At 33.7% G+C, this 275,971-nt stretch overlaps 32 protein-coding genes, 1 long non-coding RNA gene, 1 other non-coding gene and 2 pseudogenes across 63 annotated transcripts; 17 read left to right on the forward strand and 19 right to left on the reverse strand.

The window, feature by feature from the left end:
• Positions 1–13,325: 13,325 nt before the first annotated feature.
• On the forward strand, positions 13,326–15,412 carry LOC111207599 (squamosa promoter-binding-like protein 8). Its single transcript, XM_022705794.2, has 3 exons — positions 13,326–14,334; positions 14,872–15,002; positions 15,075–15,412. Exons 1-3 carry the CDS (start codon positions 13,643–13,645, stop codon positions 15,236–15,238), a joined length of 987 nt encoding a protein of 328 aa, XP_022561515.1. The 5' UTR covers positions 13,326–13,642; the 3' UTR covers positions 15,239–15,412.
• An 8,779-nt stretch (positions 15,413–24,191) lies between these two features.
• Positions 24,192–37,359, forward strand: LOC111207780 (CCR4-NOT transcription complex subunit 1-like). 4 transcript variants are annotated; one of them, XM_048758490.1, is made up of 49 exons: positions 24,192–24,456; positions 24,584–24,875; positions 24,943–25,171; positions 25,255–25,579; positions 25,782–25,898; positions 25,989–26,117; positions 26,193–26,387; positions 26,471–26,665; positions 26,786–26,923; positions 27,020–27,142; positions 27,219–27,472; positions 27,577–27,680; positions 27,958–28,052; positions 28,139–28,360; positions 28,627–28,806; positions 28,891–28,963; positions 29,045–29,112; positions 29,241–29,386; positions 29,470–29,578; positions 29,666–29,812; positions 29,912–29,959; positions 30,034–30,162; positions 30,266–30,508; positions 30,593–30,730; positions 30,820–30,905; positions 31,004–31,109; positions 31,332–31,427; positions 31,557–31,709; positions 31,890–32,072; positions 32,148–32,377; positions 32,473–32,575; positions 32,661–32,789; positions 32,884–32,928; positions 33,136–33,330; positions 33,548–33,674; positions 33,751–33,851; positions 34,077–34,214; positions 34,290–34,373; positions 34,683–34,829; positions 34,917–35,048; positions 35,151–35,198; positions 35,298–35,444; positions 35,516–35,577; positions 35,740–35,893; positions 35,967–36,194; positions 36,277–36,381; positions 36,472–36,606; positions 36,687–36,887; positions 37,001–37,359. In XM_048758490.1, the coding sequence occupies exons 1-49, from the start codon at positions 24,358–24,360 to the stop codon at positions 37,250–37,252; spliced, it is 7,185 nt and encodes a 2,394-aa protein (XP_048614447.1). In that variant the 5' UTR covers positions 24,192–24,357; the 3' UTR covers positions 37,253–37,359. The 4 variants fall into 4 exon arrangements, with proteins under 4 accessions (XP_048614447.1, XP_048614449.1, XP_048614448.1 ...); XM_048758492.1 differs by having other exon boundaries at positions 36,003–36,194; XM_048758491.1 differs by having other exon boundaries at positions 25,785–25,898.
• Positions 37,360–37,528: 169 nt separating this feature from the next.
• LOC111206447 lies at positions 37,529–38,451 on the reverse strand (annotated as a pseudogene).
• A 134-nt stretch (positions 38,452–38,585) lies between these two features.
• On the forward strand, positions 38,586–39,723 carry LOC111206402. The gene has a single exon (XM_022703128.2). It carries the CDS (start codon positions 38,735–38,737, stop codon positions 39,467–39,469), a length of 735 nt encoding a protein of 244 aa, XP_022558849.1. The 5' UTR covers positions 38,586–38,734; the 3' UTR covers positions 39,470–39,723.
• A 160-nt stretch (positions 39,724–39,883) lies between these two features.
• LOC111207781 (pentatricopeptide repeat-containing protein At1g01970-like) lies at positions 39,884–41,433 on the reverse strand. Its single transcript, XM_022706133.2, has 2 exons — positions 40,880–41,433; positions 39,884–40,817 (listed from the first exon to the last, which is right to left on the reverse strand). The coding sequence occupies exons 1-2, from the start codon at positions 41,309–41,311 to the stop codon at positions 40,044–40,046; spliced, it is 1,206 nt and encodes a 401-aa protein (XP_022561854.1). The 5' UTR covers positions 41,312–41,433; the 3' UTR covers positions 39,884–40,043.
• A 3,760-nt stretch (positions 41,434–45,193) lies between these two features.
• Positions 45,194–49,195, reverse strand: LOC106409287. The gene is made up of 3 exons (XM_048756622.1): positions 48,328–49,195; positions 45,334–48,255; positions 45,194–45,258 (listed from the first exon to the last, which is right to left on the reverse strand). The coding sequence occupies exons 1-3, from the start codon at positions 49,193–49,195 to the stop codon at positions 45,194–45,196; spliced, it is 3,855 nt and encodes a 1,284-aa protein (XP_048612579.1).
• A 5,164-nt stretch (positions 49,196–54,359) lies between these two features.
• Positions 54,360–58,359, forward strand: LOC111208070. Its single transcript, XR_007323893.1, has 3 exons — positions 54,360–56,980; positions 57,051–57,303; positions 57,378–58,359. It is a non-coding gene; the product is annotated as an uncharacterized LOC111208070 (long non-coding RNA).
• A 31,036-nt stretch (positions 58,360–89,395) lies between these two features.
• LOC106358393 (phospholipase D beta 1) lies at positions 89,396–94,595 on the reverse strand. Its single transcript, XM_013798185.3, has 10 exons — positions 92,854–94,595; positions 92,565–92,681; positions 92,295–92,489; positions 91,695–91,943; positions 91,159–91,227; positions 90,929–91,076; positions 90,498–90,646; positions 90,231–90,407; positions 89,951–90,148; positions 89,396–89,855 (listed from the first exon to the last, which is right to left on the reverse strand). The coding sequence occupies exons 1-10, from the start codon at positions 94,450–94,452 to the stop codon at positions 89,562–89,564; spliced, it is 3,195 nt and encodes a 1,064-aa protein (XP_013653639.1). The 5' UTR covers positions 94,453–94,595; the 3' UTR covers positions 89,396–89,561.
• An 894-nt stretch (positions 94,596–95,489) lies between these two features.
• Positions 95,490–98,292, reverse strand: LOC106358392 (subtilisin-like protease SBT1.1). Its single transcript, XM_013798183.3, has 2 exons — positions 97,592–98,292; positions 95,490–97,317 (listed from the first exon to the last, which is right to left on the reverse strand). The coding sequence occupies exons 1-2, from the start codon at positions 98,224–98,226 to the stop codon at positions 95,646–95,648; spliced, it is 2,307 nt and encodes a 768-aa protein (XP_013653637.1). The 5' UTR covers positions 98,227–98,292; the 3' UTR covers positions 95,490–95,645.
• A 1,124-nt stretch (positions 98,293–99,416) lies between these two features.
• On the reverse strand, positions 99,417–99,489 carry TRNAV-UAC. The gene has a single exon. It is a non-coding gene; the product is annotated as a tRNA-Val (tRNA).
• A 453-nt stretch (positions 99,490–99,942) lies between these two features.
• BNAC05G00250D lies at positions 99,943–101,136 on the reverse strand. Its single transcript, XM_048758494.1, has 2 exons — positions 100,446–101,136; positions 99,943–100,338 (listed from the first exon to the last, which is right to left on the reverse strand). The coding sequence occupies exon 1, from the start codon at positions 100,929–100,931 to the stop codon at positions 100,464–100,466; it is 468 nt and encodes a 155-aa protein (XP_048614451.1). The 5' UTR covers positions 100,932–101,136; the 3' UTR covers positions 99,943–100,338; positions 100,446–100,463.
• A 1,163-nt stretch (positions 101,137–102,299) lies between these two features.
• On the forward strand, positions 102,300–106,063 carry LOC106358388 (armadillo repeat-containing protein 3). 10 transcript variants are annotated; one of them, XM_048758500.1, is made up of 5 exons: positions 102,300–102,699; positions 103,309–103,374; positions 103,787–103,884; positions 103,983–104,028; positions 104,131–106,063. In XM_048758500.1, exon 5 carries the CDS (start codon positions 104,178–104,180, stop codon positions 105,885–105,887), a length of 1,710 nt encoding a protein of 569 aa, XP_048614457.1. In that variant the 5' UTR covers positions 102,300–102,699; positions 103,309–103,374; positions 103,787–103,884; positions 103,983–104,028; positions 104,131–104,177; the 3' UTR covers positions 105,888–106,063. The 10 variants fall into 10 exon arrangements, with proteins under 10 accessions (XP_048614457.1, XP_048614456.1, XP_013653623.2 ...); XM_048758499.1 differs by having other exon boundaries at positions 103,787–103,848; XM_048758496.1 differs by having other exon boundaries at positions 102,304–102,695.
• On the reverse strand, positions 105,998–107,772 carry LOC106358390 ((+)-neomenthol dehydrogenase). Its single transcript, XM_013798179.3, has 5 exons — positions 107,525–107,772; positions 107,179–107,431; positions 106,861–106,926; positions 106,595–106,771; positions 105,998–106,499 (listed from the first exon to the last, which is right to left on the reverse strand). Exons 1-5 carry the CDS (start codon positions 107,536–107,538, stop codon positions 106,122–106,124), a joined length of 888 nt encoding a protein of 295 aa, XP_013653633.2. The 5' UTR covers positions 107,539–107,772; the 3' UTR covers positions 105,998–106,121.
• A 147-nt stretch (positions 107,773–107,919) lies between these two features.
• On the reverse strand, positions 107,920–115,540 carry LOC106358387 (K(+) efflux antiporter 1, chloroplastic). Its single transcript, XM_013798166.3, has 21 exons — positions 113,768–115,540; positions 112,241–113,689; positions 111,966–112,137; positions 111,803–111,893; positions 111,510–111,646; positions 111,369–111,428; positions 111,161–111,280; positions 111,013–111,081; positions 110,874–110,939; positions 110,593–110,682; positions 110,369–110,473; positions 110,152–110,280; positions 109,769–109,978; positions 109,531–109,680; positions 109,328–109,381; positions 109,169–109,227; positions 108,901–108,967; positions 108,638–108,814; positions 108,492–108,548; positions 108,352–108,426; positions 107,920–108,252 (listed from the first exon to the last, which is right to left on the reverse strand). The coding sequence occupies exons 2-21, from the start codon at positions 113,653–113,655 to the stop codon at positions 108,124–108,126; spliced, it is 3,432 nt and encodes a 1,143-aa protein (XP_013653620.2). The 5' UTR covers positions 113,656–113,689; positions 113,768–115,540; the 3' UTR covers positions 107,920–108,123.
• A 171-nt stretch (positions 115,541–115,711) lies between these two features.
• LOC106358386 (K(+) efflux antiporter 1, chloroplastic) lies at positions 115,712–121,731 on the reverse strand. Its single transcript, XM_013798165.3, has 21 exons — positions 121,511–121,731; positions 119,832–121,335; positions 119,572–119,743; positions 119,399–119,489; positions 119,111–119,247; positions 118,965–119,024; positions 118,760–118,879; positions 118,612–118,680; positions 118,479–118,544; positions 118,203–118,292; positions 117,994–118,098; positions 117,771–117,899; positions 117,395–117,604; positions 117,164–117,313; positions 116,957–117,010; positions 116,786–116,844; positions 116,620–116,686; positions 116,357–116,533; positions 116,205–116,261; positions 116,064–116,138; positions 115,712–115,983 (listed from the first exon to the last, which is right to left on the reverse strand). Exons 2-21 carry the CDS (start codon positions 121,283–121,285, stop codon positions 115,858–115,860), a joined length of 3,468 nt encoding a protein of 1,155 aa, XP_013653619.2. The 5' UTR covers positions 121,286–121,335; positions 121,511–121,731; the 3' UTR covers positions 115,712–115,857.
• Positions 121,732–121,961: 230 nt separating this feature from the next.
• Positions 121,962–123,796, reverse strand: LOC106356507 (LIM domain-containing protein PLIM2b-like). Its single transcript, XM_013796251.3, has 6 exons — positions 123,579–123,796; positions 123,280–123,491; positions 122,984–123,083; positions 122,829–122,851; positions 122,626–122,715; positions 121,962–122,518 (listed from the first exon to the last, which is right to left on the reverse strand). The coding sequence occupies exons 2-6, from the start codon at positions 123,412–123,414 to the stop codon at positions 122,249–122,251; spliced, it is 618 nt and encodes a 205-aa protein (XP_013651705.2). The 5' UTR covers positions 123,415–123,491; positions 123,579–123,796; the 3' UTR covers positions 121,962–122,248.
• Positions 123,797–124,930: 1,134 nt separating this feature from the next.
• LOC106358383 (tRNA-specific adenosine deaminase TAD1-like) lies at positions 124,931–127,725 on the forward strand. 10 transcript variants are annotated; one of them, XM_048758508.1, is made up of 11 exons: positions 124,931–125,139; positions 125,220–125,334; positions 125,395–125,570; positions 125,646–125,780; positions 125,848–125,952; positions 126,039–126,208; positions 126,275–126,351; positions 126,437–126,556; positions 126,636–126,723; positions 126,902–127,029; positions 127,405–127,725. In XM_048758508.1, the coding sequence occupies exons 1-10, from the start codon at positions 124,992–124,994 to the stop codon at positions 127,007–127,009; spliced, it is 1,242 nt and encodes a 413-aa protein (XP_048614465.1). In that variant the 5' UTR covers positions 124,931–124,991; the 3' UTR covers positions 127,010–127,029; positions 127,405–127,725. The 10 variants fall into 10 exon arrangements, 4 of the variants coding, with proteins under 4 accessions (XP_048614465.1, XP_048614464.1, XP_048614463.1 ...); XR_007323894.1 differs by having other exon boundaries at positions 124,932–125,139; positions 125,214–125,334; positions 126,907–127,029; XR_007323895.1 differs by having other exon boundaries at positions 124,932–125,139; positions 125,214–125,334; positions 126,907–127,016.
• Positions 127,051–127,975, reverse strand: LOC106358381 (actin-depolymerizing factor 10-like). Its single transcript, XM_013798159.3, has 3 exons — positions 127,846–127,975; positions 127,489–127,754; positions 127,051–127,409 (listed from the first exon to the last, which is right to left on the reverse strand). The coding sequence occupies exons 1-3, from the start codon at positions 127,846–127,848 to the stop codon at positions 127,256–127,258; spliced, it is 423 nt and encodes a 140-aa protein (XP_013653613.1). The 5' UTR covers positions 127,849–127,975; the 3' UTR covers positions 127,051–127,255.
• Positions 127,976–128,660: 685 nt separating this feature from the next.
• LOC106358380 (serine/threonine-protein kinase BSK4) lies at positions 128,661–131,802 on the forward strand. 3 transcript variants are annotated; one of them, XM_048758502.1, is made up of 10 exons: positions 128,661–129,159; positions 129,291–129,411; positions 129,517–129,743; positions 129,812–129,947; positions 130,034–130,167; positions 130,251–130,356; positions 130,440–130,525; positions 130,607–130,936; positions 131,020–131,130; positions 131,239–131,802. In XM_048758502.1, the coding sequence occupies exons 2-10, from the start codon at positions 129,327–129,329 to the stop codon at positions 131,488–131,490; spliced, it is 1,467 nt and encodes a 488-aa protein (XP_048614459.1). In that variant the 5' UTR covers positions 128,661–129,159; positions 129,291–129,326; the 3' UTR covers positions 131,491–131,802. The 3 variants fall into 3 exon arrangements, with proteins under 3 accessions (XP_048614459.1, XP_013653611.2, XP_048614460.1); XM_013798157.3 differs by having other exon boundaries at positions 131,270–131,802; XM_048758503.1 differs by having other exon boundaries at positions 129,580–129,743.
• Positions 131,800–132,616, forward strand: LOC111206446. Its single transcript, XM_022703300.2, has 2 exons — positions 131,800–131,971; positions 132,280–132,616. The coding sequence occupies exons 1-2, from the start codon at positions 131,858–131,860 to the stop codon at positions 132,349–132,351; spliced, it is 186 nt and encodes a 61-aa protein (XP_022559021.2). The 5' UTR covers positions 131,800–131,857; the 3' UTR covers positions 132,352–132,616.
• A 2,477-nt stretch (positions 132,617–135,093) lies between these two features.
• LOC106358379 (NAC domain-containing protein 2) lies at positions 135,094–136,214 on the reverse strand. The gene is given in 3 exon segments (NM_001315937.1): positions 135,094–135,581; positions 135,666–135,946; positions 136,058–136,214. Coding segments are annotated over 3 exon segments (861 nt in total). The 3' UTR covers positions 135,094–135,158.
• A 627-nt stretch (positions 136,215–136,841) lies between these two features.
• On the reverse strand, positions 136,842–140,324 carry LOC106358376 (acyl-CoA hydrolase 2). 2 transcript variants are annotated; one of them, XM_048758505.1, is made up of 17 exons: positions 140,134–140,324; positions 139,963–140,055; positions 139,807–139,874; positions 139,658–139,733; positions 139,546–139,592; positions 139,330–139,455; positions 139,158–139,235; positions 138,971–139,058; positions 138,765–138,877; positions 138,570–138,632; positions 138,434–138,489; positions 138,249–138,353; positions 138,042–138,098; positions 137,664–137,765; positions 137,511–137,559; positions 137,322–137,390; positions 136,842–137,151 (listed from the first exon to the last, which is right to left on the reverse strand). In XM_048758505.1, the coding sequence occupies exons 1-17, from the start codon at positions 140,147–140,149 to the stop codon at positions 137,074–137,076; spliced, it is 1,284 nt and encodes a 427-aa protein (XP_048614462.1). In that variant the 5' UTR covers positions 140,150–140,324; the 3' UTR covers positions 136,842–137,073. The 2 variants fall into 2 exon arrangements, with proteins under 2 accessions (XP_048614462.1, XP_048614461.1); XM_048758504.1 differs by having other exon boundaries at positions 138,765–139,058; positions 140,134–140,316.
• Positions 140,325–141,812: 1,488 nt separating this feature from the next.
• On the reverse strand, positions 141,813–144,553 carry LOC106358377 (putative recombination initiation defects 3). Of its 3 annotated transcripts, none has more exons than XM_048758796.1 (12): positions 144,294–144,553; positions 143,966–144,077; positions 143,747–143,891; positions 143,515–143,640; positions 143,344–143,396; positions 143,074–143,259; positions 142,862–142,933; positions 142,737–142,778; positions 142,582–142,643; positions 142,340–142,487; positions 142,172–142,253; positions 141,813–142,076 (listed from the first exon to the last, which is right to left on the reverse strand). In XM_048758796.1, exons 1-12 carry the CDS (start codon positions 144,350–144,352, stop codon positions 141,976–141,978), a joined length of 1,188 nt encoding a protein of 395 aa, XP_048614753.1. In that variant the 5' UTR covers positions 144,353–144,553; the 3' UTR covers positions 141,813–141,975. The 3 variants fall into 3 exon arrangements, with proteins under 3 accessions (XP_048614753.1, XP_013653607.2, XP_013653604.2); XM_013798153.3 differs by having other exon boundaries at positions 142,582–142,637; positions 143,074–143,262; XM_013798150.3 differs by having other exon boundaries at positions 143,074–143,262.
• Positions 144,554–154,649: 10,096 nt separating this feature from the next.
• On the forward strand, positions 154,650–157,186 carry LOC106358375 (U-box domain-containing protein 54-like). Of its 3 annotated transcripts, XM_048758616.1 has the most exons (8): positions 154,650–154,696; positions 154,798–154,979; positions 155,499–155,602; positions 155,837–155,967; positions 156,080–156,181; positions 156,274–156,400; positions 156,590–156,694; positions 156,822–157,186. In XM_048758616.1, the coding sequence occupies exons 2-8, from the start codon at positions 154,826–154,828 to the stop codon at positions 157,017–157,019; spliced, it is 921 nt and encodes a 306-aa protein (XP_048614573.1). In that variant the 5' UTR covers positions 154,650–154,696; positions 154,798–154,825; the 3' UTR covers positions 157,020–157,186. The 3 variants fall into 3 exon arrangements, with proteins under 3 accessions (XP_048614573.1, XP_013653601.2, XP_048614574.1); XM_013798147.3 differs by lacking the exon at positions 154,650–154,696 and having other exon boundaries at positions 154,756–154,979; XM_048758617.1 differs by lacking the exons at positions 154,650–154,696; positions 154,798–154,979 and adding an exon at positions 155,389–155,425.
• Positions 157,187–157,445: 259 nt separating this feature from the next.
• LOC106355321 lies at positions 157,446–160,614 on the forward strand (annotated as a pseudogene).
• Positions 160,615–160,748: 134 nt separating this feature from the next.
• LOC106358374 (putative U-box domain-containing protein 55) lies at positions 160,749–164,592 on the forward strand. Its single transcript, XM_013798146.3, has 10 exons — positions 160,749–161,016; positions 161,091–161,167; positions 161,270–161,400; positions 161,476–161,580; positions 161,660–161,840; positions 161,950–162,087; positions 162,166–162,427; positions 162,506–162,654; positions 162,723–163,043; positions 164,283–164,592. Exons 1-10 carry the CDS (start codon positions 160,857–160,859, stop codon positions 164,466–164,468), a joined length of 1,710 nt encoding a protein of 569 aa, XP_013653600.2. The 5' UTR covers positions 160,749–160,856; the 3' UTR covers positions 164,469–164,592.
• A 1,936-nt stretch (positions 164,593–166,528) lies between these two features.
• Positions 166,529–170,525, forward strand: LOC106358373 (signal peptide peptidase-like 4). Its single transcript, XM_013798145.3, has 14 exons — positions 166,529–166,832; positions 167,257–167,415; positions 167,503–167,614; positions 167,686–167,805; positions 167,898–168,049; positions 168,155–168,337; positions 168,429–168,463; positions 168,536–168,698; positions 168,818–168,871; positions 169,088–169,180; positions 169,291–169,433; positions 169,813–169,883; positions 169,997–170,080; positions 170,154–170,525. The coding sequence occupies exons 1-14, from the start codon at positions 166,686–166,688 to the stop codon at positions 170,258–170,260; spliced, it is 1,623 nt and encodes a 540-aa protein (XP_013653599.1). The 5' UTR covers positions 166,529–166,685; the 3' UTR covers positions 170,261–170,525.
• Positions 170,526–173,238: 2,713 nt separating this feature from the next.
• LOC106358372 (BTB/POZ domain-containing protein At1g01640-like) lies at positions 173,239–174,642 on the forward strand. Of its 2 annotated transcripts, none has more exons than XM_048758619.1 (3): positions 173,239–173,469; positions 173,758–173,902; positions 173,986–174,642. In XM_048758619.1, the coding sequence occupies exons 2-3, from the start codon at positions 173,768–173,770 to the stop codon at positions 174,475–174,477; spliced, it is 627 nt and encodes a 208-aa protein (XP_048614576.1). In that variant the 5' UTR covers positions 173,239–173,469; positions 173,758–173,767; the 3' UTR covers positions 174,478–174,642. The 2 variants fall into 2 exon arrangements, with proteins under 2 accessions (XP_048614576.1, XP_048614577.1); XM_048758620.1 differs by having other exon boundaries at positions 173,315–173,469; positions 173,762–173,902.
• Positions 174,643–174,782: 140 nt separating this feature from the next.
• LOC106356506 (phosphatidylinositol transfer protein 3-like) lies at positions 174,783–176,670 on the reverse strand. Its single transcript, XM_048758618.1, has 6 exons — positions 176,341–176,670; positions 175,838–176,096; positions 175,695–175,731; positions 175,487–175,592; positions 175,287–175,397; positions 174,783–175,198 (listed from the first exon to the last, which is right to left on the reverse strand). Exons 1-6 carry the CDS (start codon positions 176,476–176,478, stop codon positions 175,082–175,084), a joined length of 768 nt encoding a protein of 255 aa, XP_048614575.1. The 5' UTR covers positions 176,479–176,670; the 3' UTR covers positions 174,783–175,081.
• Positions 176,671–178,461: 1,791 nt separating this feature from the next.
• Positions 178,462–179,894, forward strand: LOC106370864 (aquaporin PIP1-3-like). The gene is made up of 3 exons (XM_013810853.3): positions 178,462–179,305; positions 179,388–179,528; positions 179,623–179,894. Exons 1-3 carry the CDS (start codon positions 178,682–178,684, stop codon positions 179,716–179,718), a joined length of 861 nt encoding a protein of 286 aa, XP_013666307.2. The 5' UTR covers positions 178,462–178,681; the 3' UTR covers positions 179,719–179,894.
• A 3,589-nt stretch (positions 179,895–183,483) lies between these two features.
• On the forward strand, positions 183,484–185,901 carry LOC106358370 (glycerol-3-phosphate 2-O-acyltransferase 4-like). Its single transcript, NM_001315913.1, has 3 exons — positions 183,484–184,110; positions 184,685–185,159; positions 185,492–185,901. The coding sequence occupies exons 1-3, from the start codon at positions 183,484–183,486 to the stop codon at positions 185,899–185,901; spliced, it is 1,512 nt and encodes a 503-aa protein (NP_001302842.1).
• A 54,753-nt stretch (positions 185,902–240,654) lies between these two features.
• On the reverse strand, positions 240,655–243,171 carry LOC106395007 (cytochrome P450 86A4-like). Its single transcript, XM_013835572.3, has 2 exons — positions 242,432–243,171; positions 240,655–242,118 (listed from the first exon to the last, which is right to left on the reverse strand). Exons 1-2 carry the CDS (start codon positions 242,851–242,853, stop codon positions 240,873–240,875), a joined length of 1,668 nt encoding a protein of 555 aa, XP_013691026.2. The 5' UTR covers positions 242,854–243,171; the 3' UTR covers positions 240,655–240,872.
• A 9,176-nt stretch (positions 243,172–252,347) lies between these two features.
• LOC106395200 (ferric reduction oxidase 2-like) lies at positions 252,348–256,323 on the reverse strand. Its single transcript, XM_048758621.1, has 8 exons — positions 255,964–256,323; positions 255,701–255,803; positions 255,412–255,606; positions 254,876–255,110; positions 254,032–254,359; positions 253,695–253,938; positions 252,837–253,555; positions 252,348–252,750 (listed from the first exon to the last, which is right to left on the reverse strand). Exons 1-8 carry the CDS (start codon positions 256,106–256,108, stop codon positions 252,611–252,613), a joined length of 2,109 nt encoding a protein of 702 aa, XP_048614578.1. The 5' UTR covers positions 256,109–256,323; the 3' UTR covers positions 252,348–252,610.
• A 2,749-nt stretch (positions 256,324–259,072) lies between these two features.
• LOC106395300 lies at positions 259,073–262,138 on the reverse strand. The gene is made up of 3 exons (XM_013835825.3): positions 260,936–262,138; positions 259,594–260,145; positions 259,073–259,514 (listed from the first exon to the last, which is right to left on the reverse strand). Exons 1-3 carry the CDS (start codon positions 261,806–261,808, stop codon positions 259,404–259,406), a joined length of 1,536 nt encoding a protein of 511 aa, XP_013691279.1. The 5' UTR covers positions 261,809–262,138; the 3' UTR covers positions 259,073–259,403.
• A 2,318-nt stretch (positions 262,139–264,456) lies between these two features.
• LOC106355770 (replication protein A 70 kDa DNA-binding subunit B-like) lies at positions 264,457–266,679 on the forward strand. The gene is made up of 10 exons (XM_013795662.2): positions 264,457–264,498; positions 264,591–264,855; positions 264,940–265,012; positions 265,132–265,256; positions 265,362–265,446; positions 265,532–265,661; positions 265,738–265,934; positions 266,028–266,151; positions 266,244–266,447; positions 266,533–266,679. Exons 1-10 carry the CDS (start codon positions 264,457–264,459, stop codon positions 266,677–266,679), a joined length of 1,392 nt encoding a protein of 463 aa, XP_013651116.2.
• Positions 264,837–273,398, forward strand: LOC106395105. The gene is made up of 6 exons (XM_013835657.2): positions 264,837–268,822; positions 268,904–269,850; positions 270,004–270,586; positions 270,696–271,351; positions 271,443–272,519; positions 272,611–273,398. Exons 1-6 carry the CDS (start codon positions 268,437–268,439, stop codon positions 273,183–273,185), a joined length of 4,224 nt encoding a protein of 1,407 aa, XP_013691111.2. The 5' UTR covers positions 264,837–268,436; the 3' UTR covers positions 273,186–273,398.
• The last annotated feature ends 2,573 nt before the right edge of the window (positions 273,399–275,971 follow it).

Consider the following 275,971-nt stretch of genomic DNA (forward strand, 5'->3'; position numbering starts at 1 on the left):
GAATTCTAAACACATGGGAGAACATAAGGGCCTGCTGCCCAAACTCTTTATACATATACTACTCCAAGCCCGATCAAGAAGCTTTTAAGATGATGGTAGCACTTGTTGTAGTCCACATCAATCATCTTACAACTTTCCAACAGCTTCTAAGGCGTTTCTCAGAAGAAAGACTGCTCTCTGTGAATAGAAGTCTTGATTACAGCGACCGGCCGAGAATAGCTCCAAACCTTTCGTCAGGTTTAGGATCAGTCCAAGATATAAAACCAACTGAAACCCATTATAAATAATTAACTGGACTTTCGTAATTTGTTCCGGCTCATATAACAATGAAGCTCAAATAATAAGATTGACCCGCACTATGTACTATACTATACTAGTACTAGTAATAATTCTACAAGAACCTCCTCACCCCCCCCCCCCCCCCCCCCCCCCCCCCTTCCTTCTGTTTTATTTCGTTTTCTTCTTTACACCTATTTCACCATTTTTTAATTGACCTATTTCACCTCTCTTCTTCTTCTTCTTTTTTTCCTATTTCACCATTTCACTCGTAATAAATATAATGAATTTCTTCTTTTAGCCAGTGTTCCAGTTAAGATTTGCTTATTTTATGGACATAGCATGTGAGTTTACACACAGGAGCTTAATTAGTTTAATTTAATAGGAGCTTTAGACATATTATTTGTCTTAGGCAATCATATATGTCTACTGCTCCAGTTATGGCACAAGCTAAGTGTATAAATGACATTGTATTTATAATGTATTATCAGCTAGCTAGGATCTTGACATTACTTGATACTGAAGAAAATTAGTATTAGAGAAATGTTCCTAACTGCGCACATGATTATAATTATGTAAACGGTAATCTGAGGGCATATTATCTGTATACTGGGAAGAGAGCAAAGTGGGGAGAAGAAGTTCATGACTCATGAGTAAGTGCAATAAGTGGTTGCTCAATTAAGAGATGTTGACAAGGCAACACGTTTGGTGTAGCATTATCCTCCTCCTTTTCTTCGTCTTTTTCTCTATTCTTATGCAACCTTTCTTAATTTCGATTCTTTCTTTTATTTGGCCATGAAAAAAAAAAGTCGTTTCACCTTTTTCACTCATAATAATATGTTAGAGTTCTTTGTTTACCCTGCATTAATAATGGATATAATGAATTATTGATTTTAGCGTTTAGTTTTTACAGAAATTAAGTCGTTGACTTACACACCACAATACTATATATATATATACACATACACATACATAAGTATAATGACACCTCGTAAAAGTGTTCAGCAAAAAGTACAGAGAAAAAAGCGGCGAAAGGTAAATCGAACTCTCGAGCACCGGCGTTCGGTCTCTCCGGTCATCGTCGGTTGCATCTCTTCCCTCTCATCCTTTTATTTTTGTTTTCCTTCTCCTCTTCCTTGTCGGCGTCAATATTTATGGTGTCTTTGGTTGGGGCTTGTTCGGCGTTGGAACCCAAAATCTACTCCGGGAGAGCTAGATTCAGCGGTCTAGGGCTCCTCTCTAGAGCATCGACGAGGCATCTTTGGTTGTAGGGTAAGGAAGTCGGCTTTTATGGTTGTTGACCGTGTCAGATCTCGTTTTCCTCTTTGTAGATCTTGTCTCCGGTTGTTTCGATGTCGGCGCGTGAGGCTTGGAAACATGCTCTACCCTCTGTTTCCTCTCTGGGACAAGCAGTAGTGGCCATAGTGGACGGGTGTGTGAGGCTTAGCAGCGGATGTGGCTTGGCGTCTTGCTTGGGCTTGGGAGTGCTTCATTGGAGTCAACTCCGGTGGTTGTTGATCTTTGATGGTCAGAGCCTTTTCGAGCTCAACCTTAGTTTTGAGAAGAACGGAAGGAGATAGATGTATATCGGAGCGAATGTTTTATTGTTGGTCGATTGCCGCCAATTTGATCGTGATAGTCCTGGATTTGGAGTGGTTATTATCCACTTACCGGCTGCGTGAATAAGACGTGTTCGGAAAACTTTTATAGGCTTCGCCGTGGGGTGATGATGCATATGAGGCGCGTGGAGAGCCCACTCAAGGTCCAATGGCGAGTCTTAGTTGGGATTGAAAGGTGTTTACATCGACGGTTAAGGATTCTAACCTCTCTCGATTCAGTTTATGTGTTGGTGATGTTTGTGTGCTTCCAGTCTATCTCGTTGCTCTTCTCAAGTTGTGTTAAATGTTGATGAGTTCTAGTTAGGTAAGCTCGTGTTGAGTGCAAGGTTGAGCACTCCTTTCCTGATGTTTTCTTTTCCGGCCTCTCGGCATCTTTTTTCTTCTTTGTCTTTGTTAGTTTTAGGGGTTTGTGTTATGTTCAACTTTTGGCTCTGGGTGGTACATGTTATCTCGCTGGCTCTTGGCTCTCTAAGGGTAGGCAATATTTCTAACGTCCTTGTGTAAAATGATGTTTGATCTAATCTTAATCTACCAGATGACAAAAAAAAAAGTATAATGACACCCTTTTTGCTGTCAGTCAGCGGTAGTGCATAGAATGATTGGGAATTTTCAAACCGACACCTTACTATGTTGTGTACCACCACCAAGGTAAATAGTTAGATTGGTTTTAAACGCTTCGTTAATTTAGTTTTGATCTTATAGAAATTACTATATTCTTTTCTTTCTGTACAAGCAAAAATTAGGAAATCAATTGTCTCGGATAGGCCTAGATAAAAAATTAGATCTGAAAAAAATTAAACCGAAATAATTAGAACTGGATTAAAGCTCTTAAATATTAAAACGGTTTCTATATTTTTATATTTGGAATAATGAATGGAAACTGAACGGATACTCAAATTTATAAAAATGTTAATTATGTATATATAACATAACCAAAAATATATATCTACATAATTTAAAATGTATCAAATGTATCAAATGTATCTAAAAATATTTGAAAAATAAACTAATTATCAAAAAGTATTAGAATTCCCGATTTTTTTTTAAAAAAGTGTCTTGATATTTATCTGAAATTGTCCAATTAATCCTATCGGAACTAAAAATTTACCAGTTCTTATATAAATTTTCTAGTCATTTACCTACACACTATTATATTTGAACTCATATAAACCAAATTGATAACCAAAATGTCCATGCTTAATTTAAGAGCTTCTGCAACACTATATACCAAGGAAAAAAACCAGCGAGGCATAAACTTTTTTTTTTTTGAACACAGCGAGGCATAAACATTATTCCAACAACTCTGGTAAGAAAGATATAATTGACGTTTGTATTTCATTAATCCAAAAAAATTAAGGTAAGAGTTTTTATTTTTGGAATAAGAAAGAAAAAACAGAAGAGGAAGGATAATTGACAGTCAAACCCTCTTTAAGTTTCTCTCTCCTTTTGATCTGTCTTCTCTCCTTAATCCGACACAGAGGAAGGATTGAGATGAAACCTCAACCGGAGCTTCTATCAAATTCAACTCCGGTCAGCAAGCTTGATTCTGGGAAGCGGTGATTCTTTCTATACCGCTATCGCCAGCTTTCGTTTCTGGGAAACGGTGGCTCTAACAGCACCGGTTTTACCGGCTTTCGTCTCCGGGAAAGCAGTGGCTCTGATAGCACCGTCCTTTCGCCGGCTTCTTCTCCGGTTTGATCTGGAATCAGTTCTCGATCTACGCTTTTGGTCTCTTTGTCCAATCGACTCTCGATCTGAAAATCTTTGTTGATTTTTTTGGATCGATCGTAGATGATTGATGTATTTCAAAGCGTACATCGATGTTTCAAAATCTATAGTTTCAACGGTTTTCGGCTCCAAGATGGAGTTTTGGTCGCACTTTTTCCCAGATTCTGGGGGAAGATCACTACAAGAAAACACAGTTTTAGCAAGGAAATTTAACGAGGAAAACTATTCCTCGTGAAATTACGATGACTTAACGATGAAATTGCGAGGAAATAAAGTTTCCTCGTAATGGCCTTGTAAAATACCGAGTAAAGCTTTTCCTCGTAGAATCGTCGTAAGTTGACGTGGTTTTTCCGAGAAAAATGTGTTTCGTCGCAAATTCGTCGTAAGTTTAGCATGATTTTTACGAGGAAATACCTTACGAGGAAAGAACGAGAAATCCACCAACTTAACACGTTTTTTTTGCCACCAACCTAATTTTTCGTCGTAAATTCCTAGCAAAATTCAACTACCAGATTCGAAAATTTTCTATATATATGGAGGTTTGAACATAATTTTAAGCACACCAACAAGAAAAAAAACGTGAAAAAATGTCGGGCTTGGGAAATATTTTCGAGTTGCGGAGGTGGATGTATATGCATAGAGATGCTAACGGGAGAGTGACGAAAGAATATCTTGCTGGGTTGGAGCGTTTTATGCATCAAGCAGATTCTACACCGCTCGCCCAAGAAAGCGGTAAAATATTCTGTCCTTGTAGGAAATGTAACAATTCAAAGTTGGCAAATCGTGAAAATGTTTGGAAGCATTTAGTAAATAGAGGTTTCACGCCAAATTATTATATCTGGTTTCAACATGGAGAAGGTTATAGTTATGATCAGAATGAAGCTAGTAGTAGTAATAGCAACTTTCAAGAAGAACCGGTTGATCATCAATTGCATAATGCACATAGTTACCATCAGGAGGATCAGCCGATGGTAGATTATGATAGGGTTCATGATATGGTAACTGATGCATTCGTAGCTCATGATGATGAAGATGAAGAACCTAACATAGATTCAAAAAAGTTTTATGAAATGTTAGATGCGGCAAATCAACCACTTTACAGTGGTTGTAGAGAAGGTCTCTCTAAATTGTCATTGGCTGCTAGAATGATGAATATTAAAACTGATCACAATCTACCTGAAAGTTGCATGAACGAATGGGCAGATTTATTTAAAGAGTATTTGCCGGAAGACAATGAGTCTGCTGATTCTTATTATGAGATTCAGAAACTGGTTTATAGTCTTGGGTTGCCTTCGGAGATGATAGATGTTTGCATCGACAACTGCATGATCTACTGGGGAGATGATGAGAAGTTGGAAGAATGTCGATTCTGCAAGAAACCACGATTCAAGCCGCAAGGAAGGGGACGTAATAGGGTACCGTACCAAAGGATGTGGTACCTACCAATTACAGATAGATTGAAAAGATTGTACCAATCGGAGCAGACTGCTGGAAAGATGAGGTGGCATGCCGAGCATACTCAGACGGATGGTGAGATGACTCATCCATCAGATGCAAGAGCCTGGAAACATTTTAACAAAGTACATCCGAATTTCGCTAGCAATAGCCGGAATGTGTACCTCGGATTATGCACAGATGGATTTAGTCCATTTGGAATGTCAGGGAGACAATATTCATTGTGGCCTGTCTTTCTTACGCCATACAACCTGCCACCGGAGATGTGCATGCAACAGGAGTTTTTATTCTTGACCATATTAATACCCGGTCCGAAGCATCCAAAAAGGTCACTTGATGTTTTCCTACAACCACTGATAAAAGAGTTGAAGGATTTGTGGTCAACAGGGGTGAGGACGTATGACTGCTCAACGAAGAAGAATTTTACGATGCGAGCTATGCTTTTGTGGACCATAAGTGACTTTCCTGCCTATGGGATGTTGTCTGGATGGACTACACATGGGAGATTAGCTTGTCCATATTGTAATGGAACGACAGATGCATTTCAACTGAAGAATGGTAGAAAGACAAGTTGGTTCGATTGTCACCGTCGATTTCTTCCAGTTGGCCATCCGTACCGAAGAAACAAGAATTTGTTTAGGCACAAAAAGGTTGTGAGAGACACTCCTCCTCCATATCTAACTGGAGAACAAATTGAAGCGCAAATCGACTACTACGGAGCTAACGAAACAGTTCGCTGGGGTGGTAATTGGCATGTCCCTCGTAATATGCCTGATTCTTACGGTGTTCATCACAACTGGCACAAGAAGAGTATATTTTGGGAGTTACCATATTGGAAGGATCTTCTTCTGCGCCACAACCTTGATGTGATGCATATAGAGAAGAATTTCTTTGAGAACATCATGAATACAATATTGAATGTCCCAGGGAAGACAAAAGACAACATAAAATCGAGGTTGGACTTGCCGGATATTTGCTCAAGAAGTGAGTTACATATAAAAAGCAATGGCCAAGTTCCCGTTCCAATTTTTAGATTGTCTTCAGAAAAAAAGTCGGTTTTGTTCAATTGGGTGGCATCAGAAGTGAAGTTCCCTGATGGGTATGTTTCAAATCTTTCAAGATGTGTTGAAAAGGGTCAAAAGTTCTCCGGGATGAAGAGTCATGATTGTCATGTCTTTATGCAACGACTTCTGCCATTTGCATTTGCGGAGCTACTTCCAACAAACGTACATGAAGCACTTGCAGGTAGTTTACAATAGGACAATAATATTAAATTGGTTTAGTTTACAATAATAGTATTTGACTAACAATGTGTTTAATTGTTTTTGGAATAGGCATTGGAGCATTTTTCAGGGATTTGAGCACACGCACTCTTAAAGAAGAAGTCGTAGAACAGCTTCAGGAGAACATTCCTATCTTATTGTGCAACTTGGAGAAGATATTTCCTCCAGGCTTTTTTGACGTGATGGAGCATCTAGCTATCCACCTCCCATATGAGGCATTGCTTCGTGGACCGGTACATTACGGATGGATGTATCAGTACGAGCGAGCCATGAAATATTTGAAGGGAAAAGCAAAGAACCTCGCCAAAGTTGAAGGTTCTATAATTGCTGGAAGTTTGACAGAAGAAGTTTCTCACTTCACATCGTACTACTTTGCGTCAAAAGTACGTACCCGAAGAAGAGCTCCAAGAAGATATGATGATGGTGGCGTTGCGCCCACATATGCAGTTGTTGGTGTTCCAGAAATCTTTAGCCAGATTGGACGACTTGGTGGGAAATCAAAACAGGTTTGGTGGTCGAGTGAAGAAGACGCTCATAGTGCACACACCTATATTCTACTCAATTGCGAGGATCCATTGATGCGTTATTTTGAAAGGTAACTTAAATTGAGTATACATTATATAATTGAGAGAGATTAATTCATGTAAAATGTGAATTTACAGCATGTTTGTTTCACAAGTCAAAGAAACATTTCCTGGTATATCCACAAGTGACGTAGACAAAAGAAAAGATCAACACTTTGTTAAGTGGTTGAAGAATCAGGTATTAATCAAATACTTTTAAAATTTTCATACATGAATGATTTGTATTTCAACGTTCTTTTTATTTTTAAATAGGTTGATTATGACGACGATGCAGATTATCCTAAGTGGTTACACGAAGTAATTCAATCTCCACTTGTAAAGGTCACCACATCACAGATGTATTTCACACGAGGCTATACTTTTCACACATATGAGTATGGTAAACAGCGGGCAACCAGTAACTATGGAATTTGTGTGAAAGGAGAAACAGATTTCTACGGAATCTTGACGGAGATTATTGAAGTCGAATTCCCAGGGATATTGAAGCTAAAATGCGTCCTCTTCAAGTGTGAATGGTTCGACCCCGTCGTCAATAGAGGTGTTCGGTTGAACAAATTCGGTGTAGTAGATGTCAACGGTGGCCGGAGGTACAACAAATTCGAGCCCTTCATCTTAGCTTCACAAGCAGACCAAGTTAGCTTCCTTCCATACCCACGGATGAGAGAGTCGGGTATAAATTGGTTAGCCGTGATCAAAGTTACACCTCGAGGACGAATCATCGTAGGAGAAGAACCACCATTGCAAGAAGAACAAATAAATGAAGTTCATGAACCTGAACAAGAAATTGATGACATCCTTCTCATTGATCCGCATAATCACGAGTATGAAGATCTTACCGAAGATCCCACGGAGGAAGCTGTTGAAGACGAGTTTCATGTAAATGATGATGTTTCAAGTGATGACGAGAATGTCGATGAATCCGATTAATGTATTTCATATTTGTATGAGTTTGATTTATTATATATAATTAAAGATAATGGGAGTTTATTTATAAATAAGATATCGACATTAATTATAAGTAAAGGAATTGTGTTTTTATAATTTTCGGTTTGGATTAGAATGAATTGCTTGAGGTTAAAGGATAGAAGTGTTTGATATATGAAGTAGAAGATAAAGAAGATGTGGTTTGGGATTTGGGGTTTCGTTTTAGGGGTTTAGAGACAGTCGTCGTACTTTCCACGTTATCTCACGGGAATTTTACGACGATTTATAATACATTACCTCGCATATTCCACGGTAACAGTAAACGTCGTAAGAGCCTCGTTAACTTACGTGGACTAAGAGACGATTTATAATTAAAAAAGCGGACCTCGCTTATTCCACGTAAGACCAAAACGTCGTAAGAGCCTCGTTAACTTACGTGGAATGAGCGAGGTTAGCTTTTTTATTTTACTTTTCGTCGTTAATTCGTCGGTAAATATAAACCCTAAACTAAAATGAAACCCAAATCCCTAAACCCCAAATGTGCAAACCCTAAAACTCCCCATCCTACTTCATATAAACTAAAAAAAAAATTAATTTTCAATTTTATATAAACTTAAAAAAAAAAGAGAAGAAAGATATTGGAAACACATATGACGAGATACGTAAGTGTAGCCCACATAAATCTACATCATTTGTATTCAAATATCTTCTTCTCTTTTTTTTTTGTTTTTAAACCTTTCATATATGATTTGTAGCGTGTGTTTGATTTGTTGTGTGATACGTCAAATTCAAAATTTGTAAAATTGTTTTTCAAATTCAAAAAAATATATATATTGAAGTTAAAGGGTTAGAAATATATGAAGTATTAGATAAGAAATATAAGAAAGATAGGGTTTGAGGTTTGGAGATAAGAAAGATAGGGTTTGAGGTTTGGGGTTTAAGATTTTAGGGGTTAGCAAAAAAAGCCTCGCTATTTGCACGTAAAATCGATGATAAAAACAAAAATCGTCGCAAGAACGACGTTAAGTAAAACACGGGCCTCTGTATATCCTCGTTAATTTGCTTGGGCCTTGCGACGAAACGAAAGACGGGCCCACGTAAAATCGATGATAAAACAAAAATCATCGCAAGAACGACGTTAAATAAAAGACGGGCCTCTGTATATCCTCGTTAATTTGCTTGGGCCTTGCGACAAAACGAAAGACGGGCCTCTGTCTTTCCTCGTTATTTTGCGACGAATTTTCGACGAACACTAATCCTATATATAGGCGAAACCGCAGCCCTCTTCATTTCCTCTCTAATTCCTCTCTACAGCCTCTCCATTTCCTCTCAACATGGTAACTCTCTTTCCTCTCTAAGTAGTTTAGGGAATTTAGATTAGGTGGTTAGTTTAGGGAATTTAGTTTACGAAATTAGTTTACAAAATTTAGGTTTCCTCATTTTATTAATTACGTAGTTAATACTGTTCATAATTTTTTATTTACTCTTGACTTTAATTTAGAAATTTAAATTTTGCAGACTATTCGTAGACACCAGCGTAGTGCTCACTACTCGCAGATGTTCGGTCCACCGGGTAGTCGGTTAGACCCGCCTTCACTTCCCGGTTCTTCTTCAGCTCCCGGTTCTTCGGGTCAGCAGGAGACCGTCCCCGAGACTCAATCTTCTCAGAGAGTCTCGCCTTCTTCTACGGCATCGCCATCAGTTCCTCATGTGCCTCCTCCGGTAGCTCCTCCTCCGATGCCAGCTCCTCATGTGCCTCCTCAGATGCCCGCCCATCAGGTTCATGCTGATTTGATGGTGCCAGCGAGTTGTCCTTACTCTCAGTACACTGTTGAGGACATTCTCGGTTTGCCAGGCAGAGAAGGCTTACCGATCATAGACCCCGACCGACCTGAAGGAACACTTTGGTATGTATGTTACATTTATTTTTTAAAATTCATTTGTGACTTTAATAAATATTTAAAACTTTGAATTTGTTTTTTTTTTCAGGTTTGGGGTTGATAACTGCCTTGCAACAGAAGTAACCGAGACGATTAAAGGTTACTTCTCCATGGCACATCCCAACTGGAAATCCACTCCGATCTACATCAGAAGGACGTGGTTCAAGATTTACGCTGTAAGTTTTTACAATTTATTCCTGATTTATATTTTTTTAAATTTTATTTTTCTAAACTAATTATTAATATTTTTTTTTTTGCAGCAAAAATTTAATTGGTCCATGGGGGTCACTGAGAAGGTGCGGAAAGAGTTTATCGACAAGGCGAAGAAACGTTTGTTGGACACGGTCTCCAACTGGAAGGGTGACTGGATCGTGAAGGGCTATGAGCGGGGCAAACCCACAACCATCACCACGGACGTGTGGGATGGCCTCATCCGTTACTGGAGGGATCCTGATGCCATGAGAGTCGCCCAGTCTTGCTCCGCCTCCCGTAACTCGGTAGATGAGCACGGCCACAGGGCGATGCAACATAGTACGGGCCAAAAGCCACACGCCCGCGTCCGTTTGGAAATGGTACGTAATTTAAATATTTAACTTTTTGATTTTTAATATATATATATATATATATATATATATATATATAAAAACTTTCTTAACTATTTTTAGGCCAAGGAGTTGGGACGTTTACCGACTCTTATGGAACTTTTCGATCGGACCCACAAGAACAAGGCGGGCGCATTTGTAGATGAGAAGTCTGAGAAGATCTACAATGATGTGGCAGCTCGTATTGACGAGCGTGAGACCCAGCTGGCGCAGGAGTCCGCCGACGGATCACCCGTCGTCTTATCCACAATAGAAGTGGATAGAATTTACGAGGAGGTAAATTTTATATAAATTTTTTATTAATTCCATTTTACTTTAAAATTTAAATTTTAATATATATTTTATTGTTTTTTAAGGTCGCTCCCAAGAAAAAGGGACGTGTGTTGGGGATTGGTTCCGTCAACGATGTTCCGAGAGCGACTTCCTCTTATGGCCAGAGACGGGATGATGAAGTCTCTCAGCTGCGCGACGTGTTGGAGACGACACAACATCAGCTGTCGTCGACACAAAACGAGTTGGCCTCGACAAAATCGTCGTTCACAGCTCGTATGACTGGTCTCGAGAACTTCTTGGACGTCATAGCGGCCACAAATCCGGAATGGGAGGCCATGTTCAGGACCATGAGACAACAAAACCCCATTCCAGGCGAGACATCCGTGCAAGTCAACGAGGAAGATCTCTCGAGAAGGAGCGAGGAATTCTACGACGCGGCAATGCAGCATTAGTTTTTTTTTTGTTATTGTATTTTAAAATTCAAAACTTATTTATATATTATATAATTTCATTTTAATTCGGCCAAAAAAAATTTTCTATTCGATTTAATTTCAATTAAAATTTTATTAATAAATTAAATAAATATAATTTTTATTTATAAATTCAGTAAATAGAAAACAAAGTAATTGCGTCGCTAATTCCCGATGTATTAACGAGGAAAATTAACGACGAAATATCGAGGAAAAATTAACGAGGATTTTACGTGGATTTAGTTACGATTCTATTACGACGAATTGTTTTCGTGTTCCTTACGTTTTTATTACGACGAATTTATTTAGAGGTTTTTGCGGGTCTTTTACGACGAATCATTTACGAGTTTCTTACGAGGAAGCACAACGACCGCCTTACGTGGAAACCCCACGTGGTCTTTACGACGAAAACTTAATTCTTCTTTACGAGGAAAATATAACCTCGCTAATTAACGAGGAAATGGCGACGAATCTTCTCTTACGACAATCATATAACGAAGAAACGCCTTTCATCGTCATTTCCTCGTAAACCTTCTTTTCCGAGGAAATAACGACGATTTTGGCCGTCGTTAAATTTGTGTTTTCTTGTAGTGGATGTTGTCGACCTTCGGTGGATATCCGATGATTGCAGCGACGGAGGTTGCATACCGGTGATGTGGTGGGGCTTTGATCTTAGGACATGTGCCCCTCTGATGGTGTTTCGGTCAAGACGTGGCGGCCTGATGACGCGTGTCCCTCGCTGTGAGGATCTCGACACGTGTCTCGTTCACGCAACACGAGTGAATGAAGAGGCGCCTTTGGGTTTAGGATGATGGGCTTAGGGCCCAATAATGGTTTGCGGTTTTGTTAGCCCTAGTGTATTGAGCTTTATGTTTGTATCCTTATATCTTTTTGGGAGCTTTGTCTTATCGGCTTTGTCTCTTTAATAAACTTTTCATGGGGAAAAAAATAAATAATTGACAGTCCGTACGACTGGGTCAACGTCTGTGGCAGCCTTTTGTCACCTAAAGGGGCCCACTCGACTGTCTGCCTTTCCTCCTTTTGGACTCATTACCATTTCACTCTCTCGCCTCTCTTCACTCTCTCCCCCGCGTTGCCACGTGTTATCTTAGAATCTGAGCCGTCGGTTAGCGTACAGAAGTGTAGGCGCGTGAGGTAGAGAGGCGAATCATTGTGGGTGGAGTACGTAGCAGATACGATCGGTCACTCTTGTCTTCCCTTTAACGATCCACCTTCACTATCTCTCTTATTTACGGGAATGCCATCCTGTCTTTCTAAACCCCAACAGCATTTCACGGTACCTTCTTGGCGTTCACCCTCCACTACTGTCTACTTCCCCCTTTTTCTCCTCTCTAACATTTTTTTCTTTGTAAATTAATCCAACACTGCTCGAAGTATTTATTTTCTCGTGTTATCACAGTGAAAAAATACACACGTATTCGTGTAATTTGACACCAAGATATTTACGATTTATATCATTTCATATACAAATAGAGATTGGGAACAACTACTAATATAAACGGTTAAATACACACAATCATATAACATCAACAAAAAAAAAGATTTGATGATGAGATGTTGGACCTACCATAATTAATAAACAGAAGAAACGCGTTTATACAAACCCCTCCCAATTCAACATGAACCACACGATCACAAACTTATATTTCTTTATTTCTTTCTTTCTTTCCTTCGAGTTTTTCTTTCTTTTTAATCCAAGTTTCAGCAAAATTAGCTCCGCGTATTTGCTAGTCTTTGTCAGATCAAAAGATCATCTAGACTCCCCATAAGCAGCTATACATTTTAATTCAAATGACTGTACAATTATAAAATACTACTTCGTAAAGGTGCATATGATTGATGTTTGGTACACTAAGATTAGTGAAATGGCACAGACACTCACAGTGGGCCATGGGATATTCACCACCCTACCCATGTGACTGGTTCTTTTCTTTTCTTCTCCGTCTTAACTTTATAATAGGAATAATGAGTATCCTGAATTTTGAAAATATATATATGATCGGTTCAGCTCCATTTTACTTTTCTTATCTATGAGCGCTCTACAGCTATCCAAATATTTTCATGGTACAATATATATATAAATATATCAATTACAAAATAAATAAATTATATAAGTAAAAAACTTTTGCTGGAGGGAACCTCTCCCCCAAATAGAAAGTTAGGGTTTTTCGAACGTATTTGCAGAGACACAGTACTCTCCCTCTCTCTCACACACATCATATCAAGAGAGAGATGTTCTGGCAAAGGGGAAAGACTCTAATTCCAATAGAGGTATAGTACGTCGCTTGCTTTCAGTCAATTAAAACCACTCCATAACCTATTCCGCACCGACATGTCTCCTATCGCCTTCCTTTATTAGCCTCTTCACTCTTTCACTTTGTGTTTAAATATAGTTGTAGTAGCAGAGAGCGCATAGATTAGAAAAGAAAGATCTTTCTCGGGATCTCCTCAATACTATTCTTGGAACATGTTGGACTACGAATGGGACAACCCCTCCGTGATTATGTTATCCGGAGAAGATCGAAGCCATCATCGTCAGCAGGAGCCTGACCCAACCCGAGTCTTGTCCATTTTCGACCCGACCCAGACCCATCATAGTCAGTCCTCTTACAGCAACACTTGTCCACCTCTATTTTCTTCCTTCTCTAACCAACAACATTTGACCGTCTATGGTCATCAGACCAGCAACCAGTTTCATCCCTCCTTCGTCTATGACTCACGCACCACCAATCACCTTTACGCCCCCTCATCCGATTCAATCTACGGTCACCCCCACCACTCAGCCTTGTTCTCCTTCGACCAGACAGGGTCAGGAGGATCCGGATCTTCTTACAACTTCCTCATCCCCAAGGCTGAAGTTGACGTCTCTCGGCCGCTCGATTTCACTTCCAACAGAATCGGTCTGAATTTGGGAGGGCGGACATACTTCTCGGCGGCGGACGACGATTTCGTGAGCAGGCTGTACAGGCGGTCCCAACCTGGTGAGTTGGGAGTGGGGAACACGCTGAGCACTCCAAGGTGCCAAGCGGAGGGATGCAACGCAGATCTGAGCCACGCCAAACACTATCACCGCCGCCACAAAGTGTGTGAATTCCACTCAAAAGCTTCAACGGTTGTGGCCGCTGGTCTTAGCCAGCGCTTTTGCCAGCAGTGCAGCAGGTAACATATTTTTGTTTGGCCTCCTTATACAGATCATTCCCACCTTTGAGTGACACGGTTATCATTACGCCTCTTTGTTCATCCGTACATCTTTTACCTTTGTAAAATGATCCATGTTCCATTAGGGGTGTGTGTTTCTTCCGTACATATTTACATGATTACTAGTAATATTACTACAGCCGCTGCCCCGGTATTAATAATATTGTTTCCAACAATCTTGTAGAGAAGCTTTGATTATTTTATTTTTAAAAATTAGACCTATTTTATTTTAATTAGGTTTACTCGGAGGATGATAAATGAATGGATCATCATCACACTTAACTCAAATCATTGAGAGAGAGAGAGAGAGAGAGAGAGTACCGTGTTGTTTGTGATCCCGATGGCCCTCCTTTTTAACCCAAACAACAAAATTATTTTTAACCTCTTTACGTAATTTACCATCTCCTCCAAATTTACTCACTCGTATGATCATCTTTTATGTGTGGTCATATTTAATTATCTAAAAAACAGAATTGTAATAATCACATTTGGTTACAGGTTCCATTTGCTGTCGGAATTCGACAACGGGAAACGGAGCTGCCGTAAGCGACTTGCTGACCATAATCGACGCCGCCGTAAATGTCACCAGTCAATCTCCAAACCCACTCCGGATACTACCACCACCCCGCGTACGTACTTGACTACTATCCCATTTACATATTGTATGTTTTGTTAAAATATCTGTGGTATCTTAATTTCAGAGTCACCTAACGATTCGGGTGTAAAGTCTTCGTCGTCGCCATCCAACGCGCTGCCTACAATTTCACTGGAATGTTTCCGTCAAAAGCAGTTCCAAACAACAACAACACCATCGTCTTCCACGTCAGCATCTTCCTCTAATTCAATGTTTTTCTCAAGCGGATAGCTAGCTAATTAAGCTTTGCAGTTAACTATTATAAACGACGCTAGCTACTACGTTGTTATAATTGTTATCATCTTAATATCATCATCTTTGTTAGCAGTGAATCGATAAATTGATATTTGGTCATGTTGCGTGCTTCTTTCTTAATATTAGTTAAATTGTTCTTGTTTAAATGTGTTCGTTTGTTTTTAAATTAGTGGAAGATCTTCAATTATAAAAATGAACCACTTTGATGATCGATTGAATTCTCTTTAAAATGTATTAGTAGTAAATATAATGACTTACTTGAATAAATGCGTGATAGAACTGCTGGTAATGAAGGAAAGACCGGGGAAGGTGCTGGTGCATGGGGTGGTTCGTTCATCGTTTATTCATTTAGGGCAACTGAATTATTAAATTGATCGACAATCTGTGCATTTTTTCTTTTGTTTTTGTCTGATGGTGCTGTTGGAATTTTTCTAGATAACTACAGCAAACCAACATTTCAGAAAGTGACTTATCGATGAAAGCCACGTGCTTCCCTTTTCTTTTCTTTTTTTACAAAAACATAAAAATATACTTATTTCATCTCATTTATTATTATTATCTTGCCGAGGAGAAAATTGGTTGAAATGGATGTCTCGTTAATGTCCCCCTTTCCTGAAGCTAATCATACAAATGTTGTTAAATCTTAATTAGCCATGTTTATTTGCGCCACCACTGGGACCTTTTTTTTTCTTCACCAATGGGACTTAGTTTGTACTACTTGTTATATACTGCTAATGTTAGAAGCATGATAGAACTGTCATTAATAATTAGTGAAATAACTACTGCGTTCTTGATTTAGTTTACACAATTAGCTACGCATTTGTGTATAGTATAACCACTGTGTTTAGTAAACTCCAGGATGGAGTAAATGTCGTGAGTATGGGATCAGAAGTATATAATTTCGGAGTTACGCTTTATCATTAATAATTAGTGAAATAAAAAGTACTCGTTCTGTTTCAAAAATATACATATTTTAGACTTTTCACACATATTAAGAAAACACATTAAAACTTGATTATAAATGCATTGTTTTTTGCGAATAACAATTTTCATAATTTTTGGCCAAAAAAAAAAACAATTTTCATAACTTTTATTCAATAAAAATCTAATAAACACCATTAACTTTTTTAAAATTTACATTTTTTCATTCAATAATGCATTGAAAAAATAAAAAATGTATTTTTTTGAAACAAAATTTTTTTTCTAGAAACTGGATCTTTGTGAAACGGAAAGATTACAGTGTACCGGTTCTAATTAAAACTTTCATTAACAGCAGGCAGTAGGCGATGATACGACGACATTAAAAAGGACGATGTCATTGGTTCCCCTAATTCCAGCTGGGTGCGTCTCTCGTTTACTTCCCATAAAAGTACACACGTGTCGTATTTGTCTTGGGCAACCACAAAGATACATTAGCAATTTTGTTTCAGTTGCTGCAAACGCTGATTTTCAGCTCCACACGTGATCATTTCTGGCGCTAGCCGTCCGATGTGGGGAAGAAACGCCTAATTAATAGCCCAACCATTGAGAAAACTTCAACTCCTTTTCTTCGTTGACATATATGAAAAAGCTAAACGGAGTCAATTATGATATCCCGAGGGCGAGGGTCTTGTTTATGTTTATGGACCGCACCAGGCGCAATAAGGCACTGCCTTCACAGAAAATATGTACTAGTGTTTATTTTAAAGATTTTCCTTTTAAATGTAGCATATATAATATGTAATATGTATATGTCGCTGTCTTACAAAGTATTAAAAACACGAGTATTTCACATCACATAGTTTTTTTGTTTTTAAGCAAGAGATATTTATTGGATATTTTTTTTGTTATAAGTGAAAAACCATCTCTAATGGTTTACCTCAATTTTTTTAATCTCAAAATGAATTTGTGATTTGCTCGCATAATTTCTCTCAGTTTTTCTTCAGTTATCAATATACTAATTTCAACTTTTTATTTATCACTAATAACACCCTCTATTTGATAAGATTTAAAACTATATTCATTTATTTAAAAATTTAAAAATTTACCTAAAATATGACGTTATTAAAATAACCATTTATTACGTTAATAAAATTACATAGTCACATACAAAAACAATATAGTTCTATTCAAACAACACTATTACTAGTTTTTACAGATAACTAATCAAACTATGTATGCATTTTTTTTTTAATTTTGTATTATTCATGTGTTTCTAATGTTACTATTTTATTGTTCTATTTTTATTTTTTATATTTAACTATTGAATTATAAATTGATACTTAACTATTTAATCATTTTTATTGATAATTATGTCTAAAGAGCTTAAGCAACATATAAATATCATATAGGGGTTTTAATTAGGAGAAAAGGATATATAGTAAAACCTCTATAAATTAATACTCGATAAATTAATAATCTCTATAAATTAATAAATTTTGCCGGTCTCAATTTGGGCCGGTTCAAAATTTGATATAAATCGATAAAATAATAAGATAATAACTTTTTAGAAAATTTTATGTAAATATATGGTCCCATTAAAATTATAAATTAATAATTTATATGGATACATATTTTATATAAGTAAGAACCTATTATTATATGGTTTGTTTTATATTCACAATGGCATTATCTTTATATTTTCTTAACACTTAATATATTTTTGATGAGATTTTGTAATATTCTATCTAAAACCACATTTAAGTTCTATGCAATATATATTATATACACTAAATAATATAATAAAATTAATATAAATGTCAAATTTAAAAAAATAACAATTAATGTCTATACACTAAAATCAAATATTTTTCTCATCTTAGAATAAATATATCTTAAAATACAAAATCTAAATAAGAAAAATTTTGTAAATTAATATCTCTATAAATTAATAAAATATCAAAATCCCAACATTATTAATTTATAGAGATTCAGTGAAACAAACTGAGTCTTTTAAAATGGGTTGTAAAGACTTAATGAAATGGAAGGCCCATTAAAAAAATATGGGCTTAGAAAGTTGCAAAGTTTTGCATGTGTACGTAGGTGAAACAAAGAAGGTTGAACTCTAAATCATTAATAAAAGAAAGGCTCATATATATAAAATGGTGGTAAAGAATATGGGAATAAGTGGCAAAGCTCAAAAAACCGAAACTTGGAAATATCAAAATTTGAAGCTAATCTGGTTTGTGAATCAATCCCCTCCTAGCTAGCTACTGCTGCTTGGATCTCCCCGAAACCCAAGACCCATCTCTCATCCCCTAGCAAGCATTTCAGATCTGGAATCACCATGGTGATGAACCCGTCCAAGGTCGCCGGCCATGCCCGGTTCTTACTCGAGAGCTTTAGCGATTCCGAAGTTGATTCAATCGCCCAAGAGATATGTCATGTACTTACATAATTATCTCTCGTGGATTCTAGTTCTCCCGACGTCATGTTAGAAGTTGCGAAATTGTTTATATCTATCTATATATCTATATGAGAAATGATGTATTCTGATACAACGGGCTTGTTTAACAAAATTAATGAACGAATGAATGGGCAGCTGGTTGACTATGGTATTGAGACAAGCATTCCAGTTCTCAAGACATGTTTAGATTGCTTCGCCGCCCGTAGAAGCCATCCTAATTCCTCGCAGCTTGAGAAACTAATATCCTTGGTCTTTAAACGTGTCCTGAAACACTCTAATCTCATTTCTCATGCCCTTCAAGATGTCGAGGTCACTGATGAGTTCGCGGCTGATTTGACTAATGCTCTGGACTTTTCAATCTCTGACAAAATTAGCTTTGCTCTGTCTCTAGTCGAGTTTGACAGCTCTGATGATGCAAATGCAACTAGTAAGCTTCCTTCTTCATTTAGATTTTGAGAAAAATTCAAAAAATGTGAATCTTGTTTTATTGCATAGTTGCATCCTACATAGACATAAGATGATGGTCAAATAAGTTTTATAACTATGTTGTGTCCATTTCTCTAAAGAATAAATATTTTATAGTGTTTAGTTAGTATATAAAGTCTTATTAAGTTAATTGATGAAAATTAGAGAGATGTCTATGTACCATGAGAGAGAGTTTAGCATACATTAATACAAATGTAGAAATAGTTAGAGTTTTAAAACAACACTAAAGATTTTAAACTTCCGTATATATAGCACTTACCGAAAAAACTCAATTTCATAGGGGGTTAACTTTTAGATTTTGAGAAGAAAATTCAAAAATATGACAATTTTGCTTTATTGCATAGTTGCATCCTGAAATGACATAGGATGATGATCAAAGATGTTGGAAATCTTGTTTGTGTCCGTTTCTTTAAAAAATAGAGATTTCATACTAGGTGGTCCACTAATTTAGCCCGTATATGAAGTTTTATTAATTAATTGTTAAAAATCAGAAAAGATACTCATATACCATGAAAGAAAATTTAGAATACATTAATAAAAATGTATAATGTGGTTAGAAATTTTTAAACAACACTAAAAAGTGCAAACTTCATTATTTAGCGCATCTACCGACAACTCAATTTTGTAGGGGTTAGTTGTTAACCTTCAGATTTTCAGAAAAATTCAAAAATTATGACAATCTTGTTTTATTGCATAGTTGCATCATGCACAAACATATGATGATGATCAAAGAGGTTTGAAATATTTGTTGTGACCGTTTCTCTAGAGAATATATATTTTATAGTGTTTAGTCCACTAATTTAGGCAATATATAAAGTTTTATGAAATTAAATTTTAAAAATTAGAAACGATCCTCATGTACCATGAAATAGAGTTTAGCATACATTAGTACAAAATTAGAAAATGGTTACATTTTTTGAAACAACACTAAAGAATGTAAACTCCAATATATGTATCACTTACCGAAAACTCAATTTTGTAGGGGTTAACCTTCAGATTTTGAGAAAAATTAGAAACGATACTCATGTACCATGAAATACAGTTTAGCATACATTAGTACAAAATTATAAAATGGTTACATTTTTTTAAACAACACTAAAGAATGTAAACTCCAATATATGTAGCACTTACCGAAAACTCAATTTTGTAGGGGTTAACCTTCAGATTTTGAGAAAAATTCAAAAATATGACAATCTTGCTTTATTGCATAGTTTCATCCTAAACTGACATATGATGATGATCAAAGAGGTTAAAAATATTTGTTGTGTCCGTTTCTTTAATGAATAGAGATTTCAGAGTGATTAGTCCACCGATTTTGGCAGTATATGAAGTTTTATTAAATTAATTGTTAAAAAAATAAGAAACGATACTTTTGTATCATGAAAGAGAGTTTAACATACATTAATAAAAATATAGAATACAGTAGGAAATTTTTTAAACAAAACTAAAGAGTATAAACTTCAATATATAGAGAACTTATCGAAAAACTCAATTTCGTAGAGATTAACCTTCCGATTTTGAAAAAAAATTCAAAAAAATGTGAATCATATTTTATTGCATATTTTCATCCTGCATAGACATTGGATGATGGTCAAATATGTTTTATAACTATATTGTGTCCTTTTCTCTAAAGAATAAATATTTTATATTGTTTAGTCCACTGATTTAAGTGGTATATAAAGCTTTATTAAGTTAATTGTTAAAAGTGATGTCTATGTGCCATGAATAAGAGTTTAACATACATTAGTACAAATGTAGAAATGATAGAATTTTAAAACAACACTAAATATTTTAAACTTCTGTATATATATCACTTACCGAAAAACTCAATTTCATAGGGGTTAACCATTAGATTTTGATAAAAAAATTCTAAAATCTAACAATCTTGCTTTATTGCATAGGTGCATCCTGAACTGATATAAGATGATGATCAAAGAGGTTTGAAATCTTGTTTGTGTCCGTTTCTTTAAAGAATAGAGATTTCATACTGAGTAGTCCACTAATTTAGCCATTATATGAAGTTTTATTAATTAATTGTTAAAAATTAGAAAAGATACTCATATACCATGAAAGAGAATTTAGAATAAATTAATAAAAATGTATAATGTAGTTAGAAAATTTTAAACAACACTAAAAAGTGCAAACTTCATTATATAGAACATTTACCGAAAACTCAATTTTGTAGGGATTAGTTATTAACCTTTAGATTTTGAGAAAAAAATCAAAAAATATGACAATCTTGTTTTATTGCATAGTTGCATCATGCACAAACATATGATGATGATCAAAGAGGTTTGAAATCTTTGCTTTGACTGTTTCTCTTGAGAATAGATATTTTATAGTGTTTAGTTCACTAATTAAGGCAGTATATGAAGTTTTATGAAATTAATTGTTAAAAATTATAAACGATACTCATGTACCATGAAATAGAGTTTAGCATACATAAGTATACAATTAGAATATGGTTAGATTTTTTTTAAACAACACTAAAGATTGTAAACTCCAATATATATTGCATTTACCGAAAACTCAATTTTGTAGGGGTTAACCTTTAGATTTTGACAAAATTCAAAAATATGACAATCTTGTTTTATTGCATAGTTTCATCCTGAACTGACATATGATGACGATCAAGGAGGTTTAAAATCTTGTTTGTGTCCGTTTCTTTAATGAATAGAGATTTCATAGTGGTTAGTCTACTGATTTTGACAATATATGAAGTTTTATTAAATTAACTGTTAAAAAATTGAAACGATGTTCTTGTATCATGAAAGAGAGTTTAACATACATTACTACAAATATAAAATACTGTTAGAAATTTTTTAAACAAAACTAAAGAGTGTAAACTTCAATACATAGAGAACTTATCGAAAAACTCATATTCGTAGGGATTGACCTTCAGATTTTGAGAAAAATTCAAAAAATGTGAATCTTGTTTTATTGCATAGTTGAACTTTCATAGGCATAAGATGATGGTCAAATAGGTTTTAAAACTATGTTGTGTACATTTCTCTAAAGAATAGATATTTTATCGTGTTTCGTCCACTGATTTAAGTAGTATATAAAGTTTTATTAAATTAATTGTTGAAACTTAGAGCGATGTCTATGTACCATAAAAGAGAGTTTATCATACATTAATACAAATGTATAAATGGTTATAATTTTAAAACAACATTAAAGAATTTAAACTTCCGTATATATAGCACCTACCAAAAAAAAATCAATTTCATAGGGGTTAACGTTTAGATTTTGAGAAAAAAATTCAAATATGACAATCTTGCTTTATTGCATAGTTGCATCCTCCACTGACAAATGAGGATGATCAAAGATGTTTGAAATCTTTTTGGTGTCCGTTTCTTTAAAGAATAAAGATTTCATATTGGTTAGTCCACTGATTTAGGCAGTATATGAAGTTTTATTAAATTAATTGTTAAAAATTAGAAAAGATATTCATGTACCATGAAAAATAATTTTGAATACATTAATAAAAATGTATATTGTGGTTAGAAATTTTTAAACAACACTACAAAGTGTAAACTTTATTATATAGAGCATTTATCGAAAACTCAATTTCATAGGGATTAGTGTTAACCTTCAGATTCTGAAAAAAATTCAAAAAATATGAAAGTCTTGTTTTATTGCATAGTTGCATCATGTACATACACATGATGATGATCAAAGAGGTTTGAAATTTGTGTTGTGACAGTTTATCTAGAGAATTGATATTTTATAGTGTTTAGTTCATTAATTTAGGCAGTATATAAAGTTTTATGAAATTAATTGTTAAAAATTATAAACGATACTCAAGTGCCATGAAATAGAGTTTATCATACATTAGTACAAAATTAAAATATGGTTTGATTTTTTTAAACAACACTAAAGTTTGTAAACTCCAACAATATAGATTGTTAACCTTCAGATTTTGAGAAAAATTCAAAAATATGACAATCTTGCTATATTTCTTAGTTTCATCTTGAAATGACTTATGATGATGGTCAAGGAAGTTTAAAATCTTTGTTGTGTCCGTTTTTTAATGAATAGAGATTTCATAGTGGTTAGTCCACTGATTTTGGCAGTATATGAAGTTTTATTAAATTAATTGTTAATTTTTTTGAAATGATGTTTTTGTATTATGAAAGAGAGTTTAACATACATTAATACAAATATAGAATACGTTTAGAATTTTTTTAAACAAAACTAAGGAGTGTAAACTTCATTATGTGGAGAATTTATCGAAAAACTCAATTTCGTAGGGATACCTTTAGATTTTGAGAATTTTTTTTAAAAATGTGAATCTTGTTTTATTGCATGGTTGGATCCTGCATAGACATAAGATGATGGTCAAATATTTCTTAAAACGATGTTGTGTACATTTTCTCTAAAAAATAGATACAACTCGATAAAATAATAAGATAATAACTTTTTAGAAAATTCTATGTAAATATATGGTCCCATCAAAATTATAAATTAATAATTTATATGTATACATATTTTATATAAGTAATAACCTATTATTGTATGGTTTGTTTTATATTCATAATGACATTATCTTTATATTTTCTTAACACTTAATATATTTTTGATGAGATTTTCTAATATTCTACCTAAAAACACATTTAAGTTCTATGCAATATGTATATTACATACACCAAATAATATAATAAAATTAATATAAATGTTAAATTTCAAAAAATAACAATTAATGTCTATACACTAAAATCAAATATTTTTCTCATCTTAGAACAAATATATCTTAAAATATAAAATCTAAATAGAGAAATTTTTGTAAATTAATATCTCTATAAATTAATAAAATATCAAAATCACAACATTATTAATTTATAGAGGTTCGGTGAAACAAACAGGGTCTTTGGGTCGTAAAAAGCCTTAATGAAATGGAATGCCCATTAAGAAAATATGGGCTTAGAAAGTTGCAAAGTTTTGCATGTGTACGTTGGTTGGTGAAACAAAGAGGGTTGGACCGTAAATCATTAATAAGATAAAGGCCCATATATATAAAATGGTGAAAAATAATATGGGCTTATTATTATAAGTGGCAAAGCTAAAAAAAAACGAAATTTGGAAGGATCAAAAATCTGAAGCTAATCTGGTTTGGAATCAATCCCCTCCTATCTAGCTAGCTAGCTACTGCTGCTTGGATCTCCCCGAAACCCAAAGACCCGGTCTGTCGTCGCCTAGCAAGCATTTCAGATCTGGAATCGCCATGGTGATGAACCCGTCCAAGGTCGCCGGCCATGCCCGGTTCTTACTCGAGAGCTTTAGCGATTCGGAAGTTGATTCAATCGCCCAAGAGATATGTCAGGTACTTACTTAATTATATCTCGTGGATTCTAGTTCTCCCGACGTCATGTTAGAAGTTGCGAAATTGTTTATATCTATATGAGAAATGATGTATTCTGATACAACAAAATGAATGAATGAATGGGCAGCTGGTTGAGTATGGTGTTGAGACAAGCATTCCAGTTCTCAAGACATGTTTAGATTGCTTCGCCGCCCGTAGAAGCCATCCTAATTCCTCGCAGCTTGAGAAACTAATATCCTTGGTCTTTAAACGTGTCCTGAAACACTCTAATCTCATTTCTCACGCCCTTCGAGATGTCGAGGTCACTGATGAGTTCGTGGCTGATTTGACTAATGCTCTCGACTTTTCAATCTCTGACAAAATTAGCTTTGCTCTGTCTCTAGCCGAGTTTGACAGCTCCGATGATGCAAACGCAGCTGGTAAGCAGCTTCCTTCCTTCTTCGTTTTGTTTTACTTCTTTTTTGATGATTGCTTTGCTTTTTGTAGGTCGAAACTTATTATTGGCCATGATTGAGCAACTGTGTGCCAATTCTGCCCAGATTGAGTCAACCGAGCAAGTTCAGAATATTCTTTTGTTTCTCCAGAATTCTGAGGACCTCTCCACCCATCTTAATTCCTTCTTACATATTTTGTCTTCTACTCTACCCAAAGATGACTTTTCTTTTGCTCTTACTCCTATCCTTTCTCAACAGCTTCACGAAGCTGATGTTTTAAGGTGCCGCTTTTGGGCTGCCCTCCTCTCTTCACTCCATATGTCCAGCTTCTTACTCTCTCTAACGCTTTTCTCTTGTGCTGTAGGTGCATCGATTTTGACACTGAGTTTGATGCTATCTTAGCTGAAATCGACAAGGAAATTTCTGTTGGAGATCTTATGGGAGAATTAGGTTGTGGTGTTACTGCTGATGCACAACTATGCAAAGATATCTTGTCTAGTTTCGCACCATTAACAGAGGCTACTATCTCAAGGATTCTTGCTAACGTTGCTCGTACTTGTGCTGATCTAGAAGATAACCACACCACCTTTTCAACATTTAGTCTGGTCCTTGGTTGCTGCATTCCCACTGAACTTTCCACTCCAATGTCGTGGAGTGTTGACATCTTAACTGAGACAATCACGCAACTTGTAACTTATCTAATACCCTTTATACTTTGTCTAATCAATATCTTTGATAACTTCAAAACTCATTTCAGTCTTTAGATTTATTCTTTCTTTTTTTGTGTGTGACTAGTGTGCATAATCCTCTTACTTTTATCAATGGATAATGAAGCATCTACATTATTTGTTAATTGTTATTTGGTTCATGCTCTTATTTTTTTTGCTAAAGCAGGCTCCTGGCACAAGTTGGAGGAAAGTAATCGAGAATCTTGACCATAGTGGATTTGAGATCCCCAATAAGGAATCTTTCTCGTTTTTCATGCGGCTATATAAAACTGCTTGCAAGGTGTGTTCTATTACGGTCTAATCTGAATGTTCAAAATATGTTGTTTCCACTTCCACTGTTGTTTGGGGGTATAAAACTGAATTCTTGCAGGACCCGTTTCCTCTTGATGCTGTATGCGGTTCTGTCTGGAAAAATGTGGAAGGTCAAATATCGTTTCTTAAATATGCAATAGCATCCCCACCAGAAGTATTCACCTTTATGCATTCTCCCAGGAAGCTGGTGAGATACCACGCGTCTGTGTTTAGAGCCCGTTCTTCTTTGATACTGTCACTATTCTGACCATCTGTTTTCCAGGTATATATTGACGATAACATGCACAGCCATGAGCATCAATTAGGACTTTCCAATGAAGCATGGCTATCTCTCGATCTCTTAGATGTCTTATGCCAACTAGCTGAGAGAGGTCATACTGTTTTAGTTAGTTCGCTGCTCCAGTATCCACTCGCACAGTGTCCCAAAACCTTGCTTACTGGAATGACACACATCAAAGTAATTCTCCATGACTGTTGGTGATGTATGCTCGTAACCTTGACCTTTTTTTTTGGCTAAGTATGTTTGTCCTCTGGTTGCAGACTGCCTATAATCTCATTCAGCGAGAGGTTGTTTCTGCTATTCTTCCAGTGATAATTACGAACTCACAGGATAGTGGTTTTATCCTTAATCTTTGGCATCAGAATACTGAGCTTGTTCTGTGGGGGATTTTAAATGCCCAAAATCTTAAAGCAGACCGCATACTCAATTTAATTGATATCTGCCATGAACTGAAGGTGAGTATATTTGAATAAAAATGTGTGACTGTGACTTAGCTAAGATGATTTGTTTCTTACATTAGTGTCTCTGTATCTATGAACTAATCTTTGGATTTTATTTTATTTTATATATTTCAGGTTCTTTCTGTTGTTTTAGAATCGGTTCCAATCTCATTCAGCATCAGATTGGCAGTCCTTGCCTCACTGAGAGGCTATTTGGACATCGAGAACTGGTTGCCAAACTTTCTATGTGTGTATAAAGACCTCTTTGCGGAGGTAATTTATTCTTTTCACATTCAAAACTCTATTACTTTAATTCCTGTAGAGATGAGACGATACCTAACATGTAAAATTAATGTTTTCCATGTTCAGGAATGTCTCAAGTTTGTCAAAAATGTGCATTTTAGCGAATCAGAGGATTTTACTTCCGAACATTTCCATCCTTCTGATCCGTTATCAGATGTTCATTTGGATGCAACGACTTCGCTTTTGAAAGTTAGTTAGGATCCTTTATTAGCTCGTCTGTTGCTTCGTGGCTATTGGGATTAATTTGCTTGAACATGTATTGCAGGTTTTGAAAGCTCATGATAATGTGATTACTTCATCTCAACTGGTCGATGAGATAGAAAAGGTCAATGCAGCAATCTTGGATTGTAATTCTAAACTGCAGAATGGTGAGGCTAAAGTTTCATCAGCTTCGAATGCATATGGAGACGATATTGAGGCAGAAGCGAACGCTTATTTCCATCAAATGTTTTCGGGTCAGTTGAGTGTTGATGCAATGGTTCAAATGCTTTCGCGATACAAGGACTCCTCGGTTCAAAGGTTTGATAATGTCAAACTATACATATTTGAGAAATTTAATCTATCTTATCAAACTTGCCCGGCTTCTCATGCAATAGGAAACTCACGAGATTTTCTTTTGACAGGGAAAAATCAATTTTTGATTGCATGATTGCTAATCTGTTCGAGGAATATCGTTTTTTTCCCAAGTATCCCGAGAGGCAGCTAAAAATAGCCTCCATCCTTTTTGGTGAGTGGGGTCTTCTAAGTGATACCATGATTTACTTTATGTAGTGGGAGGATACCATGCTATGTTTACCTGTTCATGCGATTGTGTGTTGTCCTCAACATTTATTAGCGTACCATAACAGGCGCGATCACTTGGCAAGTTATGCGAGATGATGATGTTTCAGAAGAATTTCCTGAATTTGGAAATTACCAGTGACATGTTGTTTGAGCATCTCCTTTCAGTTTGCATTGTCGTCGTTACATTCTCTTTAACTTGATGCGACTTTTACAATTTCCAGGTTCTGTTATCAAGCACCAGCTTATAAGTTCTCTCACACTTGGGATGGCACTGCGTTTAGTCTTGGATTCTTTGCGTAAACCTGCAGATTCAAAAGTATGCATTGTCCTATGGTTTAATTCTGTCTTCCGGCTTTCTAATGTAAAAGATCTGTCATCTTGTTTCTTTCCTGATTGATGCAGATGTTTCTGTTTGGAAGCAAAGCTCTGGAACAGTTCGTGAATCGTCTGGTTGAATTACCTCAGTACTGTAACCATATTTTGCAAATATCTCATCTGCGTAGCACTCACCCCGAGTTAGTCACTGTTATTGAACAAGCACTTTCAAGGATATCATCTGGTAATTTAGAATCAGAGGCAGTTTCGAACCCTGGTCCTTCACAGTCTTTCCCAGGAAATGGCGAGGTATATTGTTGATATCAAGATTTTCTTTTGACTGTTTTCGCTGCTCTACCATATTTTGATATCTTCTTAGAAGTTGATTAAATTATCTTTTGGAAGAGGAAAGTAAAATGCTTTATCCTTTCTATTTTTAGTCTCATGCCTTTCAATTTCCAGTTCTTTAGCCGTTATGTAAATAGATACTGTAAGTGTCTGGTCTGGCCTAAATCTTTCTTAACCGTGAATGGCCTTTCAGAAAATTAACGCATTGTTTGTTTATATGTTGTCAGTTTAGTGGTTCTGGAATTGGCCAGTCTGCTCTCCAACTTCCTTTACCTGTACAGTCTCAACAGAAAAATGAAGTGCACATTAATGGCAACAGCAGAGTGCCAAGTGTGCCATTTATCGAAGCAAAGACACTTCTGCCCTCTTCATCTACTACTTCCGCTGATGTTTCTGTCATTCCTAAGGTGATCACTTTCTCGTCTATTTTTTTTTATGGCTGTGAGTTGGTTGGAGGAGCTTTCATTTAATCTCGCTAGTTATCCTTGCAGAATCCTGGTATTTCGACTTCTTCATTAACTTCAGCTGGTTTTGTTCGTCCCGCTCGTGGAGCCACTTCGACGAGTAATCTCCAGTTGACTTTAATTGTATAACTATTCTTTCAAATATGATAAGAAATGTTAGTAATAGTCCCGATTATCACAGGGTTTGGGTCTGCTTTGAACATAGAGACCCTGGTTGCAGCAGCAGAGAGAAGGGAAAACGCAATAGAGGTAGTTGGTTTGCTGTGCATTACATTTGGAGTTGCTTGCTTTTGGTTACATTGCATAATGAATTGTCAATATGCCAGCTGCCGACAATATAGTATGAGTGACAAGAATAAGTCTTTTCTTTTTTCCAGACTCCACCTTCAGATGTTCAGGACAAAATTTCTTTCATAATCAATAATATCTCTACAGCCAATATTGAATCCAAGGGGAAAGAGTTCGCTGAGATTTTGCCTCAACAGTACTATCCCTGGTTCGCTCAGTATATGGTTATGAAAAGGTACAGAATAGTTGTTGTGTTTTTATGTTTGCAAATTATGTGAGGTTTGCCGTCTGATCTTATTGTTTTTCCTGCATGTGTAGAGCGAGCATCGAACCCAATTTTCATGATTTGTACTTGAAGTTCTTGGACAAAGTTGATTCCAAGCTGTTGTTTAAGGAGATACTTCAAAATACTTACGAAAATTGCAAGGTAAATACAATCGATTCGTTGTGATGGGTCTGGGGTGTTCATTCTGTTTAGCAAATTTTTTACTTCTTCATTTTCTTTGGTTTTCAGGTTCTCTTGGGTTCAGAGCTCATAAAGTCAAGTTCGGAAGAGCGATCTCTGCTCAAAAATTTAGGCAGTTGGCTTGGAAAGTTGACCATTGGAAGGAATTATGTTTTGAGGGCGCGAGAAATTGATCCAAAATCCTTAATTGTGGAGGTATTTTCTTATATTTCCGTCAAAATATAATAATTATTCAATCTTTTGTGTTAACTGTGTCAGTTTGTAGATAGTGAAGTTTTTTTTCTTCATTTGCAGGCATATGAAAAAGGGTTGATGATTGCAGTCATTCCATTTACTTCAAAGGTTTGTGATGGTTGATTAGTTTTCCTAGCTGTTTTAGGGTTGATGGCCTGAATTCTAATTTGCGGTTACTACAGGTTCTGGAGCCATGCCAAAACAGTATTGCGTATCAGCCTCCCAATCCTTGGACAATGGCTATACTCGGGTTGCTCGCTGAGATTTATTCAATGCCGAACCTTAAAATGAATCTGAAGTTTGACATAGAGGTATGTGTTTTATTAATGACTATAGTAAGCATCAACGAGCTGTCTTGCATCGTTTCTCTTTTTCTATTTCAGTGTTTAGTTCTCATCTCGTCTTTCTCTTCAGGTTTTATTCAAGAACCTTGGTGTTGATTTGAAGGAAGTAGCGCCGACTTCCCTTCTAAAGGACCGGAAGAGAGAAATAGATGGGAATCCTGATTTTAGCAACAAAGATCTTGGAGTGACACATATATCTCAACCACAGATGATCCAAGAGCCGAAAACAATTTCTCCTCTTAAGCAAATCGACCTACCTCTGGATGTTGCAGATTCACCTAATACAGACGCTTCCTCGAAGTTATTCTCACAGGTTATATTATGTGTACTATTTGTTATTGTCCTGGTGTCAGTTTTTAGTTAACAATATTTAGCCCCTTGCTTTTTATCTTTTCAGTATGTAGCCCCTCAACGTGTATATACTAATACTTTGATGGAAGACGAAAAAGTTTCCACTTTAGGCTTGTCTGATCAGCTTCCATCACCTCAAGGACTGTTCCCGTCAACTCCATCCCCATTGTTTTCTATTAGCCAGGTACGATTATCATTCTAAGAATGTCGATCAAAGTTATTATATATTTGCTTGGTTTAAACCGTTTCTACTAACAATATGATGGCCAGCAGCTGTCAGCAGCACTTCCCAATATTGGAAATCATGTTGTTATTAATCAGAAATTAAGCGGATTTGCTATGCACTTCCCATTTCATAGGTTTGTGACTAATGATCTCCTACTGGTTAAATCATTATACTCATTTGCTAGGCCTTCATGGTACTTTTTTGACATCCGAAACTTAAATCCATTTTCAGAGTGGTACCACTTGCCATGGACAGAGCTCTCAAGGAGATTGTGTCTGGTATTGTTCAGCGAAGTGTATGTATTGCTTGCCAAACAACAAAAGAACTTGTGCTGAAGGTTGTTCATCTGATCTTGTATATCTTTTTGGGGGGCACGAACCTTGAGTTCCTTTATGCTCGTCTCAAATACTTTCTTTATTTCCTATTTGTCAGTTTTAAGATCAGATCTGAAGTATTTCGTTTATTTTGTTGTTGCATCTCTTTTCCGCTTAACCAGAGTATCTCCAGAGTTTGGATTTTGTTTATTAATCGTAGATTCATTTTTCTTCTTTGACTCCAGGACTATACCTTGGAACCAGATGAGACACGTATATATAATGCAGCTCACTTGATGGTTGCTAGTCTAGCTGGGAGTTTGGCCCATGTGACGTGCAAGGTTGTCCCTGCTTATGAGGCTTAGATTCTTAAGATCCGTGCTTACATCTCGTTTTTTACTGCCATGTTACACTAAGCCGACGAGCTCTATTTTTTCTTTTTTTGATTTGTGCATTCTCCGTAATTGTAGGAACCCCTGCGCACTTCAATATCATGTCATCTACGGAATTCGCTCCAGGGGATGAATATTAAAAATGAAGCTCTTGAACAAATTGTGCAACTTGTCACCAATGACAACCTTGATTTGGGTTGTGCTGCCATTGAACAGGCGGCTACAGAGAAGGTTTGTGCTAGAGATTATATCCCAGCTTTTAGTTTCGGTGATTTGAAAAAAAAAACGGAATAGGTTTAGTCTGGCGTGCAGGCACTACTTTTTATTAGGGATTATTCCGTCTTGTCCCTATTTTATATGATTGGGCCTCTTTATAAAGTTGAGTGATATATTATGTCTGTTTCTCTCTAGGCAATACAAACTATTGATGCGGACATTGACCAGCAATTGTTGTTACGGAAAAAGCATAGAGATGGTGCCGGATCCTCCCTTTTTGATCCGAACATGCTATCGCAGAATTCTGTTAGTTTTATACCAGAGTCCCTCCGTCCAAAACCGGGACATCTATCCCTGTCTCAACAGCGAGTTTATGAGGTGAGTTTTTTAATTGGTGGTTGCCTGTGGTATGTTTTGTGTTTGTGTAACTAAGCTATACATGTGCGCTTTCAGGACTTTGTTCAGCTTCCTTGGCAAAAGCAGACAACTCAAACGTCACACGGTTTATCTGCCGCTTCAAGCTCATCTGGCGATGTTGGGCTTAGTAGTAGTTATGGTCCAGCATCAGGTAAAAGTGCTTCGGACTTTTTGTCTAGTGCTGGAAACGCTCGGATGGATAACGTCTCCCGGCCATTGGATATCTCTGTGGAGGGTTTTGAATCTCCTCCAGTTTCACTTTTAAGGTGCTTTGCTGTCGCATATTGATATAACTTCGTACACTGTTCTGTCGTATACCGTAGCTTATATTTTGACGTTTTAATCTTGCCTCTGTTCGAAGCTCACAAGTTGATCCAGCTGTTGACACAGCCGGTCTTCAGTTCTCTAAATCCCTTTCGACCTCTGAATTGAGCCTGGTTGAATCCTCTGACACCGCTGTGAAAGTGAGATTACTACTGTGTGTTTCAAATTTTGAGTCACTTAGGTTTATTTTGATTTACTAAGTTGTGCTTCTTATTTATACTCAAGGAAACTGGAGCATCATTGCAGACTTTGACTTCAGCTGCTACCATGGAGCGTCTTGGTGGAAATAATATTATACAGCCTTCTCTGTCCACGAGAGATGCACTAGAAAAGTATCATATTGTTACACAGAAGGTTAGTAAATTGTCTAATATGTTTTGTTGTTCATTGCTACATCGATTTTGGCTTCTTTGTATGACATGTCTCTGACTGATTGAAACTGTTTCAGATGGAGGACTTAGTGGCTAATATTGCAGGAGATGATGAAATTCAGGTACTTGTTTTCCTAGTGCATAAGTGGCTATGGTGGAGGTTCGCTTTCCATTTATGTTGAACAGTTCACCTAGAAGTAATGGAACTATCAGTTAATGAGTTTATTTTTAAACGATTCTTAATTTCGGGAAATGTTTTTTTTTTGTGCTTTTTGGCTACTTCAGTTTGATCCGATATTGAATAATTACTTATTTCATTGGGTTTTCAGGCTGTAGTTTCTGAAGTTCCTGAAATCATCCTCAGATGTATAAGCAGAGACGAAGCTGCCTTGGCTGTCGCCCAAAAAGCTTTCAAGGCTCTTTATGACAATGCATCAAGTAACCTTCACGTCAGTGCTAACCTAGCAATTCTTGTGGCTGTTCGAGATGTTTGCAAGCGTGTTGTTAAAGAGCTCACTAGTTGGGTATGTTAATGACCCTTTCAAACCTAAGTATTCATAATTTCTACCGTGTTTCACATTTTTATGTGATCTAGTTCAGTTGCTTCTGATATTCTCCAAAATTATGCCGTTGTTTCTGATTTTAAAATGAGCATCTTTCCCGTAGTTGGGGCTACTGATAAAATGATATTGTTTTCTGGCATTTCTAGTTATGTAACTTTCTTGAAACTTCTCCACACAGGTGATTTATTCAGAGGAGGAGCGGAAGCTTAACAAAGACATTACTATCGGTCTTATCCAACGCGAGTTACTTAACCTAGCGGAGTACAATGTCCACATGGCGAAGTATCTTGATGGAGGGAGAAACAGTATGCTGAATCGCATATTTTTTTTTTTCCTTTTTAGTTGTACATGAGCGTTGCTAACTATTTGTTTGCTGTGCAGAAAGCGCCACTGACTTTTCTATTTCTCTACTCCAATCCTTGGTCACTGAGGAGTCAAGTGTCATTTCAGAGCTACACAGTCTTGTTGATGCACTGGCAAAGGTTGCAATTTTAATTAATAATACCTCTTCTCAAGCATGGCAATTAATTCCAGATATTACTTTTAATGCTAAAATCTGCCGCGAAATAATCCTTTTCATAGAACGCCAACAGACAGATGTCGTGGTTAGGATCAGATATTGTTCGGCTGTTACGTTTTGCATGTTTAAAGTTTTTTGCATTATCATTTGCTGACGTTACTATTTTGTTTTCCTTGTTTCGTTATAGCTTTCCTCAAAATCTGGATCTCCCGAGTCATTGCAACAACTAATTGACATCATACGAAATCCAGTTACTAACACAAGTGATCACTCTGATAGCGCAATCGGAATTGAGAACAATGATAAGCAATCAAAGGATAAAAAGGTTTCAGAGTTTCATTACTGAATGTTGCTCGTTATCAGACTGTAAATTCATTTGACATGAAGCTCTGTTTATCAGGTTGTGTACAATACCACCGCTAACATAGAAGAGAACACCAACTTGGAATTTGTGGAATCAGAGTCTGCGGGTTTCCGGATTCGGGTAATTTTTTCCGCATATTAACAGCTCTCCTTCACTATTGTGATTTTTTTTCTTCGAAATTGCATAGATCTAAATTTTAAAGGAGTAAATCAAAAGAAACTTTCTCTGAAGCTGTTAATATTAAATATGCTTGTTTCTCTTCGCAAGCTTTTTGTTTTGTGTATGATATGTTATCTATCTCCTCTATTGCATATACGTTTATGTGTGTACATACTGTTTCAGTGTTTTGTCTCTTCAGTTCTATGTTGGTACAAATTTCTAGTTCGCCTTGTTAATTTTTCCTTTTTGGATTGTCCGCTGGTTTGGCAGGTGTCCACACTTTTTGAAAGCTGGTATCAGATCTGCGAAGTTTCTGGTGCAAATGAAACCGCTTGTTCACAATACGTGTTGCATTTACATGAAACTGGACTACTTAAGGGAGATAATACAACAGAGAGTTTTTTCCGAATTCTTCTGGTGAGTTTAACCTTTTACGTTTTCTTAGCATCCACAGTTTCAAAATTTTGTGAGGTCTTATTTTTGACTTGGGTGTGTTCTATTTAGGAACTTTCTGTTGCTCATTGTATATCTTCTGAAGAAATTAGTTCTGGTGCTGTGCAATCTCCTCAGCAAGCTCAGAGTCCATCATTCCTTATCATTGATATTTATGCCAAACTTGTTTTCTCGATCTTGAAGGTAAATTCTCATCAAGTTTTATGGGTGTAGCGCGTATTATTAAGTCCAAATTATATTTTGCTTACTAGGCTTTTGTTTTATTTCTCATAACAATTAATTCAGTATCTCCCGGAACAGGAGTCGTGCAGCAAGTTATTTCTTCTGTCGGAGGTTAGGGGGGGACACCGTTTTACTTATATTGGAAATAAACTCAACTTTTACTATTACTGACAGAAAATGTGTGGTCTGATATTTGATTATTGGCTGCAGATCATGGCTGTTACTGTGAGATCTATTCAAAAAGATGCAGAAGATAAAAAGACATCACTCAATCCAAGACCTTATTTTAGGTTATTCATCAATTGGCTACTGGACTTATGTTCCTTGGATCCCGGAACTGATGGTGCAAACTTTCAGGTGCGTTCGTTTTCTTTGAAGTAATATATATATATATATCTTGGTAGCACTAACATCATCGTTTGTTTCAGGTTCTATCAGCTTTTGCCAGTGCATTCCACGCGTTGCAGCCTCTTAAGTTTCCCGCCTTCAGGTTAGGATAGAGAGCTATTTCTCGTAGTGATTTTTATTTGAAAGTGGAATCTGCGGGACACCTATGTCGTCGAATGATTGACATATGTATCTTTTTTTCTTTAATTGATCAGTAGTGTTTTATTTTTTGTCTGCTCTACTAAGGTTCTTATAAAATTTGCAGCTTTGCATGGCTAGAACTGGTCAGCCACAGAAGCTTTATGCCCAAGCTACTTACAGTAAATGGCCAGAAAGGTTGGCCATATGTTCAACGCCTGCTGGTAGACTTGCTCCAGTTTCTTGAGCCATTTTTGAGAAATGCCGAACTCGGAGGACCAGTCTGTACCTTATTCTCTCTCCTATAATTTTTGCATAGAACACCAAGGATATAAATTTATGATTAAAGTTAAGCTGGTCTCTCTTGTTTATTTATATCAATTATGCAAGGTTAATTTCCTATACAAAGGGACACTGAGAGTGTTACTGGTGCTGCTTCATGACTTTCCGGAGTTCCTCTGCGATTATCATTTTACTTTCTGCGACGTGATTCCTTCAAGTTGCATACAAATGCGAAATATTATTCTGAGTTCTTTTCCACGGAACATGAGGCTTCCAGATCCCTCGACCCCAAATTTAAAGGTTGGAGATGATGGTCGATAGAGTACAGCATTGTCCAAAGTAAATATATGCTTGGTAAGCTAATTGATCTTGTTCACTGCAGATTGATTTGCTGCCGGAGATAGTAGAAGCTCCATGTATCCTTTCTGAGGTTGATGCTGCGCTAAAAGCAAAACAAATGAAGAATGACGTGGACGAGTATCTCGCTGTAAGTTCCATCTAATTCTCACATTATTCTCCCTTTTGGGGTGGGGTTCAGATTATATCAGGGAATACTTAATTATAATATTTCCTGCAGTCGAGGCAACAGAATTCTGCATACCTAAGTGAATTGAAGCAGAAGCTACTCCTGTCGTCCAGCGAGGCTAGCTCAGCTGAAACCCGTTACAGTGTACCATTGATCAACTCGCTTGTGCTATATACTGGAATTCAGGTATGGCCTTTGTTATCTCATCATATGTTAGCCCAATGAATTAAAGTATAATTTGCCTGATGACGCTTTTGCGACAACAGGCTATCCAGCAGCTACAGGCGGGTGAGACACAGGCTCAAAATGTGGTGGCATTGCACATGTTCAAGTATTTAAGTATGGAACTTGATACGGAAGGGCGGTACCTGTTCCTTAATGCAATCGCCAATCAGCTTCGATATCCCAACAACCACACCCATTACTTCTCCTTCATCATGCTCTATCTCTTCTTCGAGTCTGACCAGGTGAGAAGAGGGGTCGCTTTTGCCTCTCTCTCTCTCTGTTTCTCTCAGGGGAATCTAATTTTTCTAATATTATTATTATTATTGTGGCATGAATGAATGAATGAATGAAACAGGAGATCGTACAGGAGCAGATAACAAGAGTGTTGCTGGAAAGGCTAATTGTGAACAGGCCGCATCCATGGGGACTCCTGATAACATTCATAGAGCTGATAAAGAATCCAAGATATGGCTTCTGGAAACAAGCCTTCATCAGGTGTGCGCCTGAGATTGAGAAACTCTTTGAATCTGTCGCCAGATCCTGTGGTGGTCTCAAGCCCCCTGACGAGGGAATGGTCTCCGGTTGGGTCTCGGACAACTCTCATTAGCTTTTCTGCCACCATTTTTGGTTGTAGTATGGAGAGAGATTTCAGGATTTTATTTATTTTAGAGATGTATTATTATAATTTTCGTATAATTAACTCTCTTTTTTTAATTAACTCTCTTTTTTTAATTGAAATTGAGCTATAAGGAATCCAAATCACAACATACAATGTTGATCACCTCCGAAAGAATACATACATAATGTTTCTTCTTTTACGTGTGTCAAATTGCGAGTTAACACAAGAATGCTCTAGTAACTATTAAGGGAAAGACTTGTGACAAAAAAAAAAAAAAAAAAACTATTAAGGGAAAGACCAAGCAGATCAAGCGGCAACTTTCTTTTCGCCCCTGTAGTAGTAACCAAGATACCATCTAACAAACTTCTTGAGACCAGTATGCAGATCCGCGGTGGCAGCTCTCTCTGAGCCCAACTAATGTTAGCATGCGTGAACTGCACGTCACCGTTCCTAGGCAGCTTCATCATGTTCCGCTTGGCCTTGACTTTCAACAATCTCTCCAGTATACTCGCCAGATCAGACACTGGAATGGCACCGGGGAGGTGTTTCCCAGATTGAACACCCTTAACTGAGCGGGACCACGCTTCTTACCACTGCTTCCTGTGCTCTTCTCAGCCTTGGAAGATGGAAATAGGGGTGCCTCTGGTGAAGAAGAAATAAGCCATGTCAGGTCTTCCACAAGGGCCGTAGACGGTGAAAAACCTGAGGGCGGTGAGGGAGAGGCCGTAGATGTGGTTGCAAGTGTGAGCAATCTCTTCGCCGGCTTTCTGGCAAGGAGATCAGTTGGATCATGCTCGGAGAAGGGGACTTTGGTGTTCAAGCCGTAGACAGAGCTAGAGGAAGCCCAGACGATGGAAGTCTGAGGAGTAGCGGATTGGCAGAGCTCGAGGAGGATGACGAAATCGGCGATGTTGCTTGTGAACGTAGGAGGAAGGGTTGTCCATGGCGTATCTGACGCCGGCTTGAGCAGCGAGATGCATGACGTGAGTGAAAGGGACGAGCTCGAAGAGTTTCTTGAGGAGGGGAAGATCGTTGATGTCTCCTTCCACCACGAACACTCCGCTCCGCCATTTTCTTCTTTTTCTTCCCTGAGAACACTCCTCCCCCCCCAAAGCCGAAGTTATGGGGTTTGAAATAAAACCAGAAAGACAGTGTCTGTCGGTATACGTTTTGGGTATATAACCAAATCAAACCCAAAACGTATTAAAATGCCAGGCTAACGATGGGTTTTACCATTATAAGTGAGGCTAACTAAGAAGCCCACATAAAATCAAGTGGAGTTTTATCTATTTTTTTTTTTTTAATTTTATATAAGGAAAAAGGGGAAAACTTGTAGTCGCCGTTGAACTTGGAAGAGGAAGAAGAAGATTAATTAATTGTGGTGGGTGCACCAAAGGGATGAAAATTGGGGGTATAGGGTTCTTGGCAGCAGTAAATTGAATTTGTCGAAACAACGTTGTTTGGTGAAAGATGGGAATCCTCACGAAGGCGTATTGTCAGTACAACAACATCCCCTTTCACCCTTATTATTACAGACCTTCCAACCTTCACAACCCTATTTCTCTCTTCGCCATCACATCTCCATCCATTTCACCTACAGAACCTTCTTCTCCTCCTAGTAGTGGTTACAAACCACAACAACAACAAATCCAGTTCGGCGGCCACTTGATAATTCCCGCCGTGGCAGTCGCAGCTTCGGCTTGGTTCTTCCTTCGTCTCCACCACCGATACCCTCCAATCATCACCGCCGCTCCTATGGATCTCGAATTGGAGGAAGAAGGTGAGATCAAAGAGCTCCCTTTGCAGCGCAAGCCGGGTCATGTGAAAGCTCTCCACTTTTACAAAACGAAGCCAGGTACCGTCTTCAAACTGATCCAAGTGTACGCCAATGGTAACTACGAATCCTTGAAAGCCCGGATTCGCCTGTCCGCGGAGTGGCTGGAAAGGGCGAGGAGAGAGCTGGAGGAGGTGGTGGAGAGAGACCCGGGTCGGGTCATGGAGTATTCGCAGGTGGTCGACGAGCTGATGGATCTTCTCAAGGATATGGAGGTTTACGTGGATCAATGCGAAAAGGACAAGGTTAAGGGTTACCTTACTTCTTGCAATCGGTTGCTTGCCCGTGTCAGGAAAATGGAAGCTCGGATTCTCAATGCCCTCCAAGAGTTTCACGATGATGATGATGAACCTGGAGGAGGACACCACTAGCTTTACCAAGGAGGACCCTCTCACTCTTGTCATTTCATTTGCTTTTTTTTTTTTTGCTTTGCTTCTATGAATGAATCTCTGTAGGATGGTAAACAGGTCGAACTCTCTCTCTCTCTCTCTCTCTCTCTCTCTCTCTCTCTCAAGTTTTTTTAAAAAAATAATAATTTATGTGTCTGTGAGAACAAATAGTTACATCGTCTTTCTCCTAGCTGTATCAGATATTTCATTGCTATTCATTTGGCTTACAATCTGAATTCCACAGTCTACACTCTGGTATAATTTAAACGAATATTTGTAAATATGTTTTTTTTTGGTTCAGGGAAATATTGATCTCTGCAATTACAGTAACCTTCGTTTCTTGTTATGTGATAGTAAAAATGCGTTAAAACTACGGCTACAGTTAATATAAGTAGCTGCGGACAATAAATAGAACATGAGATTAGATGGAACATGTATATAAAGTGTATTGGTTTAGATAATATATTGAACCATTGTATAGATAGAAACATCAGATTGTGCATCTCGTTTGCAAGCATGATGATGTGAATCCCAATCAATCTCCTAAGCCTGTCTGTCAGAGTGTTTTGTGGGATGAAAATTCCCTGAGAAGTAACTCAACTTCTTCAACAACACCCAGCTTCTTAAACCACCGAGCCAGCACAGCAGAAGCTTCTTCCCCAACCATGATGGAGTCTTTCTCAAGCTCAACTAAGAACCCTAACGCCTCATTGAGCTTTTCTTCCATTTGATATGCAGAGAGCACAAGAGCCACACACTTGTCAGTAGCTTTGATTCCGGCTTTTCTCATATTCTCAAAAGCCAAACGCGCATTGTGGCTCTGACCCGAGACACTGTGTGCGTTAATGAGCAGACCGCATAGCTTTGCATCAGGAGTGATCCCCGCGATCTGAAGAGCATCAAAAACACGCTTGGATCCTTGGGGATCTCCAGACATAGAGTAGGATCTCAACAAGGCCTTGTAAACCTCTCTCCCGGCACAGAGATCATGGGAGTCCATTTCTCTGAGCAAAGCCTCTCCTTTCTCGGGAGTGCCAGCTCTGATGTAGGCCATAATCATGGAACCATAGGATCGATAGTCAAGTGGTTCCCCGAGCAATTTGATATCGTTGAAAGTTTCTTCAGCCAAGAGGTGGTAGCCTGCCTTGCTGTACGACTGAACCATGGCAGTTAGGGTGACCTGATCAATGAGAAAGCCTCGGTTTTTCATAGAAACGAGAGTGTTCTCAGCGTCTTGAATTTGGTTAAGCTTCCCATAGTGATGGATGATCTTGGTATAGTCGCGGGGGTTAGCTTCAAAGGAATCCTCGAGCAGCGCAAATTCAGCCACCTAAAGGAGGAGGAAGAGAGTAAAATACTAATGAATAAAATTGAAATCAATTCCATTCAGACCTTGATATAAAAGGGAGAGTGAAGATTGGTGAGCTCTTTAAGAAGGGAAAGCCAGTCAGCTCGAATGGGTTTCATCCTCCTAACCCAAGCACCTAACATCTCGCTAAAGCTGCTACCCTTTTCGAAGCATATTATCTGCTTCATAAGCGCTTGACAGCGTTTTGACATCTTAACTGGAATCCGAGTGATTGCCTCCTCCTCCTCCTCTTGTTCTTCTGTAAGACCAACCCAATTGAATCTTCTAGGGCCCTTTTCTTCCTTGTCTACAACCTCCCCAGCCATCATACATTTGCAACTAAAACGACGACGACGAGATTCTTCTACAGAGAATGGGGTTTTTGGACTAAAGTAGAGCCTATAGTGGCTTCCACCACCACCAACAAAGGGGAAGACGGTGTTCAACACTGCGTTACAGCTATAAACTCCCATCATAGAAAATACCCCCAGAAGATTGTGAGCGGAACTTAAGTTCGCCGAGTTGGTGGAGAAAAGAGAACTCAACTTCTTCCGGTGGATAGACGACGACCACACCACAAATTAGCTGGTTACCCTGTCCGCCTTTGTTTGGGCCATCGTCATGGATGTTTTATAATATGGGGGCACCCATTATGGCCCGTTTAAGAAAATATATACTAAATAAACTTAGCCTACTTTTTAATATTTACTTTATAAATATAGTCCCAAAACGGGTATAAGGCATTGGAAATACAACGGGATTTGAATATTTATAAATCTTTTAAAATCTTACTAGAGAATTTCAAAAAAGACTTATATAACTAATACTTTTCTAAATTTTATAATACAAACAACGTGACTTCGGAAAGATTGCGATGGCTTATGGCTTCCTTTTGTAAAAACTGCAGTTCATCCGTTTAAATATTAATCTACAGATAACAACAACAAAAAAATCCTTCCGATCTACTTATATAGAAATTGGTATATGGTATATATATATTTGTAAAAATTGAACTTTGGTTATTAAGATATGAAGAAACATACTAGCGTGGTTCTCGTTTCTCATGTAAATTTGTTTATAAAATGAGACATCAACGTAACCAGACGAAGACAATTCAAATTCATATTTTTTTAAGGTTTGCATCCACCACCAAGTACTCTACCATTAGCTAATTGGTTTTTTCTTTTTTGGAGGTTTACCCTTAACTAATTTTCCGTTATAGAAAGTAAAATATTTTTTGTGGCCTAAAACATTTTTTCCTAGAAGAATTCGAATGCCAAAATCAACCATTTACTGACCTTGACACCCGTTCAACGATATAAAAAATTTTTATCTATCATTCAACTTATCAAATTGCACTAAAATTGAAATTAAAAATAAACGCGGAAACCGATCAAGTTTAGTGTTCAGGAACATCTAAACCGAGACTAGAAGCAATTCGAAACAAAAATAGAGATTTGGATTTAGTAAACCAGGAACCAAACAGCCCAACCTTGAAGAAGGTGAAATGTTGTTTTCCCGTCTTTAGGTGGCTTGCCGTTGACGAGCTTCCCATTGAAGAAGTTGAAATGTTGCTTCGGCCTATCACAAACTTACCGAGAAACACATCTTTCCGTCATGTACTTGCATGCCATAAACCACCTTGGACTGTTTTTGAAACCCTTTCAGCACTATTACGAGTTGAGAAGAAAAAAAGGTCTCTCTCATTTGATTTCTCGAAGTTCACTATAACACACGATTTGAAATTAATAAACAAATGAAAAAATCTTTGAACAAGCCAAGAATCAATCATAGCTACCTGGTAATTGAACTAGGTTGAAGCCATACACGTTCTGCTGATGAATCTTGTTCATTAGTAAAGGTTTCCCTTCTAAAAAGGGTTGGAGATACCCAAGAAGTAGTTCTTGATCAGTAGGGTGGAATCTGAAAACAACCACTCTGCGGAAAGGTAAGCATTTGATTGGATCCATCCCTTCTTCATATCCGGCTTCTGGTATGAGATTGAAATCGAAAGTTTTTCTAGAAAAAAACGAAGGTATATATAAGAAAAGGATGTAAATTGACATCAGGTTGAGTTAATTTACCTAGACTGTAATGGTCCGCAACATTGCTCTCTCTCGGGTTACGAAGAAAAAGAAGACGACTACTAAAAGAATAGTATTTAAAGCATTGAGATTCGACCAATTAGTTCTTTTTTGTATCTATAATTGGCCCTATAAAACTCTTTTATTTAGATGGCCGATAGTATTGGGCGATAATATTACTTTCTACAATGAAATTCATTTGTTATATTTATATTTTTGACCAAAAGAAACTAATATTTAGTTTTAGTTCTAATAATTTATTGATTATAGAACAATAAAAATTTTGCGAAAAAAAGATAACAAGAAAATTATTTAGACTTATATTTACAAATAATAGCACTAATGTTTAGGTTTAGTTGTAATAATCTGTTTACTACTAATACTAGGGTCGGTGTCCGCGCTTCGCGCGGATTACATGGTTAATATAGATGATGTGAATTAAAATTGTGTGTTTTAAAGTTTTTTAAAGGATAAGTTTAATTTTTTTTTTATACAGGGGAGAAGTTTGAAGCGGTGATCATTTTAAAAAAACAACTGTAAGGCTGTGTAATAAATAGTTTTGAGGAATTCGATATTTGAATGAGAAATTAATCTATGTGTCTGACAATTTAATTGATGTAGGAAGTGGTAATGTAAATGGTTTAAAAGTTGACCGGTGTTGTTTGCTATGAGGCTTAGGATAGCAGTTTATTCCTCTTTTGGAAGCGCTGAATGATTTCAATTTCGTTGTTAAAGTAGAAGCGGGTTCCAGGTGTTGCTGTGAGTGATAGTTTTCCTGAAAAAGGTGAAATATTTGTTAGCATTTAGTTTATTGTAAAGTTTATGTTTAGTTTATTACCTTCATGTATCCGTGGAATGATACTTGTGATGATTGCGACATGGTTTTTCCTTGTTGATATGCCATGTAACTCCCTGAAATTAGACGCCTCCTTGTCCCATAAAGTTAGACGTACCAATTTTGATCTGCAAATAATTAATGTATTAGATTTTGTTTAGTTGTAAACCAATTATTACTTAATTAAATGTTTGTACCGGTCTAAACGCAATCCAATGATGATTTTTGAATTTGTGTAGTGGTTATATAAATCACTACCTTGGATGAGGCAAATGCGGCCGACAACATCTGTAGGAATAATTTGGTTGTTTTTAAAAAAAGTAGGATTTATTTTTATGTGAGAGAGTTTTTGGTTTTTTTTTACCTGGTAGGAAGTTGGTTTCACTTGCTGAGCTGAGCAACTGGGTGTAGCGTTGGGGGTGGAATATGTATGAAGGGATCGGTGGAATGTTTTCTTGAATCAGTGTAATAGTTGTTGTTTCTTTGATATTGATTATGTATGGTTGGTTGGTAAGCCTGTAACGTTGGTTATTGGGGAGGAGATTAAAATATCTAATGTGATAAATTTTCCCTTCTTCGAAGCGTTGGTACATTGTGTCAGACGTAGATATAGGCACCCTCCCCTCCATTTTTTGTTCCTGTTTAGTGGTTAGAAGCAATCATTTGAAATATAGTTGGAATAATTAAAAATATGAATTTTAGGCATACCTGGATGTCAAGACAGATGAAAGTTGTTCCTAGGAAAGCATCTTTATTTTTATGATTTATGATGGGCCAGACCCTAAGGATCCTAACGATTATTGGATGAGGTCCGAGGGTGTTGCCCCAGTTGATTTGATCTTCTGCTGCATGTGCTACATCGGTTAGAATGATAATTTTTTTATTATTGCACAATTTTTTTTTAATTTTTTTTGAAGTGAACATAGTTAGGGTGTTTTTTTTTTTAAGTATTGTCAGGGTTTTTTAAAATTTTAAGTAGGATGGGCCATAATTATAGGTGGTAGTAGTAAATTTGCTGGGTGGGTTTGATATGAGAATTTAGTTTTTTTTAGTAATTTACAGGGGCTGTGTGTGAAATGAGGAGATTTTATTATCTTGGACGTAGTATTTTAAGATTAAAGGGAATTTAGGGGGTTCGCACATTATTATAGAAAACATTTGAAATTAAAAATTGTCTGAAATAATAGAAAATGCAAAAGATAATAGTTTGACAGTTGAAATATGTAATTGTCCGAAGGAAATAGTAAGTGGTAGGTAGCGAAAATAAAATAAAATAAGATAAGCCGTAGACGATGGCTTGTAGGGTTATTGTGAATGGTCTTGTAGAGCGGCCACTTTCTTTTGCGGGCGGACCTATAGATAAAAACAATTTTGTTAGCACAGGTTCATTAATGGGTTTGAAGAGTTTCGGACCGGAAGACTTACTGGTAGCTTGCAGCTTATGGTATAGAAAGTTGTTGAAGATTCCGGGAAGCCTGCTCTGGGTGATCATCGGATATTGATTCTGGAGTAGATAGAGAAATGAGCTGAGTATTTATGGTTGATGTTGTGAACTGGGTTGCAAATAATATTTGATTACCTGGTAAACCGTTGTATATTTCTTTGTAGACAATGTTTTTGACCCTTCCTATCTTTTGATCCTTTCCTTGTATAATTTTGAGGCCTGACTTGGTAGTAACTCGGGAAAGACCAACATAGAGCTGCCCATGGGTGAAAACGGGTTTGGGCAAATACAGCACGACACCTTTCAAACTCTGACCCTGACTTTTGTTAATTGTCATTGCGTAACATAGCCTGATCGGAAATTGCCGCCTTTCTAGAGTGAACGGATGTTTAGTTACTGATTCCGATAGTATGATTCTTGGAAGGTCCACTTTATGTCCAATATGGGAGCCTGTAACTATTTCACCTCTAATAACACGCTCACCTAGGTAAGTGACAATCAGACGTGTTCCGTTGCATAACCCCTTCTTCTGATTTAAATTCCTTAGGAGCATGAAAGGGGCACCCACTTTCAATGTAAGCTTATGTGCAGGCAGGCCTGGAAAGCTCAGTGAGTTTAAATACTCTACCGGGTACAATGTCTCGTTGTTCGCAGAGTCGGTGTCTATTACACCGAAGCTATCGGAACTGAGATATTCCTTTGAAACACCGTCAGCTTCAGATATCATGTATTCATTGATCTCATCCACCGTTTCGTTCCTTGGTGTGAGGATAGCCCTTTCTGTATAGTCTTGCTTGGTTCCTTTCCACTGGTCAGTTCGCCCGTAAGTAGCTTCTAGAATTTGTTTGTGAGGATCTGAGCTGACCTCCTCGACCAATGTTCGGTCAATAGAAATGAGCTGATCTTCTTCATCTTCATCAAATTCATTGACCTCAGTAGGTAGGGGGTTCCCATCGCCAACTCTTAGGACGTAGTTGGAGAATTCTTTCTCATCTTCGCTGAGGCGCATATTCTTCTGGAGGGTGAATTTATGGCATGATCCCCATAGATATGAATGACTTATGGAGGCAGAGACAATTTCAGCTCTGGTGCCTTGTGGGATGACTGGTAAGATCTGTCTGAAATCACCTCCTAGGAGAACAGTTTTTCCGCCGAATGGGAGAGTTTTGGCTTTGGGATCATGTAAAGAAAGAATGTCTCTTAAGGACCTATCGAGGGCTTCGAAAGCATGCCTGTGTGTCATAGGTGCCTCATCCCATATGATTAGAGCTGCCTTTTCTATTAACTCTGCGAGCATAGTTCCAGGTGTAATGTGGCAGGTGGATGTGGCCTTTAGATCGATTGGGATATTGAAACGGGAGTGGGCAGTCCTGCCGCCTGGTAGTAGTAGGGCTGCTATTCCAGATGAAGCAACGGGAAGGACTATCTTTTTCTCTGACCGTAGTCTCGAAATGATTGTCTGGTATAAAAATGTTTTGCCTGTGCCTCCAGCCCCGTAGACAAAAAATAGCTTCCCGTAGTCTTCTTGAGTCGACTCGATAATAGCCTGATAGACGTCCAATTGTTCACGGTTGAGCAACGTGTACTGGGTGTCATGTCTACTCTTCTCCTCGGCGACATTATACTGTAGCTCTTGCTGCCACAAAGTATTACCTAGCTCTTTAAGTAGGAGAGGATCAGGAGTAGGCATTCCTGGAAAATCAGTAAGGGTGTGTTCTTGGTTCCGCAAAGCCTTCTCGAGTTCAAGTAATGTATACTGCTCGAGCTTAGCATCATCTATTTCTAGCTGTGGGTGTTTGAATTCCTTACGTTTCTTGTAGAGGATGTCCTCACTCAGGGTTTTCCAGCACTTATCCCACAATTCCTTAGGGTTAGCAACATGACAGTAGATAAGTAACGTGACAAACATTTCTCTTAGCTGAGAAGGTGTACCCCATGTGTTGAGTTCGGCCATACTTTCGTGCCATTCAGCATCGTTAGCGAGAAGACCTCGTGCGCAGCAGGTGCTTTTGAAATCGGGATATGTGACACCGTTGAAGGTTCTAAGCTCAGTGTAACTTCTCGGGCCCTTCACTTTGTTTATCAGTATCCTCAAATAGTATCGATCCCCTGAAGCGGGATGTACAGTAACAACCCGACCAATTGAAGTTCCTCTCTTTCGCTCTGACCAGACTTTTGAGCTATTGTTCCATGTGAAGAACTCAGGAATCTGGACATACGTTAAGGTGCGGGCGAACGCAGATGTTCTGCATAGAACCATCCACTCGGTGAACATAGTCTTTTCGATGCCTGGCTTCTGTATAACTCTGCCTAGGTTATCCGTATCTTTGATAGTGATATTATGTTCACCTTCCAGATGGACAACCAACTTCATGACGGATGGTTGGCGTTTATGTATAGAATAAGCGAAAGTCCTCCACATGGATTCGCAAGCGGATAAGTATCGACAGTCCTGATACTCTTTTATCTCATTCCTTGCTTTCTTGACCTTTTCCTTGCCTTTCTCGGATGTCTGGGGGTCGCTTCCATTCTCGGATGGCGGTGGGTCGGGGCCTTTCTCAACCAGAACTGTCGCCCTGTCGACTCCTTTTGTGATGTATTTGAAAAGGTATTTGATAGCGGATGTCCGATTGCACCATTCAACGTTTATATGAGCTGCATACTTCTTCAGGATTTCTATGTTATAAGGGATGACAGAAGCATTGTCTAGAAGAATTCCGTCCTTTAAAACATTCGCATTTTCGTTCTTCCGGCGACGATATATTATGTACCCAGACTTATCAATTGATGTAGACTCGGTAAATGGGCGGGGAAATTTCTTCGCACATACATGATTCTCCATACATGGTGATCGAGGTCTATCGAGTCCACATGGCCCATGGATCATGTGCTTTGCAACCAATTCATAGGCTTCGGGGTCTTTCTGCTTGTCCGGAAGCTCGGCCGAAATAATCTTGTCGATTTCTTCAGGGCTGGGTGTCCTAGAGTGGTCTCCAAACCACAACAAAATATGTGCGTGGGGAAGACCTCTTTTTTGGAACTCAATCCTATGAAGAGCTGGTATAAAAAAGAGTTTAATTACTTATATGAAGATTAATGTGAATTTAATTTTCCAATTAAAGAGAATACCTGCTGTGTATGGGGCGAAGAATGTACCCTTCTTAAAATCATCTAGCAGCTGGTCTAGTTTCATTTTGAAAACTCGACACTCAATATCTGGTCTGTCATTCGGGCTATCACCACCGTAAGCTGCTAGATGGTCTTTGATCTCTTTCCAATTTGGGTTTGCCGTCATTGTGATGAATAAATCTGGATTCCCAAACTGTCTGCATATCGCCATTGCATCATGATATTTCTCAATCAGATAACGGGGCCCACCAGTAAAACTCGGTGGTAGGATAAACCTCTTACCAACCGTCCTTGCATCGGTGTCACCTTTTCCGACTGCATCACAAACATTACTGTATAATTCAGCCCTTAGAACGTCTTGATTGAGCCTATGCCATCGAAGACGATCTTCCTCGATTGAAGAATATACATCGACAACATATTGGTGGAGGAGGCGCCCAGACTTAATGAGTGTCATTCCTTCTTTTAACCGAGTTTGTATTTGGGAGGCATAAAATTGCCGTATACTGACAAATTTTCTTGTCCTCGAGCTTCCTTCCTCTAAATGCAACGGAATTTCGGTATTGAAACCATACTCACCATAAGGAAACAGAAGTGGGTATTGGAGGCTCATGTAGAGTGGATGATCATCTCGTATCTCTGTCAAATTAGTTGACTGAAACTTGACGACTATATCTCTCTCACATATAGTGTCTGACATTTCGCCGACAATTAGTCCAACAACCTCAGATGATTGGGGTAAGTCATATTGTTTGCCTTTCCCTTTATCAGATATGAGACTGATTGTAAAATCTTCTTCAGAGTTTGCCTCGTACCGATCTCGAACCCTCCTAAAAACTTTTGCCAGGCAGTTGTTGGTATCCACCATTTCAATTAGGACTTTTAATGTTGCTTCGGTTGCTTTTCCTTCAGAGGTTGTTTGGCCCAAAGCTTCCAGCCGATTCTTTACTTCGTTTGCCGTATCAAAAATATAGAGCTGCAGGTACTTGGGTGGTAAACCTGGCTTAGGAATGAGTGATCCGATACGGTGGTAGGTTTGCCCTTGAATACGGAATGTAAATGGCCCCCTCCCGAAAACAACACTGTAATCTATATTCGCCCCAATAGATGTAAAAGCTAGGAGGGCATTGTAGACTCGGATGGTCTCGCGAAATTGTTTACATTGCAGTAGCTTTTCTAACACGGGTGGAGGTTGTCTCATAGGCGGAAGTTTAATCTCTCCTTGGTTGCAACAAATGGTGAAGCGTAACTCCTTCGTTCTAGGGTCTCTTCCGGTGCTCTCGGATTGCCAGACCAAAGCACCACACGATGGACATTCTAAAATTGGATTGTTTGTTGCTTCAGAGGAGGATGACGCATCTGAAGGGGCTGTAAAATTTAAATAGTCGAGACACGACTATTAGATGATTTAATAGTTATTGGGAATAAGTGGCAACTCCCTTATCCGGTAAGTGGTTAGTTGACCCAAGAAATTTTTTTTTTTAATTTGTGTTCAACAGATTTCTCTAAACGACTACTTAATAAAAAAAAATTTGTACCTATCTTCATATTTAAATCACAGGAAAAATGTTTCATTAGAAAATAGGCATATAAATATATTTATGGGGTTACCTAATTTGAAACTTATTGGTAAGTATCAAGAGGTCGGTATTGGGGATTGAAGTTTAAAATTATGTAAATTAATTGATAAATATCAAGAGGTGGGAAATCAATTTTGAAAATAACTTGTTAAACTATTGTTAAGTTGATTCTATGGGATTAGAAATTAGTATGTAGTATTTCTGTGCATTTATAGCATGGCGACATTCAGAGATCAAATAGATAGTTTTTTTGTTTGTTTGTTATAACTTAGGAACTTCTAGCTCGAAGGCGTATCTATTTGATATCTTAAACAAATTTGATTCAGGATTTCGTTTATATTTTTACCTATGGGTCTATGATAATGTTTAGACTCAAACTATACGGGCCCATAAATAGAAGATGATTGATCTGTATATAAAAACGAAAGCTATGCTGCAGCCAAAAGGTTGAAGTCTATATATAAAAGAGTGAACAAATCAGTTTTATGAAATTTGAGATATAATCGTATATTATGTATTCGGTAATATGGGTTTTACATTATGAAGTTTGGAAAATTCCTAATTTTGGGAGGGAAAATATTTAAAATTTAGATTTGAGAACATGTTATCTTAAAATAATGGTTTAAGATAATTTTCTTGACTTTTTGTAATAAATATTCAGGGTATTAGACAAAGTATGTAAGAGTCATGAGAGACATAGGAGACTCCATGACTCTTGATGACATTTTGGTGATTTTCCTTGTGGGGTTTATTTTTGTAACCAAAAGTCGAAAATATTCTATATATGAGAATTGCACACGTTAATTTTCTTTAATTCTACTGGCGGTTTAATAGGTAAACATAAAATGTATCTAAAGTAGGAAAATATGTACCTTTTCCTTTAGCTCTGCCGATTCGTTGATTTCGTGCGGGCGTAGCTGCGCTGGGTCCTATTAAAAAAATTTGTTGTTGGTTACTCCACATAAATTATTTATTTTATTGTGAAGTTGTAGTTGTATTATTTGATGGTTACCTTCTATCCTTCTTGATGTACGTTTTGATAATAATATTGCCCTTCGCATGGCACGGGCATTTGTTCTTGCCACTGCATGTATTAATATTTTAATTATATGTTAATAATCAGATGGTATATTTAACAAAAATGAAAATGTTATCATTTAGAATCTTGTACCGTATAACGCGCAAATGTCGCAGCCACCTATAGAGGGTAAAATGTTTACCCATAAAAGCATTGTAAGTAAAATATTTGTGTCTACTTAGCATAATCACAAACCATCATAAATATATTAATATAGAATTTGTTTTTTGTGTGATATAGCTGGATAACTCACAGTCAAAGTATTGTGGGGCAAAATGTTGTGGCATAGTTCCCGCAGCTGGAGCTGTTCGGGAAGAATAAGAATAAATGAATGATATTAGAAAAGTTGGACCAAGTAGTCGAGATGTTTGGGTTTTTTTAATAAGTAAGTAATACAGAACATTGATGGATTGAGTGATTGAATTTAAGGTATACCTTTAACTTTATTACGTACTCCTAGCGGCCGTCCACGTTTTCGCTTCGTTGTGTTTGAACTTGATGACTCTGATATTAGAAAGAAAAAAAATATTAAAATATAAAGTTATGATTATAAAGAGTAAACAAATATATTAAATAATTGTATTACGTACAGAACTTGATAAATAGTTATTTATTATACATTTAAATTTAGTTCTGGTCGAAGAATAAGTACTGATGATGTTTTATTTTCAAAAGGTAAAATATAAATATGTTGTTGTATAATTAATACTGTAAATATTTTTGTTATAGGTGTATAATTCTTGGTTGACGCTGTATGATTTTTTGTTGTAGGATTTCGTTTGTAATTCTGAAAATAATTATTTGTTCACTTTTTAAATATTTCACGTGAAGATATCACCTTAATAATTGTTTATTTGTAGAGTTTTAAAAATTTGCAAAATAAGTCTGCGATATTTTGCTGTGTAAGACAATATTTAATCCTGAACAACAGGTTCATTCTGAGATATTAAAAAATGATGAAGAGGATCAACATGTTTCTATACTAATACATATACGAAAATACATGTGGTTTATTCTGTAAAGCCATTTTTTTCCCAAGAACCCATTATGTAACATCACTACTTCTATAATAATACTTATACCAAAATACATGTTGGTTTTTGCATAATTAGGATTATAAAATACAAAACATCTTCTAGATAATAGGAAAATACACTTATATTGATGAAATATATCAATACTAATAATGTTGATTTTTGTTATTATTAGAGTTTTGGATTAAAATATTAAATTAATATATCAATAATAATAAGGTTTTATTCAAAAATGAATTTATAAATACAAAATACCTCCTACAGGTTGAGGATCTTTGGAGGTTGTTCCATTATGTAACATCACTACTTCTATAATAATACTTATACCAAAATACATGTGGGTTTTTGCATAATTAGGATTATAAAATACAAAACATCTTCTAGATAATAGGAAAATACACTTATATTGATGAAATATATCAATACTAATAATGTTGATTTTTGTTATTATTAGAGTATTGGATTAAAATATTAAATTAATATATCAATAATAATAAGGTTTTAATTCAAAAATGAATTTATAAATACAAAATACCTCCTACAGGTTGAGGATCTTTGGAGGTTGTTTTGCCCATGGTGGTGAGAGAGAACTGTCCCTTAAACAGAATGAAGAATATCAAAACAAATAACCTTTGCACTTTCTAATCAACTCCTTTTTAAAAAAAAATAACTTACACGGATAACTTTTTGTAAGGACAGAACTTCAACGGATAGACAGGAATGAATCTGGTTGTGCAAAAAAAATAGGAATGAATTTGTTGAGGGCTCGTGAATTTCTGAAAAGGGGCGATGGACTTGTGTTTATGAGATTAGAATTGTTGATGTTATTTTACATATAATATGTTTAATGCCGTCATTAATTTGACTTAATGACAGAATATTTTAAATTTAATTCTCAATAAATTCAGTAGATACTATTTGACTAATAATTGACTTTCAAAATATGACCATACGTAAATAAATTGACAGTATTACAGTTGCTGTCAAGGAAATTGTTATTGATAAATACGAAATGCATGCATGCATTAGGCTCTTAACTACGTATACGTATGCAAAAATGCAAGCTGATCAAACAACTTAAATAAGTTAGGAATGAAAATCAAACCACTTTAATATGATTATGCTGATCATTCTTAAACTTCATAACAAAGCTATGAATAAAAACAAAACAACTCAAATAAGCAAACGAAACCATAAAGTGTTTCCAATACCAAACTGTTTTAGCAAGAAGGAAAAAACTGTTTAAAGAGAGATAAAGTAGACTGTTATTAGAGAATCATCATGACTGGGCAGTCTGTACCAGCCACTGATGGAGTGATCATTCAGCATGTCATCTAGCCACTACGCTTGGTACGTTTTGCCTTCTTCTCCTCTTCAATAGCTGAAGCGCCACCACCACTACTCTCACCCAACTCTGTGTTCTCCACTTCAGTTCCTGGCAGCGTCTTGAGTGGGGGGTTCTTTGGTGGTAACTCTGCTGCTGAGACTATCTTGGTGGCGGTTAAGGACAGCCTGCTGGAAGTGAAGTTGTAGTGAGCCACCTTGATCCTGAATTTCTTTGTCTGGCCTATTGCATCAATGAAACACTGTGGCAGTGGAACTTCAATCTCAGCCTCATCTCCACCATTTTCCTAATATAACAAAACGCATTCATCAACTTCCGTAGACGCTATGATTAACATAAGTGTGAAGATTATAGAAAGTTTCATTTATCATCAGAGAAACCATTACCTGAACATAAGCATCGATCAACTCTGTTGCTTTCCTGCCTGTGAGATCTTTCCCAGCATCTCCGAGGATGATGAACGTGCACTGCTCATCATTATCATAGACAGACAGCTCCACACGATAGCTGGTTAAAACCAAATGATTAGTATACACATTTTCCCTTGAAAACTTATTTGAGAGGAGAAACTTACTTGGCTATTGCAGTAGCATTTTCATTCCCGCATTTTGGGCAAAGCAACGTTGTAGGCCCACGGTTTAACTTGGTCTGGCAATCCTTGCAAGCAATGTAATACCACTCAGTGCCAAGCTTGACATCATCAATTGTGGCAATGCAGTCAAAGTAGGCAATCTGTAATCACATTCTAAGCGTTGTCAGCAACTACATTGAGAAAAGTGTTTGATTGTAATAACAGAATGGGATTACCTGAGCAGGCTGACGCTTGATGAAGGCGGCAATCTCACCTATTGTGAGAGTCTCAGCTTTGACCACCTCAACAGGGTTCACCAAAGAAGTCACAGAAGGGTTCGTGGCCACCAAAAGAACCGTTGGAGTGTCTGCACATGCGTCAAACTTGACGCGGAAATTCTCCGCTGCCTCGTCCCATAGGTAGACGTTAATCACTGGACCACTGCAAATTAAGAAAAAAATAGATCGTTCAGCAAGGATCATAAATTTTAAAACAATGGCTGAATTATAGTAGCTTACTCTTTAAGTTGCAAATGAACCAAGATTTTCCGAGAAGCTGAGTCATCCTTGATGCACAAAACCGGACGCTGATGGAGAGGATTCCCATCAACCAGCTTAAGGTGGCCGACAACATCTACAACACAAAGTTAGACTCATTGTTAATTAAACGGTTACAAACAATCAATAGAGAAGCTGTAATGGGTGAACCTTTGTAAGAAAACATCTACATCTTACCGTGAAGATCTCCTCTGAGATCGCAGTTTGCTTCAAAATCTGCAAAGGAATGGATTCTGAAGCGCTCTGTCAAAATGGCTTCAATGTCTTCTTCCACCTTCCTCAGCTCAGAGGCATGTGAGATGCAAATTACCAGCCTCTGGTCAGCAACATGGTACATCACCTTGTTGTTCGATGCATAGTAGTTTGTCAGTGTGTAGATCATCCCACGCTTAAGCTCTTTCTCGTATTGGTTGCGACGGTTCTGACCAATGAACCCCTGAGCCACAGTACCCTGCATAACATAGAGTCAATATTGGGTCAGTCGAATATCTAAAAGTATTGGGTCAGTCGTATACCTATCACAGATACGCTAGTCTGATTTCAAGCTGATAAATAATTTTTTTTTACAAAGATAGTTGCGGTGAGTTAGCAAAACAACAAAACAGGATTGATAAAACAGTTTAAGTTCTGATAAAGACACGCTCATTTGAACATGAAGACAATTCAAAGATACACAAATAGGAATTGTAACCAATCAATCAGGTTATTTAAAAACATATACGCCTATACAATTTCAGCTCAAACCAGTTGATCATTTTATTTTTCAAAGATCCTACTAAAGGGCTTAATTTCATCTCAAATCAATCAATTAAGTTTTTACCAAGATACGCCTATATAATTTCATCTCTACACAACTGATCAATTTATTTGCTTAAAAATACGCTTGAGACCGGAACCAACCAATCAAGTTTTCTATCAACAGACGCCTATATAATTAAATCTCAAACCAACTGATCTATTTTTTTTTTTTTTTTTTTTAAAAACGCTACGCTTAAGACCAGAACCAACAAATCAAGTTGTATAGTACGATACGCATATATAATTTCGTCTCAACACAACTGATCAATTTTTTTAAATTTAAAATACGCTTAAGACCTGAACCAACCAATCAAGTTTTCTATCAACAGACGCATATATAATTTCATAGCAAACCAATCAATTAAGTTTTGATCAACATACGCCTATATATTTACATCTCAACATAGCTGATTTAATTTTTTTTTTAAAACACGCTTAAATAATCACGGTTCAGAAACGGAAACGACATCCAAAAGGAAACATGAAAACATACCTCTGCGTCGATCAGAAGGAGCTCGATCCCAAGAATGATCCCTGGTCCTCCTTTGACATTCTTGCGAGCATCCCAGAAATGAAGAAGCCGAAACTGCATGGTGGAATCTCCGGGTCCCGGTGAAACTTGTCGGAAGAGGAGGAGAGGAGAAGATTCGCCGGTGCGGATTGCGGCCTCTTTCGACATGATTACGATTTAGAACTAACGATCCGATGAGAGAAAGATAAGGGTAGGATCTGAGGTAAAAGACATGAGGATATAAATAGGCATCTAGATATAAGGCGGAGGGTGGGAGGTGGAAGGTCTGTAGGGATCTTGAATAGAGGCTTTAAGGGAGAACATTGAAGTTCCAGCCCTTTCATCGGAGGCGTTTTACGGGAAGATTTGGGGAAGAGAAAGTGAATCGACATGAGGGACAGAGAAATGGGGAGCGGCGATTAGGGTTGTCGAGAGGAGGAGAAAGCTTTCGAAGCTTTGGCTTCAGTCTCGCCAATACGTAGATTAGGATAAATAAATGGGCTGGTCTGGGAGAAATGAATTATCTGTTTGATTTGGCTTGGGTTTCGCAGATGGGTTAGTGGGCTGGGCTGTGAAAAGTGAATTATCTGATTGATTTGGCTTGAGCTGGAAACGAAATAACGGAGTCGGAGAATGAGGATGCGCCCACAGAGCCCAATCGTGAATGATGCGATTTTAATTTCAAACAGAATCAGCCAGTGACGTGGCAAAATCAGTGGCTGGGAATATTTTGACCTTGGGGATAGCTTTAGGGAGCTTTAAAATAGTCCCTATTATATAGTGGGATAATAATCTTAGGGGGATAAGTGCGTAGCTTAAAAGGATTATGCTATCCGCAACACAAATTCAGTAGTTTGTTTTGTTTACTATATCGACCTGAGAAACAATGCTAAACAAAATCCAAACAGGCAAAGCAAGCAAGTGAAAAGTCTGTCCCCTTCCGTTCCCAAAAGTAAGAAAGGGAATGGGGTCGTCGGAGGGAACAGTGAAGAACATTCTGGAACAAGAATCTCTAAAATGGGTATTCGTGGGAGGGAAAGGAGGTGTGGGGAAGACGACATGCAGTTCGATCCTACTGTTGAGACTGAAGACTTGGCTGGCCCTGAAGGGATGGATAGTTTATTCTCTGATTTGGCCAATGCCATCCCTGGAATCGACGAGGCCATGAGTTTTGCTCAAGTATGTATCCTCCTCCTCTTCCTTCTTCTGCCAATTTTACTATAAAGTCTCATTCTTTTCTTCTTTGTAGGTTGGTTCAAACAATGGATTATGCAACCATTGTCTTTGACACCGCTCCTACCGGTCACACTCTCCGTCTCTTACAGTTCCCCGCCACTCTTGAAAAGGGCCTTTCCAAATTGAAGAGTCGCTTTGGTGGCTTGATGAATCAGATGAGCCGTCTGTTTGGCATGGAGGATGAGCTTGGCGAGGATGCTCTGCTGGGAAGACTCGAGGGCTTGAAAGATGTCATCCAACATGTTAATCGTCAATTTAAAGACCCGGTACGTAACCTTTTGCTTCTTCTTTTGTCATGCTTCTGCACCGGTGAAGATTCTGTGATTCTGCAATTTTGTAGGATTTGACAACGTTCGTTTGTGTCTGCATCCCTGAGTTCTTGTCTCTCTATGAAACGGAGAGATTAATTAGTTTAGGAACTCGCAAAGTTTGAGATCGACACGCATAACATCATCATCAACCAAGTACTATATGACGATGAAGGTGGTGGTTGGTCACTCTTTCTTTGCAGATTTTTCCCACTTATCTTGTCGTTGGTTTTTTTGTCTATTATTATTATTATTATTATTATTATTATTATTATTATTATTATTATTATTATTATCTAACTTGCCTACTAGATGTGGAATCCAAGGTTCTTAGAGCAAGGATGACTTCAATATCACAAAACTTCCCCTGCTTCCCCAAGAGGTAAGAGAGAAACATTAACTGAATAACTAAATCTTGATCCGCGCAACCGCGCAGATTTTTGTTTTCATTTATTTTTATATAAATATTTTGTTTTCAATTCTAAATTGATATATATTATAATATATATATGTGTCTATCAATTTTTAAAACATAATAAGTTTACTGTATATTTTTTCATTGAATAGATTGTTTCAAACTTTCACATGTATTTGTATCTTCTTCTCAGAGCCGACTCTAACCCATGGCAACATGGACAATTGCCATGGGTTCATAGGTCCAAAATTTTTTTTATGTTATTTTACTAAGAAGGTCTATTTTTGTTTATTAAATATCAATTAGTTGGTGAAATTATAATAAAAAACGTGTATAATTAAATAAATATAATTTAAATACAATAAGAACAAAAAATTAACTTACACCATTCTCAAATTTTCTATTAACAAAAATCTAATTTATACACAAAAACACATTTTTATTTTTATTTTCTTTGAATACCACAATTTTTTATTTAGTTCATGGAAATGGAATAAATTAAAGTTTAGAAAAAACTTATAAAAAGGTCTTTCTTTTATATTTCACCTTAGGTCATTAAATTTTTTAAGACGGCACTGCTTATTCTATATATATATATATTTTTTTTTTTGGATTATTATTTTATTATTAAAATCGTAACTATATATATAAAGATTAGTAAAATATTGTTGTATTTTCATATTCAAAGATATTGTAACATTTCGCAAATTTAGAAAGTTTATAAAAAATTAAACTTTTCGCTTCATAGATTTATATTATCGAGTAAATAAACTATATAGTTTAAACATTTAGTTTTTGTTTAATTTTTAAAATAAACTATATAGTTTAAAATTTGTTTTCATTGGTTTAGGGTAGTAAAGATTAATCATTGTTAGATAATATGATTTTTGATATTTTTTTAAAAAATCTTTATAATTTTAAAGGTTAACATCGACAAATATTTAAATATTTAGCATATAGAGATATATCATTACAACATTAAATTATATTTATTTAATTTATACTATCTATAAATCTAATGGATCATCTATTGTTTAAATATAATTATTGATAGTCTAATAAAAATTTCTGATAGGTCCAAAATTAAAATAATAAGATTAGATATTAAATGTAACATGACTTTCTACGAACATTAAGTCCATTTTTTGTTAATGCATTTTCTAATCATATAGATTTTATCAATATGTACGAATATGCACAAACAAGTCGCGTTCAAAGACTGTTCTACGTGTTGGACCCTTTTATTATATGTAAGCAAGTGGAACTTGCCTTGACAATGAAGGAGTAGAGGACGGTTTGTTCCATGGTCAAAGTTCCAACATCGACATTTTATGTCGTATATTTTACTCAAGATATTGGTACACATCCGTGTAGCAGATAAACCGGATTATGGGTTTACAACCTGAGATTATTAATTCATGGAACCATGCTCGGAATATTGTCCATATACACACGATTTGCAAAGAACCGACAGTGATCTTCGAGTACAATGCAATCTGCATTGCTCAGCACATCTATTTTACTAAGACACACGATGTCAAAGGACATGAGAAAAGGCCGAAGAGGTCGAAATGGTCCAATTACGGTTTAGTAATAACTTGACCGTTTTGTTTACTTTCCACCTGCACGTTCAGGAAGATCACGCATCAGATGCGTAGACTAAAGAACTTCCACTGAGGTTCACATCAGGGGGAGTAGTACGTGTTGTACTTTTTTTTCTTCATCATGGTTTTGTCCCACTGGATTTTCCTGATAAGGTTTTAATGAGGCAACGTGAAGCGTATTACAATCATGTATGGTTATTGCATCCAAGGGGGAATGTTATAAATCAAGTGATGAATGTCCATAACCGGCTCGGTCCATAACCGACCCAAACTCTAGAAGAAAGAGACATAGCCGAAACTCTAGAGAGAGGAGAGAATATCAAACTTGTTCCTGTGGAATGTGGTTTGGTCAGAAAATATTATGACCAAACCAATCACTCTTTTTTTACGTCTATATGAATTGGCAATAATTGACGTGATTGCCGTATGAAGTTTTTAAACCGGTTTTGATATCAAGTATGATCATAAACCTTTTCAGACCCATAGTTACATTCAAACATTTTTTAAACTGGCTTTGATATCGAGTATAATTCAGACCCATAGTTACATTCAAACATTTTTGCATAGATCTTTTCATGCGTGTACCTTTTAAATAACCGGTTTTGATCAAATATTTTCTATGTGATATGAAAACCAATTCAGATAACCCGTTTTGATATACATGTTTCATGCGTGAGTAGACTGCAATATGTTGTGATTAGTAGATATGTCACGAAAGTAACATTAAATTAAACGTTAAATTATTACAACATCCGTTAAGGCATAGTTCTTGTCCCGAACCTGTTTTAAATCGTTAAGGCGAGAGTTCTTATCTCAAATTGGTTTTAAATCGCTAGTTACCAATTAATATGATTAAAACATTATGTTAAGCACCAATTAATGAGTAGTGGCAAAATATGTAATAAATCTAGTAAGGAGATGACTTTTACCTAGAGAATGTGAGAATGAATATGGTGTTGCCACATAAGAAATGACATATTTGTTAATAACACATGAGCATAAAGTTACTCTCTAAGAATGCTCCTACTTTAATATTAAGGGGATTTTCGTAGTGGTTAACCCATAGATTTAGAGAAAAATTCAAAAATATGAAAATAATGTTTTAATGCATAGTTGCATCATTCACTAACATATGATGAATGTCAAAGAGGTTTGGAACTTTTGTTGTCTCCGTTTCTCTAGAAAATAGCGATTTTATAGTGGTTAGTCCACAAATTTAGGGAGTATTGTGAAGTTTTACTAAATTAATTGACATAAAATTAAAACGATGCCCATGTAACATGAAAGAAAGTTTAATATACATTAATACAAATGTAGAATGTTTTAGAAATTTTAAAACAACACTAAAGATCATAGGCTTCAGTATATAGAACATTTACCAGAAAACTCAATATTTTCGTAGGAGTTAACACATATATTTTGAACATATATTTTGAGAAAAATTCAAAAATATGAAAATACTATTTTAATGCATAGTTGCATCTTTCACTAACATATATTATATGTCAAAGAGGTTTGGAACTTTTGTTGTCTTTGTTTCTCTATAAAATAGCGATTTTATATTGGTTAGTCCACCAATTTAGGGAGTATTATAAAGTTTTACTAAATTAAATGACAAAAAATTAAAAATATGCCAATGTACAATGAAAGAGAGTTTATTATACATTAATACAAATGTAGAATGTGTTTAGAAATTTTAAATCAACAATAAAGATCATAGGCTTCGGTATATAAAGCATTTACCGAAAAATTCAATATTTTCGTAGGGGTTAACACATAGATTTCGAAAAATATTCAAAATATGAAAATACTGTTTTAATGCATAGTTGCATTATTCACTAACATATGATGAATGTCAGAGTGGTTTGAAACTTTTGTTGTCTCCGTTTCTCTAGAAAATAGCGATTTTATAGTGGTTAATCCACCAATTTAGGGAATATTATGAGTGTTACTAAATTAATTGACAAAAAATGAAATGACGCCCATGTTCAATGAAAGAGAGTTTAATATACATTAATACAAATGTAGAATGTGTTAAAATTTTTAAAACAACAGTAAAGATCATAGGCTTCAGCATATGGAACATTTAACGGAAAACTCAATATTTTCGTAGGGGTTAACGCATATATTTTGAGAAAATTTCAAAAAATGAAAATACTGTTTTAATGCATAGTTGTATCTTTCACTAACATATGATTGATGTTAAAGAAGTTTGAAATTTTTGTTGTCTTCGTTTCTCTAAAAATGTTTTATCAATTAATTTAGTAAAACTTCATAATACTCTCTAAATTGGTGTACTATCCACTATAAAATTGCTATTTTATAGAAAAACGAAGACAACAAAAGTTACAAACCTCTTTGACATTCATCATATGTTAGTAAAAGATGCAAATATGCATTAAAACAATATTTTCATATTTTTGAATTTTGCGCAAAATATATGTGTAAACCCCTACGAAAATATTGAGTTTTCCGGTAAATGTTCTATATACTGAAGCCTATGATCCTTAGTGTTGTTTTAAATTTTTTAACACATTCTACATTTGTATTAATGTATATCAAACTCTCTTTCATTGAACATGGGCATCGTTTCAGTTTTTTGTCAATTAATTTAGTAACACTTCATAATACTAACTAAATTTGTGAACTAACCACTATAAAATCGCTATTTTCTAGAGAAACGGAAACAACAAAAGTTCCAAACCTCTTTGACATTCATCGTATGTTAGTGAATGATGCAACTATGCATTAAAACAGTATTTTCATATTTTTGATTTTTTTTCAAAATCTATGTGTCCCTACGAAAATATTGAAATTTTCAGTAAATGTTTTATATACTGAAGCCTATGATCTTTAGTGTTGTTTTAAAATTTTTAAACACATTATACATTTATATTAATTTATATTAAACTCTCTTTCATTGTACATGGGCATAGTTTTAATTTTTTGTCTTTTAATTTAGTAAAACTTTATAATACGCCTTAAATTGGTGGATTAACCACTATAAAATCGCTATTTTATAGAGAAACGAAGACAACAAAAGTTCCAAACCTCTTTGACATTTATCATATGTTAGTGAAAGATGCAACTATGCATTAAAACAATATTTTCATATTTTTGAATTTTACTCAAAATATATGTGTTAACTTCTCCGAAAATATTTAAGTTTTCAGGTAAATGTTATATATGCTAAAGCCTATGATCTTTAGTATTGTTTTAAAAATTCTAAGACATTCTACATTTGTATTAATGTATATTAATCTCTCTTTAATGGTACATGTGCATCGTTTTAATTTTTTGTCAATTAATTTGGTAAAACTTCATAATACTCCCTAAATTTGTGGACTAACCACTATAAAATCGCTATTTTCTAGAGAAACGAAGATAACAAAAGTTCCAAACCTCTTTGACATTCATCATATGTTAGTGAAGGATGCAACTATGCATTAAAATAATATTTCTATATTTTTGAATTTTTTTCTAAATCAATGTGTTAACCCCTACATAAATATTGAGTTTTCCGGCAAATGTTCTATGTACTGAAGCCTATGATCTTTAGTGTTGTTTTAAAATTTAAAAGACATTCTACATTTGTATTAATGTATATTAAACTCTCTTTCATGGTACACGGACATCGTTTTAATTTTATGTCAATTAATTTAGTAAAACTTCATAATACTCCCTAAATTTGTGGACTAACCACTATAAAATAGCTATTTTCTAGAGAAACGGAGACAACAAAAGTTCCAAACCTCTTTGACATTCATCATATGTTAGTGAATGATGCAACTATGCATTAAAACAATATATTCATATTTTTGAAATTTTTTCTCTAAATCTATGTGTTAACCCCTACGAAAATATCGAGTATTTCGGTAAATGTTATATATACTGAAGCCAATGATCTTTAGTGTTGTTTTAAAATTTCTAAACACATTCTACATGTGTATTAATGTATATTAAACTCTCTTTCATTGTACATGGGCATCGTTTTGATTTTTTGTCATTTAATTTAGTAAACTTCATAATACTCCATTAATTGGTGGTCTAAACACTATAAAATTGCTATTTTCTAGAGAAACGGAGAGAACAAAAGTTCCAAACCTCTTTGACGTTTATCATATGTTGGTGAAGGATGCAATTATGCATTAAAACAATATTTTCATATTTTTGTTTTTTTTCAAAATCTATGTGTTAACCCCTACGAAAATATTGAATTTTTCGGTAAATATTCTATACACTGAAGCCTATGATCTTTAGTGTTGTTTTAAAATATCAATCACGTTCTACATTTGTATTAATGCATATTAAACTCTCTTTAATTGTATATGGGCATGGTTTTAATTTTTTGTCAATTAAATTAGTAAAACTTCATAATACTCCCTAAATTGGTGTACTAACCACTATAAAATTGCTATTTTATAGAAAAACAAAGACAACAAAAGTTACAAACCTCTTTGACATTCATCATATGTTAGTGAAAGATGCAAATATGCATTAAAACAATATTTTCATATTTTTGAATTTTGCGCAAAATATATGTGTAAACCCCTACGAAAATATTGAGTTTTCCGGTAAATGTTCTATATACTGAAGCCTATGACCTTTAGTGTTGTTTTAAAATTTTTAACACATTTTACATTTGTATTAATGTATATCAAACTCTCTTTCATTGAACATGGGCATCGTTTCATTTTTTTGTCAATTAATTTAGTAACACTTCATAATACTAACTAAATTCGTGAACTAACCACTATAAAATCGCTATTTTCTAGAGAAACGGAAACAACAAAACTTCCAAACCTCTTTGACATTCATCATATGTTAGTGAATGATGCAACTATGCATTAAAACAGTATTTTCATATCTTTGAATTTTTTTCAAAATCTATGTGTCCCTACGAAAATATTGAATTTTTCGGTAAATGTTTTATATACTGAAGCCTATGATCTTTAGTAGTGTTTTAAATTTTTTAAACACATTCTACATTTATATTAATTTATATTAAACTCTCTTACATTGTACATGGGCATAGTTTTAATTTTTTCTCTTTTAATTTAGTAAAACTTTATAATACTCCTTAAATTGGTGGACTAACCACTATAAAATCGCTATTTTATAGAGAAACGAAGACAACAAAAGTTCCAAACCTCTTTGACATTTATCATATATTAGTGAAAGATGCACCTATGCATTAAAACAATATTTTCATATTTTTGAATTTTACTCAAAATATATGTGTTAACTTCTCCGAAAATATTAAGTTTTCAGGTAAATGTTCTATATACTAAAGCCTATGATCTTTAGTATTGTTTTAAAAATTCTAAAATATGCTACATTTGTATTAATGTATATTAATCTCTCTTTAATGGTACATGTGCATCGTTTTAATTTTTTTTGTCAATTAATTTAGTAAAACTTCATAATACTCCCTAAATTTGTGGACTAACCACTATAAAATCGCTATTTTCAAGAGAAACGAAGACAACAAAAGTTTCAAACCTCTTTGACATTCATCATATGTTAGTGAAGGATGCAACTATGTATTAAAATAATATTTTTATATTTTTGAATTTTTTTCTAAATCAATGTGTTAACCCCTACGAAAATATTGAGTTTTCCGGCAAATGTTCTATGTACAGAAGCCTATGATCTTTAGTGTTGTTTTAAAATTTAAAAGACATTCTACATTTGTATTAATGTATATTAAACTCTCTTTCAAGGTACATGGACATCGTTTTAATTTTAGGTCAATTAATTTAGTAAAACTTCATAATACTCCCTAAATTTGTGGACTAACCACTATAAAATAGTTATTTTCTAGAGAAACGGAGACAACAAAAGTTCCAAACCTCTTTGACATTCATAATATATTAGTGAATGATGCAACTATGCATTAAAACAGTATTTTCATATTTTTGAATTTTTTTATAAATCTATGTGTTAACCCCTACGAAAATATTGAGTAATTAGATAAATGTTCTATATACTGAAGCCAATGATCTTTAGTGTTGTTTTAAAATTTCTAAACACATTCTACATTTGTATCAATGTATATTAAACTCTCTTTCATCGTACCTGGGCATCGTTTTGATTTTTTGTCATTTAATTTAGTAAACTTCATAATACTCCATTAATTGGTGGTCTAAACACTGTAAAATCACTATTTTCTAGAGAAACGGAGAGAACAAAAGTTCCAAAACCTCTTTGACGTTTATCATATGTTGGTGAAGAATACAACTATGCATTAAAACAATATTTTCATATTTTTGATTTTTTTTCAAAATCTATGTGTTAACCCCTACGAAAATATTGATTTTTTCGGTAAATATTCTATACACTGAAGCCTATGATCTTTAGTGTTGTTTTAAAATTTCTAAAACATTCTACATTTGTATTAATGTATATTAATCTCTCTTTCATGGTATATGGGCAGCTTTTTAATTTTTTGTCAATTAATTTAGTAAAACTTCATAATACTCCCTAAATTTGTGGACTAACCACTATAAAATAGCTATTTTATAGAGAAACAGAGACAACAAAAGTTCCAAACCTCTTTTACATTCATCATATGTTAGTGAAGGATGCAAATATGCATTAAAACAATATTTTCATATTTTTGAATTTTTCTCAAAATATATGTGTTAACTCCTACGAAAATATTGAGTTTTCCGGTAAATTATTTATATACTGAAGCCTATGATCTTTAGTGTTGTTTTAAAATTTCTAAACCATTCTACATTTGTATTAATGTATATTACACTCTCTTTCATGGTATATGGGCATCGTTTTAATTTTTTGTCAATTAATCTAATAAAACTTCATAATACTCCCTAAATTTGTGGACTAACCACTATAAAATAGCTATTTTCTAGAGAAACGGAAACGACAAAAGTTCCAAACCTCTTTGACATTCATAATATGTTAGTGAAGGATGCAACTATGCATTAAAACAGTATTTTCATATTTTTGAATTTTTCTCTAAATCTATGTGTTAACCCCTACGAAAATATTGAGTATTTCGATAAATGTTCTATATACTGAAGCCAATGATCTTTAGTGTTGTTTTAAAATTTCTAAACACATTCCACATTTGTATTAACGTATATTAATCTCTTTTTCATCGTACATGTGCATCGTTTTGATTTTTTGTCATTTAATTTAGTAAACTTCATAATACTCCATTAATTGGTGGTCTAAACACTATAAAATCGCTATTTTCTAGAGAAACAGAGAGAACAAAAGTTCCAAACCTCTTTGACGTTTATCATATGTTAATTAAGGATGCAACTATGCATTAAAACAATATTTTCATATTTTTGATTTTTTTTCAAAATCTATGTGTTAACCCCTACGAAAATATTGAATTTTTGGTAAATATTCTATACACTAAAGCCTATGATCTTTAGTGTTGTTTTAAAATATCAAACACATTCTACATTTGTATTAATGCATATTAAACTCTCCTTAATTGTATATGGGCATCGTTTTAATTTTTTGTCAATTAATTTAGTAAAACTTCATAATATTCCCTAAATTGGTGTACTAACCACTATAAAATCGCTATTTTATAGAGAAACGAAGACAACAAAAGTTCCAAACCTATTTGACATTCATCATATATTAGTGAAAGATGAAAATATGCATTAAAAAAATATTTTCATATTTTTGAATTTTGCGCAAAATATATGTGTAAACCCCTACGAAAATATTGAGTTTTCCGGTAAATGTTCTATATACTGAAGCCTATGATCTTTAGTGTTGTTTTAAATTTTTTAACACATTCTACATTTGTATTAATGTATATTAAACTCTCTTTCATTGAACATGGGCATCGTTTCATTTTTTTGTCAATTAATTTAGTAACACTTCATAATACTAACTAAATTCGTGGACTAACCACTATAAAATCGCTATTTTCTAGAGAAACGGAAACAACAAAAGTTCCAAACCTCTTTGACATTCATCATATGTTAGTGAATGATGCAACTATGCATTAAAACAGTATTTTTATATTTTTGAATTTTTTTCAAAATCTATGTGTTAACCCCTACGAAAATATTGAATTTTTCGGTAAATGTTTTATATACTGAAGCCTATGATCTTTAGTGTTGTTTTAAAATTTTTAAACACATTCTACATTTATATTAATTTATATTACACTCTCTTTCATTGTACATGGGCATAGTTTTAATTTTTTGTCTTTTGATTTAGTAAAACTTTATAATACTCCTTAAATTGGTGGACTAACCACCATAAAATCGCTATTTTATAGAGAAACGAAGACAACAAAAGTTCCAAACCTCTTTGACATTCATCATATGTTAGTGAAAGATGCAACTATGCATTAAAAAAATATTTTCATATTTTTGAATTTTACTCAAAATATATGTGTTAACTTCTCCGAAAATATTGAGTTTTCTGGTAAATGTTCTATATAGTAAAGCCTATGATCTTTATTATTGTTTTAAAAAGTCTAAAACATTCTACATTTGTATTAATGTATATTAATTTCTTTTTAATGGTACATGTGCATCGTTTTAATTTTTTGTCAATAAATTAAGTAAAACTTCATAATACTCCCTAAATTTGTGGACTAACCACTATAAAATCGCTATTTTCTAGAGAAACGAAGACAACAAAAGTTCCAAACCTCATTGACATTCATCATATGTTAGTGAAGGATGCAACTATGTATTAAAATAATATTTTTAGAATTTTGAATTTTTTTCTAAATCAATGTGTTAACCCCTACGAAAATATTGAGTTTTCTGGCAAATGTTCTATGTACTGAAGCCTATGATCTTTAGTGTTCTTTTAAAATTTAAAAGACATTCTACATATGTATTAATTTATATTAAACTCTCTTTAATTGGTACATGGGCATCGTTTTATTTTTTTGTCAATTAATTTAGTAACACTTCATAATACTCCCTAAATTGGTGGACTAACCACTATAAAATCGCTATTTTCTAGAAAAACGGAGACAACAAAAGTTTCAAACCTCTTTGACATTCATCATATGTTAGTGAATGATGCAACTATGCATTAAAACAATATTTTCATATTTTTGAATTTTTTTTGAAACCCTACGAAAATATTGAATTTTCCGGTAAATGTTTTATATATTGAAGCCTATAATCTTTATTGTTGTTTTAAAATTTCTAAACACATTCTACATTGGTATTAATGTATAATAAACTCTCTTTCATTGTACATGAGCATAGTTTTAATGTTTTACGCTATTTTATATAGAAACGAAGACAACAAAAGTTCCAAACCTATTTGACATTCATCATAGGTTAGTGAAGGATAAAAATATGAATTAAAACAATATTTTAATATTTCTGAATTTTTCTCTAAATCTATGTGTTAACCCCCTACGAAAATATTGAGTTTTTCGGTAAATGTTATATATACTGAAGCCTATAATCTTTATTGTTGTTTTAAAATTTTTAAACACAATCTACATTTGTATTAATGTATATTAAACTCTCTTTCATTGTACATGGGCATCGTTTTGATTTTTTTGTCATTTAATTTAGTAAACTTCATAATACTCCATTAATTGGTGGTCTAAACACTATAAAATCGCTTTTTTCTACAGAAACGGAGAGATAAAAAGTTGCAAACCTCTTTGACGTTTATCATATCTTGGTGAAGGATGCAACTATGCATTAAAACAGTATTTTCATATTTTTGATTTTTTTTCAAAATCTATGTGTTAACCCCTACGAAAATATTAAATTTTTCGGTAAATATTCTATACACTGAAGCCTATGATTTTTAGTGTTGTTTTAAAATATCAAACACATTCTACATTTGGATTAATGTATATTAAACTCTCTTTCATTGTATATGGGCATCGTTTTAATTTTTTGTCAATTAATTTAGTAAAACTTCATAATACTCCCTAAATTGGTGGACAAACCACTATAAAATTGCTATTTTATAGAGAAACGTATACAACAAAAGTTTCAAACCTCATTGACATCCATCTTATGTTAGTGAAGGATAAAAATATGAATTAAAACAAAATTTTCATATTTCTGATTTTTTCTCTAAATCTATGTGTTTACTAACCCCCTACGAAAATATTGAGTTTTTCGGTAAATGTTATATATATTGAAGCCTATGATCTTTAGTGTTGTTTTAAAATTTTTAAACACAATCTAAATTTGTATTAATGTATATTAAACTCTCTTTCATTATACATGGGCATCGTTTTGATTTTTTGTCATTTAATTTAGTAAACTTCATAGTACTCTATTAATTGGTGGGCTAAACACTATAAAATCACTATTTTATATAGAAACGAAGACAACAAAAGTTCCAAACCTCTTTGCCATTCATCATATGTTAGTGAAAGATGCAACTATGCATTAAAACAGTATTTTCATATTTTTGAATTTTTCTCAAAATATATGTGTTAACCCCTACGAAAATATTAAATTTTTCGGTAAATGTTTTATATACTGAAGCCTATGATCTTTAGTGTTGTTTTAAAATTTTTAAACACATTCTAAATTTGTATTAATGTATATTAAACTCTCTTTCATTGTACATGGACATAGTTTTAATTTTTTGTCTTTTAATTTTGTAAAACTTTATAATACTTTCTAAATTGGTGGACTAACCACTATAAAATCGCTATTTTATAGAGAAACGAAGACAACAAAAGTTCCAAACCTCTTTGACATTCATCATATGTTAGTGAAAGATGCAATATTTTCACAATATTTTTGAAAAAATATTTTTCATATTTTTGAATTTTACTCAAAATATATGTTTTAACTCCTAAGAAAATATTGAGTTTTCCGGTAAATGTTCTATATACTAAAGCCTATGATCTTTAGTATTGTTTTAAAAATTCTAAAACATTCTAAGTTTGTATTAATGTATATTAATCTCTCTTTCATGGTACATGTGCATCATTTTAATTTTTTCAATTAATTTAGTAAAACTTCATAATAGTCCCTAAATTTGTGGACTAACAGCTATAAAATCGCTATTTTTCTAGCGAAACGAAGACAACAAAAGTTTCAAACCTCTTTGACATTCATCATATGTTAGTGAAGGATGCAACTATGCATTAAAACAATATTTTCATATTTTTGAATTTTTCTCTAAATCAACGTGTTAACCCCTACGAAAATATTTAGTTTTCCGGTAAATATTCATTGTACTGAAGCCTATGATCTTTAGTGTTGTTTTAAAATTTCTAAGACATTCTACATATGTATTAATGTATATTAAACTCTCTTTCATGGTACATGGGCATCGTTTTTAATTTTTTGTCAATTAATTTAGTAACACTTTATAATACTCCCTAAATAGGTGGACTAACCACAATAAAATCGCTATTTTCTAGAGAAACAGAAACAACAAAAGTTTCAAACCTCTTTGACATTCATCATATGTTAGTGAAAGATGCAACTATATATTAAAATAATATTTTCATATTTTTGAATTTTTTTCGAAATCTATGTTTTAACCCCCTCCGAAAATATTGAATTTTTTGGTAAATGTTTTATATGTTGAAGCAAATGATCTTTATTATTGTTTTAAAATTTCTAAACACGTTCTACATTTGTATTAATGTATAATAAACACTCTTTCATTGTACATGGGCATAGTTTTAATTTTTTGTCATTTAATTTAGTAAAACTTTATGATACTCCCTAAATTGTTGGACTAACCACTATAAAATCGCTATTTTATAAAGAAACGAAGACAACAAAAGTTCCAAACCTATTTGACCTTCGTCATAGGTTACAGAAAGATGCAAATATGCATTAAAACAGTATTTTCATATTTTTGATTTTTTCCCAAAATATATGTGTTAACCCCCCACTACAAAAATATTGAGTTTTCCGGTAAATGTTCTATATACTGAAGCCTATGATCTTTAGTGTTGTTTTACAATTTCCAAAACATTCTGCATTTGTATTAATGTATATTAAACTCTCTTTCATTGAACATGAGCGTCTTTTCATTTTTTTGTCAATTAATTTAGTAACACTTCATAATACTTACTAAATTGGTGGACTAACCACTATAAAATCTCTATTTTCTAGAGAAACGGAAACAACAAAAGTTCCAAACCTCTTTGACATTCATCATATGTTAGTGAATGATGCAACTTTGTATCAAAAAAGTATTTTCATATTTTTGAATTTTCTCTAAATCTATGTGTTAACCCCTACGAAAATATTGAGTTTTTTGGTAAATTTTCTATATACTGAAGTCTATGATATTTGGTGTTGTTTTAAAAATTTTAAACACATTCTACATTTGTATTAATGTATAATAAACTCTCTTTCATTGTACATGGGCATAGTTTTAATTTTTTGTCCTTTAATTTAGTAAAAGTTTATAATACTCCCTAAATTGGTGGACTAACCACTATAAAATCGCTATTTTCTAGAGAAATGGAGACAACAAAAGTTCCAAACCTCTTTGACATTCATCATATTTTAGTGACGGATGAACCTATGCATTAAAACAGTATTTTCATATTTTTGAATTTTTCTCTAAATCTATGTGCTAACCCTTACGAAAATATTGAATTTTCCGGTAAATGTTCTATATACTGAAGCCTATGATCTTTAGTGTTGGTTTAAAATTTCTAAAATATTCTACAATTGTATTAATGTATTAATGTATATTTAACTCTCTTTCATGGTACATGGACATCGTTTTAATTTTTTGTCAATTAATTTAGTAAAACTTTATAATACTCCCTAAATTTGTGGACTAACCACTATAAAATAGCTATTTTCTAGAGAAACGGAGACAACCAAAGTTCCAAACCTCTTTGACTTTCATCATATTTTAGTGAATGATGCAACTATGCATTAAAACAATATTTTCATATTTTTTGAATTTTTCTCCAAATCTATGTGTTAACCCCTACGAAATTATTGAGTATTTCGGTAAATGTTCTATATACTGAAGCCAATGATCTCTAGTGTTGTTTTAAAATTTTTTTAACACATTCTACATTTGTATTAATGTATAATAAACTCTCTTTCATTGTACATAGGCATAGTTTTAATTTTTTTCTTTTAATTTAGTAAAACTTTATAATACTCCTTAAATTGGTGGACTAACCACTACAAAATCTCTATTTTCTAGAGAAACAGAGACAACAAAATTTCCAAACCTCTTTGACATTCATCATATATTAGTGAAAGATGCAACTATGTATTAAAACAACATTTTCATATTTTTGAATTTTTCTCTAAATCTATGTGTTAACCCTACGAAAATATTGTGTTTTCCGGTAACTATTTTATATACTGAAGCCTATGATCTTTAGTGTTGTTTTAAAATTTCTAAAACATTCTACATTTGTATTAATGTATATCAAACTCTCTTTCATGGTACATGGGCATTGTTTGAATTTTTTGTCAATTAATTTAGTAAAACTTCGTAATACTCCCTAAATTTGTGGATTGGCCACTATAAAATCGCTATTTTCTAGAGAAACGGAGACAACAAAAGTTCCAAACCTCTTTGGCATTCATCATATGTTAGTGAATGATGCAACTACGCATTAAAACAGTATTTTCATATTTTTGAATTTTTCTCTAAATCTATGTGTTAACCACCCCCCCTACGAAAATATTGAGTTTTTCGGTAAATGTTCTATATACTGAAGCCTATGATCTTTAGTGTTGTTTTAAAAATTTTAAACACAATCTACATTTGTATTAATGTATAATAAACTCTCTTTCATTGTACATGAGCATAGTTTTAATTTTTTGTCTTTTAATTTAGTAAAACTTTATAATAGTCCCTAAATTGGTGGACTAACCACTATAAAATCTCTATTTTATAGAGAAACGAAAACAACAAATGTTCCAAACCTCTTTGACATTCATCATATGTTAGTGAAAGATGCAACTATGCATTAAAAAAATATTTTCATATTTTCGAATTTTTCTCAAAATATATGTGTTAACTCCTACGAAAATATTGAGTTTTCCGGTAAATGTTCTATATACTGAAGCCTATGACCATTAGTGTTGTTTTAAAATTTCTAAAACATTCTATATTTGTATTAAGGTATATTAAACTCTCTTTCATTGAACATGAGCGTCATTTCATTTTTTGTCAATTAATTTAGTAACACTTCATAATACTTACTAAATTGGTGGACTAACCACTATAAAATCTCTATTTTCTTTAGAAACGGAAACAACAAAAGTTCCAAACCTCTTTGGCATTCATCATATGTTAGTGAATGATGCAACTACGCATTAAAACAGTATTTTCATATTTTTGAATTTTTCTCTAAATCTATGTGTTAACCACCCCCCCTACGAAAATATTGAGTTTTTCGGTAAATGTTCTATATACTGAAGCCTATGATCTTTAGTGTTGTTTTAAAATTTTTAAACACATTATACATTTGTATTTATGTATAATAAACTCTCTTACATTGTACATGAGCATAGTTTTAATTTTTTGTCCTTTAATTTAGTAAAACTTTATAATACTCCCTAAATTGGTGGACTAGCCACTATAAAATCGCTATTTTCTAGAAAAATGGAGACAACAAAAGTTCCAAACCTCTTTGACATTCATCATACGTTAGTGACGGATGCAACTATGCATTAAAACAGTATTTTCATATTTTTGAATTTTTCTCTAAATCTATGTGTTAAACCCCTTACGAAAATATTGAATTTTCCGGTAAATGTTCTATATACTGAAGCCTATGATCTTTAGTGTTGGTTTAAAATTTCTAAAACATCCTACATTTGTATTAATGTATTAATGTATATTTAACTCTCTTTCATGGTACATGAGCATCGTTTTACTTTTTTGTCAATTAATTTAGTAAAACTTTATAATACTCCCTAAATTGGTGGACTAACAACTATAAAATCGCTATTTTCTAGAGAAACAGAGACAACAAAAGTTCCAAACCTCTTTGACATTCATCATATGTTAGTGAATGATGCAACTATGTATTAAAACAGTATTTTCATATTTTTGAATATTTCTCTAAATCTAAGTGTTAACCCCTACGAAAATATTGAGTTTTCTGGTAAATGTTCTATACACTGAAGCCTATGATCTTTAGTGTTGTTTTAAAATTTCTAAAACATTATACATTTGTATTAATGTATATTAAACTCTCTTTCATGGTACATTAGCATCGTTTGAATTTTTTGTCAATTAATTTAGTAAAACTTCATAGTATTCCCTAAATTTGTGGACTAACCACTATAAAATCGCTATTTTCTAGAGAAACGGAGACAACAAAAGTTTCAAACCTTTTTTACATTCATCATATGTTAGTGAATGATGAAAATATGCATTAAACAATATTTTTATATTTTTGAATTTTTCTATAAATCTATGTGTTAACCCTTACGAAAATATTGAATTTTCCAGTAAATGTTCTATTTACTGAAGCCTATGATCTTTAGCGTTGGTTTAAAATTTCTAAAACATTCTACATTTGTATTAATGTATATTTAACTCTCTTTCATGTTACATGGGCATCGTTTTAATTTTTTGTCAATTAATTTAGTAAAACTTCATAATACTCCCTAAATTTGTGGACTAACCACTATAAAATAGCTATTTTCTAGAGAAACGGAGACAACAAAAGTTCCAAACCTCTTTGACATTCATCATATGTTAGTGAATGATGCAACTATGCATTAAAACAATATTTTCGTATTTTTGAATTTTGTTTCTCTAAATCTATGTGTTAACCCCTACGAAAATATCGAGTACTTCAGTAAATGTTCTATATACTGAAGCCAATGATATTTAGTGTTGTTTTAAAATTTCTAAACACTTTCTACATTTGTATTAATGTATATTAAACTCTATTTCTTTACATGGGCATCGTTTTGATTTTTTGTCATTTAATTTAGTAAACTTCATAATACTCCATTAATTGGTGGTCTAAACACTATAAAATCGCTTTTTTCTACAGAAACGGGGAGAACAAAAGTTTCAAACCTCTTTGACGTTTATCATATGTTGGTGAAGGATGCAACTATGCATTAAAAAGGTATTTTCATATTTTTGATTTTTTTTTCAAAATCTATGTGTTAACTAACCCCTACGAAAATATTGAATTTTTTGGTAAATATTCTATACACTGAAGCCTATGATCTTTAGTGTTGTTTTACAATATAAAACACTTTCTACATTTTTATTAATGTATATTAAACTCTCTTTCAATGTATATGGGCATCGTTTTAATTTTTTGTCAATTAATTTAGTAAAACTTCATAATACTCCCTAAATTGGTAGACTAACCACTATAAAATTGCTATTTTATAGAGAAACGAAGACAACAAAAGTTCCAAACCTCTTTGACCTCCATCATATGTTAGTGAAAGATACAACTATGCATTAAAACAGTGTTTTCATTTTTTTGAAATTTTCTCAAAATATATGTGTTAACCACTACGAAAATATTGAGTTTTCCGGTAAATGTTCTATATACTGAAGCCTATGATCTTTACTGTTGTTTTGAAAAATTTAGCACATTCTAAATGTGTATTAATGTCTATTAAACTCTCTTTCATTGAACATGAGCTTCGTTCATTTTTTGTCATTTAATTTAGTAACACTTCATAATATTCCCTAAATTGGTGTACTAACCACTATAAAATCGCTATTTTCTAGAGAAACGGAGACAACAAAAGTTTCAAACCACTCTGACATTCATCATATGTTAGTGAATGATGCAACTATGCATTAAAACAGTATTTTCATATTTTGAATTTTTTTCGAAATCTATTTGTTAACCCCAACAAAAATATTGAATTTTTCGGTAAATGTTTTATATACCGAAGCCTATGATCTTTATTGTTGTTTTAAAATTTCTAAACACATTCTGCATTTGTATTAATGTATAATAAACTATCTTTCATTGTACATTGGCATTGTTTTAATTTTTTGTCATTTAATTTAGTAAAACTTTATAATACTCCATAAATTGGTGGACTAACCAATATAAATTTTCAATTTTATAGAGAAACGAAGACAACAAAAGTTCCAAACCTCTTTGACATTCATCATATGTTAGTGAAAGATGCAACTATGCATTAAAACAATATTTTTATATTTTTGATTTTTTCTCAAAATATATGTTCAAAATATATGTGTTAACTCCTACGAAAATATTGAGTTTTCTGGTAAATGTTCTATATACTGAAGCTGATGATCTTTAGTGTTTTTTAAATTTCTAAAACATTCTACATTTGTATTAATGTATATTACACTTTCTTTCATGTTACATGGGCATCGTTTTAATTTTATGACAATTAATTTAGTAACACTTCATTGTACGCCCTAAATTTGTGGACTAACAACTATAAAATCGTTATTTTCTTGAGAAACGGACACAACAAAAGTTCCAAACCTCTTTTACATTCATCATATGTTAGTGAAGGATGCAAATATGCATTAAAACAATTTTCATATTTTTGAATTTTTCTCTAAATCTATGGGTTAACAACCCTAACGAAAATATTGAATTTTTCGGTAAATGTTCTATATACTAAAGCCTATGATCTTTAGTGTTGGTTTAAAATTTCTAAAGCATTCTACATTTGTATTAATGTATTAATGTATATTTAACTCTCTTTCATGGTACATTGGCATCGTTTTAATTTTTTGTCAATTAATTTAGTAAAACTTCATAATACTCCCTAAATTTGTGGACTAACCACTATAAAATAGCTATTTTCTAGAGAAACGGAGACAACAAAAGTTCCAAACCTCTTTGACATTCATCATATATTAGTGAAGGATGCAATTATGTATTAAAACAGTATTTTCATATTTTTGAATTTTTCTCTAAATCTATGTGTTAACCCTACGAAAATATTGAGTTTTCCGGTAACTGTTTTATACACTGAAGCTTATGATCTTTAGTGTTGTTTTAAAATTTCTAAAACATTCTACATTTGTATTAATGTATATCAAACTCTCTTTCATGGTACACGGGCATCGTTTGAATTTTTTGCCAATTAATTTAGTAAAACTTCGTAGTACTCCCTAAATTTGTGGATTAACCACTATAAAATCGCTATTTTCTAGAGAAACGGAGACAACAAAAGTTTCAAACCTCTTTTACATTCATAATATGTTAGTGAAGGATAAAAATATGAATTAAAACAATATTTTCATATTTCAGAATTTTTCTCTAAATCTATGTGTAACCCCCTACGAAAATATTGAGTTTTCGGTAAATGTTATATATACTGAAGCCTATGATCTTTAGTGTTGTTTTAAAAAATTTAAACACAATCTACATTTGTATTAATGTATAATAAACTCTCTTTCGTTGTACATGGGCATAGTTTTAATTTTTTGTCGATCAATTTAGTAAAACTTCATAATAGTCCCTAAATTGGTGGACTAACCACTATAAAATCTCTATTTTATAGAGAAACGAAAACAACAAATGTTCCAAACCTCTTTGACATTCATCGTATGTTAGTGAAAGATGCATCTATGCATTAAAACAATATTTTCATATTTTCGAATTTTTCTCAAAATATATGTGTTAACTCCTACGAAAATATTGAGTTTTCCGGTAAATGTTCTATATACTGAAGCCTATGATCATTAGTGTTGTTTTAAAATTTATAAAACATTTTAAATTTGTATTAATGTATATTAAACTCTCTTTCATTGAACATGAGCGTCATTTCATTTTTTGTCAATTAATTTAGTAACACTTCATAATACTTACTAAATTGGTGGACTGACAACTATAAAATCTCTATTTTCTAGAGAAACGGAAACAACAAAATTTCCAAACCTCTTTGACATTCATCATATGTTAGTGAATGATGCAAGTACGCATTAAAACAGTATTTTCATATTTTTGAGTTTTTCTCTAAATCTATGTGTTAACCACCCCCCTACGAAAATATTGATTTTTCGGTAAATGTTCTATATATTGAAGCCTATGATCTTTAGTGTTGTTTTAAAATATTAAAACACATTATACATTTGTATTAATGTATAATAAACTCTCTTTCATTGTACATGGGCATAGTTTTAATTTTTTTTCCTTTAATTTAGTAAAACTTTATAATACTCCTTAAATTGGTGGACTAACAACTATAAAATCGCTATTTTCTAGAGAAACGGAGACAACAAAAGTTCCAAACCTCTTTGACATTCATAATATGTTAGTGAAAGATGCAACTATGTATTAAAACAGTATTTTCGTATTTTTGAATTTTTCTCTAAATCTATGTGTAAACCCCTACGAAAATATTGAGTTTTCCGGTAAATGTTCTATATACTGAAGCCTATGATCTTTAGTGTTGTTTTAAAATTTCTAAAACATTCTACATTTGTATTAATGTATATTAAACTCTCTTTCATGGTACATTGACATCGTTTGAATTTTTTGTCAATTAATTTAGTAATACTTCATAGTACTCCCTAAATTTGTGGACTAACCACTATAAAATCGCTATTTTCTAGAGAAACGGAGACAACAAAAGTTTCAAACCTTTTTTACCTTCATCATATGTTAGTGAAGGATGCAAATATGCATTAAAAAATATTTTATATTTTTGAATTTTCTCTAAATCTACGTGTTAACCCTTACGAAAATATTGAATTTTCCGGTAAATGTTCTATATACTGAAGCCTATGATCTTTAGTGTTGGTTTAAAATTTCTAAAACATTCTACATTTGTATTAATGTATTAATATATATTTAACTCTCTTTCATGGTACATGGGCATCGTTTTAATTTTTTGTCAATTAATTTAGTAAAACTTCATCATACTCCCTAAATTTGTGGACTAACCACTATAAAATAGCTATTTTCTAGAGAAACGGACACAACAAAAGTTTCAAACCTCTTGGACATTCATCATATGTTAGTGAATGATGCAACTATGTATTAAAACAATATTTTTATATTTTTGAATTTTTTTCTCTAAATCTATTTGTTAACCCCTACGAAAATATCGAGTATTTCAGTAAATGTTCTATATACTAAAGCCAATGATATTTAGTGTTGTTTTAAAATTTCAAAACACTTTCTACATTTATATTAATGTATATTAAACTCTCTTTCATTGTACATGGACATCGTTTTGTTTTTTTGTCATTTAATTTAGTAAACTTCATAATAGTCCATTAATTGGTGGTCTAAACACTAAAAAATCGCTATTTTCTAGAGAAACGGAGAGAACAAAAGTTCCAAACCTCCAAACCTCTTTGACGTTTAACATATCTTGGTGAAGGATACAACTATGCATTAAAAAGTATTTTCATTTTTTTGATTTTTTTTCAAAATCTATGTGTTAACCCCTACAAAAATATTGAATTTTTCCGTAAATATTCTATACAGTGAAGCCTATGATCTTTAGTGTTGTTTTAAAATATCAAACACATTCTAAATTTTTATTAATGTATATTAAACTCTCTTTCACTATATATAAGCATCGTTTTATTTTTTTGTCAATTAATTTAGTAAAACTTCATAGTACTCCCTAAATTTGTGGACTAACCACTATAAAATTGCTATTTTATAGAGAAACGAAGACAACAAAAGTTCCAAACCTCTTTGACCTCCATCATATGTTAGTGAAAGATACAACTATGCATTAAAACAGTATTTTCATTTTTTGAAATTTTCTCAAAATATATGTGCCCTACGAAAATATTTAGTTTTCCGGTAAATGTTCTATATACTGAAGCCTATAATCTTTACTGTTGTTTTAAAAATTTTAACATATTCTACATTTGTACTAATGTATATTAAAATCTCTTTCATTGAACATGGGCGTCGTTTCATTTTTGGTCAATTAATTTAGTAACACTTCATAATATTCCCTAAATTGGTGGACTAGCCACTATAAAATCGTTATTTTCTAGAGAAACAGAGACAAGAAAGTTTCAAACCACTCTGACATTCATCATATGTTAGTGAATGATGCAACTATGCATTAAAACAGTATTTTCATATTTTGATTTTTTTTCGAAATCTATGTGTTAACCCCTACGAAAATATTAAATTTTTCGGTAAATGTTTAATATACCGAAGCCAATGATCTTTATTGTTTTTTTAAAATTTCTAAACACATTCTAAATTTGTATTAATGTATAATAAACTCTCTTTCATTGTACATTGGCATAGTTTTAATTTTTTGTCATTTAATTTGGTAAAACTTTATAATACTCCCTAAATTGGTGGACTAACCAATATAAAATTTCTATTTTATAGAGAAACGAAGACAATAAAAGTTCCAAACCTCTTTGACTTTCATCATATGTTAGTGAAAGATTCAACTATGCATTAAAACAGTATTTTTGAATTTTTGATTTTTTCTCAAAATATATGTTCAAAATATATGTGTTAACTCCTACGAAAATATTGAGTTTTCTGGTAAATGTTCTATATACTGAAGCCTATGATCTTTAGTGTTTTTTTTAATTTCTAAAACATTCTACATTTGTATTAATATATATTAAACTTTCTTTCATGTTACATAGGCATCGTTTTATTTTTATGACAATTAATTTAGTAACACTTCATAGTACGCCCTAAATTTGTGGACTAACAACTATAAAATCGCTATTTTCTAGAGAAACGGAGACAACAAAAGTTCCAAACCTCTTTTACATTCATCATATGGTAGTGAAGGATGCAAATATTCATTAAAACAATTTTCATATTTTTGAATTCTTCTCTAAATCTATGTGTTAACAACCCTAACGAAAATATTGAATTTTCCGGTAAACGTTCTATATACTGAAGCCTATGATCTTTAGTGTTGGTTTAAAATTTATAAAGCATTCTACATTTGTATTAATGTATTAATGTGTATTTAACTCTCGTTCATGGTACATGGGCATCGTTTTAATTTTTTTTCCATTAATTTAGTAAAACTTCATAATACTCACTAAATTTGTGGACTAACCACTATAAAATAGCTATTTTCTAGAGAAACGGAGACACCAAAAGTCCCAAACCTCTTTAACATTCATCATATGTTAGTGAATAATGCAACTATGCATTAAAACAATATTTTCATATTTTTGAAATTTTTTCTCTAAATCTATGTGTTAACCCCTACGAAAATATCGAGTATTTCGGTAAATGTTCTATATACTGAAGCCAATGATCTTTAGTGTTGTTTTAAAATTTCTAAACACATTCTACATTTGTATTAATGTATATTAAACTCTCTTTCTTTACATGGGCATCGTTTTGATTTTTTGTCATTTAATTTAGTAAACTTCATAATACTCCATTAATTGGTGGTCGAAACACTATAAAATCGCTATTTTCTAGAGAAACGGAGAGAACAAAAGTTTCAAACCTCTTTGACGTTTATCATATGTTTGTGAATGATGCAACTATGCATTAAAAAAGTATTTTCATATTTTTGTTTTTTTTTCAAAATCTATGTGTTAACCCCTACGAAAAAATTGAATTTTTTGGTAAATATTCTATATACTGAAGCCTATGATCTTTAGTGTTGTTTTACAACATCAAACATTTTCTACATTTTTATTAATGTATATTAAACTCTCTTTCAATGTATATGGGCATCGTTTTAATTTTTTGTCAATTAATTTAGTAAAACTTCATAATACTCCCTAAATTGGTAGACTAACCACTATAAAATTGTTATTTTCTTGACAAACGAAGACAACAAAAGTTCCAAACCTCTTTGACCTCCATCATATGTTAGTGAAAGATACAACTATGCATTAAAACAGTATTTTCATTTTTTGAATTTTTCTCAAAATATATGTGTTAACCCCTACAAAAATATTGAGTTTTCCGGTAAATGTTCTATATACTGAAGCCTATAATCTTTACTGTTGTTTTGAAAAATTTAACACATTCTAAATTTGTATTAATGTCTATTAAACTCTCTTTCATTGAACATGGGCTTCGTTTCATTTTTTGTCATTTAATTTAGTAACACTTCATAATATTCCCTAAATTGGTGGACTAACCACTATAAAATCGCTATTTTCTAGAGAAACGGAGACATCAAAAGTTTCAAACCACTCTGACATTCATCATATGTTAGTGAATGATGCAACTATGCATTAAAACAGTATTTTCATATTTTGAATTTTTTTCGAAATCTATGTGTTAACCCCTACGAAAATATTGAATTTTTCGGTAAATGTTTTACATACTGAAGCCTATGATCTTTATTGTTGTTTTAAAATTTCTAAACACATTCTGCATTTGTATTAATGTATAATAAACTCTCTTTCATTGTACATTGGCATTGTTTTAATTTTTCGTCATTTAATTTAGTAAAACTTTATAATACTCCCTAAATTGGTGGACTAACCAATATAAAATCGCTATTTTATAGAGAAACGAAGACAACAAAAGTTTCAAACCTCTTTGACATTCATCATATGTTAGTGAAAGATGTAACTATGCATTAAAACAGTATTTTCATATTTTTGAATTTTTCTCAAAATATATGTTCAAAATATATGTGTTAACTCCTACGAAAATATTGAGTTGTCTGGTAAATGTTCCATATACTGAAGCCTATGATCTTTAGTGTTGTTTTAAAATTTCTAAAACATTCTACATTTGTATTAATATATATTAAACTTTCTTTCATGTTACATGAGCATCGTTTTAATTTTATGTCAATTAATTTAGTAAAACTTCATAATACTCCCTAAATTTGTGGACTAACCACTATAAAATCGCTATTTTCTAGAGAAACGGAGATAACAAAAGTTTCAAACCTCTTTGACGTTTATCATATTTTTGTGAAGGATGCAACTATGTATTAAAACAGTTTTTTCATATTTTTGTTTTTTTTTCAAAATCAATGTGTTAACTTAACCCCTACGAAAATATTGAATTTTTCGGTAAATATTCTATACATTGAAGCCTATGATCTTTAGTATTGTTTTATAATATCAAACACATTATACATTTGTATTAATGTATAGTAAACTCTCTTTCATTGTATATGGGCATCGTTTAAATTTTTTGTCAATCAATTTAGTAAAACTTCATAATACTTCTTAAATTGGTGGACTAACCACTATAAAATTGCTATTTTATAGAGAACCGAAGACAACAAAAGTTCCAAACCTCTTTGACATTCATCATATGTTAGTGAAAGATGAAATTATGCATTAAAACAATATTTTCATATTTTTGATTTTTTCTCAAAATAAATTTGTTAAGCCCTACGAAAATATTGAGTTTTCCGGTAAATATTCGATATACTGAAGCCTATGATCTTTAGTGTTGTTTTGAAATTTCTAAAACATTCTACATTTGTATTAATGTATATTAAACTCTCTTTCATGGTACATGGGCATCGTTTGAATTTTTTTGTCAATTAATTTAGTAAAACTTCATAGTACTCTCTAAATTTGTGGACTAACCACTATAAAATCGCTATTTTCTAGAGAAACAGAGACAACAAAAGTTTCAAACCTCTTTTACATTCATCATATGTTAGTGAAGGATACAAATATGCATTAAAATAATATTTTCATATTTTTGAATTTTTCTCTAAATCTATGTGTTAACCCTTACGAAAATATTGAATTTTCTGGTAAATGTTCTATATACTGAAGCCTATGATCTTTAGTGTTGGTTTAAAATTTCTAAAACATTCTACATTTGTATTAATGTATTAATGTATATTTAACTCTCTTTCATGGTACATGGGCATCGTTTTAATTTTTTGTCAATTAATTTAGTAAAACTTCATAATACTCCCTAAATTTGTGGACTAACCACTATAAAATAGCTATTTTCTAGAGAAACGGAGACAACAAAATTTCCAAACCTCTTTGACATTCATCATATGTTAGTGAATGATGCAACTATGTATTAAAACAATATATTCATATTTTTGAAATTTTTTCTCTAAATCTATGTGTTAACCCCTACGAAAATATCGAGTATTTCGGTAAATGTTATATATACTGAAGCCAATGATCTTTAGTGTTGTTTTAAAATTTCTAAACACATTCTACATGTGTATTAATGTATATTAAACTCTCTTTCATTGTACATGGGCATCGTTTTGATTTTTTGTCATTTAATTTAGTAAACTTCATAATACTCCATTAATTGGTGGTCTAAACACTATAAAATCGCTATTTTCTAGAGAAACGGAGATAACAAAAGTTCCAAACCTCTTTGACGTTTATCATATGTTGGGAAGAATGCAACTATGCATTAAAAAAGTATTTTCATATTTTTGATTTTTTTCAAAATCTATATGTTAACCTCTACGAAAATAATAAATTTTCGGTAAATATTCTATACACTGAAGCCTATGATCTTTAGTGTTGTTTTAAAATATCAAACACATTCAACATTTTTATGAATGTATATTGAGCTCTCTTTCATTGTATATGGGCATCGTTTTAATTTTTTGTCAATTAATTTAGTAAAACTTCATAATACTCCCTAAATTGGTAGACTAACCACTATAAAATTACTATTTTATAGAGAAACGAAGACAACAAAAGTTCCAAACCTCTTTGACCTCCATCATATGTTAGTGAAAGATACAACTATGCATTTAAACAGTATTTTCATTTTTTGAATTTTTCTCAAAATATATGTGTTAACCCCTACGAAAATATTGAGTTTTCCGGTAAATGTTCTATATACTGAAGCCTATGATCTTTACTGTTGTTTTAAAAATTTTAACACATTCTACATTTGTATTAATGTATATTAAACTCTCTTTCATTGAAAATGAGCGTCGTTTCATTTTTTTGTCAATTAATTTAGTAACACTTCATAATATTCCCTAAATTGGTGGACTAACCACTATAAAATCGCTATTTTCTAGAGAAACAGAGACAACAAAAGTTTCAAAACACTCTGACATTCATCATATGTTAGTGAATGATGCAACTATGCATTAAAACAGTATTTTCATATTTTGAATTTTTTTTCGAAATCTATGTGTTAACCCCTACGAAAATATTGAATTTTTCGGTAAATATTTTATATACCAAAGCCTATGATCTTTATTGGTATTTTAAAATTTCTAGACACATTCTACATTTGTATTAATGTATAATAAACTCTCTTTCATTGTACATTGGCATAGTTTTAATTTTTTGTCATTTAATTTAGTAAAATTTTATAATACTCCCTAAATTGGTGGACTAACCAATATAAAATCGCTATTTTATAGAGAAACGAAGACAACAAAAGTTCCAAACCTCTTTGACATTCATCATATATTAGTGAAAGATGCAACTATGCATTAAAACCGTATTTTCATATTTTTGAATTTTCCTCAAAATATATGTTCAAAATATATGTGTTAACTCCTACGAAAATATTGAGTTTTCTGGTAAATGTTCTATATACTGAAGCATATGATCTTTAGTGTTGTTTTAAAATTTCTAAAACATTCTACATTTGTATTAATGTATATTAAACTTTCTTTTATGTTACATGGGCATCGTTTTAATTTTATGTCAATTAATTTAGTAAAACTTCATAATACTCTCTAAATTTGTGGACTAACCACTATAAAATCGCTATTTTCTAGAGAAACGGAGACAACAAAAGTTCCAAACCTCTTTGACATTCATCATATGTTAGTGAATGATGCAACTATGCATTAAAACATTATTTTCATATTTTTGAATTTTTCTCTAAATCTATGTGTTAACCACTACGAAAATCCCCTTAATATTAAAGTAGGAGCATTCTTAGAGAGTAACCTTATGCTCATGTGTTATTAACAAATATGACATTTCTTATGTGGCAACACCATATTCATTCTCACATTCTCTAGGTAAAAGTCATCTCTTTACTAGATTTATTACATATTTTGCCACTACTCATTAATTGGTGCTTAACATAATATTTTAATCATATTAATTGGTAACTAGCGATTTAAAACCAATTTGAGATAAGAACTCTCGCCTTAACGATTTAAAACAGGTTCGGGACAAGAACTATGCCTTAACGTATGTTGTAATAATTTAACGTTTAATTTAATGTTACTTTCGTGACATATCTACTAATCACAACATATTGCTGTCTACTCACGCATGAAACATGTATATCAAAACCGGTTATCTGAATTGGTTTTCATATCACATAGAAAATATTTGATCAAAACCGGTTATTTAAAAGGTACACGCATGAAGAGATCTATGCAAAAATGTTTGAATGTAACTATGGGTCTGAATTATACTCGATATCAAAGCCAGTTTAAAAAATGTTTGAATGTAACTATGGGTCTGAAAAGGTTTATGATCATACTTGATTTCAAAACCGGTTTAAAAACTTCATACGGCAATCACGTCAATTATTGCCAATTCATATAGACGTAAAAAAAAGAGAGTGATTGATTTAAAATTTAATTGTAGCAACCAAATTTAATGATATGATCCTAGGTGATAACTGATTGATTTAAAGTTGGCTTACATATTTCCAAAGTTGATATCACGTGATCACCTTGCGCAAGGTGAAATTCTTTCATCATGAATTTACTCATTTTATTTTAAGTCTGCTTACATATTTTCAAAACTGATTGATTTGAAACTAAATATCGTTGACCAGATTAACTCTTTGTTTCCTATTATTCCATGTGATTTGACAAGCAATTAATAAGGTAAGTTATCAAAATTCCATATTAATTTAATGCATTAAGTATAGTTTGAATGTAGAATTCATGTTCACCGTATTCGGTGAAACCCAACAAATCTATTATTTTCTTGCAAAAGAAGATGAAAACAATATAACATCGGTTCACTTTAGTACACATCCAGATCAATTAAGAAATATAAATAAGGAAGACAAAATATTATTTTTTCCAATTAGCTTCAACGCTTTTATTACCTTCTGATTGTACATAATAACTCTGAATTAGTGATTAACGTTATTGATTCGACGATCAAGGAATAAGGTACGTTCTCAAAATTCTATATTAATTATTGTTACAAAAATTAAAATAACCGGTTAGATATGCAAGTATACCCTAGACCCATCCATTGCATTTATAAATACATGGCCTTATAGCTACACCTCCACACCACCGTCTCCTTCTCAAAACATCCTTACCAAAACTTTCGAGTTTGCACATCACTCATGGCGGGCTTTAACTTCGTAGCAGATGTGAAACATTTTAAGACAATGTGGAGAGTGAGGGTTAGTATTGTTCGATTGTAAAAGCAATACTGTGCTGCTGGTGGCCTAACCATTGAAATGGTTCTCATTGATTCTAATGTTATTATTATTGTTTTTTACTAAGCTGATACTTTGTTATGTCTCTTTATAGGATTGCAAATCATGAGTTCTAAAGACACTTTTCAGTTGTGGTTTTATCAGTTTTTTTTTAATTTTTGTTTCTTTATAATTTGATTTTTTAGTATTTTATTATTCTATTATCTATTTTTTTTTCTTTTTTTATATATTCATAATTTATATTATGAAAAAAATATTGCTTGTGTTTTATTTTATCATAAAGTTATATTAAATATATATAAGTCTTTATTTACTCTCACATTTATTTAAATTCAAATATATTTAAATTACACCAATAAATTAAACAATATAATTTAAAAATTATAATCTCTTTTGATCAATAATCCCGCGCAGGTAGGACTCGTGATATAAAAATATGATGTGGGTCCATGCAACCGCGCAGATTTTTGTTTTCATTTATTTTTGTATAAATATTTTGTTTTCAATTCTAAATTAGTATATATTATAATATATATGTGTCTATCAATTTTTAAAACATAATAAGTTTACTGTATATTTTTTTATTGAATAGATTGTTTCAAACTTTCACATGTATTTGTATCTTTTTCTATATATATATTTTCGGATTATTATTTCATTATTAAAATCATAACTATATATATAAAGATTAGTAAAATATTGTTTTATTGTCATATTCAAAGATATTGTAACATTTCATAAATTTATAAAGTTTTTAAAAAATTAAACTTTTCGCTTCATAAATTTATATTATCGAGTAAATAATTAAACATTAGTTTTTGTTTAATTTTTAGAATAAACTTTATAGTTTAAATTTTTTTTCATTGGTTTAAGGTAGTAAAGATTAATCATTGTTAGATAATATGATTTTTGTTATTTAAAAAAAAATCTTTATAATTTTAAAAGTTAACTTCGACAAATATTTAAATATTTAGCATATAGAGGTATAGTATTACAATATTAAATTATATATATTTAATTTATATTATCTATAAATCTAATTGATCATCTATTGTTTAAATCCAATTATTGATAGTCTAATAAAAAATTTTGGTTGGTCCAAAATTTAAATGATAAGATTAGATATTAAATGTAACATAACTTTTTAGGAATAAGTCCATTAGGTCGATTAGTTGTTTCTCTAGATTTCTTCCTAAAAACCAAAAGACTCGTTTTACTCTGGACATTATTTAAACATGTTCCTGTGGAATGTGGTGGGATCACAGGTCACAGGGGTGGAAGCCTTAAAGGCATTCTCGGATAACTTCTTAACGCCGTACCATCCCACCACAAGCAGAAGCAATGTAGAAGACCAGGAGCGGAGAGTACACACATTGCGATTGCAGCTGAAAACAGCTGAAGAAGAACTCGAACGGATCAAGAGTTGAGAAAGATAAAGGCTTTGTTCTATCCCTTTAGAAGAAAATCTAAAGTTTCTTTTATCGTTGACCACAGTCTCTCGAAATTCATTTGCTTCCTACATTGCGTCTTCTGTATCTTCTCCTTGTCTCTGTTTCTGAACTATATATATGGGTGGAAAAGTATTTAAGTTTTTGTTTGCATTCTTTTCAATGTGCTACTCTTTACAGGATAGAGGGATCAAACATAACAATCTTTTGCCTTCTGTTATGTTTGTGCAGTGTTTTCAGTTATAATACAACGAAGACTGCGTATATTTTTTTTTCTGTTAGAAAGGAATAGTAGTGAAGGGGTGTTTTCATCCAAAAACATAAATGTGATGCTGCTAAAGAACTAAACAAGTGTATAGGTGTGTCCCTAATTGATGAACTCGAAACATGGTGGAAGAAACTTCAAATACATTAACCAGTTTGTACACCACAAATATGAATTATCTTTATTCTTTATATACCCCCCACCCAATGTGTAAAAGTTAAACCATTAACCAATTTTCAACTCTCAATAAATAAATATCCACAACACCACTGGTTCAGTAACTTATATGTCAAATGGTTAGATTCTCCTGTATGGCTATGAACGATCCGACAATGTTACCTCCCACGTCCGGGAACGCCTCACTCCCAGGTAGTGGTCGGACTTTGCCTTTGCGATCCACTTCCACTGGATACTTTAAAAGATGTCCTCTCATGTCTGACACTTCTTCAGCTGCAAACTGTTCCCAGTTTCTCTCCCCCATTGTTCTCACTTTCCTTACACATTCTATACTCTCTGGTTGGGTGAAACAGTCATCTAATGTTGCCATATGCTCTGCCCACAGCGACATTCTGTATCCATATATCTGCACACATAAAAGAAGAAGCCAATGATCCTAACTTTAGAACCGGAAAAAATGAACTCGCAACTGATTATGTGGTTATTATCATCGGGATGTACCTGACCCCTTGGACCAGAATGTTTCCTTGCCCATGTATGCTGTGGCTGATAAGCTCCCATTGCAATCTCTGTATCTCTTGTGCCTTCCATTGATCGCTGGTTTATATTTGCCGATCCAATTACTACGTATTCATCATCTACGACCATCCCTTTCGAGTGAACATAGATCATAAACCTTCTGCTTTTCCGACTCAATGCCTGCCATACCATTATCAGGAATCATCTTCTCAGCAACATGATCAATCAAATTTACATGACAGTCTCGGATTCAGTTTATTACCTGAGGAGTGTTTGCGTTGCTTGGACTTCCTGTTCCCGAGTTATCGATTCCATCCACCATTTCTCTGTTGCCAAGACAGAAGAAATTGAGGTAATCTTGTGGGGAGAATGCTCCCTCAAGTCCGGTCTCCACTAACGCCTTGTAGATAGTTTCATACATCATCTGCATTGTCTTGTGCTGCAACGATTGACATTCAGTGTTTCAATATTCTCTGCTTAGTTTCGTGATTTCTAGACAACAAGAGCATATTTACTCGGAAATAGGTACCTGCCAATAAAGAATCCTCTGGGTAGCAGCACCAGTTGGAACACCTTCTGGCCACATTGGAATGACTATATATGCAGCAAAGCGTTCATTTGCCCTTATCTTTTCAGCTATCTTCAACGCAATTTCCATAGGAATCAAATTATTAGCACCTACACAACAAAAGCAACGTTGAGAGCCAATTACAACTCCTAAAAAAAATCAAGAAAAATTAGAGACACACAAATAAAAAAAAAAGTAAGCTAAAGCTTTGTACAAAGTTAACAAGTAGATGGTAGTCAAGTAACACGTGACACAATATAAAGTACGCAGACAAAAACGTATGAGGCCTATCCTAGGCTAGGATAATGAAATCATAATTGTAAGGAAAAATTAAAAAGAACTTAGTTTTCTTTGTATTCTTGAAATAAACAAGCAGAGATATGTAACTGAACCTATGTCCTTGTGCGCATTCCAATTGTAGGAAGACCCAATGAAATATTGATTCTCAATATATATGAAATGTTGAGCTGCACGAATTGCCTTGACATAGGCTGTGTGTATGCTCATATCAATGAGCACGTTCTTCCCACACACCAAGTTCTATCCAAAACAAAAGCTTTTCAGGATTAATTTTTCAAAATATTTAGACATCCAAGCACAAAAGAAAAGATTTTCAAGTCACCTTGTATGTAGCATCTTTTGGATCCTTTGGGAAACCTTTTACAGAGTTTGAATCGATTGAACGGAAAATCTGAATCAAACCAGCAAAAAACATCAGATTAGCCTGCGTAATATGAACCACGACTATATTTTACCAACATACAAAAAATTGTTTTCCTGGACAATTCAAAATATGTATGATAGTATGACATATTTCATCGACTGTGCATGATAGTCTCAATGAAACCACTATATAAAGGTAATCCTGAAAGACCCATTTCATATCGATGGCTAGATAACAGTATAAAGAGAAGAAATAGGTACAAGGAAACTGATGTCAGACGTTATCTTGCTAAACGAATCTAGTCACTAATTAGCATATGCTCAATCAAGATAGCAGACACATATTGGTTGGTTTCACATAAATGCTTAAGTTCATCAACTCTTTCTATTCATCTCTAACTCCAACGCAATGCTAAAGACTGTTAATCATGGTTTCGTTAAAATACTCAGCCTCTCAGGTCTTCTTCTAGACAGTATCAGTTTTGATATTCTTACCTGAACATGCCAAGCCTCAGGATCGTTCTCGCTAATAGTAGGGGTATCCGAAACTCCTACTATATCTGGAATCCTATCGATCCTCAACAACGCATCATCATAGGATGTCTTAAACTTCTTGATCCCGCTAGGCTTCGCAGCCTTCAACCACCTCTCCTCGAAGTTGGTTAGCACATCATATGCAGCCGGGCCATCAATCTTACTGTGCAAGTCATGCCACGGCTCTCTTGGACATCCAGAAAGGTTTCCCTGATGAGATGATGACAAAAACTTAAGGTTATCCCATCCAGAAAAAAAAATAAGATTGGGTACCATTTTTTTATCAATCTTCCAGCTCAATAAATTTTTACAAATGAAAAAATCCACCAGGAGGAGCTATGCAAGAATGTGAAGAGCTCAAGAAAAGGATTTGGAGAAGATTAGGAAGACAAGTCCTTTTGTAAAGAATCATAAACTAGCTATCTGGTTATATATGATACAAAGATCGTATTTTAGGGGGAAAAGAAGTCCTAGCTATCATTCAAGGTGATCGCTTACTACGTAACTGCCAAGAAAGCTACGCAATATTCTAAAACGAAAGAGGATATTAACAAACTGTACCGTAAAGGTAGGGTTGTGAAAATCATCTTTATGAATTGTTTGAAGTGTCCTAAACAAAGGATGTTGAGGAGTGTCATATCGGCCATCACACAGATCAAGCCCACCGACGAAAGCTACAATTTTCCTTCTGTTAGCACCAGCATCGGCATCCACTATTACGTTTTTTTGGTGGTGTGTATAGATTGTCCCAACTTCCTGATAGACCAAAATTTAGTTAGAAGCTGGATACCTAGTTTAACACACACAAAAGAAAAGAAAGTGATACTCTACCCTCTGCTTGACCCAACTATGTCGCTTTCCAGCATTACGGGGGCAGAGCAGGACTTGAACTGAGGAGTGCTTGAAGAAACGGCGTGTCTCCTCATCATGCGTGGCCATAACACCGTCCTGTACCGTTACCAAGATGAGTCAAAAGATTTAAAAAAAAACTAGTATGCTCTAGATAAGAAGAAATGTCAAAGAAACCAGAAACTCTAAATATGTCAGACTTGTACACACTAGATATGAAATAAAAATCAGAAAATAAAGAAGAAGAAAACAAAAAGAAGTGGTAACGTACTGTTTTATAACCCAAGATGCTTCGTGAAGTTGGATCATCCCAAACCAAAAGCAGGACTCTCACACCTTCTTGGGACTTTGATCTTAGGAGCTCACCAAGAGTACATGCTGACGCAGGACCTACTTTATCCCGAACCAGCCTAACTTTGTGCCAGACTGACCAACCAGTGATATAAATTAAACGCCTGGCCTGGCGTATGGCATCAAACATGTCATGCCAGCACTTGCCATGTTGGTAAGACATTCCATTGTCTAGTCTAATACCAGGGAGCATACCTTCAGGGACATGAGCATCTTGGTACAAGGTCACAGTTCCGCCTTTTCTAAGGGGAAAATAAGTTCCGGGCACGCCCTGGTAATCAGGACCAGCCCCAACACCATGATGATAAACACTAAGTTTCTCCATAGGAGTATACTGGATGGATAGTGATAAATTAGCACCAGGTTTACAAGGCTTGCCGTTACTGCTAAGAATAGGAAAAGTGCCTTCAATTTTGGCGCCAGAGTAGATCTGTTCGACGGGGATAGTAACCAAACCAATAAGCTGAGAACCAACAACATCACTGTCTTTAACAACAAAATGAACTTCAGCAGCATGATGAGCAACGGGAACATAAAAATGCTGCATCCAGACAGGGTTTTCACTGTTGCTCATAACGTAGGTTCTACCAATAACAGCACCAGCGACAGATACAGAGACGTAAGGATCACTGGTAATTTTCCTGTTGAGCTGGCCTCCAAAAACGTCACCGAGAGTCTTATGGAACATGTCCATGTTAGGGAGGTTTTTGGCATGATAGATCCAGATGTCAAAATTACCATGGAGCAAAAGGACCTTCAAGGAGCCTTTACCAAAGAGGGTCATACGCATGTCGACACCATGAGGGGATTCAGAGGAAGCATAGCCAGAAGAAGAGGAATCAACGCGGTCTAAGATAGGGAGGTGAGAGTTGCTTGGAAAGGAGCTGTTAGGGTAACCATACAAATCGGCAGGACGGGAAAGCCAGGAGTTGGAAGGGTAGGAAGAGAGCTGAGGTTTGTCAGAAATGCGGAGGCCACCAAGAAGTTCATCGTAAGAGGGAGCAGAATTGCTTACGTTATCATTAGGCACAGAAGTGAGACAGTCTTGCCTGCGGTATTCTGGAAAGGCTTGAGTTTTAGAGGGGGGAGGAGGAGGAGGGTCTTGGGGTTTAGTTTCAGGAGGGGCGTATCGGGGAGGCTCTTGATAGGGATAGTGAGGAGGAGGAGGAGGAGGAGGAGCATAGGTGCCCTGGGGATGAGGAGGATAAGGAGAAGGGTAAGGAGAAGGCTGGTAGTCGAAAGAATGGCGGTGATACTCAGGAGATGATGATCGTGGGGGGTAGTCCAATGGGCCAGAATGAGAGCCTGAAGCGTGCTGGTGAAGCGGAGGAGGCGAAGCATATGGTGGTGGTGCGTAAGGAGGAGGAGGAGGGTAAGGATAATAAGGTGGAGGAGGAGGATGTTGGTATTGCTCTGAACCGGGACCCGGAGGTCTGTAAGGAGCTGGTGGGTATTGGTAAGAAGGTTGGTATGGGTACTGCGGATAAGGGTAGGGATATCGTGGTCCATAATTCTCCATTTTCTATCTATCTAACCTAACCTAACAACACTCGGATCTGCGAAATCAATAGTTAAGATCAATCGCCGCTGAATCAAAATGTGTTTTATAGACAGAAACAAGAGAGAAATGGGATTTTTGTATTTCTTCCAAAACTCTTTTAAGGGTTTGCAATTATCTATTTAACAGACTCCGACGAAACTTACCTGAGGAAATGGTGGGACCTTCGGAGACGAAACGCACGCGCAGAGAGGAGAGGAGACGAGACGAGACGAGACGATTCTAAGGAATAAACACTCCTACGCGTCTTTCTTTTTCGTGTCTTTAACAACCGGCTATTCCAGGTTCCCCCACAATCTTTGTTTCTCCTTGTTTTTGCATGCCACTTTATTTAGCCCGTTCCACCTTTCCCGCTTTAACACGTGTATTATAATTCTATCTGTGTATCTAGGTCCCGCGGGGTGTGAGAGTATTTTTAAGAAATATATATTATATTTTGGTTCTTATAAATAAACTGTAAATTTTATAAAATAATTTTGTAAGCTATAATAAATGATTTTATAAATCTTATAATAATTTTGTATATCACTATAAATGATTTCTAAATCTTTTTAATTTTTTAGAATTTGTGTGCAAACTTTACAAAACATAACAATTATAATATATTAATATTCATATAATGTTTTATATAAAAATATAAAACTACTAATTATTTTCATACTTTATATAGGTTAATAAATAATTTCTAACAATTAAATTGATAAATCATTATACACACTTTCTATAAATTTCATAATCAATTACTATAATCATTACATGTAATATTTTTGGGCTGTTTGGAAACTAACATTAATTGTTTGCAAAAAAAACTTGATTTCTTTTTTAATATATACTAAGTAAAAAAATTATCTGCCATAATATATAGGATCAGATCTCGAAGGAAATACCATATGACTTATTATTTTTTCCAGCCAATTATATGATGAACTTTTTTTTTTTTTTTTTGTCGGCATATGATGAACTTTTTTACGAAGGAAATATATAAGCATAGATAAAAAAATTAAACATAATAGATTGTTATTCTCTTCTTTTTTTTTAGCAACAAATAGATTGTTATTCTCAAAATCTTACAAGTTACGGCAAGCTTTTGTTCATCAAATATTGAAAAAATCAGATAATTGATTTCTTTGGCTAATAAATATAGGCAGAGAATATCACTCCCACGTCACCGCAAGTGGGCTTCTGACCTTGTGCTTGTCAGATATCCAAACCAAAGCTCCAAATGAAGAAGATGAGTTTCTTGATGCTTCTGCAGCGAACGTCACCGTATAACTCAGCCTCTCACGAACCTTTTGGAACTTTAGAACCTTGGGCTCCACCCTCACCTCCACACCTTTTGGTTCCTCAACGTGAGCCATATACTCACACGCCGGCGACCCAACGTTCGTCACGGTCCTCCTATATGATCTCACCGTTTTCAACTTCGCGCCATTGGCCAAGTTAACGGCGAAGGACGGATAGTTCAAATCACCAGGACTAGCAGGACACGTGTAGTTGGTGCCGGAGAACAAGAGTATCCTCTCGCTCGTGTAATCTAAGCTGCACAAGTAGTTCAGATAGTCGACGGTTGAGAGGTCGTATACCAGTCCTGGATCTACCGCTCTGGTTGGATCCACGTGTCCAGCTCCAAAATCAAAAGCTGTTGCCGCCGAATTGGGTCCCGCGCCCATATCTCCGATCGGTTGATTCCTGTTGTCCGTTGTACTCGCCGTCGTCAAGAGCGCCGATTTAATCATCGCCGGTGACCAGTCGCCGTGAACAGATTTGATTAGAGCGGCGATTCCGCTGACGTGTGGACAAGCCATGGAGGTTCCAGAGATGATGTTGAACTGGACGCGCCTCTGGTCTGATCTTAGGAGGCTAGGGCTCGAGAACGGCGACCAACCGGCTAGGATGTTCAAACCGGGCGCTGAAATGTCCGGTTTAACTATTTCCGGCCCGGCGACACTAGGTCCCCTGGATGAGAACGCCGCGACGATCGGAGCTCTCGCACCGTACTCTGTTCCTCTGAATCCAATTGATGCGACGGTGGCGTTTGCCGTACCACCTCCGCCGGCGATGTACTTCAGCAAGACTACTCCGTCAGAATATCCGATAGAGACCGCCGGTAAAACGTGAGGATCAGCTAGGAGCTCCTCTCCTTCCGTCACTCTGCTCACCAGAAGCATCGCTACGCCGCCGTTCTGTTTCACCTCTTCTCCCTTGGTCGTTCTGCCGCCGGCTCCTCTCAAGCAAATGACGATTTTACCCTCGACAAGTTCTCTCCTGAGCGAGTTCCTAATACAGAACTCGGCCCCGCTTCCTCCTCCGGCCGTTGTGTTAAACGCTAAAGACAGATTCTCAAAGCCTCTCCCTTTGTACAAGGACGATCCAACTATCTTTTTACCGGTCCCGATACGGACAATCGCCGGAAACGTTCTGTCAGTATAACTAGCGGCAACAGTCATCAACCAAGGGGCTCCGTTACTCACTGTGGATTTAGCTGGACCCGAGTTACCAGCAGAGCAAGATACGAAAACGTTCTTCTGCATCGCTCCAAACGCAGCGATGGCGATAGGGTCGACGTAGAACGGACGTGAAGAACCACCTAGCGAGAGAGAGATCACATCGACACCGTCTAAGATGGCTCGGTCAATGGCTGCCAATACGTCGGTGCTGGCGCAACCTAACGCCCAACAAGCTTTGTAAGCAGCGATCCTCGAACTAAACCTCATTCCTGAAGCGAAACGGCCTTTTGCTACCCCGAAATAACTCGCTTTCCGGACAATGTCTCCCGCAGCTGTAGATGCCGTATGCGTCCCGTGTCCTTGTGCATCTCGTGCCGACCTAAAGAATCAATCGATTAGTCACGCTTTTTTTTTTTGTTACAAGGATGACAATTGTAATGAAAAACAACTTAACCCATATGAAATATTCAAAATAACCAAAAAATATTATTTTAATTTGAATAGTAAAAAAGAAAGAAATTACTACGCTGTTTGTATGAAAATACTATTGTTTTAATTCGAAAGTCTTTAGTCGAAAAAGAAAGAAAATACTTGGCATTATTAAAATTACTAGTTAATTTTTCAACCATATACTATATATATATATATCTAACCTGAAGTCAGTGGTTTCGTTGATTTTTCCAACGATGGATTCGTAGCCTTTGTAATACGCGCCAGCTCCAATGATCTTCTTGTTACACGACGAAGAAGAGAAGTTTGTGCCTTCATCGCACGAACCTCTCCATCTAGACGGGACTGGAGGCATGTGCGTGTCTCGGAAGCTCACGTGCTCCGGCGAGATCCCTGTGTCCACAAGGCCGATGATAACGTCGGAAGATAGACTCGTCTCGTTCCAAAGTCTGATCCCAAACTCGAGACCAAGAAACTCGTGAGAATGGGTTGTGTGTAGAGACAGGAGCTCGTCTGGATACGCCGAGATAAACCCTCGTGAGTTCTTCACTGTCTCGAGCTGGTCGTCGGTGAGAGTCGCGGAGAAACCGGACATTGCATTCTCGTAAATATAGTGGATCTCGGGGAGGGCAAAATCATTGTCGTCTTGGATATTACTATCTGTTTGGAGTGAATTCAGAAGCGAAGAAACGATGTCTTTGGTATTGGTTTTGACAGTGTGGATCACGTAGGTTTGTTTAAAGGACGAAGCATTTGATGTGAAGAAAAGGAAAAAGAGGAAGAGTAATGATCTGATGAACATCATGGGACGGTTATCGCAAAAGGGAAAGAAGAGCATTAAAGAAGTAGATAGATGTATCTATGATCTCGTCTCTATGTTGTATATAAACACATAAAAATATATGGGCTGACGTGTGAATACTGTGGAGCTGTAAGCTGAGGAAAATGTGACCTCAAAAAGAACAATCATAAAAAAGAAATGTTTTTTTTTTTTTAACTCAATGAAATACGTGATACTATATGAGTTTGTAACTGTCGCTGTTATGTGCGTTTGTTACATAAATGTTGGCTTTAAGAGTCGTGCCTTCGTGGGTTCATTTATATTTTTACCAATAAAAGCAAGCTAGCAAGCATACACACGTATTGATTGAAATATAACGAAGAGTGAGGGATATTGTTTAGCCTTTGATATGTAAAATGCTTAGTTGGTTGATTCTGCATCCTTTCACAAATCATTGGTTGATTTCGCAAGGGAAATCACAATAAAGCTGAGTTATTCATTAATTTAATATCTCCATTGCACATGCTTATGGGTGTCATGCAAGTCGTACGTAGTGATTATTTATAACTCCACTGTGATAATTTCACCATATATATTAGCTAGTAAATACTACTACTAAATACTTGTGTTATTGTGATTCCACTTAACGTCGAAGAAAAGTTGTTCAAGCTAATTAGGTGGGTTAAAGAAATATAATAATACGAGAAAAACAGGTAGTACACTAGTTTTGATATTTTGAAGACGGACGGGGGGATGCAGCTTCCACCGCCGGTAGGTGGCATTAATGAGGGGGGACAATGCCATAATAATTGGGGCGTGACCTAATATCACTCATCATAATATGTTTTCTGACCTCTTCAATACTTTTACACTTCTTCTTATAATTCAAATCATTGCTTGTTCACACTTCACTGACCTTCTATCTCTCTTTCAGACCATCTCTTTTGTCTTGGCTTTGAATCCAAGTTGGAACACGTAAGCAACAACGACCAACCTTGTTGTTTTTATATTTTAGTATTTTAGTTTTCCACTCCTATGAACGTCAGAGATATTAATCGTAAAGACGTAAAGAGGATTGAAGAGGATTGAGATGTAAATACACCAAATAATTGGCTCTTCACAAGATCTTCATCTATACACCAAGAAGGTCTTGGACCGTCTAAAGTCTTCACACTGAGTAAACACAAACTAAGCTTTTTATTTTTCAATTTGAAAGTTCTTTTCACCAAAAAGTTAAAAGAAGAAAATGGTGCTGCCCAGGATCGAACTGGAGACCTTTTGCGTGTAAGGCAAACGTGATAACCACTACACCACAGCACCATATGCCTAGAGTTCCTAGTTGGTCATTAAAATTTTCGTACAGAAATAAAGCCTGTTAATAGAAAGAAGAAGAAAAAAAACAGCACATATGAAAAACAAAATTGAAGGTTTGGTCTTATTCGGGAGCGAAGAGGATGAGTGTGCTAATATTACTAACATCAATTATCACTTTATCAGTTACAATTCTCTCCCGCAGTCATGGATAAACGACGGGATTGTATATATTTTTGATGTTGCTAAGCAACTATTCGACAACTTCTCACAAGTTGCTCTCTTACTCAAGGCAAACCAAAACATGTTCTCCTCGTTTTCAAAGGATCAATTCAGATACTTTAGTATATAACCAATTCCCCCCCCCCCCTAATATTAGGACGAGGCAGCATTGCGAACATCTGAACACCGACCCGACCCATCAACATTGTGGTCAACTTCTACTAAGGTACATGAATCTCGTGATTGTTAATGTCCTTTTTCGATGAGAAACTTCCTCTTTTTCAAGAACCGGAATACATTTCAAGAGTTCCTAGGGAGAACACTTCTTCCCTCAGCCAAAGGTATAATTCTATTTTAACTGTCTAAACTTTTGCATCACAGTGACAATGAATCACTACCATTTACATATACATATATATATATATATGCCCGCTTTTGGTCTTGTTGTAACATTCAGACTGAAACACACCAAAAGTTGCTTCTCTATGGTTGATAGAACTCTCTTCAGTCTGCTTCTGAGCAACAAAAACAGCTGAATCCAATCTCACAAAACAAGGTGAATTTCTGCATTCAATGGGAAGAGAAATAATGTTGAGAACACAGACCCAATGCTGTTCTTGAAGAAACTCACCGTCTCTGCAATGTAAAATTGTTTTCCCAAATTGATAAGTGTTTTTCTTTTTATAATCACGAAAGCTTCTCAAATCTAAACCTTGAATTTAAAAAAAATAAAAATGGTCTACAGTGAGATTAATCTACTATCATCCATGGAATTGGTAGATAAGATCCAAAGCTCTCAACTTGGAGGCATTTGGGTCCAAATCGAACTGCCCGTAATAATAATCACGGCTACTCCTCTCTTCTGTCGCCGAAGTCTCCACCACCGCAGACGACGGAGACAGTGGCCGCTTCTTGGCCCTCTTGTTCCTTATAAAACACTCTCTCATCTTCTCCTCCACCTTCTCCACCGCCGAGTCTCTCTCATCTTCCATCGCTTCAGCCTCGCCCTCCCCTAATTGCATCGGATCGACGGAGGAGACAGAGTTATCAGATGCCGGCGATGGAACGGTGGACAAGAGCAAGGTGGAGAGGCGGTGGTGGGCTGTGCGGAGAGAGGAGGAGATTTGAAGGAGCTGGTTTCGTTCCACGGCGGTTCCAATTTGATGAGACATGAGTGTTGCTTGCTCCAGCGATGCTATCAGCTCAGCTACTGGCTTTCTGTTTCCCATGACCTTACTCTCTTTCTAAATTTTCTCCAGATATTTTGTGTGTTTTAGATTCTTTTAACAGAGAATCACAGCAGCAAGTACCAGAGTTTGGTCGGAAGAAGAGACCAAGTACTTGCCTTTTTGGGCCTTTTTCTCTCTTTTTATAAATGGGCTTTACTTGTGCAAATAAAGCCTACTCGCGAGGTTTGTAATCTGTTTAAATGAGGGGTATTCAGAAGAATAAAGAAGGGGTATCGAGAATATTTTTTTTCTGACCGGGACAAATTAGATTACTTTTGTTAAAGGGGGCAAACTAGATTACTCTCCTTCTAAAATGGACCTCTTCAAATCCAAATCCAGCTCATCAATAATCATCTGATTTTATATGGTCGTCCTTTGCAATAACACCATAGTGAAAAAGGTTGCCAATGAATTATGTTGACACTATATGTTTGGCTTTTATAAAATCATTTACATTGCATGTACACTTTTTTCCCAGACGTTTTATCTTTACAACAAATAAAGTGTTCTACGTGTGAGAGGGTTTGAAGATGTATATATTTTTCTGCATTTAGTGATCTGAAAAAATAATGAGCAGCTTAAAACATAAAGTTATCATAAAGTTATTCACAAAATAAATCAAATAGCACATTCATGCATTCACTCTTTAAAGAAGTGTGTAATTATCATAAAGTTATTCACAAAATGTTGTCTTGTTTTTTTTTTGCGATTCAAGAGTTTACCATTCTCATTCGAAATATAAGTTGTCAATATATATAGGTTTAATTTTTTTTTAAAATGCTAATCACAGTTTCTTTATTTTAATACCTTTCTAATGATCAGATAGCACGAGAATAAAGAATCATGTCACGTGAAGCAACCATTGTTTAAAAGATAATAACAGTTGTTTGTATGCCAAAGTAGCAACTCTTGAAAACTTAGGTGTCATTAGAGAGTTATTCGAGGAACAAAAGAAAAGACGATCTGCTGTTTTACCAATTGTTAGCAAAATTAAGTGGGGGCCCTTTTGTCCATAGCTCAGGCGAGTCGCACATGCTGCTATGTGTGGCATTTTTTTGTAATATCACTAAAGTAGAAGCACATGATAGTAATTGGAGCATTCAGTCTTTGGATTCAGAAAAAATTGAAATCGGAGCGACACGTAGCACATCCCAGTAAAGTAGCTCAGTTTGAAGCAGATCGAACGGTCCTACGGATCAAGACACGTCAATGAGTTGTGTAACGTTAAACAGATCTAACGGGTCAAATGAAATCTGGTAAGATCAACCACAGCCGTTGGATCCCTACAGGAAAAAAAAAGTTACCGCTTTTAAGGGCGTAGGGCTTTTCTTGGGAGCAGATCGACCCGACACTACTGTAATAGTATTATTATGTTTCCATAATTTTCATATTTTTGAAAGAAAGTAAATAAGCAAAGTAAAGAAATAAGGATTTTAAACAGAGATCGGGATTTGATCGAAGTCGTCTTTAGTTTTGTACTCTGTCCTACTTTGGACCTCTAATAAATATTCTCTCTCTCTCTCTCTCTCTAGATGGTGTTTGTGATTTGAAAATATTCAAATATTTAAATATATGAGCAAAAAAAGACAGGAGGAGAAGGAGGTGTTTGTGTTTTAATTTAATAGTCTTTTTTTTTGAGGAAGAGAAGTGAGCAGTTTGTATTTGTTTCTGCAAGATCTCTCAACAGCTCTCCCAGCTTTATTAGGTTCTTCTTCATCACATAACAAAACATTTTTTGGCGTCCTTGTCGTGTCTGCTGGGCAAGTAAGTAAGTATTACTATTATTCACGAAAACAATGTTCTAAATCTCAACTTTTGTCTCCCATAATTGCTTTGATTATCTTTCATTCAATGAGTGGTTTATTAAAAGTAATTCATTCATTCTGATTCCAAAGTTCCAAATCCACAAATTTGAATCTACTTCTCTCATTCATCGAGCTTTTTCTTTCTGGTTTAAAAGAATACCTCTAAAGTTAAAATCCTTTTTGGTTAACAAAAAAAAAAGATTGAATGATAATTATATTGAGATTCTGAATCTTCTTAAAGGTCGGCTTCTTCTTTGTGGTTGATGTTTATAATAGTCACAAAAAAAAGGGAGAGAGATAGAGCTAAAGTGATGACTAATAAAAAAAAAGCAGTTATCTCAAACTCAATTTTGCTTTTCTTTTGCCAAAGTTATTGTTTTTAACTCACCGATACAAGACAATTCTGTAATTCAGAAAGTAAGTAGTTTATCTCATTTCTGGTCTTCATCAGTTTCTAAACTCATTAGATTCTTTGTTTCTGTTTTTATTTCCCTCCCCCTTTCCTTTTGATATTTAACTTGAAAGATCAAATAATAATTCAATAAAATCTTAGCTTACCTTGTGTATTTCAGAGTTCCAAGTTGTGTTTCTCAATGGATGCATCATTTCTCAAAGTCAACTGCTAAAAACCCAACAAGGTAAAACACCCAAATAGATCCCCTTTTTTTAGGAAGATGATCATCATCATCATCCTTGACTAAATCCTCAAAACCCACTTCTTACTTGCTTACATTGATTAATGCTTTACTATAAGTTACAAAGTGGTTGTCTAATGAATTAAGACTTTGGGCGTTGACTTGTCTTCGAAGAAAAGTCTGCTGTAACTATCCATCACCAAATTCATTAACAAAAACAATACAACTTGCACCTTCCCCTTTTTTTCCTTTTAAGGAATTGGCTCCAATCACAACACTAACCTTTGCGAGTATTAGAAAGTTTTGGCATTGACAATGATTGGTTCTTTCTTAGGAGTGTGTGAATATATATTCATTCCGTGGCTGTCAATGAGTTTGCTTGTGTTTATTCTCATATGTTGTACTACTATATTAGGGGAGAGGGAGAAGCATTTAATGATAGTTCTGCCTCTAGAAACCACTCAGATTTGATATGTCGTGAGGAAACTTCATTCCTTTGTGATTCTGTTAGATGTTGTTTTCATCTCATCTCAACTCAACTCAATTTTTTTTTTAGTTTGTGTGTTCGTCTTCTAGTCCATAAAGTTTTCTTTCTTAATCTATAATTGCAGGCAAACTGTCTCCTGATCTGTCTGACACTTGAGAGTTTCAGATGAGGTAAAGTTCTATTCATCTCTCATCATGGACTCTTCTGTTTTGTTGATGATATACAAAGAACTTCATGGCTCAGTGAAGTTTTTGTTTTCTCTTTTCACCCAGGTCAAATTAAAACCCAAAGGGACAACAAAGCTTTGATTTGTATTCGAATGGGAACGATGGCAGAATTAGGAAGCATGGGAAAGTTTGAAGAGCAGCAACAGGCTAAACAGATAGTCTTATACAGAGAATCAGCTGAAGAATGGCTATCCCACGTCCATTCTCTCATCCCATCAGTCCTCCAAAAAGCCAAAACGGTTCCCAATTTCACAGGAAGATGGAAGACCATCATCTCCAAGATCCAACAGATCCCAGGCTGTTTATCCGACCTCTCAAGCCACCCTTGTTTCTCCAAGAACAAGCTCTGCAACGAGCAGTTGCAATCCGTGGCTAAAACACTCAACGAAGCCATGGAGCTCGCGGAGTTGTGTTCAGCTGACGAATACGAAGGGAAGCTGCGTATGCAGAGCGATCTCGATGCTTTGTCTGGAAAACTGGATTTGAATCTAAGAGACTGCATGGTTTTGATCAAGACGGGAGTTCTAGGCGAAGCTACGTTGCCTCTATACATCTCAAGCTCATCGGAAACACCCAAAATGTCAAGTCTAAAGGAACTCTTGGCGAGGCTTCAGATAGGTCACTTGGAATCAAAACACAACGCACTCGAAAACCTGATTCGGGTGATGGAAGAAGACGAGAAGATGGTGATGCCTTTGATGGGAAGGGGCAACGTAGCAGCTTTGGTTCAGCTGTTAACAGGTTGTACAAGAATCAGAGAAAAGGCGGTGACTCTGATCAGCGTACTAGCGGAATCAGGACACTGCGACGAATGGCTCGTCTCCGAAGGCGTGCTGCCTCCTCTGGTGAGGCTAGTCGAATCAGGAAGCCTCGAAGCCAAGGAGAAAGCTGCGATCGCGATCCAGAGACTGTCGATAACAGAGGAAAACGCGCGGGAAATCGCAGGGCAGGGAGGAATCAGGCCGCTGATCGAGCTCTGCAAAACGGGGGACTCGGTGTCGCAAGCCGCTTCAGCAGCTGCGCTGAAGAACGTATCGGGAGTAGCGGAGCTGAGGCAGTTGCTGGGGGAAGAAGGGATGGTGAGAGTGTCGATAGATCTTCTAAACAACGGGATACTGTTGGGATGCAGAGAACACATGGCTCAGTGTTTGCAGAATCTCTCTGCAGCGAGCGAATCTCTACGCGAAGAAATTGTTTCGGAAGGCGGAGTCCCGAGCCTCTTGGCTTATATCGACGGCCCTCTGCCGCAAGAACCGGCGGTTACCGCGCTGAGAAATCTAATCCCGTCGGTAAATACAGAGACGTGGGCGGCTCTCAACTTGCTTCCACGATTAGCGCACGTGCTAATGTCAGGCTCTTTAGGCGCGCAACAAGCAGCGGCGTCTGCGATCTGTCGATTCGGTAGCTCACCGGAGGCGAAGAGACTAGTGGGAGAATCAGGGTGCGTTCCGGCGATGGTGAAGCTTCTGGAATCGAAATCAAACGGGTGTAGAGAAGCGGCGGCTCAAGCGATTGCCGGACTGGTGACGGAGGGCAGAGTAAGAAGGGAGCTGAGGAAAGAGGGGAAGAGCGTGACGAACCTGGTGATGCTGCTGGATTCGAACCCTGGAAACACGGCCAAGAAGTACGCCGTGGCGGGGCTATTGGGATTGGCCGGGAGCGAGAAGAGTAAGAAAGTGATGGTCTCGTACGGAGCTATCGGTTATCTGAAGAAGCTCTCGGAAATGGAAGTGATGGGCGCTGATAAACTTCTCGAGAAGCTTGACAGAGGAAAGCTCAGAAGCTTCTTTCACCGCCGGTAAAACACACATACGAGGTTTAAAAGGGTGTTGTAACATGTTTTATATTTAACCGTTTTAAGTATGTCTTGGAACGCTATCAAAAAGCCCGTTGGGCTTTAACTCTCTTAAGCTGATAAATATATTCGGCTATCTATTAACTAACATATAAATATTCACTACCGAAAATTACAATCTTATTGCCTTATTGGTTGAGATAGGATAATACAGTACCATTTTACACAACATTGTTGTTGCTCAAAAGTTGGAGACATTGGTGCGGTCAAAGAAAAGACCAGATGGGTGCCCATTAGGGACCAAAGCCAGCTTCACAGGACTTGCAGCGCCTTCTTCAACTGTCAAAATCCCAGTGTTGAAGTTGATCTCTGTGTTTACGAAACCAGGACAAACGCAGTTGATGATGATTGTTTTGTTCTGCTTTGCCAAAACTCGTGTCAGTGCGATCACTCCAGCTTTCGATAGTATGTATCCAGACATTACTGTCGGCCAGCCTTTGTCTTGTAATGAGCCTTCTCTGTAATCCTTGAGGTACTCGTTCATCACTTCATCTATTTTCTCTAAAGTTAGATTCTCAGCATCACCCAGCACTCCTTTTGCCCATTCATTTGACACATTCTGTAGTCAATATAATACAATTTTTTTAAAAAATAAATAAACGAGAGTTTGGCGTAGCCAAAGCCAATGATAACATGATCTTTACTACTCTTTACCTGTAACATTCCCATGGTGGAAGCAATGCTGACGATTCTTGGGGAATCAGAAGCTTCAAGGAGAGGAATCATGGCCTCGCACATTCGCTTTACCCCGTAGTAGTTCGTCCTGATTGCCTCCTCCACTATCTCATATGTATCGCTCATTATCTTTGAAATATCGGTCGGTGCACCAGCCTGTCCATATTATATATATGACTTACCTCTCAAGCGTTACTTGTACAATTTTCTTGAACGAGATGGAAGTTTATAGGGGAAAAAAGCACCTCAGCAATTTGAGATTTAAGAACATCAACATTAACATTCGCCCCTCCAACTCCGGCATTATTAACCTGTAGATATGTATTACCAAACAAAGAAATCAGAAGAAAAAAAGAGTTTACATGGTCACTTTATGGAGTGATCAGATCATTACATTTAAGATTAAGCACTAAACATATATGAGATCCTGCCTAAATAATAACAAGTGTGATCTGTTGGAAAGGGAGTATCAACTGACTTAGATCTGCAAGTGAAACTGATAAATCCCAGACCAAAAGATAAAACCAGAAGAGATTTGATTGACAAAGATTATCAAATGTTACCAGAATATCGAGTTTCCCAAAGTGGGACTTAACAAAGGAAGCAAGAGAAGCGATGCTGTCTGGATTGGAGACATCAAGTAGGTGAAAGAGGATGGCTTGATCAGAAAAACCATTCTCTCTCTTGAGCTTTTCGACAGCTTCGAGACCCTTCTTCTCATCTCTAGCTGTTAGAATCACAGTCATCCCATTTTTAGCAAGTTGCCTGCAGATCTCAAACCCAATCCCTTTGTTCGAACCACTTACAACTGCAACTCTGGCGCACACAAATCATATGAAAAGAAACCAAGTTAACTATATTGAAATCTCAAGACGGATAAGCTAGAGAGAGAGAGAGAGAAGCACAAACCTTGAGTCTGCCATCGGATTGATCAGAATAGTCAATCAGCTATCTTTCTTCTTCGGCTTGAAATAAATATACAGCTTAACTAACAATCAATGAGGAGGCCGTTTCTGTATTTATTTATATTTCGTTTGTGTGGATAAGAATAAATAAGTGCCACATGCATGAAAGACACACACCGCTAGCTTTTACTATATTTTAATAAATTAATGATAAACACCAATGTCTCCAAAAGTATCACAGCAGAATATTGCCAAAAAACTGATAGGAGTTTCTTATTTGGTGGGAACCATATTGCTGTGTTGAAGTGTCAAAAGAAAGTCTCGGCACGTATTACAACACATGGAAAAACATTCCTTGCTTCCCCCCCCCCCCCCCCCCCCCCCCCCGCAATAATATGGTTTTGTTGTTCTGAGAACAGAGACTTAAAACTCCCAAATGAGCTGGATCGAGTAATATTTACTCTTTAATTACATAAACTAATCTGTTCAAAAGGAGACTGTTTCATTTTTTTCCTATCAAAGTAAGAAACTACCAGGCAAAAGAAATGGCCACCACAAGAATGCCTAAGCTCCTTGTTCCTGCTAGAATGAAGAAACGGCCCCTCAGACCGCGAGTGTACCACCTCCTTCCATGATCTGGTTCTCCTCAGATGCATCCGACTCTTGAGCTTTTGGCTTACTCGTCGTCCTCGAAAAGCCGTACCCCAGAGAGCTTCCGCTTGCTTCACTTAGCTGCCATTACCGTTATATACATTATATATCATTCAAAGACCAAACCAGATACGGATTATTAAAAAAGAAAGAAAAAATGTACGAATTTGATCAACGCACCTCCGTTAGTTCAGACAGGTGACGGGTTCTGAACTCGTTGATCGTGTTTGCTATTTCTGATGTCGGTAGTTTGGCCTGTCAAGGTTTTGACCCACAAAATGATCATACATTCTCTGTGTATAGAATTAACTATGTTTTACCTGAGCAAGAACAGCAGCTGCCAACTGTAGACTTGGCTCCAGAGTCTCTGGTACAACCTACATAGTTTTTTTTTTGTGATCGAGATATGACCAAGAAAGCATATGTCTTTATCTAGTCTGAAAGTGGAGGGGTTTGTGAACATTACTGCAGTAGCACCAGCTTTTTCAAGATTAAGACCATGAACAACATCGTGTGCACGAACAAATGTCTTCACGTTGGGGTAGTACTTGCTCAGAGCCCACACACATCTGTAATTTGTTCCTGGTGCGTCTAAAGCAACCACAGCAGCACATGCTCTCTCAGCTCCAATTTTGTGGAGAACCTGTTTGTTTGCACAAGTAAAGTAACGTTCAAATACTGGTATAGTTTGTCACTTTTTCATGATGCAACTTCTTTTTCTTTTCGTACCTCTCTACTACCAGCATCTCCAAAATAAACAGGAAGATCCATGGAACGGGCGATAGTCACTCTATCACTGCAAAGAATATATGACATATTCAGGCAACCGAAGAATAGGCGTAAGAGATATGGAATTGTATATCAAAGAAGTTAAAACGTGATCTCAGTGTGTGTGGAAGTTACGGATAGTGCCCACATTTTCGGTTTGACAGGAGAAAAAAATGATATCCTCAACCCACAAAATGATACAGGAAATGAATGAGCCATGTTACATTACCTGCTAACATCTAGGGCAACGAATGGGATAAGTCTTTCTGAAAGAAGCTGAGCAATTATCTGCAAGTAACAAATAGAAAGTGTCCAAGAAGTTAGAAACTCCAATATACCATGTGACGCAGACCCATTACACAGATGTTTTCGTCTAAAGAGCATAGACCTGACCAACTCGTCCAAATCCGCAAATAATTATGTGGTCTTGCAAATCATCCGTCTGCAAAATAGAATCAGTCAAGACTCAAGAAAGAGGGATTAGACATGAGATAGCGTTGTAATGATTTCCTGAATCAAAGAATGTGCGAGCATTGAAACAGAGTTAATATTCAAAATAAGTCAAGAAAGAGGTAACATCTAGACTCCTACCTCACTTTCAACCGGCAATAAACTTCGAACATCATGCAACTCAAACCGGGATGCAATTAACTGGCCACCAGCAGCTAACCAAGGCGTGATAGCCATTGAGATTCCCACCACAAGAAACAGTAACGAAGACAACTGAGGAGACATTATACCCTGTAAGAACCACATGTTAGGCTTTCATGTTTTCGAGAAGCGTTGCATATTATTATATATATAAAAAGACATGATACTGATAACAAACCTGATTGACAGCTTCTCCAAAAGCAACAAATGCAAACTCTCCGCCTGGGGCAAGAAGAAGTCCGGCTCTAATTGCAGATATGATTGAAATTCCGAACAATTTGCCCATGATCACGACTAATATAGTCTTGCCCACTATCAGGACCCCCAAAGTCCCCAATACGACAGGGAAATTAGAAAGAAGAAGTTTCGGATCTATAGACATACCAACCTGAAATGAGTAAAACTATTTTGTTAGTCTTATGCCTGTGATTACATATGTTTACAGTTGAAACAAACATCAGAATCTCACAGAAGCAGGAGAAAATAATTCCTTTCACCATCAACAATTTCCTGATTCTTTCTCATAAATGATATAAATAAAGGGATAAACTCATAAATTACAGTCATGAAGAAGAGCCCCAGCAGGAGACCACGATAAGGAGCAATATCTGACTCTACTTGCAAGGAAAATTCTGTCTCCGCAAGGAGTAAACCAGCCAAAAACGCTCCTAATGCCATGGAAAGTCCAGCCTGATTTATAGAAACGGACAAATTTAGAAGGAAAGAAAGAATGGCATAATTGCAAATGGCCAAATACCAACAAGATGAAGGTCATTACCCTAGCTGTCAGTAAACTAGTCCCAAGAATAACAAGAAGTGTATTAGCAGAGAATATCTCGGCGTTTCGATTTTCTGCAACTTGCTTGTAGATTGGTCGAAGAAACTGTGTACCACAAGAGTGTCATCAGTGCCTTATCAGATTATAACTCCAATGGAACATATGAATACCCAAAGCCTCTTCCTTTCGTAGCAAATTTCAAACGTTAAAGTATCTGGACTTACAAGACGGCCACCAGCAATTATGGCAGTAATAGCAACTGCAGCTTTGACTGCAGCAAGCCCAAGCGCTTCAGCAATGGCTTGAAACCCAATCTGAGAAGAACAGTTGGAAACTTAGCATTTTATCACTGATACTTTTTAACAGATAGCCATACTTTTCTTCTTAAGAGGAGCAGCAATTAAACTGTCAAAACTCTTACTTTGATTACTGCCAACACATGGCTTTATTGAACACAAAAGTAAACCGCACTGAAGGAAAAAAGGAAGCCTAGAGATGAACTTACCCCTCCTTTAGATGAATTAGGTGAAATAAGTGGGATGAGAATCAGTAAAACAACTACAGCTAGATCCTGTTGAAAAATATAACAAAGTGATGAGAAACTCCCAGCATAGAAGTATTTACGAACTCTGTTCTGAACCGACCTGGAAAAGCAAGACGGAAAATGTAGCCCGTCCATGTCTAGATGTGCTCTCACCCCGTTCTTGTAGAACCTGAAAACCAAGTACATTGTTTTTGTTTCTTTCCATTAATATCTCTATCTGGAATTCTGAATACAACCAAAAATGTCACCTGAAGGACAACAGCAGTGGAGGACAGTGCCAGGCCGTTTCCGATAACTATTGCCGCTGGACCAGCCTGACCAGCAACATAATGGGCAATCAATCCAACTACTGCTGCTGTCACCAGAACCTAGAATACAACAATAGAAATGTAGATTAGAGAACTTGGATCAAATTATATGGAATGAGATATGGGGATCTTCAAATAATCAAATCACCTGAGCGGAGCCTAATCCAAAAACATATTTCTTCATGGAACTCAGTCTTTCAACAGATAGCTGTCAAATAAAAAAAAATGGCTCTTCTACGGAACACAGTTCAAAAGCAAAACCGCAGCATACACATATATCAAATAGTACCTCAAGGCCAATGTTGAAAAGCAAGAAAACAACTCCAAATTCTGCAATGGCTTTGGTTGCATGCACATTACGGATTATCGAAAGACCATAAGGACCAATCAGAATTCCAGCTGCCAAATACCCAAGAACAGGACTGCCTGCACAATGAAGCCATCAAGACAGCACATTAATCTCTATGCAACATGATTGCGAGACTAAATATGTTTTTGACTGATGAGACCCATGGAAATTGTAGGAGTTTGAGGGAAAGGGATGTATTGGAGAAATAACAAAAAAAAAAGACTTCTACTAACCTCCAGGAATTTTCTGAAATAGAGGCACAAATATGACGCTTGCCAGCAGTAAGAACAAAAAATCAAGAAGCGAAGCTTCTTCCTCATTGACCTAATCATTGCAGAAGTTTCAGACTAAATTTTCGTGGGACTACGAAAAAGAACAAGGAATGATTATTCATACCTCCTGGTGAGGGATCATTTCAAGCAATTTCTTAATTCTCTTGGGAAGTTTCTGCACTTGCCGGATCAATGGTTTCTTGTTGGAAGAGACATCTTCAGTACTAGTGCTGATAACATCTGGCTGTTGAAGCAGCTGATTGTTCCCGCCTACTCCATTGGAGTATAATGTCAGTCTGGAACAATTAAGAAGCTAATACTTAACAAAAAGATCGAGTTCCATGTACTAAAATGATCCTTCAGAAAATGTGAAAACAAAGAGTAGATTATCAAACTGACCCTGCTCCGAGAAGTGCAACCCCAAGAACTAGCTTGGGCCATTGTTGTTTGACAGAATCAACCAGACTCGCAAATACAGTCGTTTTCCCATCTGAATTGGAAGAGAAGAAAGATGCAGAAAAGAAACGAGAGGATTTATTAAACGATGCCTTGGATGCATTAAGAGAAGAACCCTCTTTTGGGAGATCTTTCTGTGTTTCTTGCTTCTTTGGAATCTTTGACTTTTCAGAATCTGATGCCAACACTTCGGAAGACTCTACACTTGGCTTTCCATTCTCATGACCGTTTGAATCATAAGACTGCGTTAGCTTTTGAGCCTTCTGACCAACATTATCAGGCAAATGATCAGCTGTGTTCTGTACCGCTGAGAGATCTTCATGTATTTGTGAATCTCTTTCAGCCTCATGGCTGCCACTTTGGATATTACTTGAGAGTACCACCTCATCCTGGAGGGGAGTTTCTTCATCGGAGAGTTGTCCTTGAGCTTCTTCTGGTTTCTGGGAGATGGACTTCTCAGCTCTCTGCAAAGCAATCTCTGCATCATTAACACGTTGAGTAGCCTCAAGCTCAAAAGCGACAGCTTGTTCAGCCAATTTCATGATATTAGCAACGTCCTCTTCTGCTTTCAAGGCATTGATCTGTATGGTCTCAGCGAAGTCATTCAACTTGTCGACTTCCTTCTGCAGCTCTTCTTTTTTGCTCTGCAAAGCCCTCAGTTGAGCTTCACAACTTGCTAAGTTGAGTTGGCATTCTTTGATGTCATCCTTGGCAGCTAAAAGGGCTTCCTCCTTGTCTTTAAGAAGATCTGTTATTTCAGGCTCTGGAGAGGGTTCTAGAATACCATTACTTTCAAGAGATTCCTCTACAACACGAAGCCTTGCTTCAGCGAGAGATAAGGCCATAGTAGCCTTATGAACAGCTTCTTTAGCAAGAGATTCCTCATCAACAGTGTCTCGGATGAGATCAAGAGTATTGTTAACCTGAAGCCAAACACTAGCGGCTTGATCCTTGAGAGCGATGGCAGTTTCAGAAATCCTCTGAGCCTTATCGTCGAACATGGTACTATTGAGCCTGGCAACTTCCAATTCTTCGGTAGCCTTGTGAAGTAACTCTCTGAGTTCCTCCAGACTGTCAGATTCGTTTTCTTCATCGTGAACATTAGTTTCAACATTGCGAGCATCAGCTAGAGAATGTGACCTAAATCCAAAGGAGACTAGTGTTGGCTTTGAACTAAAAACTCTTGAAGGAGGAGTATTCAAAGTCAAAGTAGCACTTGGTAAGACATTCCTCCTCAGTGGATTAGAATAATCCCAAAATCTGGGGAAGATGATTCCAGCATGGGTGGGACTTCTGAACCGAGAAGGCAAGCGGTAACTCATACCTCCACGAACCAAACTCGGACGCGAAAAATCCATTTCGAATCAAAACTTTGCGACTAGGAGGAACCACCTGTGGAGGAAGTCGAAACGAAAATCAAAATCTCAGATACTTACGAAATGCAAAAGCGAAGGGAGGGAAGAGACTAACCGGATCATGGGTGTAACGGAGTTCGAGGGAAATCCAGAGTTGAGCGACTGATCGAAGTAAGTGCCTCTCTCTCTCTCTCTCTCTCTCTCTGATGAGTTTCCGTTTTAAACAGATTTTCCGCGACTCTTCCAGTCAGTCAAAGAAGAATCGAAACGAGAAAGTGCCCCTTCCTCCCTCTCAATTAAAGAAAACAAACTGCAAAGTAGGAACCCACCAACCTCTCGTGCCAATCAAAAGAACATTTTTGCAATTACACCCTCTTAACTGTACCCTTTCTCTTTAATCTACTCTTAATCTACCCCCAAACGATATTATTTAATCATTTATTTTATTTTTTTCCTATCCATGACTCACTACTTTAGCCATATATAACAACAGTTTTGGTCTTTTTTTTTTTTTTTTTTTCATCTGTAGATTATATTAAACACCAAAACCACAATTCTTACAAACCAGAGCCGGCAAGGAATACATTCCTTCCAGAGCCATAAGCCGGCGCGGTAACATGTACCACCCGGAGCCAAAAGATGGATACAAAACAAACCCATAAAAACTAACAAAAACACGAAGAAAAAAGATGTCGAGAGACAGGAAGGTAAAACAGAACTTCAGGATAGGAGTGCTCCACCTTGCGCTCAAAGACGAGCTTACCGAAATAGAACTCATCAACAATTAAGACAAAATGAGAGGAGCAGCAATATAGACTAGACGCACACGAACAAACACCAAACAAATATAACTGAATCGAGAGAGGTTAGAATCTTTAACCGTCGCTGTAAACACCCTTCAACTCCAACTAAGTCTCTCCATTGGACCTTGAGTGTGCTCTCCCCGCGCCTCATACGCACCATCACTCCACAGCGAAGCCTATAAAGGTTTGCCGGAGACGTCTTATTCACACAGCCGGTAGCTGGATAATAACCACTCCAAATCCAAGACAATCACGATCAAGATGGCGACAATCGACCGACAATGAAGCAATCGCTCCGATATACATCTATCTCCTTTCTATCCAAACACACACCTCCTCTGAAAACCAAAAGATGTTTCTACCTCCACCGAAGACTTGAGCCACCACAGTGCTTTCTCTTTTGATCAGACGTTTTGATTTGAGCAAGCTCAAAATTTTTTTTCCCACCTTCTGAACACGACCCGAGATTTAAATCTCCATACTCTTCTCCGGATAACCGCAACACCTTGAATCTTCACCCACATATGACCTCTGTACACAAATCGTCGATCCTCTCCTCTGTTTTGCTCACCGCATCGGGAGACGAGAGAGCTGAGGCAGAGGAGGCGACTTGCCAAGGCCACGCGCCAAGACCGAGACGGAATCGCCGTATTGGAAAACCAGATCTGGCAAACCGAAACCCTAAAAACCGACTCCCTCCCCTTCTACCGTTCGATAAGCCTCGCCGCTACTCCAAGGATAGCCAGAGCCTTACGTCGTCGTCCACCCAAAGAGGAACTCCGACTTGACCCGACAAAACCAGAGTCGCACACATATCGGCTAGGAAAAGACTTCGAGGGAGAGAGCAAAAGGAAAAGAAGAGGTAAGGGGAAGAGGAGGACCTCCGGCGCCGGAAAGGCCGGGCCGGAGTTACTGATTCTTTTATCGCGACTGTTTTGTCCGGCGGTGGAAGTTTTTTCCGCTTTCTTGGTTTGAACAACCAATAGATTCAACAGTTTTGGTCTCTAGTATGCCTATTTTATTTATCTGTCTCAGTCATGCCTTTTGTATATTCCACTGATTAATAGCTGCTACAAACTTAACAAACAAACATCATATCCAAATTATAACTCTTCGCTCACACTTTCTTCAGATTCAAATATCAGATACTGTTAAAATATCTTTGGGTTCAACTACAAATTAACACATTCCATGGTTTTTATTTTTATCATGTCGTTCTTGATTTGTTCAAATGTGGTTCTTCAGAGATCAGAAACTTCACTCAAATACTGTACATTGATCATATATGATGGATCTTCGATCGCATGAATCAGTTCACCATACATTAAAAAGGGAACAATGAACACCACAAACGGTGAAAAGTGAAAAGTGTTCTTCTTCTTAACGGAGTGACGAGAGGTCATCAGATAGCGAGTGTGCCTCCTTCCATTATCTGGTTATCATCGGATGCATCAGACGCTTGTGGCTTAGTCTTACTCGTCGTCCTCGAGAAACCATACCCCAAAGAGCTTCCACTTGTTTCACATAGCTGCCATTACCGTTTATATGCAATTTAAAACCAATCAGACCAAAACGACGGATGAATTTGATCTAAGATTGGAAACGCACCTCTGTTAGCTCAGACAGGTGACGGGTTCTGAACTCGTTGATCGTATTTGCTATTTCTGATGTCGGTAATTTGGCCTGACAAAGGTTTTAACCCACAAAATGATCACACATTCTCTGTTTATAGGACTAATTATGTTTTACCTGAGCAAGAACAGCGGCTGCCAGCTGTAGACTTGGCTCCAGAGTCTCCGGTACAACCTACAAGTTGTTTTTTGTGATTGAGATATTTTAGTGTACGACCAAGAAAGCACATGTCTTATCTCGTGGAAAGTGGAGGGGTTTGTGAACATTACAGCAGTAGCACCAGCTTTTTCAAGATTAAGACCATGAACAACGTCGTGTGCACGTACAAAGGTCTTGACATTGGGGTAGTACTTGCTCAGAGCCCACACACATCTGTAATTTGCTCCTGGTGCGTCTAAAGCAACCACAGCAGCACATGCTCTCTCTGCTCCAATTTTGTGGAGAACCTGTTTGTTTGCACAAGTAAAGTTATGTTCAAATGCTGGTTTAGTTTGTAACTCTTTCATGATGCATCTTCTTTTTCTTTTCGTACCTCTCTACTCCCAGCGTCTCCAAAATAAACAGGAAGATCCATGGAGCGTCCGACCGTCACTCTATCACTGTAAATCAAATATGAGGTTTCAGGTAACCACAGACTGCGACAATTTTCTATTTGTTACTTCGAAAATACAATGATATAAATAAGCGAAGTATGCTACCTGCTGACATCGAGGGCGACGAATGGGATAAGTCTTTCTGAGAGAAGCTGAGCAATTATCTGCAAGTAACAAATACAAATGGGCTAAGAAGTTAGAAACTCCCAGATAGCCTGTGACGCAGACCATCTGCAAAGATGTTCTCGTCTAAAGAGCATAAACTAAGTTCTAAACCTGACCAACACGTCCAAATCCGCAAATAATTATGTGATCCTGCAAATCATCCGTCTGCAAAATCAAAACCAGAGAGAGATTAGATGAGATAGCCTTGTAATGATTTCCTGAGCCAAAGAATGTGTGATTTTAAAACACCAATTCAAGTGTTACAATTATTGACTGACGGAGTTAAAAATTCTATACACATATAATCAAGATTCCTACCTCACTTTCAACCGGCAATAAACTTCTAACATCATGCAACTCAAACCGGGATGCAATTAATTGGCCACCAGCAGCTAACCAAGGTGTGATAGCCATCGAGATTCCCACCACAAGAAACAGCAACGAAGACAACTGAGGAGCCATTATACCCTGGAAAACCCACAGGTGAGGCCTTTATTTTGTCAAGAAGCATTGCTTATATAACAAAAAGACATCATGCTAATAACAAACCTGATTGACAGCTTCTCCGAAAGCAACAAATGCAAACTCTCCGCCTGGGGCAAGAAGAAGACCGGCTCTAATTGCAGATATGATTGAAATTCCGAACAATTTGCCCATGATCACGACTAATATAGTCTTGCCCACTATCAAGAGTCCCAAAGTCCCAATTACGACAGGAAAGTTAGAGAGAAGAAGTTTCGGATCAATAGACATGCCAACCTGAAATTAGTTAACTCTTTTGTGATCAAATATGTTTACAGTTTGAAAGAAACATTAGAAGCTTACTCAAACAGAAACAATACTTCCTTTCACCATCAATAGTCTCCTGGTTCTTTTCAGAAAGGATCAATATATGGATAAAGTCATTTCAAAACTCATAAATTACCGTCATGAAGAAAAGTCCCAGTAGAAGACCACGATAAGGAGCAATATCTGATTCCACTTGCAAGGAAAATTCTGTCTCCGCAAGGAGTAGACCAGCCAAAAACGCTCCTAATGCCATGGAGAGTCCAGCCTGAATTATATAAACGAAAAAACTTAGCAGAAGAGAAAGAATGGCATAGAGGAGTAAATGCAAATGCCAAGTACCACAAAGATGAAGGTCATACCCTAGCTGTCAGTAAACTAGTGCCAAGGATAACAAGAAGTGTGTTCGCAGAGAATATTTCAGCATTTCGATTTTCTGCAATTTGCTTGTAGATTGGCCGAAGAAGCTGTGTGTCACAAGAGTGTCGATGCCTTAGATTATAACACAGCAAACTTCCATGGAAAGTTCATGAAGAAACAATGTTATGTTATTTTGATATCAGAGACTTACAAGACGGCCACCAGCAATTATAGCAGTAATAGCAACTGCAGCTTTGACTGCAGCAAGTCCTAGCGCTTCAGCAATTGCTTGAAACCCAATCTGAGAAGAATAATTGGAAACTAAGCATTTTACCACTGATACTTTTTAACAGACATACGTTTCTTCTTAAGAGGAGAAGCAATTAAACTATCAAAACTCTTACTTTGATTACTGCCAACACATGGCTTTATTGAACACAAAAGTAAACCGTACTGAAGGAAAAAGGAAGCCTAGAGATGAACTTACCCCTCCTTTGGATGAATTAGGTGAAATAAGCGGGATGAGAATCAGTAAAACAACTACAGCTAGATCCTGTTGAGAAATATAAAATGAGAAACTCCCAGCATAGACGTATTTACGAACTCTGTTCTGAACCGACCTGGAAAAGCAAGACGGAAAATGTAGCCCGTCCATGTCTAGATGTGCTCTCACCCCGTTCTTGTAGAACCTGAAAACCAAGTACATTGTTTTTGTTTCTTTCCATTAATATCTCTATCTGGAATTCTGAATACAACCAAAAACGTCACCTGAAGGACAACAGCAGTGGAGGACAGCGCCAGGCCATTTCCAATAACCATTGCCGCTGGACCAGCCTGGCCAGCAACATAATGAGCAATCAATCCAACTACTGCTGCTGTCACCAGAACCTGGAATACAACAATAGAAATGTAGATTAGAGAACTTGGATCATATGTGAAATGAGATAAGGGGATCTTCAAATAATTAAATCACCTGAGCGGAGCCTAATCCAAAAACATACTTCTTCATGGAACTCAGTCTTTCAACCGATAGCTGTCAAACCAAAAGAAAAAAAAATTTGGCTCTTCTACGGAACACAGTTCAAAAGCAGGACAGCATTCATATATATCAGAGAGTACCTCAAGACCAATGTTGAAAAGCAAGAAAACGACTCCAAATTCTGCAATCGCCTTGGTTGCATGCACATTACGGATTATCGAAATACCATAAGGACCAATCAGAATTCCAGCTGCCAAATACCCAAGAACAGGGCTGCCTGTGCATTGAAGCCATCAAGACAGAACATTAATCTCTATGCAACAGATTGCGAGACTAAATGTTTTTGACTGATGAGAAAATGGAAATTGTAGGAGTTTGAGGGAAAGGGATGTGTTGGAGAAATAACAAAAGAGAATCCTACTACTAACCTCCAGGAATTTTCTGAAATAGAGGCACAAATATGACGCTTGCCAGCAGTAAGAACAAAAAATCAAGAAGCGAAGCTTCTTCCTCATTGACCTAATCATTGCAGAAGTTTCAGCCTGCAATCCATACCATTTGTGCGGGTCGACGAAAAAGAACAAGGAATGATTATTCATACCTCCTGGTGAGGGATCATCTCAAGCACTTTCTTAATTCTCTTGGGAAGTTTCTGCACTTGCCGGATCAATGTCTCCTTGGTGGAAGAGACATCTTCTGTACTAGTGCTGACAACATCTGACTGTTGAAGCAGCTGATTGTTCCCGCCTACTCCATTGGAGTATAATGTCAATCTGGAACGAACAAGAAGGTCATAATGAACTAAAAGACATCATTTAAGTACGAAAATGATGAAAAGAAAGAGTAGATTTTGAAACTGACCCTGCCCCGAGAAGTGCAAACCCAAGAACTAGCTTGGGCCATTGCTGTTTAGCAGAATTAACCAGACTCGCAAACACTGTCGTGGTCCCATCCGAACTGGAAGAGAAGAAAGATGCAGAAAAGAAACGAGAGGATTTATTAAACGATGCCTTGGGTGCAATAAGAGAAGAACCCTCTTTTGGTAGATCTTTCTGCGTTTCTTGTTTTTTGGTCTGAACAGCAATCTTTGACTTTTCAGAATCAGATTCCACCACTTTAGAAGAAGAGTCTACACTTGGCTTCCCATTATCGTTATCGCTAGGTTGAGTCGGTTTTTGAGCCTCCTGACCAACTTTATCAGGCACATGATCAGCTGTGTTCAGCACCGCTGGGATATCTTCATGTATCAGTGATTCTCTTTCAACCTGATGGCTAGCATCTTCAGTATTACTTGAGAATACCACCTCCTCCTGGAGAGTCGTTTCATCATCCGAGAGTTGGCCCTGGGTTTCTTCTGGGGTCTGCGGAATGGAGAGAGACTTCTCAGCTCTCTGCAAAGCAATCTCTGCATCATTAACACGTTGAGTAGCCTCAAGCTCAAAAGCGACAGCTTGTTCAGCCAATATCATGATATTAGCGACGTCCTCTTCTGCTTTCAAGGCATTGATCTGTATAGTCTCAGCAAGGTCATTCAACTTGTCCACTTGCTTCTGCAGCTCATCTTTCTTGTTCTGCAAAGAAGTCAGTTGGGCCTCACAATCTGCTAAATTCACTTGGCATTCTCGTATGTCATCCTTGGCAGCTAAAAGTGCTTCTTTTTTTTCCTCAGCACTGTCACTTTTCTCAGTCTCTTGAGAGGATTCTGGAACACCATTACTTCCAGCTGCCTCTTCAAGTGATTCCAGAACAACCCGAAGCCTTGCTTCAGCGAGAGATAAGGCCATAGTAGCCGTTTGAACAGCTTCTTTGGCAACAGATTCCTCGTCAACCGTATCTCGCATGACATCGAGAGTTTTGTTAACCTCGTGCCAAGCACTAGTGGCTTCGTCCTTGAGAGCGATGGCAGTTTCAGAAATACGCTGAGCCTTTTCCTCGAACATGGTACTGTTGAGCCTAGCAACTTCCAAATCTTCGATAGCCTTGTGAAGTAAATCCCTGAGTTCCTCCAAGCTATCAGATTCGCTTTCATCATTTTCTTCACCTTGATCATTAGTTTCCGCATTACCAAGGGAATCATCATTAGCTTGACAAGTAATCCTAAATCGAAAGGGGATACGCATAGGTTGGCGGCGGACAGAGGCAACTAATGATGTTGTAGAATGAAAGTAAAATCTTCCAGTCATAGTCAGTGATCGATTACCAAGCTGAAACCTGTTGCTGCTGACTCCTTTGGGACATAGACGGAGCCGATTGGAGAAGCAAAAACTAGCACCATCAAACAAACTGGGCCGCTGAATACTACACGCAGATTCCATGTAGAGTTCAATTAAACTAGTCTTGTGATAGTGAGTGATATACAACACTCCTGTGAAGCAAATTGAAAAGAACAAAAACAAAAAAAAATCACATTCAGACTTGAATGACATAATCAGAAGAATCCGGGGAATGAGGAGATATGAAATCTGCGGATGAGACTTTAAGCGCACATCAGAAACTCTAATCGCCAACACACAAGAGAGAGAGAGGAGAAGGAGACTCACAAACCATGCGAAATGGTTGAGATAGAGAGAGAGTTTAGCGAGCTCAAGAGTACTCCAAGTGAGAGTCACTTCTTCTTCTGATATTTAAAATCCTCAGAGCCGCCGTCGTGAACAGTGTTTTTTCCCCGTCTCTTCAAATTCTCCGGTCAAAGAACTCTCTCTCCTCCTCGCCAACCAGAAATGGTAAGGTTTTCTGAAATTTACGAAAACATCCCTCCTCGTTTCATACATAAATAATTTAATAAATATTTTTGTATGATCCATATCGTCCGATAACCAGCCAGCTGGTTTTGATTTGGATAACATTTTTAGCTTAACCCAACAGATATATCCCATATACACTGTCACTTTCTTTCACTTCTAGAGTTGTTTCATACTACGTACGTACATCAAAATTATCTCCACTGCAATAAAATGACGAAGATTGAATACACATATGTATATTATCACGTGTCAGCAAATCATTCAAAAACATTAATCATCGAGACTACGAAACGACACTTCCAAGTGTAGACTACGAATCTCCAGTAGACACCACCATCAGCAAATAATCACACAGTGGAAAATCGAATTTTGTTTTCTTCGTTCGTAATAATAATTAGATAATGTAAATCAGAAAACAAAATTAATAACAACGTCGTCTTCATATGGAAACAACTCGTTACAAATGATATCAAATCTTTCGCTGCAACATTCATTCAAATCACTCACAGCTGATCACCGCCCGGATGGTATTGTTCAAGACTGTGAAGCGCCGTTCTCTTCCTTGGCTTCGACGGCGACCTCTTCGGTTGGCTCCGGAGGAAGAGAGTTGCCTGAGGCGGTGCGACGGTGGTTGGCTGCTTGGAGGACGTGAGCATAGTTGCCTTTCTCCAGGAAGAGCTGGTTAAAGTGATGCCGGCAATAGAGGACGCCGTCTAGGGAGGCGTATGAGGAGTGAGTCAGAGTGCAGCCGCCGTGAGCGCACCTGAAACATGTCTTGTGGAAGCATTCTCCTTCCATTTGCACCTTTTTTTTTAATATAAAGTCACGTGTGAATTTACCCAACATTAATTCCAGCCGAAGCTGATTAAACTGTATATTATCAAGCCATAGTGCCAAACACACAAGCAAACCTTTTCAAGAGGATAAACAGTTTTCTCACAAGCAGCACACTTGTCTTGTGTTCCACAGAAGATGGATGATATCTTGCTTGGAGTCTTTGTCTGTATTAATGTTTGATACATATAACCCCAATTAAAAGAGATGAAAATGAATGAACTTTTACGCTAAGTATATAGAGAAACGAGATCTGGAGAAAGATAATTAATTAACGTACATGCTCCGGCTTCTCAGTTTTTCCTGAGAAAAGAAAACGAGCAAGTGTTCAATCGTGATGAGTCTTTTTTCTTTTGAAACACTAATCGTGATCAGTCTATAAAAGCAGAAAGATGAGAGAAAAAATATATATATAATAAATATGAATTTATTAACCTGGTTGGAAATTTTTGCTGAAATTGCCAGATTCCTTGAAGAGTTGGTCAAAATGAGTCTTGCAGTACAAGACTCCGTCCATGGATGAGTAGTTGCTCATCTGCCATATGCATCATCAACAGTTTATCATACAATGAGTATTGTTTCTACAATATGTGATTTACTAATAGACAATGGCAGTGTGGCAATTGCATAGTCATATATATAGAAGATCTAACACACAAAAATCTAGCAAAAAAATAGGAATTGAATCTTGTAAGTGAATCATATATATATATATATATATATATATATACCACAAGGGTGCCTTTGCAATGGGTGCATTTGAAGCAAGACTTGTGGTAAGGCATTCCTTCAATTGACAACATGTCCATCACATAGACTGTCTTATCGCAAACATCGCATTTGTCAGTTGTTCCTGTGAAAGACATTTTTATTTTGTTTTCTCTTTTTCTTTCTTTTTTCCGGGTTTTTTTTGTTTGTTTGTTGTTTCCTCCTCTCCAAGATCCTAAATGAATCAAACCAAGAGATCGTCTGAGGAAGCAATTAAAGAAGGAATCCCCAAGAAAAAGAAATCAAGGATTTTATTCGTTACCTCAGACAAAGGAGGAACCAGCGAAATTTCTGTCTTCTCTTATACGCAACGTTATTGCAATTGTGAGGTTGTAACGTAACAAACTTTCTGTCTTTGTTTCTGCAAAATGATATGAGATAAAATTGGGTGGCAAAAGTGATTGGAGTTGAGAAATTGAAGGGATTGTGGTTTCTGACAATTTCAACCCATCGAGGATGTTACTTTAAGCCAGCCAACTGTCTCTGAGTTGGTGCAACCCATGTCAGATATTTTAAATAAACCTACAAAAGGAATATAACAACCTAACATTATACAAACCTATAATGTTTTTTTGTCAATAACATATGCTTTAGTACGCTTTTGTATGCGTAAGATATCCATTTGTAAATGGAAGTACTTGTATATGTATAATTTAAAGGGGATATGTACAGAAGAAAGTGAAGCAGCACTAAGTCGATTTCTTCAATAGCAATATAGTGTAGTACAAGTCTCATTTGCATAAACATGATTGCCACACACAATTATTGATTCGAGTAAGAAAATCTGATTATTAAAGTAAAAAAGGGAAGGTAGTCTTATAACACAACTTGTTGACACAAGACGAGATCTGAGATTGTCTTTCCGTGTCCATCAATTATTTCTGGAAAAGTTGATACCCCAGTCTAAATACATTGTCCGTACCACAACGTTCAAAGAATGTTGAATGCCTTTAACGTCACATGATCTCGACTAACACATTTTCATCCATCTGGAAACAAAGAGGTTGATAACAATACTGACATCAAATGCATATATATATATATATATATATATATGAGTTTCCGATATTATCTCCAGCTTCTGGATAATGATGTTCAAAGGTCACTGACTCTGATATGTGTTGGTGTGCTCAAGTCTAGTGTTCCACATTATAGAATCAAGGTTGCCCTGGTTAACCAAACATATAACTCGAGAAGTCGAGAAATTGATTATGACGAGAGGCGGCTGCATTAGTTAGAAGTCCATGCACGAGGGAGATGACATATATATATACCAAAAGCTTTTCAAGAACGATCTCCATATTGTGTCCCGTACTACATTTTATCAGAAGCAGTTAAAGTCAAACCAAAAGACCATCCATGATCTCATATCATGATATATATATATATATAAAAGTTATCTTTTAAGCTTTGACAAAGAACTAGTTTCAAATCAAAACATTAAGATTGCCAAGGTAAAGATCATCAGCAAGAATAACCAAAAATAAAGACTTAAACACACTCAAAGATAATTAATTTCTCTATGTTTATCTCAGTTGATATAACTTAAAAAGTAATATTTAATAAATGGTCCCTAAACTTTAAAATATTTATACGCAAGTCCCTTGCTTCCTTAAATTTTGTCACTCTGTTGAGTTAAAAAAAAAAAAAAAAAAGAAAAAGAAGGTGGAGGCGAATGGAGGAAGAAGGATTATCGAGTGAATGGGGAGAGATAGTGTCAGAGAAGGTTGTATCGGCTTACAAGTCTCTTCCGAAGAAGGGGAAACCTCAAGGGCGTGAAGTCACCGTCCTATCCGCTTTCCTCGTCTCTTCTCCTTCCCAAGGTCTCTCTCTCTCTCTCTCTCTCTTTGAGCTTGAAGTAGTTTCGATTTTAAATTAGGGGTTTTCTGGTGTGCAGAAGCAGAAGTGATAGCATTAGGGACGGGAACCAAGTGCGTTAGTCGGTCGCTGTTGAGTCCCCGTGGTGACATTGTCAACGATTCTCATGCCGAAGTCGTCGCCCGAAGATCTCTCATGAGGTTGTTTTATAGTTTGCATTTATTGTAAAATGGTGGTGGTTTGACTCCTCCAATCGACAGGTTCTTCTATTCAGAGATTCAGCGGATGCAGCAGGGTAAAAGAACATGTTGCAACGAATCCAAGCGTCAGAGACATGATACCCATATACTAGAGTTCGACCCAAGCTCTCCTGGAGACGTTAAATATAAGCTCAAATCTGGATGCCACTTGCATCTCTACATTTCTCAGTTGCCATGTAGTCCTAACTTCAATTTGCCTTTTCAGCACTTTTCAAGAATATTTTCAATTGACACATGTTTGTCATATGTAGGCGGTTATGCTTCTACTTCTTCACCCCTGTATGCACTCAAAAAGATCCCATCTACACAAGTAGACGATGAGTCATTGTCACATAATGGCTCCCACAGCTGCTCCTCCTTGGGGAGTTCCGATGCTCTAGATATAGGTATTGACAGACACTCTTCTGCCTGCTACTTGCAAGAATGTTTGTATCCTAATGTTCTCCATTTCAGGTAATGCAACAGACACGGTTCAGAGAAAGCCTGGTCGCGGTGAAACCACTCTCTCTGTTAGCTGTTCCGATAAGATCTCTTTTTGGAATGTCCTTGGTGTTCAAGGTTTCTTCTCTATTCTGTTAATCTCTTGTATCTTTAGAGGATTTGCTTATGGGATTTTGAACTCTCTTCCTGTGTCCTTACATCAGGGGCTTTGCTTTACCAGTTCCTTCAGCCTATGTATCTTTCTACCATCACCGTTGGACAGTCTCTGCACTCTCCTGACAACTTTTCTTTCCCTGATCAATTGCGAAGATCTTTGTATGAGAGGATCCTTCCCTTATCCGATGAGCTACTGCCTTCCTTCCGTTTGAACAAGGTTCATTTACTGCTTTATTACCGTCATATCATGTAAACTGCACACATTGTTCTAAATCCTTTACAGCCACTGTTTTTTGTAGCTCCAGTACCACCATCAGAATTTCAGCATTCAGAAACTGCTCAAGCTACCTTAACATGCGGGTTCGTTCTCAATGTCCGTAGACTCTTCGTCGCATGTCTTTCCTTTGTTTCTTTACAAGGTGACGATTCATTTGTTGTCTCTTAGTTATTCCTTGTGTTGGAACCGTTCTGGCTTACACGAAGCTATTCTTGGAACAACCGGTAGAAAGCAAGGCACCTCAGCTAAAGGAGCTCTGTATCCCTCTACTCAATCATCTATATGCAAGTAAGGGGGAGAACCTTTGTTATTTCTAGTCATGATTAGCATGTGTGATGATGGTACCATATTCATAAATTTTTCATAGACAGCGGTTTCTGGAGATGTTCTTGAAAGAAAGTTATGGACACGAAAGTGAATCTTCTAAGTCAAAAGGATCTTACAGAGAACTGAAGGTGCGTACTCTTCTCTGCTTCCTCATTCTGGGTGAAGTACATGCTTCCACTGCCACTACTAACATATATGAATCTCATAGCGAATATTCAATATGCATGCCGCAAGTTTGTGATATTGTTCTTCGATTTATTCTGACATAATTTACTCTTCCCTTTTTTTCTAAAAAAAATTGTGCAGGACAGAGCAACTGAATATTCTTTGATGTCAAAGAAATTCAAAGGAAAGTATCCATTCAACAACTGGCTTACAAAACCCTTAAATTACGAGGATTTTCTGATAAATTAGTCCTGGGGTAATGTATATATGTATGTCTTCCTTTTTGCTCTCTGTCTCTCCTATCAACCTATGTGAATTTTGATAGCTTTGTTTAGAGAAGCAAAATAGTTAACTATTATCATGAATATTACATTCCAAAAAAAAAAAGTGGTGAATCACATAAAATAAGAAGAACGAAGAAGTAAAACGGGAAAACGAAAGCAGAAAATACGAATTTTGACTGAAACGAATTAAGTAAGATGCGGTAAGTAGCATTCAGAGATTGACTCGGCCTTTGATGATGTCGAGGCTCATCTCGGTAGGGTCTGTTGCTTGCAATTCAACCTGAATCCCATCTAGCTCCCTCTTGAATCTGTCCTTTGAGCTTGCGTACAACATCTTACTCCTCACTCTTGATGTATCAGGTGACCTGAAAGCAGCATGCCCATGTAAGAAAAAAGTCCATTTATCAATCATGGGAGAGAAGACAAGGGGAGAGAAGGTTGTACCATGCGATGAAAAATATCTTGCTCTTCTGGCAGTTCTCAGGAGTGGTGAAATCGAAGTCATAGACAGCATACCTGCACTCGTTCTCAGGCATACATTTGGTGAAACTGTCGTAAGTTTCTTCTGGATTCCCAACCATATCTATCGTAACTTGCTGAGCCTTCTCATCAATTTTGAACACAATAAACCTATAATTTCTCTTTGCTTTCAACTCCAAAAACTTGAGCTTGCACTCATCATTTACATGCATCCCAGACGCTGAATTAGCCTGCACAGACACAGACGGGCATAGTCGACACATTACATGATTGGCAATACCAGATTGATATATTAAAAAAAATGAATTTGTAGGAACTTACCATGTTCTCTTCTAGAAAATCAGCTAAGTTGAGATGGTATTAGGGGGGTTTTAGAGGGTGAGGGGAAGAAGAAAGAAGTAGGTCGGGTTGGGGGGGCATTAGGCTGGTGTCACGTCTTTTAAAACCAAAGAAGACTTTGATGCTGTCACGTTATATTAGATAATATTAGAGGGAGGACTATATTTTATGCAACCATACACATGTAGAGCACATGTGGTGAAGTTTGATCTGGTCATCATTGAGAAGTTGATGATGTCCATGTTTTTGTTAATTTGGACCCTTTTCTTTCCTCAAAATTGGTCGTATTAATTTTCTTTTGGGTGCCGATCTTGTTAAAGTTTAACAGAAAAAAAAAGAATTTGCCTACAAAAAAAAGATTAAGCGGATCATTTTTAGTAGATCCATACAAATGATTGAATCGATCAAAGAAATAAAGCATAGGATTGTTGGTGTGTCCTCCAAAACGTTTGTTTCATATGCATTTTTTTGGGAAAGAAAAGCCTTTTAAGTTGAGACCAGCAAAAGCCCATGTGCATATAAAGAGGCCTATAACTGAAACATTGATTACGGCGGACCTTATTGTTATTTACCCTAATTATCTCTCAAAAATTTCTAATATACCCCCACTTCTAATAAATTATATTATTTTTATTTTTTTACAAAAACACCTTAATTGAATTTAAACATTTATCTGATCCCTAGCTAACCCCAATGGGTAATATAGATTACTTTCCGAATACTGAGGGGGCAGTGAGAAATAGAGGAGAAAGTAAGGTAATATAGATTACTTTTGGAATACCGAGGGGCAGTGAGAAATAGAGAAGGTAGGGTAGTATAGATTAATTTCCTAATCTGGCTGGGAGACAACTGGAAACATCAAACATCTCTCTCTCTCTCTCTTTTTTGGGTGTACATGGAAAATGAATGAGTCAAATGAATTGATTTCTGTGTGGACGCTGGATTCTTGGTTGCCTATTCCTAACCATAATATTCATCGACTTGTGGGTACATTGTTTGACTGGAAAAATAAGAAGAAGAAGAAGAAGAAGAAGAAGAAGAAGCAAATTGTTCTTACACATAGAGATGTACGTTCGTGTTCAGAAAAAAAACATACTTGCGATCTGCTTGTCTGGGGGTATCAGAAACTTGTCGTTGTTTTGGGTTCGGTTTGATTGAGAAACGTTCTCGGGAGGGCGGGGGGGGGGGGGGGGGGGAGCTCCTTTCTGATCTGTGAGGAAACTTTTTTGGGCGTACTGGTCTCTCACTCTGTCACTGGACGAGTTTGACTCACCAGAAAGCCAGCGAGTTGACAAGGTACTTCTACCTGTTTCTGTCCCCCCGCCCCAAAAAATGAATTTGTTTTCGAATAGAAAAAGACTCAAATCTTTACTTTGATGTCTGTTTGTAATTAGTAACGCTTGTGACATTTCTCTTTTGTTTCCCAGGAATTACTCTTGTTGATGAAAAGACCATTCCCTTAAATGGGAGGTCAAGGCTCTAAGATTGGTACATGTTGTTGGGATCCATCACGCAATACTACTCTTCCTCCTGAAGCTCCCCATGTTGGTGAGTGAAGTCTCTGTTTTGTTTTGTTTTGTTTTTCAGCTCTCTTGTTAGAAACCACATTGCCTCTCTCTCTTTTCTCTTATTTCTTTGTCTATTGCTAAAAAGTTACGGAAAACGAAGAGAACTGTGAGGAAACACATTTGCTGTCTTTTCGTGAATACCCACTAGAACAGCTAAAGATCGCCACCTCTGGTTTCGCTTTGGAGAATGTCGTATCTGGAGATGGAGATACGCCTCCAAACCTTGTCTACAAAGGCAAGTTGGAGAATCATCAGAAGATTGCTATCAAGCGGTTTTCTCGATTTTCCTGGCCTGATCCACGCCAATTCCTTGTATGTTTTCCACCATGTTTCAGCTATTATAAATGTTCTCTTCCAACTCTGAATGTGTCTGTTTCCAGGAAGAAGCAAGATCGATTGGTCATCTACGCAGCAATAGAATGGCTACTTTACTCGGTTGCTGCTCTGAAGGCGGCGAGAGATTACTTGTGGCTGAGTTTATGCCTAATGAGACACTGGCCAAACACCTTTTCCACTGTAAAAGAAAAACAGGCCTTTGAGCAAAGAATATATTGGATGCATGTTTTAGTAGTTGCTTAGCACATTTTTTTTTTCTGAAACAGGGGAAACACAACCGATGAGATGGGAGATGCGAGTACGGGTTGTTTTACACCTTGCAGAAGCTCTTGAATATTGTTGTAACAGAGGACGCACTCTGTATCATGACCTCAATGCTTACAGAGTTTTATTTGACGAGGTAATTCCATTACACTAAGCTCTCTCTTTTCCCAGAGAAAACCATTTATGTTTCTTTCACTGACTCTGCTGTGGCCATTTAAGGAATGCAATCCAAGACTTTCAACATTCGGCTTGATGAAGAATAGCATGGATGGGAACAGTTACAGCACACATCTTGCTTTTGCCCCTCCCGAGTATCTACGAACTGGTGAAATTGAATTTAATTTCCCTCCACTTCTTTGGGTCATAAGTTTCCATTTATTGAGATTGAAGGGTTTGCTGTTGTTACAGGGAGAATCACTGCAGAGAGTGTGATTTACAGCTTTGGTATTCTTTTGCTTGATATTTTCGCTGGAAAGCATATTCCTCCTAGCCATGTAAGTGTGTACATGTCAACATTGTTATTGAAGTCTCTTTTCCATTTTTATCTCTCAGCCTGTCCTTGTTTGTGTGGGTAGGCCCTTGATTTGATTCGAGACAGAAATCTTCAGAAGCTAGCCGATTCTTGTTTGAAGGGACAACTTTCCGACAGCGATGGCGCTGAGTTAGTACGCATGGCATCTCGCTGTCTTCAGTATGAAGCTCGAGGGCGACCAAACATAAAATATTTGATAACTGCACTGACAGCTCTCCAGAAAGATAAAGATGCAGAGGTCCCGTCTCATGTCCTAATGGGTCGTGGTGATTTTGTGTCACCTTTATCTCCTTTTGGAGAGGCTTGTATGCGAAAGGACCTCAACACTATGCTTGAGATGTTGGATAAAATTGGGTACAAAGATGATGAATCGGTAAGTGTGACAGGCTTCTTTAACTCTTGTATCAAAATGCTATAGTTCGGAACTATTATTTATTGTTTTAAGTTGAAATGCAGGTATCGTTTCGGTGGACGGGCCAGATGCAAGAAGCTGTGGAGTGGAAGAAGAAAGGCGATGTTGCATTTAGACAGAAAGACTTAAAAGAAGCCATTGAGTTTTACACTCAGGTCTGTCTTTCTTTCTTTCTTTCGTTGGCATTTTGTATTTGTATCAGTAACAAGACCTTGCTCTTTAGTTGACGGTTGGGTGTCCCCTGTCTATAAATGTTGGACCAGTTTCTTGACTTGGGAATGATCTCTGCAACAGTCTTTGTACGACGCAGTCTAAGTTCCCTGATGATGGGTAACATGGCGAAAGAAGCTTTAGAGGATGCAATGAAAGCACAAGGCATTTCTCCAGTATGGTACGCTGCATTGTATCTCCAGTCTGCTGCGCTTGATGCCCTGGGAATGGAGAAGGAATCCAAGATGGCACTTATGGAAGGATCCGACCTTGAAGCCAGAAAGATATCAGCTTCCACACACTGAACTGAATACTATTCTTTTTTACGATTGAGATATCTTGCAAGGGAAAAAAAGGCTAAAGGGCAATCTTCGTTCAATTTGGTACATAAAGAGAGAGAGTTCAAAATGTTAGAACATCTTCATGGTAGATAGAGAAGGCTAAGCCATTGGTTTCAGTTGATACATAAGAGGTTGGAGTAAACAAACAACATTAATTAACACCAAACGTTGTAGTAATGATCTACTGAAATAGTTGGGCCTAATTGGGGGTCCATGTTAGCCTATTACGGCCTAGTAACTAACTAACCAAAGATAATAAAATGAGTTTCTTTTATATTTGTTTTGATTGCGTCTTCCGGAGACATCTTCTTCTTCTTATAGTTGGTTCGAGATGAATCCGCAGGTGGACAAGGTGGTGAGAAGAACGACGATGGTGGCCACTGCTGTTGCGTCTTACTTACTCCTCACTGCTGATTACGGCCCCGAGCCTAACGCTCTTGATCCCGTCAGTTTCGTTTCTCCTAATTTGTTTTCTTTTCATCAAGTTTCTGTTTGATTCTATTCTTATCGTCGTCTTTAGCTCGAGGATGTTGTTAGACGAACAAAAATCGCCGACGTAGCTCTCGATTAGGGTTGTAGTCTCTAGGTTGGCTGCTTAGTACAACGGTTGAAATTGGGTTTAGATCTCTCTGGGAAACGATTTCTGATCAAAAGTCACCTGAGAATTTTCAGTCTTGACTAGTGCTGATGCCATATCCTATACTTGTTGACAGTTATGCATCCATTTGAGTCTTACTTCACAACACTTTGCAGATCAAACAGAGAATAGTATCAGCTCAAGATTCTGTCAAAGACTTTTTCTTTCCTTCTTCAAAGCACAAGTAACAAGCGGAGACAATCGGAAGCAAAAATGTTAGCTGAACACCAAAACACCCACTTTCATCAGTCTTTTGTCTCGTTTTCACACTCTCTAGCGCTTTCATAGTGTCTCCACTCTTCTCTTTCGACTATAAGACATAATAACAGGTCAAGTCATATGTTGATTAATAATTTCTTTGCCCCTTTCGTGGAGATACACTACCCAAATCAGCTGAACTTCTGACTTCAAAGCTGAACGTTTATATTTTAATGGTTCACTAGATTTTGAGGATTTGTTCTTTATCAAAATCATATTCGAAAATATTATTATGATAAATTGAAAATAAAAATCTGGTTTCATAACTGAAATTTAAATTGTTTGTTCGTTTTGTTAGAATTTTGTTAAGATGGTTATTCAAAATATGGTTCGTATAAAAGTAAAACTCGTAAACCAATAACAAAACAGATTTTGTTTAAGGTATTAGGTGAAAAACAAAATATTGAAACTACATATATTGTTCGTTTCAAAAAAATAAAAAATAAATGAAACTACATATATTGTTATTTTAAAATTTTATTCCAAGTAGTTGTCTAAAATATTATAAAATTTATAACTATCTATTATCTATCAATAGAGGGTTTGGAGATATGTTTTAGGGTTTATATTTTATGTTGAGTTATGATTTTAGGGTTTATAGTTTATATTTGAACATAATAATGATTCTTCATATTATAGTATATTTGTTACAATATACTAACAATTATTCTTATTTTAAAACTCTATATTGAAAAGCACTACTTAAAATAACTTGTTAGGTAAGGAACAATATTTTTCTTAATAATTCTATATTTTAAAACGACCGAAGATAAGTTAGTATTTTTTTTTTTTATCAGCTATCCATCTAAGCTAGATCAAGTGGAGGCAGACAAACCGATCCTCCGAAGAGCACCTCCGTCTGACTGGATCTGATCTATATAGGAGAAAATATAGCCTCTATTCCTTGCTTCTTTTGCTAGTGCGTCTGCCCGACCATTCCTACTCCGAAGAATATGAAACAGGTTCACATCTTCGAAGTCTTCTTGTAATCTTTGGTACATCTCAATCTCAGTCGCGAATGTAGGCCAGTCCATCGGGTTAGTAGTTATGTTCATTAGATCCAAGCAGTTTGTCTCGAACCGTATCGAGGTTATCCTCATGTCTCTCATACATGAGGTTGCCCAAAGTAAACTTTTCATCTCAGCATGCAAAGCTGAGAGGCTTCTACTGCATGCCCGCAGTCTAAAGTACTCAGAACCCATTTGATCCTTAAGACTCCACCCTAAACCACTAACATTGCCATTACTGATCCATGACGCATTACTGATCCACCAAAGATAAGTTAGTATAGAGTCCTTCATATTGCAGTATATTTTAACATATATGAAGGTTGATAAGCTTTGTTTGTTTGGCCATAACTTGACGCAGTCATTAAGTAGTCATATATATATTTTTTATTTAAGGTAAATATAGATCCTACGATTTTGGTAAGTAACAATATCTTTTTTTGATTAAAATTGAAACGCAGTGGCAGAAGATTGTAATTATTGAAGAAAACTAAAGGGTATTTCAAACTTATACTTCTGTTTTAATAGTTTACTAGATTTTAATGAAAGCGCGGATTTTTTTTTTTTTTTTTCAATTGACAAATATTTAGCGTCATATTTCATATATTTGTGTTTTATTTTATAAAATACTTAAACTTTTTATCTTTCTTTATCGTGTTTCATTTTAAATGACTATTTATGTTTAAAAAATTAAACTGTATTTCTTTAATGAATTAAGTTGGTATAACCCTGATAAATTAATTTTATTATGTGGTTAATATTTTTAATAAAAATAATTATATACTTTTAATAAAGATTTATACTTTTCAATGAAAAAATCAATTTTTTTTGAATGCTTAAATTATATTAAGAAAAGAAAAAAAATAGTTAAGAATGGTTGGAAAAAAATTATTTAAACTTGGACTCAATGGTCCAAAGAAAAAAAAATGTGAGAATTGGATCTGATTTCTTAATCGGTCCAAATGGCCCAAGGGATATTTGATGTGGACAGTGGGTTTGATCCAAAAAATGGCCCAATATAGATGTGTTATTAATATTACTTGATTGCCCTTAATGAAACATGCAATGTTAGTAAAGAAAAGGGCAGAATAAGGTAAAAAGGACAATATGATCCTGCTTTAATAGTATAGATTTAGATTTTTTCGATTTTTCTCTTTATATAATATTCTCTCCGTTCTTTAGTGATAGATTTTTTTTTTTTTTAATTTGTTTGAGAAAGATATATTTTTTGTGTTTTCTATGAAAGAATTATAAATTTCAAAAAAATTAATTGATACAGTTTAATATGTTTTTTTAATTTATGTGAAATACCTAAAAAATCTATTTTTCTGGAATGAGAGACTAAAAAATACCACCATATAAAATCTTCCTTCACCCAGTCAAAAACAACTGATCACAGAAACAGAAACGGATAGATCATGAAATATTTAATTGATTATTATGACGGAGATAATAACAAATATCCTTAGCTTTTGACTTTTATGCCCCCACTAAAGCCCAAAAAGAACAAGACATGTGGATTCTTCTACTAAACAACACTAGTACAATGACACATCGGCCGCCGTCCGATTAGAGATTTCCCGTAATCTGACAGCTTAGAAAATTAAAAAGTAACACTGAACAACATCATGATAATAAAATATCTAATGGCGGCTCCGCCGAATCGGCACACTCATTGATCGACCGTAACCGATCTCGTGATACCCATAGACGAGCGTTTGCGTTTGCACCTAATAAGGCTTGGGCATGTTGTACATGAACATGTCCTGTAGTGGAAACAGCTGATTGCTCCCTCCACCTCCGAACGCGGTGGCATCTATGTAATTAAACCCAAAATCAAGGCTATTCTTATCATTAGCAGCACCCGACCAATCCTTCCACTTGGGCTCGCTCTGAACCTCGCTCGTGAACTCCGGCGACACCACCTGCTCCGAGCAGCTCGACTCGGTCGTATGCAGCTTTGGCACGGAGTCCGACGTGTCAAAGTACACGAAATCATTCGGCATCACCGGCGGCGGAGGCATGCCCATCTCCGACAGCCTCGGCTTCTCCTCCACGACCTCGTCGCCGTAAACAACCGGAGTTGGTGGTGGTCCTCGCTTCTCGATAGCTCCTTTTTTGTTGTAAATCCGACAAAGAACCCAATCATCCAACTGCAAAAATTAAACACCCGGTCCGATTAATAAAAATATTAATAAATAAAGCAAAAAATGGAAAATTAGATGTAATTCAATTACCCTGAGACTATTCTTCTTCTTGCGAGCAGCCGATCGGTCAACGTCGGCAAGACGGTACTCATGCATGATCCAATTGGTTTTCTCACCCTTGGGAGCTTTCCCGGCGTAGAAAACCAGAGCCTTCTTAATCCCAACCGGTTTAGGAAGTCCGATCGGTTTATCAGCTCCAGTTGCTTTCCAGTAACCCGAACCAGCTGACCTGTTCGGCCGAGAACCGTTCGGATATTTTCTGTCTCTAGGAGAGAAGAAATACCATTCCTTCTCACCGTACAAGGCTAAACCTGAAAGAAACAAAAAAAGAAAAAAAAAATCATCTCAGATTTACTAGATTCCCAAAAACCACCACCAAAAGTGAGAATAAATTAAAAAAAAAAAAAGAAGAAGCTACAAACCGGGAAGCTCCCAAGGATTATATTTGTAGAGATCGATCTCAGCGATGATGGGGACGGCGATGGACTGAGAGGCGCATTTGCGGCAGAGATAGTGCATCACCAGCTCTTCGTCGGTTGGGTGGAATCGGAATCCTGGAGGCAGCTGTAATTCTGACATTTTTTTCTATTTCGAGGATCTGTCTGTAGTAATAATCCTAATGAAATCCCCCCTGAAACTTGCCGTTTTGAAACTCGGAACGGAGGAGAGGAGAGTCAAATATATAAGGAGAGGGGGAAGGACACGTGTCGGAATCTGGTGCTTGTGTAGGCGGAGTAGAAGAGCTTCTAGAACACACGTGGGTGGATGACGCTGCCCGGACACGTTTCCAGAGGAGAAGTCCGTCGCTGACGTGGCGATGTGTTTGATGTTGTCACTGCTTACGTTTTTCGTGTAGATGGGAGTGGAGTGGGGTCTACTCAGTTCCAAATCCAACCGGTCCGATACGACCGAACCACGATGGGGTCTATCTCTATGGATTCTTCGTTTCCGGTCGGTGGATCTGTGGTCCCCTTTCTCCCGTAATTTACTAATTTCTTTTCTTTTCTTTTCTTTGTTTTTGTCTTTTTGCAAAAGGTTCATAGCATATATCAAAGCCGACGGTAAACTAAAAGTGGACCAGACCGTAAGCGACAGATCCAAAATTACTCTTAAATACTTAAAAAAGGATTCAGGACCCCCCCCCCCCCCCAGTCTACTCCTAATCAATGCTGGGCTGTTCGGCCCGCGTGCCATTCCCACAACGAATCGACCAAAATGTCATTTTCTCATAACCACACAATAGTAAATTTATAGATATGAATACATGTCATCATCATAAGACATAAAAACCGAATCATACCAAAGAAACGGGGTTTGTCTAATAACAATACACAAGTAGCATCAATCTTATTATTACCAAATGTTTTTTCTAATGTCTTCAGTACATCTTTTCCTTTTCTTTATTCGCCACATCTTTAAACTAACACAGTGAGCCAAATCAGAGCTTCGACGTCACGGAGGGTTTAGGAGGTCTTGCCTCTCTTAACAAGGCCTCTTGCGTTAGCGATACAACCAGCTGTTTCACATATCCAAAAAAAGATATAGGAATTACATATTTTTCCCTTTTTCATCCCCTAAAAAAACATTTGGCAATTCGAAATTTTGACGCTTTGAAAAAGAATTATATCATATGTCAAAATCAGTGTTCTCAGATTAAAAAAAAGATGCTAGTAAAGGAGTGCCTACCTCTCCTTTTCGGTTGAACATTTCACCAGTGACAAAACCCCTGGTCATGTGCGCAGTTGGACTAACAATCTGCAGCAATAATCATCGTAGTAAGAGGGTCAATGTTAGACGCCTAACATGTCTATTAGAGATTTCAATGTTTCTTTTGTTCACAAGAAACAAAAAAAAAAGGATATAAAAAAAAGCTACCACAAAAAGTAACCAGTCATCAGCTCTTAGAGGTCGGTGAAACCACATCCTGCAAACCAAAAAAAAAAAAAAAGAGAGTAAAAGCAAGTAATAATTACTGACTGGAACTCCCTATCAGTATATAATGTAATCAAATAAATAAAACTCATATACGCATGGTCAAGGCTAAGTGCAGCAGATCTCAGGCCCTTTCTTCGGTGAGGGTTCAAACTGATACTTGCAAATATCAAATCCGAAGCAAATGCCACAACACATCTGTATAACAAACGTGGCTTGTCAGATGATCATTTTGCTATGAACAAAATAAATACAACTTTCAGAAAGAACAGTATTATATAGATTTGTCAATGTTATTTTAAAAGTCTGATGATCTTTTAAGAGTCTCAACTATGATCTAAATTTATCAATCAATGATCCTTAAAAACAATTCACTCGCCTCCAGTGATTGTTGCTTTTTTAGAAGCTGAAAGGAATGTTACCAAACGTATAATAGGCTATGGTTCAGGTGATTTACACATATGAAGTACTTACCGATGCAAAGTTTGGTCATCAGAAAGCTTTCCCTTTGCTCTAAACCAATACCTTAATCTGCAAGAAGACTTTTTCAGAATAATAAAACAAAAACCAAAAAAAAAAACTGAAGAGAATGTGATGCAAGTGATGAGTTTCATGTGTAATCAATCACATGAACCAGGTTAATAATTAATTTATTCACAAGATTTAAGCTGAGTTGTGCACCTCGGTGGAGACTTTGTCTGGTTTGTAGAATTACTAGGCTCACAAAACCGAATCTCTATAGGCCATGGAATAAAATTTGCAGTTGCAACTTTGTTCCGGTAACTCCTGAAAGGAAGAAACAATTGGAGATTCAGTTTGAGCTTCCTGAGATAATTTTTAAGACAATTGCAAACACAACCACTTACCTAGGTAGTTGAGGGTCAGTTATACGACGTTCACGCAACTCCTCTAGTGATAGAAGCTGCAGAAGATAACGGTGAATAAAAAGAAATCCCTTACTATTTCTAGAAACCATTTTAAACTTTGGAGGAAAAAAATAACCGTATCAGGATCCGGTGCAGAGGGCATGGCTGACTCTTGGTGATCAAATCCTTGTTGCTCTTTCTGTGAAAATCAATGAAACAGATTAATTTAAAAGCTGATTTCACAGTTAAAGAAGAAGAAAAAGAAAGGCTAGTGTCTCTCGGAGGCAGATAGTAAGAGGAGTGTATTTATAAACCATATAAAAGGGAGAACCTGAAAAGAAGCCATCAATATGAAGATGATATTCCCTTTCTGTATAGCATCTACTCTTCGGGTGGCAAAGTTGTTCCCATCACGTATACGATGAACTTGATATATAATGGGGACTGCCAAGAAATGATATATAATTAGAAGCGAATTTAACGAGAAGAAAAACGCATACTTGCTGGGTGGGAGTGGAATTAAAGGTTGGTTCATACTATCGATATCTCCAACAAGAAGAAAATAAGAATGAAAACTGTGGACAATCTTCCGAAAATCAACAGTTTTTGATGCCGCAGCAAGTGCCTGTGAAATTTTGGTAAGAGGTGGGTGACTTAGAAATAGCCTGAATTGACAAAGAAGGAGCTACATATGCAAACTCAAAATGTAAATAAACTCGCATACCTGTCCCATAAATTGACCACCGAAAACTTTGCCAAAGATGGGAGCATCAGGTAGAGTGATACCCCTGAAGATATTCAGCTACAAGACAAGAACGGAAGAAGCTCATATTAGTAAAATACCAAGATGTAGAGATACTGAGATTACAAGCCAAAAAGAGAGAAGAGGTAGGTACTTCTAAAGGGTCAAGATGTAAAATGCGTTCGACCAAAGAGCATTTGTCGACTTCTTGATCCGACTGCCAGATAGAGTTGGTCTGAAGCAAACGGCAATGATCACGCGGCAACACCAAACATGTGAGCTGCAATGCACGAGAAGAGTCTTCTGGTTAGCATAAATGTTGAGCTTTTTAAGAAATTAATAGAGAGAAAGAAAAGCTATGAGAAAGAACCTCGGAGGTAGCAATTATGTCAGCTGAATGAACATGCGCAGAAATACCTGTACAAACAAAAACATAAAAAAAAAAAAAAAAAAAAAAAGGGAATGATGATCAACTGACTGACCATGGCCGAAGTAATCATATTGTTTCAAGAGAAATTCGGAACGATTTTCATCTTCGTCTGGTCCGGAAACCTGAGCCTGCAATGCAAAAAACAAGAATAATACAAATGAAATAATCTGATGTATACTAAAGGAAAGAAGAGGGAAGAACCTCTCCAGAGAAAATGAAATAGCAACCATCCCAAGCTTGTTCTTCCCGAATCACATACTCCCCTTTCCCTGCCAAAATGATTACAACACAGATAAATCTTCTTTCTTATTATCTTGAAAGCCAATAAACAGAGCTTCAAAGTTCGGAAAAAGAGACCGTAGCGTTTCGAGACAACTACTTGGGCGATTTTCTTAAGAGAAGAACTCGGCAGCTTCTGAAGTAAGGGCACGTTTCCAAGAAACTCCACTACTGCAATACCACCAGACCAAACAACAAACATGGGATCCTCCATAAATTATCCAATATTTTCTTAGATCTAACTCTTACCTGATTCCGTGTTCATGGCCGAGTCGGAACAAATCGCCAGGTGGTGTCTAACGATCGCCACAGCAACAACAGCAGCAACAACAGAGATTGTGGATTACTCCTCCTCCGACCAGGGTTGGATAAAAATGGTCTTGTTTTTCTTTCTTTCTTTATTATTTATTTCTTTTTAGGCGGAGTACATAAATCATAATGATCGCTGATTATACGAGAATTTTCGGTTTTTAATTATTTATTTTATTAAATAATGTATTTGTAATATTCATTTTGTATTATATTCATTAAGTAAATATTTTTTTTTACATCTTAAACTTTCAATTTTTTTTTACGAATGTGTGATATCATATAAAAAAAAATGAGTATAGAGTTAATTAGATAATTTTTAAAAACAAAAATTTTTCTTTCGTTTACGATATCATATAAATAATGATCCGTCCAGTTAACAAAAATCATGATTATTTTATGTGTAATTTTTTTTTTATTTTGACCATTTCCTTAAAACTATATTAAATTTTACATATTTTAATTAGAATATTTTTAATATCTTTACCTTTTTATTTGAAATGCAACTTAATATTTTTTTAAACAATTATAACAAAATATTTAAAAAATATTTTTAGAATTTTTTTGAAAAATATGAAAATTACATTTTAAATTAAAATTATCCTAAAATATGATAAGTTTTGATGTAAACGAAAACTCAAATTATGTCAAAAATAATGATATTCAATGATAATAACAATTTTAATTGATTATTTTTTAAAAAAATATATTTACAAAAATATTGTTTGAAATAAAATTCATTTATCTTTCAAATATAAAATGAAAATATTATAATTAAATAATAAAAATATAAATAAAAACCATAAATTTAACAAATGACAACTGAGTTATATTATGCTAAAATTTTCTTTCTAACAATTTATCAAATGACAAATGAGTTATGAGCAAATAATACCATATAATTTTTAAAAACATAGCTATTTTTAAATATTTTTTGAATAAATAATTATTTTTAAATTTAATCAACTGAAAATAATATCCGTACAATTGTGTGAGTCAAATTCTAGTTTTATTGATGCATGTTATATATTAGTGCTGCATGTTTTAGGTAACATTTTAATGATGCACGTTTTTAAAAATCTCCATTATTAAAATTATGCACGTAAAGATAACTCATGAGTTTTTTTGGTTGATTAAATGACATTATGTCCAAATTTATTTAAGGATATTTCATTAAAATAACTGAAAAAGACAAACAATAAAATAGGAAGTTTAAATTCATTTAATCATATTTCATTAATGTAAATGAAAAGACAAGTTATAAATTAGACAGTTTTATTCATTTTAGGATATTTCATAAATACAAAGATAAGCAAAAAAAATAGAGAATTTAATTAATGAACATTTTCAAATGGTAATTCTCTTTTAATAATATAAACTAGTACCGTACCTACCTAACATATGGGCCTGTGTGGACTTCCGAGTGAATCATATTTAGCTTCTCTGCTCCGATATGAAAACTCCCAACTGAGCCAGAGAGACCCACACCAATTCCATTGTTCACCATCTTTGACCAAATCCTTTAGTATTCTTTTATCTTTCTAGAGGAAATCTTTTTACATACAGTTCTAAGAATTTTTGCAAATCATACGACTCCCGTGTCACAACTCTAAGAAATATAATTCTAAAAAAACTTGTATAAAATCACAAACTTTTACAACATAAATGAGAAAATATATACACTGTATATGTTATAATGAAAAGTTCACTACAAGTTTAGATCGTTCACATTTGTGATTGATATCTTAGACATGCCTTAACATTGCTACTTCACCTTTGCTTTCAGTTTATTATTATGGGGTTACCGAACTTCCTCCTTGTCCTCCTCGCTGTCTTCAGCAGCCTTTCCGTTTCCTTCTCGGCATCCCATTCGAAGCTAGCTCCTGAAGTGACCACAGTTACATCAGTTTCACAGCTCAGCTTCTGTTATCATCTATTATCTTATACATCCCTCTTTTAACTTCGTAACTTTTCGTACCTTTGGTGTTCCCTTTCAGCAAGCATGAAAAGCCTTCATCCATATCTTCATCTGAGTCTATGACAATGCTGCATTCCTCAAACTGCATGAATCTTCACCAAGTTAAAACAAGTTTTCTTATTCATTCTACCCGACCAAAGATAAAAAATAATAATCCCACTCAGTCACCTGCGTACGATCGCCTACACGTTTCACTTGCTTTCTTGCTGCGTTATTCTTTAACGTTCTTTGTCCTGGTTTCACCGTCTTCCAACATCCCACTTGTGTCTTTGGGGATAAAAATGTTTTTACATTCCTCGCTGATGTCTTATCTGGACTGTAATAATCCAAGATATACATACTAAGAATCTATCCATGGTAATTGTTCTGTTATAGAAAGTGTAATGTAGCAAAGTAACGTTATGACTTGCTTTCTATGAAGCTGAGGTTGTTTCGTTTTCAGTATAGCATCACAAAAGGCACTGCTCTGCAGCTGATTTTGCACATTTGTTATTAACTGCTGAGCTTATAAACAAAATGGAACTCTAAAGAGAGGAGATGAGTTCACTGCAATAGAGCCAGTTACCTTGGCTGCTGGACCACGCTGCTCATGCAAGTTTTCCTTAGACTGTTAGTTAAACAAATCCCGCATTACTTCCTAAAATGTTTGGCTTAAAGAGCAAAGAGATGGAGAGTAGGTGAAGAAAAGACCTCCTTCACTTGTGGTGCTGTTGGAACCTCCTGAGCTATTACTGGCTCAGTCATCTTCAAGCTAGCCAAAACCTACAAGAGAGTTAATAGTGGGAATTAAAGCACCGCATGTGTTCGCAAAGTTAAAGATTGACCAAACTTGAATATCATCACATCAAATCTTATATAGACTCTGCTGATGAGATAGACAAAAAAAAAATACTTCACATCACCTGAATCTCTCCGGTAAGCTTGTGGCAGATTTCGCTTTGTATTTTCTGCAGAGAGGTTTCTACTTGCTCCGGGATAGCTGTTAACATCAGAGCTATCTTCTCTTGGTTAGGAGATTTGGTTAGTTCCTCCAGAATAGATTTAACAGCTCCATCAAGACTGGCTTTAACATCTGTTTGTTCCTTTATCTGCTACCCGATAAACCATTTCAAATAAGCTTTAATATGTTTGCATAAGGTCGATAAAGCAAGCAGTAAATAAATTGCTTTTACCAGATGCTGAAGGGAAGTGTCATGGAGAATCAACTTTTGGTGTAGGCGTTCAGCTGCAGTAAACACACATAGAAACTATAAAAGTCAGCTATCTGTTGAGATGTTATTCATTGTGAAGTGCTGTTGAACAGGTTGATAAATACTGAAAAAGAGATCAAACAAAGAACTCACTTTCGAGAAATACTTGCTTCGTTCCTCGGTTGGCTTGAATGATGTCACTCTGAATGGAATCCAGCATCATTCCAAACTTGCTCAACGAAGTTTCCATCATCCTAAAGCGTTCTTCACTAATCCGAACTACTCAGTGACAAAAGGTGGAACATATTATGCATGGGGTTGTATAGTCCGTCCATTATTCAGAATATATATATATATAGAGAGAGAGAGAGAGAGGAAAACTTACATTTAGATTCTGCAAGGGAAAGAGAACTCCATCTTCCGCTGGAAGGTCGAGATGAAAGCATCTGAGTATCATCTCGTTTATGATTAACCGGGGCCAAGAAACTATTCTTCTTCAAAGAGAGATCTCGTTCTTGACAAGTAAATCTCTGTGAAAGAGTGAACAAGCATGAAATCGAGTGACAAATTGAAGATATAGATTAAAAGAGTGTGTCAGTAAAACCTGATCACAGAGCTGATCGACAGAGCTCTGAGTCATCTGAGAAAAACAGCCTCGCTGAGAAGAAGGTCCCTGCGATGCTTGCGGTTCGGAGGGTCCAACGCTCGATCTCCTTCTAAAATAGACACAGAGAAACATGATCAAACGCAACTTAACGTCCTCGGATGCTAGCTAATACATAATTTTCCCCCAAATATTATTCAAAACCTAATTAGGGAATCGATCAATCAGCAACAAATACCACATAAGAGATCACTGGAAATAGAGGATGAATCCCAAATTAAAAATCCTAAACGGTGATAATCTCTTTCGAAGTGATCCATGTCAGTACCTTAAATTAGGAGGAAACACCGAAATCGATTTCAGATCGCAGGCTTTGTTCATCTTCATCGTAGATCGCAGCTCTTCTTCGACGATATTTCAAATTAGAGAAGAGGGAGAGAAGTCTCTGAAAGGAATTTTGAAAAAGAAAAATATCTATAGAGAGTACTAGAGAGTGTGTTCCAAAAAAAAAAAAGAAAAAAAAAAGTACTAGAGAGTGATTGAAGCGAGTAGCGAAAATTGGAATAACTTTTACTTACTATTATGGGATGGATGATAAAGCCCATAAACAAAGCCCATAGGTCTTTTAAATCAACACAAAATACTGCGTATCAATCATTGATAAAGAGCTTAGCTGTAGTCCTAGTGAAATTTCATTCTTTCTTCATTAGTCACTAGGTAATTACCCGCGCTACGCTGCGGGATTTTTTTTATTTTAAATTTTATTTCATATAAAATATTTTCATTTTATAAATGAATAATTATATTAATATAATTTTTGTATCTAAATATTCATAATCTAGACATATATTGTATTTTTTATATTTTGGTTATTGTATAATAATTATTTATTTGATATTAATCTTTAACAGATTAGCTTCCAAATTAATTTTTTCGCACCTTTACTCTCAAGTTGGTGGTGTAAGATCTCACTGTTTTTTTGGGTTTTAGGTTCCAGTTTGTAGTCTAAAAGACTCTAATAATATCTTCTTTCCATTCCATAAAAGTATTTTGTATTTTAAAATTTATTTCAATATAAATATCAGTTTTACATTTTTATATATTAAAAAATCGGTTTAATCCTTGTTTTTACCTTTTGTATCGATCAAATAAAAAAATAATGTGGACTTCTAATTAAAAATAATGTAAAGAACTTAAGCATTTTCTTAATATATTTTTTTTGACAGCCATCTTATAACCATACTTATGTGTTTGATCCTTATTTTGATTTCGTATTCTATCTTTCTTACTAAATTATATATGCTAAATTTTTGTTTACATCAGTTTTATATTTATACTTTATTATTCATTTATTTTTCAATTGAGTTTAAGGTTAAAGATAGAAGTCCAATTCATTTCTTTTCCTACGCTTTTCTGGTTCACGAAATTGAAAATTCAACATTGTAGTAAATGTCCTTCACTTCACTTCAAATTTAAAATTAAATATTGTAGTAAAATAATTAGCCTTTGTTAAAATAATATATTTTGTAAAATGATTCAATAAATATTCTCTATCACCAATATTAGTATTGGCTTTTGAAAAATATTTTACATAGAATATATTATGTGATATTTTTGATAAAATTTGTCACATAAATGTTTGTGCATTATTTATTTGTTAATGTAGTTGCTCCTTCATTTTGATGAACTTGGCAACCAACTTTGAGAATGAGACCGACCATCTGCATCAGAATTAGACCAGAGCTAGTATGATCGACTCTTCTTAGCAGTTAGAACCAAAGCTAGCTTTTTCGACTCTTCTTGAGTTTCAAAAAAAATTATTCTTGAGGAAATCTCAGCTTAGTTTAAGCTTAACAACTCATCAAATAATCCATCATCGGTTTGATTGTTTGTGGCTTCTTCACCCGATGGAATTACGGATTGTGAATTTGTGGTCTTCTTCATGTTTGAATGTTACTTATGTTATATGGTCTTCGATTGTTATATGGTCTTCGATTTCACTAATTTAGTAATAAATTGTAATAACTTGGTTTTGTTATAATTTGTTTGGTTTGTCTTATTATATTTATTTTTATCAAACCAAAACTCAATTATTTTATTCACTTTCTAACCCGTATATTTCTGTAAGCATATATATTTCCTTCTACCTAAAGCCAAGTTATCATCTTATTTATATTGTAAACACTGATGCTTTTCACCAGCACCTCTTTTTCTTATCTTCTCTTCTTCCCCTCCTTCAGACTTCGTATGGTTCTTGGTTCATCTCTCAAATCCTCCTCTCCGTTCATGTATGCGAAAAAACGTTGTGTTCATCTCTGATCGTCACCACCACTGTTGTCCTTAGAGTGATAGAGTCATCTCATCTTTACTCTTGTTGGTATTATGTAGCGGAACCGAGACGTGGAGGAGAGCGACGTCGGAGCTGCCGCTCTTCACCATCACTGGATGCTGGAATCTTCACAATCCACCAGAGATCTGCACCGTTACCATAAACCCTAGAACTCCCACCCAAAACTCTCTACACTTATTCACGGATCTCTTCACTCTCCGAGAAAGAAGATGGAGGAGGATCGTGTTCTCTCATCTATGATATAACATGATTTTAATGGTATTTAGGATATCATTTAGCTCATTCTAATCATTCTAGGTTGTATTTAGGTCTTTATATTGCATTTTCATACATAATTGCATTTGATAGGGTTTGGAATGAACATTTGGAAGTTTATGGCGAAAATCATGGGTTAAATTGCACATTATGGAAGTCTTGGGCCCAATGTGATTTTAACAAAAGTTCAGGGACCAGCGCTGCAAATTCACAATTCTTGGTTGGGTTAAATTTCACAATCGAAAGTACAGAGGTTGATTTGAGAGGGTGTATCTGCAATATCAAGAGTTTTGGGGTCAAATCGTGAATAGTCGAAAACGTTAAGGACTATATGTGCAAAACAGCTAAAGATCACCATTGTCGTTCTTCTTCACTTCGATCCCGACAATTCCGGCGATTACCACGGCTGTTTCCGACGATTGCGATGGCTGAGAGTACGACGGAGTAGGCGATTTGGAAGAGAGACCCATTGGAGGAGTTGTCGAGCTTCTCAATCGGAAGCTCAGCCACGACGGAGTGATAACCGGAGTTGCAGAAGACGAGTACGGTGCTGCTGGCTGGACCACGAACCGAACCACCACCACGAGCCAAGCCTGAGAAGAAGAAGAAGATGGAGGTCACGATTCAGGCCCGAGACAGACGACGAACTGCGACGGAGAAGAGGAAGCTCGAGACAGAGGTGAATTATGAGGAGATGAAGCTGGCCACAAGGCTGGAAGAGATGAGTCGAACTATGAAATCCGGTGACAGAGAAAGTGAACTAAAGATGAATCAAGAGACCCACGAATCTGTTCACTCCACCATCTTTGAGGATATGATTTTGATTTCAATGGAGAAGAAAAAATGACGTGTAGAAACGAAATAAGTTAATTGGTTCTGCAAGTTTTTTCAGTTAATGACATGTCAGTTCCTCATGCATTTTAAAGTCTGATGTGTCATGCTCTGGAGAGAACCAAGCCTAATTATTGTGTTGATTAGAGACTAGAACTAGAAATCCTTACGGTCCCCACGCGCTAAACTTGACAATTTGAGAGCGATGTGCAAACGTATAGCATACTCGAAATGCCTTATTATTGGATTGGATAATACTGATGAGTATATTTAGAGATATGTACAAGGTTAAGAGATAATGATGTAAGTAGTTGGTAAGGTTATCTTAACCAAAGCAGTCGGTTAAGGTCTATGTATACATACTCTTCCTTGGCAAAAAAAAAATGTATACATACTCTTGTATTAAGCTGAATAAAGTCAAGCAATTTTATAAACTTGCACTTAATATGCCACACAGCCATACATCACAGAAAACGTCTATTGCCAAAGAATTATTCTAGGTTCACCAATAGGATTGTGTTATTTTATATTCGATATCCTTTAAAAAGGAAAACAAAATATTGTCAAATTATATTATGTTTTTAAAATTAAAAGGTAAAAAAAAAAAAATTTAACGTCATCAACAAAACATTAAACCCTAAATCCTAATTCCTAAATCCTAAATCCTAAATCCTAAACCCTAAACTCTTGGATAAACTCTAAACTCTAGGATAAATCCTAGACTCAAAATCAAAATCAATAAACACTAAAAATACTCAAGGGTTTAAGGTTTAGGATTTAGGGTCTAGGATCTTAATGCTTTTTATTTAGAGATTAGGATTTATCCAAGGGTTTACGGTTTACCCAAGGGTTTAGGGTTTAGGGATTAGGGTTTAGGATTTAGTGTTTTGCTGACGACGTTAAAAATATTTTTTAAAAATTATTTTTTTTGTAACTACTATCTTTTTTTTACTTTTTTATTTTAAAAACATAATATAACTTAACAATATTTTGTTTACTTTTTTAAAAGATATCGAATTTGAAATAATGAATTTTTATTGGTTGGTGAATCTAGAGGTTCGCACTAGGGGGTGAACCCAAGAATAACTCATTTCCAAATAGGCAAATATGGTAACTTCTTCTATATTTTCATGTTCGTTTTTATGAGAAATTCTTGGGTGAACCTCTAGATTCACCAACCAATAGTGTTTGAGTATTTGATATCTTTTAAAAACGGAAACAAAATTGAATTTCCAAATAAGATTATATTTTTAAAATAAAACAATAAAAATACATAAAAATAGTTACAAAAAAAATATTGTTAAACCGTTAGCAAAATACTAAATCATATACCATAAATTATAAACCTTAAATCTTGGATAAACCGTAAACCATTGGAAAATTTTAAACTCTAAATCATACATTAAAAAAAAAATCTTAATAACACTAAACCCTAAACCCTAATCACTAAACCCTAAACTCTTGGATAAACCCTGAACCCTAAATCAAAAATATTTAAAATTAAACCCTAGAGTTTATGATTTATCCAAGGGTTCAGAGTTTACCCAAGGGTTTAGGGTTTAGTGATTAGGATTTAGGGTTTAGTGTTTTTAAAATTTAGTTTTTAATGTATGATTTAGGGTTTAAGATTTTCCAACGGTTTAGAGTTTATTCAAAGTTTATGGTTTAACGTTTAGGGTTTAGGGTTTAGTATTTAGGATATATGGTTTAGTATTTTGCTGAAGACCTAACAATATTAATTAATTTATTTTTTGTAACTATTTTTATGTATTTTTATTATTTTATTTTAAAAATATAATCTAATTTAGATATTTTATTTTATTTTATTTTTTAAAAGATATCAAATATCAAATACTCAAACACTATTGAATGATGAACCAAATAATCACGCAAAACAAATAACTGTACACTATTAAACTTTATAGTTTATATTACCCCAACATCTTTCGGTCTAAAATGAATAAATTAGCTTCTTTGTTTCTAATAGTAACGTACATTTTCAGTTTACTAGGAGCATTGCCCCCGCGCAAGCGCGGAGTTTTAGACATATTTCTTGTTTCAACTCAATATTTGTTAGGGTTATTGTAGCTGTGAATTTTGCGTTTTGGATTTATCATTGTTTTTTAAGTTTTTTATTGTTATAGGGTTAGAGTTGTGATGATGTACTGTATATGCACTGTTCTTCACTCATGAAGGACTAAACTGTGTTAGTAATGTGATTGATATAGTTCGTGGTGTTGCTTGCTGTGTCACTGACACTTATTGTTTGTTTGTCTTTTTAATTTGTTACTTGTACTGTTGAGATTACATAAATTATATTAAGGTCGTTGAGAGTACCTTTTGTTTCTGGATATTTTTTCTACAGTTTAGTTGTGTAAGTTGTGTATTAAGTAATAATTTTTTTTATTCTTATTATGTTGGTTATATGTTTTTTACTTTTAAACTACTTGTTTTTACCGGACATTTAAAACAAATATATGAAGACTTGTAGAAATAACTATAAAATGAGTGACAATTAGTATTTGAGTCTTAATGGGTTTTAAACGAATATATGTATTTCTCATAAGAAGACAATAGCATTGACATGTTGACATTGAGCATGTAAGCTATTTTTATAAGACAAGAGTAGTGAGCAGGTGGAGATGTTGTTGCCGCCTTTGTGTATGTTGGGATTGTCACTTGTATCTCGTGGTGTGGTTGTGTTTGTTTTTCTTTTATTTGATGGGTAATATGTAAACAAAAATCATTGTTAGTTGTATTTATCAAAGTTTGTAACTTACTCTGCTTTTTTGTTTAGATAATTTCACTGATCTTGGTTGTCGTTTTCGTCTTTTTCATAAGCATCTGTGAAAGTAAGTTTGTAAATTGTTAAATATTTGGCCGTGTAGTTTATATTTGTTTAGCTGGCTCAATGTATGTGTCGTTGAGTTTTAGTTGAGTTGATTGGTTTGGTATATTTGTTTTGAAATTTATTTGTAAGATTAAACAAAAAGAGAGGTGATCATTAATGATTCGTTTTTTTTTTTGGATTCTAGTTTTTGATGTTTGATTGTTTGGGTTATTTTGGTTTCTTTTAAACAGTAAAATAAAGATTTGTGTAAAATTAGATTGATAAGTAAGAGAGATAAATAGACGACCACAAATCTTGGGTATGAAAGATTTTTGATTATTGATGTTAGCACAATATAGACAGTAATATAAAGGGAATTATGTGTTGATTGCTTCTTACGGATCAATGAGGAGACGGATAACGACTCGAGTTGTTTCTTTGGTGAGGCCAGAGCCCTGGATAGAACAGATTTTCCCAACCACATCTGTGAGTTTAGATATCAGTTATGATATCAAAACATAATATAAACCCAGATGCAATATGATAATATACCTGGGAGTTCTAGGTTTGTGTTCGCAATCACTTGGAAATTATCGAACAATCTAATCTTGACTGAAGATTGATCTCAGGAGCACCCGTGATGACTTCATCAATAATGGTTAGTGAGATGAAACGAATGAGAAATGGGTGATCAGTTATCTTGTACATACTTGAGCACCTAGAAACCTCAAAACGATCGACTTTCACAATGGAACCAGCTTTCAAAGATGACATGTAATGATTAGCAAGTCCGACGAGAGAATGAATCACGGAATCTACAAATAATATTATTCAACAAAGAATCAAGAAATAAATTAAAACAATTATGTTAAATAAGTGTTATAGATCGAAGATTAACTTACCTTTTCATCAAGGAAGAGAACCGTGATTCCCACAAACTCCATGTCTTTCTTGAAGTTCAGGGAATCCCAGAAGCGAGGAAGCCAGAGGCTATGCACTGACTACTACGACTAAGATGGAGAGATTCGAAGGTTGAGTGATGGATGCTGGAACGTCGGTTTGACGAATTAGAGAGGCAAAGAGAAACATTTTCTAGAAGTTGGTTAAATTTAAGAGGAATCAATGAGTTTTGTGGACATGAAGAGTTCACCGGTGAAAAAATAGATTACGAACAGACACATGGCGCAACTCTGTAACTCAGACTTGTTTGAGACAGTGATGAAAAGAACTCAAACTCATGTTAAACGACAACAATTTACAATATGAGAAAACTATAATTGTTGCAAACTTGAGCTTTTTTCATATAACGTGATGAATCTCATTTAAAATGAAACCCATAACGCACTTGTAGGCCCGATCCTCAGAGGAAGCCGAAGAAGCAAGAGCTTCCGACCTTCATAAATATATATTAGGTTCGACCATCAATGTAAAAATTATCATTTAGCTTAGTGGTATAAATGTTGGTGTTTATATCTTAATAACCCGGGTTCGAGCCATGGACTTGACATTTTTTCACACTTTTTCAAAGTGGAGCCCACAAAACGCTGACGTGGCGCGCTGAGGAGTGAGCAAAAACTCATCTATTATAATATAGATTTAGTCAACAAATTTTCCATTCCAAGAACATTAATGGATTTAAATCCCCTATATATTAATTGAGAAGCATTTGAAAAATTAGAACCTTAATTTTGTATTAATTAAAAAACCCCCAAATCCTATGTGACACTCTAAATGCCTTCTAAATTCCATTTCAAAGAATTCTAGAGCGTCTAATATAACGTATAGTTTAATCTAATGCTGTCACATTATTCCATAGTTATATAACATTATAGAACATTATATTAACCTAAAATATATGAAATGTGTATTCTTTCCTTAAATAAAAGCTACAGAATTACCTAATATGATTTACATATATACGGAAATTAATGATTATGAATAATAAAGATTTGATATCAATTTTTGCATCATTCTTCATTTTTGTTTAAATTTATATTAATAAAAAAACTTAAACAATCACATTAACCATATAATAAAAAAATTGGATTTTTTTCTTATATGTTATATTTTGAATTTTTTGAAAATGACTTTAAATTACAAAAATGAGGAAACTTTTATATGTTATATATATTTTTTAAACGACTTTAAAATACAAAAATGAGGACACCTTATATGTTATATTTTTCTTATATGTTAGAATTTTCTTATATGTTATATTTTGAATTTTTTTAAAACGACTTTAAATTACAAAATGACATGTATCAATTCGATGGTTGATTTGAAAGCTTTCAAAACTATATGGAAGATAAAAGTCAAAATAATTCAACTGTGAAAACAATACTGTTCACTTTTTTCAAGAATGTGTTCGCTGGAAAAAATAAAGTTTTTATGTCATAATTTATTTAATGTCCACTAGAAAACATTATATTAACCTAAAATATAAGAAGTGTGTATTCTTTCCTTAAATAAAAGCTACAAAATTACCTAATATGATTTACATATATATGACAATTAATGATTATGACTAATAAAGATTTGATAACAATTTTTGCATCCTTCTTCATTTTTGTTTAATTTTATATTATTAAAAAAATAAACAATCACATTAACCATATAATAAAAAATTTGATTTTTTCTTATATGTTATATTTTGAATTTTTTAAAATAACTTTAAATTACAAAAATGATGAAACCTTATATGTTTTTTTTTAAAACGACTTTAAAATACAAAAATGAGGACACCTTATATGTTAGATTTTTTCTTATATGTTATATTTTGAATTTTTTTTAAACAACTTTAAATTACAAAAATGTAAGTTTTCCTTAAGTATACGACTAAAAACATTAAAATGACATGTATCAATTCGATGGTTGATTTGAAAGCTTTCAAAACCATATGTAAGTTAAAAGTCAAAATAATTCAACTGTGAAAACAATACTATTCACTTTTTCAAAATTGTGTTCGAGGAATTTTTTTTTTAAATAACTTTAAATTACAAAAATAATGAAACCTTATATGTTATTTTTTTTAAAAACGACTTTAAAATACAAAAATGAGGACACCTTATATGTTAGATTTTTTTTATATGTTATATTTTGAATTTTTTTTAAACAACTTTAAATTACAAAAATGTAAGTTTTCCTTAAGTATACGACTAAAAACATTAAAATGACATGTATCAGTTCGATGGTTGATTTGAAAGCTTTCAAAACCATATGTAAGTTAAAAGTAAAAATAATTCAACTGTGAAAACAATACTATTCACTTTTTCAAAATTGTGTTCGAGGAAAAAAAAAAGGTTTTTATGTCATAATTTGTTTAATGTCCACTAGAGAATATTATATTAACCTAAAATATAAGAAGTGTGTATTTGTTCCCTAAATAAAAACTAAGAAATTACTTAATATGATTTACATATATATGACAATTAATGATTATGAATAATAAAGATTTGATAACAATTTTTGCATCTTTCTTCTTTTTGTTTAATTTTATATTATTAAAAAAAATAAACAATCACATTAACAATATAATAAAAAATTAGATTTTTTCTTATATGTTATATTTTGAATTTTTTTAAATGACTTTAAATTACAAAAATGAGGAAACCTTATATGTTATTTTTTTTAAAACGACTTTAAAATACAAAAATGAGGACACCTTATATGTTAGATTTTTCTTATATGTTAGATTTTTTCTTAGATGTTATATTTTGAATTTTTTAAAACGACTTTAAATTACAAAAATGTAAGTTTTCCTTAAGTATACGACTAAAAACATTAAAATGACATGTATCAATTCGATGGTTGATTTGAAAGCTTTCAAAACCATACGGAAGATAAAAAGTCAAAATAATTCAAGTGTAAAAACAATACTGTTCACTTTTTTCAATAATGTATTCGATGAAAAAAATAAGGTTTTTATGTCATAATTTGTTTAATGTCCAATTCGATCAACCCATGATGTATTAATTATAGTTTTGTTCCATTATTTTTAATAAAAATTGATCTGATCCATCGGAAAGAAATTATATAATAACAACAAAAAATATTTTATATATGTAAATAAAATGATCACATATATTAAAAAAACTATCGATAATATATACAAATAAACTCATCATGCGCAAAGCGGAGGTCTTATCCTAGTTATATAAATAAAGAAAATCATAATGGGGTTCGTAGGTAGGCAAGTCGACAAAACGAAATTTGTTGATCACCAAGATACCCCTCAACACCTTTTGTTTTGGTTCGACATTATTCTTACAGCTTAAGGTCCAAGTAATTTCCACTATTATTCCTGGAAACTTAATAAACAAATTGAGCAAAAAAAAAAAGCCTTAACAAACAAGTGTAGAAAGTTCAACTGCTCGATTGTTTCAATAAAATAAGCTGACCCCCAGCACAAGTGCTGAGAAATTCACACGTAAATGGTCAGAAAGCTCCTTCCAATTTAACTTGCAATGTGGGTGAAAGATACCTTGATCTCTCTCTCTCTCTCTAGCTCGCTCTATATATTACGCGTTCATAATTCTTACATCATTGTATACCTTTCATGCATAACAGAAATATTAAAAAAGCCAAGTACGTATCCATGGGAGAAACTTTGCATAACGACGTCATCTATGTGGCGGTGAATCAAGATGTTCGAGAAAGTAAATCAACTTTGTTATGGACATTGAAGACTCTTCCCGTGAAGAAACTCTGCCTTGTTCATGTTCATATTCCCTTCTCGTTGAACTCTTCTTGTAAGTCTTTTAGATTGATTATCTACGTTTGATTGTGTTTTGTTTTGCATTTGAACATATAGACAAAAGAAAGAAAAAAATATAAAATGTTCACATATATATATATTAGATAGAAAACATATGTACCAAGCATCTTGTGTCAGAATTTATAAGAAATATATGTTACTAGCCAACACAATCTTAGTTACGTTAATAAGTCATGAAACAATCAACATCCTAACTTTAAAAATTAGGATAATAAATCATAACCAAATTTTAGTTTGAACCGTGGACCTAGCACCGAAACAAGTCAAGGTTTTGGGCTTATACGACTACTGTACCCCATTTGTAGTAAAGTCACACATCATGTTTGGTATTGCATTACCTAATTATTCTTTCTCATCTTACCAAGTAGTGAGTAAACAGTTTTAAATTATATCATAAGATGTTTCAGAGCGATTGCTATGGTACTTTTATCTGTTTACTTTCGTGGTGTTAGAATTGGAAATTGACTCTGTTTTGAAATGGTGTATAATTCAGCATGTGGGCTTGATGAAAGTGAGATCAATGCAATCCAAGAATCAGAGCTGAAATCCTCATATGATAGCCTCCACAAGTACCGTGATCTCTGCACAAACAAAGAGGTAAGTTTGTTCTCTTTGCAAAGAATCAAAAACCAGAGAGATGAGAAGTAAGCAACACGTCATGTATTGATTTATTTTCTGTCAATCGGTTTCAATCTCCTAGATATATATAGGCTCAGTGAAACCTCGTGAAAATCCAAACGGATAAAAGACATATGATAGATGGAGCTAAAAAAATGAAAAATGATGAATTTTGAAAAGATTGATGGAGTTGTATAACAAATACTGGTGCAGGTTGATGAAGAGGATGTGGATATATCACTGATATCAGGATATGGTGTTGGTGAAGGGATTGTGGAACTCATCTATCAAAACAATATTAAGAAGCTCGTTATGGGAGCAGCAGCTGATCCTCACTATTCCAGGTAAAGAAAAAGCTCGAGAACGGATCTACGTTTTTTCAGAACATCAGGTTAGAAAAATTGTTTAATTGAGTAAAAGCAAATAATACTATAATCTCTCTTTTAAATAATGCAGGGGAATGTCTATCACATCTAGAAAAGCAGAGTATGTGAGTCAACATGCGCCTCATTGCTGTAAAATGTGGTTCATCTGTAAAGGGAAACTCATCCAGAAAAAGTAAGTTCCGAGGATTGCACTTGTTTGCATGTGTGTGTATACTAGCGTTATAAAATAGTATTTCTTTAACATTTTTGTTTTTGGTTTAATAGGGAAGGAAGTTTTGGCATTGGGAATCCATCAGATTCGTTCTCAGGATTCGATGGTTTTGCTCAGAAACCAAGCAGAGGAAGAGGAATAGATAGTGATGACCAACCCAATTCACGTAAAGAGGATTCAGTAAGTACAAAGATTGATGAATATAGCTTAGAAAAAAAACACTAAATGTAAGGAAGATTGCAAAGAATCCTCCACCATCACCACCACTCCACTTGCCACTTCCATGTTTTCATTAGCAGCCTAAATTTGTTTCCCTAGTCAAGATTACTTATTTGACACTCTTATCCTGCTGCATTGAAAAAAAATCAGGGACGGAACCAAACACCAAAGGAAGTAAGGAAAGAAGATAAGCCAAAAAGCAATGACAGCGAAACAGACAGTCCTCCCGAAAATTTTATTTGTCCCATTTCAATGGTTAGGATTCTAACCATCTCTGCGTCTTGAAATACTACTATATTCATGTTTTCCCAGGGGGAAAAAAGCTAGGGCTTTTGCATAAAGATGCAATCATCATAATTTGATTTTTGGTAAATATATGTAGGAGATAATGAGAGATCCTCATGTGGCTGCTGATGGTTTCACTTACGAGGAAAAGGAAATAAGAACGTGGCTAAATGGAGGGAATGATAAGTCGCCAATCACAGGAGCTAGGCTCGCTCATCGCCATCTCACCCCTAACTACACTCTTCGTTCACTCATCAAGGACTGGCTCCATCTCCACCCAAATTACAAACATTGATTTTCATCTATATATACTACTGGAGATAATTAAGATGTCAGACTTTGTTGTGAGTTTTGGAATTTTCTCTGTAAGAAAAAGAAATATATGTATGATAAAAAACTTCTTGTTTTACTGTTTGATATATCATAGATTCATGCATCAGACATGGAGTCTATTTACGAGCATCAGTTTTGGGTACAAAAAGTTTTTCGACCCTCGTTGACTTGTCTGCATGTCCTATCATATCAAATTGGCGGGAAACAGCCAATCATACGTTACGGTGAATTAATGGGCCATGGGCCAGTAGGTCGTTATTAAGCCCATTATAAAGAACTTATCCCAAAGCGGACGAAGAACCATCTGACCGTTCACAGAAAGCTATGTTACGTGTCGTAATCTTAATCGTCCTTAATTATACAAACACTAAACGATTTTCCGTCAGAGATGTTGACTCTTGACTTGGCTCCACATCCCCCAAACTGTCAACCTAATCAACCGCCGGCTAAAGTACCGGCGCACGAGATTCGTCGCAATGTAGCGGAGATTAACCGGAGGTAAAAAATATACCGATGCTTCTCATTAGCAACCTAAATATACCGATATATACCGCCTTCGATTTTTGATTCATGAATCTTATTTTTTTAAAAGCTTATGTGAGTTGACATTTCAATTTTTAAATGCAGCAAGCAATTCCGTTTAATTTATCGTATGAAACGTGTCTTTTACGATATGAGAAATGTTCTACGAAGTCTATTGGTTGATGGATAGATAGATATAGTCTTGCATTTAAAATTATTGTGAACAGTGGCTCGCTCTCTGATGTTATCTACTAGTAAGATCAAATATCTTTCGTTGTCTGTCACCTTCCTTCTTTTTCTCAGAAAAAAATACAAAGTAGAGTAATACATATCACAATTGAGTAGGAAAGTGGTTGGAAACATCTTAGCAATTAGTTAGTTATCAAGGGAAGGACAATATAATCATGTGTCTACATATGTATAAATAAATATATTTAATAATTGTGCCTTTGTGTCTTATCGTGTCTTGTTTTGGAAAAGAGAGAAATTGTCTCTAATAGAGAAGAGAAGAGAAGAGTAGAAAAAATGGACATGGCAGAGGAGGCTTGGATTGACGATCCTGTTTATGTTGCAGTAAACAAAGATGCTGGTGAAAGCAGATCGACTCTCACATGGGCTCTGAGGCATCTCCAATTCAAAAAGCTTTTCCTTCTTCATATTCATCTTCCCATTTCCATGAACCCTACCTGTAATAACTCTTCTTTTTAATCGGTGATATTAGTAAATTTTTCTCTCTGCTTTCCTACTTGTTTACACTTTGCAAGCATTAAATCACACGAACAGATGGCTTTGTAGAAATTGATGTTTTTTTTTTAATCTTTAGATTCTTGATCGTAGGGATGTAAATGGTTTGTATCTGTGTTAAGTGTTATCTTTTATCAAATCTGATTGTAGCGGAAGACCAAGCTTTACCTTCTTGAACCAATTTACTCCGACAGTTTCCTTTTTTTTTTTGTCTGGGGAATTGCAGCAAGTGGGCTAGAACAAAGCGAGATCGATGCAATCCAGGTGTCGGAATTGACAAGTACATACGAGAGCCTTCTCAAGTACCGTGATATCTGCCTACATGAAGGAGTTAGTGCTCTTCCCAACTCATGAATACATTATTAGTGTGTGTCACAAAAATCTCAAAAAAACATTGATTTGTTTAAAAACAACAATTTCTGATCATTGAATTGCTTTTATGTTGCAGGTTAACGAGCAAGATGTGGAAATATTCTGTGATGTGGGAAATAACGTTGAGGAGGGGATTGTGAACCTTATCTATGAAAACAATATCAAGAAGCTTATTATAGGAGCTGCTGCTGACTCCCGCTACTCCGAGTAAGGACAATATCGACACTCGTTTATGTGTCTCCTCCTCATTGATAATTTCACCGATAATGAGTTAATAAGAAAATGCTCGCTCTCACTCTGGTCACATTTTTTTGTTTTTTGATGCATGCAGGGGCATGGTTAATATCACATCTAGAAAAGCCAAGTATGTGAGTAGCCACGCGCCTCATTGCTGTAAAATATGGCTTGTTTGTAATGGGAACCTCATCCAAACCAGGTAAGTTAGGAGGAGGATTTTACTATACTTCTGCGTGTTTTTGAGTAATTGTAAAGTTTACCTGGGTATATTTTTGTTTTATGTTTCAATAGGGAGGGACGGTTTGATCTTGAGGGTTCATCGCACTCCTCCTCCGAATCCTTAGCCAGCCTTCATGACCTTGATTCTGCTCTGATACCATTCGAGGACGTAGTAAGAGCTGAACCTGACAGCGAGTCACATGCCCTGTCTTCACCTGAAGACCAATCAGTACGTACAATCCAATTTAGTCAAAACAACCTAGAACTTTTCATTCAAGTGGTTGAATGTTTTCTTAATTGGAAAAACCTTTTGATTCGCTTAAAAGTCTTAAAACCTATGGATGAATGATAAAATGTGATAGATTGTAAATTCAAGGATCCAACACCTCTTCTTGTTAGTCAAAAACATTTCCTGTAGAACATAACACAGATGCATGTCTTAACTTTTCCATATGAGACTCCTGTGGTGGTGTTTTTATATCTTCCAGTGTAGAAGTATCTCATTTGTTCAGTTGATATGGTTCTTAAACAGGCTAGAGGGTCTGCGGCGACGTACTACGAGGAGCAGAGACGGAGACTAGAAATCGAGGAACTAAAGAGAGAACTGGAGCAACATGATAAGATGAATCGTGAAAGAGAGGAAGCACTCTCAAGTTCTTTTGGTGTCACTCAGATGCTGTACAGTGAAGAAGTACGTCGCAGGAGAGAAGCCGAGGAGGATCTGAACAGGGCTAGAGCAGAAATCAAAGACATGAAGAGGGTCCAAAAGGAACTCGAGGAACAGCTTTATATTGATTGCCCCCGTCGGTTAGATATGGTCGAGAAAGAGCGAGACGAAGCTATCAAAAAAACTGAAGAGCTTTTGGGAAATCTACATCTGGAGAAGGGTGAGTCATCATCACATTCAGCTTCATCCTCGTCGCAGTGGTCTGTTTCCAACGAGCCTCCCCCATATTTCATCTGTCCCATTTCAAAGGTTAGGACTCGAACCTCCACCTAAAAAGCTGATGTTTTTGTTAGGATCTTGACTTGGCTTCTGCTGAATATCTCAACTCTACTAAGCTGACACATACGCTAGACTATACATGTCCAAAAGTAACTTTTACATTTTGATATTTGTTTTGCTCTTTATATAATTCATTGCCAATTATTGCTCGTGAATGTAGGAGATTATGCAGAATCCCCATGTTGCAGCTGATGGTTACACTTATGAAGCAGATGAGTTCAAAAACTGGCTCGTTCATGGAGGTGAAAAATCGCCGATGACTAACCTGAAGCTTGTGAATCACAACCTCACACCAAATCTTGCTCTTCGTTCTGCTATTAACGAGTGGTTGCAACAGCACCCTTATTTCTTTGATTTGCCTTAAAGATATATATACATATATATATTATGTTGATTGTGTTGTGATTCAGTAGTGAATGGAACGTGAAAAATCTAATGAAAAAGTTGTCTCTTTTCACTGGGAAAAGTCTTGGAGATTTTTTTGTTTTTGTTTCAATAGTTGTTATGCATTGACTTGTGTTTTAAATACCACCTGTAGACTTTACTGTGTCCACCTTAGGAAAACTGAAACGGTCAACAAATAGAATGTTGAGGGTCACCACTAACCATTGTTGGTCTCTTTCTGTCAGATGCTTCTTTGTTTTTTTCCACCTTACAGGTGAAAAGAAGACAACACAAAGACAAAGGTAAAGGACATCAATGGCGGAACTCATGGCCATGGGAAATGATGTTGTCCATGTTGCTGTGAAGAACGATGTCAAAGAGAGCAGATCGACTCTGGTTTGGGCTTTGAGGAACCTTGGTGCCAAGAAAGTCTGCATCCTCCATGTTTATCAGCCAAATACTGCTTCTCCTGCTGGTAATTTTCGTTTCCTTGGTTCCCATTTTCGATGCTTCATTTGTAATTGCGTATTTATTGTTGATGTATTTCAGCACGTAAGCTTGAAGAACTGGAGGCTATCATGTACGAGACATTACATGATTATTTTGACATCTGTCAACAAGAAGGGGTATTGTTCTGTTCCGTTGCCTTCTTATATTATTAAAGTCCTTCTCTTCTTGCTCTGAAGGAAATTGTTGTGTTCCTCCTGATTCTTGTTCTCCGATCGCAGGTGAACGAGGACGACATTTACATATCGTGTATAGAGATGAACGATGTGAAGCAGGGGATATTAGAACTCATCCATGAAAGCAAAATCAAGAAGCTCGTTATGGGAGCTGCATCAGATCGTGATTATTCAGAGTACGTATTGGAAATCTATTATATTTTAAATCTCTAAGTTCACTCGTGTTGACTTTTAACAGAAAAATTTACCAGGAAGATGTTCGATCTCAAGTCCAGAAAGGCCAAGTACGTGTACCAACACGCGCCTAGCTCCTGCGAAGTTACGTTTATGTGCAATGGACATCTCATCTACACAAAGTGAGTTTTGAAAACTCTCTTTGCTTATGTTCTGTCCTTGAAGAAATCACCTTATTGTTTATGTATATTAAATACTCAGGGAAGCCAATCTTGAAGACCGTGTGGATGAAACAGAAGCCGAAGCTGGACAATGGAAACCGAAGCTCTATTCCTCTGCTTCACCAAAATGCTCGGCGGAATTGGTCTCTGCAATTGTAGCTTACATTGACACAAGGAGAGACAGGGACATGTTAGAGCCAACTGCATCAGAGGATCAATCTGTACGGTCTAAGCATTGTTGGTTGTGTTGTGAATTAAGCCAATATATATATCGTGCTTGCTTCTGTGTCTGTTACTAAATGACTGAAAGCTTTATCTGTCCTTTTGCAGGAAAGCGACAGGAATGATCAACTGTATAGACAACTTAAGCAAGCACTTATTGAAGTTGAGGAATCGAAAAGAGAAGCGTACGAAGAATGTGTCAGGCGGTTTAAATCTGAAAATGCAGCCGTTGAGGCCATCCGCAAAGTAAAATACCATAATTTAAAGACATGGAGAATGTTCTTTTTTTTTTCTTGCTTACAATTGTTTCTTTTTACTTGAAAGGCAAGAGAGTATGAAGCTATGTTCAATGAGGAAACGAGGCTAAGGAAAGAAAGTAAAGAGGCTTTGACAAAACAAAGGAAAATGGTGGAGAAGACTAAACAAGAGAGGGACGACGCACTTATCATCATTCTTAACGGAAGAAAGCTTTACAGTGAGGAACTGAGACGCAGAGTTGAAGCTGAAGAGATGTTGGGGAAGGAGAAAGAAGAACACGAGAGAACGAAGAAGGAGCTGGAAGAAGTGCGGGTCATTGTTCAGGACGGTACTGTCAGAAACAGAAAGGAATATGTTATTTGTTAAGACGAGTGATTTTGAATAATCTAGTGATATTGGAAAACAGGGATGAAGCTGTACAACGAGCAACTGAGACAGAGGAAAGAGATGGAGGAATCAGTGAAGAGACAAGAGGAAGAGCTTGAGAAGACAAAGAAGGAGAAGGAAGAAGCCTGCTTGATAAGCAAGAACTTGATGCAACTATATGAAGACGAGGTAATGAATCTTTAAGATGAGTTCAGGAATTAAAAAAAGTGATAATCTATCATGTCAAAACAAAACAGGTGAGGCAGAGGAAAGAAACAGAGGAGTTAGTGAAGAGAAGAAGAGAAGAGGTTGAGAAAGTGAGGAAGGAGAAAGAAGAAGCTTGCTCTGTGGGACAAAACTTCATGAGGTTATACGAAGAAGAAGCAAGACGTAGAAAAGGAACGGAGGAAGAACTCAGCAAGGTCGCTGCTGAGAAAGACGCAGCTAGCTCTGTCTGTTCAGATATTCTGTTGCTTCTTCAGAGCTACACTCGCCGCCATGGAATACCTTCTGGTTTCTCCGATGAGGATTCCGTTACCCGTCAGCCGCCGTCGTATTTCATCTGCCCAATATCGCAGGTACGTTGAACAGAACCGAACCTGAGATGTCTACTTCTAGGTAGAGGACTTAAATACACATATGTTATCATCTAGAGTGTTCCTCTCAAAGAGGTTTAGAACGGAACCAGTGTAGAAATTTCTGCTTGGTTTGGTCTAAATGATTGCTTGTGATTGATTTATAGCCAAATTTGGGTTTTGTTCGACCCGTTTGGCCGCAGATAGTAGTTTAAGGGTGTAGCTGGTAATCAAGTTTAGGAATGCTATAAATGCAACGAATTGAAAAAAATGGAATGCCACCTAATGGAATGATAGAAGTTATGGAATAAAATAAGTGGAATGGATAATTGCAGAAAAATATTTTTATAACACAAATGGTAACTTTTTTAAGGAATAGAATGGAATGAAATTAATTTTTAATTTAAATTAAATAATGTTAAAAAGAAACAATAATGTAACCATTTGTACACAACTTGGAAATGTAGCAAACAAAATGTACTAGGCTATATACAACATATCGATCAAGAAACAGTGAAATTTAAGCTTTTTTTTTCTCAGAAACAAACTGCATAACAATTATAAAAGGAAATAAGACATACTAGGAGAAAGCAAATTTTGATCGGTGGGTTTGATAGTCTACGTATCTATTCTATTAAAACACATGTTTGACCCATTGATAAAAGTTGGATCCAACAACTATTTCTTTTATCTTTATTATTATTTAGAATATTATTTATTATGTTTTATGCCATTAGACCTATATTTAAATTACCAATTGAAAAGACCTAAAAAGATGTAAAACAAAAAATATACCCGCCCTTTTTAAGGGCGGGTCAGAATCTAGTTAATGTTTAAATAAGAAGATGTTGCTATTATTTAGTTAGTAACAAACCTTAAAAATCTACCAGAACAGATTTTAAATTTTAAAACTTTAACAAATCAACTATCTAACTGCGATAAGTAAGTTAAAAAAAATATTTAAACTTAATTAAATTTTTATTTTTGATTTAGTTTGATTCCATTCCAGTCATTCACGTTCTTTTTTTATCATGAAAGGATTATAACTACATTCCATTTGGTTCTACCTATCTCACAGGAATTAATGGAATGACAATTGTTTTTAATTCCATTTAAATGGTGTATTTTCTTTGGAATCTCTTGGAATAAGCTATTCCAAACAGTTTTATTCCAAAAAATACCAATCCAGTTACACTCTAAATGTTTAGAAGTGAACGATCGATTGATTCTTGGTTTTTTCAGGAAGTAATGCGAGAGCCTCGTGTTGCAGCCGATGGATTCACGTACGAAGCTGAAGCCTTAAAGGAATGGCTCGACAATGGTCACGAGACCTCACCAATGACGAACCTGAAGCTCACCCACAATAACCTTGTTCCTAACCACGCCCTTCGTTCCGCCATTCAAGAGTGGCTTCAACGCAACTCTTAAAATGAATCTTTGGTTAGTGTTGTGAATATATTGAATCTGAAGCTTGATTATTTGTTTGTTGCTAAGTTGCTTGCTGTGCTGATGAGTGGAATTCACAAAAAAAATAAAAAAAACGGTTTGGTTCTTTGATAAAACAGTCTGAGAAAAACAATCTGTAGTGGCGTTTCCAACATCGCACGTCCCTTTTACCAACTAAACATGGTCCAACAAGTGTCCGCCCGCGATATGCCAAAGAGTCCTTTAATTTGCACACGTGAAATTTAGAACAGTTACGCGACGCGTGTACAAACCAGACAAACACTTGTGTTTCAAACGTGGGTCGGTATAATTGGCTATACACTGACCTTAGTATGGGATCGGCCACATAAGATTTTTTTGAACTACAATAATCTAATGGTTTACTGTAACATGCCGTCTTGTCGGTACGGTTCATACGGATTTAATTTTAAAATAATTAATAATTAATAATATATTTTCCTAGCCGGTGATCGATAGATTTGATGTATTCCACGCGCAGCTTGTTCCACGCACATGCAGTTTAGCTCAGATGGATTATTTTGAAAACCGGTATTTTATTCTAAAATGTTACTCAATATATGGTTTTTATTTGGTTTATGTTGGGTAAGAGCACTTTGACGACATGTACAATCAGTTTAACGTGAAATCACCAATATATTAATAGTACCTCCGTTCCCGAAAGTAAGATGTTTTAGATTTTTTTCTTGTTTCACAAAGATAGATTTTCTATATTGTTAAGATATTTTTTTTATACTTTTGAGGAACATTAATTGAGAATATTTGAATTGATTAAATTTTATTGATGAAAAATTATTGAAAAGTGTATAATAAAGTAAAAAATAAATTAAATTATAAATATTTATTAAATTCTTAATAAACGTGAATATTCTAGAAAATCTTACTTTCAAGAACAGAGGGTGTATCATACTGGCATTTATCAACTTGACATCCTCGATAGCGTGGTGTATGATGCCATCAGAAGTATATGCTTTAATGAATGACGATATATAACACTATGGCTAAGGTTTGTGAAAGTGATGTTTATTTCGATGTAATATGTTCATCATCTAACAAAAAATTATTGAATAGAGTTGCACTTCAAAAAAGCGTGTTACAATTTGTTTTTAATTAATACGAACAGTCGACAAAAGCACCATCGATCCATATCAGTTAAGAACTGATAATGCATTATTTATATGATAATATATGATAGGAGTGATTAAAAAAATAATGAAAATCAGTTATTTTATTTGTTTTATTCCACAAACCATTTACTTTTAATCGACATCAGCATTTAAGATATAAGATTGTACGGACAAGTAGGCATGCGGGTTCGGTGGTCCTTTCGGTTTCGGTACTGGTGATTCGGATTTTCGGATTTTCGGTGTTATACTCATAAGTACCATTTGGTTTTTACTAATTATAGGATTGGGTTCGGTTCGGTTCCTTCCGGGTTCGGTTCGGATCAGATTTAACCAATGTTTAAAATCGTACAAAAATATATTTTTAAAAACCTCGAAAATTGACCAAAAAATTTTCAAAATATATAAATTATTTACAAATCTAATCAAAAATTAGTTAAACTATCTAAATTAACTAAAAAGTATTCAAAATAACAAATAAAACAAACTACAAAAATATTTTGAATACTCTAAAATATCTAAATCACGTTAATATATATAAAAACATTAATATTTAATTAATTTCGGATATCTTCGGATCCTAATTTGGATTTCGGTTCGGTTCGGATTATAACCAAAGTCTAAAGTAGTAAGCTCATAAGTCTCATTCGGATATTTTCGTAAAATAGTTCGGATTCGGTTTCGGTTTTTTCGGTTCAGATTAATGTCGGTACTTCGGGTTGAGTTAAAAACGTGGAGGCCTACGGACAAGTAATTAACTTTTTTTTCATCGACAAATGATTAACTTAAATTAAAAGTTACGGACTAAAACATCACGCGCGAACAGTGAGAGAGTGCAATAAGAGAAAAAGTCAAAACCAACGAAGAAACGTCAGCGTTTTACACTTGCTAGTCTCTGAAACGACACTTTATCGTCTCTCCCACAAGAGATTTTCTTTTTTCCCTCTCTCTCTCTAGTTCCGTGTACCTTCCTCCATTTTTTTTCTCCAACTTTCCTCTTTCTTCTTCTTCTTCTTCTTCTGGTCCTTGGCAGGCATAGGAATTTGAAAAGTGAAGTATGATCTGGGGAAGATCTTACAGCGGTTACTTGTTAGTGTTGGGGTGGTTGTACGTGTACAGTGCTAGTTTGGTTTCTGGTGGAGACATAGTTCACCACGATGACTCTCTTCCTAATAGACCTGGTTGCAACAACAATTTCGTCTTGGTGAGAACTTTGATTGTTTAAAAAAAAAAAGAGGATTTTAGCTCGTTTTCTGTTTGTCTCTCGGGGTTTCAGATTAGAAACAAAAAGAAATAGGGTTTGGACTTTCCTTAAAGTTGTCTGAATTTAATCTGTTGATTGCTTAATTTTTGTTTGGTCGTTTGCCCTAGCAGATAAAGAGGAACTTTGGTTTTGAGATTTGATGTCATTCTAATTTTAAAAGGGTTAGCATTAGCCTCTGGCTCTACCTTCTGTAAAGATCGTTTGTTTTTAGAGTCTCATTGTGGTTTGCGTGCGTGAATATTAAAGGTCTTAACAAACGACCTAGAAACTCTCCATTAGCTATCTGGGGGTGATTAAGCCAGTTTAGTTTCCCTGTCACGTTTGAATATCAATCTTCTAACCAACATTACAATGCCACGGACAGGTCAAAGTCCCAACTCGAGTCAATGGGAAAGAAAAAGAGGAGTATGTTGGTGTTGGTGCTAGGTTTGGTCCAACCTTGGAGTCTAAGGAGAAACATGCTACCCTCATCAATCTCGCTGTTGCTGACCCTCCTGACTGCTGCACCACTCCCAAATTTAAGGTTCAACACTTTTCTATCTCTAATTTTTTTTTTTTACTTTTTGTTGTGTATTTCCTGTTTTAATTCCTTTTCTATTGGGTTTGGTAGCTTACTGGAGAGGTCATTCTTGTTCACCGTGGTAACTGCAGTTTTACCACCAAAACAAAGGTAGCTGAAGCAGCTGGTGCCTCTGCCATCATTATCATTAACAACAGCACTGGTAAGCTTGTCTTCCAAATAAATAAGACTTCTAGTTATCCTCTTTGAGTTTTTGCAATCTTGTTTTTGCAGATCTTTTCAAGATGGTATGTGAGAAGGGTGAAGACGTTTTAGATATCAATATTCCTGTTGTTATGCTCCCTCTTGATGCTGGTTCAAGTCTCCAAAAATTCGTCGACGCTAACGACACTGGTAAATTCTTCCAGCTGCGATTATTGTCTTTGTACCATATCTTATCCTTGTTTGTCACTTTTTCATCAGTGTTGATGACTGTATTTGTTCAGTTACTTTGCAGCTATATTCGCCGAAACGTCCAGCAGTTGATGTGGCTGAGGTCTTTCTCTGGCTTATGGCTGTTGGTACCATTCTTTGTGCTTCTTATTGGTCTGCCTGGACCGCTAGGGAAGAAGCCATTGAGCAAGACAAGCTGCTAAAGGTGCTCACTCGCATATGTATATATCTTAAAATTTTACCTTTTGGCTGCCAAGGAAAATGGAAGTCCTTTCGCTCAGACATTGTATTATAAAATATTGAACTGCAGGACGGATCAGATGAACTTTTGCAGGTATCAACCACCAGCTCTAGAGGGGTTGTTGAGATCACCGTGATATCAGCAATTTTGTTCGTGGTGGTTGCTTCTTGTTTCCTCATCATGCTCTACAAGCTTATGTCATTCTGGTTTATAGAAGTGTTGGTCGTACTCTTTTGCATAGGTGGCGTAGAGGTAGGCGACTGTCACCATTTTGAATTAAATAGCAGTACCTAATTGAATTCATCCTGATATTGAGATTCAAAGTTTTGTTTGGTGCTATCAGGGGCTGCAAACCTGTTTGGTCGCTTTGCTCTCATGGTATGCATGATGTTTCTTCATATAATTTCGCCTTCAGGATAAAATTGGGAACTGAGGTTGGATGTATTGTAGTTTCAGATGGTTCCGCAGCATTGGAGAATTTTATGTCAAAGTTCCATTCCTTGGTGCAGTCTCATATTTGACGCTGGCCATTTGTCCGTTTTGCATAGTATCTGCTGTTATATGGGCAGTTTACCGCCAATACTCGTTCGCTTGGATAGGGCAAGATATCCTTGTAAGCACCCACTTTCTCTCTTAACTGTCTGAGTCCCATGTGGGTATATGCTAATGCCTCTTGTCTAATGAGGATACATTCGTGCTTATGAGATAATGTTGCATTTTTCTTGCTAACAGGGAATCTCGCTGATAATCACAGTTCTTCAAATCGTCAGGGTTCCAAATCTTAAGGTAATATCAAATTGCCTTTCTGGATGTCTTTCTTTTCCATTGTGTATATTCGAACTATGTGCTTAAGAACTTGGCACCTAATAAACAAAGCTTTAAAATGTTGAAAATTGAACAATCTAAACCAATTAGGTGAAGACTGAAACATTTCATTGCTGCTGTTATAGAAGACCCATCTCTAATAACGGTGTTAGGTCATTGAAATTTAATGTAAAACAGGTTGGAGTTGTTCTTCTCAGCTGCGCCTTTATGTATGATATCTTCTGGGTTTTTGTTTCAAAATGGTGGTTCCGTGAAAGCGTGATGATTGTGGTAAGTTTTTTCCTTTCATTCATGCAAGATGATGTTCAACATCAGTCTGTTCCGCACTGATGTTTTTGATAAGAAGTCATTGACCTTTATTCGTTTTTACCAACATACAGGTAGCCCGTGGAGACAAAAGCGGAGAGGACGGCATCCCAATGCTACTAAAGATCCCACGTATGTTTGATCCTTGGGGTGGCTACAGTATCATCGGTTTTGGCGATATCATCTTACCTGGACTTCTTGTCACCTTTGCACTAAGGTTTGCACTTTGCACTACTACAATCCTCTCTCCATCATCTCTTCACTTTATTACTATATATGAACATGTCAACTAAAAGCATACAATAAGCTTAGTGGAATGAATTTGCCTGAACCTGGGGAAAAATTGCTCTTAAAGAAACACCCTCATGTAATGTTTTCCTGTGAGTTTGTTGAAGAATATAAATAGAACTGTCACTGAAACGTGCAATTGTTGCACTTGAAATGGGTCGGAGCGTCCATCATAAAAGCAATTTCTAACCAACAAAATATAGTAAATAGGCTTAATAGACAAGTTTGAATTATCAACTGTCCCAAGAGGATCTAGGCTAAGTGTTATGAGCCGAAGGAGCTGTTCTGAGATAGTGTTAACATTGCAGATACGACTGGCTGGCAAACAAGAAGCTCAAGTCAGGATACTTCCTTGGGGCAATGTCTGCTTATGGTCTAGGTATGATCCTCACCCTCATGTAGGGAAGAAGCAAAAAGCAAGAAGTTTTGCAGAGAATCTTAACTTATTAAGGTCTCTTGTGTTTCTATATGAATATTATTATTATATCACAGGTCTCCTCATAACATATATTGCACTAAACTTGATGGATGGACACGGGCAACCAGCTTTGCTTTACATTGTTCCATTCATACTTGGTAAGAGTCCTCAATTTCGGAAAGAAACCAAAAAGCTAAGCTATGATCCTAAGAGAATGGGTTTTTGTGTCAGGTACTTTGATAGTGTTAGGTCACAAGAGAGGTGACCTGGAGACCCTGTGGACAACAGGGGAACCAGAGAGGCCATGTCCTCACGCTCGCCTTCAACCTCAATCTTAGAAAAGACCCCAGCGAGATGAGTCTGTAGTTTTTTTTATTGTTAATAGACGCACACCACTTGTTAGGTCTATATATATGTATCACTTTCCCGCACCTCTTACAGAAGCAAACAAGACCCCTCCCTACACAACCTTTCTCGTATACTCTTTAACTCCCTCCCCCCTCTTTTACTTTCTTACGTCTGCTTATATTCAGGGAGACAGAGAACAGACTGGTTGAGGTTTTCTATCTTTACTTTACTAAATAGTTAGTTTTTTTCTTTCTAGAACTTGCTTCATCTTGAAAATATTCAAAAGAAACCAAAAAAAAATTCAGAAACAAGAAAATAAGATAGTTCCAGTTAAAACACAATTTAACAACATTTCATATGTTTAGCCGACCAAAAAAAGGAGAAATTTGGTAGTGCTGTCGATACATGGTGAGGGTTGTACTCATAATTCAGACTCTGAATTGGAGAAGTGTGAATGGGCCACATTAGGCCCACACTACAATGGGGCAGAAGAAGTTTGATCTGTGACTGGTCGGCCCAGAGGAAATTCACCCTACTCAGAAGCCATTCAATAAAATTTCTAATCTTTCATTTCAGTTCTGATACTTGAGTCTACTTTTCTAGATGAACGTATGCTTTATCCTTGTTAATCCCCTATATATTAATTCAGAAACATTTGAAAAGATGTAACCTCAATTTTGTATTAATTAAAATAGGCCCCAATGCATAGGTGGCACTCAATTAGGTAGTCAATTACATTCAATTAAAAAATAAGTAGGTCCACATTCGATTTTTATATGTTGTTAGATATATAAGTTGGTCAAACTATATGATATAATGATATGATATGTTATTTTATTTCCTTAAATAAAACCTACGGAATTACCATAAATGATTAATATATATATGACAATTAATGATTTTAATAATAAAAATTTGATAACAATTTATATCTCCTCCATCATTTTTTGTTTAATTTTATATTATTAAAATAAATTAAACAATCAAATTAGCTATAAAAGTAAAATTTAGATTTTTTTCGTATATGTTATATTTTGAATTTTTAAAAACGACAATAAATGACTAAAACTATTAAAATTATTATGTTAAAAATTAATGATCAATGGTTTAACATTTTTATTATAAGAAGATACACATGATTTTAAAACCATATGAGTAAAAAATATCATTTAATAATAAAATAAATAAATATATATAGATTAAACACTATATACCATAAGATTACATAAATATTTTAATATTAAAACTTTCAATGAATTTTCAAGAACATTTATAAATTATAAACTTATTAAAGATTTCAGATTGAAAATTTTGTTATCGATGATTTAAATATTTTGTTATAAAATGATATGAATGATCATAGAACCGTATGATTATAAATTCTTATTTAATAAATAACTATATAAAATATACTATTCTTAGAAAAATAGGTTGGTCTATCTTAACTTATATTACACTTTTTATTAAACTAACTATCGAATTGATAAATAATGTACCAAAAAATGTTTTGCACTTTCCTTAAATAAAAGCTACGAAATTACCTGATATGATTAACATATATGTGAAAATTAATTATTATGAATAATAAATATTTGATAACAATTTTTGTATCTTAGTTCTTTTTTAAAATTTTATATTATTAAAAGATATTAAAAATCACATTAAATATATAATAAAAAAAATTTTATATTATTAAAAGATATTAAAAATCACATTAAATATATAATAAAAACATTTATATTTTTTTATATGTTATATTTTGAATTTTTCAAAACGTCTATAAATTATTAGAAATTTGAAGATCCCCACTCTTAAAATTTTGTGATCAATAGATTATTTTTTTTGTCATAATAAGTTACAAATGATCATAAAATTGTATTAATATGAACTTTTATTTAATATTATAAGAAGATACACATGATTTTAAAACCATATGAGTAAAAAATATCATTTAATAATAAAACATATTATATATATATAGATTAAACTATATACCATAAGATTACATAAATATTTTAATATTAAAACTTTCAATGAATTTTCAAAAACATTTATAAATTATAAACTTATTAAAAATTTCACATTGAAAATTTTGTTATCGATGATTTAAATATTCAGTTATAAAACGATATGAATGATCGTAGAACTGTATGATTATAAATTCTCATTTAATAAATGACTATATAAAATATACTATATAAACTAACTATCGAATATTCGAATTGATAAATAATCTACCAAATTTTGTTTTTGCACTTTCCTTAATTAGAAGCTACGAAATTACCTAATATGATTAACGTATATATGAAAATTAATTATTATGAATAATAAATATTTGATAACAATTTTGGTATCTTAGTTCTTTTTTTAAATTTTATATTATTAAAAGATATTAAAAATCACATTAAATATATAATAAAAACATTTATATTTTTTCTTATATGTTATATTTTGAATTTTTCAAAACGTCTATATATTATTAGAAATTTGAAGATTCTCACTCTGAAAATTTTGTGATCAATAGATTTTTTTTTGTTATAATAAGTTACAAATGATCATAAAATATAACGCATATGAATTTTTATTTAATAAATATTCAAACTAAATAATATATATATAAATACTAATGATTTAAAACAACAAGATTGACTGATCAATTTAGTTGTCCAGTTGAAATCTTTCAAAAGTATGTGAAAGATTAAAGTCAAAGTAAATATGGATTTAGAATAGTAGTTATATTTTACTAACCAAAATACCGAAAAAAACTGAACCGAACCGAAACCAATCCGATATCTGGATTGAACACCCCTAATCCAAATGAAGCCAAACTATTGTTTCATTCTCCAAAATTTAATAAAAATAATAATTTAATTCCGCGCAAGGCGCGGATCTTATCCTAGTTAGTCAGTATATATTAATCTTGTCAAATCCCTTTAGAATCGCACTACAGGATTTATTAGCTTTGTGTATTTTGCTTTAACTCCCAAGTTGTAACAATAATAGATATTAGCAATAAATGGTAGGACATACATTATAAGTCATCGTATCAAAGTCAAGAGAAATAGTTTCTCTCTAGCTGCTTGCTTTATAAAAGCAAAAGAGTCTCTCTCGTACTGAAGAAGTCTTTACCTGCGAAGAAAAAAACATAAAAGTATAAAGAGAAGCAGAAGACGATCTCGCTACTCTGTCTGTCTGTTTGGTAAGATCCCTCCCTATTCGAATTTCGTATCTATCCGTCATTTACCCAAAGATTGGTGAAAGGGGATTACTTATAATCGATTTCGAGGAAGGATCGATTGATGGGTGGGTGGGTGGGGCTCCTTTTGTGATCATAGTTTGTTTGTTTTTAAAAAAGTGTTAACTCTGGGGATTTAGTGAAGCCTTTCAATCAATGCTCGTACTGTTAGGTTTAGAATATCTCTATCTTGTCTCAGCTCATTTCTACAACTAATAAGACACAACTTTGAATTGTGTGTGTGTGAATAAGCAAGTAAGTAATGTCAGAAGCAGCAGCACAAAAGACGGCTTTCCTCGCGGGTCTTGTTGTCTCATTCAAGGAACAAATGCACACTGATGTTCTGGTTCATCCTGGTGATCAGTCTCCCCCCATCCCAACCCACAAGGCCATCCTCGTAACTTCCCTTTTTTTCCCCTTCTCTACGCTTTACATGATCAACACTTCCCTTTTAACATTCATCATGATCATTGTTCGCAGTCGTCAAGATCTAAGGTCTTCAGGAACATGCTAGACTCCGATGAATGCAAGGCCTCTGCTGAGGAATCGATCACTCTCCCCGACTTGAACCACGACGAGCTCCATTCTCTTCTCGAGTTCCTCTACTGCGGCAACTTAATTGCTCCTTACAATCGATACCGAGCCCTCTATCTGGCTGCTGACAAATACGACATCGCTTATCTCCAAGACGTTTGCCGCGACCATTTCATTGCTTCTCTCACCTCCAGGAACGTCCTTGACATCCTGGAGCTCGCCAGCATCCCTTCTGACACCATCTTGAAAGCCGCTGCGATCAACCATGTGGTTAAGCATATGGAAGATGTGGTTGTTCCCATGAAATACGAGACTTTTGTGCAGAGGAACCCCAATCTTGGCGTTGAGATCACCAGAGCTTATCTAAGAGAGATCAAAGCTCTAACCAAAGACAGCAGAACAGCTTCTTGTAATCGCCCTCACTCTCGCATGTACTGATGAACAATAAACAGCAGCTTGCCTAAAATCTCGCTTGCCAACGGTGATGATGAATGATGATGCCTTCTTCTTGTTCTTATTAAATTTGGAAATACTTTGTTTTATGGATTTATTTCAAGGTGTTGGTTGATACATATACAATATCGACTAGTATTATGAATTTAACTAAATCTGTTATATATATATATATATATATATCTTGAATTGATTAAGATATAATTGTTAATCAAACATATTATATTTAGTAGTGGCAGGGAAGAGCCAATAAGGGCCAAATCCACTATAGATATGATGAAATATCAAGAAATTAAAAATATCAATCTATATATATAACTACCTATAAAATTGGCAATACTCAATAAGTTTTTTTGTAGTTTTAACTCAAAATACAAAGAATAGTAGGGTAATAGTTGCCGGGACAGAATAGCCTAGTGGTAACACTAGAGTGAACTGGATCCCAAGGCACCTGGGTTCGAGTCCTCTGGGAATCCGGAGACCGCCCGTGACAAAAAAAAAAAAAAAAAAAAAAAAGTAGGGTAATAGTTTGGAGATAAGAGTAGCTGGGGAAGTAGCTGGGGCTTGAAGCAAGTAACAGCATCCAACATTAGGAGTCCTGGATAGGAGTAAGTGGCATCTTGCCACCGTAGATGTCTGGAAGTTGGGTTTCGTCAATGTCTTCAAGCAGAGTTGCCGTGAGTTTCTTGTTCTCCACGAAAACAATCTGCCCCAACACACAAATAATAGTAATTTCAAAAACAAACCGCAGAGACTAAATAGGAGATGGGTGTGCCTCAGCTAAATATACTAACCTTTTTCTTGGTGTTGGTGTCGATGAAGGGGTAAACGACCTTCCATGCGGTCATGAAAATGTAGGGCGCATGCACTATGTAGAGTTTCCCTAGTCTCTCTGGGTAGCAATCCTGTTAAACCAAAACAACAACAAGGTTATCCATTTTGAAGAGTGTTGTTTCTCTTAGCAGAGACAAAAGATTGTGGGGGGGGGGGTTACCTGCAAAGTGGAAAGAGCAGCAAGGTAGCCGCGGATGTCACAATTAGAATATCCCCACCCTTGCAGATCTCCTATGGCTGTGAACTTTTCTTCACCTCTTGGCATTCTTTATTAGATGAAACCACAAAATTGTATTAGAGGCTAAAAGTAAATTTTGTTTTAATAGCTAACAACTTGAAAAGATTGTATAATAATAATGATAACAAACCTTGCACATATCTTCTCCAGCGTGTAGACTACAAAACCTGCCGGAGAAGTTAACAAAAAAAAAAAAGTGAGGTAAGGATGATTAATATGTAAAGAAAGATTTTGGTGCTTGAAAGTGGTGTGGGTAGTAAGTAAGTAACTCACGCTTGAACTCGTCAGGGTTGCCTTTAGAAGGGTTATGTCTGTTCCCAAAGGCAACAACGATAGGACGACCCATTTTGTCATGTCCCTGCATACACACTTTATTGTGTGACAGATCATTGGCGATCTCTGATTCAGGTATGTGCCCCTTTGGGAGAACACTTTTCTTCCAGGCCAGGTACTTGAGGAAGAGCGTTGAAGCCTTTTCAATGTCCATGTCACGCGCCCGCAGAAACCGCCTGATCATCAGGTCATCCACTTCCTGTTACAAAGAATGTAACCACAAAACTACTTTCTGTAAGTTACTACATTTTGCTCTATGCACATTCGTAACACAGGAGCCAGTCTGCTACTTCGAGTTCTCCTAACTACTCTTTTTTTCTTTTTCTTTTTTTGAACAAGTCAACTCAAGTTTTAGTCAGCTAAAGTGACTTTTTTATCATTTTTAAGAAGGACAAACAAATAAAAGATGAGATTTGAAAAGAAGAAGGAAACATATACGGGACCTTAGTGGAAGGATCTTGTCGGTCGCAAAGAGCTCTCATGATGCCGACTTTGCTCCTCTCGATCTCATCTTCTATCAACGTCCCATTCCCTTGCTCAGCTTCTGCTACCACATGTTGCTTGGTCTCTTTCTTTTCCATTCCGTATCTTTGGGAGACAGATCTCGAGATTAGGGGGGGAGAGAGTTAGAAAGAAAGAGATTGGATCGATCCTAAATGAAGACAGCTCAACGGGAGCTTGGAAAAAAGTAACATTCAATACAGTTGGGTTCCTCTCCTTGTCAACGGCGACACCTACCTACTACTCTCTAAGCTCATTTATTGACTTGTTCAACTACACTTTTTCATTTCACAAAGGTAAGCAGACCAAGACGACCATCTCTCCACTCAAAACTCACAACCTTTGGGCATTAATTGGTCCTTTGGGCTCACGTTCATTTATCTCAACGCTTGTTTGGCCCAAAATAGGCATGTTCATAGCCCATGACATAAGCTTGTGTCGTGTGTGTGGTGTGCCTTATTTAAACGTGCATCGTATATTTTTTTGTCTTGTAATCTCGCCTGTACCAACTGAGTACAGCTACACAAATGATTTACTTACTCCATAAACGGATACGCTTCGTTGCAAACATATTTGTGTCTTCTGATTGATTGCATGTACAGCTACACAAATCATTTTAGTTAAACTGAAATTCATCATCCAATGATTTGTATGATGTTTAATAATGCTAAAGGCTGTTAGCTATTATTACTAATATATTATATCAGTAACAGTTGACAAACAAACAAACAAAAAAAGGACTGAGAAGAGAAAAAGAAAGAAAGTGGGAGTAGAGAAGCGAACATGCATGTGATCACAGAAAAGCAAAATACATTTCTGAGCTGTTCAATCTTTACACACTACTTCCATATGTCTACCTCTTTAAATAGGAAAACTAATTAACTCTATTTTCTTTCTTTTTATTAACCAAAAAATTAATCTAAAACACTCTATTTCCTAGCATTTTATTCTTACTACCCCTTGATTTTTTCACTACTCTTGTCCGGATCCCATGTCCTTTTTCCTAACTAATTAACTCTATTTTTTTCTATTAACCAAAAAAATAATCTAAAACACCCTATTTCCTAACATTTTATTCTAATTACCCCCTTAATTTTCTCACTACCACTTCCTTTTTTTCCATCTTACCCTTTAATTATTTATTATTATTTCTCTTTTCTTTTCTTTCCCTCCTGTTTTTTAACCAAAAAAATAATCTAAAACACCCTAGTTACTAACCCTTAATTTTTTCAATACCCCTTAATTTTTTCACTACCTCTTCTCTTTCTTCTTTCCCTTCTATTTTTTTTAACCAAAAAATTAATCTAAAATGCCCTACTTCCTAACATTTTATTTTCACTACCCCTTTAATTTTCTCAGTAGCCTTTTTCTTTCTTCTTTCTCTTTTTACCCTTTAATCGACTTATGAACTTTGAATAAAAGAACATCTGATTTACAAATTATATTATTTTGTCGTTAGTACAGGTAATAACTAGTTACACTTTATTCGAGGCCTGGCACAAAAGTCCAGACGACTGTGGCTTTTTTCATAAAGCAGTCAGCTTCCATCCACACAAATCTTTCCCTTTCTTTCTCCAACGGTCGGAAGTAGATTTTATATCGTCGTGCTAGTCAAAAATTACTATTCCATTATTTACAGCTTATTTCTGCCGAAACATTTTACATTTTTAACAGTGAACTTAGGCCTGTAAGAGAAAATAAAGCGGGACCCGCTTTCTTTGTTGGTAAAACCATCAAGAATCAAAGACAGCTCACAGGACCAATCGTCTGCATGATTACTTTTATTAACCTAAACAATTAGTTTAACCTACACAATAATAGTTGAGTTGTGCTTCCCAATAACGATTCAAGAAACTAAAGCGGCTTCGGTTCATTACAGAAATGAAATAACAATTTCCGTCATTATAAGTTAGAAAAAATGATAAATCAGTTCAAGACATGCTAGTAGTGTTTTGGAGTTTCAGAATATAAAAACAGTAGCGTGGGTTTTGGTTACAAGATTAAAAGTCATAATGTCCCTATCACAACAGCTAATATCGTGAATTAAAAACAGTTTAAAGATCATCGTTATCCAGGAATGATTCCCTTTCAACTTTAACAAAAAAAAAAAAAGAAAGAAGAAGAAAAGAAATGAGTGTTTTCGAGACGTTAGGGGTCTCTTCTCTTTTATAAAACCACTCATTTATCCTTTTCAGCCATTCACTCACTATCCATTGCAGAATAAAAAGAAAACCTCAGAACTTTAACGTTCGTCTAGAGAGAGAGAGAAAAGAAAAGGGAAAAATGGAAGGGAAGGAAGAGGATGTGAGAGTGGGAGCGAACAAGTTCCCAGAGAGGCAGCCTATCGGGACATCGGCTCAGACTGACAAGGACTACAAGGAGCCACCACCAGCGCCGCTGTTCGAGCCAGGGGAGCTGAGCTCGTGGTCTTTCTGGAGAGCAGGGATCGCAGAGTTCATAGCTACCTTCCTGTTCCTTTACATCACAGTATTGACGGTGATGGGAGTGAAGAGAGCACCAAACATGTGTGCATCTGTCGGAATCCAAGGCATAGCTTGGGCTTTTGGTGGCATGATCTTTGCCCTCGTCTACTGTACTGCCGGAATCTCCGGTGGACACATAAACCCAGCGGTGACATTCGGGCTGTTCTTAGCTCGGAAACTTTCACTGACCAGAGCTGTCTTCTACATGGTCATGCAATGCCTCGGTGCCATCTGCGGCGCCGGTGTTGTCAAAGGCTTCCAGCCTTCCCCCTACCAAACCCTCGGCGGCGGAGCCAACACAGTCGCTCCCGGCTACACCAAAGGATCTGGACTCGGAGCTGAGATCATCGGAACCTTCGTCCTTGTCTACACCGTCTTCTCAGCCACCGACGCCAAGAGAAGCGCCCGTGACTCACACGTTCCGGTAAATTTCGAGACCAACAACCCCTTTTGTTTTGTTTGTTTGTTTGTCTTAATGTTGGTGTATTAACTCTTAAATTTTGCAGATTTTGGCTCCACTCCCAATCGGATTCGCTGTGTTTTTGGTTCACTTGGCGACGATCCCGATCACCGGGACCGGTATTAACCCAGCTCGGAGTCTAGGAGCTGCAATCATCTACAACAAGGACCACTCCTGGGATGACCACGTAAGTCCCAATTACAACAACTTGGATGATTTCTTCTTACTATTTGCTAATTTGTTTTATTGATGTTTGGTTGTTGCTTGCTTTGCTTTGGCAGTGGATATTCTGGGTGGGACCATTCATCGGAGCAGCTCTTGCGGCTCTCTACCACCAGCTTGTCATCAGAGCTATTCCTTTCAAGACCAGAACCTGATTTCCTTTGTTTCTTTTATGATTACTCTCTGTTTCTTTTATCTTCTTTTTTGTCTGTTTCCCGAGCCTGAAAATATTTGTGATTTTGTTTCATGGATTTGTTTTGCTTCTCTATTTTAATTAGCTGTGGATTGTATTATCTGCTTTAAATTAATTGTTACTGCAAGTCTTCTCATATATGCTTGGTTTCTTAGTTCAGATTTGAGTCCCCATGTTTTTTCAGACATAAATTTGGTCTGTCTGCTTTGATTTTGGTTCCCAATCTAACAAGACCAAAAGAGTAAATGCATACTGTATATGGTTTAGCCCATTTATGTTAAGTCTTTTACATTGGGCCTATTTTGGGCTCAATAATTTATAATGTAGTTTATTTAACGGCTAGCTGCCGTGCCTATTGTCGAAAATATGTTTCATTTTTGGACCATAACACTGGATTTTGACCCGCGTTTTTTGTTTTTTTTTTTTTCAATTGACAAATATTTAGTAAATGTCATATTTCATATATTTGTGTTTTATTTTATAAAAGACTTAAACTTTTTATCTTTCTTTATCGTGTTTCATTTTAAATGACTATTTATATTTAAAAAATTAAACTGTATTTCTTTAATGAATTAAGTTGGTATAACTCTGATAAATTAATTTTATTATGTGGTTAATATTTTTAATAAAAAAATTATATACTTTTAATAAAGATTTATACTTTTCAATGAAAAAATTCAATTTTTTATGAATGCTTAAATTATATTAAGAAAAGAAAAAAAATAATTAAGAATGGTTGAAAAAAAATTATTTGAACTTGGACTCAATGACCCAAAAGAAAAAAAAAATGTGAGAATTAGATCTGATTTCTTAATCGGCCCAAATGGCCCAAGAGAGATATGATGTGGACAGTGGGCTGAATCCGAAAAAATGGCCTAATATAGATGTGTTATTAATATTACTTGATTGTCCTTAATGAAACATGCAATGTTAATAAAGAGAGGGCATGCTAAGGTAAAAAGGACAATAGGATCCTGCTTTAATAGTATAGATATTCTGAACCAGTGTTTTCAAAACCCAAGGAAAGCTGAACCAGATATTTTTTAGATCACGATTTAATATGATTTAACCGGATTAAACCTAATTTAATAATCTGGTTTCATATTTTTTTAGTGTATAAATTTAAAAATAGTGTTAGTAAATATGATACATAACTAAAATATAAATGAATTTTAACCTATAAAACATTATAAATATAAATTTATATGGATGGTTTATAAATTTTTGACAGTTTTAATGTTTTTATCAGTTTAATAATTCTGAGATCCAATCCAGCTACGTGGCCGGTTTATGGTCGAACCAGTCATTAGACCTAATCCAACTATGTAATCGGTTCATAGTCGAATCCGGTTCAATCATTGGGTCGGTCCGGTTTTAAAAAACTGTTCTGAACAATGACCATGAGGACTTAGGACCATTACAATTAACAATATTTGACCAAATGTTTTTTCTCAAGAAAGCAAGTTAAAAGAGTCATTGTTTGTTTCGATGGATGGGCAAACAAACCGAAGCTGAGAAAGAAAAAAACATTCTTAATTTTCCAACTCCATTTTATTCATCAAAGTGGATTACCTACCGCATCATACCATAGCTTTTTAGTATTCACTTTTCTGTGAATTTTCAAGCGCATATATACGTTTAAGTCTATTTTTCCTTTCAAGGTTCACGTGGTGGGTTGCTTCCTCAATATTAACACATCATGTGTAATATTCATATATACTAATACATATCCATACATTGTTACAAACAGCATATGTGATATATATCTTTTTTTTTTGAATGAAAATATGTGATATATATCAGTAAGTTTGAATACATTCAAGGGCTGTCCAACTCCCAACTATCTACCATTTTATTAATATATATCATTGACCTTTATACAAGAAAACAAGACGTGTGTAATTATGATGAAATTAGAAGAAAACTCGAGCTCACTAAAGAGTTAAAATATGGTTAGTCGACATGCTCAGAATCTAGATTCTGACTTATTTAAAACTACCTTTCTATCAATATATGTATGTATGTATCCAAAAATATATTATAACTAGATTAAGATCCGCGCCTTGCGCGGGATAAACATTATATATATAAATTATTTTATGTATTATATGTTCTTACATATTATGAAATAATAAATATATATTGAATAATTAAAAGTCAGTAACTATTACATATATAATTAAATTGATGCAAACGTATAAATCAATTTTATTAATCCAAACATTTTTTTAAAAAAATTTGATAGAATATGTAATTAAATTTAAATGATTTTAACATACACAATATATTTTTAATATTAATGTCTATTTTATTTTTTTATTTTTTTAAAAATGATGCTTTCTACTCATATGTTTTTTTTATCATGTGTATTTTTAATAGCAAAAACTTTAAATTACTGATAACAAAATTTTCATTGTGGGATCAATAATTTTAGTAATTGGTAATTTAAAAAAATTTATCAATGTTTGTTCAAAACTTTTATCAAAAAAAATTATTCAAAGTAAATTATGAAACTAAAATATTTATTTATTCAATATGGTTTATAGTTTAATTTAGAATGATATATATACATATATATTTTAAATCTTAATGATTAATTAAATTAGACTTTTACTTATATGATTTTGTAATCATTTGTATTTTGTCATAACAAAAATTTTAAACCATGGATCGCAAAATTTGAATGTGAGACTTTTAACAGTTTTAGTAATTTATAGTCATTTTTAAAATTTAAAATATAAAATATACAGAAAAATCTAAATTTTTATAATATGGTTATTGTGTTTTTTTAAAAAATTATTTTAATAGTTTTAAATTAAACAAATTTGATAGAATATACATTTTTTTTATCAGATCTTTATTATTCAAAATCATTAATTGTCATATATACTTTATCCACATTAGGCAATTCCGTAATCTTTATTTAAGGAAATAATAAATGACATTAATAATGAATTTATGGTTAGTTTAATAAAAAAACTTATTATATAATTAGATGACCAACCTATTTCTCTAATAATTCTAAGAATCATCCTAGTGATAACATGTGTCTACAAAAAGAAGTTGTAATGTTTCACAAATAATATACAGGGGATCAGTTATTTTCATCAACATAGTTGGATACACAGCTGTATAGACATTAATTGGTAAAGCTATACATAGCCAAAGTATATTAATGAGTCACTCAACTAATGAGACGGCCTTCTATTTAGGTGAGCTGGTAAGCTACTTCCTTTCATGTCGATCAACAAAAAATAAATAAGGCTTTTCTTTTAGTCCTAACTCCGAAGAGAACCGCGTGACCTAAACTATAGTATTTATTACACATATTGATCCACGATTGATAGATAATATTCACCACTTTTCATTATATTTACATACTAATGCAAACCTATGTAGTAAAATTAATCACATATTGAATTATGACTTATAAAATGTAATCGTATAACAAAAAGATGGATGGTTTAAGCCAAAGACTTTGTTACGACTCTTGTAATGGGGAATTTATATATTTAAGTGAGAATGATGACAAAGTGAGAAAGAATCAGGTTATAATTGTTAGAAATGATAGTTTAAGGATAAATTTGTAAAGAAGTCATATTGGATAAGGAGTGACAATATTATAAATCGGTAAGGAATGCAGCGCATTTAAAACAAGAAAGACCCCTTCCCTCTCTTTCTTTCCAAGATTCTCTCTCTCTGTTTACCATCAAAGAGAGATCGAAAAATGTCTCCGGCAAAGAAGAAGAGCAGAAGCTTTCCTCCGATAAGCGAGTGTAAACGTGGAGAGTATGATTCGATCGCCGCAGATCTCGACGGGACTATGCTCCTCTCGAGAAGCTCCTTCCCTTATTTCATGCTCGTCGCCATAGAAGCAGGCAGCCTCTTCCGTGGATTGATCCTCCTTCTATCTCTCCCGATCGTCATCATCGCCTACCTCTTCGTCTCCGAAGCTCTCGGCATCCAAATCCTCATCTACATCTCCTTCGCCGGCATCAAAATCCGCGACATCGAGCTCGTCTCCCGCGCCGTTCTTCCACGGTTCTACGCGGCGGATGTGAGGAAGGACAGTTTCGAGGTGTTTGATAAATGCAAGAGGAAAGTGGTGGTCACTGCTAATCCCATAGTGATGGTTGAGCCTTTCGTCAAGGATTACTTGGGAGGAGATAAAGTTTTGGGAACAGAGATCGAAGTGAATCCCAAAACGATGAAAGCCACGGGGTTTGTGAAGAAGCCTGGTGTTCTTGTTGGAGACTTGAAGAGATTAGCCATCTTGAAGGAGTTCGGGGAAGAATCACCGGATCTTGGCCTCGGTGACCGCACCTCCGATCATGATTTCATGTCCATTTGCAAGGTACTATAAACATATACGTTTAAGTTTCTTGAATTTTTAAGAACCCCGGTTTAGGTGAAAATCGAGTGCATAAACGTCTGATACTTTGAAACATTTCGTAATCAAAGAAGTAAGTACTTGAAAACTACACATAAATGCAGTAGGACCTATTTAATGCCGTGTTGCGTGTTCACATGCCTTCACATGATCTATTCACTTTTTTTTACGTCCAAATTATTTGTATGTGTGTGTATGTATAATAAAAACACGCATGAAATATCTAGATTAAGTAGTTTTGTTATTTGAATTCAAGAAAGGAACGTAATAAGTTTCCGGTGACAAAAAAATGTAGATAATAGAATAGAATAGTAGTAGTGATTTTCATAAATGCTTCCTACCTTATCACCAACCGCCCATCCCCACATAAGTTGAATGGTCCCATTTAATGACCGAACCCATATGTCAACATTCCTTTCTTTCTTTTTCTCCTAACCACTGAAACTTTCAGTAATTTACGAGCTTTCTTACTATAATTGTGTAACTTTGGAATCTTTTACTACATGATTGGTAACGACTTGCTTTTCTCTTGTAACAGGAAGGTTACATGGTGCATGAGTCCAAATCAGCCACAACAGTCCCCATAGAACGTCTCAAGAACCGTATAATCTTCCACGACGGCCGTCTAGTCCAACGCCCTACGCCGTTAAACGCCATAATCATTTACCTTTGGCTTCCTTTCGGTTTCATGCTCTCTATCTTCCGCGTTTACTTCAACCTCCCTTTACCCGAACGCTTCGTTCGCTATACTTACGAGATCCTCGGTATTCACCTAACTATCCGTGGCCACCGTCCTCCTCCTCCTTCCCCAGGCACACCTGGAAACCTCTACGTCCTTAACCACCGTACTGCTCTTGACCCCATTATCATCGCCATTGCTCTCGGCCGTAAGATCTCTTGCGTCACTTATAGTGTCTCTCGCCTCTCCCGGATGCTCTCACCCATCCCTGCCGTCGCTCTTACCCGAGACCGCGCCGCTGATGCTGCTCGCATGAGAAAACTCCTCGAGAAAGGTGACATCAACCCTTGTTACTATCATTCTATATCATTGGTTTCATCATCTCATGAGTTCCAATATGAAAATAATATAGGTTTTGAAAGCCTTCAGTCAAAAAATAAAAATATTGTAGGTTTCCATGTCACGGTTACTTTTAAGAATCAACTGCATAACTAGAAAACATAAAACATAGCATCTTTGTGTGTTTTCTATACATATTATCACGCTAGGCACAAAAGATAGTTGGAGAATCAGATAGCGTTCGTCTATATAAAAGTGGGAAACAGAGCATCTATGTTTACTAGATATAAGGTCCATCACATAAGTCTTTTATTATTTTTGTAACAGGTGATTTGGTGATCTGCCCTGAAGGCACCACTTGTAGAGAACCGTATCTACTACGATTTAGCGCTCTATTTGCAGAGCTCAGCGACCGGATCGTGCCCGTGGCCATGAACTGCAAGCAAGGGATGTTCAACGGAACCACAGTACGAGGTGTAAAATTCTGGGACCCTTACTTCTTCTTCATGAACCCGAGACCTAGCTACGAGGCCACTTTCTTGGACCGTTTGCCTGAAGAATGGACAGTAAACGGCGGCGGTAAAACTCCAATAGAGGTGGCAAATTACGTTCAGAAGGTGATCGGTGGAGTATTGGGATTCGAGTGCACTGAGCTCACAAGGAAGGATAAGTATCTTTTGCTTGGAGGCAACGACGGGAAGGTTGAGTCTATCAATAAGAGCAAGGCCAAGGAGTAACAAATACAGCTAATTACTGCCTTTCTGCTAATTTACTTGGGAAGTCAAGTTAGGCCTTTCTGGATTTCGCTATTACCTTTTTCAACGGATTTGTTGGAGGAATAGATTTACTATTACATTTGAATCAACGAGCCGTACGTTTACTATTTTTCCTCGTCTTTTTGAATGATTCGTAATATGCTCTAAACAATATATTTTGAATACAAAAGAAAAAAGATACAATCCAATGAATTATCTGACACGTATTGTCGTCTTTCATAACTGTATTGATGTTACAAGATGTAATAGAGTTTGTGCCTAATTTATTTGCCATCATATTTTGCTTTACAATGAGAGTTTTATTGACCATGCCTTTAGAAATGGAGCATATCAATATATATACCATTAGCTGGACATGGTTTACTTGTACAAACAATGTCAAGAAACTTGATGAGGACCTCAAGTCATCATCAGAAAAGGAAAAATGAACCAGGAGTAAATCAGTGAAGAACATGAAGCTGAGGAAAACTAAAGAAGCCAACCTGGACATATATAGGTGCATTCAAAGAAGGATATCTTTGCAGCCATGAGGAATTTGACCTTGAAACCACTTGCTATAGATTCTCAACTCAACCGGAGCATGCGGCGGATTGGTTTCATACCAAATGGAGTAATTGTTTAGGAGATATACCATTTACAAGTCAGGCGACCTACACTGCATCCGAACCGGTTCTATTTAAGGAAAATAATTCTTTGCTTAAAGAGTGTGCAACTCAAAATCATGTAATGACTGATATCCTGGTTTCCACATGTGAGTTTGACTTTTGGATTTTTAAAAAGAAAAAAGAAAGTAACGGAGCATCAGTTCTTCATTGTAACCGTTGATTCAACTTCTTCACAGACCGACAGTTTCTCGTTGGTTTCTTCTTAAAATTTCTCTGTTTTATTTGTCAAATACGACTAGTAAGAAGGAAGTAAAATGTATTTATTTTCAACTATACTCCCTAAACATGTGGAATAACCACTGTAGAATCACCATTTTCTTGATTAACGGAGACAATAAAGTCTCCAAACCTCTTTACACATCATCATATGTTAGTGAAAGATGCAACTATACATTAAAACAATATTGTTAAATTTTTTGAATTTTTTTCAAAATCTATGTGTTAACAAACCCTACAAAAATATTAAAGTTTTTGGTAAATGCTTTATATACGGGAAGCCTATAATCTTTAACGTTATTTTAAAATTTGTATCAATGTTATTTAAACTCTCTTTGATGGTACATGGACATCTTTCTAATTTTATATCAATTAATTTTGTAAAACTTCATGTAATCCCTAAATTAGTGGACTAACCATTATAAAATCGTTATTTTCTAGAAAAACATAGTAAAAAAAAGTTCCAAGCCTCTTTGACCATCATCATATGTTAGTTTAGGATGCAAATATGCATTAAAACAATATTGTTATATTTTTGAATTTTTTCAAAATCTATGTAATATTGAGTTTTACGTTAAACGCTCTATATACTAAAGCCTAAACTTTTTAGTGTTGTTTTAAAATTTCTAACCACATTATACATTTGTATTAATGTATTTAAACTCTCTTTCATGGTATATGGGAATTGTTATAAATTTTTATCAATTTATTGAGTAAAACTTCATAATACTCCCTAAATAGGTGGAATAACCACTGTAGAATCGCCATTTTCTTGAAAAACAGAGACAACAAAGGCTCCAAACCTCTTTAAACATCATCATATGTTAGTGAAAGGTGCAACTATGCATTAAAAAAATATTTTCAAAATTTTGAAATTTTCTCAAAATCTTTGTGTTAACCCCCTACGAAAATATTGAGTTTTTGGTAAATGCTTTATATACTGAAGCCTATAATCTTTAGCGTTGTTTTAAAATTTATAACCACATTCTAAATTTGTATCAATGTTATTTAAACTCTCTTTCATGGTACATGGGTATCTGTATGATTTTATATCAATTAATTTTGTAAAACTTCATGTAATCCCTAAATTAGTGGACTAACCATTATAAAATCGTTATTTTCTAGAGAAACATAGTCAACAAAGGTTCCAAGCCTCTTTGACCATCATCATATGTTAGTTTAGGATGCAAATATGCATTAAAACAATATTGTAATATTTTTGATTTTTTTTCAAAATCTACGTATATACCCATATGAAATATTGAGTTTTACGTTAAACGCTCTATATACTGAAGCCTAAACTTTTTATTGTTGTTTTAAAATTTCTAACCACATTATACATTTGTATTAATGTATGCTAAACTCTCTTTCATGTTATATGGGAATCTTTATAATTTTTTATCAATTTATTGAGTAAAACTTCATAATACTCCATAAATAGGTGGAATAACCACTGTGAATCGCCATTTTCTTGAAAAAAGGAGACAACAACGGCTCCAAACCTCTTTAAACATCATCATATGTTAGTGAAGGATGCAACTACGCATTAAAACAATATTTTCAAATTTTTCGAAATTTTTTCAAAATCTATGTGTTAACTAACCCCTACGAAAATATTGAGTTTTTGATAAATGCTTTATATACTGAAGCCTAAATTCTTTAGCATTATTTTAAAATTTGTAAACATATTATAAATTTGTATCAATGTTATTTAACTCTCTTTCATGGTCCATGAACATCTTTCTAATTTTATATCAATTAATTTTGTAAAACTTCATGTAATCCATAAATTAGTGGTCTAACCATTATAAAATTGTTATTTTCTAGAGAAACATAGACAACAAAGGTTCCAAGCCTCTTTGACCATCATCATATGTTAGTTTAGGATGCAACTATGCGTTAAAACAATATTGTTATATTTTTGAATATTTTTCAAAATCTATGTATAAACCCATACGAAATATTGAGTTTTAGGTTAAACACTCTATATACAGAAGCCTAAACTTTTAGTGTTGTTTTAAAATTTCTAACCACATTATAAATTTGTATTAATGTATGTTAAACTCTATTTCATAGTATATGGAAATCGTTATAATTTTTTTTATCAATTTATTGAGTAAAACTTCATAATACTCTCTAAATAGGTGGAATAAACACTGTAAAATCACCATTTTCTTGAAAAACGGAGACAACAACGGCTCCAAACCTCTTTAAACATCATCATATGATAGTGAAGGATGCAACTATGGATTAAAAAAATATTTCAAATTTTTTAAAATTTTCTCAAAATCTATGTGTTAACCCTTACGAAAATATTGAGTTTTTGGTAAATGCTTCATATACTGAAGCCTATAATCTTTAGCGTTATTTTAAAATTTGTAACCACATTCTAAATTTGTATCAATGCTATTTAAACTCTCTTTCATGGTACATGAGCATGTTAATAATTTTATATCAATTAATTTTGTAAAACTTTATGTAATCCTTAAATTAGTGGACTAACCATTATAAAATCGTTATTTTCTAGAGAAACATAGTCAACAAGGGTTCCAAGCCTCTTTGACCATCATCATATGTTAGTTTAGGATGCAAATATGCATTAAAACAATATTGTTATATTTTTGTTTTTTTTTCAAAATCTATGTATATACCCATACGAAATATTGAGTTTTACGTTAAACGCTCTATATACTGAATCCTAAACTTTTTAGTGTTGTTTAAAATTTCTAACCACATTATACATTTGTATTAATGTATGTTAAACTCTCTTTCATGGTATATGGAAAACATAAATTGATAAAACTTCATAATATTCCATAAATAGATGGAATAACCACTGTAGAATCGTCATTTTCTTGAAAAACGGAGACAACAACGGCTCCAAACCTCTTTAAACATCATCATATGTTAGCGAAGGATGAAACTATGCATTAAAACAATATTGTCAAATTTTTTGATATTTTCTCAGAATCTATGTGTTAACCCCTACGAAAATATTGAGTTTTAGGTAAAAGCTTTATATAATGAAGCCTATAATCTTTAGCGTTATTTTAAAATTTGCAACCACATTCTAAATTTATATCAATGTTATTTAACTCTCTTTCATGGTACATGGGCATATTTCTAATTTTATATCAATTAATTTTGTAAAACTTCATGTAATCCCTAAATTACTGGAGTAACCATTATAAAATCGTTATTTTCTTGAGAAACATAGACAACAAAGGTTCCAAGCCTCTTTAACCATCATCATATGTTAGTTCAGGATGCAAATATGTATTAAAAGAATATTTTTATATTTTTGATTTTTTTCAAAATCTATGTATATACCCATATGAAATATTGAGTTTTACGTTTAACGTTCTATATACTGAAGCCTAAACTTTTTAGTGTTGTTTTAAAATTTCTAACCACATTATACATTTGTATTAATGTATGTTAAACTCTATTTCATGGTGTATGAGAATCGTTATAATTTTTTTTATCAATTTATTGAGTAAAACTTCATATTACTCCCTAAATAGGTGGAATAACCATTGTAGAATCGCCATTTTCTTGAAAATTGGAGACAAAAACGGCTCCAAACCTCTGTAAACATCATCATATGTTAGTGAATGACGCAACTATGCATTAAAACAATATTGTCAAATTTTTTGAAATTTTCTCGAAATCTATGTGTTAACCCATACGAAAATATTGAGTTTTTGGTAAATGCTTTATATACTGAAACCTATAATCTTTAACGTTATTTTAAAATTTGTAACCACATTCTAAATTTGTATAAATGTTATTTAACTCTCTTTCATGGTACACGGAAATCTTTCTAATTTTATATCAATTAATTTTGTAAAACTTCATGTAATCCCTAAATTAGTGGACTAACCATTATAAAATCGTTATTTTCTAGAGAAACATAGACAACAAAGGTTCTAAGCCTCTTTGACCATCATCATATGTTAGTTTAGGATGCAACTATGCATTAAAACAATATTGTTATATTTTCGAATTTTTTCAAAATCTATGTATAAACCCATACGAAATATTGAGTTTTACGTTAAACACTCTATATACCGAAGCCTAAACTTTTATTGTTGTTTTAAAATTTCTAACCAAATTATACATTTGTATTAAAGTATATATGTTATAATCTCTTTCATGATATATGAAAATCGTTATAATTTTTTTTATCAACTTATTGAGTAAAACTTCATAATACTCTCTAAATTGGTGGAATAACCACCATAGAATCGCTATTTTCTTGAAAAACGGAGACAACAAAGGCTCCAAACCTCTTTAAACATCATCATATGTTAGTGAAAGATGCAACTATTCATTAAAAAATATTTCAAATTTTTTGATTTTTTTTCAAAATCTATGTGTTAACCCCTACTAAAATATTGAGATTTTGGTAAATGCTTTATATACTGAAGCCTATAATCTTTAGCGTTATTTTAAAATTTGTAACCACATTCTAAATTTCTATCAATGTTATTTAAACTCTCTTTCATGGTACATGAGCATCTTTCTAATTTTCTATCAATTTTTTTTTGTCACAAACTGATTATATTAAAATTTAAAAGCCCTACGACTTAGACGAACTACAATTGGAACAGTGTTCAACGACGAGAAGATAACAACTGGAGGTATACTCGAAAGTGTGACTAATAACAAATGTTGAACAATAACACAAAGGATAGATATGTTACAAAGGGAGACTTGCTCAAAGTAAAGAAACCTCTGAAAAGACTTCACTTGTACCCTTGAAACAATGCTCACAGCAGCGAGCAAGAAATAGTCGGAATCGACGTTGAAGATCGTTATTTTCTATCAATTAATTTTGTAAAACTTCATGTAATCCCAAAATTAGTGGACTAACCATTATAAAATCGTTTATTTCTAGAGAAACATAGTCAACAAAGGTTCCAAGCCTCTTTGACCATCTTCATATGTTAGTTTAGGATGCAAATATGCATTAAAACAATATTGTTATATTTTTGAATTTTTTCAAAATCTATGTATATACCCATACGAAATATTGAGTTTTACGTTAAACGTTCTATATACTGAAGCCTAAACTTTTTAGTGTTGTTTTAAAATTTCTAACCACATTATACATTTGTATTAATGTATGTTAAACACTCTTTCATGGTATATGAGAATCATTATAATTTTTATCAATTTATTGAGTAAAACTTCATAATACTCCATAAATAGGTGGAATAACCACTGTAGAATCACCATTTTCTTGAAAAACAGAGACAACAAAAGCTCCAAACCTCTTTAAACATCATCATATATTAGTGAATGATGCAACTATGCATTAAAAAAATATTGTCAATTTTTATGAAATTTTCTCAAAATCTATGTGTTAACCCCTACGAAAATATTGAGTTTTTGGTAAATGGTTTATATACTGAAACCTATAATCTTTAGCGTTATTTTAAAATTTGTAACCACATTCTAAGTTCGTATCAATGTTATTTAACTCTCTTTCATGGTACATGGGCATCTTTCTAATTTTATACCAATTAATTTTGTAAAACTCATGTAATCTCTCAATCAGTGGACTAACCATTATAAAATCGTTATTTTCTAGAGAAACATAGAAAGAAAAGGTTCCAAGCCTCTTTGATCATCATAATATGTTAGTTTAAGATGCAAATATGCATTAAAACAATATTGTTATATTTTTGAATTTTTTCAAAATCTATGTATATACCCATACAAAATATTGAGTTTTACGTTAAACGCTCTATATACTGAAGCCTAAACTTTTGACTGTTGTTTAAAATTTCTAACCACATTATATATTTGTATTAATGTATGTTAAACACTCTTCTTTCATGGTATATGAGAATCATTATAATTTTTTATCAATTTATTGAGTTAAACTTCATAATACTCCATAAATAGGTGGAATAACCACTGTAGAATCGTCATTCTCTTGAAAAACAGAGACAACAAACGCTCCAAACCTCCTTAAACATCATAATATGTTAGTGAAGGATGCAACTATGCATTAAAAAGTATTTCAAAATTTTTGATTTTTTTTCAAAATCTATGTGTTATAACCCATACGAAAATATTGAGTTTTTGGTAAATGCTTTATATACTGAAGCCTATAATCTTTAACGTTATTTTAAAATTTGTAACCACATTCTAAATTTGTATCAATATTATTTAAACTCTCTTTCATGGTACATGAGCATCTTTCTAATTTACTATCAATTAATTTTGTAAAACTTCATGTAATCCCTAAATTAGTGGACTAACCATTATAAAATTGTTATTTTCTAGAGAAACATAGTCAACAAAGGTTCCAAGCCTCTTTGACCATCATCATATGTTAGTTTAGGAAGCAAATATGCATTAAAACAATATTGTTATATTTTTGATTTTTTTCAAAATCTATGTATATACCAATACGAAATATTGAGTTTTACGTTTAACGATCTATATACTGAAGCCTAAACTTTTTAGTGTTGTTTTAAAATTTCTAACCACATTATACGTTTGTATTAATGTATGTTAAACACTCTTTCATGGTATATGAGAATCGTTATAATTTTTTATCAATTTATTGAGTAAAATTTCATATTACTCCCTAAATAGGTGGAATAACCACTGTAGAATCGCCATTTTCTTGAAAAACGGGGACAACAACGGCTCCAGACCTCTTTAAACATCATCATATGTTAGTGAAGGATACAACTATACATTAAAACAATATTGTCAATTTTTTTGAAATTTTCTCCAAATCTATGTGTTAACCCCTACGAAAATATTGTGTTTTTGGTAAATGCTTTATATACTGAAGCCTATAATCTTTAGCGTTATTTTAAAATTTTTAACCACATTCTAAATTTGTATCAATGTTATTTAAACTCTCTTTCATGGCACATAGACATCTTTCTAATTTTATATCAATTAATTTTGTAAAACTTCATGTAATCCCTAAATTAGTGGACTAACCATTATAAAATCGTTATTTTCTAGAGAAACATAGTCAACAAAGGTTCCAAGCTTCTTTGACCATCATCATATGTTAGTTTAGGATGCAAATATGCATTAAAACAATATTGTTATATTTTTATTTTTTTTCAAAATCTATGTATATACTCATACGAAATATTGAGTTTTACGTTAAACGCTCTATATACTGAAGCCTAAACTTTTTAGTGTTGTGTTAAAATTTCTAACCACATCATACATTTGTATTAATGTATGTTAAACACTTTTTCATGGTATATGAGAATCATTATAATTTTTTATCAATTTATTGAGTAAACCTTCATAATACTCCCTAAATAGGTGGAATAACCACCGTAGAATCGCCTTTTTCTTGAAAAACAGAGACAACAAACGCTCCAAACCTCTTTAAACATCCTCATATGTTAGTGAATGATGCAACAATGCAGTAAAAAAATATTGTCAAATTTTTTGAAATTTTCTCAAAATCTATGTGTCCCTACGAAAATATTGAATTTTTGGTAAATGCTTTATATACTGAAGCCTATAATCTTTAGTGTTATTTTAAATTTTATAACCACATTCTAAATTTGTATCAATGTTATTTAAACTCTCTTTCGTGGTACGTGGGCATCTTTCTAATTTTATATTAATTAATTTTGTAAAACTTCATGTAATCCCTAAATTAGTGGATTAACCATTATAAAATCATTATTTTCTAGAGAAACATAGTCAACAAAGGTTCCATGCCTCTTTGACCATCATCATATGTTAGTTTAGGAAGCAAATATGCATTAAAAAAATATTGTTATATTTTTGAAATTTTTCAAAATCTATGTATATACCCCTACGAAATATTGAGTTTTACGTTTAACGATCTATATACTGAAGCCTAAACTTTTTAGTGTTGTTTTAAATTTTCTAACCACATTATACATTTGTACTAATGTATGTTAAACTCTATTTCACAATATATAGGAATCGTTATAATTTTTTTATCAATTTATTTAGTAAAACTTAATAACACTCCCTAAATATGTGGAATAACCAATGTAGAATCGTCATTTTCTTGAAAAACGGAGACAACAATGGCTCCAAACCTCTTTGAACATCATCATATGTTAGCGTAGGATGCAACTATGCATTAAAACAATATTGTCAAATTTTTTGAAATTTTCTCGAAATCTATATGTTAACCACTAACAAAATATTGAGTTTTTGGTAAATGCTTTATATACTGAAGCCTATTATCTTTAGTGTTATTTTAAAATTTGTAACCACATTCTAAATTTGTATCAATGTTATTTAAACACTCTTTTATGGTATATGGGCATCTTTCTAATTTTATATCAATTAATTTTGTAAAACTTCATGTAATCCCTAAATTAGTGGACTAATCATTATTAAATCGTTATTTTCTACAGAAACATAGACAACAAAGGTTCAAAGCCTCTTTGACCATCATCATATGTTAGTTCAGGATGCAAATATACATTAAAACAATATTTTTATATTTTTGATTTTTTTCAAAATCTATGTATATACCCATACGAAATATTGAGTTTTACGTTTAACGCTCTATATACTGAAGCCTAAACTTTTTAGTGTTGTTTTAAATTTCTAACCACATTATACATTTTTATTAATGTATGTTAAACTCTATTTCATGGTATATGGGATACGTTATAATTTTTTTATCAATTTATTGACTAAAACTTCATATTACTCCCTAAATAGGTGGAATAACCACTGTAGAATCGCCTTTTTCTTGAAAAACGGAGACAACAACGGCTCCAAACCTATTTAAACATCATCATATGTTAGTGAAGGATACAACTATGCATTAAAAAAATATTTTCAAATTTTTTGAAATTTTCTCGAAATCTATGTGTTAACCATTAAGAAAATATTGAGTTTTTGGTAAATGCTTTATATACTGAAGCCTATAATCTTTATCGTTATTTTAAAATTTATAACCACATTCTAAATTTGTATCAATGTTATTTAAACTCTCTTTCATGGCACATGGACATCTTTTTAATTTTATATCAATTAATTTTGTAAAACTTCATGTAATCCTTAAATTAGTGGACTAACCATTATAAAATCGTTATTTTCTAGAGAAACATAGTCAACAAGGGTTCCAAGCCTCTTTGACCATCATCATATGTTAGTTTAGGATGCAAATATGCATTAAAACAATATTGTTATATTTTTGAATTTTTTCAAAATCTATGTATATACCCATACGAAATATTGAGTTTTACGTTAAACGCTCCATATACTGAATCCTAAACTTTTTAGTGTTGTTTAAAATTTCTAACCACATTATACATTTGTATTAATGTATGTTAAACTCTCTTTCATGGTATATGGGAAACATAAATTGATAAAACTTCATATTACTCCCTAAATAGGTGGAATAACCACTGTAGAATCGCCATTTTCTTGAAAAACGGGGACAACAACGGCTCCAAACCTCTTTAAACATCATCATATGTTAGTGAATGATACAACTATGTATTAAAACAATATTGTCAAATTTTTTGAAATTTTCTCAAAATCTATGTGTTAACCCCCTACGAAAATATTGAGTTTTTGGTAAATACTTTATATACTGAAGCCTATAATCTTTAGTGTTATTTTAAAATTTGTAACCACATTCTAAATTTGTATCAATGTTCTTTAAACTCTCTTTCATGGTACATGGGCATCTGTATGATTTTATATCAATTAATTTTGTAAAACTTCATGTAATCCCTAAATTAGTGGACTAACCATTATAAAATCGTTATTTTCTAGAGAAACATAGTCAACAAAGGTTCCAAGCCTCTTTGACCATCATCATATGTTAGTTTAGGATGCAAATATGCATTAAAACAATATTGTTATATTTTTGAATTTTTTCAAAATCTATGTATATACCCATACGAAATATTGAGTTTTACGTTTAACGATCTATATACTGAAGCCTAAACTTTTTATTTTTGTTTTAAAATTTTTAACCACATTATACATTTGTATTAATGTATGCTAAACTCTCTTTCATGTTATATGGGAATCTTTATAATTTGTTTATCAATTTATTGAGTAAAACTTCATAATACTCCATAAATAGGTGGAATAAACACTGTGAATCGCCATTTTCTTGAAAAAAAGAGACAACAACGGCTCCAAACCTCTTTAAACATCATCATATGTTAGTGAAGGATGCAACTACGCATTAAAACAATATTTTCAAATTTTTCGAAATTTTTTCAAAATCTATGTGTTAACTAACCCCTACGAAAATATTGAGTTTTTGATAAATGCTTTATATACTGAAGCCTAAATTCTTTAGCATTATTTTAAAATTTGTAAACATATTATAAATTTGTATCAATGTTATTTAACTCTCTTTCATGGTACATGAGCATCTTTCTAATTTTATATCAACTAATTTTGTAAAACTTCATGTAATCCATAAATTAGTGGTCTAACCATTATAAAATCGTTATTTTCTAGAGAAACATAGACAACAAAGGTTCCAAGCCTCTTTGACCATCATCATATGTTAGTTTAGGATGCAACTATGCGTTAAAACAATATTGTTATATTTTTGAATATTTTTTAAAATCTATGTATAAACCCATACGAAATATTGAGTTTTAGGTTAAACACTCTATATACAGAAGCCTAAACTTTTAGTGTTGGTTTAAAATTTCTAACCACATTATAAATTTGTATTAATGTATGTTAAACTCTATTTCATAGTATATGGAAATCGTTATAATTTTTTTATCAATTTATTGAGTAAAACTTCATAATACTCTCTAAATAGGTGGAATAAACACTGTAAAATCACTATTATCTTGAAAAACGGAGACAAAAACGGCTCCAAACCTCTTTAAACATCATCATATGATAGTGAAGGATGCAACTATGGATTAAAAAAATATTTCAAATTTTTTAAAATTTTCTCAAAATCTATGTGTTAACCCTTACGAAAATATTGAGTTTTTGGTAAATGCTTTATATACTGAACCTATAATCTTTAGCGTTATTTTAAAATTTGTAACCACATTCTAAATTTGTATCAATGCTATTTAAACTCTCTTTCATGGTACATGAGCATGTTAATAATTTTATATCAATTAATTTTGTAAAACTTTATGTAATCCTTAAATTAGTGGACTAACCATTATAAAATCGTTATTTTCTAGAGAAACATAGTCAACAAGGGTTCCAAGCCTCTTTGACCATCATCATATGTTAGTTTAGGATGCAAATATGCATTAAAACAATATTGTTATATTTTTGAATTTTTTCAAAATCTATGTATATACCCATACGAAATATTGAGTTTTACGTTAAACGCTCCATATACTGAATCCTAAACTTTTTAGTGTTGTTTAAAATTTCTAACCACATTATACATTTGTATTAATGTATGTTAAACTCTCTTTCATGGTATATGGGAAACATAAATTGATAAAACTTCATAATATTCCATAAATAGATTGAATAACCACTGTAGAATCGCCATTTTCTTGAAAAACGGAGACAACAACGGCTCCAAACCTCTTTAAACATCATCATATGTTAGCGAAGGATGAAACTATGCATTAAAACAATATTGTCAAATTTTTTGATATTTTCTCAGAATCTATGTGTTAACCCCTACGAAAATATTGAGTTTTAGGTAAAAGCTTTATATAATGAAGCCTATAATCTTTAGCGTTATTTTAAAATTTGTAACCACATTCTAAATTTATATCAATGTTATTTAACTCTCTTTCATGGTACATGGGCATATTTCTAATTTTATATCAATTAATTTTGTAAAACTTCATGTAATCCCTAAATTAGTGGAGTAACCATTATAAAATCGTTATTTTCTTGAGAAACATAGACAACAAAGGTTCCAAGCCTCTTTAACCATCATCATATGTTAGTTCAGGATGCAAATATGCATTAAAAGAATATTTTTATATTTTTGATTTTTTTCAAAATCTATGTATATACCCATATGAAATATTGAGTTTTACGTTTAACGTTCTATATACTGAAGCCTAAACTTTTTAGTGTTGTTTTAAAATTTCTAATCACATTATACATTTTTATTAATGTATGTTAAACTCTATTTCATGGTGTATGGGAATCGTTATAATTTTTTTATCAATTTATTGAGTAAAACTTCATATTACTCCCTAAATAGGTGGAATAACCATTGTAGAATCGCCATTTTCTTGAAAATTGGAGACAAAAACGGCTCCAAACCTCTGTAAACATCATCATATGTTAGTGAATGACGCAACTATGCATTAAAACAATATTGTCAAATTTTTTGAAATTTTCTCGAAATCTATGTGTTAACCTATACGAAAATATTGAGTTTTTGGTAAATGCTTTATATACTGAAACCTATAATCTTTAACGTTATTTTAAAATTTGTAACCACATTCTAAATTTGTATAAATGTTATTTAGCCCTCTTTCATGGTGCACGGGAATCTTTCTAATTTTATATCAATTAATTTTGTAAAACTTCATGTAATCCCTAAATTAGTGGACTAACCATTATAAAATCGTTATTTTCTAGAGAAACATAGACAACAAAGGTTCTAAGCCTCTTTGACCATCATCATATGTTAGTTTAGGATGCAACTATGCATTAAAACAATATTGTTATATTTTCGAATTTTTTCAAAATCTATGTATAAACCCATACGAAATATTGAGTTTTACGTTAAACACTCTATATACTGAAGCCTAAACTTTTATTGTTGTTTTAAAATTTCTAACCAAATTATACATTTGTATTAAAGTATATATGTTATAATCTCTTTCATGATATATGAAAATCGTTATAATTTTTTTTATCAACTTATTGAGTAAAACTTCATAATACTCTCTAAATTGGTGGAATAACCACCATAGAATCGCTATTTTCTTGAAAAACGGAGACAACAACGGCTCCAAACCTCTTTAAACATCATCATATGTTAGTGAAAGATGCAACTATGCATTAAAAAATATTTCAAATTTTTTGAATTTTTTTCAAAATCTATGTGTTAACCCCTACTAAAATATTGAGATTTTGGTAAATGCTTTATATACTGAAGCCTATAATCTTTAGCGTTATTTTAAAATTTGTAACCACATTCTAAATTTCTATCAATGTTATTTAAACTCTCTTTCATGGTACATGGGCATCTTTCTAATTTTCTATCAATTTTTTTTTTGTCACAAACTGATTATATTAAAATTTAAAAGCCCTACGACTTAGACGAACTACAATTGGAACAGTGTTCAACGACGAGAAGATAACAACTGGAGGTATACTCGACAGTGTGACTAATAACAAATGTTGAACAATAACACAAAGGATAGATATGTTACAAAGGGAGACTTGCTCAAAGTAAAGAAACCTCTGAAAAGACTTCACTTGTACCCTTGAAACAATGCTCACAGCAGCGAGCAAGAAATAGTCGGAATCGACGTTGAAGATCGTTATTTTCTATCAATTAATTTTGTAAAACTTCATGTAATCCCAAAATTAGTAGACTAACCATTATAAAATCGTTTATTTCTAGAGAAACATAGTCAACAAAGGTTCCAAGCCTCTTTGACCATCATCATATGTTATTTTAGGATGCAAATATGCATTAAAACAATATTGTTATATTTTTGATTTTTTTCAAAATCTATGTATATACCCATACGAAATATTGAGTTTTACGTTAAACGTTCTATATACTGAAGCCTAAACTTTTTAGTGTTGTTTTAAAATTTCTAACCACATTATACATTTGTATTAATGTATGTTAAACACTCTTTCATGGTATATGAGAATCATTATAATTTTTATCAATTTATTGAGTAAAACTTCATAATACTCCATAAATAGGTGGAATAACCACTGTAGAATCACCATTTTCTTGAAAAACAAAGACAACAAAAGCTCCAAACCTCTTTAAACATCATCATATATTAGTGAATGATGCAATTATGCATTAAAAAAATATTGTCAATTTTTTTGAAATTTTCTCAAAATCTATGTGTTAACCCCCTACGAAAATATTGAGTTTTTAGTAAATGGTTTATATACTGAAACCTATAATCTTTAGCGTTATTTTAAAATTTGTAACCACATTCTAAGTTTGTATAAATGTTATTTAACTCTCTTTCATGGTACATGGGCATCTTTCTAATTTTATACCAATTAATTTTGTAAAACTCATGTAATCTCTCAATTAGTGGACTAACCATTATAAAATCGTTATTTTCTTGAGAAACATAGACAGCAAAGGTTCCAAGCCTCTTTGATCATCATCATATGTTAGTTTAAGATGCAAATATGCATTAAAACAATATTGTTATATTTTCGAATTTTTTCAAAATCTATGTATAAACCCATACGAAATATTGAGTTTTACGTTAAACACTCTATATACTGAAGCCTAAACTTTTAGTGTTGTTTTAAAATTTCTAACCAAATTATACATTTGTATTAAAGTATATATGTTATTATCTCTTTCATGATATATGAAAATCGTTATAATATTTTTTTCAATTTATTGAGTAAAACTTTATAATACTCTCTAAATAGGTGGAATAACCACCGTAGAATCGCAATTTTCTTGAAAAATGGAGACAACAAAGGCTCCAAACCTCTTTAAACATCATCATATGTTAGTGAAAGATGAAACTATGCATTAAAAAATATTTCAAATATTTTGAATTTTTTTTCAAAATCTATGTGTTAACCCCTACGAAAATATTGAGTTTTTGGTAAATGCTTTATATACTGAAGCCTATAATCTTTAGCGTTATTTTAAAATTTGTAACCACATTCTATATTTGTATCAATGTTATTTAAACTCTCTTTCATGGTACATGGACATCTTTCTAATTTTCTATCAATTAATTTTGTAAAACTTCATGTAATCCCTAAATTAGTGGACTAACCATTATAAAATCGTTATTTTCTAGAGAAACATAGTCAACAAATGTTTCAAACCTCTTTGACCATCATCATATGTTAGTTTAGGTTGCAAATATGCATTAAAACAATATTGTTATATTTTTGAATTTTTTCAAAATCTATGTATATACCCATACAAAATATTGAGTTTTACGTTAAACGCTCTATATACTGAAGCCTAAACTTTTTACTGTTGTTTTAAAATTTCTAACCACATTATATATTTGTATTAATGTATGTTAAACACTCTTCTTTCATGGTATATGAGAATCATTATAATTTTTTTATCAATTTATTGAGTTAAACTTCATAATACTCCATAAATAGGTGGAATAACCACTGTAGAATCGTCATTTTCTTGAAAAACAGAGACAACAAAGGCTCCAAACCTCCTTAAACATCATAATATGTTAGTGAAGGATGCAACTATGCATTAATTTCAAAAGTTTTGAATTTTTTTCAAAATCTATGTGTTATAACCCCTACGAAAATATTGAGTTTTTGGTAAATGCTTTATATACTGAAGCCTATAATCTTTAGCGTTATTTTAAAATTTTTAACCACATTCTAAATTTGTATCAATGTTATTTAAACTCTCTTTCATGGCACATGGGCATCTTTCTAATTTTATATCAATTAATATTGTAAAACTTCATGTAATCCCTAAATTAGTGGACTAACCGTTATAAAATCGTTATTTTCTAGAGAAACATCGTCAACAAAGGTTCCAAGCTTCTTTGACCATCATCATATGTTAGTTTAGGATGAAAATATGCATTAAAACAATATTTTATATTTTTGTTTTTTTTCAAAACCTATGTATATACCCATACGAAATATTGAGTTTTACGTTTAACGATCTATATACTGAAGCCTAAACTTTTTAGTGTTGTTTTAAATTTCTAACCATATTATACATTTGTATTAATGTATGTTAAACTCTATATCACAATATATAGGAATCTTTATAATTTTTTTATCAATTTATTTAGTAAAACTTCATAATACTCCCTAAATAGGTGGAATAACCACTGTAGAATCGCCATTTTCTTGAAAAACGGAGACAACAAAGGCTCCAAACCTCTTTGAACATCATCATATGTTAGAGTAGGATGCAACTATGCATTAAAACAATATTGTCAAATTTTTTGAAATTTTCTCAAAATCTATGTGTTAACCTCTAACAAAATATTGAGTTTTTGGTAAATGTTTTATATACTGAAGCCTATTATCTTTAGTGTTATTTTAAAATTTGTAACCACATTCTAAATTTGTATCAATGTTATTTAAACACTCTTTTATGGTACATGGGCATCATTCTAATTTTATATCAATTAATTTTGTAAAACTTCATGTAATCCCCAAATTAGTGGACTAATAATTATAAAATCGTTATTTTCTACAGAAACATAGACAACAAAGGTTCAAAGCCTCTTTGACCATCATCATATGTTAGTTCAGGATGCAAATATGCATTAAAACAATATTTTTATATTTTTGATTTTTTTCAAAATCTATGTATATACCTATACGAAATATTGAGTTTTACGTTTAACGCTCTATATACTGAAGCTTAAACTTTTTAGTGTTGTTTTAAATTTCTAACCACATTATACATTTGTATTAATGTATGTTAAACTCTATTTCATGGTATATGCGAATCGTTATAATTTTTTATCAATTTATTGAGTAAAACTTCATATTACTCCCTAAATAGGTGGAATAATCACTGTAGAATCGCCATTTTCTTGAAAAACGGGGACAACAACGGCTCCAAACCTCTTTAAACATCATCATATGTTAGTGAAGAATACAACTATGTATTAAAACAATATTGTCAAATTTTTTGAAATTTTCTCAAAATCTAAGTGTTAACCCCCTACGAAAATATTGAGTTTTTGGTAAATGTTTTATATACTGAAGCCTATAATCTTTAGCGTTATTTTAAAATTTATAACCACATTCTAAATTTGTATCAATGTTATTTAAACTCTCTTTCATGGCACATGGGCATCTTTCTAATTTTATATCAATTAATATTGTAAAACTTCATGTAATCCCTAAATTAGTGGACTAACCGTTATAAAATCGTTATTTTCTAGAGAAACATAGTCAACAAAGGTTCCAAGCTTCTTTGACCATCATCATATGTTAGTTTAGGATGCAAATATGCATTAAAACAATATTTTATATTTTTGTTTTTTACGAAATATTGAGTTTTACGTTTAACGATCTATATACTGAAGCCTAAACTTTTTAGTGTTGTTTTAAATTTCTGACCACATTATACATTTGTATTAATGTATGTTAAACTCTATTTCACAATATATAGGAATCGTTATAATTTTTTTATCAATTTATTTAGTAAAACTTCATAATACTCCCTAAATAGGTGGAATAACCACTGTATAATCGCCATTTTCTTGAAAAACGGAGACAACAAAGGCTCCAAACCTCTTTGAACATCATCATATGTTAGCGTAGGATGCAACTATGCATTAAAACAATATTGTCAAATTATTTGAAATTTTCTCAAAATCTATGTGTTAACCTCTACGAAAATATTGAGTTTTTCGTAAATGCTTTATATACTGAAGCCTATTAACTTTAGTGTTATTTTAAAATTTGTAACCACATTCTAAATTTGTATCAATGTTATTTAAACACTCTTTTATGGTACATGGGCATCTTTCTAATTTTATATCAATTAATTTTGTAAAACTTCATGTAATCCCTAAATTAGTGGACTAACCATTATAAAATCGTTATTTTCTACAGAAACATAGACAACAAAGGTTCAAAGCCTCTTTGACCATCATCATATGTTAGTTCAGGATGCAAATATGCATTAAAACAATATTTTTATTTCTAACCACATTATACATTTGTATTAATGTATGTTAAACACTCTTTCAAGGTATATGAGAATCATTATAATTGTTTATCAATTTATAGAGTAAAACTTCATAACACTCCGTAAATAGGTAGAATAACCACTGTAGAATCGCCATTTTCTTGAAAAACAGAGACAACAAACGGTCCAAACCTCGTTAAACATCATCATATGTTAGTGAATGATGCAGCTATGCATTAAAAAAATATTATCAAATTTTTTGAAATTTTCTCAAAATCTATGTGTTAACCCCTACGAAAATATTGAATTTTTGGTTAATGCTTTATATACTGAAACTCATAATCTTTAGCGTTATTTTAAAATTTTTAACCACATTCTAAATTTGTATCAATGTTATTTAACTCTCTTTCATGGTACATGGGCATCTTTCTAATTTTATATCAATTAATTTGTAAAACTTCACGTAATCCCTAAATTAGTGGACAAACCATTATAAAATCGTTATTTTCTAGAGAAACATAGACAAAAAAGGTTCCAAGCCTCTTTAACCATCATCATATGTTAGTTCAGGATGCAAATATGCATTAAAACAATATTTTTATATTTTTTAATTTTTTCAAAATCTATGTATATACCCATACGAAATATTGAGTTTTACGTTTAACGATCTATATACTGAAGCCTAAACTTTTTAGTGTTGTTTTAAAATTTCTAACCACATTATACGTTTGTATTAATGTATGTTAAACACTCTTTCATGGTATATGAGAATCGTTATAATTTTTTATCAATTTATTGAGTAAAACTTCATATTACTCCCTAAATAGGTAGAATAACCACTGTAGAATCGCCATTTTGTTGAAAAACGGGGACAACAACGGCTCCAAACCTCTTTAAACATCATCATATGTTAGTGAAGGATACAACTATACATTAAAACAATATTTTCAAATTTTTTGAAATTTTCTCCAAATCTATGTGTACCCCTACGAAAATATTGAGTTTTTGGTAAATGCTTTATATACTGAACCCTATAATCTTTAGTGTTATTTTTAAATTTGTAACCACATTCTTAATTTGTATCAATGTTATTTAAACACTCTTTTATGGTACATGGGCATCTTTCTAATTTTATATCAATTAATTTTGTAAAACTTCATGTAATCCCTAAATTAGTGGACTAATCATTATAAAATCGTTATTTTTTAGAGAAACATAGACAACAAAGGTTCAAAGCCTCTTTGACCATCATCATATGTTAGTTCAGGATGCAAATATGCATTAAAACAATATTTTTATATTTTTTATTTTTTATTTTTTTCAAAATCTATGTATATACGAAATATTGAGTTTTACGTTTAACGCTCTATATACTGAAGCCTAAACTTTTTAGTGTTGTTTTAAATTTCTAACCACATTATACATTTGTATTAATGTATGTTAAACTCTATTTCATGGTATATGGGAAACGTTATAATTTTTTATCAATTTATTGACTAAAACTTCATATTACTCCCTAAATAGGTGGAATAACCACTGTAGAATCGCCTTTTTCTTGAAAAACGGAGACAATAACGGTCCCAAACCTATTTAAACATCATCATATGTTAGTGAAGGATACAACTATGCATTAAAACAATATTATTAAATTTTTTGAAATTTTCTCGAAATCTATGTGTTAACCCTTACAAAAATATTGAGTTTTTGGTAAATGCTTTATATACTGAAGCCTATAATCTTTAGCGTTATTTTAAAATTTTTAACCACATTCTAAATTTGTATCAATGTTATTTAAACACTCTTTTATGGTACATGGGCATCTTTCTAATTTTATATCAATTAATTTTGTAAAACTTCATGTAATCCCTAAATTAGTGGTCTAATCATTATAAAATCGTTATTTTCTACAGAAACATAGACAACAAAGGTTCAAAGCCTCTTTAACCATCATCATATGTTAGTTCAGGATGCAAAAATGCATTAAAACAATATTTTTATATTTTTGATTTTTTTTTCAAAATCTATGTGTATACCCATACGAAATATTGAGTTTTACGTTTAACGCTCTATATACTGAAGCCTAAACTTTTTAGTGTTGTTTTAAATTTCTAACCACATTATACATTTGTATTAATGTATGTTAAACTCTATTTCATGGTATATGGGAAACGTTATAATTTTTTATCAATTTATTGACTAAAACTTCATATTACTCCCTAAATAGGTGGAATAACCACTGTAGAATCGCATTTTTCTTGAAAAACGGAGACAACAATGGCTCCAAACCTATTTAAACATCATCATATGTTAGTGAATGATACAACTATGCATTAAAACAATATTGTCAAATTTTTTGAAATTTTCTCGAAATCTATGTGTCCCTACAAAAATATTGAGTTTTTGGTAAATGCTTTATATACTGAAGCCTATAATCTTTAGCGTTATTTTAAAATTTGTAACCACATTCTAAATTTGTATCAATGTTATTTAAACTCTCTTTCATGGCACATGGGCATCTTTCAAATTTTACATCAATTAATATTATATAACTTCATGTAATCCCTAAATTAGTGGATTAACCCTTATAAAATCGTTATTTTCTAGAGAAACATAGTCAACAAAGGTTCCAAGCTTCTTTGACCATCATCATATGTTAGTTTAGGATGCAAATATGCATTAAAACAATATTTTTATATTTTTGTTTTTTTCAAAATCTATGTATATACCCATACGAAATATTGAGTTTTACGTTTAACGATCTATATACTGAAGCCTAAACTTTTTAGTGTTGTTTTAAATTTCTAACCACATTATACATTTGTATTAATGTATGTTAAACTCTATATCACAATATATAGGAATCTTTATAATTTTTTTGTCAATTTATTTAATAAAACTTCATAATACTCCCTAAATAGGTGGAATAACCACTGTAGAATCGCCATTTTCTTGAAAAACGGAGACAACAAAGGCTCCAAACCTCTTTGAACATCATCGTATGTTAGAGTAGGATGCAACTATGCATTAAAACAATATTGTCAAATTTTTTGAATTTTTCTCAAAATCTATGTGTTAACCTCTAACAAAATATTGAGTTTTTGGTAAATGCTTTATTTACTGAAGCCTATTATCTTTAGTGTTATTTTAAAATTTGTAACCACATTCTAAATTTGTATCAATGTTATTTAAACACTCTTTTATGGTACATGGGCATCATTCTAATTTTATATCAATTAATTTTGTAAAACTTCATGTAATCCCTAAATTAGTGGACTAATCATTATAAAATCGTTATTTTCTACAGAAACATAGACAACAAAGGTTCAAAGCCTCTTTGACCATCATCATATGTTAGTTCAGGATGCAAATATGCATTAAAACAATATTTTTATATTTTTTATTTTTTTCAAAATCTATGTATATACCCATACGAAATATTGAGTTTTACGTTTAACGCTCTATATACTGAAGCCTAAACTTTTTAGTGTTGTTTTAAATTTCTAACCACATTATAAATTTGTATTAATGTATGTTAAACTCTATTTCATGGTATATGGGAATCGTTATAATTTTTTATCAATTTATTGAGTAAAACTTCATATTACTCCCTAAATAGGTGGAATAACCACTGTAGAATCGCCATTTTCTTGAAAAACGGGGACAACAACGGCTCCAAACCTCTTTAAAAATCATCATATGTTAGTGAAGGATACAACTATGTATTAAAACAATATTGTCAAATTTTTTGAAATTTTCTCAAAATCTATGTGTTAACCCCCTACGAAAATATTGAGTTTTTGGTAAATGCTTTATATACTGAAGCCTATAATCTTTAGTGTTATTTTAAAATTTGTAACCACATTCTAAATTTGTATCAATGTTATTTAAACACTCTTTTATGGTACATGGGCATCTTTCAAATTTTATATCAATTAATTTTGTAAAACTTCATGTAATCCCTAAATTAGTGGACTAATCATTATAAAATCGTTATTTTCTAGAGAAACATAGACAACAAAGGTTCAAAGCATCTTTGACCATCATCATATGTTAGTTCAGGATGCAAATATGCATTAAAATAATATTTTTATATTTTTTAATTTTTTCAAAATCTATGTATATACCCATACGAAATATTGAGTTTTACGTTTAACGATCTATATACTGAAGCCTAAACTTTTTAGTGTTGTTTTAAAATTTCTAACCACATTATACGTTTGTATTAATGTATGCTAAACACTCTTTCATGGTATATGAGAATCGTGATAATTTTTTATCAATTTATTGAGTAAAACTTCATATTACTCCCTAAATAGGTAGAATAACCACTGTAGAATCGCCATTTTCTTGAAAAACGGGGACAACAATGGCTCCAAACCTCTTTAAACATCATCATATGTTAGTGAAGGATACAACTATACATTAAAACAATATTGTCAAATTTTTTGAAATTTTCTCCAAATCTATGTGTTAATCCCTACGAAAATATTGAGTTTTTGGTAAATGTTTTATATACTGAAGCCTATAATCTTTAGTGTTATTTTAAAATTAGTAACCACATTCTTAATTTGTATCAATGTTATATAAACACTCTTTTATGGTACATGGGCATCTTTCTAATTTTATATCAATTAATTTTGTAAAACTTCATGTAATCCCTAAATTAGTGGACTAATCATTATAAAATCGTTATTTTTTAGAGAAACATAGACAACAAAGGTTCAAAGCCTCTTTGACCATCATCATATGTTAGTTCAGGATGCAAATATGCATTAAAATAATATTTTTATATTTTTTATTTTTTTCAAAATCTATGTATATACCCATACGAAATATTGAGTTTTACGTTTAACGCTCTATATACTGAAGCCTAAACTTTTTAGTGTTGTTTTAAATTTCTAACCACATTATACATTTGTATTAATGTATGTTAAACTCTATTTCATGGTATATGGGAAACGTTATAATTTTTTATCAATTTATTGACTAAAACTTCATATTACTCCCTAAATAGGTGGAATAACCACTGTAGAATCGCATTTTTCTTGAAAAACGGAGACAACAACGGCTCCAAACATATTTAAACATCATCATATGTTAGTGAAGGATACAACTATGCATTAAAACAATATTATTAATTTTTTTGAAATTTTCTCGAAATCTATGTGTTAACAATCTTTAGCGTTATTTTAAAATTTATAACCACATTCTAAATTTGTATCAATGTTATTTAAACTCTCTTTCATGGCACATGGGCATCTTTCTAATTTTATATCAATTAATATTGTAAAACTTCATGTAATCCCTAAATTAGTAGATTAACCATTATAAAATCGTTATTTTCTAGAGAAACATAGTCAACAAAGGTTCCAAGCATCTTTGACCACCATCATATGTTAGTTTAGGATGCAAATATGCATTAAAACAATATTTTTATATTTTTGTTTTTTTCAAATTCTATGTATATACCCATACGAAATATTGAGTTTTACGTTTAACGCTCTATATACTGAAGCCTAAACTTTTTAGTGTTGTTTTAAATTTCTAACCACATTATACATTTGTATTAATGTATGTTAAACTCTATTTCATGGTATATGGGAAACGTTATAATTTTTTATCAATTTATTGACTAAAACTTCATATTACTCCCTAAATAGGTGGAATAACCACTGTAGAATCGCATTTTTCTTGAAAAACGGAGACAACAATGGCTCCAAACCTATTTAAACATCATCATATGTTAGTGAATGATACAACTATGCATTAAAACAATATTGTCAAATTTTTTGAAATTTTCTCGAAATCTATGTGTCCCTACAAAAATATTGAGTTTTTGGTAAATGCTTTATATACTGAAGCCTATAATCTTTAGCGTTATTTTAAAATTTATAACCACATTCTAAATTTGTATCAATGTTATTTAAACTCTCTTTCATGGCACATGGGCATCTTTCTAATTTTATATCAATTAATATTATATAACTTCATGTAATCCCTAAATTAGTGGATTAACCCTTATAAAATCGTTATTTTCTAGAGAAACATAGTCAACAAAGGTTCCAAGCTTCTTTGACCATCATCATATGTTAGTTTAGGATGCAAATATGCATTAAAACAATATTTTTATATTTTTGTTTTTTTCAAAATCTATGTATATACCCATACGAAATATTGAGTTTTACGTTTAACGATCTATATACTGAAGCCTAAACTTTTTAGTGTTGTTTTAAATTTCTAACCACATTATACATTTGTATTAATGTATGTTAAACTCTATATCACAATATATAGGAATCTTTATAATTTTTCTATCAATTTATTTAGTAAAACTTCATAATACTCCCTAAATAGGTGGAATAACCACTGTAGAATCGCCATTTTCTTGAAAAACGGAGACAACAAAGGCTCCAAACCTCTTTGAACATCATCATATGTTAGAGTAGGATGCAACTATGCATTAAAACAATATTGTCAAATTTTTTGAAATTTTCTCAAAATCTATGTGTTAACCTCTAACAAAATATTGAGTTTTTGGTAAATGCTTTATATACTGAAGCCTATTATCTTTAGTGTTATTTTAAAATTTGTAACCACATTCTAAATTTGTATCAATGTTATTTAAACACTCTTTTATGGTACATGGGCATCATTCTAATTTTATATCAATTAATTTTGTAAAACTTCATGTAATCCCTAAATTAGTGGACTAATCATTATAAAATCGTTATTTTTTACAGAAACATAGACAACAAAGGTTCAAAGCCTCTTTGACCATCATCATATGTTAGTTCAGGATGCAAATATGCATTAAAACAATATTTTTATATTTTTTCATTTTTTTCAAAATCTATGTATATACCCATACGAAATATTGAGTTTTACGTTTAACGCTCTGTATACTGAAGCCTAAACTTTTTAGTGTTGTTTTAAATTTCTAACCACATTATAAATTTGTATTAATGTATGTTAAACTCTATTTCACGGTATATGGGAATCGTTATAATTTTTTATCAATTTATTGAGTAAAACTTCATATTACTCCCTAAATAGGTGGAATAACCACTGTAGAATCGCCATTTTCTTGAAAAACGGGGACAACAACGGCTCCAAACCTCTTTAAAAATCATCATATGTTAGTGAAGGATACAACTATGTATTAAAACAATATTGTCAAATTTTTTGAAATTTTCTCAAAATCTATGTGTTAACCCCCTACGAAAATATTGAGTTTTTGGTAAATGCTTTATATACTGAAGCCTATAATCTTTAGTGTTATTTTAAAATTTGTAACCACATTCTAAATTTGTATCAATGTTATTTAAACACTCTTTTATGGTACATGGGCATCTTTCAAATTTTATATCAATTAATTTTGTAAAACTTCATGTAATCCCTAAATTAGTGGACTAATCATTATAAAATCGTTATTTTCTAGAGAAACATAGACAACAAAGGTTCAAAGCATATTTGACCATCATCATATGTTAGTTCAGGATGCAAAAATGCATTAAAACAATATTTTATATTTTTGATTTTTTTTTCAAAATCTATGTGTATACCCATACGAAATATTGAGTTTTACGTTTAACGCTCTATATACTGAATCCTAAACTTTTTAGTATTGTTTTAAATTTCTAACCACATTATACATTTGTATTAATGTATGTTAAACTCTATTTCATGGTATATGGGAAACGTTATATTTTTTTATCAATTTATTGACTAAAACTTCATATTACTTCCTAAATAGGTTGAATAACCACTGTAGAATCGCATTTTTCTTGAAAAACGGAGACAACAATGGCTCCAAACCTATTTAAACATCATCATATGTTAGTGAATGATACAACTATGCATTAAAACAATATTGTCAAATTTTTTGAAATTTTTTCGAAATCTATGTGTCCCTACAAAAATATTGAGTTTTTGGTAAATGCTTTATATACTGAAGCCTATAATCTTTAGCGTTATTTTAAAATTTATAACCACATTCTAAATTTGTATCAATGTTATTTAAACTCTCTTTCATGGCACATGGGCATCTTTCTAATTTTATATCAATTAATATTGTAAAACTTCATGTAATCCCTAAATTAGTGGACTAACCGTTATAAAATCGTTATTTTCTAGAGAAACATAGTCAACAAAGGTTCCAAGCTTCTTTGACCATCATCATATGTTAGTTTAGGATGCAAATATGCATTAAAACAATATTTTTATATTTTTGTTTTTTTCAAAATCTATGTATATACCCATACGAAATATTGAGTTTTACGTTTAACGATCTATATACTGAAGCCTAAACTTTTTAGTGTTGTTTTAAATTTCTAACCACATTATACATTTGTATTAATGTATGTTAAACTCTATATCACAATATATAGGAATCTTTATAATTTTTTTATCAATTCATTTAGTAAAACTTCGTAATACTCCATAAATAGGTGGAATAACCACTGTAGAATCGCCATTTTCTTGAAAAACGGAGACAACAAAGGCTCCAAACCTCTTTGAGCATCATCATATGTTAGAGTAGGATGCAACTATGCATTAAAACAATATTGTCAAATTTTTTGAAATTTTCTCAAAATCTATGTGTTAACCTCTACAAAATATTGAGTTTTTGGTAAATGTTTATATACTGAAGCCTATTATCTTTAGTGTTATTTTAAAATTTGTAACCACATTCTAAATTTGTATCAATGTTATTTAAACACTCTTTTATGGTACATGGGCATCATTCTAATTTTATATCAATTAATTTTGTAAAACTTCATGTAATCCCTAAATTAGTGGACTAATCATTATAAAATCGTTATTTTCTACAGAAACATAGACAACAAAGGTTCAAAGCCTCTTTGACCATCATCATATGTTAGTTCAGGATGCAAATATGCATTAAAACAATATTTTTATATTTTTTATTTTTTCAAAATCTATGTATATACCCATACGAAATATTGAGTTTTACGTTTAACGCTCTATATACTGAAGCCTAAACTTTTTAGTGTTGTTTTAAATTTCTAACCACATTATACATTTGTATTAATGTATGTTAAACTCTATTTCATGGTATATGGGAATCGTTATAATTTTTTATCAATTTATTGAGTAAAACTTCATATTACTCCCTAAATAGGTGGAATAACCACTGTAGAATCGCCATTTTCTTGAAAAACGGGGACAACAACGGCTCCAAACCTCTTTAAAAATCATCATATGTTAGTGAAGGATACAACTATGTATTAAAACAATATTGTCAAATTTTTTGAAATTTTCTCAAAATCTATGTGTTAACCCCTACGAAAATATTGAGTTTTTGGTAAATGCTTTATATACTGAAGCCTATAATCTTTAGTGTTATTTTAAAATTTGTAACCACATTCTAAATTTGTATCAATGTTATTTAAACACTCTTTTATGGTACATGGGCATCTTTCTAATTTTATATCAATTAATTTTGTAAAACTTCATGTAATCCCTAAATTAGTGGACTAATCATTATAAAATCGTTATTTTCTAGAGAAACATAGACAACAAAGGTTCAAAGCATCTTTGACCATCATCATATGTTAGTTCAGGATGCAAATATGCATTAAAACAATATTTTTATATTTTTTAATTTTTTCAAAATCTATGTATATACCCATATGAAATATTGAGTTTTACGTTTAACGATCTATATACTGAAGCCTAAACTTTTTAGTGTTTTTTTAAAATTTCTAACCACATTATACGTTTGTATTAATGTATGTTAAACACTCTTTAATGTATATGAGAATCGTTATAATTTTTTATCAATTTATTGAGTAAAACTTCATATTACTCCCTAAATAGGTAGAATAACCACTGTAGAATCGCCATTTTCTTGAAAAACGGGGACAACAACTGCTCCAAACCTCTTTAAACATCATCATATGTTAGTGAAGGATACAAATATACCTTAAAACAATATTGTCAAATTTTTTGAAATTTTTTCCAAATCTATGTGTTAACCCCTACGAAAATATTGAGTTTTTGGTAAATGCTTTATATACTGAAGCCTATAATCTTTAGTGTTATTTTAAAATTTGTAACCACATTCTTAATTTGTATCAATGTTATTTAAACACTCTTTTATGGTACATGGGCATCTTTCTAATTTTATATCAATTAATTTTGTAAAACTTCATGTAATCCCTAAATTAGTGGACTAATCATTATAAAATCGTTATTTTTAGAGAAACATAGACAACAAAGGTTCAAAGCCTCTTTGACCATCATCATATGTTAGTTCAGGATGCAAATATGCATTAAAATAATATTTTTATATTTTTTATTTTTTTCAAAATCTATGTATATATCCATACGAAATATTGAGTTTTACGTTTAACGCTCTATATACTGAAGCCTAAACTTTTTAGTGTTGTTTTAAATTTCTAACCACATTATACATTTGTATTAATGTATGTTAAACTCTATTTCATGGTATATGGGAAACGTTATAATTTTTTATCAATTTATTGAGTAAAACTTCATATTACTCCCTAAAAAGGTGGAATAACCACTGTAGAATCGCCATTTTCTTGAAAAACGGGGACAACAACGGCTCCAAACCTCTTTAAACATCATCATATGTTAGTGAAGGATACAACTATGCATTAAAACAATATTGTCAAATTTTTTGAAATTTTCTCAAAATCTATGTGTTAACCCCTACGAAAATATTGAGTTTTTGGTAAATGCTTTATATACTGAAGCCTATAATCTTTAGTGTTATTTTAAAATTTGTAACCACATTCTAAATTTGTATCAATGTTATTTAAACACTCTTTTATGGTACATGGGCATCTTTCTAATTTTATATCAATTAATTTTGTAAAACTTCATGTAATCCCTAAATTAGTAGACTAATCATTATAAAATCGTTATTTTCTAGAGAAACATAGACAACAAAGGTTCAAAGCATCTTTGACCATCATCATATGTTAGTTCAGGATGCAAATATGCATTACTACAATATTTTTATATTTTTTAATTTTTTCAAAATCTATGTATATACCCATACGAAAAATTGAGTTTTACGTTTAACGCTCTATATACTGAAGCCTAAACTTTTTAGTGTTGTTTTAAAATTCTAACCACATTATACATTTGTATTAATGTATGTTAAACTCTATTTCGTGGTATATGGGAAACGTTATAATTTTTTATCAATTTATTGAGTAAAACTTCTTATTACTCCCTAAATAGGTGGAATAACCACTGTAGAATCGTCATTTTCTTGAAAAACGGGGACAACAACGGCTCCAAACCTCTTTAAACATCATCATATGTTAGTGAAGGATACAACTATGTATTAAAACAATATTGTCAAATTTTTTGAAATTTTCTCAAAATCTATGTGTTAACCCCCTACGAAAATATTAAGTTTTTGGTAAATGCTTTATATACTGAAGCCTATAATCTTTAGTGTTATTTTAAAATTTGTAACCACATTCTAAATTTGTATCAATGTTATTTAAACACTCTTTTATGGTACATGGGTATCTTTCTAATTTTATATCAATTAATTTTGTAAAACTTCATGTAATCCCAAAATTAGTGGACTAATCATTATAAAATCGTTATTTTCTAGAGAAACATAGACAACAAAGGTTCAAAGCATCTTTGACCATCATCATATGTTAGTTCAGGATGCAAATATGCATTAAAACAATATTTTTATATTTTTTAATTTTTTCAAAATCTATGTATATACCCATACGAAATATTGAGTTTTACGTTTAACGCTCTATATACTGAAGCCTAAACTTTTTAGTGTTGTTTTAAATTTCTAACCACATTATACATTTGTATTAATGTATGTTAAACTCTATTTCATGGTATATGGGAAACGTTATAATTTTTTATCAATTTATTGACTAAAACTTCATATTACTCCCTAAATAGGTGGAATAACCACTGTAAATCGCCTTTTTCTTGAAAAACGGAGACAACAACGGCTCCAAACCTATTTAAACATCATCATATGTTAGTGAAGGATACAACTATGCATTAAAACAATATTGTCAATTTTTTGAAATTTTCTCGAAATCTATGTGTTAACCCGTATGAAAATTTTGAGTTTTTGGTAAATGCTTTATATACTGAAGCCTATAATCTTTAGCGTTATTTTAAAATTTATAACCACATTTTAAATTTGTATCAATGTTATTTAAACTCTTTTTCATGGCACATGGGCATCTTTCTAATTTTATATCAATTAATATTGTAAAACTTCATGTAATCCCTAAATTAGTGGACTAACCGTTATAAAATCGTTATTTTCTAGAGAAACATAGTCAACAAAGGTTCCAAGCTTCTTCGACCATCATCATATGTTAGTTTAGGATGCAAATATGCACTAAAACAATATTTTTATATTTTTGTTTTTTTTCAAAATCTATGTATATACCCATACGAAATATTGAGTTTTACGTTTAACGATCTATATACTGAAGCCTAAACTTTTTAGTGTTGTTTTAAATTTCTAACCACATTATACATTTGTATTAATGTATGTTAAACTCTATTTCACAATATATAGGAATCTTTATAATTTTTTTATCAATTTATTTAGTAAAACTTCATAATACTCCCTAAATAGGTGGAATAACAACCGTAGAATCGTCATTTTCTTGAAAAACAGAGACAACAAAGGCTCCAAACCTCTTTGAACATCATCATATGTTAGCGTAGGATGCAACTATGCATTAAAACAATATTGTCAAATTTTTAAAATTTTCTCAAAATCTATGTGTTAACCTCTACGAAAATATTGAGTTTTTGGTAAATGCTTTATATACTGAAGCCTATTATCTTTAGGGTTATTTTAAAATTTTTAACCACATTCTAAATTTGTATCAATGTTATTTAAACACTCTTTTATTATACATGGGCATCTTTCTAATTTTATATCAATTAATTTTGTAAAACTTCATGTAATCCCTAAATTAGTGGACTAACCATTATAAAATCGTTATTTTCTACAGAAACATAGACAACAAAGGTTCAAAGCCTCTTTGACCATCATCATATGTTAGTTCAGGATGCAAATATGCATTAAAACAATATTTTTATATTTTTGATTTTTTTCAAAATCTATGTATATACCCATACGAAGTATTGAGTTTTACGTTTAACGCTCTATATACTGAAGCCTAAACTTTTTAGTGTTGTTTTAAATTTCTAACCACATTATACATTTGTATTAATGTATGTTAAACTCTATTTCATGGTATATGGGAATCGTTATAATTTTTTATCAATTTATTGAGTAAAACTTCATATTACTTCCTAAATAGGTGGAATAACCACTGTAGAATCGCCATTTTCTTGAAAAACGGGGACAACAACGGCTCCAAACCTCTTTAAACATAATCATATGTTAGTGAAGGATACAACTATGTATTAAAACAATATTGTCAAATTTTTTGAAATTTTCTCAAAATCTATGTGTTTTTGGTAAATGCTTTATATACTGAAGCCTATAATCTTTAGTGTTATTTTAAAATTTGTAACCACATTCTAAATTTGTATCAATGTTATTTAAACACTCTTTTATGGTACATGGGCATCTTTCTAATTTTATATCAATTAATTTTGTAAAACTTCATGTAATCCCTAAATTAGTGGACTAATCATTATAAAATCGTTATTTTCTAGAGAAACATAGACAACAAAGGTTCAAAGCATATTTGACCATCATCATATGTTAGTTCAGGATGCAAATATGCATTAAACAATATTTTTATATTTTTGATTTTTTTCAAAATCTATGTATATACCCATACGAAATATTGAGTTTTACGTTTAACGCTCTATATATTGAAGCCTAAACTTTTTAGTGTTGTTTTAAATTTCTAACCACATTATACATTTGTATTAATGTATGTTAAACTCTATTTCATGGTATATGGGAATCGTTATAATTTTTTATCAATTTATTGAGTAAAACTTCATATTACTCCCTAAATAGGTGGAATAACCACTGTAGAATCGCCATTTTCTTGAAAAACGGGGACAACAACGGCTCCAAACCTCTTTAAACATCATCATATGTTAGTGAAGGATACAACTATGTATTAAAACAATATTGTCAAATTTTTTGAAATTTTCTCAAAATCTATGTGTTAACCCCCCCTACGAAAATATTGAGTTTTTGGTAAATGCTTTATATACTGAAGCCTATTATCTTTAGTGTTATTTTAAAATTTGTAACCACATTCTAAATTTGTATCAATGTTATTTAAACACTCTTTTATGGTACATGGGCATCATTCTAATTTTATATCAATTAATTTTGTAAAACTTCATGTAATCCCTAAATTAGTGGACTAATCATTATAAAATCGTTATTTTCTAGAGAAACATAGACAACAAAGGTTCAAAGCCTCTTTGACCATCATCATATGTTAGTTCAGGATGCAAATATGCATTAATACAATATTTTTATATTTTTTAATTTTTTCAAAATCTATGTATATACCCATACGAAAAATTGAGTTTTACGTTTAACGCTCTATATACTGAAGCCTAAACTTTTTAGTGTTGTTTTAAAATTCTAACCACATTATACATTTGTATTAATGTATGTTAAACTCTATTTCGTGGTATATGGGAAACGTTATAATTTTTTATCAATTTATTGACTAAAACTTCTTATTACTCCCTAAATAGGTGGAATAACCACTGTAAAATCGCCTTTTTCTTGAAAAACGGAGTCAACAACGGCTCCAAAACTATTTAAACATCATCATATGTTAGTGAAGGATACAACTATGCATTAAAACAATATTGTCAAATTTTTTGAAATTTTCTCGAAATCTATGTGTTAACCCCTACTAAAATATTGAGTTTTTGGTAAATGCTTTATATACTGAAGCCTATAATCTTTAGCGTTATTTTAAAATTTATAACTACATTTTAAATTTGTATCAATGTTATTTAAACTCTCTTTCATGGCACATGGGCATCTTTCTAATTTTATATCAATTAATTTTGTAAAACTTCATGTAATCCCTAAATTAGTGGACTAACCATTATAAAATCGTTATTTTCTAGAGAAACATAGTCAACAAAGGTTCCAAGCTTCTTTGACCATCATCATATGTTAGTTTAGGATGCAAATATGCATTAAAACAATATTTTTATATTTTTGTTTTTTCAAAATCTATGTATATACCCATACGAAATATTGAGTTTTACGTTTAACGATCTATATACTGAAGCCTAAACTTTTTAATGTTGTTTTAAATTTCTAACCACATTATACATTTGTATTAATGTATGTTAAACTCTATTTCACAATATATAGGAATCGTTATAATTTTTTTATCAATTTATTTAGTAAAACTTCATAATACTCCCTAAATAGGTGGAATAACCACTGTAGAATCGCCATTTTCTTGAAAAACGGAGACAACAAAGGCTCTAAACCTCTTTGAACATCATCATATGTTAGTGTAGGATGCAACTATGCATTAAAACAATATTGTCAAACTTTTTGAAATTTTCCCAAAATCTATTTGTTAACTAACCCCTACGAAAATATTGAGTTTTTGGTAAATGCTTTATATACTGAAGCCTATATCTTTAGTGTTATTTTAAAATTTGTAACCACATTCTAAATTTGTATCAATGTTATTTAAACACTCTTTTATGGTACATGGGCATCTTTCTAATTTTATATCAATTAATTTTGTAAAACTTCATGTAATCCCTAAATTAGTGGACTAATCATTATAAAATCGTTATTTTCTACAGAAACATAGACAACAAAGGTTCAAAGCCTCTTTGACCATCATCATATGTTAGTTCAGGATGCAAATATGCATTAAAACAATATTTTTATATTTTTGATTTTTTTCAAAATCTATGTATATACCCATACGAAATATTGAGTTTTACGTTTAACGCTCTATATACTGAAGCCTAAACTTTTTAGTGTTGTTTTAAATTTCTAACCACATTATACATTTGTATTAATGTATGTTAAACTCTATTTCATGGTATATGGGAAACGTTATAATTTTTTATCAATTTATTGTCTAAAACTTCATATTACTCCCTAAATAGGTGGAATAATCACTGTAGAATCGCCTTTTTCTTGAAAAACGGAGACAACAACGGCTCCAAACCTATTTAAACATCATCATATGTTAGTGAAGGATACAACTATGCATTAAAACAATATTGTCAAATTTTTTGAAATTTTCTCGAAATCTATGTGTTAACCACGAAAATATTGAATTTTTGGTAAATGCTTTATATACTGAAACCTATAATCTTTAGCGTTATTTTAAAATTTATAACCACATTCTAAATTTGTATCAATGTTATTTAACTCTCTTTCATGGTACATGAGCATCTTTCTAATTTTATATCAATTAATTTTGTAAAACTTCATGTAATCCCTAAATTAGTGGACTAACCATTATAAAATCGTTATATTCTAGAGAAACATAGACAACAAAGGTTCCAAGCCTCTTTAACCATCATAATATGTTAGTTTAGGATGCAAATATGCATTAAAACAATATTTTTATATTTTTGTTTTTTTCAAAATCTATGTATATACCCATACGAAATATTGAGTTTTACGTTTAACGATCTATATACTGAAGCCTAAACTTTTTAGTGTTGTTTTAAATTTTCTAACCATATTATACGTTTGTATTAATGTATGTTAAACACTCTTTCATGGTTTATGAGAATCGTTATAATTTTTTATCAATTTATTGAGTAAAACTTCATATTACTCCCTAAATAAGTGGAATAACCACTGTAGAATCGCCATTTTCTTGAAAAACAGGGACAACAACGGCTCCAAACCTCTTTAAACATCATCATATGTTAGTGAAGGATGCAACTATACATTAAAACAATATTGTCAAATTTTTTGAAATTTTCTCGAAATCTATGTGTTAACCCCCTACGAAAATATTGAATTTTTGGTAAATGTTTTATATACTGAAACCTATAATCTTTAGCATTATTTTAAAATTTATAACCACATTCTCAATTTGTATCAATGTTATTTAACTCTCTTTCATGGTACATGAGCATCTTTCTAATTTTATATCAATTAATTTTGTAAAACTTCATGTAATCCCTAAATTAGTGGACTAATCATTATAAAATCGTTATTTTCTAGAGAAACATAGACAACAAAGGTTCAAAGCATATTTGACCATCATCATATGTTAGTTCAGGATGCAAATATGCATTAAAAAAATATTGTTATATTTTTAAATTTTTTCAAAATCTATGTATATACCCATACGAAATATTGAGTTTAACGTTTAACGCTCTATATACTGAAGCCTAAACTTTTTAGTGTTGTTTTAAATTTCTAACCACATTATACATTTCTATTAATGTATGTTAAACTCTATTTCATGGTATATGGGAAACGTTATAATTTTATATCAATTTATTGACTAAAACTTCATATTACTCCCTAAATAAGTGGAATAACCACTGTAAAATCGTCTTTTTCTTGAATAACGGAGACAACAACGGCTCCAAACCTATTTAAACATCATCATATGTTAGTGAAGGATACAAATATGCATTAAAACAATATTGTCAAATTTTTTGAAATTTTCTCGAAATCTATGTGTTAACCCCTACGAAAATATTGAGTTTTTGGTAAATGCTTTATATACTGAAGCCTATAATCTTTAGCGTTATTTTAAAATTTATAACCACATTTTAAATTTGTATCAATATTATTTAAACTCTCTTTCATGGCACATGGGCATCTTTCTAATTTTATATCAATTAATTTGTAAAACTTCATGTAATCCCTAAATTAGTGGACTAACCGTTATAAAATCGTTATTTTCTAGAGAAACATAGTCAACAAAGGTTCCAAGCTTCTTTGACCATCATCATATGTTAGTTTAGGATGCAAATATGCATTAAAACAATATTTTTATATTTTTGTTTTTTTCAAAATCTATGTATATACCCATACGAAATATTGAGTTTTACGTTTAACGATCTATATACTGAAGCCTAAACTTTTTAGTGTTGTTTTAAATTTCTAACCACATTATACATTTGTATTAATGTATGTTAAACTCTTTCACAATATATAGGAATCTTTATAATTTTTTATCAATTTATTTAGTAAAACTTCATAATACTCCCTAAATAGGTGGAATAACCACCGTAGAATCGCCATTTTCTTGAAAAACAGAGACAACAAAGGCTCCAAACCTCTTTGAACATCATCATATGTTAGCGTAGGATGCAACTATGCATTAAAACAATATTGTCAAATTTTTTAAAATTTTCTCAAAATCTATGTGTTAACCTCTACGAAAATATTGAGTTTTTGGTAAATGCTTTATATACTGAAGCCTATTATCTTTAGTGTTATTTTAAAATTTGTAACCACATTCTAAATTTGTATCAATGTTATTTAAACACTCTTTTATGGTACATGGGCATCATTCTAATTTTATATCAATTAATTTTGTAAAACTTCATGTAATCCCTAAATTAGTGGACTAATCATTATAAAATCGTTATTTTCTACAGAAACATAGACAACAAAGGTTCAAAGCCTCTTTGACCATCATCATATGTTAGTTCAGGATGCAAATATGCATTAAAACAATATTTTTATATTTTTGATTTTTTTCAAAATCTATGTATATACCCATACGAAGTATTGAGTTTTACGTTTAACGCTCTATATACTGAAGCCTAAACTTTTTAGTGTTGTTTTAAATTTCTAACCACATTATACATTTGTATTAATGTATGTTAAACTCTATTTCATGGTATATGGGAATCGTTATAATTTTTTATCAATTTATTGAGTAAAACTTCATATTACTCCCTAAATAGGTGGAATAACCACTGTAGAATCGCCATTTTCTTGAAAAACGGGGACAACAACGGCTCCAAACCTCTTTAAACATCATCATATGTTAGTGAAGGATACAACTATGCATTAAAACAATATTGTCAAATTTTTTGAAATTTTCTCAAAATCTATGTGTTAACCCCTACGAAAATATTGAGTTTTTGGTAAATGCTTTATATACTGAAGCCTATAATCCTTAGTGTTATTTTAAAATGTGTAACCACATTCTAAATTTGTATCAATGTTATTTAAACACTCTTTTATGGTACATGGGCATCTTTCTAATTTTATATCAATTAATATTGTAAAACTTCATGTAATCCCTAAATTAGTGGACTAATCATTATAAAATCGTTATTTTCTAGAGAAACATAGACAACAAAGGTTCAAAGCATATTTGACCATCATCATATGTTAGTTCAGGATGCAAATATGCATTAAACAATATTTTTATATTTTTGATTTTTTTCAAAATCTATGTATATACCCATACGAAATATTGAGTTTTACGTTTAACGCTCTATATATTGAAGCCTAAACTTTTTAGTATTGTTTTAAATTTCTAACCACATTATACATTTGTATTAATGTATGTTAAACTCTATTTCATGGTATATGGGAATCGTTATAATTGTTTATCAATTTATTGAGTAAAACTTCATATTACTCCTTAAATAGGTGGAATAACCACTGTAGAATCGCCATTTTCTTGAAAAACGGGGACAACAACGGCTCCAAACCTCTTTAAACATCATCATATGTTAGTGAAGGATACAACTATGTATTAAAACAATATTGTCAAATTTTTTGAAATTTTCTCAAAATCTATGTGTTAACCCCCCTACGAAAATATTGAGTTTTTGGTAAATGCTTTATATACTGAAGCCTATAATCTTTAGTGTTATTTTAAAATTTGTAACCACATTCTAAATTTGTATCAATGTTATTTAAACACTCTTTTATGGTACATGGGCATCTTTCTAATTTTATATCAATTAATTTTGTAAAACTTCATGTAATCCCAAAATTAGTGGACTAATCATTATAAAATCGTTATTTTCTAGAGAAACATAGTCAACAAAGGTTCAAAGCATCTTTGACCATCATCATATGTTAGTTCAGGATGCAAATATGCATTAAAACAATATTTTTATATTTTTTAATTTTTTCAAAATCTATGTATATACCCATACGAAATATTGAGTTTTACGTTTAACGCTCTATATACTGAAGCCTAAACTTTTTAGTGTTGTTTTAAATTTCTGACCACATTATACATTTGTTTTAATGTATGTTAAACTCTATTTTATGGTATATGGGAAACGTTATAATTTTTTATCAATTTATTGACTAAAACTTCATATTACTCCCTAAATAGGTGGAATAACCACTGTAAAATCGCCTTTTTCTTGAAAAACGGAGACAACAACGGCTCCAAAACTATTTAAACATCATCATATGTTAGTGAAGGATACAACTATGCATTAAAACAATATTGTCAAATTTTTTGAAATTTTCTCGAATTCTATGTGTTAACCCCTACGAAAATATTGAGTTTTTGGTAAATGCTTTATATACTGAAGCCTATAATCTTTAGCGTTATTTTAAAATTTATAACTACATTTTAAATTTGTATCAATGTTATTTAAACTCTCTTTCATGGCACATGGGCATCTTTCTAATTTTATATCAATTAATATTGTAAAACTTCATGTAATCCCTAAATTATTGGACTAACCGTTATAAAATCGTTATTTTCTAGAGAAACATAGTCAACAAAGGTTCCAAGCTTCTTCGACCATCATCATATGTTAGTTTAGGATGCAAATATGCTTTAAAACAATATTTTTATATTTTTGTTTTTTTCAAAATCTATGTATATACCCATACGAAATATTGAGTTTTACGTTTAACGATCTATATACTGAAGCCTAAACTTTTTAGTGTTGTTTTAAATTTCTAACCATATTATATATTTGTATTAATGTATGTTAAACTCTATTTCACAATATATAGGAATCGTTATAATTTTTTTATCAATTTATTTAGTAAAACTTCATAATACTCCCTAAATAGGTGGAATAACCACTGTAGAATCGCCATTTTCTTGAAAAACGGAGACAAAAAAGGCTCTAAACCTCTTTGAACATCATCATATGTTAGCGTAGGATGCAACTATGCATTAAAACAATATTGTCAATCTTTTTGAAATTTTCCCAAAATCTATGTGTTAACTAACCCCTACGAAAATATTGAGTTTTTGGTAAATGCTTTATATACTGAAGCCTATTATCTTTAGTGTTATTTTAAAATTTGTAACCACATTCTAAATTTGTATCAATGTTATTTAAACACTCTTTTATGGTACATGGGCATCTTTCTAATTTTATATCAATTAATTTTGTAAAACTTCATGTTATCCCAAAATTAGTGGACTAATTATTATAAAATCGTTATTTTCTACAGAAACATAGACAACAAAGGTTCAAAGCCTCTTTAACCATCATCATATGTTAGTTCAGGATGCAAATATGCATTAAAACAATATTTTTATATTTTTGATTTTTTTTTCAAAATCTATGTATATACCCATACGAAATATTGAGTTTTACGTTTAACGCTCTATATACTGAAGCCTAAACTTTTTAGTGTTGTTTTAAATTTCTAACCACATTATACATTTGTATTAATGTATGTTAAACTCTATTTCATGGTATATGGGAAACGTTATAATTTTTTATCAATTTATTGACTAAAACTTCATATTACTCCCTAAATAGGTGGAATAACCACTGTAGAATCGCCTTTTTCTTGAAAAACGGAGACAACAACGGCTCCAAACCTATTTAAACATCATCATATGTTAGTGAAGGATACAACTATGCATTAAAACAATATTGTCAAATTTTTTGAAATTTTCTCGAAATCTATGTGTTAACCACGAAAATATTGAATTTTTGGTAAATGCTTTATATACTGAAACCTATAATCTTCATGTAATCCCTAAATTAGTGGACTAATCATTATAAAATCGTTATTTTCTTGAGAAACATAGACAACAAAGGTTCAAAGCATATTTGACCATCATCATATGTTAGTTCAGGATGCAAATATGCATTAAAAAGTATTGTTATATTTTTGAATTTTTTCAAAATCTATGTATATACCCATACGAAATATTGAGTTTTACGTTTAACGATCTATATACTGAAGCCTAAACTTTTTATTGTTGTTTTAAAATTTCTAACCACATTATACGTTTGTACTAATGTATGTTAAACACTCTTTCATGGTTTATGAGAATCGTTAAATTTTTTTATCAATTTATTGAGTAAAACTTCATATTACTCCCTAAATAAGTGGAATAACCACTGTAGAATCGCCATTTTCTTGAAAAACGGGGACAACAACGGCTCCAAACCTCTTTAAACATCATCATATGTTAGTGAAGGATACAACTATACATTAAAACAATATTGTCAAATTTTTTGAAATTTTCTCCAAATCTATGTGTTATATACGAAAATATTGAGTTTTTGGTAAATGCTTTATATACTTAAGCCTATAATCTTTAGCGTTATTTTAAATTTTTTAACCACATTCTAAATTTGTATCAATGTTATTTAAACTCTCTTTCATGGCACAAGGGCATCTTTCTAATTTTATATCAAATAATTTTGTAAAACTTCATGTAATCCCTAAATTACTGGACTAACCTTTATAAAATCGTTATTTTCTAGAGAAACATAGTCAACAAAGGTTCCAAGCCTCTTTGACCATCATGATATGTTAGTTTAGGATACAAATATGAATTAAAAAATATTGTTACATTTTTGAATTTTTTCAAAATCTATGTATATACCCATACGAAATATTGAGTTTTACATTTAACGCTATATATACTGAAGCCAAAAAATTTTAGTGTTGTTTTAAATTTCTAACCACATTATACATTTGTATTAATGTATTTTAAACTCTATTTCATGGTATATGGGAAACGTTATAATTTTGTATCAATTTATTGACTAAAACTTCATATTACTCCCTAAATAGGTGGAATAACCACTGTAGAATCGCCTTTTTCTTGAAAAACGGAGACAACAGCGGCTCCAAACCTACCTAAACATCATCATATGTTAGTGAAGGATACAACTATGCATTAAAACAATATTGTCAAATTTTTTGAAATTTTCTCGAAATCTATGTGTTAACCCCTACGAAAATATTGTGTTTTTGGTAAATGCTTTATATACTGAAGCCTATAATCTTTAGCGTTATTTTAAAATTTATAACCACATTCTAAATTTGTATCAATGTTATTTAAACTCTCTTTCATGGCACATGGACATCTTTCTAATTTTATATCAATTAATTTTGTAAAACTTCATGTAATCCCTAAATTAGTGGACTAGCCATTATAAAATCGTTATTTTCTAGAGAAACATAGTCAACAAAGGTTCGAAGATTCTTTGACCATCATCATATGTTAGTTCAGGATGCAAATATGCATTAAAAAGTATTGTTATATTTTTGAATTTTTTCAAAATCTATGTATATACCCATACGAAATATTGAGTTTTACGTTTAACGATCTATATACTGAAGCCTAAACTTTTTATTGTTGTTTTAAAATTTCTAACCACATTATACGTTTGTACTAATGTATGTTAAACACTCGTTCATGGTTTATGAGAATCGTTAAATTTTTTTATCAATTTATTGAGTAAAACTTCATATTACTCCCTAAATAAGTGGAATAACCACTGTAGAATCGCCATTTTCTTGAAAAACGGGGACAACAACGGCTCCAAACCTCTTTAAACATCATCATATGTTAGTGAATGATGCAACTATGTATTAAACCAATATTGTCAAAAAATTGAAATTTTCTCAAAATCTATGTGTTAACCTTACAAAAATATTGAGTTTTTGGTAAATGCTTTATATACTGAAGCCTATAATCTTTAGCGTTATTTTAAATTTTATAACCACATTCTAAATTTGTATCAATGTTATTTAAACTCTCTTTCATGGTACGTAGGCATCTTTCTAATTTTATATCAGTTAATTTTGTAAAACTTCATGTAATCCCTAAATTAGTGGATTAACCATTATAAAATCGTTATTTTGTAGAGAAACATAGTCGACAAAGGTTCCATGCCTCTTTGACCATCATCATATGTTAGTTTAGGAAGCAAATATGCATTAAAACAATATTGTTATATTTTTGATTTTTTTAAAAATCTATGTATATACCCATACGAAATATTGAGTTTTACGTTTAACGATCTATATACTAAAGCCTAAACTTTTTAGTGTTGTTTTAAAATTTCTAACCACATTATACATTTGTGTTAATGTATTTTAAACTCTATTTCACAGTATATGTAGGAATCGTTATCATTTTGTTATCAATTTATTTAGTAAAACTTCATAATACTCCCTAAATAGGTGGAATAACCACTGTAGAATCGCCATTTTCTTGAAAAACGGAGACAGCAAAAGCTCTAAACCTCTTTGAACATCATCTAATGTTAGTGTAGGATGCAACTATGCATTAAAACAATATTGTCAAATTTTTTGAAATTTTCTCAAAATCTATGTGTTAACCCCTACGAAAATATTGAGTTTTTGGTAAATGCTTTATATACTTAAGCCTATAATCTTTAGTGTTATTTTAAAATTTGTAACTACATTTTAAATTTGTATCAATGTTATTTAAACTTTCTTTTATGGTACATGGGCATCTTTCTAATTTTATATCAATTAATTTTGTAAAACTTCATGTAATCCCTAAATTAGTGGACTAACCATCATAAAATCGTTATTTTCTAGAGAAACATAGACAACAAAGGTTCCAAGCCTCTTTAACCATCATCATATGTTAGTTCAGGAAGCAAATATGCATTAAAACAATATTTTTATATTTTTTTTTTTCAAAATCTATGTATATACCCATACGAAATATTGAGTTTTACGTTTAACGATCTATATACTGAAGCCTAAACTTTTTAGTGTTGTTTTAAATTTCTAACCACATTATACATTTGTATTAATGTATGTTAAACTGTATTTCATGGTATATGGGAAACGTTATAATTTTTTATCAATTTATTGACTAAATCTTCATATTACTCCCTAAATAGGTGGAATAACCACTGTAGAATCGCCATTTTCTTGAAAAACGGGGACAAAAACGGCTCCAAACCTCTTTAAACATCATCATATGTTAGTGAATGATACAACTATACATTAAAACAATATTGTCAATTTTTTTGAAATTTTCTCCAAATATATGTGTTATAACCCCTACGAAAATATTGAGTTTTTGGTAAATGCTTTATATACTTAAGCCTATAGTCACTAGCGTTATTTTAAAAAATTAACCACATTCTAAATTTGTATTTATGTTATTTAAACTCTCTTTCATGACACATGGACATCTTTCTAATTTTATATCAATTAATTTTGTAAAACTTCATGTAATCCCTAAATTAGTGGACTAACCATTATCAAACATAGTCAACAAAGGTTCCAAGCTTCTTTGACCATCATCATATGTTAGTTTAGGATGCAAATATGCAATAAAACAATATTGTTATATTTTTGATTTTTTTCAAAATCTATGTATATACCCATACGAAATATTGAGTTTTACGTTTAACGCTCTATATACTGAAGCCTAAACTTTTTAGTGTTGTTTTAAAATTTCTAACCACATTATACATTTGTATTAATGTATGTTAAACACTCTTTCATGGTATATGAGAATCGTTATAATTTTTTATCAATTTATTGAGTAAACCTTCATAATACTCAATAAATATGTGGAATAACCACGGTAGAATCGCTATTTTCTTGAAAAACAGAGACAACAAACGCTCCAAACCTCTTTAACATCATCATATGTTAGTGAATGATGCAACTATGCATTAAAAAAATATTGTCAAATTTTTTGAAATTTTCTCAAAATCTATGTGTTAACCCCTACGAAAATATTGAATTTTTGGTAAATGCTTTATATACTGAAACCTATAATCTTTAGCGTTATTTTAAAATTTATAACCACATTCTAAATTTGTATCAATGTTATTTAAACTCTCTTTCATGGCACATGGGCATCTTTCTAATTTTATATCAATTAATTTTGTAAAACTTCATGTAATCCCTAAATTAGTGGACTAATCATTATAAAATCATTATTTTCTAGAGAAACATAGTCAACAAAGGTTCCATGCCTCTTTGACCATCATCATATGTTAGTTTAGGAAGCAAGTATGCATTAAAAAAATATTGTTATATTTTTGAAAATTTTCAAAATCTCTGTATATACCCATACGAAATATTGAGTTTTACGTTTAACGATCTATATACTGAAGCCTAAATTTTTTAGTGTTGTTTTAAATTTTCTAACCACATTATACATTTGTATTAATGTATGTTAAACTCTATTTCACAATATATAGGAATCTTTATAATTTTTTTATCAATTTATTTAGTAAAACTTCATAATACTCCATAAATAGGTGGAATAACCACTGTAGAATCGCCATTTTCTTGATAAGCGGAGACAACAAAGGCTCCAAACCTGAATATCATTGTATGTTAGTGTAGGATGCAACTATGCATTAAAACAATATTGTCAAATTTTTTGAAATTTTCTCAAAATCTATGTGTTAACCCCTACGAAAATATTGAGTTTTTGGTAAATGCTTTATATACTGAAGCCTATAATCTTTAGTGTTATTTTAAAATTTGTAACCACATTCTAAATTTGTATCAATGTTATTTAAACTCTCTTTTATGGTACATGGGCATCTTTCTAATTTTATATCAATTAATTTTGTAAAACTTCATGTAATCCCTAAATTAGTGGACTAATCATTATAAAATCATTATTTTCTAGAGAAACATAGATAACAAAAGTTCAAAGCCTCTTTGACCATCATCATATGTTAGTTCAGGATGCAAATATGCATTAAAATAATATTTTTATATTTTTGATTTTTTTCAAAATCTATGTATATACCCATACGAAATATTGAGTTTTACGTTTAACGCTCTATATATTGAAGCCTAAACTTTTTAGTGTTGTTTTAAAATTTCTAACCACATTATACATTTGTATTAATATATTTTAAACTCTATTTCAAGGTATATTTGAATCATTATAATCTTTTATTAATTTATTGACTAAAACTTCATATTACTTCCCAAATAGGTGGAATAACCACTTTAGAATCGTCATTTTCTTGAAAACGGAGACTACAATAGCTCCAAACCTCTTTAAACATCATCATATGTTAGTGAATGATGCAACTATTCATTAAACAATATTGTCAAACTTTTTGAAATTTTCTCGAAATCTATGTGTTAACCCTACGAAAATATTGAGTTTTTGGTAAATGCTTTATATACTGAAGCCTATAATCTTTAGTGTTATTTTAAAATTTGTAACCACATTCTAAATTTGTATCAATGTTATTTAAACACTCTTTTATGGTACATGGGCATCTTTCTAATTTTATATCAATTAATTTTGTAAAACTTAATATAATCCCTTAATTAGTGGACTAATCATTATAAAATCATTATTTTCTAGAGAAACATAGACAACAAAGGTTCAAAGCCTCTTTGACCATCATCATATGTTAGTTCATGATGCAAATATGCATTAAAACAATATTTTTATATTTTTGATTTTTTTCAAAATCTATGTATATACCCATACGAAATATTGAGTTTTACGTTTAATGCTCTATATATTGAAGCCTAAACTTTTTAGTGTTGTTTTAAAATTTCTAACCACATTATACATTTGTATTAATGTATTTTTAAACTCTATTTCATGGTATATTTGAATCATTATAATCTTTTATTAATTTATTGACTAAAACTTCATATTACTTCCCAAATAGGTGGAATAACCACTTTAGAATCGCCATTTTCTTGAAAAACGGAGACAACAATAGCTCCAAACCTCTTTAAACATCATCATATGTTAGTGAATGATGCAACTATTCATTAAACAATATTGTCAAACTTTTTGAAATTTTCTCGAAATCTATGTGTTAACCCTACGAAAATATTGAGTTTTTGGTAAATGCTTTATATACTGAAGCCTATAATCTTTAGCGTTATTTTAAAATTTTTAACCACATTCTAAATTTGTATCAATGTTATTTAACTCTCTTTCATGGTACGTGAGCATCTTTCTAATTTTATATCAATTAATTTTGTAAAACTTCATGTAATCCTTAAATTAGTGGACTAACCATTATAAAATCGTTATTTTCTAGAGAAAATAGACAACAAAGGTTCCAAGCCTCTTTGACCATCAGCATATGTTAGTTCAAGATGAAAATATGCATTAAAACAATATTTTTATATTTTTGATTTTTTTCAAAATCTATGTATATACCCATACGAAATATTGAGTTTTACGTTAAACGCTCTATATACTAAAGCCTAAACTTTTTAGTGTTGTTTTTAAATTTCTAACCACAATATACATTTGTATTAATGTATGTTAAACTCTATTTCATAAATCGTTATAATTTTTTATCAATTTATTGAGTAAAACTTCATATTACTTCCCAAATAGGTGCAATAACCATTGTAGAATCGCTATTTTCTTGAAAAACGGAGACAACAGCGGCTCCAAACCTCTTTAAACATCATCATATGTTAGTGAATGATACAACTATTCGGTAAAACAACATTGTCAAATTTTTTGAAATTTTCTCGAAATCTACGTGTTAACCCCAACGAAAATATTGAGTTTTTGGTAAATGCTTTATATACTGAAGCCTATAATCTTTAGCGTTATTTTAAAATTTATAACCTCATTCAAAATTTGTATCAATGTTATTTAAACTCTCTTTCATGGTACATGGGCATCTTTCTAATTTTATATCAATTAATTTTGTAAAACTTCATGTAATCCCTAAATTAGTGGACTAACCATTATAAAATCGTTATTTTCTAGAGAAACATAGATAACAAAGGTTCCAAGCCTCTTTGACCATCATCATATGTTAGTTTCGGATGCAACTATGCATTAAAACAATATTGTTATATTTTTGAATTTTTTTCAAAATCTATATATAAACCCATACGAAATATTGAGTTTTACTTTAAACACTCTATATATTGAAGCCTAAACTTTTAGTGTTGTTTTAAAATTTCTAAATAAATAATACATTTGTATTAATGTATGTTAAACTCTCTTTCATGGTATATGGGATTCGTTATAATTTTTTATCAATTTATTTAGTAAAACTTCATAATACTCCCTAAATAGGTGGAATAACCACTGTAGAATCGCCATTTTCTTGAAAAACGGAGACAACAAAGGCTCCAAACATCCTTGAACATCATCGTATGTTAGTGTAGGATGCAACTATACATTAAAACAATATTGTCAAATTTTTTGAAATTTTCTCAAAATCTATGTGTTAACACCCCTACGAAAATATTGAGTTTTTGGTAAATGCTTTATATAGTGAAGCCTATAATCTTTATTGTTATTTTAAAATTTGTAACCACATTCTAAATTTGTGACAATGTTATTTAAACATTTCTTTATGGTACATGGACATCTTTCTAATTTTATATCAATTAATTTTGAAAAACTTCATGTAATCCCTAAATTAGTAGACTAATCATTATAAAATCGTTATTTTCTAGAGAAACTTAGACAACAAAGGTTCCAAGCCTCTTTGACTATCATCATATGTTAGTTCATGATGCAAATATGCATTAAAATAATATTTTTATATTTTTGATTTTTTCAAAATCTATGTATATACCCATACGAAATATTGAGTTTTACGTTTAACGCTCTATATACTGAAGCCTAAACTTTTTAGTGTTGTTTTAAATTTCTAGCCACATTATACATTTGTATTAATGTATGTTAAACTCTATTTCATGGTATATGGGAATCATTATAATTTTTTATCAATTTATTGAGTAAAACTTCATATTACTTCCCAAATAGGTGGAATAACCACTGTAGAATCGCTATTTTCTTGAAAAACGGAGACAACAACGGCTCCAAATCTCTTTAAACATCATCATATGTTAGTGAAGGATGCAACTATGCATTAAACAATATTGTCAAAAATTTTGAAATTTTCTCGAAATCTATGATATAACCCCTACGAAAATATTGAGTTTTTAGTAAATGCTTTATATACTGAAGCCTATAATCTTTAGCGTTATTTTAAAATTTATAACCATATTCTAAATTTGTATCAATGTTATTTAAACTCTCTTTCATGGTACATGGGCATCTTTCTAATTTTATATCAATTAATTTTGTAAAACTTCATGTAATCCCTAAATTAGTGGAATAACCTTTATAAAATCTTTATTTTCTAGAGAAACATAGTCAACAAAGGTTCCAAGCCTCTTTGACCATCATCATCATATGTTTATTTAGGATGCAAATATGCATTAAAACAATATTGTTATATTTTTGAATTTTTTCAAAATCTATGTATATACCCATACGAAATATTGAGTTTTTAAACGCTCTATATACTGAAGCCTAAACATTTTAGTGTTGTTTTAAAATTTCTAACCACATTATACATTTTTATTAATGTATGTTAAACTCTATTTTATGGTATATGGGAATCGTTATAGTCTTTTATCAATTTATGGAGTAAAACTTCATATTACTTCCCAAATAGGTGGAATAACCACTGTAGAATCGCCATTTTCTTGAAAAACGGAGACAGCAGCGGCTCCAAACCTCTTTAAACATCATCAAATGTTAGTGAATGATACAACTATGCATTAAAACAACATTGTCAAAAATTTTGAAATTTTCTCGAAATCTATGTGTTAACCCCTACAAAAATATTGAGTTTTAGGTAAATGCTTTGTATACTGAAGCCTATAATCTTTAGCGTTATTTTAAAATTTGTAACCACATTCTAAATTTGTATCAATGTTATTTAACTCTCTTTCATGGTACATGGGCATTTTTCTAATTTTATATCAATTAATTTTGTAAAACTTCAGATAATCCCTAAATTAGTGGACTAACCATTATAAAATCGTTATTTTCTAGAGAAACATAGATAACAAAGGTTCCAAGCCTCTTTAACCATCATCATATGTTAGTTCAGGATGCAAATATGCATTAAAACAATATTTTTATTTTTTTCAAAATCTATGTATATACCCATACGAAATAATGAGTTTTACATTTAACGCTATATATACTGAAGCCTAAACTTTTTAGTGTTGTTTTAAAATTTCTGACCACATTATACATTTGTATTAATGTATGCTAAACTCTATTTCATGGTATATGAGAATCGTTATAATTTTTTATCATTTTATTGAGTAAAACTTCATATTACTCCCTAAATAGGTGGAATAACCATTGTAGAATCGCCATTTTCTTGAAAAACGGTGACAACAACGGCTCCAAACCTCTTTAAACATCATCATGTGTTAGTCAAGGATGCAACTATGCATTAAAACAATATTGTCAAATTTTTTGAAATTTTCTCGAAATCTATGTGTTCCCCTACGAAAATATTGAGTTTTTGGTAAATGCTTTATACACCAAAGCTTATAATCTTTAGCGTTATTTTAAAATTGATAACCACATTCAAAATTTGTATTAATGTTATTTAAACTCTCTTTCATGGTATATGGGCATCTTTCTAATTTTATATCAATTAATTTTGTAAAACTTCATGTAATCCCTAAATTAGTGGACTAACCCTTATAAAATCGTTATTTTCTAGAGAAACATAGTCAACAAAGGTTCCAAGCCTCTTTGACCATCATCATCATATGTTTATTTAGGATGCAAATATGCATTAAAACAATATTGTTATATTTTTGATTTTTTCAAAATCTATGTATATACCCATACGAAATATTGAGTTTTACGTTTAACGCTCTATATACTGAAGCCTAAACTTTTTAGCGTTGTTTTAAAATTTCTAACCACATTATACATTTGTATTGATGTATGTTAAATTTTATTTCATGGTACATGGGAATCGTTATAATTTTTTATAAATTTATTGAGTAAAACTTCATATTACTCCCTAAATAGGTGGAATAACCACTGTAGAATTGCCTTTTCTTGAAAAACGGAGACAACAACGGCTCCAAACCTCTTTAAACATCATCATATGTTAGTGAAGGATGCAACTATGCATTTAAACAATATTGTCAAATTTTTTTAAATTTTCTTGAAATCTATGTGTTAACTCCTACGAAAATATTGAGTTTTTGGTAAATGCTTTAAACACCGAAGCCTATAATCTTTAGCGTTGTTTTAAAATTTATAACCAAATTCTAAATTTGTATCAATGTTATTTAAACTCTCTTTCATGGTACATGGGCATCTTCTAATTTTATATCAATTAATTTTGTAAAACTTCATGTAATCCCTAAATTAGTGGACTAACCATTATAAAATTGTTATTTTCTAGAGAAACATAGTTAACAAAGGTTCCAAGCCTCTTTGACCATCATCATATGTTAGTTCAGGATGCAAATATGCATTAAAACAAAATTTTTATATTTTTGATTTTTTTCAAAATCTATGTATATACCTATACGAAATATTGAGTTTTACGTTAAACGCTCTATATACTGAAGCCTAAACTTTTTAGTGTTGTTTTAAAATTTCTAACCACATTATACATTTGTATTAATGTATGTTAAACACTCTTTCATGGTATATGAGAATCGTTATAATTGTTTATCAATTTATTGAGTAAAACTTCATAAAACTCCATAAATAGGTGGAATAACCATTGTAGAATCGCAATTTTCTTGAAAAACAAAAACAACAAAGGCTCTAAACATCTTTAAACATCATCATATGTTAGTGAATTATGCAACTATGCATTAAAAAATATTGTCAAATTTTTTGAAATTTTCTCAAAATCTATGTGTTAACCCCCTACGAAAATATTGAGTTTTTGGTAAATGCGTTATATACTGAAGCCTATAATCTTTAGTGTTATTTTAAAATTTGTAACTACATTCTAAATTTGTATCAATGTTATTTAAACTTTATTTTATGGTACATGGGCATCTTTCTAATTTTATATCAATTAATTTTGTAAAACTTCATGTAATCCCTAAATTAGTGGACTAACCATTATAAAATCGTTATTTTCTAGAGAAACATAGACAACAAAGGTTCCAAGCCTCTTTGACCATCATCATATGTTAGTTTAGGATGCAACTATGCATTATTATATTTTTGAATTTTTTCAAAATTTTTGTATAAACTCATACGAAATATTGAGTTTTACGTTAAAGAGGTGTTATTGGTTTATATATTTTGATTGATTTAGAAATTCAAATAGTATTTATAAATCCAAGTAAAATATGCAAATCCGGAGGTTTTCTCTCGGATTTGAGTCTTTGTATTTTTAACAGAAAAATCCAAACAAATCCATTCAAATCCATTATAAAATCAAATATATTAGTAAATCCGTACGATTGAATAACACTTGATTTGATATAGAATTTATGAATCATTAAACCAATAACACATGATTTTAATACAGATTTGAAAATCATAGAACCAATAATACTAGATTTAGTTCAGATTTTCAAATCCATCAAAATACAACAACCAATAACCCCCACTAAACATTCTATATACTGAAGCCTAAACTTTTTAGTGTTGTTTTAAAATTTTTATCCACATTATACATTTGTATTAATGTATGTTAAACTCTCTTTCATGGTATATGGGAATCATTATAATTTTTTAATCAATTTATTTAGTAAAACTTCATAATACTCCTTAAACAGGTGGAATAACCACTGTAGAATCGCCATTTTCTTGAAAAACGGAGACAGCAAAGCCTCCAAACCTCTTTGAACATCATCATATGTTAGTGTAGGATGCAACTATGCATTAAAACAATTAAAACAATATTGTTAAAAATTTTGAAATTTTCTCAAAATCTGTGTGTTAAACCCTACAAAAATATTGTGTTTTTGGTAAATCTATATATACAATCCAATGAATTATCTGGCACGTATTGTCGTCTTTCATAACTGTATTGATGTTACAAGATGTAATAGAGTTTGTGCCTAATTTATTTGCCATCATATTTTGCTTTACGATGAGAGTTTTGTTGACCATACCTTTAGAAATGGATCATATCAATATATATACCATTAGCTGTGGACATGGTATACTTGTACAAACAATGTCAAGAAACTTGATGAGGACCTCAAGTCATCATCAGAAAAGGAAAAAGGAACCGGGAGTAAATCAGTGAAGAACATGAAGCTGAGGAAAACTAAAAAGCCAACCTGGACATAGGTGCATTCAAAGAAGGATATTAACCATGAGGAATTTGACCGTGAAACCACTTGCTATAGATTCTCAACTCAACCAAAGCACGCGGCGAATTGGTTTCATACCAAAAAGATGTAATGGTTTAGGAGATATACCATTTACAAGTCAGGCAACCCACACTGCATCCGAACTGGTTCTATTTAAGGAAAGTAATTATTTGTTTAAGGAGTGTGCAACTCAAACTCACGTGTGGAAACCAGGAGATCAGTCATTACATCTAAGACCACTTGGAGAGTTCATACCATGCACTAAACCTCACTGGATCAGCCAGATTCTTCACCATCTCAACTTGCCATTTTTGGAGCCAATTTGCTTAAAATCCCAACGTCTAGTTTTCTACACTCTTGGCTGTGATTTGGCGATTTGTTTCATCAAGCAGAAGCTCCCCAAGGCTACTAGGATCTTCCCAAAGTTATCCAGATACAAGCAGCTCCACATATTTCTCATTTTGGCTCAGATTCTCTCATTAAGGTCTAACGGCTAGATTTCTTAATTTCAGCATGTTTTCTCATTTTACTTAGCTTTCTAAATCATTATAGTAAGCCTATATAAGCTCATTAGTTATCTCATTGTAAGGACGAATCTTTTACCCAAGAAATAATAAACTTCTTAGTTTCCTTTCTCCAAAGTCTTTGTGTCTTTGAGTTATCTTGATCATCAAGCCTTGTGTGGATTCACTTGTCTTAGTGATTGGCGATTGAGACTGCTTGTGGAATCATGCTGTTCTTGTTCGTGGTTGATTGTGGAATCAGTGAAAACCCTGTTCTGTTCGAGATCATCATCATCACTCCCATCCAGCCGGTTTTATAGTTGATTAGAAGAACCACCCCTCTTGTTGGATCGATCATCACTTTGCTCCAAGGTGCTTGTAATCCTTTGACAGCTTAGGGCTACATCATTTCTGGTATCAGATCTGAAGTTTTGAGAATCAGCCAGATGAACAAGCACCTTGGAACTAAATGAACAAGATGAACAAACGATTACAAGCTCTGATACCAGAAATGATGTAGTCCTAAGATGTAATGACTGATATCCTGGTTTCCACATGTGAGTTTGAGTTGCACACTCCTTAAGCAAAAAAATTACTTTCCTTAAATAGAACCAGTTCGGATGCGGTGTAGGTCGCTTGACTTGTAAATGGTATATCTCCTAAACTATTACTCCTTTTGGTATGAAACCAATTCTCCGCGTGCTGTGGTTGAGTTTAGAATCTATAGCAAGTGGTTTCACGGTCAAATTCCTCATGGTTGCAAAGATATCCTTCTTTGTATGCACCTATGTCCAGGTTTTCTTCTTTAGTTTTTCTCAGCTTCATGTTTTTCACTGATTTACTCCTGGTTCCTTTCTCCTTTTCTGATGATGACTTAAGGTCCTCATCAAAGCTGATTTACAAAAAAATTGGAAAGTGGCTATAATTATCTTCAATAATTCGTGATTGATTCCTTCGTTTGGAAAATGACGGGCATGTATAGGATAAAACCATTGTAACTAATGCGACTGAACTTAAAGCATTTGAGTTTATGGGGGGGTCCTTGTGACTCGCCAGTTAGTGTTTCAATCTGTGTAACTCCTTGTTTATTATCAATGAAATCAATCTTTAAGTGTTAAAAAAAGCATTTGAGTTTTGGATTTTAAAAAAGAAAAAAGAAAGTAACGGAGCATCAGTTCTTCATTGTAAACGTTGATTCAACTTCTTCACAGACAGCCAGTTTCTCTTTGGTTTATTCTTAAAATTTTCTCTGTTTTATTTGTGAAATATACGACTAGTAAGAAGGAAGTAAAATGTATTTATTTTCAACTATATGTATGTGATTTCATTACAGTACATTCATAAAAGAAACTTTTAAGAAGTTAACAAAAAGTAAACAAAGCCAGTAATTACTAATTGGAATGTATATATATATGCTTACAGTTTCTCATTCATATACACTTTTTATTTATGCTTTGGAATAAATAAAAAGTGTATATGAATGAGAAACTTTATTATTGGCTTCAAGCCACCACCGGAACTTCCGTATTTACGTACACGGCGGCGCCTCCACAAGTGACACCGGTACAATTGCCATTAACGACACCGTCACTCTTAGCCACCACTAGACTCTTGATGATTCCTTGGAGATCCCTCTTATGGAGATTAACCAGAAGTCCATTCTTCATAAAAAGCGTCAGCGACATCTTCTGCTCCACCTTGTGTCCCGGAACCACCGTAAGCCGGTGACGGAGAAGCACCGCCGCCGCGATGGTCTTCATCTGAAGATACGCCAGATCTTTTCCCAGGCAGATTCTCGGTCCGGCGTTGAATGCCACGAATCGATACTGATCGTGGTTGATGAATTTGCCGTCGATCGGCGAGATCCATCTCTCCGGGATAAACTCCAGACAGTCTTCTCCCCAAGTCGACTTCATCCTCCCCGCCGCGTATATCGAATAACTCACCGAAGATCCCGCGGGAACGAAAGTTCCGTCAGGTAAAACGTCGTCGTTCTCGACGTGCTTCGAATCTTCCGGCACCGAAGGGTAAAGCCTGAGCGTCTCAGAGAGCGCCGCCTTCAGGTAAACCAGCCGGTCGATCTCGTCGAAATTTAACGGCTCCTCCGTCCAAGACGCGGCGTTGTTCTCAGTGCCACGTGTCTCGATCAGAACGGAGCAGATCTCCCGGACGATTTTATCTTCGACGGCTGGATGCATCGTGATAAGCCAGAAGAACCAGCTCAGCGCTACCGATGACGTGTCGCGTCCAGCTAGGATGAAGTTAAGCGCCACGTGTTGGAGGAAAGTGTCGCTGTACGCTTCTTTCTTCTTCATCATGAAGCGAGAGAGGAGATCGTCGTGTCCCTGGGCTCCACTTTCTTGCTGAGTCATCAACTCCTGCTTACGTGTACTTATAACCTTTGCTAAATATCCATCGATCTCTCCCAAGCTTCGGCTCAAGCTGACTTCTAAGCCGAGTCCTAGCCATTTCTTTAGCTTCCACAGAAACTCAGGCATAATAAACCGTTGAAGCGAGGCTTCGGTGGCGCGATCGAAAGCGGTGGCAAAGCCGTTCTCGGGAAGCCCCGGTGCACAGGTTCTTGTGTCCTTACCGAATGCCAATCCGCAAATGTTATCGAATGTGAGACGGAGTACCAAGTCTTGGAGATCGATCGGCTCGGATTTGGCTTGAGCCGATTCAAGAATTGGACAGAACCGGAGCTTAATTCCTTGGTTTACCCATCTACCCATGGCTTGCCTCAACGTTCTGCATTAGTACATTATGAGAATTAAAGGTTCGATTTGATGAAATATTGTAAACTGAAACCGCGAAACTATCCTTGAAGGAAAAAATCTAACCAATACATATGATCATTTCATTTATTATATTAATACAGAACCAAGATTAAACATATGAATCGTCAATGTATGTACAGTACTTGGTAGCTAGGAGATTGAAAGAAATGATTATATATCTAAATGAATCTTGAAGTTTAGTCACGGCCAATGGATTTGCTTCAATTATATATTGTAGCTGCATGGTGACTAAACCGAGCGGTTTGGTATATTAATTAGGTTACCTTGTTGTGAACTCGAGAGCAGCGGTTTTGCGTTGGAAGAGCCAAGTATCGCCGTCAGAGTTGAAAATACCTTGACCTAGAAGGTCGTGGAAGACGGATTGCCACGTGGGACCTTTAGGGTAATTATCGAACCGGGTCTTGAGCATGTGTTCAAGATTCCTCGGGTCACAGGTGACAGTCACTAGACCTTGCTTCCTTGCCAAGAAAGGTACTGCACAGATACAAGTCTGGTATGTGCCACCGCACGCACGGAGGTTCTCGGTGATCCATTCATGCATCCTATCACGCTGCTCTATCAGACCAGGGAGACTGCCCAATACAGGCCACACACGTGGTCCCTTTAGCCATCGTGATATCCTCTTGAACCATAGCCAATATGCTGCAACGACAGCTACAAGAAGCATCACATTGGACATTTCCATTTATAGCTCTTTGGTTGGATGCAGAAAAAAAGGAATGTGGTGATTGAGAAGAGAAGTGTAAATTAAAGCTGAAGTTGGATGAGAATGAATGAGTTTTCCAGGAAAATTTATAGGGAGGAAAATGAGGAAGAGCTTCTCTCTCTGACTTACAATCTGACACTGGTAACTATCAGAATCAAAAACTCATTTATGATTCCGCGGTTCTCGTTGAGATATAATGAGAAGATTTTTTCAGTTTTGAAAGTCAAGAAGTGGTAAAGTGGTGGTGTGCTTATGCTTTGCTGGTACCTAATTTTGCAGCGAAAGGAATAGTTTCATTTAATGAGTTTCATTGATTGATCATATATAGATGTATGTCTTATGTAGATGTGTGGTGAATTAAATGGAGTTAGTTGAGAATATAAGGCACAAAATGGTGGGGGAAAAGAAGAAAAAGTCGTCTATTTTTTTAATTTAGAAGTTTAGGGCTAAAAGTTAAACACATGCTTTGGTTTTGCTGGTGAGATTGATTGGTTTTAAGATGTATTCTTTTATAGGTACAGCTACAAATGATTTTCAGTTTTTGGTTAGGTTTATTTAGTTGTTTCAGTTTGAGAATATCTGGTTTGTTTTGGAAAATCAAATGAGTTGTAAACTGAAGAAAGGCTAATATCTACAAATTTTGGATATTTCTTTAACCAAACATCCTCGTTTTGGGTTATAGGTGTCAGAATTTGGTAAGCAGCTCCAGACCTAGACTAGAATTACTCTAGGAAAACACATCTTTGAGTTTCTTCTCATTTAGCTAAGCCTACTAGAAACATTTGTTGCGTTACTATTTTGACTTTTTGGTTTCTCCTTCAATGCTATTTTTATCTTTGACTTTTACTGATGAAACTACTCCAATGCTAACCAAAAACTGGAAAACTAAGTGGGGCGTGGCAGAAGAATATTATGTAAGATTAAATATGTCTTTGAGGGGGATGTGAAAGTCAAAAGGCTTGTGCTGTCTTTTTTACCATGCAACTCGTGTTGGTCCTTTTAACATCATTTTACTTCATATATCATATGTGTCTATATATAAATATTATTCGTTTTATCTTGCTTGACGTTTTAGAGAAGGTCAAAAGGTAACAAAATATTATATACTCGGAACATCTCCTAAATTATATTTGCGAAGTGATTCTGCCACATGTCTTTTCTACGATCAATTTCACAAAACAAATATGACATGACTAATGAAATTGATGACATAGTTTCCTAGAAAATATGACACGGATAATTTCATTTAATGAATTTATATTTTTGGCTAACTTATTAGAATATGGTAATAATTCATATATTACATTTAATATTGATATTTCTTTTTGGTAAACTTTTTTAAAAAATATGGTAATAGCTCATACATCATCTATAAAATAAATATATTCATATATAACATTTCAAATTTCGAAATATTATTATTTTCTATAATTATACAATTTGTATTACTAAAGTTTTCAAAAATTTCTACAATTTTTAAAAAATTTAAATATCTAATCGTAAGATCATTAGTTTCTTATATATCTACAAATTTTATAAATATTTTTTAGGCTAAATTTTTTATAATTATACAATTTTATATCATTTTTATTAGTTTTATACAAATTGATTTAATATATATCAAATCTATATTATATATTAGTAAGAAAATAATAAAATCTATAATATTTAATAAAATTTATTTTTAAATATAAGTTAGATTAAAAAAATTCTTTAATGCACATGGTGCAGGAAAACACCTGCAAATTGGGTATTAAGCATTTCTTAAGTTTTAATTATTATTTTCCCTAAGCATATGTCTCACAATACTAGACTTTCTAATGTGCATAATCGAGTTCGGCTTATGTTTTGTAGTCACTGATATGCATGGGCGTTCAGATCTTCAGATCGGGTTCGGACCGATTTCTTTCGGGTTCGGATTTTTCGGGTCCTAAATATTTAGATCCAATAGGTACTTAGAAATTTTCGGGTCGGATTCGGATCGGTTCTTCTCGGATCCAGGTCGGTTCGGGTCTATAATTAAAATATCCATAAAATACCCGTAATTTTTTGGGTCCATATCGGATCCGGATCAGGTTCGGATATTTAGAATCTGAAAAGGACATGACATACCCAATTCCATCAAATTTAGTCGATATTTGTCATATATATCTAAAATTTTACAATTATAACTTAAATGAAACTATTAATAATAAAAAAAACATTTTTAAACTCTATTTTACATTTTAAAGCTTCGTATTATTTAAAAATGTTACAAAATAATAACAAATGTTGTTAACAAAAGATATTTCAACTGAATCATAAAATAATATATAAAAAACAGAACACAAAAAATCATAGTTTTAGATATATATGTTTTTAAGTCGGATACAAATCGGGTCTTATCGGGTCGGTTCTTTTCGGGTATGGGTCTATTCGGGTCGGTTTTTTTCAGTTCCGGTTCTTTCGGGTAAAAAAAATTTAGACCCAAAAGATACTTATAAATTTTCGGTTCGATTCCGGATCGGGTATTTTTTGGTCGGTTTTGGATCTGGTTAAAAATGCTCAGGCCTCGTCACTGATAATTATTGCAAAAGGGTCGTGACTGATGACGTGTTGAACATAAAGGTAGGTGTATAGTAGTGAAGATTAGATGGCTTGCCAACCTAACAATTCTTGAAAATCATTTATCACTTATGGTTGACTCTCTTTTTTTTTTGTTAAATCAAAATTACTAAACGAGACAGGACTGTTATAAGATAAACTTTGAAATGATCCTCCACCCCTTTACCAACTTAAGCACTATGATCATCTACTCATCAAGCACTATGATCACCCACTCATTTACCAAATCAAGCACCATCTTTGATATTTTATGCATTGTTGTTCACTATAAATACCATCACTCATCTCACTCTTTTGTACACCAAAAAACAAGAACAAGAGTTTATAATCAAAGAACCATTACATCTTCTTCTTACTTATAATAAACTTTCTCACTCATAGTAGTGTTATTTGCTTCCTACGGGTATTAAATTCTATTCTTATTTAAATTTCTCGATACTATAAATTATAAGTTATTTCATAACACGTTATCAGCACGATCACTCTGCGATTCGGTAAAATTTATTTGTATCATTTATACCCTGTTATAATGGTCGGTATACCGCCTCTACTATTATTTATATCATGTTATAATGTCCGGAATACCGCATATATTATTTACTAGTAATTTAATTTATTTATTGGTCGGCCGAGCCGCCTTATATCCTGTTTATTATTTATTGGTCGGCCGAGCCGCCTTATATCCTGTTTATTATTTATTGGTCGGCCGAGCCGCCTTATATCCTGTTTATTATTTATTGGTCGGCCGAGCCGCCTTATATCTTGTTTATTATTTATTGGTCGGCTGAGCCGCCTTATATTATGTTTATTATTAATTGGTCGGCCGAGCCGCCGTATAATTTATTTATTATTCTGCATTGATCGGCTGAGCCGTCGCATGATTTGTTGTCATATAACATAAATATTTCATTGTCATAATTTTTCACTTTTATGAAATTTTATAGATTTGATTGACCGTTTAATACGATATTTTCAGACTAATTTTTGGTGCACTCGATTTAACCCAACGGTCACAAAGAAAATTTTTCAAAAAATTTCCCCTTTCTCCAACGGTCATGAACAGTAATTTTCATCTATAAATACAACTCATTTTCACTTCATTTCATCATCCAAAACATCTCATCTTCTCTCAAAAATTTCAAATCGCTCTCCTCCGATTTTTCAAGAAAGATGATTCGCGCACTTTTGTTTTTATGTGCCATTTTTATTTGTGTTTCTATTTATGGTTTATTCGATGGAGAATTTACTCCGAGTGAATTTAAGATGATTATCGGTTTAATTTTATTTACATCGCTTCTCCTTGTAATTGCTTGTATGGTTAATGTAAACGGTTTTTAAATTATGAAGTTCTAATAAAATTATTATTTTACGTTTTACAAATGGCAAACGTCGAGAAACTCCAGTTCCCGGCTCTGAAAAAAAACCGGCGAAAATTATGTCAGATGGGTCACAAATGTGAAACCTTATCTTGTAATAAAAAAAAATATATAACCGAAGCGATAATAGTCGGTAACAAATCGCCACCCGAGCATATAGCCGAAGCGATAATCTTCCTGAAGAAGCATTTAGATGAGAATCTAACTCACGACTATGGAGACGTTGAGGATCCAGCCGTATTATGGCAAGCCTTGAAAGACAGATTTGATCATCAGAAGGAAATCAATCTCCCTCACGCTCTTGAAGAGTGGAAATGTTACAAATGTGGATGTAAAGGACATTGGTCCCGTACATGTCGTACTCCCCCACATTTGTGCAAGTTATATCAAGAATCCATAAAAGGAAAGGCTAAAGAGATGAACCTCACGAAAAACGTTGAAGGGACCTCATACCTTGAATCCTCTGATTTCGCAAATGAGCTGGACTAGAATACTCTTGAAGAGTACGGAAATGTTTCTAATAAGACTGCTGAATAGTCCTCATTTCTAATATATAATAATTATGTTTTTCAAAGAATAATATTGTTTTAACAAAAATATATGTATAATTATTGTGTGTTTTCTTTATATAATCAATGAATAAATTTCACGTTTCACTTTTATTTAATGTTTATGATAATTTCAGAAATGGATCAAAATACTAATGGAGCAAAATCCAAGAAACGGATTCGTGAAATATGCATACCAGATAGTGGAACAACGCACACTATTCTGAGACAAAAGAGATATTTCTCTGATATAAAACCGACAAGAATTGTCGTCAATACAATATCAGGTCCTGCAGACGTGATTGAAGGAACTGGTAAAGCAAACTTTACTTTGCCGAATGGAACAAAATTTTCCATAAATAATGCTTTATATTCTCCGAGTTCTAAAAGGAATTTGTTGAGTTTTAAAGACATATATCTTCACGGATATGATACTCAGTCTGCAACTGAGGATGGAAAGAAATACATGTATGTAATTTCTGAAAAATGTGGCAGAAAACACATATTGGAAAAGTTTCCAGAACTTCCTTCGGGATTACATCATACTTATATCGATGAGATCGAATCAAATCTTGTAGTAAAACGGAACCCAGAAGAGTTCACGTTATGGCATGATCGCCTTGGCCATCCAGGCAGTACAATGATGCGTAGAATCATAGAGAGCTCACATGGTCATTCACTGAAAATCCAGGAGATTTCTCAAGGGAATAAAATGACATGTGTTGCATGTTCTCTAGGAAAATTGATCGTAAGGCCATCGCCAACCAAAATCGAGAAAGAATCACCAAAGTTCCTTGAAAGAATTCAAGGTGATATATGTGGACCGATACATCCACCATGTGGACCATTCCACTATTTTATGGTATTAATTGACGCATCCAGTAGATGGTCACACATTTGTCTATTATCATCTCGAAATGTGGCATTTGCGAGATTTCTAACTCAGATAATCAAACTGCGAGCACAGTTTCCTGATTATACTATTAAAAGAGTTAGACTAGACAACGCTGGTGAATTCACATCCCAAGCATTCAATGACTATTGTATGGTAATGGGAATTGAAGTTGAACATTCGGTTGCTCATGTTCATACGCAAAATGGTTTGGCTGAATCTTTAATTAAGCGTCTGCAATTGATTGCAAGACCATTGATCATGAGATCAAAACTTCCAACCTCTGTATGGGGACATGCCATTTTGCATGCAGAAGCACTCATTCGGATCAGACCGAGTGCATACCATAAGTATTCCCCACTTCAGTTAGCGTTTGGTCGAGAACCAAACATTTCCCACTTTAGAATCTTTGGTTGTGCGGTATATGTGCCTGTAGCACCACCACAACGAACAAAGATGGGACCACAAAGAAGGTTGGGAATATATGTTGGTTGTGATTCTCCATCAATTATAAGATACCTAGAACCACAGACTGGTGACGTATTTACAGCACGTTTTGCTGATTGTCATTTTGACGAAAATGTATTCCCAGTTCTAGGGGGAGAAAACAAAAATGTTGGAAGTGATATAAAATGGAGTGTACCATCATTGTTATATCTTGATCCTCCTACTAAAGAGTCAGAACTAGAAGTTCGACGAATTATGCATTTACAGAGTATAGCTAACCAGCTACCTGATGCATTTGCAGATACCAAGACGGTAACTAAATCTCATATACCAGCTGCAAATGCTCCTGCTCGTATCAAAATGCCAAATGAACAAGAAAAGGAGGATGACACACGAGAGCCAAAAACACGCCTGAAGCGTGGTAGACCTGTTGGTTCTAAGGATAAGAATCCTAGGAAACAGAAGAAAGCTGAAATATATGATGCACCCAAAATAGCAGAAAATATTTTGGAAGAAATAAATGATAAGGACTCTGATGAATCAGAGCATCATGAATCGAAAGATAATCATGAGATTTCTATTAATTACATCCATAATAAAAGATATGGAAAGGAATGAAAATGATGACATTGATGATGTTTTCTCATATCTTATCAAATGAGGTAAATGAAGATACCGATGATCCAGAACCGAAATCCATATATGAATGTCAAAAGAGACATGATTGGAATAAATGGAAAGAAGCAATACAAATCGAACTTGATTCGCTTAACAAACGAAAAGTGTTTGGATCTATTGTACTCACACCTGAAGATGTGAGACCAGTTGGGTACAGATGGATTTTCGTTCGAAAACGAAATGAGAAAAATGAGATTACAAGGTATAAAGCTCGCCTTGTAGCCCAAGGATTTTCTCAAAGACCTGGTATTGATTATGAGGAAACATATTCTCCTGTAATGGATGCGATCACATTTAGATTCCTGATGAGTCTAGCCGCTGATAAAAATCTTGAGATGCGTCTCATGGATGTTGTTACAGCTTATCTATACGGATCATTAGATACTGATATCTACATGAAAATCCCTGATGGATTTAAAATGCCAGAAGCATTAAGTTCCAAACCTAAAGAGTTATGTGCAATAAAATTGCAAAGATCATTATATGGGTTAAAACAATCTGGACGTATGTGGTACAATCGTCTCAGTGAACATTTAACAAAAGAAGGATATGTGAATGATCCTATATGCCCATGTGTTTTCATCAAGAAAACAACATCCGGATTTGTGATAATCGCGGTATATGTTGATGATCTAAATATTATTGGAACTCAAAAAGAAATACAAAAGGCATCAGACTATCTCAAAGGAGAATTTGAGATGAAAGATCTTGGACAGACACAGTATTGTCTTGGCCTACAAATAGAACATTCACAAAATGGTATATTTGTGCATCAATCCACATACACTAAAAGAGTGTTGAAACGATTTAACATGGATAAATCAACTCCTCTTAGCACCCCGATGGTCGTTAGATCACTTAACATTGAAAGTGATCCATTTCGACCACCTGAGGAAAAAGAAGAGATACTTGGTCCGGAAGTACCATATCTAAGTGCAATTGGAGCGTTGATGTACCTTGCAAATTGTACACGGCCTGATATATCATTCGCTGTTAATCTTCTAGCAAGATTTAGCTCATCTCCAACACGAAGACATTGGAATGGAATTAAACATGTCTTTCGTTACCTACAAGGGACTATTGATTTAGGCTTATTTTACCCTAAGGATTCAAATGGTCAAATGGTTGGTTTTGCAGATGCAGGATATCTTTCAGATCCACACAAAGCCCGATCGCAAACAGGATATGTTTTTACTATCGGAGGCACTGCTATATCTTGGCGTTCTCAGAAACAAACGCTTGTGGCTACCTCTTCAAATCATGCTGAGATCATCGCACTCCATGAAGCAAGTAAAGAATGTGTATGGCTAAGATCTATAAGCCAACACATTTGTTCAAGTAGTGGGATTGACAAAAGTACGGGGCCAACTATTCTATATGAAGATAACGCGGCATGTGTTGCTCAAACGAAGGAATGATATATCAAAAGCGATAGAACCAAACATATACCTCCGAAGTTCTTCTCATATACTCAAGAGCTCGAGAAGAATAAAGAGATTGAAGTAAGATATGTTCGATCATGCGACAATGCAGCCGACCTCTTCACAAAATCACTCTCTACTTCGGTATTCAGAAAACATGTCCATAACATTGGAATGCGTCATCAGAAGGATCTATGATTGCTCAATCGAGGGGGAGCTTACGTAGTTGTACTCTTTTTACCTAACTATGGTTTTTCCCATTGGGTTTTCCTAGAAAGGTTTTTAACGAGGCAACAAAGACGTTGAGCGAGAGCGGAGAGTGACACCGGTTCCCAAGGGGAGTATTACGAAACTTAATTTAATACAAGATGGATGATCAAGGGGGAGTGTTATAAGATAAACTTTGAAATGATCCTCCACCCCTTTACCAACTTAAGCACTATGATCATCTACTCATCAAGCACTATGATCACCCACTCATTTACCAAATCAAGCACCATCTTTGATATTTTATGCATTGTTGTTCACTATAAATACCATCACTCATCTCACTCTTTTGTACACCAAAAAACAAGAACAAGAGTTTATAATCAAAGAACCATTACATCTTCTTCTTACTTATAATAAACTCTCTCACTCATAGTAGTGTTATTTGCTTCCTACGGGTATTAAATTCTATTCTTATTTAAATTTCTCGATACTATAAATTATAAGTTATTTCATAACAAGGACAACATTATTTACTAGAAAACGAATATATCTCTGATCAGCGGTTGCACTGTACATATTGAGCTGAAATGTATTTAATTCAGACTTCCGAAACTTAGAGTATGATTAACCTCGGTCTCTTCGCCGGGGTTCTTACCTCATGATTTGACAAATTTTTTTTTTTTTATATTTTTCGGCTAAGAGACAGGTTCTTATATCTCTTATTTAAGAAAAGATAAGAATCATCTCTTAGTCGAAACTAAGAACCTAAGTTACATCTCCGTAAAATCTAGATGGTATCTAACTGCAAAGCGGCGGTTGAAGCTTTATCTATACCACTTTTTGGATACATTAATGTTCGATCACAGTTGAGTAGTTGACACTTCTTCCTCTTAAATTTGGCCAGCATGGAGTATCTTGTCTCGTTCCTTCCACATAGAGTAGATAGTTTATGACTTTTGGCTCATGGTTGAGGAGGCAAACGTTTGAGCCCCTATTTTGCGTCATTCGCTATATATGGCATTTGGTATCTCTTGTTAATGTATATAATTTGGAATTCTTCCGATTAATGAATTTATTTTCCTCATGACCAGAAAAATGAAATGAAATGAAATTATGCCATTATGAATCAGTCGAACTCTAAATCCACTATGTGAGATGATAGTACTAGGAGAGGGACGAATAATATTTGTTTTCTGGTAAGAGGTGACGTGCAGATCCTCAAATTGTATCTAGTATCCGAATGATTCCATGAATGGTTTGAACTAAGAAATAAAGATATATATAACCATATCTTATATGACTTAAAGAAAGGATTTTATTATATTTCAACGTTCACAATTTACAAACATACGTAAGGATTACAAACGAATGGGTTGAGTAACTTTGGGAGGTATGGCTTTTCCCACTAAAATATATCAACCGTTGAAAAATAAAGACCAGAAAATGGTCAATTTAACAAGCACACAAATACAGGTCAAATCACAGACCCACATTATTAACTTGCAATCCAAGCAACTTCCGCAGCAGGTGAAAACAATGTTATACATAATAAGTACTCGATCACCAGCTGAAACTGATAGATTCGAAATGGAGATTCTTAGCCAAACCAGTGGAACATATTTTCGCAACCTTTTGTCTCATCTTCTTTGGACCACACACAAGAACTCCCACACTCGAACCTTCCACGTCAAGTAGTAGTTCTGTTCATATAAACCAATCAATTAGGGTAACAATACTCATATAGACACAGAGATATAGATGTAGAAAGAGATATAAGGTATATTACTCGTGAGGTTAGGTCTTTCTCCGTAATGCAGGGTGGTGCGTTGCACTAGCGATTCTTGTGGGGAACTTTCGATTTCTCTCATGGAATTATAACCGCACGAGGTTGGAGAAGACGTTGTAGATGGAAGTTCGACGTTCTGGACCTGTTTAGTTTCAACGTTGTTGCCGTACTTTTTCTTGTTCCAAAACATAGCTGCACTTGAAGTGGCCATGATGCTCACACAGATGACCAAGATGTATATAATGGATTCTGAAGTCCATGAATAGATCTTGTAGGTGTTGTGGTCGATCGGGTAAATGTAATACCTACTGATGATACCGATAATTATCATAAAGATGAGGAACGATGATGATAGAATTCCGCCGAGCCAGAGCCATGAGTTTGGTCCGAGGATTGCTGAGATGGGTTGGTCTGAAAGACTTGGTTTGAACCAAAGTGTTTTGATTTGCTCCGTTGTAGCTTCGCTTCTTGGCTCTTTCTCTCGGGTTATGAAGGCTTCGATTTTGATGTTTATGTCGGAGGAGAGTTCGGTCTGGAGGCCGGATAATGGCAAGACAAGATGGAGCATGGATATTTCTGAAGAGTTCTTAAAAGCGCAAATCAGCGTGATTTTGGGGATTTTGCATTTTTGGTTTTGGCTTGTTGCAATCATATCACGGATGACAGAGATAAATGGAGTTATGCCACTTCCTCCGCTCACCATAACCAGAGCTTCATGCCTATAAATAACACCATACAAAAATACATATGATATCAATGTTTCTTCAAACGCAAGCAATCAATTAAGTTTCTTGTGCTCCACTAATTTAAATATCAATTCAGTGTATTGACTGATGGGTCTTTGAGAAAGTAACTGACATAAAGAAATCGGTGGAAGCAGGGCCATAAGGACCCTCGACAGAAACAGCAAGGCGGTCTATCTGATGAGAAGAAGAAAGCCTCTGATAAAGTTTAGTTGACCATTTGCCTTCGCTTTTGATCACAACACTTAGCTTCTCTGCCTCAAGGTTGCTACTCGAAGTTATCGTAAATGGATGCCATTGTAGCCTTGAAATGCTCGGTATGTTCACAAACAATATGCTCGTCGGGCTATAAACCAACCCTATTCAACATATATAATAGATTAGAACTTTAAGTCGCAATAACAAAGTGTTATAAAATAAGATAAAAGATAATTAATATTTTGGGAACTCACTAGGGTTTTTGGAGAAAGTGAGCTCGATGGTGTCGGAAGGAAGAATCCGAGCAGAGAGCAAGCGTATATTGTCACGTGACTGGAGAAACCTAAGGAAACGATCGACCATGAAGATGTAGAAACCGGGAAAAGAGATAAACGTGTAAGAGATGCCGACGTGGAAGACGAAGAAGAGCATGAAGACGATGTAGAGGTAGTGTGTGTAGAAGAAGACTTCGAAGAATCTCCTCCTTACCGCTGGATATGTGGTGGCCCACATAACAAGCCCGGCCACCAGAGATATCTCTCCAGCCAAGTTCGATATATCCTTTGTATCCCACATGAGCATCTGCAGTTGATTAAATAAATATTCGGTATATATATAGTAGATATATGCATATGACTTTCCTGAACCTCGATCAATACGAAATTCTTTCAGTTATAGAAGCGCATGAAGCGAAATTGAATTATCACATTAACTGGGAATAAAAGTCATATTCGTATATATACTACATATGATTTCTATTAAATTAATGCGTGTTTCAAAGATATGGCGTTTTACAGTTAAAAAAAATGGCGTTTTACATATTAGTTGCTTTATATTCGCATTATTGCCATGTGAAGACCAAAAATATTAAATTTTGACCGCATTTTATTATATTGAACTATAAAAAAGTACTGCACTATTGCGTATGTATGGAAGCTGATCCATTCAGAGATGACGTTGACGGGAATTATAGCATTGATTTAGAGTCGTTGACTTTATTCTATCTAGAGGTGGGACCCAACTATTGGATTATTAGGCAAAGCCAAAAAAATCGAATCCATAATATTTGATAACTAATAGAACAAGTATGTTATATACCTGGGAGATTTCATGCACAGAGACCCAATATATGATGTAACATAGACCATGAGCGGTGAAAATTGCAATGACCATATGGCCCAGCCAAATATGGTATTTGATGCTTGACTCCGAAGTTAGTCCTACCGCCGGTAGCAACGACGAGCCGCGTGCCACCGGTAAGAACAAAAACGCTAAACATATGTTTCCGATAAACCCTATCCTTAGCGCCGCTGATTCCAGCTTGGCTTGCCACCTTAAAATGTTAATCAAAACTATTGAGACAGATACTAAACTCTCGATATAGTTCTCTTAATCTAAGATATTGACATGTGATAAACTATGATATAATTAGTATTTCAGTAATCAATCAATCAAATACACTCATATGTTTTTGTATAGTATTTTCACTAACAAAAATAATTTGTTTTGGTGAATATAAATAATCTAGTACTAATGGACCAATTAATCTTCAAATATATATATGTTCAGAAGTAAGTAGAAATCAGTCCAACCAAATATATATATGTATGGTTGATAAGAGAAAGAATGCTTACAAATATTGGCCATCTGCAGCGGCTGATTGAGGAGTGATAGTGGCAAATTTATTGCGCAAGTAAGTGATAAAGCTCCAGAGAAGAAGAGCCCCAAACATAGCCAAGAACATGATCTCAGTAACTGAGACTATCCCCAATGGTCCCTTCACTAACATTGGCTTTCTCAGTGCACTCCACACTCCCCCCTTTATCTCCCTTTATTATATCCATTATACAGAAACAAATTGTAAGAAATGATGAAAGTTATACAACTTGTCTGTCGACATAATTCACCCGTTGAATTTTGTACCTATCAATATGGTGTGGACTCTTTCGTTTCTTGAAGTGGAGATACACACATCCCAGACAAGCTACAAGGATCATCGGGAACATATACATGAAAAGTGTCGTCCCTGTCGTGTAAACAGAGAAGATATTAACAAATTTTAATCAATTATTTTAAAAGTTGTAAATATATACAAACGGAGGTTCCTACAAAAGTATGAGCTAATGAAAGGAACAACTAGATGATTAATGGTTGCTTTACTAAATCCATCTATTGATCATGCAAACCTGTGGCACCAAAATAAGTTGATGCTCCAAACTTTAGACGCATATAAGGCTGCCACTTGTTTTTATAAGTTAGTGTTGGCATCATGATCCAAAGCATGATAGTTCCAAGGAAAACCACCATCATGAAGAACTTAGTCATCTCCATCCTATCTCTTTCTCTCTCGCTCTCTTATGATTTTAAAAGATATGATGGCTTTAGTGAGAAGGATCAGCTAGCTTATTTTGAGGGAAGGAGTGGTAGAGAAAGAGTATATATATAAAGAAAATCTTGAGTGGAATGAGATGAAGTAAGCTAGTTGCATGCTCCATGCATGTGACTCTCCCCGTGGATCTAGTTTTTTTTTTTTCATTATCTACATCCATTTGTTTTGGTTTTTTTTTCTTTTTTTTTTGGGGGGGGGGGGGGGGGGGGGGAGTCGAGATGACGTAAAAAGGTATACTATGTGTTGAACAACAGAAAATACGATTATGCGATTTGAAAAACATAGGATATATTCCATACAAAATCGTTATGACACTTAATTAGTATGGTAACAAAGTCTTGGAAACCAAACTCTTTTTTTCCTTGGATCGAGTTGTTTCAGATTTGTATTGAAAGCTAAACCGCATAAAAGAATACACTTTTATTGCCTAACTTAGTTTTTTGTGTTTAAAGAAAACACCCGGAAGATACTATGCTATTGTTTAATACTTTTCAAAAATTTATGTGGTACAAAAACCATATATGCATGATCAATGTGGATCTTTATCAAAGAATTTAAGAGTTTGACTTGAGGAAGAAGCCAAGGATCATGCTTTTTTTTATTGATCACAGCATAGCCTATCTGATAATTAACTACTTTAATTAAGCATTGATCGTCCATTAAAACATGTCCGATACATTTTAAGTATGACATTAGATGTTTTTTTTTTGGGACAACATGTATGACATTAGATGTTCATTTTAAGTATAACAAGTAAATTAGTACTCAGCTACTTGGGTCTCATAGACTCATGTGCGAAAAACTCCGCATAAGAGTATAAGACTATTGTTTCCCAAAAGATAAAAAAATAAAAGAGTATAAGACTATATCCGTTACTGTCTTAAAAGAGAACGTAATAGTTTGTAAGAATTAAGAAGTGGGATAAAAGATATTATACCCAAATACGATGGTTGGATGGTAAGCAAGTGACTAATTCTCAGCTGACCGACTTTGTCGTGCAGGCTCCATTGACGCATTCAAGCTCCGCTTCGAATCCGCTGTCATTTTCGCATGAAGACCTATCTCCTTCGGTTTCTTTTATCTTTGTGTTTAATGCTTTTTATCAAAAAAGATGTTTAATCTCCTCTCTCTGTTGTAACCGAACATTTTAGTTTAATGGAAGTAAGTTGTGTTCAAAAAATAAAAATAAAAAATAAGCAAGTGGTTTTTTTTTGTAACTGAAGTTAGTGATTTTCGTAGGTTTGATTATAGAATAATGTCACACAGTAGATTTAGATGTTATAAAGAACCATAAGCAATATCATATAAACTCATGTTGTCCAAACCTATCTATATTCCATAACACAAATAAATTTATTCATTATCAATTACTTTTAATTGGAAGTCCATGTATTTTATTATTTATCAAGATCTGATTTATATTGTAGATTTTGAAGTATAGCATACCAAGTGACATACATACTAGCTATATAAATGCGATATGATAAGATACTTCTAAGTTGTAACCACTGCTAACGGGAAAACCCACGTTGTCGCTTTTCACCAGACGGGCGGTGTTGTACGTTATCAGGTCTCCCCCGTCTATACTTGATCCTTGGATATGATATGCGAAGAGAATATATATATTGACGATTTTAAAAGGAAAAGAAACAAAAGCATTTACTCTCTTCGCATATCATATCAACGGATCCAAAAAAACATATTTACTGAATCAACCACCGGAAATAACCAACTAGTTCTAGGTAGGGATGTTAACTACAGGGTTAGGGCTCAGCCCTCTTTTGTTTATTATAAGCTCAGCCCTATTTTAACCCAACCCTATTTTGACCCTATTATAATCAAGGGTTAGGGCTGGTACCAGGGTTAACTCATTTAATTGAAAAAAATATTTCATTTATTTTTGTTCTTAAATTTTAAAGATAAAACTAGAAAAATTAAGATATCATATGATTCTTTCCTCCAATTTGTTGAGCATCAAAATCAAAAGTTTTCCTCCCAAAATCGCAAAATCGAGTTTTTGCTCCACAACTAAGAATAAAATTTTTCCGTCAAAAAAAAATTGTGTTTTTTTCCGCCAAAACCTAATTTGAGTTTTTCCACCAAAACCACAAAATCAAGTTTTCCCGCCAAAACCGCAAAATCGAGTTTTCCCGCAAAAACCGCAAAAACCGCAAAATCGAGTTTTCCTGTCAAAACCGGCAAATCAAGTTTTCCCGCCAAAACTGTAAAATCGCGTTTTCCCGCCAAAACAGCAAAATCAAGTTTTCCGCCGAAACCGGCAAATCGGGTTTTCCCGCAGAAACCGTAAAATCTAGTTTTTCCGCCAAAACCGCAAAATCGAGTTTTTCCGCCAAAACCGCAAAATCGAGTTTTCCCGCCAAAACCACAAAAACGAGTTTTTCCGCTGAAACCGGCAAATCGAGTTTTTCCGCCGAAACCGGCAAATCGAGTTTTCCCGCCGAAAACTACAAAATCGTGTTTTCCCGCCGAAACAGCAAAAACGAGTTTTCCGCCGAAACCGACAAATCAGGTTTTCCCGCCAAAACTGCAAAATCGAGTTTTTCCGCTGAAATCGCAAAATCGAGTTTTTCCGCCAAAACTAAAACCGCAATATCGAGTTTTCCCTACAAAACCGGCAAATCGAGTTTTCCCGCCAAAACCGTGAAATTGAGTTTTACGGGTTTTCCAAAAAAACTTAATTTAATTTTACGTTTTCACGGGAAAATTCGATTTTGAGGTTTTGGCGAAAAACTCGATTTTGATTTTTTGGCGGGAAAACTCGATTTCGAAGTTTTGACGAAAAACTCGATTTTGTTGTTTTAGTTGAAAACTCGATTTTGCGGTTTCAACGGAAAATTTCGTTGTTTAGTTTTTGGCGAGAAAACTCTACTTTAAGTTTTTTTTGATGAAAAACATTATTAAATATTGTATAATAGTTGTGTGAATCAAAATAAAAGGGTTAGAATTTAAACCCTGGTCCTATTAGGGCCAACCCTATTTAAACCCTGTTTAAAAAATGAGGGTTAGGGTTACAAATGGGTTTGCAGGGTTAGGGCTAACCCTGTCACGTTGAGCCCATATTAACATCCCTAGTTCTAGGTATGAATAACTTGAAATAATATCAATATCATACATGCATCAGTTGGAAATTCCGAAAGTAGTTCTTCTCTATAGCTTTGTGTGAAAGTTACACTAAGATATGGTAGTGAGACCAAACCAATAATAGAAATAAATACACTATTTGACAGAGAATTCAACAATTTCATCATCTTCACAAGCTCCAACATCAATCACCATCGTCCCATTCTTTTTCGTAGGCAATATTCTACAACAATCTCTTCTCGGAGCCTAAATTGCACCAAAAACAAGAATCAGTAGCATCATCATATATAGCAGTAAACAAAAATCAGTTAATATAGTTACTAACCTTATTTTTGTTCCATCTATCGGGATCGAGTTTTTTATAAACTATAACCCGTTCGATATCAGAAGGATCCGACACATCCCAATCACATTCAAGATCCCACATGTCATACCACCTCACGTACTCGCTTGCAGTTCTGTGTAAGGCCGAATCAGGAAGCGCATTGGAGAGGAAGTACACGCGTGGACGTTGACACATGCTTTTGCTGAAAAGACGTGTGTTAAAAGCGTAGCTTTTGCCGTCTCCGTGCTTGTACCAATCTATAAATGTGCGTGTCGGGATCTCCATCTCTCTCGCTGACAATACACCACGTATAATCTGAACTGTGTATCCCCATGACACAGACACAGTCCAACGGTGTGTAGTGTCATAACAAACTGATTGCTGAGTGAGGCACGCTGAATCCAGTTTGGCTGGAACCATGAGGCGCTTCATGGCGTTGACTCGACCCATGTTTGGGAATACTGGATCCACTATGTCTAGATGATGCATGGAGACAATTGGAGCTAATGGATGGGCTGATAACAGGCCCAGTAGTTTCCCATATATATCAAACTGTTGCAACAAAAGAAAAAAATACTGTGAGTAAAACTACGCAGATCGATAGATACGGGAACAAAGATTCCGAATATCGATATATTTGATATTTTGTTTATGATTTGATTAGAATAAGATTTGGTTTTAAGATATTACTAGATCTATGCGATCTATCATAAAAACAACAAAAGAATAAACAAAAGCTGTATAAATAATTGAAAATGTACAGAGGAATGTAAGATTAACACGTAGCTAACAACTAACTATATATTTGACTAGAAGTACAGAAGCTTTTAGTGGGAGCAATGACTTATATGAGACTAGAACCTATATTTGTGCCGAAATTGTCGCGATACTAAAATCATTTAAATTCAAGGGTAATGTGAACTTTTTAAAAGAAAATAAAACATTGATCAGAATCAAAGTTTCCAAACATAAAAACTAACCAAATGTAACATAAAAAAAAAACGAAGAGTATGACCGTAACAGTTTTCACACTATCAAACTTCACTTAGTATACACGGATATTAATGAAAAAATAACAGATTATAAAATATTTCTATCAAAATAATTAAATGAAATTTACGTTAGAATCCTGTGTGTTAATAAACAAACCGAAAGCATGAAAACTTAAAACATACTAGTGGTAGAGAAAAACTTCAAAATATGGTTGAGATATGGGGATTTTAAAAAAAAAAATGCAGTACGAGGAAAAAGATCTTCAAAAGGAGAAGAGTATCATAGTAGTTTGAATAAAATATCAATAAAAAGGATAGAGAAACCAACAAAACAAAAGTAGAGGACGAACCTGATGAAAACCAACTTCTCTAGTCAAAGGAACACCAAGCTCCGCCATACAAGCGTGAATCCGATCGTCGGAGCCGTACAATTCAGGGTATCTCTGAATGCAACGATCTTGCATCTTCTCCAACGCTTTAGCCAAGGGGTAGCTAATGGCGAATCCTCCTCCACCATAAGCCATCCCGTAAGAGAACTTCAGATTCTGAATGTGACTCTCCGACGAGCTTCCAATGTAATAGAACTGCTTGTGATCGTATTTTCTCAGAACGCTAACAAGATTCTCCGTGAAAAACACGGTGTCGTCGTCTCCCATCACAATCCACCTCACGTTTCTCTCAGACTCTGTTCCGTTTAAAAGCCTCACTGTCTCGGACACGATTCGCGTGAGTCTCAGCGCCGCTCTGTTACCCTTTGGGTATGTGTACTCGAACCTTGACGTGTCGGAAGATATTTTGATAGGAGGCAGACCCGCGGAAACGGTGTCGTTGTCGTCAAGATGTTTGTCTAACCAAACGACGCCGTTCATTTCCCCGTTGGGTTTCCACCAGAGCTTCACGTAGTCTCTTCGGCGTTTCCACAGCTTCGCAGACGCTGCGATCCCGAAGACCACGTGTTTTATCTCCGTGTCTTCGGGGTTTGGACTCGTGTAAGATCCGGATCCGGATCCGGCTGGCGAAACCGCGATTTTCATCAGAGATCGAGGTGGAGCATAGGAGGTGAAATCATAAGAGTAGAAAACGAATTGGATGCAGAATATAACGGCGAAAGTTAAGACTAGCTTTGAGATGAGCCTAACCAAAGACGAAGAATGTGAGTTACATGAAAACGTTTTAGCTTTCTCGTATGAATATGGCTTTTGATCTCTCTTATCGTCTCCCATGGCTGAAAATAATTTTAAAAAGGGATTTTCTACACACCGGAGAACGAGGAAGACTACTGCTGGTGATTATGTTTTTATAGAGAGCTCTCTCTACCTAGCTCCTCTTATAATGGGAGATATGCAAATAAAACGGTTTTTATTTTAGAGCTTTTATTTATACAATCGTTACTCTTTTGGTCTTTATCCTATGAAAAGGGATATTATGGATTCCTTTGTTCTTCTGATCCATTAATTTATTTTAATTCAAACAGTAAGTATCTTTTTGAAATTAATTATATACATTATACTTTGGCAGGTGTATGTTGTATACAGTAGAACCTTTATAAATTAATAATATTGAAATTTTGAAATTTTAATAATTTATAGAAATATTAATTTATAAAAAATTTCATTTTTAGATTTTTTATTTTAAGATATATTTAATTTAAGTGTATATACATTAATTGTTTTTTTTTTAATTAGATTATTTTATTTGGTGTTTATAATATATATCGCATAGAACTTAAATGTGGTTTTAGATATAATATTACTAAATCTCATCAAAAATTTATTAAGTGTTAAGAAAATATAAAGATAATTCTAATGTGAATATAAAACAAACAATATAAATAGTTACTTATATAAAATACGTATATATAGAAATTATTAATTTATAATTTTAATGGGACCTTATATTTACATAGAATTTTTTAAAAAAATATTATCTTATTATTTTATCGATTTATGTCAAATTTTGAATCATTCCAAGTTGGGACTGACGGAATTTATTAATTTACAGAGATCTATACTATTAAAAGAGAAGGAGTTTAAATAAATCTACCTATGAAAGTCATTTTGGACCTTTTCCTTTTTTCATTTTTTGGTCTAACCATATCTATTATAACAGCATCTACGACCTTTGTAACCCAAATTTCATTTTAATAAAATAGACTATTATCTAACCAGAAATCGCCATCTCATATCCTATATAACCCACCTCTCACCAAACTCAAGAGCATCACATATATCACCAATATCAAAAACATAAAATCCGAGGCTCAGACCCAAGGAAACCAAAAAATGCTAAAGTGGTTCATATCCTGTTTTTTTAAGTCATTGCAATCCTCATCTCCCCCTCATGATAAGGTATTACATTTTTACATGGTTGAACTATGGGACTATGTGTTTAGAAATCGTGGCTAACATGTTTACTTTCATTATATATTCAGATCTCTTATTATGGTTTTCTTCTATTTTTCAGCTCTCCACAAAACAAAAAGATTTGTCCACAACCTCAGAAAACAACAAGTTTATGGTTTGGATGGAAAATAACAAGGATATTATTGAAGTAGAAGATAATGATAATCCAGATTGCTGTGCCAAATGTAATTTTGTTTGGAATCCAATATCTCTTACCTGGGAAGCAAACATCGAGATTTGAAGAATATTCTAAATGTACTTTTCATTTCTTTTCTTATGAAGATTATATTATTAATACGTGAGAGGAAAATGCATTTGTACTTTTCATTTGTTTTCTTATGAAGATTTACAATTTGATTTTGTCAAACAATAAAATATCACGAAACACAAAGGGGGATTTTATTTTGTCATAAATTTATATTAATAATAAAGGGGCATTAAAATTGCGGTTTGAAGCACGAAACACAACTCAATAAATGTGAAATCTGAATAACAAACGAATATACTAAGTGGAAGCAAAACAACTACAATACTTCCTCTACAAGTTTATCATAAGTTTAGGAAGCAAAATAACTATAGAAATGACTTGCTTTTATCTCTTGCTTATATTTGAGTAGACAATTTATCATAAGTTTAGAAAGCAAAATAACTATAGAAGAATTAACAACTAAATAAATGTGAACTCTGAAAAACTAACGAATATGCTAAGTGAAAGCAAAATATCTTCATTACTTCCTCTACAAGTTTATTTATTATTGTCAACAACAAAAAATTTTAAAAGCTTAGACTTTATTCCTATAAATACGGTAACTAACATTTATTTACATTGATACGAAATGATCACGAAGAGAAAAATAAATATGCTAAGTGTATATATTCGAAGATTTTTTTGAATATTGATCACGTTTAAGAATCAATAGTGATTTTGTAAACAAAAAAATCAATAGTATATATTCTCAATCCCGTAATTACCTAAACCAAAAATCTTAATTCCTTCCTCCACAGGATATTATTGATTAATATCACGTTTAAATAATCATTATTAAGAATCAATGCTATTATTCTCAATCACGTAATTACCTTAACCAATATTCTAAATTCCTTCCTCTACAAGTTTATTTATTACGGCTAACTACACAATTTACCTAAAATCTATCAACCAAAATAACTAATTGATGCTTGCTTAGATTTTATTCCTTAAAATAAGATAACCAATTTGATTACAAAATATTCAATTATGGTTGATCGACTATAAACCCCTCCTATATTATAAATACAATCTTACTCTCAACCCTTTAACATCCATCTTTATCAAAATCAAACTCAAACTCCTCACAAGAAAAGAAAAAACGATTCAGAAAATCATGGTTAACAATATGCAGATTACCTTCTTGAATGATATCAAACCACGTTTTACATCTTATCGGGTACAAGTCAAAGTTCTGCATTCATGGAGACAATGGACTAAAATGGCTGGTGACTCACTCGAATTAGTCCTTTCTGATGCTCATGTAAGTGTGTTATTCTTTATATGTTTTTGTTATTTTCAAGATTTTTGTCTATATTCTAATCAACGTAAATTTTGAATCTATGGTATTTTTAGGGTACAAAAATTCATGCATCGTGTAAGAAGACTTACATGGATGAGTTGGCTACGAAAGTTCCTGTTGGAGAGTGGATCAACATTGATAACTTCAGTTTGACGAATGCTCCCCGTACATTTCGAACAACCAAAAATCCTTTGAAAATGAATTTCCTTCACAACACGGACATCTCGGAGTCAACTCTCCGGATTGATGATAATTTTCTGGATTTGGTTGATTTTGAAACCATACTAACTGGCAAGCATAATACAAACATCCTTATTGGTATTTCATTTTCGATATATTTAAAGTTTTGATTATATTAGCAAAGTTTGATAGATAATCATATGCATTGTGTTTTTTTTTCAGATTTAATTGGACAGGTTTTGGACTTGGGTGATCTTGATACAGTTCATTGTACTGGAGGAAAAGAAAGGAAAAAGTTGGAGTTTACACTTAGAGACATTAAATGAGTGAATTCAACACCACCTTTGGATTTTGACCCGTTTTTAAGATATATAAGCTCTAATTAGTTGTCTTTTTTTTTGTTTGTAAATAAAGTGATCTAAGGTTGCCTTGCTGCCTTTGGGGAACATATGCTGAGAATGTTTACAATGCTTGCCAAGAAGCTGAAGATGGGTTTATTGTATGCCTTCTAAGATTCGCTAAGATTGGTCATTTTAGAGGTATCAATACTATAAAAATAATGTCCTATAAATCAGATTATATCCTATATTCACATTTTTTTTTGTTTTGTGACAAATAACATTCAAATTGTTCAACAATGATAGGAGAAGTCCAAATCTCAAATGCTTATGATTCAAGTAAAATCTTCATCAATCCAGACATACAGGAAGCACAAGCATTTAGAAAAATGTGATTTGTCATTCCTGATCTATATTTTTCTAATATATTTATTGAAAACGTAATGTATATTACTTACAAATACGATTTTTTTCAGTGATTCTGGTGACAGTCTAGCCATCACCATATCCGATTCAGGCGATAACAAATTGGATAAAAAATTGGTCAGCCACAAGTGGATGCAATGCCAGGAGAAAAATCTTGCAGAGTTGGTTGAATCTACTGAGGTAATATTATATATAATATTATATATTTGGTATTAAGAATTAGTAATCTGATGCCTAATTTTGAATTTTCGTGAAGGTTGAACCATGCAGAGTTATTGCAACTATATGTGACATTGATACCGATTGGGGTTGGTATTTGTTTGGTTGCTTCGATTGCAACAAGAAGGTTTTTCAAGAGTCAAAAACTGTCAAGAGAGTGAACGGTAAAGATGTACTGAAATATGTGTGGTGGTGTGAGACATGCCAAAAATTGGTGTATTCTGTAAAACCACAGTGAGTTCAGAAAATAATTTAATATTTATCACTCTTGCTGTTTTTTTAACCATATTGAATGCTGAGATTTTGATTTTGATTTTGGCTTTACAGATTTAAAATTCATTTGATGGTTAAAGATGACACTGGTGAATCATCTTTTATGTTGTTGGATTCGATTGCTAAAGTGATTGTTCCTCAATCTGCTGAATACCTACTTAATGGTTCATTAGATGAAGTAAGCCAATTTCTTTATTATATTGACAATCGGCATGTTAAAGATGACATTTCTTTGTAAAATATTACTAAGTTAAATTTCGGTTCATACAGCTAGAAGAAGATGCTGATTTTCCTGATGCAATTACAACTTTGATTGGTCAAACATTTACATTTGGAGTTTACGTTGAAAAGGACAATTCATCTGCTGAAGGGGTATGCTACAAAGTTGGTAAGGTTTGGAAAGATCTAAAGTTACTAAAGATTGGTGACAACTCAGAATCTGGTTCTGCTCCTTCTAGCAGTTTTGTATCTGAGGTCAGACATGTTTATGACCCTATGTTCTTTGACTATTTGGTTGAACATGTTATACTTATATCACTATAATGATTTTGACATGTAGGCACCGCTTTTGCTACAAGACAATGAACCTAATGAAGCTGCATCTACTCCTTCCAAACGCAAGAATGAAGAAAACAAAGACACGCCTGATAAGACATCTACTTCGAAAAAGCTATGCACTAAAGTGATTAAGAAGGAGAAGAAGTGATGGAGCAAAAGAAGATGGCTTTGTTGTTTAAGTTTCAGCATATGTTCTTAGAATAAAATAAAAAGTGTTGTTTTCTGGTTTTCCATTTTATTTTTGTTCCATTTTGGATTTAAAATAATAAGAGCTTTTCATTCATGAAGTACAATTTTCAAAAAAATAAAAAAACGATGAGGCAATAACGTGATTGAAACCATAAGATTGTCTACAATGTTATGGTTTAAAAAAAAAACAAAGTGATTATTATTAAAATATTTTAGGAAGGTGTGTTACCTGTCATTAAAAATCGTGTTTGATATATAGAACTGTTTTAATAAAATTGACAAATATGTTATTTACGATTCAGTTTTCCTTAAAAAGTGGGGTTTATTTATTTTCTAAACATTTTAAGTTTTTATCTAACCTACATTAACCTTATTTTCTATCAACCTCTTTTTTCTTCAAACATTTTGTTCCAATGGAGGACGACATCAACAATACGAATGGGAGAATTCCTAAACCAAAATCATCACAAAATTTTTTGAGAAGTAGCGTTTCCCCACAGAGTTCAGAAAATAACTTTACTCCTCAACAAACTGATAAAAGATCTGGAGTATTGCCTTTGAAAAGGGTTTTCTGCAGGGTGTTGAGTGATGTTACAAATACCAATCGCGATACACCAAGTGAACCGCAATCTGGTGTTTTTAACCATACTCAATCTGTTCACACACAAACAGAATCATCGAGAGGCAAGGATTTTAGAATATATACCCATTACTTAGTTCTTAATAGTCTTTGAAGTTGGTATAATGTTGTATACTCGTGATTTTGTCTTTTGTATCAGTTAATCTGAGTAACAGGACAAGGCCATCTACTTCACAAAGACTAGAAAATGTAAACACATCAGGTAAGATCACCAAACACAAGACCACTGAACAACACAACTTTAGATATGTCATCTACCGTTTTTTTTCCTAGGTTTAACTTGGCAAGCCTATGAAGGTCGTAGCTCTATAAATGACTCAAACACTTCAAGCAAAAGAAGGTGTTTTGATATTTGTCCAACAAATCTATTGAAAGAATTCTCAAAGACGAATTCTACTCAGAAACATATTGCAACGAGATCATGCCGAAAAGGACAACAAGTTTCTATAGATGAAACCAGCATAGTGAACAATTCAGACTATCTGAGTCCATTCGAAGGTATTAATCTATATTACAATGAAAGTGAGTTATATTGGAAGTCAGCAGTACTAATACTTTGATAATAAATGTTTAGATCAAGGTTTCCAGATTTATGATATCAGTTCTGAAGAGGAAGAAACAAATTATGAAGATCATTCTGATCCGGAGACAACAGCCCAGCCCCAAGAAGATATAAGTGTCCAGACAGTGCAAGATGATCAGAGAGCTCAGGTTTTGAAAATGGCAACTATGTTTCAAAATATCTTCCAAGATAAGCCTCTGAAGAAGGGATGGACGAATATCAAACGCCAGGGTAATACTGTCGTATAAAACATTTTGACTATAACATGTTTTGTGCTTTCGTTTTTTGTGAATCACTGACCAGTGTTTCTATACTTAATAGGGAGAAAGCCAAGAGTTAAAGAAGAATCATCATCGAAAAAGACAGGTTATATACATGTTATTTTCCTACGTAGCTACAGATTAAATTTTGGAAAATCAATTTTGAATGTTATCGTGATGTCTTCCTTATTAAAATCGCAGAATACGTTGATGAAGGTGATCCAACTTTTAAATGTGAACACTGTGGCGCAATAATGTGGTATGGAGAACGCATTGAGAAAAAAAAGCAGAACAAAAAACCTAAGTTCGCTTTATGTTGTGGCCAAGGTCAGGTTCAGTTGCCATTATTGAAGCAGTCACCAGAGATTCTTAAGAAATTGCATACAGATAACGATGAGATCAGCAAATACTATAGGGAAAATATCAGGCAAATCAATATGGTTTTCTCTTTTACTTCTCTTGGTGGTAAAATTGATAGATCAGCACCACAAGGATCTGGACCAAAAATGGTTGTTCTTCAAGGAGAGAATTACCATTTAATGGGTAGTTTAAAACCACCACCTGGAGAAGATCCTAAGTTTGGCCAGCTCTATATTGTTGACACTGATAACGAAATACAGAATAGATCATCGATTATCGGGTATGTATATATTACATAAACAATTTCTTCTAACTCGCGCATTAACCATCATCTTAACTGAACTTACAATTGTTGTCACAGGAAATATAAAACAAAGCAAGAGAAGGCTAAAAAGGAGAGATTGAGGAAACAAGTTATTGAACGACTTGTGAAGATGCTTGACGAAGTGAATCCATATGTTCATCAGTTTAGGACAGCCAGGGAAAGGTTTAACACTTGTCCAGAGGAGACATTGCATATGAGGATTGTAAGTAGTCGAGAAAAAGACGGAAGGACATATGATACTCCTACTGCGTCCGAGGTTGCTGCATTGATTCCAGGAGATTTCAATTTGGACATGGATAAAAGAGATATTGTTTTAGAAGAGAAGCAAACAGGATTTCTTAAAAGAATCAGCGAAATACATCCATCTTATCTGGCACTTCAATATCCTCTCATTTTTACTTACGGAGAAGATGGATTTAGACTTGGTATTAAAAAAAGAACAACTGATGCTACAGCCCAGCATAAGAGACAGACTATCAGTATGAGACAATGGTATGCATTTCGGCTTCATGAAAGGGAGAACGAGTGTCATACTCTTTTACATTCTAAGAGGTTGTTTCAGCAATTTTTGGTGGATGGCTACACTACGATAGAGTCTAACAGGCTGCGTTATCTGCGATTGAATCAGAAGTGTTTAAGATCAGATAGCTTTGACTCTATACAACAAGCTGAGAATGAGGGGAAAATTGATATGCACGATCAGGGAAGTCGATATCTATTGCCAGCCTCATTTACTGGAGGACCAAGATACATGAAAAATATGTATTTGGATGCCATGGCGGTTTGCAAACATTTTGGGTTTCCTGATCTGTTTATAACCTTTACTTGCAATCCAAAATGGGCAGAAATAATCAGGTATTTGGAGCCTCGCAAACTCACTGCAGACGACAGACCTGAGATTATCTGCAGATTGTTCAAGTGTAAACTTGATTCCCTGATGATGGATTTAACAGATAAGCAGCTATTGGGAAAGACTGTGGCATGTGAGTTTGTCTACTTTTATTTTTTTCCAATATTGTTATAGATGTCATTTTCCAGATGCTTATTTCGTTATCTTGATATGCAACATTGTATACTTTAAATATTGATACATTTGTCTACTTCCTGATGCTTATTTTTGTACTCTTGATATGCAGCCATGTATACTATTGAATTTCAAAAGCGGGGTCTTCCTCATGCTCACATTCTGCTATTTATGGCTCCTGGGTCAAAATTTTCGACTACTGCAGACATTGATAGGATCATTTCGGCTGAAATTCCAGATAAAGAGAAAGACCCGGAGCTTTACGAAGTTGTGAAAGATATGATGATTCATGGTCCTTGTGGAGCTGTTAACATGAAGTCCCCTTGCATGGAGAATGGAAAATGCTCTAAGCTATATCCTAAAACTCACGTTGAGAAGACTACTGTCAACAAAGAAGGATTTCCTATCTACAGAAGAAGAGAACAGCCTGATCGCTTCATTGAGAAACATGGCTTCAAATGTGACAACAGATATGTCATTCCTTATAACAGAGATCTGTCGCTTCGTTATCGAGCTCACATCAATGTCGAATGGTGTAATCAGACTGGTTCAATCAAATACTTATTTAAGTATATTAATAAAGGACAAGATCGTTGTACTGTAGTCGTGGAAAATCCTTCAACTGCGACTAGCGGTACTGATGGAGCAGTAACAGAAGAGAAAAAAAATGAAATTAAGGATTTCTTCAACTGCAGGTACATGAATATTAGTTTCGTATATCTATGGAACAAACTATGACATTTCTAAACTTTGACTACGTTGAGTAGTTATGGCTAACTAAATGTTTTTGACACGCATATGCAGATATGTATCTGCTTCGGAAGGTGCATGGAGAACATTTAAGTTTAATATACACCATCGATCCATGCCAGTTGAGAGGATACAATTTCATTTACCGGGAAAGCAGATTGTCATTTTCAAAGATGATGACACCTATGATGAAGTTACCAGTCGCGTGCTTATCGAGAATACAATGTTCATGGGATGGTTTGAACTAAACAAAATCAGTGAGGTTGCAAGGAAGATGACTCTAGCTGAAATTCCAACAAAGTTTATTTGGAATAAAAAACAGCGGAAGTTTACTGATAGAAAGAGAGGATACAGTATTGGCAGAATCAACTACGCACCACGGAAAATAGAACAGGCCTACTACCTTAGAGTCTTGCTGAACATTGTAAGGGGTCCTACATCTTTTGAGGAAATCAAAACATTTAACAATGTTCAGTATCCAGATTACAAAGAGACGTGCTTTGCTCGGGGTTTGTTGGAAGATGATCAAGAATATATTGACGATATTGTGAGGACAAGTTTTACAGGTTCAGCATCATATATGCGCCAGTGTTTTGTGATCATGCTCATGTCAAATAGTCTATCGAAGCCAGAAGTTGTTTGGGAAAACACTTGGGAATTTCTATCTGATGACATTTTGTATCGTCGTAGGAAGCTATTAAACAGACCAGGTATGATTAACTTTTCAATCGTTAGCATAATACACTCCTATTATTCCTGAGTAACTTTAAAAGTTTGAATATGGTTATTTTTGTTATGTAGATCTATGTTTGACTGACGAGGAGATAAAACAGCTTACTCTTCACGAGATTGAGAAGATTTTGAAGAGGAATGGTACTTCTCTGGAAGCCTGGGAGAAAATGCCAAAGCCAATATCTGATCTAACTCATAAGGAGAATGTCTTGATTATGGATGAGCTTGCTTATGACAGAGAGCAGTTAAAAGCTGATCATGATCAGAACTTTGTTAAAATGACAGACGAACAAAGAAAGATTTATGATGAGGTTCTTAGTGCTGTCATAGAGAAGAAAGGAGGCGTTTTTTTTGTGTATGGCTTTGGTGGAACTGGAAAAACTTTCTTGTGGAGATTGTTGTCTGCTGCTATTAGATACAGAGGAGAAATTTGTTTGAATGTTGCATCAAGTGGGATAGCTTCACTACTTCTACCAGGAGGAAGGACAGCACATTCTAGATTTGGAATACCAATCAACCCAGATGATTTTTCAACTTGCACACTAATTAAAGGATCTGATCAAGCAAATTTGATTAAAGAATCTTCTTTGATCATCTGGGACGAGGCACCAATGATGAGCAAGCATTGTTTCGAATCATTGGATAGAAGCTTGACTGACATTATTGGGAACAAGGACAATTTACCTTTTGCTGGAAAAGTAGTTGTCCTAGGAGGGGATTTTAGACAAGTGTTGCCTGTCATTCATGGAGCAGGAAGAGCTGAAATTGTTTTGGCTTCTTTAAATTCCTCTTATCTTTGGAAGCATGTAAAAGTGTTGAGGCTAACAAAGAACATGAGGCTAATGTCCAACAATTTGTCTCCTGAAGAAGCAAAAGATTTACATGAGTTTTCTCAGTGGATATTAGATGTTGGAGATGGAAACATTGGGCAAGGTAACGATGGAGAGGCTTTAATCGATATTCCAGAGGAGTTTCTTATTCTTGATGCAAATGATCCAATTGAGTCTATAAGCAAAGCTGTTTATGGGGATTCAATATCTTTGCAGCAGAATAAAGAGCCTAAGTTTTTTCAAGAAAGAGCTATACTTTGTCCTACTAATGAAGATGTAGACAAGATTAATCAGCACATGTTGGATAGCCTTGATGGTTTGTTATTTTTCTCATAATTTATAATCTATTGTTCTTATATATTTGATCGCAGTTGATTGATTAATTTGTCTGTTTTTTTTTTTAACAGGTGAGGAAAGAATCTACTCAAGTTCTGATTCGATTGATGCTTCTGATAAATTTGGGAAAAGTGACCAAGCTCTCACTCCAGATTTTTTAAACACCATCAAAGTATCAGGTTTGCCAAATCACAGTCTTCGTTTGAAAATCGGTTGTCCTATAATGTTGCTAAGAAACATAGATCCTACTGGCGGATTAATGAATGGGACTCGACTTCAGATTACAGAGATGTATGATTTTGTGATTAAGGCGAAAGTGATTACAGGAGATAAGGTTGGGCGAATTGTTCTTATTCCTAGGCTTGCTATTACCCCTACTGACAAAAAGTTGCCTTTCAAGATGAAAAGGAGGCAACTACCTATTGCTGTGGCTTTTGCCATTACAATTAATAAGAGTCAGGGGCAATCACTATCAGAAGTTGGCATTTATCTACCAAGGCCTGTGTTTTCTCATGGTCAATTGTACGTGGCTATCTCAAGAGTGACATCTAAGAAGGGGCTAAAGATTTTGATTGTGGACGATGAGGGAAAGCCTCAGAAACAAACAATGAACGTTGTTTTCAAAGAGATTTTCCAGAATCTCTGATTTTATCTTTACTTTGTTGTTTTCTTTTGTTGAACTATCTATTTGGGTTGCATACAGTATTTAATTTTGGAAAACAATATTTATAATGCTTTGCAAGTTTTATTATTTTCAATAAAAGCATTCATTCATTTCAAGAAATCAAGCAAGCTCCGGTTTGATACCTAACTACCGATAAAATTCCATTCCTATTGTTCAATACTATCAAGTAATTAGAACAACTTACAGTTAATAATAGGAGTGTATACGCGTTCTGATCTTCTCCAAATAGATGTTGATGTCAGTTTACTATACGATGATTATGTTTTTTAAATCCTACAATCAAAACTAAGAACCATAAGCATAACAACATAGAGGATGTTTCATCAAAAGTTAGCAACTTGACCCAACTACTAAAAGAATATATTATAAAAAGTTCGACTTATCTCCTTATTATTGACTTTGAATCATCATGGTCTATATTATAAATGCCTTTCCAGCTCTTTAAAACGAGTTTGAATCTTGATTGTAAATACCTGAAACAAATTTGAAATTAGAATCTCAAAGTGTTGATGTAATTCTGTTTTCTGAAACAGTTGTTATATTCTTAACAAAAAAAATATTTGAAATATTCACTTACACTGACTTTTGACATTGGTGATTCATCTGCTCTGACTTTTTAGTTTGGTGATTCATCTGCTCTTTTAGAATATATCCTTCGCATCCAATTGTTTGTCAAAACATGAAAAAATTGGAAATTATAATTTTGAAGTGTAGATGTCATTCTATTTACAAAACAAACGAAGAAAAACAAGTATATGTTTACCTTCTCACATTTGATAATGTTCACCTAAATAAAGACTTGATCCATATTTGCCATGCATATAAAAATAAGAACCTATCAGATGACCGGGAAAAAATATCAATTAATATACATCAATTGATGTATATGAATCTTACATATTTGATTTTCTTCGTTATAGATATCTAATAACTTGTGCTGAAGAGGATAATTAGAAACCAAAATATATTAACTAAACAGAAATAATTATTTATTGCAGCAAATATAGATTCGTGTAATAAGAACCAACAATGATTTTTTATACAACGATAAAAAAAATTTATCATTCAAACAGCGAACGCTTACATGTTTGTCGGGTATTGTTTCAGTATTACAATCTGACCGATTTGTACTCGGAAGTCATCGGAAATCACATGGACCCAACACCTGAAATTAATTTTGAAAGTTAGATCTCCGTGTATACAAAATCAGATATGGAAGAGTTTGAGTGTGTTCCATCTGTAGGAAGAAGAGATAATACCAGATCAAATCCGAGAGGAACGAGTGGACGGGAATCGCCATCTCCGAATTTTTTTTTTTAGAGTTTCAATCTGTCAAAACAAGAGACGATCTTAATCCTTTCTTGTCGGCAGGTACAAATTTTTTGATGGGCTTGGGCCCTTAACTTAACAAATCGATTTTTACTACTAAACCCATTTAAGTTAAAAACAATTTTAATCCCATTTAACTTCAGACCCACTTTCAATTACTTCTTTAAAAAAATACAATATTTTGAACACCAATTAATACATAAATACATGTAAACAGAATTGTAAAAAATAATAAATGTAAACAGATCATTTATTTTATATTATAGATTTCTACTAATAAAACAATTGTCTCAAAAAGATTAATATTATTGTGAGGTATTTTTACCATGTTCGTTTTATTATATCCTACCCTCACTTATATACGAGTAAATAGATCCATCGGTTCGACTACAAGTCTGACTCGGATATGAAAATTCAATGAAAATATTGTACAAGACTGAGCAGATGAAAATAATAATAATATAACAGCTTTTAAATATTATAGATATATAATAGTAAGTTTAAATTTAAATAATATTTAGCTTTACGGTCAACCAAAAAATACCCGCGCTTTTTAAGCGCGGGTCAGAATCTAGTTATTAATTGATTGAGTATTAATTTATAGAGGTTATAACGTATATGTGTATATATGTAATTTGTAAACTTGGTAAGTTATATTGACTGTACCGATTACATCCTGTCAAATATATATATCAGGATAGTCAATGACTACTTTTCGTGACCACTTATTTCTTTTTATCATGTTTGATCAAGATTCCAGTGGGTATTTACCATTTACATTTTGGTTTTGTTTATTCTCTCCAAAATTAGAGTTTGATTCAAGTGTTAAAAATGAATAATAAAATAAAATAAAAATGTTTGTACGTTTTATATAATTCATGAACTAAGAAATAGAAGAAAAATGGAAATTATCATTCTTTTAGAAATATCTGATATTACTTCAAATCATCTTAAAATCATAATAACAACTTTACAAAATTTACTCAAATCTCAAATACTTTTGGATTTAGTATTCTTTTAAATTCTTTTAAATCTTTATCCACTGAGTCTCTTAAATGTTAAAATATGTAAACATTATTAAAATTATACTTTATTTATTATTATTCTGTAGCAATGAAAATAAAAAAATATTTGAGAATTTTATAAATCTTGAGGGATATTAAATTTTACCTTATACTTTTCCTTTAAATATATCATCAAAGAAAAAATTACATCCTTTCGAGAAAAGGGAAAATGTAAAAAGAAAATATAATACCAAATTGACACCCTAATGAAAAAAATAATAATACTATAAGAAACTCACTCGTCCAAGAAATCAATTCAAAACCAAATAAACATACTATCATCTTACAGAAACCCTCAACTTATTCTTTTACCCTTTCTAAATACCAATATCACTTTTCGTAATTAACCAATAA

This window comes from Brassica napus, chromosome C5 (genome assembly GCF_020379485.1).
Source record: "Brassica napus cultivar Da-Ae chromosome C5, Da-Ae, whole genome shotgun sequence".
NCBI lineage: Eukaryota > Viridiplantae > Streptophyta > Magnoliopsida > Brassicales > Brassicaceae > Brassica > Brassica napus.

Bases quoted from the DNA above. Each gene is read 5' to 3' on its own strand.
- LOC111207599 (XM_022705794.2), top strand. From the start codon at position 13,643: ATGTTGGACTACGAATGGGACAACCCCTCCGTGATTATGTTATCCGGA. The intron at 14,335-14,871 runs GTAACATATTTT...ATTTGGTTACAG, and splicing joins TTTTGCCAGCAGTGCAGCAG to GTTCCATTTGCTGTCGGAAT. The intron at 15,003-15,074 runs GTACGTACTTGA...TCTTAATTTCAG, and splicing joins GGATACTACCACCACCCCGC to AGTCACCTAACGATTCGGGT.
- LOC111207780 (XM_048758490.1), top strand. From the start codon at position 24,358: ATGGTGATGAACCCGTCCAAGGTCGCCGGCCATGCCCGGTTCTTACTC. The intron at 30,906-31,003 runs GTTTGTGACTAA...ATCCATTTTCAG, and splicing joins ATGCACTTCCCATTTCATAG to AGTGGTACCACTTGCCATGG. The intron at 35,049-35,150 runs GTAAATTCTCAT...CAATTAATTCAG, and splicing joins TTGTTTTCTCGATCTTGAAG to TATCTCCCGGAACAGGAGTC.
- LOC111206402 (XM_022703128.2), top strand. From the start codon at position 38,735: ATGGGAATCCTCACGAAGGCGTATTGTCAGTACAACAACATCCCCTTT.
- LOC111207781 (XM_022706133.2), bottom strand. From the start codon at position 41,311: ATGATGGGAGTTTATAGCTGTAACGCAGTGTTGAACACCGTCTTCCCC. The intron at 40,818-40,879 runs GTCTGAATGGAA...CTCCTCCTTTAG, and splicing joins ACTCTCCCTTTTATATCAAG to GTGGCTGAATTTGCGCTGCT.
- LOC106409287 (XM_048756622.1), bottom strand. From the start codon at position 49,195: ATGGTGGATACCAACAACTGCCTGGCAAAAGTTTTTAGGAGGGTTCGA. The intron at 48,256-48,327 runs GTATTCTCTTTA...TTTTTATACCAG, and splicing joins CTTCGCCCCATACACAGCAG to CTCTTCATAGGATTGAGTTC. The intron at 45,259-45,333 runs GTAATCAAATAT...TATCTACTCCAG, and splicing joins AATATACAACGGTTTACCAG to AATCAATATCCGATGATCAC.
- LOC106358393 (XM_013798185.3), bottom strand. From the start codon at position 94,452: ATGGAGAATTATGGACCACGATATCCCTACCCTTATCCGCAGTACCCA. The intron at 91,228-91,694 runs GTAAGAATATCA...GGTTTGATTCAG, and splicing joins CTGAGGCTTGGCATGTTCAG to ATTTTCCGTTCAATCGATTC. The intron at 89,856-89,950 runs GTACATCCCGAT...TTATGTGTGCAG, and splicing joins ATTCTGGTCCAAGGGGTCAG to ATATATGGATACAGAATGTC.
- LOC106358392 (XM_013798183.3), bottom strand. From the start codon at position 98,226: ATGCTCTTCTTTCCCTTTTGCGATAACCGTCCCATGATGTTCATCAGA. The intron at 97,318-97,591 runs GTTAGATATATA...TTGATTCTTTAG, and splicing joins AACGAAACCACTGACTTCAG to GTCGGCACGAGATGCACAAG.
- BNAC05G00250D (XM_048758494.1), bottom strand. From the start codon at position 100,931: ATGGGAAACAGAAAGCCAGTAGCTGAGCTGATAGCATCGCTGGAGCAA.
- LOC106358388 (XM_048758500.1), top strand. From the start codon at position 104,178: ATGGGAACGATGGCAGAATTAGGAAGCATGGGAAAGTTTGAAGAGCAG.
- LOC106358390 (XM_013798179.3), bottom strand. The intron at 106,927-107,178 runs GTAACATTTGAT...ACATATCTACAG, and splicing joins TTGGGAAACTCGATATTCTG to GTTAATAATGCCGGAGTTGG. The intron at 106,500-106,594 runs GTAAAGAGTAGT...TATTGACTACAG, and splicing joins CCACCATGGGAATGTTACAG to AATGTGTCAAATGAATGGGC.
- LOC106358387 (XM_013798166.3), bottom strand. From the start codon at position 113,655: ATGGATTTTTCGCGTCCGAGTTTGGTTCGTGGAGGTATGAGTTACCGC. The intron at 111,894-111,965 runs GTATGAATAATC...TGCAATGATTAG, and splicing joins AAATGATCCCTCACCAGGAG to GTCAATGAGGAAGAAGCTTC. The intron at 109,979-110,151 runs GTAATTTATGAG...TACTCATTTCAG, and splicing joins TGGGGCTCTTCTTCATGACT to GTTGGTATGTCTATAGATCC.
- LOC106358386 (XM_013798165.3), bottom strand. From the start codon at position 121,285: ATGGAATCTGCGTGTAGTATTCAGCGGCCCAGTTTGTTTGATGGTGCT. The intron at 117,900-117,993 runs GTATGACCTTCA...TATATAATTCAG, and splicing joins CTAGTTTACTGACAGCTAGG to GCTGGACTCTCCATGGCATT. The intron at 117,314-117,394 runs GTTTGTTATTAG...TGGGTTTTCCAG, and splicing joins TCGGAGAAGCTGTCAATCAG to GGTATAATGGCTCCTCAGTT.
- LOC106356507 (XM_013796251.3), bottom strand. From the start codon at position 123,414: ATGTCTTTCACAGGAACAACTGACAAATGCGATGTTTGCGATAAGACA. The intron at 123,084-123,279 runs GTATATATATAT...TGCATATGGCAG, and splicing joins ATTGCAAAGGCACCCTTGTG to ATGAGCAACTACTCATCCAT. The intron at 122,519-122,625 runs GTTTGCTTGTGT...TTAAAAAAAAAG, and splicing joins CTGTTTATCCTCTTGAAAAG to GTGCAAATGGAAGGAGAATG.
- LOC106358383 (XM_048758507.1), top strand. From the start codon at position 124,992: ATGGAGGAAGAAGGATTATCGAGTGAATGGGGAGAGATAGTGTCAGAG. The intron at 126,352-126,436 runs GTTCGTTCTCAA...GTTGTCTCTTAG, and splicing joins CAAGCTACCTTAACATGCGG to TTATTCCTTGTGTTGGAACC. The intron at 126,557-126,635 runs GTAAGGGGGAGA...AATTTTTCATAG, and splicing joins ACTCAATCATCTATATGCAA to ACAGCGGTTTCTGGAGATGT.
- LOC106358381 (XM_013798159.3), bottom strand. The intron at 127,410-127,488 runs GTACAACCTTCT...TGCTGCTTTCAG, and splicing joins AAGATATTTTTCATCGCATG to GTCACCTGATACATCAAGAG.
- LOC106358380 (XM_048758502.1), top strand. From the start codon at position 129,327: ATGGGAGGTCAAGGCTCTAAGATTGGTACATGTTGTTGGGATCCATCA. The intron at 130,357-130,439 runs GTGAAATTGAAT...CTGTTGTTACAG, and splicing joins TCCCGAGTATCTACGAACTG to GGAGAATCACTGCAGAGAGT. The intron at 131,131-131,238 runs GTCTGTCTTTCT...ATGTTGGACCAG, and splicing joins CCATTGAGTTTTACACTCAG to TTTCTTGACTTGGGAATGAT.
- LOC111206446 (XM_022703300.2), top strand. From the start codon at position 131,858: ATGAATCCGCAGGTGGACAAGGTGGTGAGAAGAACGACGATGGTGGCC. The intron at 131,972-132,279 runs GTCAGTTTCGTT...AACACTTTGCAG, and splicing joins AGCCTAACGCTCTTGATCCC to ATCAAACAGAGAATAGTATC.
- LOC106358376 (XM_048758504.1), bottom strand. The intron at 139,875-139,962 runs GTCTCTTTTTCC...TCATTTTGGCAG, and splicing joins AGTTGTCTCGAAACGCTACG to GGAAAGGGGAGTATGTGATT. The intron at 138,099-138,248 runs GTGCACAACTCA...GTCTTCTTGCAG, and splicing joins CAGACAAAGTCTCCACCGAG to ATTAAGGTATTGGTTTAGAG.
- LOC106358377 (XM_013798150.3), bottom strand. From the start codon at position 144,352: ATGAAGATGAACAAAGCCTGCGATCTGAAATCGATTTCGGTGTTTCCT. The intron at 144,078-144,293 runs GTACTGACATGG...TGTCTATTTTAG, and splicing joins GTGTTTCCTCCTAATTTAAG to AAGGAGATCGAGCGTTGGAC. The intron at 142,254-142,339 runs GTGACTGAGTGG...AGATTCATGCAG, and splicing joins GTGTAGGCGATCGTACGCAG to TTTGAGGAATGCAGCATTGT.
- LOC106358375 (XM_013798147.3), top strand. From the start codon at position 154,787: ATGCATAACAGAAATATTAAAAAAGCCAAGTACGTATCCATGGGAGAA. The intron at 154,980-155,498 runs GTAAGTCTTTTA...TGTATAATTCAG, and splicing joins CTTCTCGTTGAACTCTTCTT to CATGTGGGCTTGATGAAAGT. The intron at 156,695-156,821 runs GTTAGGATTCTA...AAATATATGTAG, and splicing joins TTATTTGTCCCATTTCAATG to GAGATAATGAGAGATCCTCA.
- LOC106358374 (XM_013798146.3), top strand. From the start codon at position 160,857: ATGGCGGAACTCATGGCCATGGGAAATGATGTTGTCCATGTTGCTGTG. The intron at 161,841-161,949 runs GTACGGTCTAAG...GTCCTTTTGCAG, and splicing joins CTGCATCAGAGGATCAATCT to GAAAGCGACAGGAATGATCA. The intron at 162,655-162,722 runs GTAATGAATCTT...AAAACAAAACAG, and splicing joins TGCAACTATATGAAGACGAG to GTGAGGCAGAGGAAAGAAAC.
- LOC106358373 (XM_013798145.3), top strand. From the start codon at position 166,686: ATGATCTGGGGAAGATCTTACAGCGGTTACTTGTTAGTGTTGGGGTGG. The intron at 168,872-169,087 runs GTAATATCAAAT...AATGTAAAACAG, and splicing joins TCAGGGTTCCAAATCTTAAG to GTTGGAGTTGTTCTTCTCAG. The intron at 169,434-169,812 runs GTTTGCACTTTG...TTAACATTGCAG, and splicing joins CTTGTCACCTTTGCACTAAG to ATACGACTGGCTGGCAAACA.
- LOC106358372 (XM_048758619.1), top strand. From the start codon at position 173,768: ATGTCAGAAGCAGCAGCACAAAAGACGGCTTTCCTCGCGGGTCTTGTT. The intron at 173,903-173,985 runs GTAACTTCCCTT...CATTGTTCGCAG, and splicing joins CAACCCACAAGGCCATCCTC to TCGTCAAGATCTAAGGTCTT.
- LOC106356506 (XM_048758618.1), bottom strand. From the start codon at position 176,478: ATGGAAAAGAAAGAGACCAAGCAACATGTGGTAGCAGAAGCTGAGCAA. The intron at 176,097-176,340 runs GTCCCGTATATG...TCTTTGTAACAG, and splicing joins GACAAGATCCTTCCACTAAG to GAAGTGGATGACCTGATGAT. The intron at 175,199-175,286 runs GTTAGTATATTT...GTGTTGGGGCAG, and splicing joins ACACCAACACCAAGAAAAAG to ATTGTTTTCGTGGAGAACAA.
- LOC106370864 (XM_013810853.3), top strand. From the start codon at position 178,682: ATGGAAGGGAAGGAAGAGGATGTGAGAGTGGGAGCGAACAAGTTCCCA. The intron at 179,306-179,387 runs GTAAATTTCGAG...TAAATTTTGCAG, and splicing joins CCCGTGACTCACACGTTCCG to ATTTTGGCTCCACTCCCAAT. The intron at 179,529-179,622 runs GTAAGTCCCAAT...TTGCTTTGGCAG, and splicing joins ACCACTCCTGGGATGACCAC to TGGATATTCTGGGTGGGACC.
- LOC106358370 (NM_001315913.1), top strand. From the start codon at position 183,484: ATGTCTCCGGCAAAGAAGAAGAGCAGAAGCTTTCCTCCGATAAGCGAG. The intron at 184,111-184,684 runs GTACTATAAACA...CTCTTGTAACAG, and splicing joins ATTTCATGTCCATTTGCAAG to GAAGGTTACATGGTGCATGA. The intron at 185,160-185,491 runs GTGACATCAACC...TTTTTGTAACAG, and splicing joins GAGAAAACTCCTCGAGAAAG to GTGATTTGGTGATCTGCCCT.
- LOC106395007 (XM_013835572.3), bottom strand. From the start codon at position 242,853: ATGGAAATGTCCAATGTGATGCTTCTTGTAGCTGTCGTTGCAGCATAT. The intron at 242,119-242,431 runs GTAACCTAATTA...GTACTAATGCAG, and splicing joins GCTCTCGAGTTCACAACAAG to AACGTTGAGGCAAGCCATGG.
- LOC106395200 (XM_048758621.1), bottom strand. From the start codon at position 256,108: ATGGAGATGACTAAGTTCTTCATGATGGTGGTTTTCCTTGGAACTATC. The intron at 255,804-255,963 runs GTTTGCATGATC...TTTACACGACAG, and splicing joins AACTTATTTTGGTGCCACAG to GGACGACACTTTTCATGTAT. The intron at 253,939-254,031 runs GTGAGTTCCCAA...TATGTTGAATAG, and splicing joins CACTTTCTCCAAAAACCCTA to GGTTGGTTTATAGCCCGACG.
- LOC106395300 (XM_013835825.3), bottom strand. From the start codon at position 261,808: ATGGGAGACGATAAGAGAGATCAAAAGCCATATTCATACGAGAAAGCT. The intron at 260,146-260,935 runs GTTCGTCCTCTA...TTGTTGCAACAG, and splicing joins GAGAAGTTGGTTTTCATCAG to TTTGATATATATGGGAAACT. The intron at 259,515-259,593 runs GTTAGTAACTAT...GGTGCAATTTAG, and splicing joins ATAGATGGAACAAAAATAAG to GCTCCGAGAAGAGATTGTTG.
- LOC106355770 (XM_013795662.2), top strand. From the start codon at position 264,457: ATGGCTGGTGACTCACTCGAATTAGTCCTTTCTGATGCTCAT. The intron at 265,013-265,131 runs GTTGGAGTTTAC...TTGTAAATAAAG, and splicing joins GGAGGAAAAGAAAGGAAAAA to TGATCTAAGGTTGCCTTGCT. The intron at 265,257-265,361 runs GTATCAATACTA...CAACAATGATAG, and splicing joins TAAGATTGGTCATTTTAGAG to GAGAAGTCCAAATCTCAAAT.
- LOC106395105 (XM_013835657.2), top strand. From the start codon at position 268,437: ATGTGGTATGGAGAACGCATTGAGAAAAAAAAGCAGAACAAAAAACCT. The intron at 268,823-268,903 runs GTATGTATATAT...TTGTTGTCACAG, and splicing joins AATAGATCATCGATTATCGG to GAAATATAAAACAAAGCAAG. The intron at 269,851-270,003 runs GTGAGTTTGTCT...CTTGATATGCAG, and splicing joins ATTGGGAAAGACTGTGGCAT to CCATGTATACTATTGAATTT.